The following is a 267,373-nucleotide window of genomic DNA, read 5'->3' as shown; positions in this document are numbered from 1 at the left end:
CTAAGATTGTGCCCTCTGGTCCTGGACACGCCCACCAAGGGAAACAGCCTAGCCACATCTACTCTATCCTTACCTGTCAACATTTTAAATGTTGCTACGAGGTCCCCTCTCATCCTTCTGTACTCCAGCGAGTACAGTCCAAGAGCCGACAAACGCTCATCATACTTAAGCCCTTTCATTCCTGGAATCATTCTCGTAAATCTCCTCTGAACCCTCTCCAACGTCAGCACATCCTTCCTAAGACGCGGGGCCCAAAACTGCGCACAGTATTCCAAATGAGGCCTCACTAGCGCCCCGTAGAGCCTCATCAACACTTCCTTACTTTTATACACTATACCTCTCGAGATGAATGCCAACATAGCATTCGCTTTCTTAACCACCGATCCAACCTGGTGGTTAACTTTTAAGGTATCTTGTATGAGTACCCCCAAGTCCCTTTGTACTACCACACTATCAATCTTCTCTCCTTCTAGATAATAATCTACCCGCTTATTTCTACTTCCAAAGTGTACAACTGCACATTTCTCAACATTGAATCTCATCTGCCATTTCCTTGCCCATTCTCCTAAACTGTCTAGGTCCCTCTGCATTCTTTCTATTTCCTCTATGCTCCCTACTCCTCCACTTATCTTGGTGTCATCCGCAAACTTAGCCACACAACCATTTATTCCATCATCCAAATCATTGATGTACAAGGTAAAAAGGAGAGGCCCCAACACCGACCCTTGCGGCACACCACTAGTAACCGGTAACCAACCAGAACGAGATCCTTTTATTTCCACCCTTTGCTTCCTGCCAACCAGCCAATTCTCCACCCATTTTGCTACCCTGCCCATAATTCCATGACCTCTCATCTTATTAATCAGTCTCTTGTGAGGCACCTTATCGAAGGCCTTTTGAAAGTCTAAATACACAACATCTACCGCCTCTCCCTTATCCACCCTACCTGTGATTTCTTCAAAAAACTCCAATAGGTTGGTCAGACAGGACCTCCCCTTCACAAAACCATGTTGACTAGGTCCTATCTTGCCTTGCGCCTCTAGGTATTCGGTAACCTCCTCGAGGATAGACTCCAATAATTTTCCCACCACTGACGTCAGACTAATAGGTCTGTAATTGCCTTTGTGCTGCCTCCCACCTTTCTTATACAACGGAACTACATTCGCCACCCTCCAGTCCTCCGGAACCATGCCAGAATCTATCGATTCCTGAAAAATAATCGCCAACGCCTCCGCTATCTCCACAGCCACCTCCTTCAGAACCCGGGGATGCACCTCATCCGGTCCGGGAGACTTATCAGCCTTAAGCCCCTTTAGTTTTCCAAGCACCTTCTCCCTATTAATCTCAATTGAACTCAGCTCCAATTCGTGAGACTCCTGACTAATGGGCACATTGCTTATGTCCTCCACGGTGAAGACCGATGCAAAATATTCATTCAATTCCCTTGCCATCTCACTATCATCCATTATAATACCTCCTGCACCGTTATCAATTGGTCCTATGTCAACCCGTGTCTCTCTTTTATTCCTTATGTATTTAAAAAAACTCTTAGAATCCTTCCGAATGTTGTCCGCCAGCTTCCTTTCGTAACTCATCTTTGCTTTCCTAATGACATTCTTAGTTTCTCTCTGCAGATTTTTAAAATCGTTCCAATCTTCTGTTTTCCCACTAATTTTTGCTACTTTGTACGCCGCCCCTTTTGCTTTTATTTTATCCTTCACCTCCCTGCCAGAGCTTTCTATTCTATTCTTCCTGTCATTGATACGCGACACGGGTAGTAGTCCTGAGATTACTACCCTTGAGGTCCTACTTTTCAACCTTCTCCCTAATGCCTTGTTAATGTCATTGTTGATTGATGTTAAGAGTGTCGAAAGAAATGGCCTTTGGGAAGGAATCCATCATAGGAAGGTATTCTGTCATGAATTTAGCATGGCTGAACTGAATCACCTGAAGCCTTAAGCAAAGGCCTTGTGGGTTATGAGTTCTCTTAAGAGCCATAGAGTTTACAGCACAGAAACAGGCCCTTCAACCCAACTTGTCTATGCCAACTGAGGTGCCTTCCTGAGACTCACTTGCCTGCATTTGGCCCATATCCCTCAACCTTTCCTATTCATCTACCTGTCCAACTGTTTTTAAACATTGTAATTGTACCCACCTCTACTACTTCCTTTGGCAGCTTGTTCCATATACCCACCACCCTCTGTGTGGAAAAACTTGTCCCTCAGGTCACATGGGGGCCATGAAAAGTCCTTGGCAAGTAGGATTAAAGAGAATCCTAAGGCATTCTACACATACATCAAGAGCAAGAGGATAACTAGGACTTAGAGGTGGAGGATGTGGGGGGAGGTCCTAAGTGAGTGCTTTGTGTAGCTGTCTACCAAGGAGAAGGACATGGAGAAAGTGAGATCAGCGTGGAGCATGCTAATGTGCTTGGGCATTTTGAGATAATGAAAGAGGTAGTATTGGGTCTCTTTAACATTAAGGAGGATAAGTTACCAGGGCCTGATGAGATATACCCCAGGTTATTGAGAGAGGCAAGAGATGAGATTGCTGGGGCCTTGACCAAGATCTTTCTGTACCCTCTCGCCACATTTGAGGTCCTGGAGGACTGGTGAGTAGCTAATGTTGTTCTATTATTCAAAAAGGGAAATAGGCTAATCCTGGAAACTATGGACTGGTGAATCGCACGTCAGTGTTAAAGAAGCTATTGGAGAGGATTCTTAGGGATAGGATTTATGAGCATTTGGAAAATCATGGCCTAATTAGGGACAGTCAGCATAATTTTGCGCAGGACAAGTTGTGTCTTATAACTTTATTGAGTTTTTCCAAGGAGTTGACGAACGTGATTGATGAAGGTAGATCTGTGGATGTTGTCTGCATGGTTTTTAGTAAGGCGTTTGACAAGGTCCCTCGTGGGAGGCTCCTTTAAAGATTAATATGCATGGGATCCACGGTGAATTGGCTGTTTGGATTCAGAATTGGCTTGCCCATAGAAGACAGAGGGTTGGTGACTTGTGGTGTTACACAGGGATCCATACTGGGACCTCTGCTGTTTGTGATATATATAAATGAACACAATGCCGTTATTTCTTTTGCATTATTTGATTATTTTGTAATTAATAGTAATTTTTATGTTTTTTGCACTGTACTACTGTCGCAAAACAAGTTTCACGTCATATATGTCGACGATATTCTCATTCTGACCTGGATGAAAACGTGGATGGGTGGCAGATGATACAAAGATCAGTGGCGTTGTGGATAGTGTAGAAGATTGTCAAAGGATACAGCAGGGATATAGATCATTTGCAGAAATGTGCGGAGAAATGGCAAATGGAATTTAATCCAGCTAAGTGTGAGGTGTTTCACTTTGGGAGATCAAATGTAAAGGGACAGTACACTGGTAATGACAAGACCATTAACAGTGTTGATGTACAGAGGGATATTGGGGTCCAAGTCCACAGCTCCCTGAAAGTGGCTACACAGGTTGATAGGATGGTAGAGAAGGTATATGGTATGCTTGCCTTTAATAAATGAGACATTGAGTTCCAGAGTCAGGAAGTTATGTTGCAGCTTTTTAAAACTCTGGTTGGGCTGCATTTAGAGTATTGCATTCACTTCTGGTCATCCCATCATGGGAAAGATGTGGAGGCTTTGGAGAGGGTTCAGAAGAGGTTTACCAGGATGCTGCCTGGATTACAGGATGTGCTATAAGGAGAGGTTGGACACACTTGGGTTGTTTTTCTGGAGCATCGGATGTTGAGGGGAGATCTGATAGAAGTTTATAAAATTATGAAAGGCATAGATAGAGTAGACAGCCAGTAGCTTTCTCCCAGGATCGAAATATCTAATACTAGAGGACATGCATTCAAGGTGAGAGGGGATAAGTTCAAAGAGATGTGCGGTGCAAGTTTTTTTTTTACACAGAGTGGTGGGTGCCTGAAATGTGCTGCCGGGGTGGTAATGGAGGCAAATACGATAGAGGTATTTAAGAGGCTCTTAGGTAGGCACATGAATGTGCAGAGAATGGAGGGGTATGCACATTGTGTAGGCAGAAGGGATTAGTTTAGTTAGGCATTTAATTACTAGTTTAATTAGTTTGGCACAACATCATGGGCTGAAGGGCCTGTTCCTGTGCTGTACTGTTCTATGTTAGACCATAAGACATAGGAGCAGAATTAGGCCATGTGGCCCATCGCTATTTGATCATGGTTGATTTATTTTTCCCTCACAGACCCATTCTCCTGCCTTCTCCCTGTAACCTTTGACACCCTTACTAATCAAGAACCTATCAACCTCTGCTTTAAATATACCCAATGACTTGGCCTCCACAGCTGTCTGTGGCAATGAATTCCACAGATTCACCACCCTCTGGCTAAAGAAATTCCTCCTCATCTCTGTTCTAAAGGAATGTCCTTCTACTCTGAGGCTGTGCCCTCTGGTCTTAGACTCTCCCACTACTGGAAACATCCTCTCCACGTCCACTCTATCCAGGCCTTTCAATATTCGATGTGTTTCAATGAGATTCCCCCTCATCCTTCTATGTTCTATGGCACCTTTAAATCTTTCCCCTCTCACCTTAAACCTATGCCCTCTAGTTTTAGAGTCCCATACCCCACAAAAAATTTAGTGACCATCCATCTCATCTATGTCCATCAGCCTTTATATGGTCACCCTTCAGCCTCCTTCACTCCAGGGAAAAATCCCAGCCTATCCAGCTTCTTCTTATAATTTATGCCCTCCAGTCTGGCAACATCCTTGTGAATTATTCTGCACCCTCTCTAGCTTAATCACATCCTTCCATCTTCTGAATTCTAAGAAATACAAATTTGTGTTTGGTAGCACCTCATAATCAACCTTTGGGATCGAGTTATCAATGTGGTAAATCTATTATTCTCAGTCATTTTAAGGTCATTTTATCCCTTCTAAGTAATAGTGCCCAGAATTGCAAACCAGAGGTTTTGTCAGCTGTGGCATTACTTTGATTGCTTATATTCTTGCCTTTCGGGTATAAAAGCCAAGATTCAGGTAACCTGCTCCCCCTCTGTCCCTTTCTTTTTCCTTCTGACCTAGCCAGGTCCTCTCACACACACCCTTCTTTCCAACTCCAGCCCCCATCACCCAGTTTCTTTCTCCTACCCCACCTACTCCATCTGCCCATCACCCACACGGTCTTCTCACTGAGTACCTCATCCGCTAACCCCACCGTTCCCATCTGCCCACCCCACCTCCCTTATTTGGTTCCACTCTTCATCTTCCTTTCTTATCAGATTCCCATTATCTGCAGCCCTTTTTATCATTTCCCAGCCACTGTCACTGTCTCCATCCTTTCCTCTCCCACCTGACTCCATCTGCCAATCAACTCCTCCTCACCTGAATCCACCTATCACTTCCCAGCTCTTGCCCCATCCCCATCACCTCTTTATACCAGCTAGCTCTCCTCTTTCAGTTCAGATGAAAGGTCTTGACCTGAAACATTAACTGTCCATTTCCCTCCACAGATGCTGCCTGACCTGCTGAGTTCCTCCAGCAGCTCATTTTTAGCTCCACTTGTCTTTTGCCTTACCTTTGGCATCTTATCAGTTTGTGTACTTTGTTTCTTTTGACTCCTGTTTCTGGCTTTTAATTATTTAGAAAATGTTCTCCTTTTAGGTTGACAGTCAATGACTTTACATTTGCCTTAATTGAAAACCACTCCCAAAATGTTGACATTAGTTTAATCAGTTGTCCCCTTGTCATTCCATGCTTTCATCTATAGGCTTACATTTGTGCCCATCTCTGTGTCATTGGAAAACATGGTGGCTTTCCATTTCATCAGAATAATTATTTATAGATATGATAAAAAGTTGATCGGCCAAATGAGATCCTTGCAGAACAGCCTTAGTAATATCCTGTCAATTGGAGTATCAGCTCATTATCCGTGTTCAGTCATTTGATGCTCATCCAATTTCTTAACCAGGTCAATTGACTTCAATTCAGATGCCTTCTGAAAGTAAGTGACGAATATCCATAGACATATCCCCATCTATTACATCAGTTATCTCTTCAAAAAAAAATTGAGACATAACAAATCCATGCTGACCCTCTCTAATCAAGGTTATCAGTCACTCTGCCATTTATTATAGATTGAGCTCCTTCCACTACTTCTGCAGGGTTTATGTGTGCTCCTGATGCATGGCCTCAAGGTTCTTGATATCATCCTGAATCTATTTTGAGTGATCATGGGCCAGAGGTTTCCTGGAGTCAGTATTTCTTCACAGAAGCTTTGAATATATCCTTGATCCTTTGTCTCTGTCTGCCTGGTAATCTCTTCCCAGAGCTTGGAACAGAGCACTGTTTTGGGAGAGTGGTGTCGGGTATGTGAACAACGTAGCCAACTGTTTCTGATCAGGGCCTCAGTGCCTGGGCGAGGATGCTGACATTGGTTTACTTATCCCTCCAGAGAATTTGGAGGATTTTGCAGGGGCAGTATTGGTGGCATTTTCCAGTTCCGTGGGAGGTCTGCTGTAGGTAGATCAGGTCTCAGAAGCAAATAGGAGGACAGGTATGATCGTCAAGGAAGGAATAGGGAAGACTTAACTCCGGTGAGTTCCTTCTCTTGGCAAAATATTTAGAGCACAGCCTTGTTACAATGAACAGCCTTTGAGCAGGTACAAGATGTCATGGCAACATCACCGGTCGAAGTATGTGACTCATATTGGACCATTAGCTAAATATGGCACATTATTCATTACTTAATCCTGCACCATAAATTTCTGTGTTCCTCTGATGCTATCTGATAATGGAGAAGTATTTTGGTATTTAGTTTAGCAGAAAATCTGCTCTTGAACCTTGAGTATTTCTTGGTTTTACAAGCGTTAGTGCATATTTATAGCACAAAAAGTGGAAATTGAGCCTAACAAATACACTCTGTGGCAAAACTCCTTACAGATTAAAATCTGAAACAATTCTTCTCAATTTGAAGTAATTTTTGGATAACTGGTTATTTGAATCTATATGATCAATTTGAATCTGTATGACTGTTTATTGATTGCATTTTCTTATTCAGATGCACACATGACTGGATTAGTTTTAAATAGTTGCATTCTTTTTTGAGATTATAACATAACCCATAATTGACATTTTATTGGCAATTTAAAGTCTACACTACCCAATTACTCCTACTGGAAAGTACATTTATTTGTGTGGATTTAAGTTAGGACAGAATTGGGCTTTGCCTGATCACTATGTATCATGAACCTTTCCCCCAGCTTTCAAGTGTTGTTTTAATACCTACAGTGTTTAACTTCATCTGAGTCATTCTGCTCTCTAGCATGTGATATTTCCATAATGTATTTTTAAATCATCTTCCTGTCAAGAGGAAGGGAGAGGTCAAGGAAGAAATTACCCCAGGGATTTTGCATTTTTTAATACTTAGTTCAGAGAACTTGAAAGTGGACAGTTACCTGTTTTTATGATTTCACATGTTAGTGTGTGCTATGAACCTAATGTCAGCCATTTTATTTCCAGGTCTTTTGTTGATTCCCGTGTCCAGCCAATTTACGGTGGAACAAATGAAATAATGAAAGAGCTTATTGCTAGAGGAATTGTAAGTGACTAATGGTCCTGTGAGCTGAATGCTGATTCATGCCAACGGTACCTTCAGATTCTGAAAATGTGTAATCCGTCTATCCATTTCATCCAGTAAATAAAAGATTGTATCTACTTCGGGGTTGTTCAGAGATGAGAGACTTAGCTTGCTTTCTCATGTTCCACCTTAATGTGCTCTGGAGTGACTGGAGTATGAATGCAAAATCAGTGCCTTGGATATCCACCATCCCATGTACTTTTTGTTTACTTGCTATTTGTGGAACTGTGTTAGCAACAGCCAGACTTGTTGATAGTTTCAAGAGCCAACTGTGACGTGCTCTGGTGGTAAAATCCTGTGCAAGAACCTGTGCTATATTGTTGAGGCAGCAAACCAAGATTAAAGTGCTTGATTTTCCATTCTGGTTGGAAAAAAGATCAAATAATGTACTGATATTGAAAAAATATGGAATTTTAAACAACTTTCCACTGTACTATCTTGTGTTTTGTAATTCTTTGTGTATTTTTTGAGAACTCTAAGGTGCTAATGGACACTATTCTGATCAAACCGTTACAGAATTATTCACTAGTTCTCGGAATTGATTGTTGATAGTTTTCATAAAAACATCTTGATAACTTGGGCTCAGATAAGTCTTATGTTTGAGTAAAGAAGAATGTTTCATGGTGCAATCGTAATCTTAATGTGTATCTGTTATGAGAAAGGTTCTTCTGGTATCTTAAAGATAAAGGTATCTGGACACACAGTCTTTGTGCTTTAAAAGGATTTTATTCACAAAGACCGACGCGGGAACAGAATGTGAAGGAACAAATGCACACTCGCACTAGGGTGACCGCGAAATGTTGGGGGGATGTTGCAACAGGGGTGAAGTGCACGCACTCTGACACACACACACACAACGAACTAGTACGAACTGTCAGGGAATGAACGAATACGTTGTCTGGACCCCCTGAATCGGGACAAGCAACGGCTCTACGCTACTGGGAATCTACTCAGGATGCTCCTAGACCCCTGTGGAAGTGCACCCTCTAACCTGTGGTCTCGACCCCAGCAGCAATCGGAAAAGAGGAAGAGAGCCCACATGCACCCTCTTTTATAGGGCTGTAGTGGGGTGGAGCCCACTCAGGTGAAACAAGCCAGTGATTCGGGGTCAAGAACAAAGGTGGGTTATGAGCCAGTCCTCAGGTGTACTCATAATGGGTGGGGCAGAGCCGGACCCTTGATTGACAGTGGTGTATCTTCCGACCTGATAGGCAATGCTATCATCTGACCATGGGGGTCAGTAGTGTTGTCACGGTCATCTGACCCCTGGCCTTTCATACTACATTCCACCCCTCAGAAGGTATACCATTTGCTAATCATGGGGAATAAGCTAGCAGAAATACGCGTCAGTGTGCGGTACCTAATGGAAGGCAGAAGTGGTTCTAATAAGTTGGCATGCACAGCACAAAATGCAGGCCGCTATTACAACTAAAACGAGGGTGTTGGCCCCGTGGACGATAGTTGCCCACCATCCCCCCAGAGACCCAAATGGCTACCAGTTTCCCCATGAGGTGTCATGCTGGAGGAGTTGGTCCCTTGCCTTTTGAATTTTAGTTACCGAGTCCCCAATGTGAGCAGCCAGGTCCGTGATGTTGCTGGATGCATCTGGGATAAAGGTGCAGCCCTCCTTCCCAACCACTGCACAGGTTCCACCTTCTGTAGCGAGTAAGTAGTCCAGGGCCATCCTGTTCTGTAGGGCCATCAGCCTGACGGCAGCCAGCTCTGCTGTCGTCTGGGTACATTGCAGTGACATGTTGGTTTCGTCAGCCACTGTCTGGAGCACACTGGTTATCCTTATGACTTCTCGAAACAGTTGAGCTGTGCCATACGTGGGAAAGGCAATCATCCAGAACCTTTCCGCCGCTGTGATGGCTCTTCTGTGCCGGTGGCCACTGTCTGCTGGGGTGGTCCCCGAGGTCGTCGAGTGCGTGGATGTAGGGCACCACAAAAGCTGGGAAGCAGCAACCGTACCAGCTCGTGGGGAGCCACGGGTAGGCACAGTGCCCGCAGACCCAGTGGGTGCCGTTCAAGGTCCAGGGAGCTCCCAGCTTAGCGGCGCCGCTGCCGGTGGTCACTGTGGCCCCTGGGTACCAGTTGGTCTCGCAGTCACTGTAGCCGACTGGAAAGGTGGAAGTGTGGTCGTTTTGGAGTCTGCACCAACATTCTCTCGGCTGACTGGATGGCTGCAGGGTGACTCTGAGGGTAGGGACTCGGGTTGAGGTCAAATTATAAGAAGGGAAATACCAGCTCCTGAAGCACCCACCCCGTCAGGAATCACTGGAAGAAATATTCTGTATTGGAGAGGGGAGTGGTGGGGGACTACCGCCGGGCTCCCACCCCCCCCCCAAAACCCATAGACCGAACCCGACAGGCGCAACAAGTCTGTGTAGACAGTTCATTTGGAGATCATCAAAGGGAATCGCTGTAAGTGGGAGAGCTTCACTGGCGTGTGCTGGGGTTCGGAGGCAGATCCAGCAGTCTGATTGATTGGAAGTGTTGGCGAATTCGTATGCGACGCGGAGGAAGGTGTTCGTAGGCTCCCCGATGCTGATCATCGCAGTGAGGAGGAGGAGTAGCGCCATCGTCCTGTAGGAGGAGGGGGAGGGACAAACTCATTCTCGGCGGGTCTGGTTTTGTGTATGAAGGCAGGAGAGGTTAGTTTGACCCGAGATCTCAACCCAACGAGTGTCCCCGGGACCGCGTGCGACCACTTCCCCCTTCTGAGGGGAACCTTGTGGCCGTCGGGCCCAGACCCTCCCAGAGTCCTCAGTCTCGGGACGTTCGGGGTCTTGCAAGTTGGGTGGTTGTGAGTGGGCCAGACGGCGGGATAATGGAGACCCCCCCCCCCTTGGCCAGTGGGCCGTGTGTTGAGCTGATCGACGGCCTTCTGCAGCACGGCCGACCACCCCTGCAGTGTGCGGGAGGGCGTCAGCGTGTGTATGGTTTCTTTCAGCAGGCCGTTCATTCTTTCTATCAGGCCCGATGCCTGGGATTGGTAGGGGATATGAAACAGCCACGAGATCCCCGCCTCCACGAAGTGTGAGCCCTGTTCGGATTGCACCTCCCATGGGACTCCACAGATGGAGGAGAGGTACTGCAATCCTTTGATGGGGCTGTTCTGGTCGGCCCTCTCACAGGGCACCGCCACCAGGACCCCCGAGTATGTGTCCACCATCGTCAGGGCGTATTGTTTTTTATTGTGGCCTGGGAGCGGTCCGATATAGTCTATTTGCCACACGCGACCCCTTCCCGTGCCGCGGCGAACGTGACCCGGCAGCCCCACCGTCCAGCCTCGTGGTTTTACCTGCTGGCAGGTGGGGCAATTCGTGGCAGTGGTTTTGCACTGATCCACTGTCAGGGCAACCCTGAACTGTTCTGCCCAGCGCCGTGTACCATCAGCCCCAAAGTGACCGCTCTTGCGGTGCGCCCATGTGGCTAGGGCGCTGAGGTCAGGTTCCTCCAGGGAGACAGTAGCACAGCATATCTGGGCAGCCTGGTGCACAGCGGCATTATGTATGGCCTCCTGAGTACTCCTGTGGGTATGGGCATCCACGTGGTGGACGTGGTGGATCCGTCTCTGGGCGGCTTGGTCCCAGATGTAGCGCCAGTGTTCCTGTTCCCAGAGGGGGTGCCCATGAACTTCCCACCCCGTCTCGTGCCACTGCGCCATCCACACCGCCATACCGTTGGCTACTGCCCAGGAGTCCATATAGATGTGGACTTGTCCGGTAAAGTGAGTGCTACTGCCGCCAGCTCAGCCAATTGGCTGGACCCTCCCGCTCCCTCTTGTGTTAATGTTTTCCCCGAGGCGGGATGAAGTGCCGCCGCTTTCCAATGTTGTTTCCAGTTTTTCCAGCGGCTAGAACAGTCTGTGAACCAGGCGTGCAGTTTCTGTCCAGGGTCGAGGGAGTCGAAGGGTTGGCCCCAGGATACGGGAGAGGGCTTGATCTCGGGTATGTCCGGGGGTGTGTCCTGGGATTGGGGGAAGGACATAACCTGTTCATGGAGACGGCTGACCCCTTCCGGACCGGGTTCTGCCTGGTCCGCGATGTACCACTTCCACTTCACTATCAAGGACGTCTGGGCTCTGCCCTCTTTGTGTGTGGAATCGGGGGATTTGACCCAACGCATTATGGGCAGGTGGGGGCGAAGGACCATGGGGTCAGTACTGGTTTGGTTCTCGGTGGCAAGGAGTGCCAGGTAGCAGGCCAGCAGCTGATGCTCGAAGGGGCTGTAGCGGGTGGCGGCCTCAGGTAGTGATTTGGTCCAGAAGCCAAGTGGGACTCTGTACCCTTGGACTTTCTGCCAGAGGCTCCACTCGGCCATCAACTCACTCGCAGAGACCTGTAACTCAAAGGGGACCCCTTCCTGTCGTGGGAAAAGGGGCAAGGCTTGCTCCACCGCCTGTTTGGCTGCTTCAAAGGCAGCCTGCTGTTCAGGCCCCCACGAGAAAGTGGCTTTCTTGCGGCAGATCTTATAAAGCGGTCTCAGGAGTATGGTCAGGTGAGGGATGTGTTGCCGCCAGTAGCCAAGGAGGCCCACGAAACTCTGGGTGCCTGTCTTGTTGGTGGGGACAGCAAAATTTAAAATCTTGTTTTTCACTGTGTCAAGAATTTCTCTTTTCCCTGCCTGCCACTGTGTGCCCAGGAACAATACATTCTGGGCTGGACCTTGTATCTTTTCCATATTAATGGCCCAGCCCCGTTCTCTGAGGGAGGATATTAACATATCAAGAGCCTCTGAGACAATAGCCTCCGAGGGCCCCTGTAACAATACGTCATCTATGTAATGAGTGACTGACACCCCTGGGGGAAGGTGAATGGCTTGCAGATCTCGGGCTATGACAGATTGTTGGGCTATGGATGTACCCTTGTGGCAGATATTTGAATGTATATTGTCTCCTGTCCCAGGTGAATGCAAATTGGTCCTGGGAGGTGTCGTGGAGGGGGATGGAGAAGAATGCATTGGCCAAATCCACAACGGCATACCATGGTTTGTCTGGGCACCCTGCAATATCTTCCACTAAAGTGACAATATCGGGTACCGCGGACGGGGGGGGGGGGGGGGGGGGGTGGCAGCCTTGTTTAAGTGTCGGTAGTCTACCGTCATGCGCCACGTCCCGTTCTTTTTGCGGACAGGGCTATTAAAAGGGGATGCTGCGGGTCTGATGACTCCCTCCCGCAGCAGGGTTTGGATGGCCTCTGTGATGTCTCGGTGTCCCCCCGGCACCCTATATTGTCTACTGCAAACGACCTTAGAGGGAGGGGGAGCAACGACCGGCTCCCACTTGGCTGCCCCGACCACCACCGTAGCACAGGCAATTCCAAAAGTGAACTTGCCCCGGTTGGTGTGCAGGGACTGTCCCTTTAAGACGTTGATCCCCAGTATACATTCCGTGGAGTCTGCGATTAAAACATTCACAGTTTGGGGAGACTGGTTCCCAATGGTCATATGGACCCTGACTTCCTTTGTGGGCAGAAGGGAGCCCTCCCAACCCCTCTATCTGCATTTGGGCCCCTTCCACGCAGCGGGGTTCCCTAGGATGATAGTGTGCTGGGCACCCGTGTCAACAAGTGCCATCCACCTCTGCACATTCCCCTTTCCCCAGTGTACTGCTATGGGTATGTGTGGCTTCAGGTCCCCCGGCCCTGGAAGGGTGATGGAACAGACGTGCTGGGGACCCTGGCCTTCATCCTATGGGAGCGGGGTAGGGGGCTGCCACCCCGTGGGTGAGGATTCCTGCTGGCGGAAGTGGGACATTTCCTGTCGCAGCAGGTCTCGTAGCTGAGCCCGGAGGGCAGGGAAAGCTGCTTCAGGTGGGGGAGGTGCAGAGGCAGTATCGGTGTCTGCGGGGGCAGCCCACGTGGTCCGGCGGTTGGGGGCACACCCCGTATCGGGCTTAGCCCCTGAGTGGTCACGGGGCGTCCCCCGGCCATGCTTTCCCCCACAGAGCTCCTTCCATCGTGCATAGAGAGCGGGGGTCGGGATCCCGTCTATGGAAGCGCGGTCCACCCCTGCGCGCAAGAGGTCCAGGTACAGCTGCTTGCGCGACAGGCGAGGGGTGGTGTTCCCAGCCTTTGTTTCCGCCCTGCGGACCTGTGTGCCCACCCCCCCCCCCCCCGCATGTATTCTAACCCCTCCAGAAGGGTAATGGCTTCCTGTACTGTCCTCCCGCTGGCTGGTCCCATGAGGAGCAGGACCACTGGCCTCAGGTTGGGGCACGCGGTGGCGACCAGGTACCCCGCTAGCGCACTGGTCATGATGGTATTTTCTAACAGCCCGAGGTCACCCGTCCCTGCGTAAATGCCGGTAACTAGTGCCCACTCCCGGATGACCCTGGTGCCCTCACTGACCGTACCTCACTGTGGTCGCGCGTACAAATCCCTCTCAAGGAGGGTAGGGTATCGGATTCTCACGGTGGCCACTACCCGATCCCACAGGGTAACGGCGTCCCCAGTCCCTCCCGGTGGCACCCGCAGACCGTTTTTAATGCTCTGTTGTTCCGACAAGCTCCCCAGGGCACTCGCCTCCTGCTGGGAGAGGTTCACGTTTGGGGCCCCCTCGTCCCACAGGCAGAGCAGCCAAGCGGCCAGTGATTCGCCCGACCGCTGGCGGTACCCATCTGCCAGCTGGGTGAGCTCTTTAACAGAGAAGTCCCGGGTCTCCGTGGTCTCGGAGAGGCCGCGGGCACCTTCCCCTGCGGGGGTCCCATCCTGACTCCCTTCCCTTCTATGGCGGACCTGGGACTGCGTGGTGACGGGTCGCGCCTGCAGAGGCTCGGGCGCATAGGGCGGGGGGCGGGTATGATGGGGCTCGGGCTCTTCGGGCACCCCCTCCTCATCCTCATCCATCCAAATGTCCCTATCCCCCAGCCATGCAACTTATCACCACGCTGGACCAAGGCATGGATTTTAAACAGGTCTGGTTTCCAGCCGGACCTGCGGGCGGCAGGCAACCTCGGTACCTCTGGCCTCGAGGTTGTTGGCCCGAGTCTGAGCAGTCTGAACGGCCTCCTGCAGCGTGCAACATCGCTGCTGAAGCGTTCCTATCTCCTTTTCCCTCTGTAAACAGGTATCCCGCCACTGGTCAGTAATCTCAACCTGCTGCCTCAAAAGGGATGCCAGGAGCCAGAAGGCACCCCTTTGACTCCCTTTGGCTCTGGGGAACCCTGACTTCTGGAGGAGGGCCACCACGTGGTGCCCCAGTTTCTTACCACTTGGATCTAGCTGGTCAGACCAGTCCACTGGCTTCCTGTGGTTTGCCAGCAGACTGGCCAAGCTCCCAAATCCCCCTCTCTCGTCGATCCATCCTGGGATCCTCTCCTCAGTGTCCACCCTTTCTTTCTTCCCCTTGTTCCAGAACATCCTACCCGCATCTGTGTCCAGCCAATACCCTCAAGACCCTGCTCGCAGCGCCAATTGTTATGAGAAAGGTTCTTTTGGTATCTTAAAGATAAAGGTATCTGGACACACAGTCTTTGTGCTTTAAAAGGAGGATTTTATTCACAAAGACCGACGCGGGAACAGAATGTGAAGGAACAAATGCACACTCGCACTAGGGTGACCGCGAAACGTGGGGGGATGTCACAACGGGGGTGAAGTGCACACACTCTGACACACACACACACAACGAACTAGTACGAACTGTCAGGGAATGAACGAATACGTTGTCTGGACCCCCTGAATCGGGACAAGCAACGGCTCTACGCTACTGGGAATCTACTCAGGACACTCCTAGACCCCTGTGGAAGTGCACTCTCTAACCTGTGGTCTCGACCCCAGCAGCAATCGGAAAAGAGGAAGATAGCCCACATGCTCCCTCTTTTATAGGGCTGTAGTGGGGTGGAGCCCACTCAGGTGAAACAAGCCAATGATTCGGGGTCAAGAACAAAGGTGGGTTATGAGCCAGTCCTCAGGTGTACTCATAATGTTTGGGGCAGAGCCGGACCCCTGATTGACAGTGGTGTAGCTTCCGACCTGATAGGCAATGCTATCATCTGACCATGGGGGTCAGTAGTGTTGTCACAGTCATCTGACCCCCTGGCCTTTCATACTACAGTATCTCTAAATTATTGGAATTTGAAAATTCCCCAAGTAGCTGATTTGAGGCAGATAAAATCCTAGTTCATTTTCTGGATTGGTGTGGTACTGTTGTGACTGAAGTGTTCATAACTTATAGGGAGAATCAGCCAGTGTTTATACTATGCAGTACCTCTTTCTGAGGAGCATTTGTGTTTGTACAACTTGTGCCCTCCACTTTAAATAGCTTTCTGACGTTCACTTTCTAGGTCTGTATACGAAGTATGCCCATGAGTTACTGATGGGTGATCAGCACTGATGAAACTGTAACTCTGAGGATGCAAAGGGAAAGAAAATTGGCAACAAGAAATGCTTCAGAGGATCTCTATAATTTCATGTATAGAGATTGTGTGGGGCTCATTGGCTCCTTCATGCAGATGTATTACAATGGGACTAAATTCATAAGAAATAGAGGCTGTAGTTCTTTGAATCTGTTTAATCATTCAGCATTATGCTCCATGTCCACTTTCCCATCTGATCCCTTTGTGATTTGATCCCCATTGACTACAAAAATCTGCTGACCATGAGTATATCTGGTTATCTGCAGATATCCTTTAAATACCCATAGCAGAATAACAAAGATTCGACAACTAGAACTTTCTCCTTATCTTAATCTTAAATGGCTGACCTCTTCGCCTGATAATGCACTGCCTGGTTATAGACTCTTGCGTTAAAGGAAACAACTTCACAGCATCTGCTCTGTCAATCCCTCAGAAGCTTTTATATTGTAGTTAGATCACCTTTCATTCTTCTAACCTCCAGTGAGGATAGACATATCCTATTTGATCTCACTTCATTTGCCAAAGTTGTCATTTCTGGAATCAATGTAGTGAACCTATACTGCTCTCACTTGACAAGCATGTCCTTTCCCATCACCACCCCAGAGCCCTATACAGTTGCACTGATCTCTTTACCTTGATATTCCCTTGCATCCTCCTCATGGATTACTTTCCCACCAAGCTTTATACCATCAGCAAATTTACAAACCATACTCTTGGCCCCTTCATCTAATTCATTAATGAAGGTGATAAATAGGGTAAATCTGCCAGCCTTAAAATTATTTTGTGTTCCAACTCTTTTTCTGTTTTTTTTAACCAATCCCTAATCACATTAGCCTTGACCTCATGGGCTCCTATTTTGTGTAACACCCTTTTCTATTGTACCTTATTGGGTGCCTTTTGAAAATCCAGGTGTACTGAATGCACTGGTTCTCCTTGCCTAGCCTACTGGTTACATTTTCACAAACTCAGCTTTTAAAAACATTATCTCCAATTTCCAGCTATAAAAATTTTCAATTCATAACCTTGAGCAAAGTGATTTTTACATTGAGAACTATTTGCTTTAATTTCAATAAGCATTTATTGAAAATGTTGTGCTTTCTGTCCTTTACTATGTTTTAACCAGATTAATAAAAGATATTCAGATTTTGAATTTATATAGGATTCCTGATATAAATTCAGACTGATTACATAACTTAACTGGAGAATAAACTAAAGGAGAAGTTTATAGATGATCTGTAACCCATTTTAATTTCCTTGATAGTGAAAGTTGAAAGCATGGAGGTATTGGAAAAGTTGACTATATTTAATTGGGTAAGTCACCAGGACCAGATGGGATATGTCCTAGGATTTTGAGGGACATATGAGAATAAATCATGGGGCGCTGACATCTTTCAATATCGGCCAGAGGACTTGAAAGTGGTGAATGTTACTCTGTTGTTCATTAAAGGGAGTAAAGGTAAGCCCAACAACTACAGGCCAATCCATTTAACCTTGATATTGGGAAAGCTTTTAGGAACATTGATCCAGGACAGGATTAATAGTCATCTGGAGGAAACTGGATTAGTTAAAGCAAGCCACAATGGATTTGTTAAGGGTAAATTATGTTTGACCAATTTGATAGAAATTTTTTTGATGAATAATAGATAGCATCAATGAGGGTAATGTAGTAGAAATGGTGTACATGGACTTCTAGAAGGCTGTCATGTAACAGGCATATCGGCAAAGTTGAAGCTAATGGCAGGAAAGGTATATTAGTAGCACAGATACAATGATGGCTACATTACAGACAACAGAGGGACATGGTAAATGATTGCTTCTTAGACTAGAGGGGAGGTGAATAGTGGAGTTCCCCATGGATCATTGTTAGGGTCATTGCTTATTTTGATCAAAAAACACCTAGATTTCAGAGTGCAGACCACAATTTCTAAATTTGCGGGTGACACAAACCTTGACAGCACTGAACTTCAGATATGATAAATTGCAGCAGCATATAAACAGGCTGGTGGAGTGGGCAAACATGTGGCAGATGAAGACTAATGCAGAGAACGGTGAGGTGATGTATTTTGGCAGGAAGAATGGTGAGGGATGAAGTAGAATAAAGGACACTGTTCTAAAAGCGGTGCGGGAGCAGAGGGGCCTGTGGGTGTGGTTGCACAAGTGATTGAAAGTGGCAGGGCAGGTAGAGAAAGCAGTTGAAAGGCATACACAATTATGTTTTGTTTCGATAGAGGCAGAGAGTATAAAGACCAGGAAGAAGTGCTTGAACCTTTATAAAACACTGGTCTGGCCTATTTAATCTGTCAGTCTCAGCCTCTCTGATCTGTCTTTGTAGTTGTAGTCCTTCATCCCAGGAACCATTCTCTCAAATCTTTTCTGGTCTTCAACATTCCCACATCTCTCCTACAATGCAGTGACCAGAATTGAACACATTACTCCAGTTAAGGCCGGACCAGTGTTTTATAAAGGTTCAGCATTACGTCCCCACCTATGCCTCTATCAACAAATGCAACCATCATTGTGCAAGGAGTATTTGACCTTCGATGCCCATCAAAATGCAAAAGGCATACAGCATGGAATACAGCACCCTTGAGCCCAACTTGTCCATGCTGACCACCAAGCTAATCCCATTTGCCCCCATTTGGCCCATATCCGTCTAAACCCCTCATCTATGTACTTACCAAGTGTCTTTTAACTGTTGTTAATGTACCTGCCTCAACCACTTCCTCTGGCAGCTCGTTCCATATACGCACCACCCTCTGCATGAAGAAGTTGCCCCTCGGTTCCCTTTTAAATCTTTCACCTCTCAACTTAAACCTATACTCTCGAGTTTTTAGTTCCCCATCCCTGTGTGTTCATTAGGCATGTCTGGCTGATACTTCCCACTCCATCTGCAATGTTTATAACAACTTGCAATGTTTCACATGATCCAACTGTTGTACTGTTATTTGAATTGTGGTTCTCTGAATTATTAACCCTGCCACCAATCTTCCTTACTGCCACAATGAGTTAAATGCTGCCTTGTCACCACAAGAATTTAGTTTTTTTGGTGCATGTTTGTATGAAGGTTGTGATGAGGTTTGGTTCTGGCGAATCCCAAACTAGGTATCAATGATCACCTGATCAAAGGTCAACAACCAGTAACATTAACTCTGTTTCTGAATCCACAGATGCTGCCTGATCTGCTGAGTATTTCCAACATTTTCTGTTTCTTCAGGTTTCCAGTTTTTGCTTTCAGGTTGGTGAACAGAGTGGGCACTGTCGATGACACCTTTCATCATTTTGCTAATGATTGAGAGTCAACTGATGGGCACTCATTTAAAGTAATTTATGGGTTTTTTTTGAAGAAGCAAGTGTTTTGCCACTGAAACACATCGTGGAAATGAAGCAGAAGATTAACACTTGACTTTTGGAACTAGAAGGTTAATTGACAAAAATGAATTTTTTTAAGTGCATCTTCATTTGGTGGTCTAACTGTGAATTGCTTTCTGGAAGAACAAATTGTGTGCATCACTTGTGAAATGGTTATTCCATTGATTTTATGGAATGTGCAGAGAGAAGATTATGTTTGAGATGTCTTTATTTGGAAATAGAATGCTTTAAAGCTTTTAGACCTGCATTAGCCCTGAATTATTGTCGAAGTTATAAACAGTAGGAGAGGGATTTATCAGTCAGGCATGCCTGTTGCATTTTGATAAGCAGTAACTCCCTGCCAGAAATGCATGTGTTAATGTTGAAGGACAAGATCAGACACATCTACAATGACACTGTCCTCAGCCCATCAGTATTTGCTCACTTGAATGTTTGGCTCAAGGTCTGAGCTGCTGGAGGGTACCCAGTGACCCCGCAGTCAGTAGCTTCAGCAAATGGGAAAAATTAGGCAGTGCGTATAGCCTATGTGCAAGCGGTTTATTTTAAGCTGGTAATTTCCTGGTGAGAAGGAGGTGGGCATAATGATTATGGAAAGCTTCTCTGCATTTTGTTGAGCTTAACTTTCACATTACAAATTCAACACACAAAAATATCGTTGGTGCTGGATCAGTGGATTATATCCACAAACAGTTGTGTTTTTTTATTAATTTTTGGTGTGATTTGATATGAAGTACCAAGGAACAGTGAGCAAAAGTAAGATAAAGCAATGGACACAGTAAGCCTTTTACAAAAACTATATCCGCTAATGCTAAGCATGATACTGGTGTGTGTGATGAGTATGGCTGTACTCGCAGATCACAGATCAGACACGCATCACACAAGTTGTGAATGAAATCTATTATGCCAGTGGCACGGTCCATACTGATTAGGATATCCAGTGGCCTGGGTTAGAAATTCAGAAAGCAATGATTCAATCACAATAGGGCAGTTGGACCAAATTGTGATTTTCAGATTTAAAAAAAGATCTGGAATAGAAAAATGTTGGTATTAATAAAACTGACAATGAAGTAATCAGACCCTGCCAAAAAACAAACTACTGCCGCCTGCTCAGGGCAGCAAGGAATTGTGGTTGTTAGTGATTTCTTAAATTACTCCTAGGGAGTATCCAAGCAATATCTCCACCATGGCTCACTGGTTATGAAGATGATATGATCTGAGTTTGCTCAAGCAGCCTAGCTGGATTAAATGGTGCCATAGCAACCAAAACAACTGCTGCAGGTAGATAGAACATAGAACAATACAGCACAGGAACAGGCTCTTCGGCCCTCAATGTCTTTGCTAACCATGATGCCAAATGAAACTAGTGGCATCTGCCTGCACATGGTCTATATCCCTCCATTCCCTTAATGTTCCTGCAGCATCTCATCAGTTGATCTATTTACTCTGTTTCCTTGCACATAATGCAAAATGCCACTGGGATACCGCACTTTTGTCTGTATCTATCTACCTATCTATCTACATATACACACACACACACACACACACACACACACACACACACACACACACACACACACACACACACACACACAGGCATGCAAAAGTTTGGGCACCCCTGGTCAAAATTTCTGTTGCTGTGAATAGCTAAACAAGTAAAAGATGACCTGATTTCCAAAAGGCATAAAGTTGAAGATGACACATTTCTTTAATATTTTAAGCAAGATTACTTTTTTATTTCCATCTTTTACAGTTTCAAAATAACAAAAAAGGAAAAGGGCCCGAAGCAAAAGTTTGGGCACCCTGCATGGTCAGTACTTAGTAACACCCCCTTTGGCAACTATCACAGCTTGTAAGTGCTTTCGGCAGCCAGCTAAGAGTCTTTCAATTCTTGTTTGGGGGATTTTTGCCCATTCTTCCTTGCAAAAGGCTTCTAGTTCTGTGAGATTCTTGGGCCGTCTTGCATGCACTGCTCTTTTGAGGTCTACCCATAGATTTGCAATGATGTTTAGGTCGGGGGACTGTGAGGGCCATGGCAAAACCTTCAACTTGTGCCTCTTGAGGTAGTCCATTGTGGATTTTGAGGTGTGTTTAGGATAGCTATCCTGTTGTAGAAGCCATTCTCTTTTCATCTTCAGCTTTTTTACAGATGGTGTGGTGTTTGCTTCCAGAATTTGCTGGTATTTAATTGAATTCATTCTTCCCTCTACCAGTGAAATGTTCCCCGTGCCACTGGCTGCAACACAAGCCTAAAGCATAGTCTATCCACCCCCGTGCTTAACAGATGGAGAGGTGTTATTTTCATGAAATTCTGCACCCTTTTTTCTCCAAACATACCTTTGCTCATTGCAGCCAAAATATTCTATTTTAACTTTTGTAGGACTTGTTTCCAAAATGCATCAGGCTTGTTTAGATGTTCCTTTGCAAACTTCTGATGCTGAATTTTGTGGTGAGGATGCTGGAAAGTTTGGAGAAAAAAGGGTCATCAGGTCATCTTTGACTTGCTTAGCTATTCACAGTAACAGAAATTTTGACTGGGGTGCACAAACTTTTGCATGCCACTGTATATGTGTGTGTATATCATACACACACACATATTATAGTCGCTTGTTAAAATAAATGAGTTGTTTATCTAATATACAGTATCAAGTTTAATGGTCCTCTTCCATGATTTCCACACAGTTGTTCTTTTTCTCTTGTGCAATAACCAAGCAGTGTGGCACTGACATTTTGTTGCTTTACATAATAAATAGAAGCAGGGGTAGGTCATGTGGCCCCTCAAGTCTGTCTGCTATTCAGTAGGATCAGGGCAAGTCTGATCTTTGTCTCAACATTCCTGTCTGACCCCAGAATTCTTGACTCACCAAAAGCCCAAACATTGAATTTCTTCATTGATTCAGCTCACTTCTGTGGTACAGGATTCCAAAGCTTCGCAAGCCTCTTCTCATTGTTGCATGGCAGGACCCTTAAGAGCACTGATGGTACAGAGGGATCTTGGGGTCCAAGTCCACAGCTCCCTGAAAGTGGCAACATAAGTAGAGAGGATGATAAAGAAGGCGTACAGCATACTTGCCTTCATCAGTCAGAGCATTGAATATAAAAGTCAGGAAGTCATGTTGCAGCTGTATAAAATGTTTGTTAGACCATATTTGGAGTATTATGCGTAGCTCTGGTCATCACATTACAGGAAGGATGTGGAGGCTTTGGAGAGGGTGCAGAAGAGGTTCACCAGGACGTTGCCTGGATTAGATAGTATTAGCTATATGGAGAGGCTGGACAAACTTGGGTTGTTTTCTCTGGAATATCAGAGGCTGAGGAGAGACGTGGTAGAAGTTTATAACATTATGCGAGGCATATCAGAGTCTTATTTCCAGGATAGAAATGTCAAATACTATTGGGCATAGTTTTAAGGTGAGAGGGGGAAAGTTTAAAGGAGATTTACGAGGCAATTTTTTTTTACACTGAGAGTGGTAGGTGCCTGGAACATGCTGCTAGGGGAGGTGGTGGAAGCAGATTTGATAGCAATGTTTAAGAGGCATTTAGACAGGCACATTGAACAGGCAGGGAATGGAGGGATATGGACCATCTGCATGCAGGTGGGATTAGTTAGATTGGCATCATAGTTGGTGTAGACAGGGCCTGTTCCTGCGCTGTGCTATGTCTTAAATGGGTGACCTCTTCTTCTGATATTATTCCTGTAGTTCTAGATATCTCCATTCAGGGATACATCATCTCAGCATCTACCCTGTCAATCCCTCTCAGTATCTTGTTATGTTTCAACAAGATCAGCAGCAGATGAGGGAGAGGACCTGGGAGAGCACAGGAAGCAGTGAACAAGCTATAAGTATTGCCCGAGGCTCCAGCACTGTCTACACTCAGCAGCAGTGGCAAATAAGGGAAAAGGACCTGGGAGAGAACAGCTTCACAGAGAGTAGCGGCATAGGAGACAGCTGAATGGTCAGTACGAGTCAGCGGTAACAAGGTAAGTGATTGGTGGGTATTTTTCTTTTATTTTAAAAATCAAGGCATATTTGTGTGAGCAAGATCTGTACTCCTAAAGTGGGAAAACATGATGTAAATTAATTCAACTAAGAATTACAACTAATTGATTAGAACAGATGGCTTGGAAGGCAATGTGTTGTAGCTGCAACATGTGGGAGCTGGTCAACCCCACTGTGGTAAACAGTGACCATATCTGCAATAAGTGTTGGCTGCTCAAGGAACTTCAGCTCAGAGTCATTGAGCTGGAGTCTGAGCTCCGAAAACTGTGACACATCAGGGAGGGGGAGAATTACCTGGACACATTGTTCCAGAAGGCAGTCACACCCTTTCGATTAACTGTCTATAAACTGACAAATGGTCAGGGACAAATAGTGTGACTGCAGTAGGAGGTAGGGAGAGGGATCTAGAGGAGCCTTGGTCCTTCCCCTTGTCCAAAAGTTACAAGGTTCTTGCTCCCTGTGTGGATGAGGGTGGAGGCTGCAGGGAGGATGTGTGAACTGTCCATAGCACCAGGGCATAGCCATTCAAGTGGGGGGAGAAAAGAGAAATGCAGTGGTCATAGGGGGTCGCATAGTTAGAGGAACAGATACTGTTTTCTGCAGCAAAGACAGAGGCCCAAAGGCTGTGTTGCCTGCCTGGTGCTGGGGTTAAGGTCATCTCTTTTGGACTGAACTTGAGAGGATCCAGTGGTTGTGGTCCATGTAGGCACCATTGACGTAGCTGGGATGGAGGAGGAGGTTCCACTGGAGGATTATGAGGAGGTCAGGGCAAAACTGAAAAGCAGAACCACAAGGTTGTTAATCACAGATTATTACCTGAGCCATGTGCAAATTGGCAAAGGGTAAATCAGATGTATCACAGTGTCCAGAGAAGTTGTTGCCTGGCTCAAAGGTTGGTGTGGGAGTAATGTATTCTGATCCATGGGACACTAGCACTAGTACTGGGGAAGGACTGGGCAAAAATAGATTAGATTAGATTCATTTATTGTCATAAGCACTAGGATGCAGTGAAATTCTTTGTTCTCATGAAGCTCACGGAGTAAACAGTATGCAAGGTAATAAATACAACAATAAATGCAGCGATGAACGCCAAACAGCAGAATGGTGCAAAGACTGTAGTACAACATGAAATAGTCCAAAAAAATACTAAACTGACAATAAAGGAATAACCAGAGAGGTAGAGTTAAAAAAGTACAAGGATGTGGCAGCACCACCGGGAAGGGATGTGAAAGAGGGGGTTGGTTCAGAAGTCTGATAGCAGTGGGGAAGAAGCTGTTCTTCAGTCTGGATGTATGGACTTTCAAGCTCCTGTATATTCTCCCAGAAGGTAAGAGAGAGAAAAGGTATGATGGACCAGTTGTCTAAGGTGGACTGGGTAAACATAGATTCTTACAGCAGGGAAATGAGCCCCTTGGCCCAACGCATCCATGGCTACCAAAGTGCCTTCCTGAACTCATCCCATTTGCCTGCATTTTACCCATATCCCTCTAATGTTAAGATGAACAGTGGCAGATATTCACACGGCTGAACTTGTGGATGTAGTGTATTTAGATTTCCAAAAATCATTTGACAAGGTGCCACATAAGAGACGGGTGCATAAATTATAAGATATCTTTATTAGTTACATGTACATGGAAACACAGTGAAATGCATCTTTTTGTGTAGAGTGTTCTGGGGGCAGCCCACAATTGTCGCCACGCTTCCGGTGCCAACATAGCATGCCCAAAACTTTCTAACCCATATGTCTTTGGAATGTAGGAGGAAACCAGATTACCTGGAGGAAACCCATGCAGACAAGGGGAGAACGTACAAACTCCTTACAAACAAGTGGCTGGAATTGAACCCGGGTTGCTGGTGCTGTAAAGCCTTATGCTAACCGCTGCACTGCTGTGCCTGCCCAATTAAAAGCCCATGGTATTGGAGGAAGTGTGTTAGAATGGTTTGAAAACTGGCTGTCTTAAGTAAAACAGAGAGTTGGAATAAATGGGTCCTTTTCAGAGTGGAAGGAGGTAACTAATGGAGTACCATAGGGATCAGTTCTTGGACCACAATTGTTTGCTATTTCCATTGAGGTAGTGGAGGAAGAAACAGTATGCAAGGTTTCCACATTTGTCAATGATATGAAAATAGGTGGAAGGGCATGTTGTGATCTGGATATTGTGATTCTGCAACGGGATATAGATAGAGTGAATGAGTGGGCAAATGACTGGCAAATGAAATTTTAATGTGGGAGGGTGAGGTCATGCACTTTGGTAAGAAAGCAGGTTATTATCTAACTGGAGGGAGATTGCAAGTGAGTGAAGTTCAGAAGGATTCAGGTGTTCTAATGCATGAATCACAAAAAGCTAACAGGCAGGTCCAACACGTAGTTGAGAATGCAAATGGGATTTTGGCCTTTGTTGCAAAGAGGTTGGATTTTTAAAATAGGGAGGTTTTATTGCAGTTGTAAATGGTGCTGGTGAGGCCTCACCTGGAATACAGTGTACAGTTTTGGTCCCCTTACCTAAAAAGAAGAGATAGAAACATTGGAGGCAGTATAAAGGAGATTCCTGGGATGAAGGATTGTCGTACCAAGAGACATTAAATAGCTTGGAGCTTTCAACAATCTGCGGAAGGAACTCAGCAAGTCGGGCAGCATCTATGGGAGGAAAGAAATTGTCGACATTTTGGGTCGAAACCCTGCAAGTAGTTTGGGCCTATACATCTTGGAGTTTAGAAGAATGAGGGTAACCTAATGAGGCTTGATGGATTAGATGTTGGGATGTTTTCACTAGTGAGTATCTCGAACAAGGGGACACAAGTACAAGATAAGGGCCAGTCATTTAAAACTGATGGAAATTTCTTCTTGCAGAAGTGAATCTCTGGAATTCTCTGCCCAGTGAGCAGTGGAAGCTGGATCATTAGAAGCATTTAAATTGGAGATGGATCAGTATTTGATGGATGGGCGTGGATAAGTGGTACAGAAGTGGAGACATTGCCAGTATGGATCAGCCACGATCAAATTAAATTGCGGGCACACTTGAAGGACTTGATCGCCTACTCCTGCTTCCTAGTTTCTTGTGTTTTTGTTCTTCTAAACTCCAAAAAGTATAGACTCAACCTTTCTTCATAAGACAGTCCTTTCATCCCAGGAATGCCTCCAATGCGAGCAAATGCTTCCTTAAATGAGACCAAAACTGTCAGCAGTACTGCAGGTATTCTCACCAAACACTGTACAGTGCCAACTTCTATACTCAAGCCATATGCTTGCCTAATTACTTGCTATACAGCTAAAAACGTGTGTTTCCTGTCAAGGCACTTAGATCTTTCTGGATAGTAGTATTCTGTAGTCTCTCGACATGTTCAACAGCATCCGGCGTTTCTGTTCTCCTACCAAATGGAAGAATAAATCACCAGATGACTCCTGTACTGTTCCTTAGGACGGTCGTGTACGTCAGGTACATCGGCTTCCCGCCGACATTTTAGGAAAAAATCCCTTGTCAATGGGTCGCCAACGAGATCCTGGAGAGAAAGTGCCTGGAAGAGCCACCGTTCATTTCCTTAGTGGAAACTTTTTCATGGTTTTGGATCCGATTATGTTCAGGTCCTTGTAAGTTTGGTTCGGGTGCTTAGAACCAGACGGTGGAACGAAAGATTTGAACGGATGTTAAAGAACGGTTGGGTTTTCTGTCCTGTTCTTTACCGGAATTCTCCGAAATCCGTTGGTTATCAACCGAGCGAAATTTCTCTGGCCAAGAGGAGAAATGACTATAAAGTTCGGTTTTTTTCCGATCCTCATTCTTGGGTACCTCTAATATTTTAAACATGTTTTTCGTAAGAAAACATGAACTTCGACAATAAGTAGAATAAAATCGTCATTTTTGAATCTCGGTGGCTTCATTTGAACCTCATGTCGCTTCTGATAAGAAAAAATAATTACTTTTTTTGCGAGTGGCTAGCTCAAATGTGAGCGAATTGAACGTTGCCCAAACTCCATCCTTTACAGTGTATCTGACTGACAGAGTGAAGCACCTCCGCACGGAGCCAGTGTGTGTGGAGTCGAAATGGATAGTCTGTGCACCAGCACTTTAAAACTTAAATGTTCTCCCGAACCTTTTCACGGTAAGTATTCATCAGTAGTAGAATAATGCGGAAGTATTGTTCCGTGTAATAGAAGTACAGTATACATTAGTAGTACGTTGTAGAACTTATTTTTATCTTGTAACAAAATTAGTTATTGGTATTGGTTTATTGTTGTCACTTGTACCGAGATACAGTGAAAAGCTTGTCTTACAAACCGATCGTACAGGTCAATTCATTACACAGTGCAGATGCTATTATATTAGATACGTCGTTGTATTACTCTCTGAAATGTAACGCTTTCCAATTGTTATTAAGGGGGTTGTCTCTTTTAGTAAACAGTATCTCGTGCCGTTTAAATGTTTTAAATTATGAAAACCACACCGCGAACAATTTAAAGTGAATACTGTAAGTGGAATTGCAATGTTTTGTTACTTAATTCTGTAAACTAAATGTCGGATTTAAGTGGCCGACCAGTCATATTTTGTTGTTGTAGCGATGTTTTTCAGGCACATTTATTTTAGTGGTAAGCATCTAAACAGTATATTTAATGCTCACTGGACCATATGTTAGAAAATGTGCAATTAGGGAAAGTATGGCCTTTTTCAGCCATGCTTACTAGTTCTAGCTGAACAGATGCCGGGTAAGGTTAGCTTCCGAAAATGCAAAACAAATCTACAACGTGGCCTTTTTAAGTGGTATTTTAGGTTGAAAAAACGTCAGCGTTGCTCAACGCCAAGCGTGCAGAGACGGGGGTTATTGTTAAGGTCATTGAATAGCGCTGTCAAGTGCAGCTCCACCTGTGCAGCTCATTCACACTGAAAGCCAGAGAGGGCGGGGTTGAATAGGAGGCTGTCATTCGTCGGTTCCTGGCTCCGTGGGCGGTGATTGGCAGCTGTAACGTTCCGCCCTTGTCGGCGCCAATTGGGCGATTCTTGGCATCACGTGGAGGGGAGATCTCGCCCTACTGGCCGGTAGGGCGCATCAATCGAGGACGTGTCATGGCTGGTTTGTCCCGCCCCCTGGTAAAGCGCGGTGACGAGGACGAGGTGAGGATAACGACGGGCGCTGGCGGCAAAGGACGCTCGGCACGGCAGGCGCCATTCCTGTGCGCTCAGCAACAGCGGGCTGCCCTCACCACTGGGTCCTTCAAACGGACATGAATATTGTCGTTGTGTAACCGAAAGGTTTTCCCGATAAAGGTTTATCTTGTGGGGATCGGAGGAGACCGAAGTGCCTGTGTGTTTATGCGCAGAGGAGCCGAAGGCGAGCGCGGCACGTTCGTTTTTTTTCGCCTCTGCTGCTCGCGGTGCGGAGCCCGGGGGCGGGGCCTGGCGGCTCGAGTCACGTGGTAAGGTTTATCAGCGCTCGCTCCGGCCGCCGCCCTCAGTCGGCGCTCTGGCAGCGGCCGGGCGCTGTTCCGGGGTGGGACTCTTGCTGTTCCGGGCTCGGCCAGGCGGCGGACTGTAGTCGGTCTTCCTCACCGTGATGTTCACCTTCCAATGTAGTGGAAATAACAACGCGAGTCGGGAGGTACACTGGCTAGGAACGCTCTGCGTTGGAGGCAAATTCAACAGCAGGCTTCAGAATGGGGCTGGATGGATAAATGTTATTGTAAGATAAAAATAAATCCTACTATCATAAATGTGTAGGTTCGCAAGGGCGGGGAGCAAGGGAGCGGACTAACTTTCTCAACTGATCATTCCTTACAGACACAGGAAACAAAAATACTTTAATAAATTCCTTTGGAGTCAATTGTTCTTACTTGTCCACCTTGTACTTGAAAGGTAGCATTGGTTGCATTTTTGCTAATTTTATGAAACTCCATAGAGTATTCAGATTAAGATGTTTGAGTTTTACTTATCGGTTTAAGAAATACAAGGGACAAGACGAGACCGGGATAGATGGGTTGTCACTGGAATTGTCTAGTGAAGGGAACTTGTACAGGATGAGTTCTCCAAGGTTTAAAAGGATCTCAATGGAACACTGAGCTTTCTGAGGGAGTTTGACAGAGTTGGTACTGAGTAGCTGTTACCTGTGGTTGTGAGTCTGGAGCTTTGGGGGGTCCACAGCCTGAAATGAGAAATTACCTAACACAGATGTTTGAAATTTTTGAAATTCTCTGTTGCAGAGGAAGGTAGATGGACAGTTATGGATTGTGTTTGAGGCTGAGACTGGTTCTTGCGTATTACTGAAATAGGGGCAGTGAAGGGAAGTTTAGCCAAGGTCAATTAGCCTAATGAATGGTAGAGAAGTATTGAAGTGCTGAATGGTAGACTTGAATCTAGGAAGCATTCATCAGTGGTTAGAAAGGTTGGGATGAATGTCTTCCTGGAACGGAAGACACATGTGTTACACTAGTTCTGCTTAACTAAGAGATTTTTGTAAATGAGCCATTGTTTCAGAAAATGGTATTAAATTGACGGCATAACGGCACATCAAGAAGCACTGGTGCATCTCGGCTCCAGAGACCCAGGTTTGATCTTGACCTTTGTTGCTGTCTGTGTGGAGATTGAACTTTCCCCTAAGACTGCATGGGTTTCCTTTAGGCATTCCAGTTTTCTTCCACTTCCCAAGAATGTGTTGGTGGTTAGGTCAGTTGATAGCTGAATTATCCTGAGGGTATTGGGGGAGGATGAAAGAGTTAACTGGCATGTGAGAGAGAACAGGTTACAGGGAAATGGGTGGAATTGCTTAGAGCTAGGTCAAATGTTGTTGTTGGGAAATGAGAAATTTTCTGTTATAAGAAGAGTCGCAGGCTTTTCAGGCATGTTCTGTCACAGTGTTCTGTCACAGCTGCATCTGTTTGTCTTTGAGCAATGTAGCAGGGGATACAAGCCCCTTTGGCCCAATCAGTCCATGCCAATCACAAATCTCCTCTGCGTTTGGCTCATATCCCTCCAAGCCCTGCCAATCCCAAGTGCCTCTTAAGTTGTATGGTTGTACTTGCCTCAACCACTTCTGGCAGCTTGTTCCATATCCTCACCACCCTCTGCAATGAAAAAGTTGCCCCTCAGATCCCCTTTAGATCTTTCTCTTCTCACCTTAAACCTATGCCCCCTAGTTTTGGACCCTCTACCCTGGGGAAAAGACTGTTACCATCCACCTGATCTATGCCTCTCATAAGTTTAAACACTTCTGTAGGTTGACCTTCATTCTCCTATGTTCCAAGGAATAAAGACCTAGCCTGGCCAACCTCCTACAACTCAGGCTCTCTAGTCCTGGCAACATCCTTGTAAATCTTCCCTGCACTCTTTCTAGTTTAACCACGTCTTTCCAATAACAGAGTGACCAAAACGGTACTCAATACTCCAAGTGTGGCCTCATCAATGACTTGTACAACTGCAACATAATGTCCCAACTCCTATACTCAATGCCCTGACTGATGAAGGCCAGCGTGCTAATTGCCTTTTTCACCACTGTCTACCTGTGATGCTGCTTTAGAAGAACTTGTTCCATTGTGTTCCCTAGTGCCCTACAATTCGTAGTATAAGTCCTGTGGTAGTTTGAATTTCCAAAATGCATTACCTCATACTTATTTGTATTGAAATCCATTTGTCACTTCCCGGTCCAAGATTCCCCGTAATCCATGAGAGCCTTCTTCACTATCAACAACACCTCCTAATTTCATGTCATCTGCAAATTTACGGATGAAGCCTTGTGCATTAGCATCCAAATCCTTTATGTAAATAACAAACAAGGGTCCCAACACTTGTGACACACCACTAGTCACCAGCCTCCATTCCAAGAAACAACCTTCAACCACCACCCTCTGCTTCCTACTTCCGAGCCAATTTTGAATCTACCACTCTCCCTGGATTCTATGGGACCTGACCTTCCAGACCAGCCTACCATGTGGGACCTTGTCTAAAGCCCAAATAGACAACATCCACTGCCCTACCCTCATCTACCCTTTTGGTTACCTCTTCAAAGAACTCTAAAAGATTCATCAAACATGACTTCCCACGCACAAAGCCATGCTGACTCCTTCTAATCAGATTCCAAATGCTGGTAGATCCTGTGCCTCAGGATTCCCTCCAGTAACTTCCACCACTGGAGCGATATTAGCTGCCTTCCAGGCTTTGGGAACTTCACCAGTGCTAATGATGAGGCAAATATCTATGCAATGGCCTCCACAATTTCTTCTCTGGCCTGCCTCAAAGTCCGTGGATGCAGTCAGTCAGGCCCTGGGGATCTTTCTGCCTTAATGCGCTGTTAGGCTGCAAATACCTCCTCCCTGGTAATATGAATGTCCTCCAAAATATCTCCACTAGCTTCCCTTATCTCTTGAGAAAACCATGATTTTCTCCTCAGTAAATACCAAGGAGAAATATTTGTTGAAAATCACACCCATTCGCTCCAGACATAGGTGGCCCTGCTGATCTCTAAGGGACCTACTTATCCTAGGCACCCTTTTATTCTTAATATATCTAGAGAACCTCTTGGGATTTTCCTTAAGCTTGCCTGCCAGATCCATCTCATTCCCTCTCTTTGCCCTCTTGATTTCCCTCAAGTGTATTCTTAATTTTTTTAATAGTCATCAAGGGATTCACTCCTTCCTGGCCTCCTAAACCCAGTGTATGCTTCCTTCTTTTGTCTGATGAAATTCTAGCATTTATAAGTGTGGAATTTTTCTGCTGATCCTCTGCTTCCCCATTTTTTTGCAGTGGCATTCCAGATTTAATCTTGAGTCAATGCTATGCAAAACCCATAGATTCCCAATGGCAGCTGTGTGCCAGCAATATCAGCATAGATTCACTAGTTCATCTAATGTTCTTTCAACATCATAGGCTCATAGACGTGCTTCACACAATTCATTTAAAATCAATATGTTGAACTCCTGTTGAAAATTGTCACTGGATTGGAAGTTTATTATCATTTTCTTAGATCAGAGAACTACCCCCTTTGCTCATTAATCCCTTCTCCATACATCAGCAGCAGGAATTTGGCACTTATGCTGTATGTTCACACCACCACCTATTTGACACTTCAGAGACGATTCGAAATGTTAAAAAAAAAATTGATTTTGCAGTAAATCTAAATTATAAATTGAGGTCGGGAGCAGATGACTGAGGTAAACAACTCCAAGTATTAAGCAATTAAATTGGAGAGGGATAGGAGCAGACGATATGGGGAAAGTATTTAACTGGGGAGGGGGAATTATGATGCTGTTCGGCAGGAAATTGGGAGTGTAAATTGGGAACAGATGTTGTTGGGAAAGTCCACAGCGGAAATGTGGAGGTTGTTTCAGGAATACTTGCATGGGGTTCTGGATAGGTTTGTCCCATTGAGGCGGGGTAAGTATGGTAGAGTGAAGGAACTGTGGTTGACAAGAGATGTAGAATATCTTGTCAAGAGGAAGAAAGAAGCTTATCTGAGGTTTAGAAAGCATGGATCAGACAGGGTTCTGGAGAGTTACAAGGTAGCTGGGAGGGAGCTTAAGAATGGACTTAGGAGAGCTAGAAGGGGGCATGAGAAGTCCTTGGCAAGTAGGATCAAGGAAAACCCCAAGGTGTTCTACATGTATATGAAGAATAGGAGGATGACTAGAGTGAGGGTAGGACCAATCAGGGATAAAAAGAGGAAACGTATGCCTGGAGACGGAAGAGGTAGGAGAGGTCCTTAATGAATACTTGGCTTCAGTATTCACCAGAGAGAGAGACCTTGACATTTGTGAGGATGGCATACAACAGGCTGATATGCTAGGGCATGTCGATGTGAGGAAAGAGGATGTGCTGGAACTTTTGAAAAACATTAGGATAGATAAGTCACTGGGGCCGGCTGGGATATATCCAAGGTTATTACAGGAAGCAAGGGAAGAGATTGTTGCGCCTTTGGCGACAATCTTTGTGTCCTAACTGGCCACAGGAGTAGTGCCAGATGATTGGAGGGTGGCAAATGTCATTCCTTTGTTTAAGAAAGGGAGTAGGGATAACCCTGGGAATTATAAGCCAGTGAGTCTTACTTCAGTGGTGGGCAAATTACTGGAGAAGATTCTTAGAGACAAGATTTATGGGCATTTGGAGAAGCATAGGCTGATTAGGGACAATCAGCATGGCTTTGTGAGGGGCAGGTCGTGCTTCATGAGCCTAATTGAATTCTTTGAGGATGTGACAAAGCACATTGATGAAGGTAGAGCAGTGGATGTGGTGTACGTGGATTTTAGTAAGGTGTTTGATAATGTTCCTCATGGAAGGCTCATTCAGAAAGTCAGGAGGCATGGGATCCAGGGAAACTTGGCTGTATAGATTCAGAATTGGCTCACCCATAGAAGACAGGGTGATGGTAGATGGAGCGTATTCTGCCTGGAGGTCGGTGACCAGTGGTATTCCGCAGGGATCTGTTCTGGGACCCCTGCTCTTTGTGATTTTTATAAATGACTCTGATGAGGATGTGGAAGGGTGGGTTAGTAAGTTTGCTGATGATACAAAGGTTGGTGGTGTTGTGGATAGTGTAGGTTGCTGTAGATTACAACAGGATATTGATAGAGTGCAGAGCTGGGCTGAGAAGTGGCAGATGGAGTTCAACCCAGAAAAATGTGAAGTGATACACTTCAGGAGATTGAATTTGAAGGCAGAATACAAGGTTAATAGCAGGACTCTTAGTGTGGAGGAACAGAGGGATCTTGGGGCCTACATCCATAGATCCCTCAAGGTTGCCGTGCAGGTCGATAGGGTTGTTGAGAAGCTGTATGGTGTGTTGGCCTTCATTAGTTGGGGTATTGAGTTCAAGAGCTGCAAGGTGATGTTGCAGCTCTATAGAACTCTGGTTAGACCACACTTGGAGTATTGTGTTCAGTTCTGGTCGCCTCATTATAGAAAGGATGTGGAAGCTTTAAAGAGGGTGCAGAGGAGATTTACCAGGTTGTTGCCTGGATTGGAGAGCATGTCTTATGAGGATAGGTTGAATGAGCTAGGGCTTTTCTCTTTGGAGAGGAGTATGAGAGGTGACCTGATAGAGGTGTACAAGATGATAAGAGGCATAGATCGAGTGGACAGTCAGAGACTTTTTCCCAGGGTGACAATGGGTAACACGAGGGGACATAATACTAAGGTGATTGGAGGAAGGTATAAGGGGGTGTCAGGGGTAAGTCTTTCTTTTACACAGTGGTGGGTGTGTGGAACACACTGCTGGCAGAGGTTGAGGGCAGATACATTATGGACTGTTAGATAGACACATCAATGATAGAGAAATGGGGAGCTACGTAGGAGGGAAGGGTTAGATAGATCTTGGAGCTGGATAAAATTTTGGCACAACATTGTGGGCTAAAGGGCCTGTACTCTGCTGTAATGTTCTATAAAGTTGTGTTGAGTGATGCGATGTTTATAGAGAGCAGTTTTGAGATAAAATTGAATTGTTCTGCTGTGCTATTGAGCTTTTATTCATTTTGTTTCATAGGGGCAACATTGTAATTGTAGTAGGACTGGTGGGGCAACACTGCATGGCTGCAATGGCTCCTGCTCTCACAGAAACGGCTACAGAAGGACATGGATTCCAGCTGTCATCGTCATCTTTACCATCCAGTTCCATTGAACCTGACACATTCATGCACAAAGATGATGCCAGTGAAGAACAGAAGTTAAATGGAAATTGTGACACACAGGCTGCTTGGTCTCAATTGGCATATCCCTGTGCAGCACCTGGGCTTGGCCATGATGCAACTGATTTGAAGAATGTACCTTATGGATCTACAATTGTGCACTCCTCAATCCCACATAATACAACCTTGTTAACCAGTGCTAATTCTCTACTGGACAGACTGTCTTTAAACTTAAATCTTTCTAGTAAGAAATTGTTCAGCAAAGACTCACCAAACATTGTTACCAAAAATAACTTATCTTGTGATAGATTTAAGCAAACATCTGGTTTTAATACTGGCAAAACATATGCTGTACCTGAAGCAAAGCTAAATAGTAATAAAAATGGTATGACAGGGTTGAGCTGCCAGAAAAACAACCCTTTGAAGTGTAATAGTATGTTAACTGATGTTGGAGAGATGAATATGGCCTGTGTCTCAGCTTCACTAAGCCTCAGTGCGCCCAGTGACATGACTTCAAACCAAAAGGCAGAGTTGAAACCAACTGAAGCAAATAGCATTAGGAGTTCTGTACCAGTAGACAATGCTGTGCATGCTGAAAATTTACTGAATTGTTCCAGGCAATTAATCCAGCAGGGACAAGAAGAGAAACAACTCATTAGTTCCATAAGTGTACAGAAAACTGAAAGAAATGCTCAGCTTCTTGAGTGCCTTGACAGACAACAAAAACTAGCTAAAAAGGCCAGCAGTCTCAGAAAACGTTTGCAGATAATACAGGCAAAACATATTACACACCATATTAAACAGAGAATGCAGCAGTTGATAGAATCCGAGCACCATAGGCAACAGGCACTTGGCAAATTTAATAGTTCAAAACCCAATCTTGCCTGTTCGGATGGAATAAAGCGTGATGACAGTGTGCAGACTGGATTAGATCCAAAAAAACCTGTCTTGTCTGAACTTTACAAGTATACACATCTTTCCAAAGCACTGCTTTCGCGCATAGAAGAAAATGTGGATTCTGATGCAACTGGTAGTAGCACAGATGAGGATTCCGACATGGAAGAGACTCCATTGAGGAGGAATATTTCTGTGTAAGTAGAAATTTAACTGTCATTTTAGTCATCAAATCTAGCAGAACGGATTAACTGTGACTCACAGCAGAAAAAATGTTGATCTTTATCAGTGCTTTATACAACTTATTGAATCCCATGAGTTGTTACAAACATTTGATTATTTTTAACATGGAGTATTGGATGTGGGTGGCTGCTTTATGTTGCTGGATGCCAAAAATCCCATTTAGCTGATCCTGACAATAATTGATGTACGGAGAGGGGAAATCTATGCCTTGAGATAGTTAGGTCTATGTAGGCAGCTTTCTATAAGCTTACTGGCGGGCATTGTCACTTCACTGCCGACAACAAAATCTGAGCTTTTAAGAACAGTACAGCACAGGAACAGGCCCTATGGCCCATGACATTGTGCTGAACTAATTAAGCTAATGAGACCTTATCCATTCTGCCTGCATGTGGTCCACCCTCCATTCTCTGCATATTTCATGTGCCTATCCTAAGAGCCTTTTGAACACAATCTTATCAGCCTCCACCACCACCATGTAGTGCATTCTGGGCACTCACCACTCTGCTTTTTATAGAACATAGAGCATTACAGCACAATACAGGCCCTTCGGACCATGATGTTGTACAGACCCTTTAACCTACTCTAAGATCAATCTAACCATTCCCTCCACATAGCCATATGAATGATAGAAAAATGGAGGGTTATCTAAGAGTCCCTTAAATGTCCCTATTGTATGTGCCCCCACAACCTCTGCTGAGAGTGCATTCCACGCATCCACCACACACTGTGTTTTTAAAAAAAACACACCTCTGACATCCCCCTTATACCTTCCTCCAATCACCTTAAAAATTATGGCCCCTTGTCTTAGCCATTTTCGCCCTGGGGAAAAGGTCTGACTGTCCACTCGATCGATGCCTCTTATTTTGTACACCTCTATCAAGTCACCTCCTATCCTCTTCCACTCCAAAGAGAAAAGCCCTAGTTCACTCAACCTATCCTCACATACTCTCCAATCCATGCAGCATCTGGTAAATCTCCTCTGCACCCTCTCTACAGCTTCCACATCCTTCCTACAATGAGGTGACCAGAACTGAACACAATACTCCAAGTGTGGTCTAACCGGAGTTCTAAAGAGCTGCAACATTACCTTGCAGCTCTTGAGCTCAGTACCTTGACTAATGAAGGCCAACACACCATGTGCCTTCTTAACAACCCTATCGACCTGCATGGCAACCTTGAGGGATCTATGGACGTGGACCCCAAGATCCCTTTGTTCCTCCACACTGCTAAGAGTCCTGCTATTAACCTTTTATTCTGCCTTCAAATTTGATCTTCCAAAGTGTATCACTTCACACTTTTCTGGGTTGAACTCCATCTGCCACTTCTCAGCCCAGGTCTGCATCCTATCAATGTCATGTTGAAATCTACAGCAACCTTCTGCACTATCCATAACACCACCAACCTATCATCAGCAAACTTACTAACCCGCCCTTCCACATCCTCATCCAAGTCATTTATAAAAATTACAGAGAGCAGGGGTCCCAGAACAGATCCCTGCGGAACACCACTGGTCACTGACCTCGGAGGCAGAATACACTCCATCTATCACCACCCTCTATCTTCTATGGGCGAGCCAATTCTGAATCCTGAGGGGGGTAAAAAAAACTTGCCCTGCACATCTCCTTTGAACTTTCCCCCTCTCATCTTAAATGCATGCCCTCTAATATTAGATATTTTGACCCTGGGGAATAAGATACTAACTATCTATGCCTTTCGTAATTTTATAAACTTCTATCAGATCTCCGTCCATTCTCTGCTGCTCCAGAGGTTTTCTGGAGTGAACCAAGTTTGCCAACCTCTCCTTATAGTACTCATCCTCTAATCCAGGCAGCATCCTGGTAAACCTCTTCTGCACCCTCTCCAAAACCTCCATATCCTTCCTATAATGAGGTGACCAGAATTGAATGCAATACTCCAGATGTGGCCTAACCAGAGTTTTATAAAGCTACAACAGAACTTCCTGACTCTTGAACTCAGTGCCCTAATAAAGGCCAGCTTGCCATATGTCTTCTTTACAACCTATCAAATTGTGTGGCCGCTTTCAGCAAGCTATGGACTTGGACCCCAAGATCTCTGTGTATTTCAACACTGTTAAGGGTCTTGCCATTAACTCTGTACTTTCCCTTTACATTTGATCTCCCAAAGTGTAATATCTCTCACTTGGCCGGCTTAAACCCCATCTGCCATTTCTCTGCCCATATCTGCAATTGATCTAGATCCTGCTGTATCCTTTGGCAATCTTCTGCACAATCCACAGCACCACCAATCTTTGTGTCATCAGCAAACTTACTAACTCACTGATCCACATTTTTATCCAAGTCATTCATATATATATATATATATATATATATATATATATATATATATATATCAAAAAGCAAAAGAGGTCCCAGTGTGGATCCATGTGGAACACCACTAGTCATGGACCTTCAACTAGAGTAAAAGAAGACCCATCGATCTCTACCTTCTGTCTTCTATGGGCAAGCCAATTCTGAATCTAAGCAGCCAAGTCACCATGGACCCCTTGCATCATAATCTTCTGGATGAGCCTACCATGAGGTCCTGTGTTGAAAGCCTCACTAAAATCCAGGTAGACAACATCCACTGCTCTATCTTCATCGATCACCTCCTCTCAAAACTCAGTCAAGTTACTGGGACATGACCTGCCCTTTACAAAGCCTTGCTGATTGTCCCTAATTGGGCCATGCTTTCCAAATGCTCATAGATCCTATCCTTAAGAATCCTCTCCAATAGCTTCCCTCTCACTGATGTGAGATTTGCTGGTCTATAATTTCCAAGATTATCCCTATTTCCCTTGAATGAAGGAGCAATATTAGCTGCTTGTCAGTCCTCTAAAACCTCACGTGGTTAGAGAGGACACAGATGTTGGTGAAGCTCCCAGTGATCTCAACTCTTGCCTCTCTCAATGAGGGGTACATCTCATCAGGATTAAGGATTCCCCTTAATCCTACCTGCCAAGGCCTTTTCATGGCCCCTCCTGGCTCTCATTCCCTTCTTGAGTTCTTTTCTGGCTTCTTTATAATCCTCAAGGTTCCTGTTCAATTTCAGCTTCCTCAACCTTGCATAAGCTTCCTTTTCCTTCTTGACTAAATTCACAACCTCTCTCGTAATCCAAGGTTCTCTTACCTTGCCATCCTTGTCCTTCCTTCCTTACTGGAACATACCTGTCCTGTACTCTGTGCAGTTGGTCTTTAAGCACCTTCCACATGTCAGATTGGACTATTCTCAATTAACTCTCCCTAGTTCCTGCCTAAACTCATAATTTGCCCTCCCTTAAATTAATACTTCTCCACAATTGTCCATACTTTGCCTTATTTATTGCTATCTTAAAACTTAGGGAGTTGTCATCACTATTTCCTAAACGTTCCCCCACTGAAAGGTCAGTCACCTGACCAGGCTAATATCCCAACGCTAGGTCCAGTATGGCCCCTCCTCTAGTTGGGCTATCTACATACTGATTAAAGAAACCCACCTAATAAATTCTACCCCATCTAACCCTCTTGCATTAAGGAAGTCCCAGTCTATATTTAGGAAGTTGAAGTCATCCACCATGACAACTGTTGTTTTTGCATCTTTCCCTAATCTGTCTGCGTATCTGTTCCTTAATGTCCCGGTAGTTATTGGGGGGATCTATAGTATAATCCCATCATGATTGCACCTTTCTTATTTTTGAGTTCTACCCATATAGACTCGGTGGATGAGCCCTCCATTATGTCCCCTCTGAGTGCAGCTGTGATATTGTCCCTGATTAGTTATGCAACACCTCCCTTTCAATCTTTTCTAAAACATCAAAACCCTGGAACATTAAGCAGCCAGTGCTGTCCCCATCTCAACCCAGTCTCTGTAATGGCCATAACATTATAATTCCATATATTGATCCAGGCTCTAAATTCATCTGTCTTACCCTTAATACTCCTTGCATTAAAATAAACACACTTCAACCCTTCTGTCCTATTGCATGTATTACCTTGCCTGTCTTTCCTTACAAAGTTACTGGTCATGACATATACTTTCCCCTCAATCCCTCCACTTTCTGACCTGGTGCTTTGGTCCCCATTCAAATCTGTATCAACTTCCAGCCTCCCATCTACCTCACTGCTGCTTTGGATCCCACCTCCCGCCAATTTAGTTTAAACCCACCCTAGTAGTACTAGCAAATCTGCCCACCAGGATATCCAGTTTGTGTGCAACCCATTCCTTTTGTACAGGTCACATCTGTCCCAGAAGAGATCCAAATGGTCCACAAATCTGAATCCCTGCACCAACTCTCCAGCCACGCTATCTGCTATCCTTGCCCTCACTAGCACGTAGCACTAGGAGTCATCCAGAGATTACTGCCCTCAAGCTCCTGTTTTTTAACCTTTCCTAACTTCCTATATTCACCCTGCAGGGTCTCATCCCTTCTACCTATGTCATTTGTGTCCACATGCACAATGACTTCCGGCTGCTCACCCTCACCCTTGAAAATGTTGTGCAACCCCTCAGAGACATTCTCAACCCTGGCACCAGGGAAGCAACATGCCATCCTGGAATCTCTTTTGCAGCCACAGAATGGGGCCTGTTGCTTTGAAGTCGGGAAGAAATGAGAGATTGGAGCTGATTTGGGAATACATCAGGGATCAAGTGGCAGAAGCCAGGTCTCTGGCACTGAGACTGGTCCTGCTGCTCAGAAGGGAAGGGAGGAGAAGAAGAGGGCAATAGTGATAGGGGACTCGATAGTCAGGGGAACAGACAGGAGGTTCTGTGGAAGTGAGTGAGAATCCCGAATGGTATGTTGCTTCCCAGGTGCCAGGGTGTAGGATGTCTCCAATTGGGTCCACAGCATTCTTGAGCGGGAAGGAATGCAGCCAGAAGTCATGGTACATATTGGTACCAACAACATAGGAAGGAGGATGAGGTCCTGAAAAGGGAGTTTAGAGAAATAGGCAGAAGGCTGAAGAACAGGACCTCAAGGGTAGCAATCTCAGGATTGCTGCCAGTGCCACATGATGGTGAAGGTAGGAATAGGAGGAGATGGCAGATGAATGTGTGGCTGATGAGTTGGTGCAGGGGGCAAAGTTTGAGATTTTTGGATCAGTGGGATCTCTTCTGGGGAAGGTGGGACCTGTACAGTGTGGATGGGTTACACCTGAACTCAAAGGGGACCAATATCCTTGCAGGCAGGTTTGCTAGTGTGGTTTAGGAGGGTTTAAACTAGTTTGCAAGGGGGATGGGAACCAGAGGGATAGGTCAGTGGAAGAAGTGCATGGAATAAAGTCAGATCTAACATGTAGAGAGGCTTTGAGGAAGGAGAAGCAGAGTATAGGGTATAAAAGTAGAAGGGTGGATGGGCTAAAGTGCATTTACTTAAATGCAAGAAGTATCAGGAATAAAGGTGATGAATTGAGAGCTTGGATCAATAATGGAACTATGATATTGTGGCTCTTGCAGAGACTTGGCTGTCACCAGGGCAGGAATGGATACTGAATATTCCTGGATTTCATTGTTTTAAAAGAGATTGGGGGAGGTGGGAGAAGAGGAGGAGGAGGGGTGGCGTTACTGGTCAGGGATACTATTACAGCTACAGAAAGGGTGGATAATGTAGATGGATCCTCTCTAGAGTCAGTATGGGTGGAAGTTAGGAACAAGAAAGGAGCAGTTACTCTACTGGAAGTTTTCTATAGATCCCCTGGTAGCAGCAAGGATACTGAGCAGCAAATTGGGAGGCAGATTTTGGAAAGGTGCAAGAATAACAGGGTTGTTATCATGGGAGACTTCAACTTCCCAAATATTGATTGGCACCTGCTTAGTACCAAAGGTTTAGACAGGGCAGAGTTTAAGTGTGTCCAGGACAGATTCCTGTCACAGTATGTTGACAGGCTGACTAGAGGGAATGCCGCATTAGATCTAGTATTAGGTAATGAACCAGGTCAGGTGACATCTCTCAGTGGGTGAGCATTTGGGGGACAGTGACCACAGCTCCATAACCTTTAGCATTGTCATGGACAAGGATAGGAGCAAAGAGGACAGGAAGATATGTGATTGGGGAAGGGCAAATTATGAGGCTATAAGGCTAGAACTTGGGAGTGTAAATTGGGATGACATTTTTGAAGGGAAATGTACTGTGAAGATGTGGTTGATGTTCAGGGATCTCTTGCAGGATGTTAGGGATAAATTTGTCTCTGTGAGGCAGAGAAAGAATGGCAGGGTGAAGGAACCATGGGTGACAAGAGAGGTGGAACATCTAGTTAGGATGAAGAAGGCAGCATAAATAAGGTGTAGGCAGCAAGGATCAGACAGGGCTCATGAGGATTATAGGGTAGCAAGGAAGGAACTTAAGAAGGGGCTGAGGAGAGCAAGAAGGGGACATGAAAAGGCCTTGGCGAGTAGAGTTAAGGAAAATCCCAAGGCTTTTTTCACTTATGTGAAGAGCAGAAGGATGATGAGTAAAGGTAGGACTGATTAGAGACAAAGGTGGGAAGATGTGCCTGGAAGCTGTGGAAATGGATGAGGTCCTCAATGAATATTTCTCTTCAGTATTCACCAAGGAGAGGGGCCTTGATGATGCTGAGGACAATGTTGGTAAGGTTAATGTTCTAGAGCATGTAGATATCAAGAGAGGATGTGTTGGAGCTGTTAGAAAATATTAGGACAGATAAGTCCCCGGGGCCTGATGGAATATTCCCCAGGCTGCTCCGCGAGGCAAGGGAGGAGATTGCTGAACCATTGGCTAGGATCTTTGAGTCCTTGTTGTCCACAGGAATGGTACCGGAGGATTGGAGGGTGGCAAATGTTGACCCTTATTCAAAAAAGGTAGTAAGGATAGTCCAGGGAATTACAGACCAGTGAGCCTTACTTCTGTGGTGGGCAAGCTGTTGGAAAGGATTCTTAGAGATAGGATCTATGGGCATTTAGAGAATCATGATCTGATCAGGGACAGCCAGCATGGCTTTGTGAAGGGAAAATCATGTCTCACAAGCCTGGTAGGGTTCTTTGAGGAGGTGACCAGGCAGATTGATGAGGGTAGTGCAGTAGATGTGGTCTACATGGATTTTAGTAAGGCATTTGACAAGGTTCCGCATGGTAGGCTTCTTCAGAAGGTCAGAGGGCATGGGATCCAGGGAGGCTTGGCCGTGTGGATTCAGAATTGGCTTGCCTGTAGAAAGCAGAGGGTTGTGGTGGAGGGAGTGCATTCAGATTAGAGGGCTGTGACTAGTGGTGGCCCACATGGATTGGTTCTGGGACCTCTGCTTTTCATGATTTTTATTAATGACTTGGATGAGGGGGTCAAAGGATGGCTTGGCAAGTTTGCAGATGACACAAAGGTTGTTGGTGTTGTGGATAGTGTGGAGAATTGTCGAAGATTGCAGAGGGATATTGATAGGATGCAGAGCTGGGCTGAGAAGTGGCAGATGGAGTTCAATCTGGAGAAGTGTGAGGTGGTACACTTTGGAAGGACTAACTCCAAGGCAGAGTACAAAGTTAATAGCAGGATTCTGGGTAGTGTGAAGGAGCAGAGGAATCTGGGGGTTCATATCCACAGATCCCTGAAAGTTGCTTCACAGGTGGATAGGGTGGTTATTCATAGCATTCATAAGTCGTGGGGTCAAGTTTAGGAGCTACGAGGTAATGATGCAGCTCTACAAAACTCTGGTTAGACCACACTTGGAGTACTGTGTCCAGTTCTGGTCGCCTCATTATAGGAAGGATGTGGAAGCATTGGAAAGGGTGTAGAGGAGATTTACCAGGATGCTGCCTGGTTTGGAGAGTATGCATTATGAGGAGAGACTAAAGGAGCTAGGGCTTTACTTTTTGGAGAGGAGGAGGAGGAGAATGAGGGGAGACATGATAGAGGTGTACAAAATATTAAGAGGAATAGATAGAGTAGACAGCCAGCGCCTCTTTCCCAGGGCACCAATGCTCAATACAAGGGGGCATGGCTTTAAAGTAATGGGTGGGATGTTCAAGGGAGATATCAGAGGGAGGTTTTTTTTACCCAGAGAGTGGTTGGGGCATGGAATGCACTGCCTGGCGTGATGGTGGAGGCAAGTACATTAGTCAAGTTCAAGAGATTGCTAGATAAGCATATGGAGGAATTTAAAATAGAGGGATATGTGGGAGGAAGGGGTTAGATAGTCTTAGGCGAGGTTTAAAGGTCAGCACAATATTGTGGGCCGAAGGGCCTGTATTGTGCTGTACTGTTCTATGATTCTATGATAAATATTTAACCATATAAATCAAGAATCAGGACCTGGATCTTGGAGAACAATGTGAGGCCCCCTTTGTTTTGCACTTTTTAATCTTCCCACCATGTAATTCTAGTTTCAAACTGGCTTTGGAAAACACTTAGGTGATCATTTGGATCTGCTTGGTATTTAAGTGGTGCAAACTTGTGTCGGCTTCTACTGTTGAAACAAATTGTTCTTGATTGTGGAGCTGCACTTTAAATGTAAAAATCTGCACATGTAGACATGTTGCTTGGTGGGTGGAGTGCAATGCATCTTGACAATTCCATTATCTTCACCACAAATTACACTTCCATTTTGTGCTCTTGGATCATCAGAATAATCCATGTGTAGAAAAACATGCTGGTCACATGAGTTTAAAGCTACTGATTACAAACTATTCAAAACAATTTCACATTGCTACTGCTAATGTTTGGGAGAAGCAATTTGATGCATTTTCTTATTTTACCCATAGTTCTTAGCATACGTACATTTATACAAATGTTCAATAAACCCGGTGAGAATACCTCAGTGTTTGCTTATATAACGGGAATGCTCAGTTGTCATTTTTTTTCAAACATCATTACAGACATGTTACTTAGCAAATGTAAGGTTTGGGAGCACAAAGTAGGAGCAGAAGTAGGCCACTTGCCCCTTTTGAGTCTGCCATTCAAGGAAATCATAGCTGATCTTCTACTGTAACACCATTTTGCTCTTGTTTCCCCATAAACCTTAACCACTCTAATATCCAGTAATCTATCACTCTGTTCATGAATGCACTATCTATCCAAGGGGCCAGAGTGGCACAGCTAGAAGAACTGCTACCAGTTCTAGCAGTCTGGGTTCGATCCTGACCTTGGGTGCTGTCTTTGTGGAGTTTGCAGATTCTCCCTGTGACCACATGGGTTTCCTCCCTAGGTACTCTGGTTTTCTCCCACGTCCTAAAGGCATGCAAGTTAATCGGTTAATTGGCCATTGTAAATTGCCTCTGGTGTGTAGGTGAGTGGTAGAATCTGATGGGAGTTAAAGAGTGAGCAGAATAAAATAGGTTGATGTAGGATTAATGTAAATGGGTACTTGATAGTTGGTGCAGTCTCAGTTGGCCTGCTTGGTTGCTGGATGACTCTATAAAAAGACTTCCACTGCCCTCTTGGGTAGATGCTGCCAAAGATCCACTGCCCTCTGAAGAAATTTCTCATTTAAGTCTGAAATGGTCTACCTGCATTTTGAGACATTTAAAGCTAATTCTAATTCCTTAGCCAGCTGAAATGTTCTCTCTGCTTCCATCCTGTCGATCCCTCAAAGTATTTTGAGCGTCAGTGAGGTTGCTTTCATTATTCTTAAACTCTAGAATATCTAGTCTCCTCAATCTTCTTATGTGACAGACCTGCCATCCCAGAAGTCAGTGTGGTGAACCTTTGCTGCTTTCCCTCTGTCTTTAGGTAAAGAAACAAAAATTATATGCAGTACTCCAGGTGTAAACTTCTAGTAAGATGCCCCGACCCTTGTATTCAAATCCTATAGCAATAAAAGCCAACATTTGTCTTCCAACCTAATTTCCTACTGTATCTGCATATTAGCTTGTGTACAAGGCATTGGTGCAACCACACTTGGAGTATTGTGTACAGTTTTGGTTGCCCTGTTGTGGGAAAAGCATCATTAAACTGGAAAGAGTGCAGAGAAGATTTACGAGGATGCCGCCAGGACTTAAGGTCCTGAGCAATAAGGAGAGGTTGGACAGGTAGGACTTTGTTCCTTGGAATATAGGAGGTTGGTGGGGGGAGGGGGGGTGAGGTGACCTTATAGAGGTGTATAAAATCATGAAAGGTATAGTTAGGGTGAATGCACATCGTCTTTTACCCTGTGGTGTGGAACTAAAAACTATAGGGTGTAGGCTTAAGGTGAGAGGTGAATGATTTAAATGGGACTTAAGGGGCAACTTCTTCATGCAGAGGATGGTGCATATACAGTATGGAATGATCTGCTAGAGGAAGTGGTTGAGGAAGGTACAATAACAACATTTAAAAGATATTTGAATAAGTACATGGTTAGGAGGGGTTTAGAGGGATACAAGCCAAATGTGGGCAAATGGGACTAGCTTTGTGGGACCACGGTCGGCATGGACATTGGGCCGAAGGGCCTTTTTCCATGCTGAATGAATCAATGTATAGGAGCATCACTGCCTTTGGGCATCAAGATTTCCCAGTATCTCCATTTTAAAAAAATACTCAGCATTACTTTTTTCTACCAAAGCGGATAGCCTCAATTTTTCACGTTGTACTCCTTTTCTGTTTACACCTATTCGCTCAGCTTGTCTGTGACCTCTTGAATCCTCTTTGCATCCTCATTGCCATTCACATTCCTTGTTGGTTTCATGCCATCAACAAACTTGGAAGTGTTACATTTAGTCCACACAGCCAAATTTTGAATAGTCAGGGCCCCAAGCACAGATATTTGTGGTACCCCAGTAGCTGCAGTGGATTGATCTGACAAGGACCCACTTATTCCTACTGTTTTCTATTTGCTAACACTCAGTCCTGCTCCTATATTACCCCACTTCCATCTGCTGTAACCTTGTTCAATAGCCCCATATTGAAGCTAATGGAAAGCCCTCTGAAAATCTAAATCCATGTCACCTATGCTACTAGATACATTCTCAAAGTACTGCAACTGGATAGCCAAACATTAAGTCGTCGCTGACTCAGTGTTATTTTCTAAATATTTTGATGTCACATCCTCTGTTTATAGATTCCAGCATTTTCCCAACTACCAATGTCAGGCCAACAGATTGGATGTTCCCACTTTTCTTTTTACCCCCTTAAATAGGAGGGTCACATTCGCCATCCTTCATTCCACAGGGATGGTTGCAGAATCAGTAGAATTTTGGAGGGTGACAACCAGAGCATCCACTTTCCCTATTGCCACCTCTTTCGAAACTCTGAGATGTTCATCAGGTCCTTGGGATTAATCAGTTTTCATGCTTATTAACTTAATTCTAAACTCTGGGATATAGATCATCAGGTCCTTGGGACTAATTAGTTTTCATGCTTATTAACTTATTTAGTAATGTTTTTCTACTAATGCTAGTTTATTTCCTCATTTCCACTGGACCTTTTGGTTCTCTGATGTTTAGGAAGGCACAAAAACCTCACATAATAATGTAACATTTGTTTAATTCTATCATTTCCTTATTCTCCATCTAAATTATCCCATCTGTCTCTATAGGGGCCCACATTGGCTCTCATTAGTCTTTCCTTAATCTATTTTTATTTTTCTTGCAGGTGGTTTGCTCTAATTCTGCTTTCCCTTTTATCAAGTTTTTTGGTTATCCTTTGGATTCTCAGACTCAGCCAGGATTACTGGCTTTTCTGGCAAGCTTTATAAGCCTTTTCCTTGCATTTAATATGGCCTTTAATTTTTCCTCTAAAACATGTAAAACTTATCTTTTTGCCTTGAAGAAATGTATATTCATTGCAAATCCTATTCTAAAATAGCCATTGCCTGTGCACTGATTTCTTTAATGTAGTTTCCCCATGTGCCATAGTCCATCCGCCCCACTTCTTTGTTTTCTTTGTTTAGCTTGGAAACTGGTTTCATATCAAGCTACATGACTTTTGAATTTAATGTAAAATGTTATCATTCTATGGTAACTCTTTCCTGGGGGCCCCTTTACACAATTATTTATTAATTAGCCTGTTCACTAGCTGGTTGCTTGCCAGGCACTTCTTTCTTTATGTACAAATACTGTGAAGTTTAATTGATATGGAAATCACAACACGGTTAATAAATTTGGCAGCATGAACCACAAACAATCATAGCAGCATTAGTAACTGTTTTCTAAATTTTGCTCAGTGGCTTAGTTGTTCTCCAGTAGTTGGGGAAAAATCTGTCAACTTGTTTCATTGAAAGTTCAGCAATACATTTATGCTGCTTGAAGTTCAGGAAATGCTGGTCTTCACACATAACATCAGACAAATTATATCATCTAATCTGAAATTTGTGACTGGAATTAATGTCAGATGGGGACAACATTTAAATAAAAAACAAGGTGAAAGGAAAAAATGCTAACACAAAACAAGTGCAAAGTGACGTTCAGGTCAATCTGGTATGTATGCTGCACCTTTATTTTGAAATGCTTTCTGTCTGCAGTGAATTCCAGTTCTAATTATGGTTCCCGCCTAAGTGTTGATGTCGTCTTTTTTTCTCCTCACAGATCTTATTTGTTTGATTTCAGAAAATGCAATAGTTTTTATTTGTTCAGTTATTTATTTTTATTATTAATAGTTATTATTTAAGTTCAGTTACTTATTTATCCGTCCTGATGAAGGATTTCAACCTGAAGCATTGACTGTTTATTTCCCTCCATAGATGCTGCCTGACCTGCTGAGTTCCTCTAGCACTTGTGTGTGTTACTGTACTTTTTATTGTGATGAGTTCACATCATTTGCATTTAAATTTGCTAGCAGTGTAACTGAAAGTGAAATCTGGTTGACTAAATCATAGAATCATAGAGCAATACAGCACAGATACAGGCCCTTCAGCCCAACGAATCCATGCTGACCAGAGTGCCCACCCAGCTAGTCCTAATTTCCTGCGTTCAGCCCATATCCCTCTAAGCCCCACCCCTGCATGTACCTATCCAAATGCTGCTTAAATGATACTATTGTACCTGCCTCAACCACTTCCTCTGGCAGCTTGTTCCATTTACTCGCCACCCTCTGTGTAAAAAGTTGCCCCTCGGGTCCCTTTTAAGTCTTTCCCCTCTCATGCTAAATCTATGCTCCCTAGTTTTGGACTCCCCTATCCTGGGGAAAAAGACTGCTTCCATTCACCTTATGATTTTATAAAACTTTATAAGATCACCCCTCATTCTCCTACGCCCGAGGAATAAAGACCTAGCCTGGCTGACCTCTCCCTGTAACTCAGGTCCTCTAGTCCTGGCAACTTGCTCGTAAATCTTTTCTGCACTCTTTCCAGATTAACCACGTCTTTCCTAAAACAGGGTGACCAAAACTGTACATAGCCTCACTGACTTATACAACTGCAACATAATGTTCCAATTCCTATACTTAGTGCCCTGACTGATGAAGGCCAACATGCTAAATGCCTTTTTCACCACCCTGTCTACTTGTGACGCTGCTTTCAATGAAGTAGGCACTTGTACTTCTAGGTCCCTCTATTCCATTACACTCCCTAGTGCCTCTCACACTCATCTGTATTGAAATCCATTTGCCACTCCTTGGCCCACTACCCTAACTGATCTTGATCCCCCTGTACTCTACGATAACCTTCACTATCAACAACACCTCCTAATTTCATGTCATCCATAAACTTACTGATCAAGCCTTGTGCATTCGCATTCCAAATCATTTTATATAAATAACAAATAAAAGGGTCCCAACACTGATCCCTGCAGCACACCACTAGTCACTGGCCTCCATTCTGAGAAACAACCTTCAACCACCACCCTCTGCTTCCTACCTCTGAGCCAATTTTGAATCCATCTAACTAACTCTCCCTGGATTCCATGGAACTTAACCTTCCAGACCAGCCTACCATGCGGGGACCTTGTCGAAGGCCTTGTAAAGTCCAAATAGACAACATCCACTGCTACTCTCATCTACATTTTTTTGTTTACCTCTTCAAAAAAAACTCAAAGGTTCATCAAGCAGAACATTCCACACACAAAGCCATGCGGACTCCTCCTAATCAGACTGTTTATCCAAAGCTGTATTATCCTGTCCTCAGATTTCCCTCCAGTAACTCTCCACATCAGGCTGACTGGCCTGTAGTTCCCTGTCTTGTCCTTGCTACCTTTCTAAACAACAGGACAACATAGCCACCTTCCAGTCTCGGGATCTTCACCAGTGACTAACGATGAAGCAAAAATCTGCAAGGGCTCCACAACTTCTCCAGCTTCCCACAGTCCTAGGGTGCACTCGATCCACCTTAATGTGCTGTAAGGCTGCAAGTACCTCCTCCCTGGTAATACAAATGACCCTCCAAAACATCTCCACTGGTTTGTTCATGTAAATTGCTTTCAGTGGTTCTGCAAAAGTCCTAATAAACTTTGTGCATAGGACATATTAATTAGTCCTGGAGGGCATCTCCATCTGAATCAAAGTAGCGGCATTTTAAAAATCATGCAAGTGCAGGAATGAAAATAGAGTATCGGCCAAGGTGTTCATTGGGCGACACTGTGGGTCTCAATTCGGAAGTTGGGAATTTGTCCCATGCAGAGACTTGAGGACAAATCTGGGTTGACGTTACTGAGTCGGGACAGTACTGATGGGATGCTATCGGATAGTGCTGTCAATCAGTTGTTTTATAAATCATCTCTATTTGGCATGGAATGATTCCAATTACATATCATCCTCAGGTTCCATTTCCAGAGAACTGTTCGTAACTGAACAGTTTTGCAAGTCAGAAATATGGCGACAAAACTGAGTTCCCACACAGCAGAAGATCCCTGAAGCACGCTGACAAATCCATTTCCACGGTCTCCCAAGCATTGTCCATATATAAGAGCTGTACGTAACTTGGGAGTTCATTAGAGTCGTAGTCAAACAGCATAGAGACAGCCCTTCAGCCCAACTTATCCATGCAAACCAAGGTGCTCGCCAAGCTGGTCCTATTTTGCCCATGTTTGGCCCATATCCCTCTAACTCCTCCTGTCCATGTACTTAACCACATGTTGTTATTATACCTGCCTCAACCACTTTGTCTGGAAGCTCATTCTGTATACGCACCATCTTGTGTGTGAAGTTGCCTCTCATGTCCCCTTCAATCTTTCACCTCTCGCCTTGTAAACCTATGTCCTCTAGTTTTTAGTTCCCATTCCTGGGGAAAAAAGACTGTGTTCATCCTATCTATACCCTCATGGTCTTATACCAACTCTGAGGACACCCTTTACTCTTCTATGTTCCAAGATATAAATTCCTCGCCTGCCCAACATCCCCCTATAACTCAGACCCTCGAGTCCTGGCAGCGTTCTCGTAAATCTTCTCTGCACTCTTTCCAGTTAATGATGCCTCCCTTTAACAAGATGACCAAAACTACACGATACTCCAAGTGCAGTCTTACCGACATCTTGTGCAATTGCAACATAACGTCCAACTCCTATACAAATGCCTTGACCGATGAAGGCCAGCATGCTAAACACTGTCTTTAGCACCTTGTCTACCTGTGACACTGCTTTCAGTGAACTATACAGTGGCATGCAAAAGTTTGGGCACCCTGGTCAAAATTTCTGTTACTGTGAATAGTTAAGTGAGCAGAAGATGAACTGATCTCCAAAAGTCATAAAGTTAAAGATGAAACGTTCTTTCAACATTTTAAACAAGATTAGTTTATTATTTTGTTTTGTACAATTTTAGAGTGAAAAAAGGAAAGGAGCACCATGCAAAAGTTTGGGCACCCCAAGAGATTTGAGCACTCATAACTTTTATCAAGATCTCAGACCTTCATTAGCTTGTTAGGGCTATGGCTTGTTCACAGTCATCGATAGGAAAGGCCAGGTGATGCAAATTTCAAAGCTTTATAAATACCCTGACTCCCCAAACTTTGTCCCAACAATCAGCAGCCATGGGCTTCTCTAAGCAGCTGCCTAGTACTCTGAAAATTTATATAAATGATGCCCACAAAGCAGGAGAAGGCTATAAGAAGATAGCAAAGCATTTTCAGGTAGTCCTTTCCTCAGTTTGTAATGTAATTAAGAAATGGCAGTTAACAGGAACGGTGAAGGTCAAATTGAGTTGTGGAAGACCAAGAAAACTTTCTGAGAGAACTGCTCATAGGATTGCTAGAAAGGCAAATCAAAACCCCTGTTTGACTGCAAAAGACCTTCATGAAGATTTAGCAGACTCTGGAGTGGTGGTGCACTGTTCTACTGTGCAGCAACACCTGCACAAATATGACCTTCATGGAAGAGTTATCAGAAGAAAACCTTTCCTGCGTCCTCACCACAAAATTCAGCGTCACAAGTTTGCAAAGGAACATCTAAACAAGCCTGACGCATTTTGGAAACAAATCCTGTGGACTGATGAAGTTAAAATAGAACTTTTGGCCACAATGAGCAAAAGATATGTTTGGAGAAAAAGGTACAGAATTTCATGAAAAGAATATCTCTTCAACTGTTAAGCACGGGGGTGGAGCGATCATGTTTTGCGCTTGTGTTGCAGCCAGTGGCATGGGGAACATTTCGCTGGTAGAGGGAAGAATGAATTCAATTAAATACCAGCTAATTCTGAAAGCAAACATCACACTGTCTGTGGGGGAAAAAAAAAGCTGAAGATGAAAAGAGGATGGCTTCTACAACAGGATAACGATCCTAAACACACCTCAAAATCCACAATGGACTACCTCAAGAGGCACAAGCTGAAGGTTTTGCCATGGCCCTCACAGTCCCCTGAGCTGAACGTCATCAAAAATCTGTGGATAGTGCGTGCAAAATGGCCCAAGAATCTCACAGAACTAGAAGCCTTTTGCAAGGAAGAATGGGTGAAAATCCCCCAAACAAGAATTGAAAGACTTAGCTGGCTACAGAAAGCGTTTACAAGCTGTGATACTTGTCAAAGGGGGTGTTACTGACCATGCAGGGTGCCCAAACTTTTGCTTCGGCATTTTCCTTTTTTTGTTATTTTGAAACTGTAAAGATGGAAATGAAAAAAAAGTAATCTTTCTTAAAATTAAAGAAATAAGTCATCTTTAACTTTATTCCTTTTGGAAATCAGGTCATCTTTTACTCGCTTAGCTATTCACAGTAACAGACATTTTGACCGGGGTGCCCAAACTTTTGCATGCCACTGTATGCTTGTACTCCGAGGTCCCCCTGTTCCACAACATTCCCCAGGGCCCAACCAAGTCCTACCCTTGTTTGGCTTCCCAAAAAACAACACTTTGCACTTAATTGAACATCACTTGCCAATCCTCAGCCCACTTATTCACCCAATTTACTTGAGTTGCAATTGGCATAATTTCATGAGCAGCAGGTCTTGCTGCATCAATCTCCTTGACATTACTGTAACTCAAGTGAATTTTGCAAAGCATTTGGAGCAACATCTGTGAACTGGAGGAATGCATTTAGTGCAGTGCCTGAGCCATCAGTGCTGGGCGTGTTTGATTTAAATAATCTAGATATAGGCCTAAGTTTGACAAAGTTTTAGATAATTGAGGGAAAAGATCGGATCTAAAGCAGTAACTGAGCTGGATCATGACAACAGAAATTGCATTGTCCTGTATATTGAAGGAAATATGCAACAATAAACTAGCATCAAGAACATTTGGTAATGATATATTCAACAATGACCATTTCAGGTTACTGTAGAGCAAGGTAATACTTCTGAGTAAAATTGTTAGCCATGGGTGTCAGGACACTGTGCTGAATCAGGAAGTACCAGATTATTGAGTATTTAGGAAAAATTGATTTCAAAGCCTTGTTAGGAGACTGAATACAATTATAAAGAGAATGCAAGCAGGAGGAAAGATTAGAAAAAATATAGACCACCCTGCATCGAAACAGTGAACTGATCAGCTTTTTCTGCTTCATTCAATAAGTGGTCCCAAAACATGTAGATAATCCTGGGATAGAAAATGATTAAAATCCTTAATTAATTAAACTAGACTGAACAGGATAACCAAAAGTAAATGCAATAGTAAAGTAAAATTAAGACTTAATGTCAGGAAGGAATTCTTCATACATCATGTACTCAATGCTGAAATGGTTTAGGCTAGAGCAGTGTAGCTAAACTTCTAGAATTATTAGAGGTTACCAAATCACGTGCAAGTTAGCATTGTGGAACAGACGTACCATCAGTGTTTTTTTATATAAGGACTTTCACTTCAGTGACTTTCCAGTGCTAATATCTGGTTATGTTCTGTCATAATGTAACAACACTTTCAGGTCATTACACCAAGTAACTGTCTGAAAAATAAAGTGCAAGTGGATTGAGTTTTCTTATTTAATAGTTCAGTGAAGTTGCTCTTTCTCTATGGAACATCTGCAGTTGTGCTACACCATTCATAATTAAATGGACCAATATACATATCTAAACAATTTTTTGTTTCTAAAATCTAAATCAGATTTTTTATGAACTTTATCACTAAAATAAAATTAACTGCAATGCCCATTAAATAGGTCCTATTATTCAATATAGCCACAAATCTACAGATGAAAAGATGAACCATTCACATTACTTATTCATTGTGTGTGCGTGCATTGGTGTTGGACCAAAAGGGTTGTATTCCCAACTGAGGTCCAGCGACAGAGTAATCTTCTAATTTTGTTGTTTATGCTATAGGTGGGACTCCCATTTTTGGTCTAACTCATTTATTAACACATCATTCTGTTCCTTTCACCCCTGTATCTAAATTTCTATTGGGTTTAGTGGTGACTATCTTATACTCTGCACTTTTATGTTTAAATTTGTCTGGAACCGAAGATGTCCAGAACTAAAGATCTCAATCAGATCACCACTTGGGCTTCTCAGTCTCAACTGAAAAGTTGTAACCTTTTGACATTTCATGTTATTGATCTTTCATCAAAACTGGCAATAACTAAATTTCCATTTAAAGATTAACAGATTTTAAGTACTGAGGCAGACAAAAGGGATAGGAACAAAGAAAGATTTGTGTTACGGAGGATGGCAAAATTGATTAAAAGACACAAGGGCTGATAGAGTAAGTAAGAATGAAGGATGGTTCTAGAGGAGCAGCACATGGCTTCACCTGAATCCTCTCTACACGTGGTGTTGGGGGGGGGGGGGGGGGCAGGGGGAGATGAGGACAAAGCATTGATTATGATATATCGTTGAATCCCAGTATTTTGCAGCACAGTGGGAGGCCATTCAACCCATTATGTCTATGCTGGTTCTTTGAAAGAGCAGGAGGAAGTGGAGGGGTGGGTTAGTAAGTTTGCGGATGACACAAAGGTTGGGGGTGTTGTGGATAGTTTGGAGGGCTGTCAGAGGTTACAGAGGGACATAGATAGGATGCAAAGTTGGGCTGAGAAGTGGTAGATGCAGTTCAACCCAGATAAGTGTGAAGTGGTTCATTTTGGTAGGTCAAATATGACGGCAGTGTGGAGGATCAGAGGGATCTTGGGGTCCGAGTCCATAGGACGCTCAAAGCGGCTGTGCAGGTTGACTCTGTGGTTAAGAAGGCATATGGTGTATTGTCCTTCATCAATCGGGGAATTGAACTTGGGAGCTGAGAGGTATTGTTGCAGCTATATAGGTCCCTGGTCAGACCCCACTTGGAGTACTGTGCTCAGTTCTGGTCGCCTCACTACAGGAAGGATGTGGAAGCCATAGAAAGGGTGCAGAGGAGATTTACATGGATGCTGCCTGGAATGCAGAGCATGCCTTATGAAAGCAGGTTGAGGGAACTCGGCCTTTTCTCCTTGGAGCGATGGAGGATGAGGGGGGACCTGACAGAGGTGTATAAGATGATGAGAGGTATTGATCAGGTAGATAGTCAGAGGCTTTTCCCCAGGGCTGAAATGGTGGCCACAAGAGGACATAGGTTTAAGGTGCTGGGGTATAGGTATAGAGGAGATGTCAGGGGTAAGTTTTTTACTCAGAGAGTAGTGAGTGCGTGGAATGGGCTGCCGGCAACGGTGGTGGAGGCTGATACGATAGGGTCTTTTAAGAGACGGTTGGATAGGTACAGGGAGCTGAGAAAAATAGAGGGTTATGGGTAAGCCTAGTAATTTCTAGGGTAGGGACATGTTCGGCACGGCTTTGTGGACCAAAGGGCCTGAATTGTGCTGTAGTTTGTGGACCAAAGGGCCTGAATTGTGCTGTAGTTTTTCTATGTTTCTATGAAATTTTTGTCTATAACTGACTTAAAATAATTTTCCAAATCAGTTGATGGTATTCTTAACCCATATGCCACAGATGAATATTCTCCGTTTACTTTATCAAAACCCTTTTATTCTTGTGAAAACTTCTTGAGTCACACCCTTTTTCCAAGTTATAACATTTCCAGCTTTAACCTGCTGTTAAGGACAATGGCAGATAGAATTTATTCCTGATAAGTGTAGGTTAAAGTATTTTTGGGGGTCAAATAAGGGTAGGATTGTACTATGAATGGTAGAGGTCTAGGAGTCTTTTTGTACACATTGTTCCCCGATTCAATCTATTAAGTATTCTAACCATTATCTAAGCCTTCACCAAGTTTTGTGATACTGATAGTTTGTAAAATACATGAGTAATGAACCCAAAACTGATCTTTGGAAAATATTACTGTAAACCACCTCCCAGTCACGAAAAAATCCTATCCATCCTGAACATCCTCTTGCTTCCTGTCACTCAGCCAATTTTATATCCATACCACCATTTTCCTCTTTATTTTAAAGGCTTTTTATGTGGAAATTTGCCAAATAGTGTCTGAAAGTCCACATTTACAACTTGAACCTTGATCAATCGTCAGTTGTTTCATCAAAGGATTCAATGAAATTCATCAGGCGCAATTTGCACTTTTGACAAATTCTTACTACCTTTCACTGATTAACCCACATCTTTCCAAAGTCCTTTTTTTCCTGAAATTGTTTTCCAAGCATTTCCCTTTGAGTCCTGTAGGTTCTCAATGGGGAAAAAAAATCTGGTCTTTATCATGGAATGATTACAGCATGGAAAGAGGCCATTCAGCCCCTCGTATACGTGCCAGCTCTCTACCAGAGCAATTCTCTTGTTCCACCAACCAGCTCTTTCCCTATAGCCTTGCAAATTTTTCCTCGCCATTATCCAGTTCCCTTTTGAAAATTCCAAAAGAACCTGTCTCATCCACATCCGCGGGCAGTGCATTCCAGGTTCCAACCAAATGCTGTGCTTTAAACCAAAGGTTTTTCTCATGGTGCTCTTCATTTTTTTTCCTTTTGTTTTATACCTGTGACCTCTAGTCCTTGACCCCTATATCAATAGGAACAGCCTCCCATTTTCCACTTTGTCCAGAACCCCTCATCATTTTATATACTACTATCAGATCTTCCATGGGCCTTCTGTAAGGCAAAAAATGTCACAGCCTCCCCAGTTTATCCCTTTGATTGCCTTTGCTCATCTCGGAAACCACTGCTATAAATATTCTCTGAACTCTTTCTCATGCCATAATATGATTAGAATTGAACACAATACTCCAGTTGAGGCTGGGCTATTAATGATAATGACCAGAATCGTATATGGCTTCTCAACCAACCCTGCTACTTTCAATGATTTGTACACACAAGCTCCCAGGTCCCTCTGCATCTGCACCCTATTTATTCTATATTTATCCTGCATTTGATATTGCTTCTGATTCTTCCTAGTAAAATGCATCACCTTGCATTTCTCTGCAGTAAACTTCATCTGCCATGTGTCTGGCCATTCTACCAGCCTGTTTATATCCTACTGCAGTCAGACACTATCCTCTTCACAGTTCAAAATGCTGCCAAGTATTGTGTCAACTGAAGACTTAGTCATCGTGGCTTGCACCCTCGAAGTCTAGGTTGGTAATATAGATTTTAAAAAAATATATAACACTGATCCCTGGGGAATGCTATTATCTACCTTTTGCCAACCTAAGAACATTCACCCTGACCCTCTATTGTCTGTTGCTTAGAGTATATAGGCTACATATTCATACAGCATGGAAACAGGCCTTATAGCCCAATCAAGATGCCAATCTAAGCTAGTCGCATTTGCCTGCATTTGGCCAATATCCCTGTGAACTTTTCCTATCCATGTACCTTTTCAATGCTGTTAATGTACCTGCCTCAATCACTTCCTCCTGCAGCTTATTCTATATTGAGTCCATCCACTGGGTGAAAAAGTTGCCCCTCAGGTTCCTAATAAATCTCTCCCCTCTCACCTTAAATCTATGGCCTCTAGTTCTTGATTCCCCAACCCTGGGGAAAAAGACTGTGCATTCACCCTATCTGTGCCCCTCATGATTTCATACATCATTACAAGATCACCCCTCATTCTAGCCTGCTCAGTTTCTCTCTATAACTCAGTCCCTTGAGTCCTGGCAACATGCTTGTAAATCTTTTCTGTACTCTTTCCAGCTTAACAGCATCTTTGCTATAGCAGGGTGATGAAAACTGTACACAGTATTCCAAATGTCTTGTACAACTGCAACATAACATCCCTACTTCTATACTCAGTGCCCTGACTGATGAAGGCCAGTGCGCCAAAAGCCTTCACCACCCTGTCTACCTGCGATGCCACTTTCAGGGAACCATGTACTTGCACTCCTAGGTCCTTCTGTTCTACAACACTCTCCAGGGCTCTACTGTTCACTCTGAAAGTCCTACCCTGATTTGTCTTCCCAAAATGCAACACTTTGCATTTATCGGAATTAAACTCCCATCTGATCAATATCACGCTGTAAATCTTGATAACGATCTTCACTGTCTAGGACACTGCCTGTTTTAGTGTCATCTGCAGACTTACAATGCAGCTCTTGTACATTTTCTTCCAAATTGTTGATGTAGATGACAAATCGCAATGGGCTTAGCACTGACCCTTGAGGCACACCAACAGTCGCGGGCCTCCAGTCTGAAAAACAACCTCCACCATCACGCTCCCAGCTTTTGCAGGACTGATGCAGGGTTCCAGCCCGAATCGTCGACAACTCCTTTCCCCCCACAGATGTTGCTTGACATGCTGAGTTCCTCCAGCAGATTGTTGCTCCAGATTCCAGTGTGATTGATTCTTAACTGCCTCGGCAGTTCAGGGCAGTTAGGATCATCACCCCAAGGAATTGGCTAAGAAGAAGGCAGTTTTATAGGTTAGAAAATATTATCGATCAGCTGGTAAGTTGTGCAAGAGCAATGGCAGGTGGAATTTAGTCCTGATCAGGACATACACCGTGAATGGTACGGCCCCCAGGGTGCATTCAGGAACAGAGCGATCTTGGTGCGCGAATCCAAGGAACCCTGAAGTTGATAGTATAGATAAATAAGGTGGTGAGAAAGAAATGTGGGTTGCTGGCCTTCCTTCACTGTGGTATAGAATGTAAGAGCAGGGTGGTCATGGTACAGCTTTATAAATCAGTTTATATATCTGGAGTATTGTGTGTAGTTCTGGTTGCTGCACCATAGGAATTACTTGATTGCAATGGAGAGGATACAGAAGGGATTTACCAGGATGTTGCCTGGGATGGAATGTTTCAGTTATGAGGAGAACCTGGAGAGGCTGGCTTTGTACTCCTTGGAAGGGAGAAGGTTGAGGGGAAAACCTGACAAAGGTATACAAAATTGAATGGCATAGATGGGGTAGGTAGTGAGAAATTCTTCCCTATAATGGTAAGTTCTAAAACCAGAGGGCATCGGTTTAAGGTGAGGAACAAAATAGCTGGAGGGATCTGAGGTATCGTTTTTTTTCAACCAGTTGGTGGATACAATCTGGAATGCACTGTCTGAGAAGGTGGAGGAGGCAGGTTCTCTAACATTTAAAAACTATCTGGACAGGCTCTTGAATTGCCAAGGCATAAAAGACTGTGGACCGAGTGCTGGTAAATGAGATAGGTTTTTGATGGTCAACAAAGGCGTTGTGGGCGGAAGAGCATGTTTCTCTGCTGTATAACTCTGTGGCTCTAGGGCTGAGGACAAGGTATGTTGATGCAGCCGGCAAGGCCAAAGCACCTTGGTCATTTTTTGCATTTTCTATTTCTTTCTATCTTTCCTTCTTATTTTGCTTGTTGAGTTTATTGTTTCAGGATGAAAAACATGATGATGCTGGAGGAACTCAGCAGGCCAGGCAGCATCCATGGAGAAAAGCAGGAGGTCAACGCTTTGGGTCAGAACTCTTCTTCAGGACTGAAGATAGGAAAAGGGGAAGCCCAACTTATAGGAGGGAAAAGCAGAGCAGTGATAGGTGGACAAAAGAGGGGAGGCAGGGTGGGCACAAGGTGGTGATAGGTAGATGCAGGTAAGAGATAGTGATAGGCAGGTGCAGGGGAGGAGGGGAGAGCAGATCCACTGGGGGATGGGTCAAAGGTAAGGAGACAAAGGGAAAAAAAAGGGTAGAAAAAAAAGAGAGAGGCTAGGAAAGGGAAGAAAAGAAGAAGCATGGTTGGGGTGGGGTGTGGGTTACTTAAAGTAGGAGAATTCGGTGTTCATGCTGTTAAGCTGCAAGGTTCCAAGACGGAAAATAAGGTGCTGTTCCTCCAATTTGCGCTTGGAATTCTCCTGGCAGTGGAGGATGCCAAGGACTGACATATCAGTGATAGTATGGGAGGGGGAGTTGAAGTGATTGGCAATGGGGAGATGCAGATCGAGGTTACGGACAGAGTACAGGTGTTCTGTGAAACGGTCACCTAGTCTGCGTTTGGTCTCACCAATGTAGAGGAGGCCACACTTGGAGCACTGAATGCAGTAGATGATATTAAGGGAGGTGCAGGTGAATCTCTGTTTCACCTGAAAGGACTGTTTGGGTCCCTGGATGGAGGTGGTGTAGGGGCAGGTGTTGCACCTATGGCGGGGGCAGTGGAATGTTTCTGGGGTGGGGGGGAAAGGAGTGAACAAGGGAGTCGCGGAGAGTGCAGTCCCTGCGAAAGGCAGAAAGGGGTGGGGAGGGGAAGATATGCTTGGTAGTGGGGTCCCATTGAAGATGGCAGAAGTGGCAGAGAATGATGCATTGGATACGTAGGCTGGTGGGATGAAATGCGAGGACAAGGGGGACCCTACCCCTGTTGGGTCTGGGAGGGGTGGGGGTGAGAGCCGAGGTGCGGGAAATGGCAGAGATATGGGTGTGAGCTCTCTTGGCCACAGCTGGGGGGAAGCCCCGGTTAGAAAAGAAGTTGGACATCTCGGATGTCCAGGAGTAGAAAGCCTCATCATGGGAGCAGATGCAGTGGAGGCAGAGAAATTGAGAAAAAAGGATAGTACCCTTGCAAGACACAGAGTGGGAGGAGCTGTAATCAAGGTAGTTGTGGGCATCAGTGGGTTTGTAGAAGATGTCGGTGGATAAGTAATCTCTTGAGATGGAAATCGAGGAAGGAGAGAGAGGTGTCAGAGATAGGAGAATTCCAAGCACAAACTCCCCGGCTCTGCCCACCCCACCTCCCCTCTTTTGTCCACCTATCACTGCTCTACTTTTCCCTCCTATATATTGGGCTTCCCCTTTTCCTATCTTCAGTCCTGAAGAAGGGTCCTGACCCGAAACATTGACTGCCTGCTTTTCTCCACGGATGCTGCCTGGTCTGTTGAGTTCCTCCAGCATCATAGTGTTTTTCATCTAGATTCCAGTATCTGCAGTCCTTTGTTTCTCTCTCATTATTTCAGGAGTTGTATTTAAGGACATCATGCCTTGTGATGCTCACATCTTTAGATCACAGAATCAAACAGCAGGGAAACAGGCCCTTTGGCCCACCACATCCATACCAACCATCGTACTCATCTATACAGATCCCATTTACCAGCTCTTGGTCTGTAGCCTACTATGCCTTGGTAATGCAAGTGCTTATCCAGATGCTGCTTGGATGTGCCAAAAGGTGTATTCAAATCATAGTGAGCATTAATTCAAACTGCATGTAACTTGGGAGGCTGTCTTAAATTGTAATTAAGCTGCCCAGAAAGACACTGCTCGACTTCTGCAGATTTCTATTTTTATGCTTTGTTGAATTTACTGAACGATTTACTTTGTGATTTAGATCCAACTATTTGAAATATGTTTTCTTCTTATAAGTAGAAGAGAGAGTTTTTGCTGTATAACCCAGAGGACTTGTGACCACCTACCAGCTAATGCAAGGTATATGTGGTCTGTATTGATTATTGGGGCTGGTAAACAACCTGTTTATTATTTCCAGTCTTTGAAGAGAAAATATTTCTACTTCTGGCACTAATTCACCTTTTCTTTTTGACTGCACATTTATATATAAGAAAACACATCATGTTCCAAATTTTGCTGTGTGTAAATGATCCTATGTTCCTGAAACATTTTTCCCGTAAACTGTTCATCTCCTGCAACAAGTTCCAGGAGCGAAGCAGCAGCTCCTAACTTTTCCCCTTCATACTAAGATTTCCCATTCATTTGTGTCTACATTCCACCCAACATCTATTAGTACAGCAGGTCTGTTTTTGTCAATCCTGTAGCATAATACTGTGCACTTTCCTTCTTAGTCCAGGAGCACTGTTCAGTGGTTTTAGTTCATTTTGTAAAAAGTACACAATTATATTTAATAAAGAATGCTGCATCCTATCCCACATTTCATTTTTTTATTAAACACTTACAGTGGAATTTTTACAGCATTGCACAGTTCAAGCATAGGTATACATAGTATAAATAAAGTATACATAAACTATTGCTGCAAATGCTTGGGACAATGGCATGAATATGTCCAAGTGTTTACAGTAAATGTTATGTTTCTTACTGTTGTCATAGATAATATGTGCTGGGTGTAACACTTCACACTTACTGCCTCTTATCCATGATCAATTTTACATGATCAGTTTTACATGGTTCACTCAGTGTAACTGTTAAAGCATTTGTGTGATCCAGTCACTTGGATTTTATAAAAATGCAGAACTAAACAAAAGTGCTGTGGTACTTAGGGGAAATCAGTCATAATGATTTTTGGGTTTGTATTTTTTTCAAACAGATCTTAATATTTTCCTTAACTATAGAAAATATGAAAGATGTGGAATTTTTCATGTTCTTGTGCATAATTGTACAACTGCCACAGAATGAGTCAAAAGGAAACTAATGGCTATTATGGTCACCAGCTGTAGAGGGAAATAGAAAATTAACTCAATTGAAACCCTACATTTGACAATGATATTTGTTCCAAGCAGCTATAGCATCTTTTAAGTTAAAGATGAGAGAATCAAAAAAATTCTGAAAGCTTACCAATGGGAAATCACTTGTATCAGAATCCATAAAAGCATTTCCTTTGCCTCCTAATCTTTTTATGTATTAGAGAACTACCCTTAGTTTTATTTTGAAAATAACCTATTTACAGGGTTATTAAGAAATGAACCACAACATCATTTATTCTTTCTTAGCCCCATGTGACAAATCATTGTAAAGGTAAAAATAAATATTGTTTTGGTCAGTTTTGTGAACAGGAGAGATCTAGTATTTGCTTCTGAAGCTGTAAAATGGTGGTAGCAAATGTCAAATTACTGAGAAAAAGAAGTACGTGTTCAGGATTGCTCCAAGTCCTCAGTTTTTTCTCTGTTGTATTTACTTTGCCATGGCTTTTTCAATTTTTCTAAACTTGTAAAGAGACCACATCTGCAGAAATGTTTAGTCTGGCTTCCTCATTAGATTAGGGACATATTTGTGCTAGTGGTAGGTCAGAAGTTTCACTTAGTTGATTCCAGGGATAAAAGGGTTGTCCTATGAAGAAAGGTTGAACAGGTTGGGCCTACACACATTGGAGTTTAGGGTAAAGATTTTAAAAGTATTTTAGCTCCTACCAAGGTATATTACCACCTGCAACTGATGAGGAAACATTACTTGTGAAAGTTATTTCTATTTTTCCCTTCATGAATCTGCCTGCAGAGTGAATACAGAGAATATTAAAGGTAATAAGCAAGATTTTACTGTCAAAATGAGCAGGCTCACATCTGTTGCTAATTAAGCTCAGGCTGTTAGAAATAAGGAGTGGGCTATTGGCCCCTTGGCCTGCTCCATTATTCAGAAAGCACATGGCTGATCTTATATTGGCCACCACACCTTCCTGACCAAATCCACAGGAGCTCCAGAGGCCAAGTCCCAAGGGCTGGCCCAACCCTCCAGAGCAGCTGATGCCAAGTCTCAAGGCCCCATTGGTTACCTTCTGGTCCAGCTGACTCCACTCCCGGACTCCCAGGCCTGACTAGAAGCAGCTACTTATCTCAGAAACATGGTAGGAGAGCTGGGCTGCAGGTGAGATTAAAACAGTGTGGATTCTAGTCCTCAGCATACTCCAGCAAATGTCCAAGCCATTGAAAATAAAGTAGATGAACTTAAAACTAGACTTGCCTATAATTGGTATTGGTTTATTATTGTCACTTGTACCGAGGTACAGTGAAAAGCTTGTCTTATAAACTGATCGTACGGGTCAATTCATTACACAGTGCAGTTACATTGAGTTGGTACAGAGTGCATTGACGTAGTACAGGTAAAAAACAATAACAGTATAGAGTAACGTGTCACAGCTACAGAGAAAGTGCAGTGCAATAAGGTGCAAGGTCACAACAAGGTAGATCGTGAGGTCATAGTCCATCTCATTGTATAAGGGAACTGTTTAATAGTCATATCACAGTGGGGTAGAAGCTGTCCTTAAATCTGGTGGTACGTGCCCTCAGGCTCCTGTATCTTCTACCCAATGGAAGAGAAGAGAAGAGAGAATGTCCCGGGTGGGTGGGGTCTTTGATTATGCTGGCTGCTTCACCAAGACAATGAGAGGTAAAGACAGAGTCTAAGGAGGGGAGGCTGGTGTCCGTAATGCACTGGGCTGTGTCTACAACTCTCTGCAGTTTCTTTCGGTCCTAGGCAGAGCAGTTGCCATACCAAGCCGTGATACATCCAGATAGGATGCTTTCATAGAAACATAGAAAAACTACAGCACAATTCAGGCTCTTGGGCCCACAAAGCTGTGCCGAACATGTCCCTACCCTTGAAATTACTAGGCTTACCCATAGTCCTCTATTTTTCTCAGCTCCATGTACCTATCCAACAGTCTCTTAAAAGACTCTATCGTATCTGCCTCCACCACCATTGCCGGCAGCCCATTCCACGCACTCACTACTCTCTGAGTAAAAAACTTACCCCTGACATCCCCTCTATATCTACTCCCCAGCACCTTAATCCTATGTCCTCTTGTGGCCACCATTTCAGCCCTGGGGAAAAGCCTCTGACTGTCTACCCGATCAATACCTCTCATCATCTTATACACCTTTATCAGGTCCCCCCTCATCCTCCCGTCTCTCCAAGGAGAAAAGGCCGAATTCCCTCAGCGTGCTTTCATAAGGTATGCTCCGCATTCCAGGCAGCATCCTTGTAAATCTCCTCTGCACCCTTTCTATGGCTTCCACATCCTTCCTGTAGTGAGGTGACCAGAACTGAGCACAGTACTCCAAGTGGGGTCTGACCAGGGACCTATATAGCTGCAACAGTACCTCTCGGCTCCTAAATTCAATTCCCCAATTGATGAAGGACAATACACCATATGCCTTCTTAACCACAGAGTCAACCTGTGCAGCTGCTTTGAGCGTCCTATGGACTCAGACCCCAAGATCCCTCTGATCCTCCACACTGCCAAGAGTCCTACCATTAATACTATATTCCGCCAACATATTTGACCTACCAAAATGAACCACTTCACACTTATCTGGGTTGAACTGCATCTGCCACTTCTCAGCCCAGCTTTGCATCCTATCTCTGTCCCTCTGTAACCTCTGACAGCCCTTCAAAAACTATGCACAACACCCCCCCAACCTCTGTGTCATCCGCAAACTTACTAACCCACCCTTCCACTTCCTCATCCAGGTCGTTTATAAAAATCACAAAGAGTAAGGGTCCCAGTACAGACTCCTGAGGTACACCATTGGTCACTGACCTCTACGCAGAATACGACCCTTCAACAACTACTCTTTGGCTTCTGTGGGCCAGCTAGTTCTGGATCCACACTGCAATGTCCCCTTGGATCCCATGCCTCCTTACTTTCTCAATAAGCCTTGCAAGGGGTACCTTATCAAACACCTTGCTGAAATCCATCTACTGCTCTCCCTTCATCGACGTGCTTAGTCACATCCTCAAAAAACAATCAGGCTCATAAGGCAGGACCTGCCCTTGACAAAGCCATGCTGACTATTCCTAATCATATGATACCTCTCCAAATGTTCATAAATCCTGCCTCTCAGGATCTTCTCCATCAGCTTACCAACCACTGAGGTAAGACTCACTGGTCTATAATTCCCTGGGCTATCCCTACTCCCCTTCTTGAATAAGGGAACAACATCCGCATTTTTCTATGGTGCATCGGTAAAAGTTAGTGAGAGTCAAAGGAAGAAGAGGTGCTGGTGAGCTTTCTTGGCCATGGCTTCTGTGTGATTTGACCAGGACAGGGAACTGAGGGACTGCTGTGTGCTCTGGCTCACTGAAATGTGACTTGCCCCTGTTTCACCTGGCTGCACCATACAACCCAGGTCAGACTCCTATTTATTGAACACAGCTCCACCTTTAATACCATAATTCCAAACAAACTCGTCTCCAAACTCCTAGATCTAGGACTCAGCACCACCCTTTGCAACTGGATCCTTGACTTCCTGACCAACAGATCGCAATCAATGAGGATAGGCAGCAACACCTCTACTACGATTATCCTCAGCACTGGTGCCTCACAAGGCTGCGTCCTCAGTCCCGTAATTTACTCCCAGTACACTCACGACTGTGTGGTCAGATTCTGCTCTAACTCCATCTATAAGTTCACAGTAGACACCACTGTAGCAGGCCAGATCTCAAATAACGGCAAGACAGAGTACAAAAAGGAGATAGAGAGCCTAATGGCATGGTGTCATGACAACAACCTTTCCTTCAATGTCAGCAAAACCAAAAGAGCTGGTCATTGACTTCAGAAAGTGGGGTGGAGCACATACCTCTGTCTGTATCAATGGTGCTGAGGTGGAGAAGGTTGAGAACTTCAAGTTCCTAGGTGTAAATATCACCAATAGCTTGTCCTGATCCAACCATGTTGACGCCATGGCCAAGAAAGCGTACCAGTGTCTCTGCTTCCTCAAAAGGCTAAAGGAATTCGGCATGTCCCCATTGACTATCATCAATTTTAATAGATGCACCATAGAAAGCATCCTATCCAGATGCATCACAGCTTGGTATGGCAACTGCTCTGCCCAGGGCCGCAAAAAACTGCAGAGAGTTGTAGACATGGCTCAGCACATCACGAAAACCAGCCTTCCCTCCATGGACTCTGTCTATACCTCTCGCTGCCTTGGTGAAGCAGCCAGCATAATCAAAGACCTGAAATACAAAAGCCTGAAAGCATGTACCACCAAGCTCAAGGACAGCTTCTATCCCGCTGTCGAACAGGCCTCTTGTATGATAAAGATGAACTCTTGACCTCACAATCTACCTTGTCATGTCCTTGCACCTTATTGTCTGCCTGCACTACACTTTCTCTGTAACTGTAACACTATATTATGCATTCTGTTATTGCTTTTCCCTTGTTACCACCTTTATGTACTTACGTTATGAAATGATCTGCATGGATGGCATGCTAAACAAGGCTTTTCACTGTACCTCAGAACGTGTGACAATAATAAACCAATTGTCATTTATCCCTGGAATCAATCAAGTGAAACTTCTGAACTACCACTAATGCAAGTATGTCCCTTCTCAAATAAAGAAGCCACACTGCACATTACTCCAATACCATGCAGACGTGAAACTATGTAATTGATGTTGGTCTAGTTAACAGATGGCTCAATGAAAGGAATATCTTGATTCTGTCTTGCCATTGAAAGTCATTGAATGTTGTTACTGGATTTGGAGAGTAGCTACTGAAAGTTAACAACACGTGAACCAGCAAAACACTTTGAAATAATTGCCAATCATAGCCATTCAGCCTCTGACACTGAATTATGAGTGAAGTCACATTTTCACTTGGAAATTGTCAGATGTTTTAAAAAAAATAGTAATTTTAAGTTTTTAACTTATCTATTCTTAATCCAGGCTCTTTACTGTACCTTTCAATTCACTTACAATTACTTCATCATTCTACTGTTTATTTCCTGAATGTTTCAGAGTTAGGGTCGTAGAGAGGAACAGCAAGGAAACTGACCCTTTGGTCCACTGAGCCTGCACGGACCATCATAAACTAATGTACACTAATCCCGCATTCCCATCAGCTCCTCCTACCTTCTACCACTCGCCTTTGCACTAGGGGCAATTTACAGTGGCCAATTAACGTACCAAACTGCATGTCTTGAATCATCATACATCGACCTGAAATATTAAATCTTTTTCTCTTTTCATAGATACTGCCTGACCATCTCAGTGTTACCAGCATTTTCTGCTTTTATTTCTGATTTGCAACATCGTTTTTGACTTTTGCCTACAACTTGCCTCAAGATCCTTTGGTTACAGACCCTACTGTTAGTGGAAACAGTTGCCCACATTTACTCTTAGCAAAACCTGTTATGATTTTGAACATCCACCATATCTTCTCTTAAACTTTGCTGTAAGAAGAATGGCTGTGTCCATTGTTTTAACTGGGAAGAAGTCTTTGTAGGGAACAGCAACTGGCTCATGTTGTGGCTCTTCCCTGCACTGCATGAATATCTCACTTGTTTTTCTGCAAAACACAACAGGTGATATTGATGCATTTCAGGAAAGTACATGACAGAAGAAAGAACGGGATTTAATGGTAGGGTAAGTTCAAAATCCAATTTTTCACTCTGTTCCCTTCACAATTGAAATTAGGATTGCCTGCTATTGGCAGATTTTGTAACAACATGTGGTTTTGATGGTGAACTTTTTCATTATTCTCATTCTGGGAGCCAGAGGTTGAAAGTTTGCAGCTAAATTAAGAAAGGTTTATGCTAAATTATATCCATTGGGCTTGTTAAGGCCCATTAAAACCTCAGCAAGATCTGGAACTCCCTTAATAAGAAAGGAATTATAAATAGGTAACAGTTTAAAATAATATTTGTAAGTTCAGTCAAATAGAAAGCATGTGTTGCTGGAAAATTCTGGAATACCCGAGTATGGAAACCTAGTACATAATATGTTGAAAATCATCATTCAAAAGTGCTGGAATGATTATTTTAACTCTTTAACCTCTTTCTGTAAGTTTGAAGAAAATAAGAGCTTGGATTTAAATTTGTCAGTGTTAAAATGCTGAACTATGTTCTTCACATAGTGAATTAATTTAACACGATAATGTTACGCAGTCTCTGAGTTCATTGTTTTTTTTGAGTGAGAGCACAGGAAAACAGTGGTTTCTCTCCTTCAAGTTTCAGCTTCCTTGCTGGCCTTTGTCCTAGGCTGAACCAGATCATTTCAAATCTTGTTCATTCCAGTTAATGTAAAAGAAAATCATTGCTTACTTCAACTTTATGCCATTGCCCTCCTCCACCTCCACCTCTGTCTCAGGTCAGCCCTTTATCCATCCCTCTGTCATCTCCAGGTTTGTCTATTTCAGTGTGCCTCTGGCCAACTTCTCTTTTAAGTTAAAACTGACACCCTTATCTTAGATACAGACCAGGTCCTACTTTGCATCCCATCTTTGTCAGCCTCCATTCCTATAACTGCAGTTATTAGTGCTTCCTCTTCCTTTCATCACACCATTGGTAGCCATGGTTTTATCCACCATTGCTTCATGTCCTATCCAAACCCACTTGCCTTGACCTAATCTTCTATAGTTAAAAGTAAATTTCTTTAATTTATGCCTTTTTGAAATGTGTGTTAGAGGCACAGCATTGCATATGTCGGACACCGACTCCTCTCTGTGCATGTACATTGCAAAAATCATATTTGCATTATATAGTCTTTCCTTTCTTCTTTCTTTTCTTTTTCAATCTTTCTATTAGTTTTCAAATTAGTACAGATTAATATATAACATCAATTTGTACATGTAATACAAAGAGATCAGGAGAACAATCATGGCATGGATAATCATAAAAAACAATAAAGTATAAAAAAAACTGTAGATCCAATGATCTCTTAGTGAATGAATATAATATGAAAGAAAGGAAAGAAAAAGATTTATTATATAAATTTAAAAGAAAGAAAAAAAATCCCCAAAACAATAAGAAAAATTATAAACAATATATCAAACCAAACTAAACAAAAAAAAATTTTTTTTTCAAAAAAAACAAACAGAAAAAAAAACTGGACTAAAATTTCTCAGTAGAAACAGAGCAATATTATGTTGTCAACTCCATTCCTCCAAGTTGAAAGGTTATTACAAGGTGATCTATATCATGTGAAAATATTGAATAAATGGACTCCAAACTTCCTCAAATTTAAGCGAAGGATCAACAGTACCACTCCTAATTTTTTCCAAGTTTAAACATGATATAGTTTGAGAGAACCATTGAAAAGTAGTAGGGGGTATTGGATCCTTCCATTTAAGCAAAATGGATCGTTTGGCCATTAATGTAACAAAGGCAATCATATGGTTAGCGGAGGCAGATACATGGCCAGACTCTATCCTTGGTAATCCAAAAATTGCAGTGATAGGATGAAGTTGTAAATCAATCTTCAATACATTTGAAAGAATGTTAAAAATATCTTTCCAATATTTTTCCAAAAGAGGACAGGACCAAAACATATGTGTCAAAGAAGCCACATTCAATTTACATCTGTCACTTATAGGATTTATATGGTTATAAAAACGAGCTAGCTTATCTTTTGACATATGGGTCCTGTGAACTACCTTAAACTGTATCAAAGAACGTCTGGCACACATTGAAGATGTATTAACTAAATGAAGAATTTTCTTCCAAGTCTCTGTAGTCTTTCCTTATTAGGCATTCCTAATGTGTTCACACTTCTTTACAGTGACTTCACCTGCTGTGCTTGTGCCCAATACAACACCTGTCATTATGGAATCTGTAAATATCATTACTGTATTTCACTCTTGTGAAGTTTTATGTCATCTGGAAACATGTTGGTTCCTAAAATAGTCAGCAGGTAGCATAATGGTGAATGGGGTGACGGTCATTGAGCTGTGTTGTCTTGATGGTGCTGAACTTCACAGGAGTTATAGAACAGTACCACACTGGACAGGCCATTCGGCCCACAATGTTGTGCCGATCTTGATGTCAATTTGTATTAAATGTCCTACTCCTGTTTATCATCCATATCCCTCCATTCCTATCATGTTCATGTGTCTATCTAAACGCGTCTTAACCTCCACCAAAGTGCCTGATTCCACTACTACCCATGGTAACCCATTGCAGGCACCTACCAGTCTGTATAAAAAAAAAACTTGCCCCTCACGTCGCCTTTAAACTTCTCCCCTCTAGCCTTAAAAGCATGTCCACTGGTGTTTGATATTCTACCCTGGGGAACAGATTCTGACCGTCTCCCCTGTCTATGCCTCTCATAATTTTAAAAATCTCTATCAGGTCTCTCCTCAGCCTCCAACACTCTAAGGAGAACAACCCACGTTTGTCCAGCCTATCCTTATATCTCATACCTTCTAATCCAGGCAGCATCCTGGTAAACCTCTTCTGCATCCTCTCCACAGTCTCCACATCCTTCCTATAATGGGATGACCAGAACTGCGCACAATGCTCCAAGTGTGGTCTGACTAAAGTTTTATATAGCTGCAGAATGACTTCCTTACTCTTGTACTCAACACCCCTACCAATGAAGGCAAGCATTCCACATGCCTTCTTTACCATTTTATCCACTTGCGTAGTCACTATCGGTGAACTATGGACCTGGACCCCAAGAGCCCTCTGTACCTCAATGCTAATAAGGGGCCTAACTGTATCCTTCCACCTTTCATTTGACCTCTCAAAATGCAACACCTCACACTTGCCCAGATTAAGCTCCATCTGCCATTTCTCTGCTCATATCTGTAACTGATCTATATCCCACTTTACTCTTTGATAGTCCTTTACACTGTCCACAGCTCCACCAATCTTGGTGTCATCTGCAAACTTGCTAATCTACCCATCTACATTTTCACCCAAATCATTGATGTATATCACAAACAACAGAGGTCCCAGCACCCATCCTTGCGGGACACCACTGGTCACGGACCTCCTGCCAAAATAACGGCCTTCTGCCCCTACTCTCTTTCTTGTATGGGCAAGCCAGTTCTGAATCCAAACTTGCAGTTCACCCTGGATCCCATGAATCGTTATCTTATGAATTAACCTACCATGAGGGACCTTGTCAAATGCCTTCCTAAAGTCCATGTAGCTAACGTCCACTGCCTTACCCTCATCAAGCACTTTTGTCACCTCCATTAAAATCTCAGTCAAGTTTGTAAGACATGAGCTGCCCTACACAAAGCCATGCTGACTGTCCCTAGGCAGGCCATACCTTTCTAAATGTGCATAAATTCTATCCCTCAGTATCCTCTCCAATAGCTTCCGTACCACTGACGTGAGGCTCAGTTGTTGGAAGTTCAGTTATCCTGGCCAGTGTGGCAAGTGTAATATCCACACTTGTGACTTGTAGATGCTGGAAAGGCTGTAGGGCACCAGGAGGTGAATCATTTGATCTGGGATTCCCCAATTTATGACCTGTTCTTGTAGCCCCAGTACTTATGGACCCAGTCCAGCTGAGTTTCCAACTAGTGACAACCAACCCCTCACCCAACCATTCCCAGGATGTTATGATGGACTGAAGGCTATTGCAGTAAAGGCAATTAAAGTATGAAGGCAGAGTTGGTTTAAGTGGAATGCAGATTAAAATGCAAGATGGTGAACAACTCATAGCAGACATTGTCGGAAATCTATCATAACTCTCAACAAAGATGTATTGCATTTTAAAATAAAGATCATGAGAGAGATGATCCATCACGGCTAATTAAGGAAGTTAAGGATGGTATCAAATTGAAAGTAAAGACACAGTGTGGCAAAGATTTATGGATCCCAGAATTTGTCAAATTTTTAGAAACTAGAAAAAGAATGCAAAAAAAGGAAAACAGAGAATGTAAGTAAGTGAGGAAAAAATTATAAAAATGGACATTAGAAGCATCTACACAGTGATGCGATGGTTTGTGCTGCTGCCTTACAATTCCAGTGACCCACTTTGATGCTGACCTTGGGTGCTGTCTGTGTGGAATTTGAACTTGCTTGTTGTGACCGCATAGGTTTCTACCAGATCTCCAGTTTTCTCTCGTATCCCAAACATGTGTTTGGTAGGTTAGTTGGTTGCTGCAAGTCACCCCTAGTGTGGGTGGCAATAGGTGAATGGGGGGAATTGATGGGATGTGAGGGTTTCAGGGATAATAGGGGGAAAATGGGATCGATGAGATTGTTCTGAGAGCAGGCATAGACTCGGTAGGCTGAATGGCCTCCTATGCTATAAGCAAATATACAAACATAGAAAACCTACAGCACAATTCAGGCCCTTCAGCCCACAAAGCTGTGCTGAACATGTCCCTACCTTAGAAATTACTAGGCTTACCCATAGCCCTCTATTTTTCTCAGCTCCATGTACCTATCCAAAAGTCTCTTAAAAGACCCTGTCGTATCCGCCTCCACCACCGTTACCGGCAGCCCATTCCACACACTCACCACTCTCTGAGTAAAAAACTTATCCCCGACATCCCCTCTATACCTGCTCCCCAGCACCTTAAACCTATGTCCTCTTGTGGCCACCATTTCAGCCCTGGGGGAAAAGTCTCTGACTATCTGACGATCAATGCCCCTCATCATCTTACATACCTCTATCAGGTCCCCCCTCATCCTCTGTCTCTCCAAGGAGAAAAGGCCAAGTTCCCTCAACCTGCTTTCATAAGGCATGCTCTGCATTCCAGGCAGCATCCTTGTAAATCTCCTCTGCACCCTTTCTATGGCTTTCACATCTTTCCTGTAGTGAAGTGACCAGAACTGAGCACAGTACTCCAAGTGGGGTCTGACCAGGGTCCTATATAGCTGCAACAATACTACTTGGCTCCTAAATTCAATTCCCCAATTGATGAAGGACAATACACCATATGCCTTCTTAACCACAGAGTCAACCTGTGCAGCTGCTTTGAGCGTCCTGTGGACTCGGACCCCAAGATCCCTCTGATCCTCCACACTGCCAAGAGTCCTACCATTAAGACTATATTCTGCCATCATATTTGACCTAGCAAAATGAACCACTTCACACTTATCTGGGTTGAACTGCATCTGCCACTTCTCAGCCCAGCTTTGCATCCTATCTATGTCCCTCTGTAACCTCTGACAGCCCTCTGTACTATCCACAACACCTCCAACCTTTGTGTCATCCCAAAACTTACTAACCCACCCTTCCACTTCCTCATCCAGGTTGTTTATAAAAATCACAAAGAGTAAGGGTCCCAGAACAGATCCCTGAGGTACACCACTGGTCACTGACCTCTACACAGAATACGACCCTTCAGCAACTACTCTTTGCCTTCTGTGGACCAGCCTGTTCTGGATCCACACTGCAATGTCCCCTTGGATCCCATGCCTCCTTACTTTCTCAATAAGCCTTGCAAGGGGTACCTTATCAAATGCCTTGCTGAAATCCATATACACTACATCTACTGCTCTCCCTTCATCGATGTGTTTAGTCACATCCTCAAAAAATACAATCAGGCTCGTAAGGCAGGACCTGCCCTTGACAAAGCCATGCTGACTATTCCTAATCATATGATACCTCTCCAAATGTTCATAAATCCTGCCTCTCAGGATCTTCTCCATCAGCTTACCAACCACTGAAGTAAGACTCACTGGTCTGTAATTTCCTGGGCTATCTCTACTCCCCTTCTTGAATAAGGGAACAACATCCGCAACCCTCCAATCTTCTGAAACCTCTCCTGTCTCCATCGATGATGCAAAGATCATTGTCAGAGGCCCCGCAATCTCCTCCCTCGCCTCCCACAGCAGCCTGGGGTACATCTCATCCGGTCCCGGCGACTTATCCAACTTGATGCTTTCCAAAAGTTTCAGCACCTCTTCTTTCCTAATATCTACATGCTCAAGCTTTTCAGCCTGCTGCAAGTCCTCACTACAATTCCCCAGATATATGAATACAAGTATATGAAAAGAGTAGTTAAAATGCTAAGATAATAAATGCATCCCAATAGCAATAAAAATATCAGGAAATAAAAGGGAGGAACAAGAGGAAAGGTGTTAGGTAATCTAATGGGACTAAAGTTTGACTTGGGGAAATAGGACAGGACAAGTGACTGAGCTATCAGTGGGGAAGCACTTTGGGACCAGTGACCATAGTTCTATTAGTTTTAAATTAGTCATGGAAAAAGACAGATCTGGTCCACAAGTTAAAGTTCTAAACTGAGACAAGGCAAATTTTGGCAGTGTTAGACAGGAACTTGCAAAAGTTGATTGGAGTAGGTTGTTTGCAGGCCCAGGGATGTCTGGCAAGTAGGAGGCTTTTAAAAGTGAAGTAATGAGAGTTCAAGGTCTGCATGTTGTGGGATCAGCGAGATCTGCAAAATCAGCACAATATCATGGACCAAATGGCCTATCCAATGCTGTACTGTTCTGTGTTCCTTTTAGAATGACAGGCAATGCTGGTACAAGTAGGAAACCCTAGATGACAAAGGATGTTGAAGCTCTGGTCAGGAAAAAGGAAGGGGGCATGGGTCAGGTACAGGCAGCTGGAATCAGGTGAATCCTGGGAGGAGTATAGGGGATGCAGGAATACAGTGGCATGCAAAAGTTTGGGCACCCCTGGTCAAAATTTCTGTTACTGTGAATAGCTAAGCAAGTAAAAGATGACCTGATTTCCAAAAGGCATAAAGTTAAAGATGACACATTTCTGTAATATTTTAAGCAAGATTACTTTTTTATTTCCATCTTTTACAGTTTCAAAATAACAAAAAAGGAAAAGGGCCTGAGGCAAAAGTTTGGGCACCCTGCATGGTCAGTACTTAGTAACACCCCCTTTGGCAAAAAGACCCCCTTTTTTCTCCAAACTTTCCTGCGTCCTCACCACAAAATTCAGCGTCAGAAGTTTGCAAAGGAACATCTAAACAAGCCTGATGCATTTTGGAAACAAGTCCTGTGGACTGATGAAGTTAAAATAGAACTTTTGGCCGCAGTGAGCAAAGGTATGTTTGGAGAAAAAAGGGTGCAGAATTTCATGAAAAGAACACCTCTCCAACTGTTAAGCATGGGGGTAGCTTGATCATGTTTTGCGCTTGTGTTGCAGCCAGTGGCACGGGGAACATTTCACTGGTAGAGGGAAGAATGAATTCAATTAAATACCAGCTAATTCTGGAAGCAAACATCACACCGTCTGTAAAAAAAAAAGCTGAATATGAAAAGAGGATGGCTTCTACAACAGGATAACGATCCTAAACGCACCTCAAAATCCACAGTGGACTACCTCAAGAGGCACAAGCTGAAGGTTTTGCCATGGACCTCGCAGTCTCCCCACCTAAACATCATCGAAAACCTGTGGATAGACCTCAAAAGAGCAGTGCATGCAAGACGGCCCAAGAATCTCACAGAACTAGAAGCCTTTTGCAAGGAAGAATGGGCAAAAATCCCCCAAACAAGAACTGAAAGACTCTTAGCTGGCTGCAGAAAGCATTTACAAGCTGTGATACTTGCCAAAGGGGGAGTTACTAAGTACAGGGTGCCCAAACTTTTGCTTCAGGCCCTTTTCCTTTTTTACGTTCTTGTCATCTTTAACTTTATGTCTTTTGGAAATCAGGTCATCTTTTACTCACTCAGCTAATCACAGTAACAGAAATTTTGACCAGGGGTACCCAAACTTTTGCATGCCACTGTATACTTAAGAAGGAAATCGGAAGGACACAAAGAAGGCATGAGATAGCTTTGGCAGAGAGGATTAAGGAGAATACAGAGAGGTTTTATAAGTATATTAAGGAAAAAGAGTAACTAGAGAGAGAATAGGGTCCCTCAAAGACCAAAGTGGACATCTTTGTGTGGAGCTCTGGAGGTGGGCGAGGTCATTGATAAATACTTCTCCTCTGTTTCTAGCATGGAGAAAGACCTGATGACTTTGGAACTTGAGAAAGTTAGTGGAGGTGTCTTGGGCGTAATCCAGCACCACTCCTGCTGTAATGTGGATGTCTTAAAACGTATGAAGGTAGATAATTCTCTAGGGCCTGACCAGGTATATCCAAGAACACTGTGGGAAACTAGAGAAGAAATTGCAGGAGCCCTGGCTGAGATATGTGCATCATCGTTAGTGATGGGTGAAGTGCTGGAGGACTGGGGGGTGGCTAATGTTGTGCCTTTATTTAAGAAAGGCTGCAAAGAAAAACTTGGGAACTATAGATCAGTAAGTCTAACCTCTTTGGAATTTGAGTTTTTTGAAGAAGTAACCACGAAGGCCAATGAGGGCAGGGTGGTAGATGTAGTATATATTATCTTCAGTATAGCATTTGATAAGGTTCCACATGGTAGGCTGCTATGGAAAGTTAAATTGCATGGGATCCAAAGAGAGCTAGCTGATTGGATACACAATTGGCTGGATGGAAGGAAGCAGAGGGTCATGGTGGAAGGTTGTTTTTTGGACTGGAGGCCCGTGACTAGTGGTGTTCCCCAGGGCTTGGTGCTAGGTCATCTATATCAATGATTTGGAAGAGAATGTACAAGGCATGGTTCGTAAGTTTGCACATGATATTAAAACACGTGGTTTCGTAGACAGGGAAGATGATTATCAAGAATTACAGAGGGATCTTGATCAGCTGGGTAAGTGGACCGAGGAAAGGCAAATGGAGCTTAATTCAGTTAAGTGCAAGGTCTTGCATTTTGGGAAGAAAAATCAGGGTAGGACTTTCACAGTGAACGGTAGAACCCTGTAGAACAGAGGGTCCAGAGAGTACAAATACATAATTCCATGAAAGTGGCATCACAGGTAGACAGTGTGGTGAAGACAGTGTGGCACGCTGTCATTCATCAATCAGGGCATTGAGTATACAACTTTATTTATACAGCACGGTAACAGCCCTTCCGGCCCAACAAGCTCGTGCCACCCAATTACACACGTTAACATACTAACCCGTATGTTTTTGGAATGTGGGATGAAATTGGAGCACGCGGAGGAAACCCATGCAGTCATGGGGAGAAAGTTACGCTAACCACCACACTACCATGCCGCCTATAGATGTTGGGATGTTATGTTGCATATGTACAAGACATTGGTGAGGCCTCATTTGGAATATTTGTGTTCACATTTGGTCATGCTATACTGTAGGAAAGATGCCATTAAGCTGGAAAGAGTGCAGAAAAGATTTACAAGGATGTTGCTAGGACTTGAGGGACTGAGTTATAAAGAGAGGTTGAGAGTTTGAGACTTTATTGGAGCGTAGGAGAATGAGGGGTGATCTTATAAAGGTGTATAAAAATCATGAGGGGCATAGGTAGGGTGAATGTGCAGTCTTTTTCCCAGGGTTGGGGTATCAGGATCGAGAGGACATAGGTTTAAGGTGAGAGTTGAAAGATTTAATAGGAACCTAAGGGGCAACTTTTTCACTCAGAGAGTGGTCAGTATATAAGAACATAAGAAATAGGAGTAGAAGTAAGCCATCTGACCTGTCGAGCCTGCTCCACCATTCAATAAGATCGTGACTCAGATCCACCTACCTGCCTTTTCCCCATAACCTTTAATCCCCTACCATGCAAAAATCTATCTCACTGTGTCTTAAATATGTTTAATGAGGTAGCCTCTACTGCTTCCCTGAGCAGAGGATTCCACAGATTCACTACTCTCTGGGAAAAGCAGTTTCTCCACATCTCTATCCTAAATCTATTCCCCTGAATCTTGAGGCTATGTCCCCTAGTTCTAGTCTCACCTACCAGTGGAAACAACCTTCCTGCCTCTCTTATCTATCCCTTTCATAATTTTATATGTTTCAATAAGATCCCCTTTCATTTCTCTGAATTCCAGCGAGTATAGTCCCAGACGACTCAATCTGTCCTCATAGGCTAACCCCCTCATCTTCAGAATCAACCTGGTGAACCTTCTCTGCACTGCCTCCAAAGCCAAAGCCTTTCCTCAAGTAAGGAGACCAGAAGTGCATGCAGTACTCCAGGCATGGCTTCACCAGTACCCTGTACAGTTGCAGCATAACCTCCCTGCTCTTAAATTCAATCCCTTGAGCAATGAAGGCCAACATTCCATTTGTCTTCTTAATAGCCTATTACACCTGCAAACCAACCTTCTGCGATTCATGCACAAGCCCTCTGCACAACAGCATGCTGTAATCTTTCACCATTTAAATAATAATCTGAGCTGCCAGAAGAAGTGGTGGAGGCAGGTACATTGACAACATTTAAAAGGCACTTGGACAGGTACGAAAATAGGAAGGGTTGAGGGGTCTGGGCCAAACGCAGGGAACTGGGACTAGCTTAGATGGGCATCTTGATCAGCATGGACTGGTTGGGCTGAAGGGCCTGTTTCTGTGCTGTATGACTCTATGATTAAGTCTCCTGGGCCAGATGGCTTGCTTCCAAGCAGGCTGCAGTGATGATGGATGCATTGATTGTGATCTTACAAAATTTCCTGCATTCTGGAAGGGTCAAGGTTGGAATACCTCAAATGAATTACCCTTATTCAAGAAAATAGAAAGTTGGAAGAAAATTAGGCCAGCTACACTATCTTGGCACTCAGGATGCATTTCCAGGGACAAGAATGCCGATGGAATCTGCACTGAACGGAGTTGTTCTAACGTGTTTAGAGATGTGTTGCTAACAGAACTTCTGGCTAGGAACTTGGTGTGTTATAGTGCCCTCCTTTTTGCTGCAAGTGCAGGAACATGACATGAACCCCTGGCCAGCAGTGGCAGATTGTTGCTGGGAATGGCAGTGGCTGCTTCTTGTGTTGACAGGCCTTCTGGGTGTGATTGGTATCTGCCCTTCTCTTTGTTTGGCTGTGTAGTTCTCCTAGCTGGAGATACATCGATGGTAACGAGCTCAAGCTACAAAGAAATCTCAGGCTGGGACATCTGTACAGTCAAAGAGATAAGAAAACACCAGCTTCCATTATCTCCAACAGCAGATGAGAGAGACCATAGTATCTGGGCAGAGGGGGGGTTCTTTCTACACATGGGAGATGCGGGGAGAGTGGAGGACAGAGATCAAAGTGAAAGTCGAGTTTATTGTCATATGCACAAGTACATATATGCACAGGTGGAATGAAAAACCACTTGCAGCAGCATCTCAGACATGTAGCATTCACAAAAAAACATAAATTATACATAAATTGTATACAATTTTTAGAAGAAAGGACACAATTAGAACTAAAAAAAAAGTCCATTTTACTGCAAAGTGAACAAAGTGGTCATAGTGTTGCTAAACTGTAGTGATTAGGGTTGTGCCAGTTGGTTCAAGAACCAAATGGTTGAAGGGAAGTAGCTGTTCTGGAACCTGGTGGTGTGGGACTTAAGGCTTCTGTACCACCTGCCCAACAGTAGCTGTGAGAAGATGGCACAGCCCAAATGGTGGGGATCTTTGATGATGGATGTTGCCTTCTTGATGCAGGGCCTCCTGTAGGTACGACCGATGGTGGGAGGGATGTGCCCGTGATCTGCACCAGGCATCTGGCACAGCACAGGGAGAGCAAGAGTTCACACCAAGTTCCTGCAACAACAGTGCGCAGCACAAGGACAGCAAGAGTTTGCACGAGATTCCTGGCACAGCAGCACACAAAATGCAACCAAAACAAATGCCTCGGTTTTAAAATACAATGTGCGACTGGAGAACCAAAAGCATTAGAATGAATCAGCACTTTATAGGGGTACTGCTAAGCAGGGTACCAATGCATTGGGAGAATAATAACAAGACATAGAAAATCGTAAGACAATCAAAGTCAGTGTGGTTTTAGAGGAGCGAGACCATGTTTGACAAGTTCATTAATTTTACTAGCAGAGTGAATAAAAGGAACTGGTAAATGTAATGTATTTGGTGTTACACAAGCCAAGTGTTCACACCAGAGGAATTTGCACATGAAATGAAGAGATGTTGTAGGAGGTAACATAATGGAGTCATAGAGTAATACAGCATGGAAACAGGCCCTTTGGCCCAAATAGTCCATGCCAACCATGGTGCCCACCAAGCTAGTTGCATTTTCCCTCATGATTTCATACACCTCTATAAGGTCATTCCTCAATCTCCTACATTCCAATGAATAAAGCCCTAGCTTGCCCAACTATCCATGTAACTCAGTCCCTCGAATCCTGACAGCATCCTCATAAGTATTCTCTGCACTTTTTCCAGTTTAATGATGTCTTTCCGAGAACAGCATGAGCAAAATTTTACACAATACTCCCAAGTGCAGTCTCACCAACATCTTGTACAACTGCAGCCATGCCTAGAGGATTGACTAATGAAAGCATCAGAGTTGGGGTCATTTTCAGATTTGCAAGTTATAATTTTTGGATCTGTGCTGGGACATCAACTTTCTTTCTTTTTCAATCTTCTTATTAGTTTTCAAATTAGTGCAGATTGATATATAGCATCACTATTTATACATGTAATACAAAGAGATCAGGATAACAATCATGGCATAGATAATCATAAAGAACAATAAAATATAAAAAAACTGTGGATCCAACGATCTCTTAGTAAATGAATATAATATAAAAGAAAGGGAAGAAAAAGATTTATTATATAAATTGAAAGAAAAGGAAAAAAACCCAAATCAATAAGAAAAATTATAAACAATATAAACCAAACAGAAAAATTGCAAAGAAAAACAAACAACAAAAAAAGAAAAAAAAACTGGGCTAAAATTTCTCAGTAGAAACAGAGCAATATTATGTCATCAGCTCCATTCCTTTAAGTTAGAAAGTTATTGAAAGGGGATCTACATCATGTGAAAATATTGAATAAATGGACTCCAAAAATCTTCAAATTTAAATGAAGGATCAACAGTACCACTCCTAATTTTTTCCAAGTTTAAACATGATATAGTTTGAGAAAACCATTGAAAAGTAGTAGGGGGTATTGGATCTTTCCATTTAAGCAAAATGGATCATTTGGCCATTAATGTAACAAAGGCAATCATACAGTTAGCTGAAGGAAATAAATGGCCAGACTCTATCCTTGGTCATCCAAAAATTGCAGTGATAGGATGAAGTTGTAAATCAATCTTCAGTACGTTTGAAATAATGTTAAAAATGTCTTTCCAATATTTTTCCAAAAGAGGACAGGACCAAAACATATGTGTCAAAGAAGCCACATTTGATTTGCATCTGTCACATATAGGATTTATATGGTTATAAAAACGAGCTAGCTTATCTTTGGACATATGGGTCCTGTGAACTACCTTAAACTGTATCAACGAGTGTCTGGCACACATTGAAGATGTATTAAACAAGCTATACAAATGACTTGGTTGAAGGGAGTGAATGTATTATGACCAGATTTGCTGAAGATACAAAATTAGGAGTGAAAACATATTGTTAAGTGGGTAGTTTAAAAGGGGATAGAGATAGGTTAAGTTAATAGGCAAAAGTCTGGCAGATGGAGTACTACGTAGGGAAGTATGAGGTTATCCACTTTGGTAGAGAGGTATAAGGAAACAATATTGTAAAATAGACAGGAACTTGGTTGTGCAGAGTTGTCAGATTTTGATGGGAATAACATCCAATAGTCCACAAAAGCAAGAGGGCATAGGTTTACTGTAAGAGGCAAGAATTTTAAAGGGGATTTGATGGGGAAGTATTTTTTACACAGAAAATTGTTGATATCTGGAATTCATTGCCTGAGGAGGTGGTGATATATATAATCACTCTGTTTAAGAAACATTTAGATAGGCACTTCAAAATCGTTGAATTTGGAGCGGGAGGGCTGCGAGTAGAACGGTCGAGGATTTCCAGAAGAGAAGCTAAGTTCTTTTTAATTATATTTACTACTCGAGAAAGGAGAGGCAAGACTGCGCAGGCGCGTGACGTCAGCCAGTTGAGTGTGAAAGGTTTACAAGGAAGACTGCCATATCTAGCAGGCAGCGTTCAGAGTGGGCAGCGGAGTGAGAGGTAGCAGAGTGATTGGGCTTTGACTCAATGGGCTTAGGCAGTAATGGGCTTAGGAGGTAACGGGGCGAGGCGAGGTAGGTTTACCTGTGCTAATTGCAGAAAGGAAGTAGTATGAGTGTGACGCTAGTTGTCTGTGCTCGGTGTCAGATGTGGGAGATCCTGGAGTCTCCTAGCCTCCCGGACGACCACATCTGCACCTGGTGTGTCGAGCTACAGCTCCTAAGGGACCGCGTTAGGGAACTGGAGAGGCAGCTCGATGACCTTCATCTGGTCAAGGAAGAATGAGGAGGTGATAGAAAGGAGTTATAGGCAGGTGGTCACACCGGGGCCACGGGAGTCAGGCAAGTGGGTCACAGTCAGGAGGGGGAAGGGGAAGAGTCAGGTACCAGAGAGTACCCCTGTGGCTGTACCCCTTGACAATAAGTACTCCTGCTTGAGTGCTGTTGGGGGTGACAGCCTACCTGGGGGAAGCAACAGTGGCAGTGTCTCTGGCACAGAGTCCGGCCCTGTGGCTCAGAAGGGTAGGGAAGGAGAGAGGAGGGCACTAGTGATGGGGGACTCTATAGTTAGGTGGGCAGACAAGCGATTCTGTGGATGCAAGAAAGAAACTCGGAAGGTAGTTTGCCTCCCAGGTGCCAGGGTCCGGGATGTTTCAGATCGCGTCCAAGATATCCTGAAGGGGGAGGGAGAACAGCCAGAGGTCATGGTACATATTGGTACCAACGACGTAGGTAGGGAAAAGAATGAGGTCCTGGAAAAAGACTATAGAGAATTAGGAAGGAAGTTGAGAAGCAGGACCTCAAAGGTAGTAATTTCCAGATTACTGCCTGTGCTAAGTGACAGTGGGTATAGGAACAGAATGAGGAGGAGGTTAAATGCATGGCTGAGGGATTGGAGTAAGGAGCAGGGATTCAGATTTCTGGATCACTGGGGCCTCTTTTGGGGCAGGTATGACCTGTTCAAAGAGGACGGGTTGCACTTGACTCCCGGGGGACCAATATCCTGGCGGGGAGGTTCGCTAAGGCTACTGGGGAGAGTTTAAACTAGAATTGTTGGGGGGTGGGATCCGAACTGGAGAGACTGGGGAAGAGGCGTTTGGCTCTCAAATAGAGAAAGCTAGTAGTTACGATAGGCAGGTGATAGAGAAGGGACGTGCTCAGACAGGTTTGAGATGTGTCTATTTTAACGCAAGGAGTATTGTGAACAAGGTGGATGACCTTAGAGCTTGGATCAATACTTGGAGCTATGATGTGGTGGCCATTATGGAGACTTGGATGGCTCAGGGACTGGAATGGTTGCTTCAAGTGCCGGGTTTTAGATGTTTCAGAAGGGACAGGGAGGGAGGTAAAAACGGTGGGGGAGTGGCAATGTTGATCAGAGATAGTGTCACGGCTGCGGAAAAGTTGGAGGTCGTGGAGGGGCTGTCTATGGAGTCTCTGTGGGTTGAGGTTAGGAACAGGAAGGGGTCAATAACTTTACTGGGTATTTCTTATAGGCCGCCCAATAGTAACAGGGATATTGAGGAGTAGATAGGAAAGCAGATCCCAGAAAGGTGTGAGAATAACAGAGTTGTTGTGATGGGGGATTTTATTTCCCAAACATCGATTGGCATCTCCAGACAGTGAGGGGTTTAGATGGGGAGGAGTTTGTTAAGTGTGTTCAGGAAGGATGCTTGACGCAATATGTAGATAGGCCTACAAGAGGAGAGGCTGTGCTTGATTTGGTATTGGGAAATGAACCTGGTCAGGTGTCAGATCTCTCAGTGGGTGAACATTTTGGTGATAGTGATCATAATTCTATCTCCTTTACGTTAGCACTGGAGAGAGATAGGAACAGACAGACTAGAAAGGTGTTTACTTGGAGTAAAGGGAATTATGAGGCTCTCAAGCAGGAAATTGGAAGATTAAATTGGGAACAGATGTTCTCAGGGAAAAGTACGGAAGAAATGTGGCAAATATTCAGGGGATATTTGTGTGGAGTTCTGCATAGGCATGTTCCAGTGAGACAGGGGAGTCACGAGAGGATACAGGAACCGTGGTGTACAAAGGCTATAATAAATCTAGTCAAAAGGAAAAGAAAAGCTTACAAAAGGTACAGAGAGCTAGGTAATGTTAGAGATCTGGAAGAGTATAAGGCTAATAGGAAGGAGCTTAAGAAGGAGATTAGGAGAGCCAGAAGGGGGCATGAGAAGTCCTTGGCGGGCAGGATTAAGGAAAACCCCAAGGCATTCTACAAGGATGTGAAGAGCAAGAGGATAAGATGCAAAAGAATAGGGCCTATCAAATGCAGCACTGGGAAAATGTGTACGAATCCAGAAGAAATGGCGGAGGTACTTAATGAATACTTTAAGTCAGTATTCACTACGGAAAAAGATCTGGGGGATTGTAGTGGGGACTTGCAGCAGGCTGAAAAGCTTGAGCATGTAGATATTAGGAAAGAAGAGGTGCTGAAACTTTTGGAAAGCATCAAGTTGGCTGAGTCACCGGGACCGGATGAGATGTACCCTAGGCTGCTGTGGGAGGCGAGGGAAGAGATTGCGGAGCTTCTGACGATGATCTTTGCATCGTTGATGGAGACGGGAGAGGTTCCGGAAGATTGGAGGGTTGCTGATGTTGCTCCCTTATTCAAGAAAGGGAGTAGGGATAGCCCAGGGAATTATAGACCAGTGAGTTACCTCAGTGGTTGGTAAGCTGATGGAGAAGATCCTGAGAGGCAGGATTTATGAACATTTGGAGAGGTATAATATGATTAGGAATAGTTAACATGGCTTTGTCAAGGGCAGGTCCTGCCTTACGAGCCTGATTGAATTTTTTGAGGATGTGACTAAACACATCGATGAAGGGAGAGCAGTAGGTGTAGTGTATATGGATTTCAGCAAAGTGTTTGATAAGGTACCCCGTGCCAGGCTTATTGAGAAAGTAAGGAGGCATGGGATCCAAGGGGGCATTGCAGTGTGGATCCAGAACTGGCTGGCCCACAGAAGGCAAAGAGTAGTTGTTGAAGGGTCGTATTCTGCATAGAGGTCGGTGACCAGTGGTGTACCTCAGGGATCTGTGCTGGGACCCTTGCTCTTTGTGATTTTTATAAACGACCTGGATGAGGAAGTGGAGGGATGGGTTAGTAAGTTTGCGGATGACACAAAGGTTGGGGGTGTTGTGGATAGTTTGGAAGGCTGTCAGAGGTTACAGAGGGACATAGATAGGATGCAAAGTTGGGCTGAGAAGTGGCAGATGCAGTTCAACCCAGATAAGTGTGAAGTGGTTCATTTTGCTAGGTCAAATATGATGGCATAATATAGTATTAATGGTAGGATTCTTGGCAGTGTGGAGGATCAGAGGGATCTTGGGGTCCGAGTCCACAGGACACTTAAAGCGGCTGCGCAGGTTGACTCTGTGGTTAAGAAGGCATATGGTGTATGGTCCTTCATCAATCGGGGAATTGAATTTAGGAGCCATGAGGTATTGTTGCAGCTATATAGGTCCCTGGTCAGACCCCACTTGGAGTACTGTGCTCAGGTCTGGCCACCTCACTACAGGAAGGATGTGGAAGCCATAGAAAGGCTGCAGAGGAGATATACAAGGATGCTGCCTGGAATGCGGAGCATGCCTTATGAAAGCAGGTTGAGGGAACTCAGCCTTTTCTCCTTAGAGCGACGGAGGATGAGGGGGGACCTGATAGAGGCATATAAGATGCTGAGAGGTATTGATCAGGTAGATAGTCAGAGGCTTTTCCCCAGGGCTGAAATGTTGGCCACAAGAGGACATAGGGTTAAGGTGCTCGGGAGTAGGTATAGAGGAGATATCAGGAGTAAGTTTTTTACTCAGAGAGTGGTGAGTGCGTGGAATGGGCTGCTGGCAACAGTGGTGGAGTCAGATGCAATAGGTTCTTTTAAGAGACTGTTGGATAGGTACGTGGAGCTATGGGTAAGCCTAGTAATTTCTAGGGTAGGGACATATCAAAGTTGCCTATGACTGCATGATCTCAGCAATATTCGGGCAAGGGCTGAAAAGTGGCAAGTAACAATTGTTTTACGCAATTGCCAACAGACGGCCATGACCAACCCTATACCTATGACACTTATCAGCATTACTATCACCACATCACCATAACGTACCCAGGGGTCACCATTGGCTAGAATTATGCTGTAGGAATAAAATCTGGTCAGAGTCTGGGTTTTCTGTGGAGAGCAACTCACCTTCCAACTCTTACAAGGCATGACTGTGAAGTGTAATGGAATGCTCTCCACCTCTATAAGTGAGTGCAACTCCAACCATACTCCACTATTCAGGAAGCTCAACTATAAACAAGACAAAGCAGTTCAGTTGATGGGGTCCCCATTTATGACACTGAATATTCACTCCCTCCACTTTCAGCACGTAATGAATGCAGTTACTTGCTGAGTCTACTGTGACAGGTAATTCTGTGACCAGCATCATATACAAGGATAAAAGTAGTGGTTGCATTGGAAATACCACCACTCACTGGTCTACCCCAAGTCACACATTATATATATCATCATTGCTGGGTCTAAATCCTGAAACTCCTTACCAGTAGCATTGTAGGGGTACATTCACCACAACTGCAGCTATTCAAGAAGGTGGTTTACCATCACCTTTTCAGAGGAGATTAAAAATGGATAAAATCTAATCCCATTATTAAAAGCAATCTGCTTTTTCAATGATTCCTTGGTACTATGAATCAATTTTATTTTAGTGAGATCCAACAGTGGTACATGGATAAGAAGGGTTTAGAGGGATATGGGCCAAATGCAGGTAAATGGGACAAGTTTAGATGGGAATCTTGTTCGGCATGGAACAGTTGGGCCAAAGGGCCTGTTTCCATACTGTATGACTCTGACATGTTCGGCACAGCTTTGTGGGCCGAAGGGCCTGAATTGTGCTGTAGTTTTTCTATGTTTCTATAATGCCCTGAAAGTGGCATCACAGGTAGACAGGGTTGTAAAGAAGGCTTTTGGTATCCTGGCATTCATAAATCAAAGTATTGAGTATAGGAGTTGGGATGTTTTGTTGAGGTTGTATGAGACATTGGTGAGGCCACATTTGGAGTATTCTGCGCAGTTCTGGTCACCTGACTATAGGAAGGATATCAGTAGGATTGAAAGAGTACAGAGAAGATTTAACTAGAATGTTGCCGGGTCTTCAGGAGTTGAGTTACAGGGAAAGATTGAACAGGTTAGGACTTTATTCCTTGGAGCATAGAAGAATGAGGGGAGATTTGAAAGAGATTTACAAAGTTATGAGGGGTATGACAGAGTAAATGCGAGCAAGCTCTTTCCACCTAGATTAGGAGCGATAAGTATGAGAGGACATGGCTTTAGGGTGAAAGGGGAAAGATTTAGGGGGAACATTGGGGGGAACTTAGAAGTGGGAGTATAGAACGAGCTGCCATCTGACGTGGTAAATGCGGGCTCACTCTTAAGTTTTAAGAATAAATTGGATAGATACATGGACGGGAGAGGTCTGGAGGGTTATGGACTGAGTGCAGGTCAATGGGACTAGCAGAATAAATTTTCGGCACAGACTAGAAGAACCAAATGGCCTGTTTTCTGTGCTGTAGTGTTTTATGGTTCTAATAGGAAAGGCATAGAAGATTACAGACCTAATACGGGCAAATAGAATTAGTGCCAAAAGGTAGTGGGCTGAAGGACTTATTTCTGTGCTGTGTAACTCTGACTCTATAAATGCTGTCTCTCCTGTGTGTGTATTGGTATTTATGAAGTACTGATCTTCAGCAATTGTCAGAAGATTTTAAGTCTCTATTTAAAAAATAGGTACTTTAATTTGGTGGAACCTAAAGCATCATGTAATCCAAAAATTTAACAAAATATTCACATCTATGAAAGTGATCAAAGATTTTAAGATTTATTCCTTTATATTTTAATTTAACTGTCAGATCTGAATTTCTGATTTAATTTGCTTTGTATATATTTGTCAATCTGTATAACCTTATTGCATTGAAATAAAGCTTTAAATTTTGAAAAATCATTGCTTTTTGGAGTTAGCTACAAAATATAAATTACAGCTAAATAAAAGGATTTATAATGTCTTGTTTTACAGCAAGCACCAATCAGAATGGGGATGGGCTGCTGATCGAGCCAAAATTGCAAGTCGATGGACGTGGCTTCAGGCACAGATATCAGAGCTGGAGTATAAGATACGACACATGAACGACATCTACAGGCACATGCGTTCCACCAAGGTAGAGATCAAGTCAAAATCATGGTTTTTAATTCAACAAATTTGAAGAAAATAGTTAATGTGATTTATGCCAGTCCATTTGAGAACATGATTTCATCCACTGTGGTTCATTGGCACACTGGTATTTTGTCTCAAGTTTATTAAATGTGGGCATTGTGCAATGTTATCAAGCCATTAGGCATAACAGCTAGATGTAGAGTGAAGCTCCCTTCCCACTGCCTTTGTCTCACCAACTACCTCAGAAGATTATTTTCTACGGTATTAATGTAGAAATTTCCCACATCAGTCATCATGCTATTGTCAGTTATCTCCAAATGATTTGGCCCATAGGGAGCTTAAGTGGGATTTCTAAACTTTTTCTCATGGAGTCAAAGCCGCCTTTTTGTGTCAAGTGCCTTTTTTTTAAACATCTATTTCAGCGGTATTTTTCTTCCAAATTCTTTGTACTTCCATTGATAGAGCAATTTATTTCATCAATGGATTTGATTTCTATCCCTTAATATATCAGAAATTCAGATGAGCATTATTGAAATCAATTTTGTCAAACCAAATGCAATATTATGGGATATTGCCAAAAGCTTGGCTGGAGAGGATGGTTTAAAGAAGGGAAGAGATAAAAGTTGGAGGGAGTTCCAGAGCATTTGGACATGGCACACCTGCAAATCTTGAAGTAATTGAAGTCAGGAATGAGCAAGAGGCCAGAACTGAAAAAGTTCAGTCATCTCAAATCTCAGACTGGAAGAGATTAGAGTTGGTAACTAGGGAGGAACTTGAAAACAAGGATGAGAATTTTAATATTGAAGCATTCCTTAACTGAGAGTCAATGTAGGTCAACAACCACCAGCACAATGGGTGATTTACATTTGGTGTGTGTAAGTTGAGAGTTCTGAACAATATCAAATTTACTCAGAGAGGAACTTGGGAAGCTGCCTGGCAGTGTGTTGAAGTCGTCAAGTCAGGGGTGAGGATTTCAGCAACATGAACAACAGGTTGTTCCAGCTAAGTGTGAGGTGTTGCACTTTGGGAAATCAAATGTAAAGGGACAGTACACAGTTAATGGCAAGACCCTTAGCAGTGTTGATATACAGAGGGATCTAGGGGTCCAGAGGGATCTAGGGGTCCAAGTCCATAGCTCCCTGAAAGTGGCTGCACAGGTTGATTTGGTGGTAAAGAAGGCATATGGTTGAGTCTTTGAGTTCAAGAGTCAGGAAGTTATGTTGCAGCTTTATAAAACTCTGGGTAGGCTGCATGTGGAGTATTGCATTCAATTCTGGTTGCCCCATTATAGGAAGGATGTGAAGGCTTTGGAGAGGATGCAGAAGAGGTTTACCAGGATGCTGCCCGGATTAGAGGGCATATGCTATAAGAAAAGGTTGGATAAACTTGGGTTATTTTCTCTGGAGCAGCTGAAGCTGAGGAGAGACCTGATAGAAGTTTATAAGATTATGAGAGACATAGATAGACAGCCGGTATCTTTCCCCAGGGTCGAAATGTCTAATGCTAGGGGAAATGCATTTAAGGTGAGAGGGGCTAAATTCAAAGGAGATGCATGAGGCAAGTTTCTTAATAGAGAGTGGTGGGTGCCTGGGATGCACTGCCAAGGGTGGTAGTGGAAGCAAATACGATAGAGGCATTTAAGAGGCTCTTAGATTGGCACGTGAATGTGCAAAGAATGGAGGGATATGGACTCTGTGTAGGCAGAAGGGATTAGTTTAGTTAGGCATTTAATTACTAGTTTAATTAATTCGGCACAACATCGTGGGCCGAAGGGCATGTTCCTGTGCTGTACTGTTCTGAGTCCTAGATGAGCTGAGGCAGAGATGATGTTAAGTGGCCTTATTGGTGTGGAAATAGGCAGTTTTAGTGATGGGTGAGATTGAAGGTAAAACCTCATCAAGCAGTGAAAACAACACTAAGGCTAAGAGCATTCTGGTCCATTTTCAGATGGCTGTCAGGGAGATTAATATAGTTAATGACTAACGGGTTGTGAAGAGGACTAAACACATTGGCTCATGTACAGTTGAAAACAAAAGGCTGTAGCTGTACACATTGTTTGATATTCTAGTTCAGTTGGAAACAATACCTTGCGCTGTGGTTCTAAGCTCTGTAGATCAGTTAACTTCCAGGCCTCATCTCTCTGGTCTGTGAGTAAACTGCTCTTGCTCAGTACTGCAGTTGCCTTGAGACTTGAGGTGGAAGAGTAAAACCTGCGAGGGTTTTCTCTCATTTTGATTACTCATTAATCCTGTTGGAAAGTAGATATTGGTTGAGGATAAGATTGGACTTGTCTGTCCTAACTCATTGTCTGGGATCTCATTTGCAGAAGATCACGTTGGGCAACGGAAGCAGTATATTTTTAATTTGTGTAGTCTTGAAAATAATCTTTTTGAAGATCACTTTGCTGGCTATTGAAGCTGTTTGATAAACCAATTGTTTTCTAACACCAGCCATTCTTTGTAATCGTTGTCTAGGAAATGGTAATCCTGGATGATTCGCAGCCTTCCAAGACAGAAGCAGCAGTTTTATTAGTTGCAGCAGAGAATAATAAAACTCCTGCAGAGATGATATATTCAACTCTGGATTGCAATTTGGAAATGTCACCAAGCAGCCCTTCACTTCTTCTAAGGAATATAGATAAACAGGTAGAAAGAAAATGTCTAAAAGTTTAAACTGGAACCAGTTGATTATATGCACTGCCAGGAGTGGTCTGTTATAATGCGTCACAGTCTTTTTATGCAAAAACATGTTGAATAAGTGAGGTAAAGAAAGGGTTTTGTAAAAATTGTCTCTAGTTCAAGATGTATGTTAAGGATAGTTCAACCTAGAAAATTGCTGTTTAGGTATTTGCTTCACATTCACCGAATTGTGCGCTTAGAGGCAGAAGTTGAAAGGATTGTTTATTAATTGCCTGCAGAGTGCACAGCTAACAGAATCAGTCAACAGTTTGATTCCTCCACTCAATTTATCTCCTGCTTCTTCTCCTGTATCCTGTAAGGCATGCAACCGTCTTGAGGCCCCCACCTGCAGGTAAGGCACTTGTTTTTTCATCTCTTTAACAGTCACATTGGTAATTTATTTTACATGAGAATGGGTGGCACAAATGATTAATAAATGCATCTGGTGTCAAAGTTGAATATCACACTTGTCAATGTGGTATTAATCAAGTACAACAACCCTGGTTAAATGGTATCTGAGTAGGAGGTGTAAAATGCATGTCTTTAAACTGAAAATGTATTTAAATGAATTGATACTGTCTAGTTCTTTTTGATCTCCTGCAATGTCCTAGTTCTTCTGTGTTATGATGGTATCTGTAGAGACTGCATTGCATTGATCCTGAGATGGAGTGCTGTGACTAGCTTTGTCATCGTGATTAGTACATCTTCCTTAAAGCATCTATCAATAATCCTGTCCAGAAGGCAACCCATAACAAAGTAGAAATCATTGTATACCAAGCACAAATCTAATTGCATTTTTACAAGTACTTGAACTGTTTAATTTTCTCCCAAAGACCATAGCTTCTGAAAGCCAAGGAGTTCAAAAGACAATAAAAGTAATTAATGGATTTAGATCATCAAGCTGCTGCTCAGGCTCAGGGAGGTCAGACTGAAAGAAAAATTAGCATGAATACAATTTATATTTGACATGTGAAGTGAGTATATGGTAGAAATTAGTTAGGAACCTACAAATTTGATTCCGAAGGTATTTTCATATATTTCAGACTTCAGTCAGTCATGTTGCTGTACTACATTTAGGTATGAATAATGCGTTCAGTTTCCCAAGTGAGTAGAGTTGTGGAATGCATCTCAGCTTCACTTAAAATTGAATATCAGTGTGCATCATATTCTGTCACCAATTCACCATTATTACAATGTCGACATTGGAACTCGCTTAACAAGAACTTGAGGTGTTCACAAGATAGTCTTGCTGTAAAATACCCGAAAATGTTATGTATTGTTGCATAAGGTTTGGGAGATTTTAATAATATACCAACTATAATTACTCTAGTCTGATAAAACCTACTTTTATGAATGTGGATTGTAAATTCCTCATTTACTTTGGAAAATAATTAATATTTTCCATTTCTGTCCATCTTTATTTAGTATTTTGTTAAATATTTTAAAAAAGCTGCTTATGTTGTCCTTTTTACTTGGTTTGCTGTTTCTGGGAATTATTTAAAATGGTTAACTTGTCAGCCAGCTTAATAACTTTGCAGTTGCTGAATTGAAAGGTTCCCACTTTGAAGTTGAACAGCAGTGTCAGAGGAGAAGCCAATGCCACAGAGGTTAGCAGTTCTCCTTGGCTAGCAGTCTTTGAGCTCAGTTGCAAGCATCATTGCTTCACTGCTGACTGCAAAATCCAGGCCTATGAGTCATGGCCACCAGGCTACAATCAGAACAGCATGTTTTCTGGACCCAGAAAGGCCAGTGATCATGTTAAGGTGATAGCCAAGAAGACTGCTGCTTTAAATTACACCTTTTCCGGAGCAAGAGTGGGTTTATATTGAGCTGAAATTTTCTCAGTTTAAATTATGCTGACATTTACACCAGCTTCCCTGTCAATTCAGTCAATGGCAACATGTAGAAACTTCCTAGGAACCTTGTTAATTACCATCTAAATGTAAAACAAGTATAAATTGCAATAACATGCAGGGCTTGAGGGTCGCACTTCCTCCTTTAATTCCTCTTCATTTGTTTTAATATTATGAAAGTTAAGGTGTGCAGACAAACCCATTGTTTATATGCATTAGGCAAAGCACATTTATCAAAATGTACTTTGGGAGGTTTAATCTTTTTAATGTAACAAATTCTGATGCAACATAAAAGCATATGCAAACTACAATGCCTGTTTCAGGAAGCAGAAAGAAAACAAACTGACAGCTGAAACTTCTGTAACATTGTAAATCAGGATCTGCTGCTTGTAGCAATGGAAAGGAAATTGTGCATCACTTATAAAAGTTCACTGTGATTGCTTGCTTTAAAGTACTGCAGAATGTTAATCAATTCAGGCCTGCTGTGCTTAGAATTTCGTACTTTCAAATTTGTACCTGTTGAGAGCCACAGTGTAGTTTTACCATGCATGATAAATAGGGTGAAAATGACCATTTCTGTCATTGATGTAAGTACCTACAATCATTTGTTTTTTGCAATAGTTGCATCCTTTTGAAATATTTCTATAAAGAAAGAAAATAATTTCTTCTGAATAAGTTACAATACTTAAAAATAACTGTGGCTGTTAGTATTTTAGGTGATAATGAGCCTAATTCTTCGAACAATCCTGGTCCTGAGGAAATTCTATTCAAGAAAAAGCAGCTGGAGAGGACTGGTCAACAGCTTCTTTCTACAAATGACACATCAGCAAGAGTTAGGCCTCTTCGGACGCACAATAAACGCAGACTCTTCTTTTCTGTTTATAATGCAAATAGAAAGGTAAGTTGAACTGCTTAAATGTAGCAGAAAAACCATTTATGATTTGTGGTCAAAGCTTCCAATTTTTTAATAGGAATTTTGTATTTATTAAAATAATTTTAGGATTGGAATTCTCCCATTTCGCATGTCAAGAGCTAAATTATGGGTGGTTTTCGATAGTCGTCCCACACTCCATAGGTACAAGAGTAAAACATATTTTAATTAGGACAGAGGCAGGAATCATTTATTTCAACAGTCTGCGCTGCAACAGACTCAGGGCCTAGAAATAAATATGTGTGTGATTCCCCATCACACTCAAACTCCACTCAAACTCCACTCATTTTTTTTCTTTTCAGAAATGGAAGTATTCTACTAGTGCAGTAGTTCCCAATCTTTTTCGTTCAAAGCCCCACATTCACACTTAATCACACTCAGTAAAATCACCCACTACTCTTGAATAACGCCTGTCATGAGCTGCTTCTTGTAAGGAGCTAGGGCTGCCTTAGGAGTTCTGCTGCCTGCTAGCACCCCTATGCTATCTGCCTCTGTCACTACCCCAGTAGTGCATTCCAGGCCCCCACCACTCTCTGTGTAAAACTTGCCTATAATTGATGTGGCTTATATAGTTTTGATGCCTATACCAGGAGTAAAGAGCAGAATCTTCAAAGCTCCAAATCTGCCTGATCTGATTGAATTTTTTTGAGGAGGTAAAGTGTATTGATGAGGGCAGTACAGTTGCTGTGGTTTACATGGACTCCAGTAAGGTTTTCAACATGGTCCCACGTGCGAGACTGGTAGAAGAGGTTAGCGCCCAAGGGATCCAGGGCTAGTTGGAAAAGTGGATCCAAAATTGGCTTGGCAATAGGGGATTGGGTGACAGTAGAGGGTTGTTTTTGTGATTGGATGCCTATGACCAGTGGTGTTCGACAGGGATTATTGCTGCGACCCTTGCTGTTTGTAGCATACGTGAATGATTTGGATGTCAATGTAAATGGCAAAATCAGTAAGTTTGCAGATGACACGAAGATTGATGGAGTTGTTGACAGTGTGGAAGATAGTTGTAGGGTGATAGCAATGTGTCGGTGATATGGACTAAGAAAGGGCAGATGGTATTTATTCGGGATACATGTGAGGTATTGCATTTTGGGAGTACTAATGAGGCTAGGGCATACACCATGAATGGTGAGGTCCAAGGGAGTATTGAGGAACAGAGGGAACTTGGTGTGCAAGTCTAAAGATCCTTAAAGGTAGCAGTGCAGGTGGACAAAATGGTTATGAAATCATGTGGAATGCTGGCAATTAGTTGGGGCAATGAATACAAGAGCAGGGAGGTCATGCTCCAACTTTATAAAACATTGGTCAGACCTCAGCTGGAGTACTGTGTGCAGTTCTGGTCACCACATGATAGAAAAGATGTGATAGTGCTGGAGAGGCTGCAAAGGAGGTTCACCAGGATGCTGCCCGGGATGGAGCAGTTCAGTTATGAAGAGAGACTGGAGGAAGCTGAGGAAACATGATTGAGGTATATAAAATTAAGGGGTATACATGGGCGAGACTGCAGGAATCTTTTCCCCTTATCAAAGCTGAATAGAATTAGAGGACATAGATTTAGGCTAACGGTAAGAGTTTTTGAGGGGATTTTTCACGCAGAGTGGTGAGTACCTGAAAAGCTCTAACAGAGAGATTGGTAGAAGCAGAGTCACTAACAGCATTTAAGAAGTGTCCATGTGAGCTCTTGAATCATCCAGTCATCGAAGGGTACAGGCCAAGTGCAGGAAGATGGGATTAATACAGATGGGCGACCACATGGCAATATGGCAACAGTGTCTCTTGGAAGACTGTGGAAACAATACCTAGTCTCCTGTAGCATCATCAAAGTGGAGACTGTACTGTTCATCTACTGAGTCATCCGGAGGTTTGCTCTTCATTGTTGACTTAAAATCCAGTTTCGTTTGAGGCATCTCAATTTGTTTAAATAATTACAGGTATTCCCTGATGTAAACTTCTCAACTGTTTTAATCTGTTGGGAAGGAGGAGACAGATAATTCTAGTTTAATGGAATATTTTAGTGGGCTTGATATTAAAATTATCCTTTTTACATCTTTAACATCAAAGTAGCAATTATTAGGAATAGAAAAGTGTTATGAGGGTCCGACAGTGTATCCTTGTTCACAGTAATTGACATTAGCGTAGACTCTCATTGTATCCCATACCTCTTTCATGAAGATATATTGTACACTCCAGCAGCCTTCTCTGGTAATTTATTCAAAACCCAATTACATTTTAAATACATCAAAAAAGGACTGCTTGACTTCCCTCATTCTCCTAGAAAGCATTTTTTGTCCCACTTCATGGATTTTGAAAAGTGAGTAGAAATTTGGTCACCAAGATCTTAAGTTTGCCACAGTTGCAATGCTTAATGTGTGAGATCATCTTACTTTAGAATTATTTGGACATAGTTGCATCTCTGGATCAGTGAATTTATTCAATATGTAGCTGTACCATGCAGAACAAAAAATATTGAATCCATAGTTTCCTTTAAAGTGAAAATCAAAAAAACTGCAGATGCTGGAAATCTGAAGTAAAAACAATGCTGGAAGTAACACAGCAGATCAGGCAGCAGTTATGGAGAGAGAAACAGGATTAATATTTCAGATGGTTACCTGTTTTATCTTCTCTCTACTACTGGAACTTCTTTCATTGGAGCGTAGAAGAATGAGGGGTGATCTTATAGAGGTGTATAAAATCATGAGGGGCATAGATAGGGTGAGTACACACAGTCTTTTTCCCAGGGTTGGGGAATCAAGAACTAAAGGGCATAGGTTTAAGTTGAGAGGGGAGAGATTTAATAGGAACCTGACGGGCAACTTTTTTGCCCAGAGCATGATCAGTATATGGAATGAGGTCTCAGAGGAAGTGGTTGAGGCAGGTACATGGATAGGAAAGGTTTAGCGGGATATGGGCCAAATGTGGGCAAATGGGAATCTTGGTTGGCATGGACTAGTTAGGCTGGAAGGCCTGTTTCCATGCTGATGACTCTATAACTGTAAAGTAACAGATTGTAAACAGGCAACAGTTTGGCATTGCAGTATGCTATTGGGTGAGAGTTTGGCCTTCATCTCCTCTGTAGCTGAATAATCTGCTGACACGTGGAGATACTGGGGAGATTCCTGGGAATTGGGGAGCTTAGCATCAGTGAAGTTGAGGGGAGGCAGAGGTTCTTTATAACTGTTCATGAGATGTTACTGCAAGCACGATTCACCAGAATGTTGCCTGGAATGGAAGGCTTTATATAAGGAGATATGGAGAGGCTGGAGGCTGAGGGGTGACCATGCAGAGGTTTATAAAATAGAGGGGAATAGATAGGATAGATAGTCTTTTTCCTAGTGTGGGGAATTTAAAACTCAAGGACGTAGTAAACTGGTGAGAATTTTAAAGGACACCCGAGCGGTGAGTTTGTCCTACAGTAGGTGTGGGTATCTGGAACGAGCTGCCAGAGGAGGTAGTAGAGGCGGGTACGAAAATAGCATTTGAAAGGCACTTGTACAGGTGCTTGGAAAGGAAAGGAGTAGAGGGACATGGGTTTGATGACAGCAAATGGGATTAGTGTAGATGGGTGTTATGGTTAGCATGGATGAAGTGTGCCAAAGGCCTGTTTTTGTGCTGGAAAGCTCTATGACTGTATGACTCTCATGCTGAATGTATAGAGTAGGTTGCAATTTGGAGGAGGGTAATCTTCATATCCTTTTCACTGGATATATTTTATGTGGTTATTTTATAATTTTCCCATTTTTATGTTTGGGTTATTCCTGGCGAATAAACAACATAAAACAAGCAACTTTAGAATTGTTATTGGAGTTGTATACTGCAGTATAGTTTGGAAACTGCATAATGGATGTCTCTGCACTGTTGCTGGCTTGTTTAGGGATATTACATAGACAGCTTGACTTGTATGTAACTGATCAGGGTTCTGATTGATGTCATGAGCAAGCTCCTATTTGAAAACGAGCTGGTAGTAATATAACTGTAAAGTACAGGCTTGTGTTATATTACTGTCCTATTCTGATAACAATTGGTACAAAAGACTATTTTACCCATCCAGATATAATTCATTGTCACTGATTATTAGCAGAAAGAATCATATCCTATGCATGAAAACTTTAGAAAGATATGACAATACATAGAGATGTGTGCACTTTCAGAGCTATGGTAAGAAGATGTGTACTGATTTTCACATTCTCTGAATGCTCTAGTCTTTCACAATCAGTGTAGTCATTATTGTCATTTGGGAATATGGGACAAGAGTTAATTTTGTAACTTTGTCTCTGGATGGATCCACAGTCTTTTATACTTCACCATATGGAACAACCCCTGTTCATGATTGCAATCACTTCCCGCCTCATCTCAGTTGGCTTGAATTTCATATTATTGAAGGTAACCTACATCCACATCAGAATTTAATTTCTTAGTAGCAGAGCACTAAATGTGTCACTGACATTACTTTTGCATTATTTTAATATAATCCTGAGAATAGACAGTGAACCAGTAGAGGAAATGAAACTTCACCAGTATAGGAAATTAAAATCCCTATGGTGTTTAAAATGAATCAATTTGGCATAATATTGCTTTAAGTTATTTTCATGAAGTTATTTATCTAATATCAAGCCCTATTTCCTCAATGAGAAACATGTGGACGCATTTGCTGTCCTGGTAACATCTAATGGTCATTTTACTGTATTATCCTTAGAAAGTATTCCTGCAGGAATCTTACTACACAGCTAACTGAATTGAACTTCATTGATGAGTCTGGATTATTTGCTACTTGAAATAGCAAAGCATCAATCAAAGGAATTTGAGGTCTGAAGTGTAGATCGATTCCAATTTATTTGTTGATCTCCGTCCTGGAACTGATTGCCAGATTACATGATTGGTCTCATGCGTGTATAATAAATGTATACAATGTTGTGAAATTTGTAAATTTACTATAAACATCACCACTGTAAGTTGCTTTGACACTGATCCCATGGTATATTAACTCTGCTGGTACTTCAGAAACTGGTCTTGCAGAAGTTGGCAGCCCAAATGTAAACTTTAAAAGAAAATCTCCTGCAGATATAGAGGAGGGCCATTGACATCTGTATTTCATCCAGTCGGTCATTGCCTGCAAAGAAAATGAAAAAAAGGTGGTATCGATGCTTTCAGATTCTAGTCCTGAAATGGTTTTTGTTCTTTGTCTTATTCATCTATTAATGGCTTTCAGCAGCTTTTTAGACCATAAGACATAGGAGCAGAATTAGGCCATTCGGCCCATCGAGTCTGCCCTGCCACTCGATCATGGCTGATTTATTTTCCCCTCTCAACCCATTTTTCTTTGCTTTTTGAAGTAAATGTAACTTCATCAACTTTGGATCTAATAAATTTATTAGATTTCGTGACAGCTGTGAGAGACCAGCATGTCAGCAGCCAGTTGTACAGTCAAATCAGCTTTTGTTACCTTTTAAAGCAATATGTTTCCCTTATTTAGTGAACTATCATTAGCTATCATGTCCAATTTCACTGGTGTTTACCTGGAAGCTCACTAGAATGGAATATTTATTTATACAATGCAGATATTCGAACATGATGTACTGATTGTTGGTATCTACAATAGCTTACTATTGTAGTTAATAAATAGCAGCAATTAATATATATACAAGTGTTGGTGCTTTCCAGAGCTGTTTAAAGCACAGTTGCTAACCTTATAGATAAGGTTATGCAACTTGTAGCAAACCAGCAGGCCTGGCAGTGGAAGGATTATTTAAACATGCTAGTGATCTGCTTTAGCAAGTGTGACAGAAAGACTTTCACTGTGGGGATGCTGCTCCCTTGAGTGGATTACACAACAAATTTATGACTCTTGTCCCCTATCTGGATTGCATAACAAATTATTGAGGCATGTCATCAGCTAACAGTAACAATCCTTTGTCATGGCAGCTCAAATGGAGGTACCAGAGTAGACAGCTTTGGTCTGAAGATATCAGTGACCTGCAGAGTTGACCTGTAGAATTTGTTGATATTGCTGAATAAGGCAGCTGAATAGATCAGGAGTGGAATCCCTTTCACTACTTGTCAGATTTGACCAACTGTGTTAGCAATACTATGGGGGAGTCAGAAGTCTTCAAGAAGTCTCATGATGTTTATTGCCTATGGTGTTCTTTACACAGAGTGCATCAGTGCAACATGATGCAAGATTGCATTATGTGCCTTGGACTATTCTGAGGTTTCATTTGAGGTAGGCACAAGTTCAGACAGCTTCCTTCATAGATGTTGCAGTAGGTAATTTATTCTGTACACGCCAGGTAGTAAGGGCTCCTGCAAAGAGATCTCTTCTCTGTTCTAAGTAGTCTTCTGGAAGCTTCTGTGCTGTCTCATGTGAATTTCTCTGAGATGACTTCTCTAAGGGAACCTCCTCCGGGTACACCCATGTCAAGAACCAACTGGTACAGTTGAACACTTGTACAGTTGAAACAACAGATCTCGAAGATGGCAGCATTGATTGTGACATGCCTATTCTTCACACACTTAAGTTTTGGGTGGAGTGGGACTTGCCCTGGTTTGGAACTGTCAAAACGAAACTTGTACCATGTATCTTAATTTTTAGTTTTCATTTCATTCCCTGCAACATGCCAACAGTTAAACATCTATTTGTACCTCTCCTCACCCCTGAACCCTGATGCTTTCTACAAATGTCAAAGGGTCATTGTCTCCCAGAGTATCACGGACTGTAAATATTCCGATAATTTTTCTACTTTTACATTTTTAAACTATTTCTGATGGAAGTTTAATAACTGGAAAGGGTGTTTCGCTCTTCATTTTTACCAACATTTTCTGCTTTTACCAACATTTTCTGCTTTTAATTTGTACTTGCAGAATTTTGCTTCTGTTTTCTGGTATCGTTCCACTATGTTAGTATATTTAGAACATAGAACAATTATAGCACAATTCAGGCCCTTCAGCCGACAAAGCTGTGCCAAACATGTCCCTACCCTAGAAATTACTAGGCTTACCCATAGCCCTCTATTTTATTCAGCTCTGTGTACTTATCTAACGGTCTCTTGAAAGACCCTATCATAGGTTAGTTTTTGTTAGGGTTTTTAGTGTAAGGTTAGATTTTTTAATAAGTTTTTTAAGTAGTCGAGTGGGGGCTGGACTGTGCAGGCGCGGCGCGGGCAGCTTAAAAAGCAAACAGCCTAGAGAGCGGGCAGCGTCGGAGCGGGCAGCGGAGTGAGTGGCAGCAGAGTGTTCTGGGCTTTGGCTCAAGGGGCTTCGGCGTGAAGGGGCAAGGAGGGTAAGTAGCTGGTAAGTAGGTAAAGGCAAGGTTTAGCTTTAGGTCATTATAGAATTGTAGGTGGGACTAACTAGGGAAAAAAAAGGTAGTCAGATGGAGGACATGGTAGTGTGCTGCAGCTGTTTGATGTGGGAACTCGTGGACCTTGCTGCGGTCCAAGATGGCCACATCTGCAGTAAGTGCTGGAGGCTGGATGAACTCCGGCTCAGAGTTGATGAGTTGGAGTCGCAGCTACAAACACTGCGCAGCATAAGGGAGGGAGAGAGTTATGTAGACACGGTGCATCAGGTGACAGTCACCCCCCTTAGGGTAGGTACATCTGAGGTTCAGGGGGCAGATAGAATGGTGACGGTCAGGGGAGGGAAGAGGAAGAAGAAGTCAGGCAGGCAGACAGGACAGAGAGCCCCGGAGGCTGTTCCCGTCAGTAACAAGTTTTCTGCCTTGGAAGCTGTTGAGGGGGATGACCTGCAGGGGCCTAGCTGCAGTTACCAGGTCTCTGGCACTGGGACTGGTACTGCTGCTCAGAAGGGAAGGGTGGGAAAGAGACATGCGGTAGTGATAGGGGACTCGATAGTCAGGGAAACAGACAGGAGGTTCTGTGGCAGTGAGCATGAATCCCGGATGGTATGTTGCCTCCCAGGTGCCAGGGTCCGGGATGTCACTGATCGGGTCCACAGAATTCTTGAGTGGGAGGGAGAGCAGCCAGAAGTTGTGGTCCATATTGGCACCAATGACATAGGTAGGAAGGGGGATGAGGTCCTGAAGAGTGAGTTCAGGGAGCTAGGCAGAAAATTGAGGAACAGGACCTCAAGGGTAGCAATCTCGGGATTGTTGCCAGTGCCACGTGATAGTGAAGGTAGGAATAGGAGGAGGTGGCAGATAAATGTGTGGCTGAGAAGTTGGTGCAGGAGGGAGGGTTTTAGATTTCTGGATCATTGGGATCTCTTCTCGGGAAGGTGGGACCTGTACAGAGAGGACGGGTTACACCCGAACCAGAAGGGGGCCAATATCCTTGCGGCGAGATTTGCTAGGGTGGTACAGGAGGGTTTAAACTAGTTTGTGAGGGGGAAGGGAACCGGAGGAGTAGGTCAGAGGAAGAAGGGAATGGGGAAAAGTTAGATCAAACAGGTAGAGAGGCTTTGGGGAAGGAGAAGCGGAATACAGGCTGTAAAAGTAGTAAGGTAGATGGACTGAAGTGTGTTTACTTAAATGCAAGAAGTGTCAGGAATAAGGGGGATGAACTGAGGGCTTGGATAAGTATGGGGGACTCTGATATCGTGGCTATTACTGAGACGTGGCTGACGTCAGGAGAGGAGTGGATATTGAATATTCCTGGTTTTTGGTGTTTTAAGAGGGATAGGGAAGGGGGGAGAAGAGGTGGAGGGGTGGCGATACTGGTCAGGGACACTGTTACGGCTGTGGAAAAGATGGATGTTGTAGAAGGATCATCTCTAGAGTCCGTATGGGTGGAGTTAAGGAACAAGAAAGGAGCAGTTACTCTACTAGGAGTATTCTATAGGCCCCCCGGTAGCAGTAGAGATATAGAGGAGCAGATTGGCAGGCAGTGTTTGGAGAGAAGCAGAAATAACAGGGTTGTTATAATGGGAGACTTCAACTTCCCAAATATAGACTGGAACCTGCTTAGTGCCAAAGGTTTAGATGGGACAGAATTTGTTAAATGTGTCCAGGAGGGATTCCTGACGCAGTATGTTGACAGGCCGACTAGAGGGAATGCCATGTTAGATCTAGTTTTAGGAAATGAACCGGGACAGGTGAAGGATCTATTGGTGGGTGAGCATTTGGGGGACAGTGACCATTGCTCCGTAACCTTTAAAATTGTCATGGACAGGGACAGGTGCAGAGAGGACAAGAGGTTTTTCAATTGGGGAAGGGCTAACTACGAGGCTATAAGGAGAGAACTTGGGAGTGTAAATTGGGATGTCCTTTTTGAAGGAAAATGTACCATGGGGATGTGGTCGATATTCAAGGATCTTATGCAGGATGTTAGGGATAAATATGTCCCGGTGAGGCAGAGAAGGAATGGCAGGGTGAAGGAACCGTGGGTGACGAGAGAGGTGGAACGACTTGTTAGGGAGAAGAAGGTAACATGCGTGAGGTATAAGCAGCAAGGTTCAGACAGGGCCTGTGAGGAATATAGGGAAGCGAGGAAGGAACTTAAGAAAGGGCTGAGGAGAGCTAGAGGGGGACATGAAAAGGCTTTGGCTAGTAGGGTTAAGGAAAATCCCAAGGCCTTTTTCAAGTACGTGAAGGGTAGGAGGATGGCTAGGGTGAAGGTAGGTCCGATTAAGGACAAAGGTGGGAGAATTTGCCTGGAGGCGGCGGAAGTGGGAGAAGTTCTCAATGAGTACTTCTCTTCGGTATTCACCAGGGAGAGGGGTCTTGATGATGCGGAAGGGAGTGCTGGTAGGGGTAATGTTCTCGAGGTTGTTGATATCAAGAGAGAGGATGTGTTGAAGTTGTTAAATAATATTAAGACAGATAAATCTCCGGGGCCTGCCGGGATTTTCCCCAGGCTGCTTCGAGAGGCTAGGGAGGAGATTGCTAAACCGCTGGTAAGGATCTTTGAGTCCTCGTTGTCTACGGGGGTGGTGCCGGAGGATTGGAGGATTGCGAATGTGGTCCCCTTGTTCAAAAAAGGTAATAGGGATAGGCCAGGGAATTATAGACCGGTGAGTCTCACGTCTGTGGTGGGTAAGTTGTTAGAAAGGATTTTAAGGGATAGGATTTATGAACACCTAGAGAATCATGGACTGATTAGGGACAGCCAGCATGGCTTTGTGAAGGGAAGATCTTGCCTCACAAGCCTGATAGAGTTCTTTGAGGAGGTGACCAGGAAGATTGATGAGGGCAGTGTGGTGGATGTGGTTTACATGGATTTTAGTAAGGCATTTGATAAGGTTCCTCATGGTAGGCTTCTTCAGAAGGTCAGAGGCCAAGGGATCCAAGGAAGCTTGGCTGTGTGGATTAGGAATTGGCTTGCATGTAGAAAGCAGAGGGTTGTGGTGGAAGGAGTGCCCTCGGATTGGAAGGCAGTGACTAGTGGTGTCCCGCAGGGATCGGTTCTGGGACCTCTACTTTTTGTGATATTTATAGATGACTCAGATGAGGGGGTGGAGGGCTGGGTTAGTAAGTTTGCGGACGACACTAAGATAGGCAGTGTTGTGGATAGTGTAGAGGGCTGTCGGAGCTTACAGAGGGATATTGATAGGATGCAGAGCTGGGCTGACAAGTGGCAGATGGAGTTCAATCCGGAGAAGTGTGAGGTGGTACACCTTGGAAGGACAAACCCCAGGGCAGAGTACAGGGTAAACGGCAAGGTACTTGGCAGTGTGGACGAGCAGAGGGATCTGGGGGTTCATATTCACAGTTCGTTGAAAGTTGCCTCACGGGTGGAAAGAGCAGTTAAGAAGGCCAATGGGATGTTGGCTTTCATAAATCGTGGGATTGAGTTTAAGAGCCGCGAGGTTATGATGCAGCTTTACAAAACTCTAGTTAGGCCACATTTAGAGTACTGTGTTCAGTTCTGGTCGCCTCATTATAGGAAGGATGTGGAGGCATTGGAGAGGGTGCAGAGAAGATTTACCAGGATGCTGCCTGGATTGGAGGGTATTGAATATGAGGAGAGGCTTAAGGTGCTAGGGCTTTATTCACTGGAAAGGAGGAGGATGAGAGGAGACATGATAGAGGTATATAAAATATTGAGAGGAATAGATAGAGTAAACAGTCAGCGCCTCCTTCCCAGGGCACCAATGCTCAAGACGAGAGGTCATGGCTTTAAGGTTATGGGTGGGAGGTTCAGGGGAGATAAGAGTGGTTGGTGCATGGAATGCACTGCCTGGGGTGGTGGTGGAGGCAGATACATTGAATGGGTTCAAGAGCTTGTTGGATAGGCATATGGAGGAACGTGAGATAGAGGGATATGCGGGAGGAAGGGGTTAGGTAGTGTGAGGGTGGTCTGATGGACGGCACGACACGGTGGGCCAAAGGGCCTGTTTTGTGCTGTATGGTTCTATGGTTCTATGCTATCCGCCTCCACCACCATTGCCGGCAGCCCATTCCACGCACTCGCCACTCTCTGAGTAAAAAACTTACCCCTGACATCTCTATATCTACTCCCCAGCACCTTAAACCTATGTCCTCTTGTGGCCACCAATTCAGCCCTGGGGAAAAGCCTCTGACTATCTACCCTATCAATATCTCTCATCATCTTATATACCTCAATCAGGTCCCCCCTCATCCTCCGTCGCTCGAAGGAGAAAAGGCCAAGTTCCCTCAACCTGCTTTCATAAGGCATGCTCCGCATTCCAGGCAGCATCCTTGTAAATCTCCTCTGCACCCTCTCTATGGCTTCCACATCCTTCCTGTAGTGAGGCAACCAGAACTGAGCACAATACTCCAAGTGGGTTCTGACCAGGGACCTATATAGCTGCAACATTACCTCACGGCTCCTAAATTCAATTCCCCGATTGATGAAGGACAATACACCATATGCCTTCTTAACCACAGAGTCAACCTGCGCAGCCGCTTTGAGTATCCTATGGACTCGGACCCCAAGATCCCTCTGATCCTCAACACTGCCAAGAGTCCTACCATTAATACTATATTCTGCCAACATATTTGACCTAGCAAAATGAACCACTTCACACTTATCTGGGTTGAACTGCATCTGCCACTTCTCAGCCCAACTCTACATCCTATCTATGCCCCTCTGTAACCTCTGACAGCCCTCCAAACTATCCACAACACCCCCAACCTTCGTGTCATCTGCAAACTTACTAACCCACCCCTCCACTTCCTCATCCAGGTTGTTTATAAAAATCACAAATAGTAAGGGTCTCAGAACAGATCCCTGAGGTACACCACTGGTCACCGACCTCCACTCAGAATACGACCCTTCAACAACCACTCTTTGCCTTCTGTGGGGCAGCCAGTTCTGGATCCACAATGCAATGTCCCCTTGGATCCCATGCCTCCTTACTTTCTCTATAAGCCTTGCATGGGGTACTTTATCAAACGCCTTGCTGAAATCCATATACACTACATCTACTACTCCCCCTTCATCAATGTGCTTAGTCACATCCTCAGAAAATTCAATCAGGCTCGTAAGGCAGGACCTGCCCTTAACAAAGCCATGTTGACTATTCCTAATCATATTATATCTCTCCAAATGTTCATAAATCCTGCCTCTCAGGATCTTCTCCATCAGTTTACCAACCACTGAGGTAAGACTCACCGGTCGATCATTTCCTGGGCTATCCCTACTCCCCTTCTTGAATAAGGGAACAACATCCGCAACCCTCCAATCTTCCAGAACCTCTCCCGTCTCCATGGACAACACAAAGATCATCGTCAGAGGCTCTGCAATCTCCTCCCTCGCCTCCCACAGCAGCCTGGGATACATCTCATCCGGTCCCGGCGACTTATCTAACTTGATGCTTTCCAAAAGTTTCAGCACCACTTCTTTTCTAATATCTACATGCTCAAGCTTTTCAGGCCACTGCAAGTCCCCACTACAATCCCCCAGATCTTTTCCGTGGTGAATACTGAGATAAAGTATTCATTAAGTACCTCCGCTATTTCTTCCAGATCCATACACACTTTCCCACTGCTGCACTTGATAGGCCGTATCCTTTCACATTTCATCCTCTTACTCTTCACATACTTGTAGAACGCCTTGGGGTTTTCCTTAATCCGGCCTGCCAAGGCCTTCTCATGCCCCCTTCTGGCTCTCCTAATCTCTTTCTTAAGTTCCTTCCTTTTAGCCTTGTACTCCTCCAGATCTCTAATATTACCTATCTCTTCGTACTGTTTGTATGCTTTTCTTTTCCTTTTGACTAGATTTATTACAGCCTTCGTACACCACGGTTCCTGTATCCTATCATGATTCCCTTGTCTCATCGGAACATGTCTCTGCAGAGCTCCACACAAATATCCCCTGAATATTTGCCACTTATCTTCCGTACTTTTCCCAGAGAACATCTGTTCCCAATTTAATCTTCCAATTTCCTGCCTGAGAGCCTCATAATTCCCTTTACTCCAAGCAAACACCTTTCTAGCCTGTCTGTTCCTATCCCTCTCCAGTGCTAACGTAAAGGAGATAGAATTATGATCACTATCACCAAAATGTTCACCCACTGAGAGATCTGACACCTGACCAGGTTCATTTCCCAATACCAAATCAAGCACAGCCTCTCCTTTTCTACTGTGTCAAGAACCCTTCCTGAACACACCTAACAAACTCCACCCCATCTAAACCCCTCACCGTCTGGAGATGCCAATTGATGTTTGTGAAATTAAAATCCCCCACCACAACAACCTTTCTAGGATCTGCTTCCCTATCTGCTCCTCAATAACCCTGTCACTATTGGGCGGCCTATAAAAAACACCCAGCACCGTTATCGACCCCTTCCTGTTCCTAACCTCCACCTACAGAGACTCCGTAGACAATCCCTCCGCAACGTCCACCTTTTCCGCAGCCATGACACTATCTCTGATCAACAGTGCCACTCCCCCACCTCTCTTGCCTCCCTCCCTGTCCTTTCTGAAACATCTAAAACCTGGCACTTGAATCAATCATTGTAGCACCGGAGCCATCCAAGTCTCTGTAATGTTCACCACATCATAGCTCCAAGGAATGAGTTCATATATTTTAATATCACCTGTTTTTATTCCTGCTGTTGGTGGTTTCCCAGTGCAGTGCTACATTGCTGTAAGTCCTGGCATTAAATGTTAAACTGAGGGTCCTCTTTGTATATTCAAGTGAACATAATAGATTGTTTAGAATCTTTATTGAAGCTTTGCTTATGTCTTGGCTATTTTTATCCTGCCACTGACACTAAAACAAATCCAATCATTTATTCCATGAGTGTTGCTCAAAGCCTGCTCTGTAAAAATTGTTTGTAATATTTGCCCGCAATATTTGCTGCAATGTAGAGTCATAGAGCAATGCAGCACAGAAACAAGCCCTTCGGCCCAACCAGTCCATTCCGACCTCAGTGCCCGCCCAGCTATTCCCAATTTCCTGCATTCGGCCCATATCCCTCTAACCCCCGCCCTCCATGTACCTATCCAAGTGCTTCTTAAATGATACTATTGTACCTGCCTCAACCACTTCCTCTGGCAGCTCATACCATATACCCACCACCCTCTCTGTGTGAAAAAGTTGCCCCTTAGGTCCCTTTTAAATTTTTCCTCTCTCACCCTAAACCTATGCCCCCTAGTTTTGGACCCCCCTACCTGGGGAAAAGACTGCTACCACCCACCTTATCTATGCCTCTCATAATTTTAAACATCTCTATAAGGTCGCCCCTCATTCTCCCATGTTTCAAGGTATAAAGACCTAGCCTGGCCAACTGCCCCCTATAACTCAGGCCCTCTAGTCCCGGCAACATCCTCATAATTCTTTCCTGAACTCTTTCCAGTTTAATCACATCTTTTCTATGACAGTGAATAAAGCTACACAGTACTCAAATGTAGTCAAATAATTCGTTGATTACTAAATCCTTCATAAGCTCCTGATGGTATGGGTGACTTCAATGTGTAAATACTGAATGAAGAGCACTCTGGAAGGAAAGTGCTGTAGGGACTTTGCGTCCAGAGGCGCGATCTATTTTATGTCCATAGTCCATACAGTAAGGGTAGATTCAATGAGATTTTGTTCAGTTACCTAATTATTGGAATGTCATTTATACATCAAATTAATTGTTTCCTCCTTTTTGCTAAACTAATTTAAGTACTTGATTGTGTGGTTCAAATTAATGTTGGCTATAACTCCAGTTGACAACAATATTTATGTGAAGCCAATGTTTACTGATCTGTTTTAACGCAGCAATTGTATTTCCAGGTTCCGGCTGCTGCTGTGCATTGTCAATGTAGCTGGCCAGTATGCTGTAAAATATGTGATGTGGTGGACCCAAGGACACTGACATGGGAGGATCGAGCAGCTCTACTGGACCCAGGCTTTCACCCAGTATTGTCACTTCATTATGGTATGACTAGTTATACAGCATTATTTTTCTGGTACATTTTTTAGCACTTTTTGCAGAACTAAATTTGAATTTTTACATATTACTTTTATTGTTGTTTTATGTTTCTCTTTTCTACCCTCCTCTGCTAAACAATGTGGTTCACAACCACAAGTGCTGGCAACCCTCTGGTACATCACCCAGGTGGGCACTGAGATGACGGGGTAATTGAGTGTGAAGGATGTCATGAGCACAACGTGCTATTTATAAGAGTCAGAATAGGAATCAGGAGCAGAAATCCTGGCTCTTACCCTAATCCTCTGCATCTGACTGTGATCACATTTTTTCCTGTGGGAACATGTGAAATGGTGCAGTACCCAAGGACTCTGCTTCTAATTTCTAACATGCACACCAACTGCCATGGCTGAGGTGAGCTATATCAGCATGGAACCAAAACCTAGGCTAGTTTTGTATGCCTTAGTGCCACAGAAGTAATACTTTGAGTCAATTTGCTGTCAGAACTTGATATATTTAGTTACCATGCATCTCTCCAGCCAGATCTAAGACCACGCATCAAAGTTATTTGTTACATTTTTTGTGTTGCTTAAATGAGTTTTAGGGTGGTAGAGAGATACAGCACGGAGACAGACTATATGGCCCACCAAGTTTTTGCTGACCATCAACCATTTACACTAATCCTACATTAATCTCATTTTATTCTCCCCACATTCTCAACAACTCTTCCAGATTCTGCCACGCACCTACACTGGCTGTTTAACCTACCAATCTGCACATCTTTGGGATATGGGAGGAAACTAGAGCACACGGAGGAAATTCATGCCCACAAAACCTGGGTCTCCAGCACTGTGAGGCAGTGGCTCTACCATCTGCACCACTGCCGCTGATTTTTCAGAACTTGCTAGGTTCACTTGCTTTATAGTAATATGTCTCGTAAATTATTGTGGATAAACTATGTATTCAAGACAAAAGGAAAATGGTCTTTGTTTTCAAACTCAAGACTTTATGCTTAATGATTCTTAGTAGGGCACAGATAGGCTAACAATTCCACAGGTTTAAGTAAATAAGCAGAGAATGTGGCCCTAGAGGAACAAAAGAATCCAGTAACACAACAGACATGCAACCATCATTTTGCAACTAGGTTACATAAATTAACAGGAAATTAATTTAGAAAATTAGGACAACTTTCTTGATTATAATCTGCATTCAGTAGAGTTTAATTTTTCTAAATTCAAGTTTCAGTTTTACTGCTTGAAGTACTCTACAGAAGTCTGGTTAGGCTGCATTTAGAGTATTGTGTACAATCTGGTCACCTCCTTATAGGAAAGATGTCAAGGCTTTAGAGAGGGTGCAGAGGAGGTTTACTAGGATGCTGCCTGGATTGGAGGGCATGTGCTACCAGGAGAGGCTGGACAAACTTGGGTTCTTTTCTCTGGAGTGGCAGAGGCTGAGGGGTCATCTGTTGGAAGTGTATAAAATTATGAGGGGCATAGATAGGGTGGACAAACAATATCTTTTTCCCATTATTGTGTGATCCAATACCAGAGGGCATGCATTTAAGGTTTGAGGGGGTAGGTTCAGAACAGATGTGAGGGGTACGCTTTTTACTGAGAGAGTGGTGGATGCCTGGAATGCATTGCCTGAGAGGGTGGTGGGGGCAAATTCATTGGAGGCTTTTAAGAGGGGCTTGGATGGACACATGAATGAGAGGAAAATGGAGAGATATGGGCATTCTGTAGATAAGAGGGATTAGCTATGCCAGCACAACATTGTGGGCCGAAGAGCCCAATGCAATGTTCTGTGTACTTCATTCCTGTTCAAATTTTAAAATCAATGCACTTTGAGTATAATTTTTGTTCCCTTGCAGAACACCACTGGTCACAGACCTCCAGTCATAAAGCACCCCTCCACCACACAAACTTATTAGGGACAGCTGACTATCCCTAGTAAGACGATGCTTTTCCAAATGTAAGTACATGTTGTCCCTAAGAATCTTCTCCAGTAATCTCCCTACCACTTACGTGAGGCTTGCCAGCCTATAGTTTCCTGGTTTGTCCCTGTTGCTCTTCTTAAACAGAGGGATAACACTGGTTATTCTCCAGTATTCTGGGATCTTGCCTGTGGCTAAAGAGGATACAAGGATATCTGTCAAGACTCCAGCAATCTCCTCTGTTGCTTCCTTCAGTATCCAGGGATAGATCCCATCAGGCCCTGGTGACTTATCTATCTTAATGTTTATCAAGACACCCAATATCACATCCTTTATTCACATGCCCTAGATTTATCAACATACCCCTCCCTAATCTCACCATCATCCATGTCCTTCCCTTGGTAAATACCAATGCAAAAAATACTCATTAAGGACCTCACCAATTCCTCTGGCTCCATGCATAAATTCCCTCCTTCGTCCTTGAGTGGACTTACCCTTTTCCTAGCTATCCTCTTGCTCCTAATATGTATATAAAATGTCTTGGAATTCTCCTTGCCAAGGACACTTCATGGCCCCTTTTAGCCTTCCTAATTCCTTGTTTTTAAGTTTTTTTCCTGTTTCATATTTCCCGAGCGCCTTATCGATTTCAGTTTACAGACCTTTTTCACTAAACTTGCAATATCTCTTGTCATCCAATGTTCCTGAACTCTTATCTGATATCCTCACAGGAGCATGCTGGTCCTGAATTTTAATTAACTGGTTTTTAAAACACTCCCACATGTCAGATGTCGATTTACCCTCAAACAGCTGTCCCCAATTTACTCTTCCCCAGTTCCTGCTTAATACTGTTGTAATTAACCTTCCCCCAGTTTAGCACTTTTGCCCGAGGATCAGTCTTATCCTTAGCCATAACTATCTTAAAACATATGGAATAATGATCACTGTTCCCAAAATGCTTCCCCACTGACACTTCAATCAGCTGGCCAGCCTCATTCCCCAATACAAGGTCGATAGAGTGCCATCCCTTGTTGGACCATCCATGTATTGTTTCATGAAACCCTCCTCAGGTAGGTTGAGTTATGGTAGGAGTGATGAGTGATCTTCCATTCTTCAGTATTCTATTGCTAGGTTTTAATTTACATTTTGTCTCATTGAGAAGGGATTTATTCCTCAATAACCCTGCTTAATGTCAGCAATGTAATGTTGAAGCATTATCATCCAATGTTGGTCATGGTGCTTATTTTAGCTTTACCTGTGGAGGATCCAGCTATGGGAGGAACTTGATGTAAATAATATTCTGAATAGAAAGGTGAAGAGGATGTGAATATTGATGACACACAGATTAGTAGTGTTGTTGATAAGAATGACATCGCTGAATTGGTAAGGTGGATAGATGGAATTCACTCCGGAAAAGTGTGAGATGATGCATTTTGGGAGAACCCGAGGAAGTACTGAAGAACAGAGGGACCTTAGTGTACATGTTCAAGGATCCCTGAGGCAACAGTAGAGGAACATTAAGTGATTAAGAAGTCAAATGGGATACTTATCTTCATTAGGCAGAACACAGAATATAAGAGCAGGGAGGTTATAGTACAATATTATAAAACATTGGTTAGGCCACAGCTGAAGTAACGTGTACAGTTCTGGTCTCGACATTATAGGAAGAAGGTGATTGCAGAGGAGATTCACTGGGATGATGTCTGGGAGGCAGGGCCTCCAGTATAAGGAGAGACTGGATAGTTTTTTTTTTACCTTGAAGTGGAAGAGGCTGGGGAACCTGATTGAGATAAACTAAATTATGAGGAGCATAGGTAGGGTAGATAGAGAGAAACTCTCCTGTAGCAGAGATGTATACAACAGAGGGCATGGGTTTAAAGTCAAGGTAGGAGGTTTAGAGGGGATTTGAAGGTGGTTGAAAGCTGGAACACACTCCCTGAGCGGATGGTGAAGGTAGGTACTCTCACAACATTTAAATATCACTCTAGTTAAGAATTTCTGATTCCAATTCAAGTGAAAATATTGAAAATATACAGTAAAAATGGTAAACTCATAATTTATCATTTAACTTCGGTAAGGATTGATTTTGTTATATTTCTGTGGAGGGAATTCAGGGAAGGTTCATCTCACTGGTTCCTGGGATGGTAGAACTAACACATGAAGAGAGTTTGGGACAATTAGGCTTGTACTAACCAGAGCTTAGAAAAATGGGGGCTACCTCATAGAAACCTACAAAATACGAATAGGACTGGACAAACTAGAAGCAGAAAGGATGTTCCTGATGGCATGGGACCCAGATCCAGGGGTCTCTGTCAAAGGTTAAAGGGGTAAGCCATTTAGCACTGAGATGAAGAGAAATTAGAAAATAGAAAAAAAATAAAAAAAAGAAAATAGAGTGATGCACCTATGGAATCCTTGAACAAAGAAAGCAGTTAAAGTCACATCATTAAATATATTCAATCAGGAGTTAGGTATTGACCTTGGGGCTAGAAGGATCAAATGATATGGGGAAAAAAGTAGGAACAGGGTACAGAATTTGGATGATCAGCCATGATCAAATTGACTGGCAGAGTAAACTCAAAGGACCGAATGGCCTACTTCAGTTTTCTATATTTTCTATGTTTGGCAATTGCCTTATTTATGTATAACAATAGTTTTGGAATGAATTTTTTTTAAAAGAATAGTCTCTCCATTTTAACCAAGTTTGAATTAGAGTTGGATATTAGCATAACATTACATCTATTGTAATTGCTTGAATTTTGCTTTATTTGGCCCATTATTTACTTTACCTAAAACTTAAGTGATGAATATGCAGGTGGAGAAATTAAAGATTTCAAATAAAAGTTTGTGTGTAATGCCCAGCTGGTAATAATGTGGGGTTAAAGATACAACTTTTTTTTTGTGTAGATGTGCCTCTAAGTGTCCACTTTCAAGCTTTATTGAATGAGGAAGAATGGGACAATGGACATGTTCCCCCAGTAATGAATGATTTAAAGACTTCCTTAGCAAACAGTGCACTGTGTAAGAGATATCCACATGAGAGTATTTTGGATTCAGTTGGTAAGTTCATTTTACTTATTAAGGAATCATTTTTGTGAGTAAATACACAGTAAATGAGCTGTACTGCCACTTCATGCTGTACAAAATTTATAAGCATTTCATGTTGCATCAGCAGTCCTTGATCTATTGTTAATTATTATTAAACTGCAAATATTTTGTAAAGCTTTTAACACTTCTGATTAAATGGCAAAATACAGTTTTTTTAGAACTGTAGCATGTCTTGTAAATTACCAGAATATTATCAGGAGTCTATATTGTCTTACTATTGGATAATTGACTGCATAGTGTAGTCAAGTTCACTTCCTCAAAACCTGTAACATGATTCCTGTGAAATTTTCTGCAAAGATCTGTGGAGTTGACCTTGGAGTCAGTGAGATAGGAGTCAAAGTTGATTTTATTGTCATAAGCACAAGTGTATATATGCAGAGATGCAAAGAAAACCTTACTTGCAGCAGCACCACAGGCACATAGCATCATATAAGCAGCATTCACAAGAAAAACATAATTTATACACAATTTTTACAACAAAAAATAGAATTTAAACAAAGAAACAAAGTCCATTTTAATGCAAAGTGATCAGAGTGGTCTAAACTGTAGTGATGATTAGGTTTTTGCCTGTTAGTTCAAGAACCGAATGGTTGAAGGGAAGTAGCTGTTCTTGAACCTGGTGGTGTGGGACTTAAGGCTTCTGTACCTCCTGTCCAATGGTAGCTGTGAGATGGCATGGCCCAGATGGTGGGGATCTTTGATGATGGATGTTGCCTTCTTGAGGCAGCGCCCCCTCCTGTAGATGCTACCGATGGTGCGGAGGGATGTGCCTAGAGGAAAGCCACACAATCAAGGAGTTTGTACGTTCTCCCCGTGACTGCATGGGTTTCCTCCGGGTGTTCTGGATTCCTCCCACATTCCACAAACGTCCAGGTTAGGAGCTGTGGGCATGCTATGTTGGCACCAAAGCGTGGTGACACTTGCAGGCTGCCCCCAAAACACCCTATGCAAAGATGCATTTCACTGTGTGGTTCGATGTACATGTGACTAATAAAGAAATCATATCTGTGATATGTTAAGCAGAGTCCACTGCTCTCTGCAGCTTCTTATGTTCCTGCGCATTCGAATTGCTGTAACAGACCATGATGCAACCAGTCAGGATACTTTCAACAATTCATCTGCTGAAGTTTGTTCGTGTGTTCGGTGACAAGCCAAACCTCCTTAACCTCCAAAGAAAGCAAAGACGCTGGTGCGCTTTCCTTATGATTGCATCTATGTGCTGGGCCCAGGACAGGTCATCTGATATGTTAACATCCAGGAACTTAAAGTTGCTGACTGTCTCCACTGCCAATCCCCCAATGTAGACTGGCGCATGTTCGCCCTCCTTCCCCTTCCTGAAGTCAACATCAGCTCTTTAGTTTTACTGACGTTGAGCGAGAGGTTGTTGTTGAGGCACCATTCAACCACGTGTCCTATCTCGCTCTGGTAAGCTGATTCATTGCCACCTGTGATTCATCCCACAACAGTAGTGTCATCGGTGAATTTGAAGATCACATTGGAGCTGTGCTTAGCCACACAGTCGTGTGTATAGAGTAGAGTGGGGGCTAAGCATGCAGCCTTGAAATGCACCTGTGTTGATGATCAGCAAGGAGGTGTTGTTACCAATCCTCACTAATTGAGGTCTGCCAATGAGGAAGTCAAGTATCCAGTTGCAGAGGGAGGTACAGAAGCCCAGGTCTTGAAGCTTGATGATGAGTTTGGATGAGATGATTGTGTTGAATGCTGAGCTGTAGTCGATGAACAGCAGCCTGACATATGAGTTCCTGTTGTCCAGATGGTCCAGAGCAGAGTGAAAAGCCAGAGAAATTTCATCTTCTGCTGACCTGTAGGCAAATTTCTACAGTTGATGTAAGCAGTACCAGAGGATAGTCATTAAGGCAGGTCACCACACTCTTCTTGGGCACGGGTACAATAGATGCCTTTTTGAAGCAGGTGGAAACCTCAGACCACAGAAGCGAGAGGTTGGATATGTCCATAAATACTCCAGCCAGTTGGTCCACATAGATCTTTAGTACTCGGCCAGATACACCATCTGGTCCAGATGCCTTTCATGGATTCACCCTCTTGAAGGATGCCCGGATGTCGGCCTCAGAGACTGAAATGACAGGGTCATCCAGAGATGTGGGGGCTCGTGTGGGTGTGTTGCAGGTCTCACTGTCAGAACATGCATAAAAGGCATTGAGCTCATCATTGAGTGATGGGTCGTTGCCACTTATGCTACCCGATCTCCCCTTGTAGGAAATTATATTGTGCACGCCCTGCCATAGTTTTTGAGTGTCTAAAATTTGGTTTTAAAATAACATGGATATTGCCTCACTCTTATTTTTTTATGTAAATGTGGATATCTGGTTTAAACAGCAATTTCTGCAATGTTATTTTGATTATATTCATATAGCCAGGCTACTTTATCAGCCATTGCACTGGTGCATAACTTTTGTCCTGGAGGCTGATGATCCAGATTACATTTGAGGACCATTCAGTTGAACAAAGAAGTCCAGAACATCCTGACAGGTCCCTGACACTGTCATCCCGACCACCCTCCAATCCTGGACTCCTCATGAAGTCCAGAGGTCTAGCATCAACCACCTTCCCAACACTGGGATCACCAGAAGCTGAACTTCTGCATTTTCAATGGAGAGCAGCAGCTGTACAGGGTCAGACTAGTTTCTGAATTAACATCAATTGATTTTAATTTTTCAGGTTTTCAAAATTTTAAATTGTAATGCATTTTTCAGTAGTACGTTTTTAGTGGTTTCTGTATATGTTTCAATATTTGTGAATGTCACAGGCTTTCCCCACTGTTTTGGCAGCTGGTATGTCTGGGGGAATCCCAAGCTTTGAGAGGGAGGAGTGGGGTAGGGTGGGGACAGCTTGCTATTTACAGCCAGGATGCCCTGTGATTTGCATGACCTTGGCAATTAGGAACTGGCTTCCAGAGCTTCCTCCAGATAAATTTGATCTGATGGTTAAAGGGCAAAAGTAATCACAGCTGAAGATTACTGAATAGGCATGGGTAGGGGTGTGGAGAGCGTGATGGCATCATGAGGTTCATTGTGCATCATTAATTTAGATGCCCAATATGTAAGTATGAAATCTGCTAATGTTCTACTGGACCACTCAGGCACAGATCACACATTTCCATCAGCAATGGATGGAATGGTAAATGTGAGCTTTTTTTCCAAAGCCAAGAGTCCAGTCACCTTTCCTTAATATCCATAGAATCATAGAGTGAGACAGAGTTAAACGGGCCCTTCAGCCAAACTCATCCATGCTTCCTGAACATTTGGCAAATCTCCGTCTAAACCCTCCCATCAATGTACCTGTCCAACTGTCTGTTAAATGTTGTTATTGTACCCATCTCTACCACTTCCTCTGGCAGTTTGTTCCATTTACCCACTGTCCTCTGTGTGGAAAAGCTTACCCCATAGGTCCCCTTTAAATCTTTCCCTTCTCACCTTAAACTGATGCCCTATAGTTTTAGACTCCCCTACCCTGGGAAAATGACTGTGGCCATCCACCTTATATAACAGCACTGTGGGAGTATCTAGTGTGCTGTTGCTGCGGGAATGCGTTCAAGAAAGAGACTCATCATTACTGCTCTCTGAAGCATTTGGAAACGGGACATAAATACTGGCGTTAACAGCAATGCCCATATTCCATGTTTAAAAAGTTATGTTCTTATTGTCGCTTACCGTATCTAACCTCGACACGTCCCTGATATGCAAAGTTCACCTATTCATCGGGAAGGCCCGACAGGATTCTGCACAGCCATCTAAGGAATGGGACATCTAAACTCATGTAGGATCTCAGTGTTCTGGAGAATTTCCCCCTCATCCAACTATAACTGTGTGACCACCATACTGTGTATATTACTGAGTGCTTATGCACATGTATTATCACAGTACATTATCACATGTCAAATGCACCTATGAAATTTCACATAATTTTCATTATGATCCTCCAATGCTTATCCAGTGTGAATTAAGATCTTACTTTGAGTTCAGTTGATTGTGTAAAAGAACACTGCTGATTTTAATAACTGTGCAGAAATAAATGCCTCAAAGAAGGTACAAGATGAGGAGGAGAAATTACCATAGAACCATAGAACAGTACAGCACAATACAGGCCCTTTGGCCCACAATGTTGTGCCGACCTTTAAACCTCGCCTAAAACTATCTAACCCCTTCCTCGCACATATCCCCTTATTTTAAATTCCTCCAATATGCTTATCTAACAATCTCTTGAATTTGACCAACATACCTGCCTCCACCACCACCCCAGGCAGCGCATTCCATGCCCCAACCACTCTCTGGGTAAAAAACTCTGATACTCTCTGATATCTCCCTTGAACTTCCCACCCATTACTTTACTTCCCCACCCACCCTCTTCTATTGAGCATTGGTGCCCTGGGAAAGAGGCGCTGGCTGTCTACTCTATCTATTCCTCTTAATATCTTGTATACCTCTATCATGTCTCTCCTCATCCTCCTTCTCTCCAAAGAGTAAAGCCCTAGCTCCCTTAGTGTCTCCTCATAATCCATATTCTCCAAACCAGGCAGCATCCTGGTAAGTCTCCTCTGCACCCTTTCCAACACTTCCACATCCTTCCTAGAATGAGGCGACCAGAACTGGACACAGTACTCCCAAGTGTGGCCTAACCAGAGTTTTGTAGAGCTGCATCATTACTTCGTGGCTCTTAAACTCGATCCCACAACTTGTGAAAGCTAACATCCCATAAGCTTTCTTAACTACCCTATCCACCGGTGAGGCAACTTTCAGGGATCTGTGGATATGAACCCCTAGATCCCTCTGCTCCTCCACACTACCCAATATCCTGCCATTAACCTTCTACTCCGCCTTGGAGTTTGTCCTCCCAAAGTGTTCCACCTCACACTTCTCCGGATTGAACTCCACCTGCCACTTCTCAGCCCAGCTCTGCATCCTATCAATGTCCCTCTGCAATCTTCGACAGTCCTCCACACTATCCACATCACCACCAACCTTTGTGTCATCTGAAAACTTGCTAACCCACCCTTCTGCCCCCTCATCCAAGTCATTAATAAATATCACGAAAAGTAGAGGTCCCAGAACCGATCCTTGTAGGACACCACTAGTCACAGCCCTCCAATCTGAATGCACTCCCTCCACCATAACCCTCTGCTTTCTACAGGCAAGCCAATTTTGAATCCACACGGCCAAGCCTCCCTGGATCCCATGCCCTCTGAAGAAGCTTACCATGTGGAACCCTGTCAAACACCTTACTAAAATCCTTGTAGACCACATCTACTGCACTACCCTCATCAATCTGCCTGGTCACCTCCTCAAAGAATCCTATCAGGCTTGTGATACATGATCTTCCCTTCACAAATCCATGCTAGCTGTCCCTAATCAGTCCATGATTCTCTAAATGCTCATAGATCCTATCTCTAAGAATCCTTTCCAACAGCTTGCCCACCACAGACGTAAGGCTCACTGGTCTGTAATTCTCTGGACTATCCCTACGACCTTTTTTGAATAAGGGGACAACATTTGCCACCCTCCAATCCTCCAGTACCATTCCCGTGGACAACGAGGGCTCAAAGATCCTAGCCAAAGGTTCAGCAATCTCCTCCCTCGCCTCGCAGAGCAGCCTGGAGAATATTCCGTCAGGCCCTGGTGACTTAACTGTCCTAATATTTTCTAACAGCTCCAATACATCCTCTCTCTTGATATCTGCATGCTCTAGAACATTAACCTTACCAACACTGTCCTCAGCATCATCAAGGGCCCTCTCCTTGGTGAATACTGAAGAGAAGTATTCATTGAGAACCTCACCCACTTCTATAGCTTCCAGGCACATCTTCCCACCATTATCTCTAATCGGTCCTACCTTTACTCTCATCATCCTTCTGCTCTTCACATAAGTGAAAAAAGCCTTGGGATTTTCCTTAACCCTACTTGCCAAGGCCTTTTCATGTCCCCTTCTTGCTCTCCTCAGCTCCTTCTTAAGTTCCATCCTTGCTACCCTATATTCCTCATGAGCCCTATCTGATCCTTGCTGCCTACACCTTATGTACGCTGCCTTCTTCCTCCTAACTAGATGTTCCACCTCCCTTGTCACCCATGGTTCCTTCACCCTGCCATTCTTTCTCTGCCTCACCGGGACAAATTTATCCCTAACATCCTGCAAGAGATCCCTGAACAACGACCACATCCCCATAGTACATTTACCTTCAAAAATGTCATCCCAATTTACACTCTCAAGTTCTAGCCTTATAGCCTCATAATTTGCCCTTCCCCAATTAAATATCTTCCTGTCCTTTCTGCTCCTATCCTTGTCCATGACAATGCTAAAGGTTAGGGAGCGGTGTTCACTGTCCCGTAAATGCTCACCCACCAAGAGATCTGTCACCTGACCCGGTTCATTACCTAATACTAGATCTAATATGGCATTCCTTCTTGTTGGCCTGTCAACATACTGTGACAGGATTCACACTTAACAAACTCTGCCCCATCTAAACCTTTGGTACTAAGCAGGTGTACCAAGTTAAAATTGAATTGCAGCAGGAAGTTTTAAAATATGTTAATATCTTCAAATAACTTGCACTTAAAATTAATGAATTCTAGAATTAATGGCAAAATTCCCTTCCGGTCCCTTTTAAATCTTTCCCGTCTCACCTTAAACCTATGCCGTCTAGTTTTAGGTTCCCTTTCCCTGGGAAAAAGACTGTGTGCATTCACCCTATCTATGCCCCTTATGATTTTATACACCTCTATAAGGTCACCCCTCATTCTCCTACAACATTAGCCACCCTCCATTCCAAATATGTGGGAGGAAACCAGAGCACCTGAGATCAAATAAAATACGCCTTAGTATTGGGAAGTGGCAAAAGTATCAAGAATGGGAGTTAATGGGCAAGTGAATGAAAATAAGTTGCAGGAGATACAGGTGATTGGGACTGATGGGATTGCTCTGCTGGGAGCTGGCATGGACCCAATGGGCTGAATGGTCTCCTCCTGTGCCAGAGTAAAGAAAATTAGATACAAGCAGGTGGTAGGCACCTTGGTCAGCATGGAAGAGTTGGGCTGAAGGGCCTGTTTCCATGCTGTATTACTCTATAACTCTATGATTACTTTATCCTTGCAAGGTTTATCAATGATTTGTATGGATTTTTATTTTGATTAAAGATCTACCATTTTTGAATGCAATCCAAGATACTTATGTCTATCAACAAATTAATCCTCAGGGTGCAATGTTAATAAGGACCACTTTGCAAAGGTACTGGGACAGCATTGGAATCAGTCATCTTCTATCCCTGAACCACATACTCCAACAGAAGCATCGAGGAAGCCCTTCAGAGAATTAAGAAAAAGAAGGCATTCAAATGAGAAAACTACCGGTGAGGACAAGGCAATGTTTCTAGGAGATCCATTTCTGTGGATATAACAGCATTAGTTATGAATTCACAGATGATGGTCTTGCTCCCAAATTGACATTACAGCATTTTCAGATTTACTTGCCTCATCAACTTCCCAGTTTAAATGTGCTGTGAATCATATCTCCAAAAAAGCTGCGACATTTTACCCTGCCAGGTCACATCCATCACCAATACTTAGTGTAGTAATCCCTCGCTGCTCACAATGACTTGTGCTTTCACCAGAAGGAAAAAAAGATATTCTCACTCTCTCTCTCCCTCCCCCTCTCTCTCTGGATTGGAAGAATTTCTTTCTGCTGTCCTCTTTTTCTCTGCAAGCCATGGGTTTGTCTCACTTGATCAGATAATCTGGATTGACACTCTTGTACAATACTAAGTGAGTGCTTTCTTTTTGAACTCCATGAACACAGGTGGATGTAAAGAATCCGAGGACATCCAAGGAAGTTTATTCATTTCCTGACTAACATTTATCCTTAGCCGGCTATCACAAAAATATTACCCTGAGCATCACCCCATTGTTTGGGGGATCTTTGTATGCACATTTATTTAAAATTTGCTCACGCAACAGCAGTGATCACACTTCAGAAGTTAAGATTTGTTAATGAAGAGTTTTGGGTGCCCCACTGATGTGAAAGATGTACATAAAATGCAGATTAATGTGATTATTTTTGTACTATTCCTCAAACTAAACTGCTTCTCTATTGCTTTTGTCACCACTGATTCACGTTACATTATGGGTATTTTCTACTACCAGCTCCCACCTAGATCCCTTTCTTATGTTGCCTCTGGACAGGTTCCACTTATATTGCACTTGCATTATTTTGACCCTCATTTGCTAGCACCATGAATTTGCATTTCTCAACAGATAAGCAACATCTCCAGCTTGTTATTCCAATTTTTCAGTCTTGTTCAGATCTCTTTCTGACAGCTTTCCACTGTTCACTGCCCCTCCCAATTTGATCTGATGGTTAAAGAGCAAAAGAAATCATAGCTAGAGATAGGCATTTGAACAGTTCTTGACACTACTTCCTGAAATCAAGTTGGTTACATTGCCTTGGAGAATCTTGCCTATATGTTGTCTTCCACAAAATTCTGCATATTTATTTTGTATTTCAGTTGTAAGTAAAAAACACTGTGCTCTGCTGAACTCTGGTGACTCTCCTTCTGGTTCTTCGGTGAAAATAACACAGACATCAGGCCTTATTCAGCGAACTCAATGTTCCAGCCCAACAGATAGCTGGGTGTCCAGATCAACTCCATCCCAAAGAGCACTTTCGCAGACGAAAGATGTAAGATGTAATTGACAGACTCAGTAGTTTATTGTACTAATCTGAACCTGCCTTTGTGCAGTTATCCAGTTATTAATGGTTGTTATAAAAGGTTTTCACTGTATTTTTTTAAATGTTTTTATTATTATTTTACAGCGTGGTAACAGGCCCTTCCGGCCCAACAAGTCCGCACCGCCCATTTTAAACCCCAAATTAACCTACCCGTACGTCTTTAGAATGTGGGAGGAAACCGGAGCACCCGGCGGAAACCCACGCAGATACGAGAGAACGTACAAACTCCTTACAGCGACGGGAATCGAACCCCGATCGCTGGCACTGTAATAGTGTCACGCTAACCGCTACGCTACCGTGCCGTGTATTATTTCCTGTAGTGGAGTGATGAGAGGAAGACAGTAATAACCAATCTCTTAAGGTCACGGATATGTTTAGTTCTGTGTTTTCAGAATAGCCAGCATGGAAGGAGGTTTCCTCCAGGTGATAGGGGGATTTTCCCTAATGATAAAGTTTGCAATTATATTGTTTTATTCCTTGTCTATGAAGATTCCCTCTCGTTCAAAAATACTCCTTTCATATTACTTGGGAAATAGGGGTGTGGATTGGTTTGGTAAGGGCACCCTCATTAGCATGTAGATCAGTACCCAGCTGCACTATTTGTCAATAAACTGCAACGTGTAATATGGATACACATGAACAGGATTAATGAAGGGCACAGTTATATTGTACCTGTGAACCTAATGTTCTAAGGACTCTTCTGAATATATATTTTTTAAAAATTATAAGGTTTACAATGAAACTTCTAGTGACTATGTGTGATATTTGTGTAACCTAAAGGCCATGTCAGCTTTGTTGATCTATTGGAATGGATCATGACAAGTGAGGATGGGTTGCCAACCCATCACACTTTGGTCAAAACATTGGGTCATTCACTGTCTCAATGCATAATAATGTATGAAGTATGATGTATCGAGGCTAGTTGGTGATATGGGTGGCACCCCAAATTCACTTGTCAAGACTACCAGAGATCACTGCATCAGAGAACCTACGGGCTCTGACTTCTCTGATCTGGATCCTTTCCAGTAGATCAACAAAGGCTCAGCTGACATGGCCTTTAAGTTATATGAATGTTATACGTAATCACACTAAGTTTCATTATAAGTCCAATTGTTCTCTGCTTTAAATTTTTATATGACATATAGTAAGATGAGTTGTTGAGTAGGCTTCCACCTCAAACCTTCATAACAAAAGATTCTTATATATTATGTATTTCTAGATTTCTTTACGCCAAAGGCAGCAGAGTGAATGTTGTTATGATATTGATAACATTGTGGTGCCCATGTCATTGGTTGCCACTTCCAAGATTGAGAAGCTCCAGTATAAAGAAATTATTACACCAAGGTACAGCTTTTTTCATGATTCCATCTCAAACTTTTTTTTTGCAAGCACAGCAGCTTTAAGGTAACAGATGTTTATGGAGTTGTGTATTGACAGGTTAGTTTCTAACTTAACTTCCCAAAGATCCTAGATTAATATGTCTTGCGAATAAGAATAAAATATGAAACAATAATAAAATTAATGAGGACATGATTTGGCCAGAAACTGTATTGTAAAAAGCATTATTGTTTAATTGAAATGCATTTGCACAGTCATTCATCTTATTCTTGATCAGTCTGGGCTACTGAATCAAATGTTTACAAAAGTAGTTTTGGGGAGCTGGGTTCTTGAGTTGTCTTGTTATGGGTAGTCAAAGTGTGGTATCGTCATTCAAAGCCTTGTGCCAAAACTTTCTATCTTCACAAATGGATTAGAAACTTAATCACTGAATTTCTTCAGTTGTGTAGAAAGTTTAAATCAACTTTCCTGTCGATTTGCAAGTGCTTCTTGTTAAATGTTGTGTGTGTCAGTGGGTAATAGTCAAGGGTGGGAGCTCCAGCAGTCTCTGCAGAATGCTGACAGAATCAGGGAACCGAGCAGCAAGGAGGTCTTGTTCCAGATCATCAAAAGAACTTTTCACTTAGTGTCATTCACCTGATCCTTCATCATAGCTCTGCAAATCTTTCCACATATGTATTTAATTTCCTTTTAAAGTTACTATTGAATCTGCTTTTCCTGTCTTCAATGTTTCTAAATCATAATGATCTTTCTCCTCATCTCTCTGATACAGTTGTCAACCTGTCTCCTCTAGTTAGCAACCCTCCTACTTGTGCCCCTCAGGCCCCCTCTCACCTTAAACATACGCCCTCTAGTTTTAGACTCCCCTACCCTGGGAAAAAGACAGACCATTCACCTTATCTGTGCTCCTCATGATTTTATATATCTCTATAATGTCACCCCTCGCCTCCTTTGCAGGGAAAACAGTTCCGGCCCATTCAATCTCTCCATATAACTCAAGCCCTCCAGTTGCAGCGATATCCTTGTGAGTCTTTTCTGCAACATCTCTATCTTAATCACAAGCTTCTTGTAGTATGGGAACTAGAACTGCACACAGTATTCCAGGAGTGGTGTCACCAACGCCTTGTATAGTTGTAACATGATGTCCCAACTCTGGTACTCAGTGCCCCATCCGAAGAAGGCAAGCATGCTATATGCCTTCTTCACCACCTTGCCTATCTGTGTCGCCACTTTAAGAGAACTATGTACTTGTACTCCAAAGTCTCTCTATTCTGCAACACTCCCCAGATCCCTGTCATTCACTGTGTGCCCTGCCCTGGTTTAACTTCTAAAAATGCATTACTTCACAGTTGGGTTAAATTCCATTTGCAATTCTTTGGCCCATTTTCCCAGTTGGTCTAGATCCCGTTGTAAACTTCGACAACTTTCTTCACTGTCCACCACACCACCAATTTTGGTGTCATCCACAGACATGCCACCTACATTCTCATCCAAATCGTTAATATAAATGACAAATAACAGTGGACCCAGCACCAATCCCTGCAGTACACCACTGGTCACAGGCCTCCAATCTGAAAAACAACCCTCCACCACCACCCTCTGACTCCTTCCACCAAGCCAATTTTGTTTCCAGTTGGCTTGTTCACCCTGGATCCCATGTGATCTAACCTTCTGGACCAGCCTACAATGAAGGACCTTGTCAAAAGCCTTGCTAAAGTCTATGGTAGACAATGTCTACCACCCTGCCCTCATCAGTGCTCATGGTCACCTCTTCAAAAGAACTCAATTAAGTTCATGAGACCCGATTTCCCATGCCCAAAGCTGTGATGACTAATTAGTTCAGTTTGGCTATGACAGTTGTGCTGGATGACAGGCAGACAGCTAATGACATCCAATATTTAAACAAGATAGCTTAAAGCTGGTCGGGACTTGCTTCCCTTAGTAGAAAGATTGATAAGTAGGGGGCACAGATTTAAGTTATTGGTCAAAGAATTCGAAAGTGAGTGTGGTCAAAAGAGAAACCTCATCACATTTGACAAGTACCCTGGTGAGCACAGGAAGAGCTGGTAACCTACAGGACCTGGGACCGAGACAGCAGCAGTATCCAAGCACAGATCTGGGTTCTGCTCAAAGCCACTTTTCCAGTTTCTAGGAACATCCCAGGAGTGGTGTACAAGCTGATCCTCGCTTGTCTGGCCTTGGTGATCGTGATTAGCTCCTTCAGGGCCCACATAATCTTCATTAGTCCTAATCCTGCCTTCCATTGCCATTCTGTCTTTCTCATTCTGTATAAATACAGAACTGCTGAGTGTCCTGCCATTCACTTTCCTGTCAGTCACTGCGTGAAGCTGCATAAATTGGTTCTCTTTGCTTTACTTCAACCCTCTGTACAGTCCAAAAGGCTTTGATAAATTGGCAGTGCCATGTCTTTAAAAGGACACAATTCCCATGTAACCTCTGTTTTAATTCCTCCGACCCCATACACATTCACACACTGGTGGCAGAATTTGTGTAACAATAGCAAACTGAGAACATAGAACAGTACAGCACAGGAAAAGGCCCTTCGGCCCACGATGTTGCGCCAAACTAATTAAACTGCTAGTTAAGTGCCTAACTTAAAAAAAACCTTTCTGCCTACACCATGTCCATATCTCTCCATTCTCTGCATATTCATGTGCCTACCTAAGAGCCTCTTAAACACCACTATCATATCTGACTCCACTACCATCCCTAGCAGCACATTCCAGGCACCCACCACACTCTGTCAAAAAAAAACCTGCCCTGCACATCTCCTTTGAACTTACCCCTCTCACCTTAAATGCATGCCATCTAGTATTAGATGTTTTGACCCTGGGAAAAAGATACCAGCTGTCTATTCTGTCGGTGCCTCTCATAATTTTATAAACCTCTCAGGTCTCCCCTGGTACTGGAACAGCTGGTTTTCTGAAACTGTTGAGTCCTGAGAGCTGTAACATACTGAGCTTGAAGATGGGATCATTAACTGTTTCTTTCTCCACCAATTCATCTTTATTTTCTGGTATTTCCAGCATTCCCTTTCATTTTGGACTCCCAGCAGCTGTTTTCCATCTCAGTTTAGGCTTTTCTTTCTTTGTCCTCATTCATGTCCCTCTCCCATTAACAAGTCTCCACCAAACCCTCTCAGCTGACACCATAATCGTATGTGTCTCCACTCCATCACAAACATTCCCTGTGTTCTCTCTGCCTCTCTTTGTAACTTTAAAAAAACATTTGCCAACTTTTCCCTGTTCTAATGAAGGATCTTGGGCTTGAAACAAACTCTATTTCTCTGTCCATTGATGCTGACCAACCTGCTTAATGTTTCCAACATTTTCTGTTTCATTGTCAGTTTTCCAGCATTTGCAATGTTATTACTTCACAAGTTTTGATAGGGCAGACTGGGATAAACTTCCCAGTGTCATGGGTCAGTAACCATAAGATAGCTGGTGAAAGAACCAAAGATGATATGAGACTTGTGACCTGACATGAATGCACAAGTAGTTGAAGTAGATTTTAAAGTAACGTCCAACATTTGAAGGAAAAATGTTTCAGGAAAAACCCGGAGGGTGGGATTAATTGGAAAGTTTCTTCACTGGTACAGTTCCTTTTCTGGCTCATTCAGTGTTTTCCGTTGCTTCAACAGCTGGCGAATTATGGCCTTCCAACCAGTAAAGGAACTACACATGCAAGAGAATGAGGTAGGTTTGAGGTATACACCAGATGCCACAGTAACACTGTGGCATTTAGTGGTGACTAAATCATGCATGCAGGTTTCTATTGTCAAATAGACCTTTTGATATTTTCCATATGTTGCACCAAGTCATTCTGTGCTGGCACACCCCTGGTTTTGCTCCAGCTCACTGCCCTCTCTTGCAAGAACTCAGTGGAGGAAAATGTTTCAGGTTGAGACCTTTCATTTGAACTGAAAGAGAAGAGGGGAGATAGCCAGTATAGAGAGGTGAGAGAAAAGGGTGGAACAATAGCAAGGGTGGATCCAGGTGAAGAGGGATGATGGGAGGAGGGAAGAGTGGAAATAGTGACAGAGGCTGGGAGGTGAGGGGTGGAGGTGACAAAGGGCTGCAGGTGATGGAATCTAATGGGAAAGGAAGGTGGAGCATGGAACCAAATAAGGTTGGTGGGGTGGGACCTTCCTTATTTGTTTGTCATCTACAATAATGATTGAGAATATAGGTGGCATGGTTAGTAAGTTTGCGGTTGACACCAAGATTGGTGGTATAGTGGACAGTGAAGAAGGTTATCTGAGATTACAATGGGATCTGGATCAGCTGGGCCGGTGGGCTGAGGAATGGCAGATGGAGTTTAATTCAGATAACTGTGAGGTGTTGCATTTTGGTAAGAGAAACCAGGGCAGGACTTACACTGTGCATGGTTTGGTCCTTGGGAGCGTTATAGAACAGAGAGACCTAGAAGTGCAGGTACATAGTTACTTGAAAATGGCAACACAGCTAGACAGGGTGGTGAAGAAAACATTTGGAACGCTTGCCTTCATTGTTCAGGGCATTGAGTACAGGAGTTGGGACAGTATGTTACAGCTGTACAAGATGTTGGTAAGGTCAGATTTGGAGTACTGTGTACAGTTCTGGTTGCCCTGTTATACAAAGGATGTCATTAAACTGGAAAGGGTGCAAAGAAGATTTACAGGGATGTTACTGGGACTAGAGGGCTTGAGTTATAAGGAGAGGTTGAATAGTCCAGGACTTTTTACCCTGGAGCATAGGAGGCTGAGGGGTGATCTTTTAAAGGTTTATAAAGTCATGAGGGGCAGAGATGAGGTGGATGGCTGCAGTCTTTCCCCCAGGGTAGGGGAGTCCAAAACCAGAGGGTATAGGTTCAAAGTAAGAGGGGAAAGATTTAAAAGCAGCCTGAGGGTCAACTGTGGGTATATGGAACAAGCTGCCAGGCAAAGTGGGAGAGGCAGATACAATTATGACATTTAAAAGAGATTTGGACAAGTACATGGATAGGAAATGTTTAAAGGGATATGGGCCAAATGCAGGCAAATGCGACTAGCCCAGGTTGGCACCTTGGTCGCTATTGGACGAGTTGGGCCGAAAGGCCAGTTTTCTGTGCTCTATGACTCTGCCCATCACCCCTCGTCACCTGGATCCACCTACTGCTTGCCAGCCCCTGCCCCACCCCTTCCCCTCACCTCTTTATATTGGATATCTCCCCTCTATCAGTCCAGATGAAGGGTCTCAACCTGAAACATCAATTGTACACTTCCTTCCATAGATGCTACCTGATCTGCTGAGTTCCTCCAGCAAGTTGAAGTAGTAAGCTCAGTTCTTCCAGCAGTTTATTTTTTGCAACAGATTCCAGTCTCTGCAGTCTCCTGTACCTGCACTGCCCCATCTTGATTTGTTCACTGTCATTGATGATGGATAAGCAGTCCATTTAGTAATTAAGAAACACTGGTTCAGAAGCCTGTACAAACTGACATCTAGATCTTTTCAAACCTTCTGACCACGATTAAATACTGTCAGTAAGCAAGAGGGTGGGAGTTGGGGGTGAGATGGTAGGGGGTGGGGAGGGGTAACTGCCAGCTGGTAAACAGAAAATGGTAATATGGTTCTGACAGTAAACATGGGATACCTCTCTTCCCCACCTACTGCATGTTTATAAGCTATTGCACTCTTCTTCATGTGCTTCTCACAGGCTTTGGATGTAGACAGCATTTTCTGTATCTTTAGTCTTCAAAAACTTTTCTCTTGGTGGATTTCTAGAAGTGCTTTAATAGGATCTAATTGGGAACAAGATACTAACTTCTGTTGGTCATTGTCTTACAGTTAGAGGACACTTCAGATGAAGCATTTGCTTTGCGACATAAAAAGCATGAAGTAAGGGAGCAAGCAAGGTGGCTATTGTGGGAGCAAAGCAGATGTCATCGAAGGAGCAACAGGCAGGTGTACTGGTCCACTAACTATGTGTCTCCCTCTCCCTCCTTACTGATGTGGAACAAATGGTTTTGGAAAGTGTTGAGAATTATTTCAACAGATCAAATTGCTTTTAGTGTTTCACTGAATTTTTGGCAACATAAATGTGGAGTATTCTCATTTACTATATTTCCTTATCTGCCACAATGCATTTGTAAATTTATACTTGACGTGGCCATACTATGAGTTGTCTTGGTAAAATTTTGCAACATTCTGATGTGTGGTTGCATAAGCCTTGGTACCCCAACCAGTTGGTCACTTTTGTGTGAGCCTACACAGTGAATGCCACAAACACCACAAGCATTTTTTGTGGTTGTTGAGTAGGAGCCCTGGCTATTTATTTCCTTCCCCACCTTGCGGTAGCATCCACCTACTGCTCTGATATGATCACCTAACTGAACATACAGTAAGGACCTAGTCATTTCAGTTCTAGTCTCAGTGGTTTCTCACCCAGAATCATTGGTGAGTTTTAATCTTCGTCTTCATCATTCTAAAAGTGTTGAATTTGTGGATAAACTATCATGTGGTATTTAGGCAACTTGAAACACATAGACCTGTTGGGGCCTTTCAGGGCACTGATTAATGCTCAGAAAGGCCCCAGCAAGCCTTGAAGAATTAGCATTTATGGGGCTTTGGTGTGCAGATCCGTTGCCAACATATCTATGCATTTAGTTTTGAATAACTGTAGATTACAAAATAGGATTATTTGGATATCTGAATCCCTTTATTTGTGCTTAAATCATAAGGAAAAGATTAGTAATCCAGGGGTTATTCACACATGCTCCTGTCATTCAGTATCCAACTACCTCCATTACTTTGGAGCACTCCATAAACAATTTCATTTGTAAGTTAATTTCCACTCCACAAAGGGACAAACTTCTCCTTTAACTGATGGGATCTCCAGACATTTGTTCTCAACTTTCAAGTAACAATTCACAGGCATGCAGCTTATGCTGAAAACCAGGCTTCCCATCCAATCTTGAAATCCTCTATTTTTTTCGTTAGCAATTCAGCTTTTCACCTCAGTATTTCCCTTTAGGTTATCATCATTCACTAAGAATAATGACGAGCATTTGAATCCTCACCTTCCACCTTCTTCAGATAGTGAAAAACCTTACAGCTCCGTGCGCTGCGTTTCTGAACTGGCACAAAATGAGGAGACTCAGGTGTTACTCATGGAAGGAGAGCCTAATGCAAAGGTAGGAAAAGTAATTAAATGTGCATTAGCTTTAAGAAAATATTATTCCTTTAGTCCACTAATGTAATGCTTGTGTTGTATCTGTACTGTCTAGCTAGTAGTTGGATAGCTCAGCATCTGTCTTTGCACTAAATCTGGAGATATGCAAGTTTCACTGTCTCTGGATCTCAAATAGCTTGGCACAACTATAAGTTAACTTACCTCCTTCCATGTACTGTTCGTCTCATGAGCTGGTGTGTGGGCAAGACTGATTAAGCATAGTTGCGGCAGGTTCACCATTTACTTAAATTGTTCTTCTATGTCACACTCAAAGATTAAGTGTGAGCCTCTAATTGCTTTAAAAGCATTGAAACATCATTGAATGTATGTATGTGTGTATATATATATATATATAGATAGAATTAGGCAGAACACACAGCATAGAAATGCAGCCCAGTAGGTCCGAGTCAATTAATGGTCCACAAGTGTCTGGCTGCCCTAATTCTCTTCCTTCCTTGTGTCATTCAGCTCCCCTTTCAATGTCCCCACTATTCTCTGGTAGTGAACTCAATATGCTAACCCACTCTCCAGGGAAGGAGGCTATAGCAGGAATGCATGGGTTGGCCCAATACTATTATGAAATAGTGTTTCCTAAAATTTAGGTTAAATTATATAATTACCTGTATATTTTTCAGAATGGAGGTTGCTCACTGTAATTGTTTTCAATCCTATTCCCTTAATTTACAATCAATGAAACATCTTTGTAAATGAATGCACAGAACGATGTGAATCGGATGTGTTCACCACCCAATGGCAGAGCCTGGTTTCCTGTCCAGTTATGTCTGATGCATTGCTGATCACAGCGTGGTTGCCAGAGGTGGTGTTTTGTCCAAGAGATTAAACAATAATGAAAGTGGAGTTTGAACTGCCTTTGGGTGGTGAGTAGGGAGAGGCAAGATAAAGGCAGAGGGGCAGTTTATCCCTGCATGAAATAAAGGGAACCAAGTGCAGATAATTTTTGCTAGGGTAGGTGATGATGTTACTTTATAACAGTGCTGTAAGTGAGCAACTACTCCCCACCTTCCTCCCCATCCAGTTTAATTATTCTGGATACAGTTGTCACTGAGTTGGTGTTAGAGAGAGATCTAATGGTGATTTTGAATATCCCAGCTGATAGGATTGCTGGAGCTGTGAGGCAGAGCACTACCTGCTGAGCCACTGTGTTGCCCTAACTCTGGTGCTGTCTATGTGGAGTTTGCATGTCCACCCTATAAGTGCATGGGTTTTCCCCACTCAACTTCTCAAAGACTGGTAGGTAATGGGCTGCTCTAACTTACACTGGTATTGGTGGATAAACAGGAGAATTGGGATAGAGTTGCTGGCTGTGAGAGAAAACGGGTTACAGGGAAATAAGTAGAGCATTAGGATTGCTTGGAAAGCTGGCATAGGCTCGATGGGCCCAAGAGCCTCCTTTGATGTCGTTTAAAAATTAGAAAACTAAATCCTGTGGAATTTCAACTCCACCGTTATCTGGATTGAAATATGGAAATCAAATAAATCTGTGTTTTGTTGACATGTACAGGTCCCTGTTAACATGAATAATGTACAGTGGAAAAATCATAAACATCTTTCTCATGTAAAAAAATTGTACTTTATTGCAGGTTGTTCTACCGTGGAATTGTCGTACTTTCCCTCTGAGTGAGGAAGAAGTAAAACACTTAGATCATCCAGAGGAAGAGAGTGCAGTTGAGAAAGGTGGTCTCAGGCCTCTCACGAGGTTATACTCAGCACTCAGTGAGAATGGCCGGGCAGCTTCAGAGGGAGTGCCATCTGCCAGAGAAGCACAATGTAAACTCTCGGTCTGGGGACAAAACAGTGCAACACAATAGTGCCGATAAATCTGGGATTATTTAGAAACAAGGTTAAAGAATTATCATAAGGTGATTTTCAATCTTCCTTTTGAATATCTTCATATTTCTAGCCAAATTTTTGTCAGTGTTGAGATTCAGGTTGCCTGAGAAGTTGTATCAGGACTAAAGAAAACCTCATAGAATCAATAACATTTTCCTGACTTAATCTCTTCTGGGGCTGAAAGTGAGATACTACAATTAGTTCCTGCCTGAATTAGTGTGCAAAAACATAGTAAGATGTGGCTGCTGTCTGATTAGTATATATATCCTGCTTTGTGCAGATGTTAAGTGAAGGGAGAATTTTCATCTCTATTTTCAGAATGTAATAGAAACAACACCTGTAAAAACTCTGAAAATGGTATCAAAGTTTAAACCATTCCTTGGTATTAGAACGTGCACAAACCCAATGCCCCATTTTGCTTTAGAAAGTTCCAAACACTCCATTGCTTCACTGGAGAAAAAGGATCAAGTTACTTTTTAACTCATTCCTGTGAAATGCTAATTCATTCTTAATATACTACAAACCCAGCATTGTAATATTCGACGAAGCTATGCAGTTCATTTGTTGACATAACTTAAGGTTTCTAATTTGGTGTCAGTGCAAAAACCGTGGCTGTGTTGAACACTTTAAACTATTTATGTAAGTGAAACTCAGTTCTGTATACATTGAGAAATGCAGACCCAACAGAAAATCCCACTGCAAAATTGATCATAGTCCAAACTACACATTGGCAACACACTAGAAAAGTTTTGAAGTGGACTCTGCAATTAATGAGACAAACATAAATGCCTCCTTCTTATTGATTTTACCCTCTCCTTTCCTAATGGTATTGATTCTTGATGTACAGTGAAAGGACACTGGCAACCTTCTCTAACATCTCAACCTCATAGCCGTGAGTCAAGAGAGCAAGTACAGCAGGTTATTTCTGTTGTAAAAAAAACAAGCTGGGCCCAGATAATAGCCTGTGGTATTGGCCTTTCTAACTGAGTGGAATGCATGGCTGATTATTCACTTCTTCCATTTTTGTATGTAAAATTAACTACAGACTCAAATAACATTTCTTGTTTGATTATCTCAAATACAACTAATGCTTTGCATTTTCTTTCCATCAGGTGTTCATTTGAAGGCATTCACTTCAATAAACCATCCTATGGTATTGACTGACACCTCAAAATCAGTAAACAAACTGCACAAACGTTCTGAAGCTGAAATCAGTGAAGATCTACAGCTGCAGGAGTATTGCTGCAAAGCCCTGGATGTTCGCATTTAAGGAATGAACATGGACTGTATTAACATACTGCACCCTGATATTGTGGCATTGCAACATCCGACACACAAGCTTTGCTCAACCCATGGAACATTCTGTATTCTAAGATCATTTGACCAGCAGCTGGCTCTGAGGTCCTAATAATTAGATCACAAGATGATGTTAAGAATTGTTCTAAAACTGCTCATTTTCTTTTCACACCCAATTGCCTTCTGTTTACTTTTTAAAAAGTAAAATTATTTTAGTAAAATGCCTCTCTCATTGGCCTGTCTTGTGCACAAAGGATGTAGATGCTCAGCAGCAGTGCTGCAAATCTGAAAGAGGGGAAACATGGTCAAGCATTCAGCACCTTGAGCACAGCAGGTAGGCTCTGATGTTTGAGGTCAGATCAGGTCAGCAGCTGAAACCTTAACCACAACTGCTGTGTACTTCCAGCATATTTTGTGTTTACGTAAGTGGCTGAGTTATATCCATCTTCATTTGTAAGTTAGTTTGGAATTATATTCCTTGTTACACAAACTGAAAACTATTTTCTAGTGCCACTTCATTATTGGAAATGTTGGTATGTACCATGAGCTTTAATTCATGGCTAACATACACAGTAGCAGTTATTTTCTGTGGGTGGGACTGATGATGCATACTGAACCACTGAGAACCCATCTCAGACAGCACCAGCCTTCAGGCAAGGAATGTTATTTTTATTTGTGATGCACTCTGCAAGAATGAACAATCCAGTTATTTCTGCTTCGATTTTGTTTTTAAAAGATGTACTTTCCCCCACAGTTCACTAAACATAGTTGACAGGTTTTTTTTTAGGCTGGGCACCTTTTTTTGAGCAGATCAGAGAGGAAATTAATGACAGATTCCTACTTTCCCTCTGCATCCACCAGGAAGCCAGATGACAGCATTCAGCTAGGAACATGCTTAAATAGGAATAAGCAATTCAGACTGCAACTGATCTGTACTGTAATGCACACCCCTCCCCCCCCCCACCCCACCCCATTTCACTGGACACTTAATGACATGTTTATTAGGATTGTTTTTTTTATCTTCCACCTAGAAGAAAAAAAGTTTGTCATATTAATTAAGAAATATGAATTGATAGTAAATCAAATTAGAAACCTCTACTTTAGCCAACTGCTTTCTAAATCTGATTGCTTCAACCCCAAGTTGACTTAAGGGGCTCAATAATTTAAAAATCTCCATTTTCAGTACGTCAACCTTCTTGCAATTGTTGAGAGCAGTTCAACTGGTATCCCTAATACACATTCATGTTATTCATTTATTTTATAAGGAAGCAGCACAGTTGATTGTTGATTCATGCTGAATTAACAAATCATGGCTAGCATATTTCCATGAGCTAGATAACAGAAATGAGTTAAGCTCCAGCTTCACACACAGCAGGTTTCTGCATTCTGCCATGAATGTTTTTTTTAACGTTACTTAAAAACACCTTGAACGAGCCTTTGATTTTTTTTGCACAGAAATGAATTGTGACATGGTGTTACAAACATTGCACTAATAGTCAAAGAAAACTTACTTTGCATGCTCCTGCCACAAGCCTAAGTATACTCATATTAATTTACATACTTCACACTTCCACATGTAATATGGTGCCAGAGTGACATTTATTCAAACCAGCAAAAACCAAGGGGCAACCACAGAAAATAAAGTTCTAGTAAATATTTGCAGAATATCATATCAACTATGATTGGAACTCGGTTCACATTGTAAGAACAGTATTAAAACAAGTGTTTTAAGTTCATACCCTCCACCACAAGCAGCAGGCATACTATAGTTGCACTGCTGAGATTTCACCTGTCCAGACATCGCTTCTGAATAGCTTCCACACAAACATTTCGGAGCAGGTTAATAACTGATCTGGGATCATCACTCTTCATGACAGCACTGCCAGACACTATCATGTTTGCTCCAGCCTGAAAAACAATTACAATTTAAGCCAATGTCTGTGAAGCTCTACAGTTCCTGCTGTAAAGCTGCATTCTGCAGTCTGTTGAACACCAACAAAATAATGTTCTGGGGATATTTAATCAATATAAGCAGCATTGTATCCTAGGAATGAGCACCAAAGGGCCATCAGTTCAACAGAATGGAGAGAAATGCAGTTATTTATCTAAGGAATGACTTTGTTAAATTGCAAGTGTATCACTGTTACATGAAAACAAAAGAGCAGGATATCCTGGAGTGTTCTGAGCTGATGAAGTGCCTTTGAAGTTTAGCCACTGTTTAAAGGAGGAAATTCTGCAGCTGTGTGCAGCAAAGTCCCACACAGCAATAAAATACGTACCCCTAGCTTTGTTTAGTGAGGAAGAAATCTTGATTAGCGTTATTGAATTTGCCTTTTGTGATATATGCAATTAAACCTTTTACATCCAACTGAGGGGTTTGTTTAATGTCTCACCCACTTTGAAAGTAACTGATGTTTTAAATAAAATCAGCAAACCTTGAACTGAAAGTTATAAATTTTGTACCAAAGGCACTCAGTGTGTTGCAGAGCTCCCTGATGTGGAAAGGCACTTTGTGAGTGAGCAGAAACTACAGAGACCAATCAATTCTTGCTACATGCATCTCAACCAGAGCATGAGTTCATATTACTACAACCAGCCCAAATACAACCACATCATTTCAGTGCAGCTAATACAGGCAGCAGGAGCGTTATGGTAAACATTGACCATATCTGCAGTAAGTGTTGGCTTCTCGAGGAACCTCAGCTCGGGATCAATGAGCTAGAGTTTGAGTTCCAAATATTGCAACAGATCAGGGAGGGGGAGAATTACCTGGACACAATATTCCAGGAGGCAGTCACACCCCTTAGATTAACTGTCTATAAACTGACAAATGGTCAGGGACAAATAGTGTGACTGCAGAAGAGACAGGGAGAGGGATCCAGAGAAGCCTTAGTCCTTGTCCAAACGTTCTTGCTCCCTGTGTGGATGAGGGTGGGGACTGCAGGGAGGATGTGTGAACACTAGGGAACAGCCATTCAAGTTGGTGGTGTTGGGGAGGGGGGGGGGTGGTGAGAAAAGAGAAATGCAGTGGTCATAGGGGATCGCATAGTTAGAGGAACAAATACTGTTTTCTGCAGCAAAGACAGAGGCCCAAAGGCTGTGTGTGGCCTGCCTGGTGCTGGGGTTAAGGACATCTCTTCTGGACTGAAGAACTTGAGAGGATCCAGTGGGCATGGTCCATGTAGGCACTAATGACATAGCTAGGATGGAGGAGGAGGTCAGGGCAAAACAAGATCAGAACCACAAGGGTAATAATCACAGCTTATTACCCGAGCCACATGCAAATTGGCAAAGGGTAAATCAGGTACGTTGCAGTGTTCAAAGAAGTTGGTGCATGGCTCAAAGATTGGTGTGGGAGGACTAGTGTCCTGGCAAATTGCATAACTAGGGTTGTTACAGGACTTTAACTGGGAGGGAGGGCTCCAAGAAAGGAGATGAAAGAGCAGTGGCACAGGATAGTGAGTAAAACTTGACTGTTGTAGTGTGATAGGATAGGCCAGAACCATAGAACAGTACAGCACAATACAGGCCCTTTGGCCCACCATGTCGTGCCGATCTTTAAACCACGCCCAAGACTATCTAACCCCTTCCTCCCACATATCCCCCTATTTTAAATTCCTCCATATGCTTATCTAACAATCTCCTGAACTTGACCAACATACCTGCCTCCACCACCACCCCAGGCAGTGCATTCCATGCCCCAACCACTCTCTGGGTAAAAAAACCTCTCTCTGATATCTCCCTTGAACTTCCCACCCATTACTTTAAAGCCATGCCCTCACATTGAGCACTGGTGCCCTGGGAAAGAGGTGCTGGCTGTCCACCCTATCTATTCCTCTTAATATTTTGTATACCTCTATAATGTCTCTTCTCATCCCTCCTTCTCTCCAAAGGAAAGCCCTAGCTCCCTTAGTCTCTCCTCATAATCCATACTCTCCAAACCAGGCAGCATCCTGGTAAATCTCCTCTGCACCCTTTCCAACGCTTCCACATCCTTCCTAGAATTAGGCGACCAGAACTGGACACAGTACTCTAAGTGTGGCCTAACCAGAGTTTTGAAGAGCTGCATTATTACCTCGCGGCTCTTAAACTCGATCCCACGAATTACGAAAGCTAACATCCCATAAGCTTTCTTAATTACCCTATCCACCTATGAGGCAACTTTCAGGGATCTGTGGATATGAACCCCCAAATGACTCTGCTCCTCCACACTACCCAGAATCCTGCCATTAACCTTGTACTCCCCCTTGGAGTTAGTCCTCCCAAAGTGTACCACCTCACACTTCTCCAGATTGAATTCCATCTGCCACTTCTCAGCCCAGCTCTGCATCCTATCAATATCCCTCTGCAATCTTCGACAGTCCTCCACACTATCCACAACACCACTGACCTTTGTATCATCTGAAAACTTGCTAACCCACCCTTCTACCCCCTCATCCAAGTCATAATATTACGAAAAGTAGAGGTCCCAGAACCAATCCTTGTGGGACACCACTAGTCACAGCCCTCCAATCTGAATGCACTCCCTCACCATAACCCTCTGCTTTCTACAGGCAAGCCAATTTTGAATCCACACGGCCAAGCTTCCCCAGATCCCTTGGCCTCTGACCTTCTGAAGAAGCCTACCATGTGGAACCTTGTCAAACACCTTATTAAAATCCATGTAGACCACGTCCACTGCACTACCCTCGTCAATCTGCCTGGTCACCTCCTCAAAGAATCCTATCAGGCTTGTGAGACGTGATCTTCCCTTCACAAAGCCATGCTGGCTGTCCCTAATCATTCCATGATTCTCTAAATGTTCATAGATCCTATCTCTAAGAATCCTTTCTAACAGCTTGCCCACCACAGACATAAGGCTCACTGGTCTGTAATTCCCTGGACTATCCCTACGACCTTTTTTGAATAAGAGGACAACATTTACCACCCTCCAATCCTCCGGTACCATTCCCGAAGACAACGAGGACTCAAAGATCCCAGCCAATGGTTCAGCAATCTCCTTTCTCGCCTCGAGGAGAAGCTTGTGGAATATCCTGTCAGGCCCCGGGACTTATCTGTCCCAATATTTCCTAACAGCTCCAAAACACCCTCTCTCTTGATATCAACATGCTCTAGAACATTAACCTTACCAACACTGTCCTCAGCTTCATCAAGGGCCCTCTCCTTGGTGAATACTGAAGACAAGTATTCATTGAGAACCTCACCCACTTCTATAGCTTCCAGGCACATCTTCCCACCATTATCTCTAATCGATCCTACCTTTACTCTCATCATCCTTCTGCTCTTCACATAAGTGAAAAAAGCCTTGGGATTTTCCTTAACCCTACTCGCCAAGGCCTTCTCATGTCCCCTTCTTGCTCTCCTCAGCCCCTTCTTAAGTTCCATCCTTGCTACCCTATATTCCTCATGGTCCCTATCTGATCCTTGCTGCCTACACCTTATGTATGCTGCCTTCTTCCTCCTAACTAGTTGTTCCATCTCTCTTGTCACCCTACCATTCTTTGTCTGCCTCACCAGAACACATTTATCCCTAACATCCTGCAAGAGATCCCTGAACAACGACCACATCCCCATAGTACATTTCCCTTCAAAAATGTCATCCCAATTTACTCTCGCACATTCTAGCCTTATAGCTTCATAATGTTGCCCTTCCCCAATTAAATATCTTCCTGTCCTCTCTGCTCCTATCCTTGCCCATGACAATGCTAAAGGTTAGGGAGCGGTGTTCACTGTCCTGCAAATGTTCCACCAAGAGATCTGTCACCTGACCCAGTTCATTACCTAATACTAGATCTAATATGGCATTCCCTCTAGTCGGCCTGTGACAGCAATCTGTCCTGGACACACTTAACAAACTCTGCCCCGTCTAAATCTTTGGTACTAAGCAGGTGCCAATCAATATTTGGGAAGTCTCCCATGATAACAACCCTGTTATTCTTGCACCTTTCCAAAATCTGCCTCCCAATCTGCTCCTCAGTATCCCTGCTGCTACTGAGGAGAGTAACTGCTCCTTTCTTGTTCCTAACTTCCACCCATACTGACTCTAGAGAGGATCCTTCTACATTATCCACCCTTTTTGCAGCTGTAATAGTGTCCCTGACCAGTAGCGCCACCCCTCCTCCTCCCCTCCCTCTCCCTTTTAAAACACTGAAATCCAGGAATATTCAATATCCATTCCTGCCCTGGTGACAGCCAAGTCTCTGCAAGAGCCACAATATCGTAGTCCCAAGCTCTCAGTTTTTACTTAAATGCAAGAAGTATCAGGAATACTTCTTGCATTTAAGTAAATGCACTTTAGCCCATCCACCTTTCTACTTTTATACCCTATCTCCTTCCTCAAAGCCTCTCTACATTAGATCTGACTTTTCCCCATCCACTTCTCCCTCTGACCTACCCCACTGGTTCCCATCCCCCTTCGCGAACTAGTTTAAACCCTCCTGAACCACCCTAGCCAACCTGCCTGCAAGGATATTGGTCCCCCTCGGGTTCAGGTGTAACCCGTCCACTCTGTACAGGTCCCACCTTCCCCAAAAGAGATCCCAATGATCCAAAGATCTAAAAACTTCCCTCCTGCACCAGCTCCTCAGCCACGCATTCATCTGCCATCTCCTCCTATCCTTACCTTCACTATCATGTGGCAGAAGGTAAATGAAAATATGCAAAACAGCAAACCCAGTGTTGTGACTAAAAAAAAATCAAAGCTTAATGTTCTTTATTTGAATGCACATAGCATTTGCAACTAGATACCACAGATAGCAATATACAAGTACCACGTGAACATAGAAAAACTACAGCACAATTCAGGCCCTTGGGCCCACAAAGCTGTGCCGAACATGTCCCTACCCTAGAAATTACTAGGCTTACCCATAGCCCTCTATTTTACTCAGCTCCATGTACCTATCTGACAGTCTCTTGAAAGACCCTATCGTATCAGCCTCCACCACTGTTTCCGGCAGCCCATTCCACGCACTCACCACTCTGAGTAAAAAGCTTACTCCTGACATCTCCTCTATATCCACTCCCCAGCACCTTAAACCTATGTCCTCTCGTGGCCACCAATTCAGCCCTGGGGAAAAGCCTCTGACTATCTACCCTATCAATACCTCTCATTATCTTATACACCTCAATCAGGTCCCCCCTCATCCTCCGTCTCTCCAAGGAGAAAAGGCCGAGTTCCCTCAACCTGCTTTCATAAGGCATGCTCCACATTCTAGGCAGCATCCTTGTAAATCTCCTCTGCACCCTCTCTATAGCCTCCATATCTTTCCTGTAGTGAGGCAACCACTACAGTCGTCTAACGCTATAACAAAAACATGGTTGCAGGGTGACCAGGACTGGGTGCTCAATATTCCAGATTATACACTGTTCCAAAAGAACAGGCCAAAGGGGAAAGGAGGTGAAGCAGTGATGTTGTTGATCAAGGGCAGTGCTGAGTCATGATATAAAGGCAGTGGATAGTGATGTGGGATCAGTTTGCGTTGAAATCATAAATATCAGAGGAGAGAAGACACAAGTGGGAGTGGTCTACAGACCCCAAAATGTGTCCTTTCTATAGGGCAGAGCATAAATAGGCAAATATCAAGCACATGTTTGAAGGGAACTGCAATTATCATAGGAAATTTTAATCTACGTATTGATTGAATGAACCAAACTGGCAAAGCTATGGTGGATAAACTTGGGAACGTGTCAGGGAGACAGCAAGTAGATTGCAGAGCCTACTTTCTGTAATGAAGGATTAATAAGGGCCCATGTGGTTAGTGACCACGATATAATTCCAAATGCAGCTTGAGTATGAACACCATTGATCTATAACCAATGCCATCTATTTAAATAAGAGCAATCATGTTATAAGGAAGGAGTCATCTAAGGTGGACTGGGTAAACAAGCTGAGAAAGAGGTCACTAGGTGAACAACGGCAGATATTCAAATGGTCTATAGTGTGCAGAGGGATTCCATGAGAAAGAGGCACAATTTTAACACAGGAAGTCAAGGAAAATGTTTAATTGAAAGTAGGGTACATTTTCAAGAGCTAGCAGTAGACTAGAGGACTGGGAAGTTTTAGGATCCAACAGGAGACTAAAAAGCTCATAATGGAGAAGTGTATTTTGAGAGAAAACTTGCATGTAGTATAAAAACATGTGTCTATTGATATAAAAGTAGGAAGAGACTGGCTAAGGGAAATGTGGAGCCTCTAAAGAACAAGGCTGGTGAATTAATAGCAAACAAAGAAATGGCAGATATGGTTAATAATTTTTTTGCATCAGTCTTCACCGTGGAAGACATTGCTAATATCCCTAAGATACAGGATAGACTAATTACAAATAATATAGTAGAACTTATAAAAAATCCTAATCACAAAGAGTAAGTTATTGGAGAAACTCAGGAGTCTAATATGGACAAGTCACCAAGACTCAACGGACAGTGCACTAGGATTTTCAAGGAGTGGCTGCAGAGATATTGGACCCATTCATTGGTTGAAAATTTTCATAACTTGCTAAACTTTACCAGAAGATGGAAAACAGCCAATGTGACACCCTTGTTCTACAAAAGGAGAAGGCAGGGAACTACGGGCCAGTTAGTTACACAGCTATTATTGACGATGCTAGAGCCAATAATCAAAGAGGAAATAGCTAACCATTTAGGAAAGATATTACATCCAGCAAACATGGTATAATGAAAGGTTAATTCATGTTTGACAAATTTGCCCAAATTCTTTGAGGACATAACAGGAAGAACTGAATAGAGGGAACTGTATGGTATATTTAGATGTCCAAAAGGCACTTGACAATGTGCCATGAGAGGCTGGTGCATAAATTAAAACCCCAGGGTATGAGATTGGATTGAAAACTGGCTGTCTCATATAAAACAGAGTTGGAATAAATGGGTCTTTTTCATGCTGGAAGGAGATAACTACTGCAGTGATCAGTTCTTTGCCCACTATTGTTCACTACTTACATTAAGGACAGAGAAAGGAATAGCATGAAAGGTTTCCAAATTTGCCAATGATACAAAAATAGGTTGAAGAACATGTTGTGATAAGGAAACTATGATTCTGCAACAGGAGTTGCAGAACTGTGATTCTGCAACATTGAGTGAGTGGGCAAAAAGACTGGTAAATGGAGTTAACGTGGGGAAGTGTGGGGGACATGCACTTCAGTTAGAGAAATCAAAAGGCAGATTATCTACGCCCATGTCCTGCTACTCGGCAGTCATGTGCACTTGCAGAAAAAAATGAGTGAAATGGGGAACAGTGGAATTTATTTGAAGCCGTTGAGTAATCATACATCTGGATTTTATTTGTTAAGGGTGTAATACCTCTGCACACTTATGAATAGTGTCTGGTCCTACGCCTCCATCAACTTCAATATCCAGAGAAGGAAACTGCGTCCTCAACCAGTGCACCTGAAACAAAAATTAAAAGTTGGTTTTTATCCCAAAGCTAATTTCACAAATTACCAAAGGACGGATGGGCAAATTATCAAAGGACAGATGGCAAGGGAAAAGATATCCCACAATGGTCCCATAGCCAAATGGAAAGGTCAGTAACTGCTATATCAAGTTGTAACCACACCTGCAATTGGTTCATTTAAGCAGCAACAAAATTGTACAGCACAGAGACAGGCCCTTCGGCCCACCAAATCCATGCTGACCTTTTGCTGACTAATCCCATTTGCCCACATTAGGACTGTTTCTTTCCACGTTTTGCCTATTTAACTGCAAGTCTTAATACCTTTTAAATGTAGTATTTGTATCTGATTCCACCACCTCCTCTGGCAGCGAGTTCCAGATATCAACCGCTCTAAAACAAAACTCACTCCTCAGATCCCCTTTAAAATTCTTCCTCAGCATAAAACTGTGCCATCTTGTTTTTGATACCCTACCACTGGAAAAAGATTTTATCCACCTTGTCTATGCCTCTTATAATTTTATCTACTTCTATCAGGTCACCCCTCAGGCCTCCTTCACTCCAGGGAAAACAAGCCCAGCCTATCCAACCTCTCCCATAACTAAAAGTCCTCCCATCCAGGCAAACATCCTGGTGAATCTTCTCTGCACTCTCCCCACACAATCACACCCTTCCTATAGTAGGTGACCAGAACTGCACACAATACTCCAAGTTGCAGACTAACCAGTGTTTTGTAAAGTTGCAACATAATGTCCTAAACTTGTATTCTATGCCTAATTACAAACCTATTCCACTGGGAGGTTGCTTATCTATGTTTGTAACAAGAGTATCCTTCATTGTTTAAAAACAGCATGGCAAGCCACAAAAATAGCTTAAAACATAGCAAAACGGCTGATGATTTACCTTTGGCATCATATCACCCATGAACTTCTGACCTCCGAACCCTGGCTCCACAGTCATCACCAGAGCCATATCAATCTGATTTGCCCATGGAGCCAAGTCTTCTACAGATGTCCCTGGTTTAATTGCAAGCCCCACCTGGAAAGAAACAAAGAGAAAAAAGTTGCATGATGTCATCCAGATCACTACCTCAGTTATAGTATCCGTGCAGTAGTCAAAGGAGGAAGGCTTGTGGAAGCAGGCAGCACAATCAGTGACAACATCCTTCACTTTTGGACTGAGAAACACCCCACATACATACAGTGATGGTAGGGTCTCCTGTGGACAGGAAATGCAAGGATTGGATTTGGGCACTTACCTAACAATGCTGGAGTAAAGGAACCATTTGACAACAAAACTAAGAAATTGAAACATTATTCCAGATCCATTTATGGAATCATTTCTCTGCTCACAGAAGTGAAACAAAGTTAATGGAAGACTTTCTCCTTACAGTTCAGGCTCAGCACACATGCAGAAATAAAAAGTCTGTGGGTTCTTGCACATAAGAAATGACCAAGATTAACTGGACTTGTTTCACAAAGAACCTTGCAATCAGACATCTTTCATCTCGTCATTGTTCAACTACACCTGCCAGGATTAAAATGTTAGTATCTCTGTGGAGCACAGAATATAAAAATGAGCCAAATCAACCCATGCCAGTACTTATGCTCCACTGGATCCCATCCTACCTCATCTTTGTATTCTAGCCTCTAATTAAATGCCTCTGAACCTTCCACTTCAATTACCCCCTGATGGAACAAATCCCACAACCTCAGCAGTCTGGGTGAACAAGTTTCTTCAGAATCACAGACTTGATTTCTTGATCAGTATGGATATATTCTACAGCCTCTTAAAAGTATAGGGCATTATACTTGGAATCTCCCACTGCTCAGTAAAAACTTCCAGTCCAAGTTGAAGCCACACCTTCATCAATTATTTCCAAAAGTTATTGGGCAGGTCTGTGCACTACTACTTTCCACAAAATCATTAAATGTGTAATAATAGTGGATGCATCCCCACACCAGGGGGGTTAATCTCTGAACTTGATTCATTTATTCAGTATTTAACTACATTTAAAAATAAGATGATGAAATGTTATGTTATTTCTAATCTTATCTGTTGATGTCATGCTCAAAGCTCCAGCTCCCTGGTAAACAATGAAAAAAAATATTTCTGCCATTTTACTAATACTACCTCTGTGTATAAATTCATGAGGGGCATAGATAGGGTCAATGTGCACAGTCTATTTCCAGGATTGGGAAATCAAGAACTAGAGGATAATGGTTTAAGGTGAGGGGGGAGAGATTTAATCGGAACTTGAGAGGCAACTTTTCACCCAGAGGGTGGTCAGTATATGTAATGAGCTGCCAGAGGAAGTGGTTGAGGCAGGTACATTAACACATTTAAAAGACACTTGGACAGGTACACAGATAGGAGAGGTTTAGAGGGATATGGGCCAAATGCAGGCAAATGGGACTAGACTTAGATGGACATCTTGGTCGGCATGGACCAGTTAGGCCGAAGGACCTCTTTCCATACTGTATGACCCCTTACATCAAGCAGTCTCCACAACACCAATGGCAATTGCTCCTTCATTTCTGGTCTGAAGCAGCAATAACTACCTCAAGCACATTTTTTGATGTTGAAAATATTTAAACCACCTGTATTTCAATAGAACTTCCCTGTGAAATTACCAAAGCAAACCTCACTGACAGTAACTATGTACTCGGAGAGCAAGCGGTTAAACATCCAACACAGTCTGGGCAGCTCATTCACCCAGCAACAGGTGGCCGAGTCCTGTTTTGGTTTTGCAAGCAAAAGGAATCTAGTGGTTGAGAACTCACACATAAAACATCCAAAGGGTCTGGAAATAATTGATGAAAGGTGTGGCTTCAACTTGGACTGGACATATTTACTGAGCAGTGGGAGATTCCAGTATAAGCCAAGAATTAATACTCAGACGCATCATATTTATGCTAACAGTTAACCAACTCACTTAACTCCCACGTGACTCCCAAATGGCGTGTTGCCTCCAAAGTAATGGATATAACTGAGCGGGTGCACAGTGTTCTTCGTGACAGTTGGGGAACAGCCAGAATTCATGGTCCAGGTTGAAAATAATAACATAGATTGGAAAAGTGTGGAGGTCACCCTGTAGACAGAATTTCAGAAGCAAAGGACAAGATTAAGTTAGTAATGTCAGGTTTGTTTCCCAGGTGCTGATGATCGTAGAAACAGTGAGAGTCTGCAGGTCTGTGCACTGCTGGAGAAGCTGTGGAGTAACAGGGTCTGTTCTGGGGCAAGGGCACTTGCAAAAATGGTCCCAGCTGCACCTGGACAGATCCAATACCAATCTTCTTGCTGACAGAGAGAGACACACGAAGGGCAATCAAATTACAAACAGTCTACTAATTAAAGGGACCAAAGACAGAAATTGATGAAACTACTCAGCAGGTCAGACAAGAGAAACAGAGTAATGTTTCAGGTTAACGACTGTCAGAACTTGGAAAGAGAGAAAAGTAATTTGCTTTAAGTTGCAGACAGGGTGGGGGAGGGATGGATCGGACAAAGGGGATATCCGTGATAGTGTGACACCAGGGTTGCGGTGGGGGGCAGGCTGCAGTGGTCATCTAGTCAATGGGTTAAGGCAGGTAGTCAGAGAGAGAAAACTAAACCAAAGCAAGGACAGGGAGAGAAAATACAATTAAAGTACAAGTTGCAAACTGCAGGGCTGTGAGGACATGCCCAACAGGTCAGGCTGTGCTAATGGAGAGAGAGAAATTGAGCCAATATCACATGTGGGTGACTTACAGCAAAAGCAGCCACTTCTGATGCAGACAGAGAAAGCGGTTACCTTATGTTGCAGAATTCAGTGTTGGGGTTGGAAGGCTGGAATGTGCCATGGACAGAAGATGAGGTGCTGTTCTTCCATCAAATTGTCCAACTTCAGGTAACTAGCTTCTTGTCTACCAGAGCTGCAAGTCATTCTACCAGTGATACTGCATTTTGCAGCTTTTAGAGTCTCAGAGTGACATAGCATGGAAACAAGCCCTTCAGCCCACTAGTCCATGCCGACCAAGATACAACATCTAAACTATCCCCATTTGCACACATTTGGCACATATCCCTCTAAACCTTTCCTATCCATGTACCTGTCCAATTACCTTTTAAACGTTGTTATTGTACCCATCTCAACCTTTCCTCTGGCAGCTCATTCCATATACTGACCACATCTCTGGATAAAAAAAGTTGCCCCTCAGGTTTCCTATTAAATCTCTCCCCTTAAACCTGTGCTTTCTAGTTCTTGATTCCCTAACTCTGGGAACAAGACTGTGTGCATTCATCTTATCTACGCCCCTCATGATTTTATACACCTCTAAGATCACCCCTCATTCTCTGAAAAAAGTCCCAACCTGCTCAACCTCCCTCCATAATTCAGTCCCTCAAGTCCCAGCAAACATCCTTGTAAACCTCCTCTTCACTCTTTCCAGCTTAATGGCATCTTTCCTATAGCAGGGTGACCAAACTGAACACAATATTCCAATGCGGCCTCACCAACGTCTTGTACGACTGCAACATAACATCCCAACTTCTATACTCAATGCCCTGACTGATGAAGGCCAGAGGGCCAAAAGCCTTCTTCACCACCCTGTCTTCACCATGCCGCTTTCAGGGAACCATGTACACGTACTCCTAGACCCCTCTGTTTATCTTCCTTCATTTATATTCTCACTAACCTCATTTCATAGCTGTTTCCTCATTTTCTCTTCAACTACTCTCCTTAACAGATAACCTCTGTTTTATCCCTCGACAACCCTGGTTTCACCCATCAGATATTCCCTTTGTCCTATCCACCCCTCCCCACCTGCTCTGCAACTTAATGCCAACTTATTTTCTCCTTCCCAGTTCTGATGAAGGGTCTTTGATCTGAAACGTTAACTCCATTTCATTTTCCACAGATGCTGCTCAACTTACTGGACATTTTCAGCATTTCTGCTTTTATTTCAGATTTAGTATCTACAATTTTTGACTTTCAATTAGAAGGACCACATTGAGGAAAACAGTGCCTGCAAATATAACGTTGATGAGCTGCAGATACATGCTGCTACTTGTGATTTTGATATGGTTGCACTAATAATGGGATATTGTTCAACAAGTCCATATATATTCACCAGGGAGAAGGATATGGAGGATGGAGAGTTAAGGGAGGTGTACACTGATATTCTGGAGCACATCTATGTCAGGAAAGAGGAAGTGTTAGAAATATTGGAGCACATTAGGGTTGATAAATCCCCAGGGCTGGATGAGATCTATCCCGGAATGCTAAGGGAAGCAAGGGAGGAGATTGCTGGGGCTCTAATGGAGATTTCTGCATCTTTGTTAGCCACAGGTGAGGTACCAGGAGACTGGAGGATAGGTAATGTTGTCCCCTTGTTCAACAAGGTCAGTAGGGATAAGCCTGGAAAACTACAGCTGGTGAGCTTTGCGTCAGTGGTAGGGAAGTAGTTGGAGAAGATTCTGAGGGACAGCATTTAAGGTCACTTGGAAAGTCAGGGATTGATTAGGAGGAGTCAGTATGGTTTTGTGCAGGGGAGATAACGTCCCTCAAATCTGATCAGTTTTTTCCCAGGAACTAAGAAATTTGATGAAGACAGAGCCGTAGACGTGGCTTACATGGACTTGAGTAAGACTTTTGACAAAATCTCACATAGTAGGCTGGTCCAGGCACAAGAGAACCAAGGTGCACTGGCAAAATTGGCTTAGCGGTAGGAGGCAGAGGGTAGTAGTGGATGGGTGTCTACTGACTGGAAATCTAACAGGTAGTGTACCACAGGGATCAGTGCGGGGACCTTTATTTGTAATGTACATAAACCACTTGGATGAGAATATACTGTAGATGACCTGATTAGTATGTTTGCAGGCGACACAAAAATTGGTGGAGTGGTAGATTGCAAAGAAGGTTGTCTAAGGATATAGTGGGACATAGATCAGCTGGAAAGTTGGGCAGAGCGGTGGCAGGTGAATTTAATCCAAGTGCGAAGTGATACACTTTAGGAAGTCAAATTCTGGTGAGGACATATAGAGTAAATGGCAGGGGACCTTAGGATCGTTGATGTACAGAGAGACCTTGAGGTGCAAGTCCACAGCTCACAGGTGGATATGGTAGTGAAACAGTATTTGGTATGTTAGCCTTCATGGGCCGTGGCACTGAGTACAACAGTCAAGATGTCATGTTGCAGTTGTATAAAACATTGGTTAGACAGCACTTCGAGTATTGTGTACAGTTCTGATCACCACACTGCAGGAAAGGATGTGATAGCAATAGAAAGTGCAGAAGATATTCCCAGGATGTTGTGGAATGGAGGGCTGTAGTTACAAGGAGGGAGTGGAAAGGCTGAGTTTGTTCTCACTGAAACGTAGAAGCCTAAGGGGTGACCTTATAGAGGTTTATAAAATTATGATGGACATAGATAGTCCTAGTCATTTTTTCCCAGGGAAGGGGAGTCTAGAACTAGAGGCCACAGGTTTAAGGTGAGAGGGGAGAAACTTAAAGGAGATCTGAGGGGCAAGTTTTTCCACACAGAGGGTGGCAGTTATCTGTAATAAGCTGCTACAGTTGGTGGTAAAGACAGATACAACTGCAACATTCTAAAGGCATTTGGACAGGCACTTGGATAAGAAAGGAGTAGAGGGATACTGGTGTAATGCAGGCAAATGAGATTAGCGTAGATAGGCAACACTGTTGGCATGGACAAGGTGGGCCAAAAGGGCCAGTTCTATGCTGTAGGCTTCTATGATTCCAAGTCCACGATTAATAGGATGGATCGTCCATCCAGATCTCCGACAGGTGTGCCCGACTGGGAAATTCCTAAGTTGTTACTCTTGTCAGGCATCCCCTCGGGATCAAGGATGACTCCCTTCCACTCTGGTTCTGTGAGTTCCGGGGTGGCCGATGAAGTCAAGGTGGAAACCACAGAGTCTTCCCTGGATGGGGAAGGATGGTGGCTGATAGGTTGGGCAGGTGGTGAGGTCTGCTCCTTTCACCACTTACACGGGACTCCTGTGCGCTCCCAGTGCATGGACTCAAGGTTCTCAATACCATCCCCTACACCCCTCCAGTTAGTGGCAATAGGCCAGAGGTTCCCAGGAGTCAGTGGATCTTTTCCTCTGTCCTCCTGGTAATCTCCTCCCATGAAAGGGGCATCCGGTGTTGGGCATCCAAAGGTAGCGAAGTGAGAGTAACGACACCTTCGATGCTGGGGACATTGGCCTGGGAGAGGATGCTGACATAGGTTTGCTTATTCTTCCAGTGGATTTGGAGGGTGTTGTGGGTTTTTTTTAACCGTTGCCTTGAGATGCCCGCTGTAGGTAGCCCAGATCTAAGGCAACAGAAGGGAAGGCCACATCTGGAATTCCCCAGTGTCAGCAGGAGACCCGTGGAGGTTGGCAGTAAGGAGTCGTCCCAGGCTGTTGCCCAGCTGACCAGAAGGTTATGCTACAGCCAATACCCAGCAGACCCATGAGACTGCAGATGCTGGAACATGAAGCAACAAACATGCTGCTGGAGGAACTCAGTAGGTCAGGCAGCGTCTGTGGAGGGCGAGGGATAGTCAACACTTCAGGTCGAGACCCTGCATCAGGACTCAGGAGTATAGAGGGGAGAGAGCCAGTGGTGAGACAGGAGCTGCCAGGTGATAGATGGATCCAGGTGAGGAGGGGTTAATGGGCAGATAGAGTCAGATGGAGGAGGAGATGGGGTGGAGGAGGGAAGAGTGGAGGGGTGGATGGTGACTCCACCTGGAGTCAGGGAGGGGTGGAGATAAGGCTGGGAAATGATTTCTTGTGAATGCTGCTTATCTGATGCTATGTGCCTGTGATGCTGCTGCAAGCAAATTTTTCATTGCACCTGTGGACACACTTGTGCATACAACAATAAACTTGACTTCAACTTATAAAGGACAATAAAGGGATGGAATCTCTGCAGATGATGGAATATGATAAAGAAGGTGATAAGTGGAACCAGGTATGAGGGATGGCGAGCAGTGGGAACAGTGGGGGAAGGGGAGGGGGACTCAGTGGGATGAATACTTGGCATATCTGCCAGAAACTTGAGCAATCCACCTCACTGAAAGCTATTCCTTGGCCTTCATTGAACATACTTGCTTGTGCAATCACATCAATATCCTGTGTAGCAACACGTACCTGCAGCCTGTCACTTTTCATTAGGTGATTGAAGTCAGTTGCCAGGCAAAAGTAAGGCTGTTTACCTGATTGTTTTTCAATGTGCTTTTAGACGTTTAACCATTTTTTTTGAATGGTAACATTTCTTAAAACATTTAACAGATCCTGAGAGTTTGCACTCTTTGTGAATGCTTTGGCAGTGATCCTACCAGTTGTCAAAGCCCTTCTGACAGCACAGCTGGCTAGGAGCTCCAAGAGGTACAACACCATGCCTCCCAGCTAAAGTCTGCAAGGTGACCACCAATGGCTGGACAACAGAAGATTTGCCCCATTATTTCAGTAAACAAATATTCAGAATAATAGAGAATGAAAAGGGGAAGGGGACTACTAATTAAGGACACTGTTACAGTTTCTAATAGAAAGACCAGTAGACCAGTCTCTTCAAAACTTCCTATTTTTGCATAGAGGGAAGACTGTACTTTGCCAGGATTTTTTGTTTTTACACACAGGGACATCACATTACAGTTGTAGAAGTCATCGGTTAGGCCACACTCAGAGCACTGTGTGCAGTACCAGTCGCCATACTACAGGAAGGATGTGATTAAGCTAGAGAAGGTGCAGTAAAGGATCACAAGGATGTTGCTGGACTGGAGTGTCGGAATTATAAGGAGACACTGGAGAGGCTGGGACTATTTTCCCTGGAGTGAAGGACGCTAAGGGGTGGCCTTGTAGAGCTTCATAAAATAAAGGACGTAGATAAGGTGGATGGTCACAGTCTTTTTCCCAAGGTAGGGGAATCTAAAACTAGAAGGCATAGGTTTAAGGAGAGGAGAATATCTCAAGGGGATCAGAGGGGCAAGTTTTTCCACAGAGAGCATGGTGGGTATATAGAAAAACCACCAGATTAGGTGGTAGAGGTAGGTACAATTACAATGATGAAAAATACGATGATGCTGGAGGAACTCAGCAGGCCAGGCAGCATCCGTGGAGAAAAGCAGGCGGTCCACATCTCTGTTAGTTAACGTTAACTGAGTTACTCCAGGATCTGTGTTTTTCATCTATATTCCAGCAGCTGCAGTCCATTGTTTCTCTTAGGTACAATTACAATGTTTAAAAGACATTTGGACTGGTACATGGATATAAAAGCTGTTGAGGGATCTGGGCCAAACACAGAAAAGTGGGATTAACATAGACTGACATCTGGGCCAGCGTAGAGGAGTTGCCCTGAAGGGCCTGCATCCATGCTGTGTAACTCTGACTCTGAATCTTGTTACACAATTCCAAGAATGGGAAAACATGTTCAGAAATCCCAAAGCAGAGCAGTAATTACCCAAACATAGACTGGGGGAGATGGTGCCAAGTGTAAGGAGAGGAGAATTTCTTAATTACATGGGGGAACTTTCTTTATCAATATGAGAGAAGGAAGCAGTACTGGATCTGGTTCTCAGAAATGAAAAAGGACAAGTGGAGTATGATCCAGTAAGTGATAATCTAATTAGTGTTCAGAATACAAATTGGGTTAAACCTATGTGTGGCATTTTGTCAGATGCATTCTATAAGTCAATATACACATTTACTACCCTGTTCTCATCCACCTGTGTGTCCCTCAAAGAATTCTGTCAAACTGGCCAAATGTGATTTGCCTTTAACAGGTCCACCTAGGTTTTCCTGACAAGACCATCCTTTTACAATTGAAAGGTTCATTTTATCCTTTATTAACTTCCCACAACTGATGCTGGGCAGATTGGCCCCAACCCTCCTGATTCATCGCTCTCGTTTTTCTTGGTCATGTTGCGCAATAGGTATTGAAATTAAGGACTGAATATCTATGAGCACAAAGAAAGCTGTGCTGATGAGTCAACATGCATCAGCAAAGAACAAATCACAATGCAATAATGTAGTCTGTTTTTTTTTTGAGGAAGTGCCTACAGTAGAGATTGGGGGAGTATCTATGGTATTAGTTTGCATGGACTTTCAGAAAGCATTTAATAAGGTTCTGGAAAGGAGGCTTAAAACTAAAGCTCCTGGTTACAATTAAAGTTCACATAAATGAAGTCACTGTATTGACACAGTTAGGCAGAGGAAAGCAGAGAATAGGAGTGATGGCATCACAAGTTGGAAGGAAAAGTTTAAGGATCTGTGCTGTGGCCTCAATTATTCACTGTGTTAAATGAGTTTGATAACACAATAGAAGAGCATATATTCAAATCTATCGATGACAAAGATTGTGATGTGATGAGTTGAGAACATAGCTTTGAATCTAAGCCCAGGTTTGTTTTAATCAGATCACATGGATTGAATGGAATTGGCTGCCGGCTGTGCTCTACTGATCTCCACAGAAGACAAAATTACTTTCATTATCACGTAATGCATTCAACTTATCTCAGCAAATTGCTCCCAACATACTTCAAAACCTATTTTACCAGCACTGTAACTACATTACATTGCGACAGATCTGTACCCCACAAGTACTGTACCTGTTATGGTGACGGACTTGTCCCCTCCTGTGCCGTACCTGTATTATGATGGCATACCTGTCTCCACCAGTACTATACCTACACTCTGGCACAGCTCAAAATTCTCTCATGATACATGACCCAGGCTGGGAAGGATACAGTCCAGGACTTTATTCACAGCTGTTATTCCACAGTTAGAGAACCTAGATGCTAGTTTTGCACACTATCCACATAAATGAAATACTCTGAAGAACAGTGATTTATAGATCTGATGCACACAACTCTGCACATTTTCATCTTACCTTCATACAGTTTTCTCTTATGTCTTTGATGAGCGGACCTGGGTTATTTGTAGCTTCCAGGTGGAATGTGTACTGATTTGCTCCAGCTACTGCCATTGGCTTCACCCACTGCTCCGGCTTTGAGACCATCATGTGCATGTCTGGAAAACAAACAGTAACAGGCAACACTTCTGGAAAAAATAGTTATCACCACTAGTGTTTATAAAGACTAGATCTACAAAACTCAGGTCCTGCAAATAAAGATAACAACTGCTCTGCAAATGATGAGCACTATTTTCGCTTTACAACCACAACTGTTAACTTATTACTTTAAAAGTCCATAAGACTTATTCACTCAATACAGACACCCCCCACATACACAGTCACAGCTGGGTTTTAAGGGGAGTCTTAAAGGAAGTGAGAGATACTGAGAGCATGAGGCCTAGATAACTAAAGGCACAGCTGCCAATGACAGTTTTAAACCTCAGTTCTGCATTAAGTCAGAATTACTGTCATTATCCCTCAGCCATGCCGAGTCCAGAGGCAGAGGGTCAAGTATTGAAAGGCTAAAGAATCTTTACCTTTCTTCATCTTTGCTTCAATTAGAGACAAGGGTGCAAGTTATTGATTTTCCACACTCTGTGCCACATTGCTGCCATTTTCAACATGATACATGTTACTATGGATATGGTGCCCAAAGCCCATGCACAACTGCTCACCCTTACTGGAATGTTACACACAGGCAGATAGCTTGAAATGTTCCAATCACCATCCAGCTTTAACTTCCAGAAGCTAAGGAGCTTATCAGGGGATAAGAGGAATGCAATTATCAACAACATCCATTTATAGAACACAGCACAGCACAGGAACAGCCCCTTCGGCCCACAATGTTGTGCCAAACTAATTAAACGCCTAACAAAACTAATCCCTTTTGCCTACACAATGTCCATATCCCTCCATTTTCTGCACATTCATGACCCTATTCAAAAGCCTCTTAAGCACCTCGATTGTACCTGCCTCCACCACCATCCTTGGCAGCTATTTCCAGGCACTCACCACTCTAAAAAAAACTTGCCCCGCACATCTCCTTTGAATTTACTCCCTCTCACCTTAATTGCACGCTCTCTAGAATTAGACATTTCAACCCTGGGAAAAAGATACCAGCTATCTACTCTATCTATGCCTCTCATAATCTTATAAACTTCTATCAGGTTTCCCTCAGCCTCTGCTGCTCCAGTGTAAACAACAAATTTGTCCAACCTCTCCCTATAGCACATGCCCGCTAATCCAGGCAGCATCCTGATAAACCTCTTCTGAACAAAAGGTTCAGAGATCTGGAAGAGTATAATGCTAACAGGAAGGAGTTTAAGGAGGAAATTAGGAGAGCCAGAAGGGGACACAAGAAAGCCTTGGCAGGCAGGATTAAAGAAAACCCCAAGGCATTCTACAAGTATGTGAAGAGCAAGAGGATCAGATGCGAAAGAATAGGACCTATCAAGTGCAACAGTGAGAAAGTGTGTATGGATCCGGAAGAAATAGCAGAGGTACTTAATGAATAGTTTACATCAGTATTCACTACGGAAAAAGATTTCGGTGATTGTAGTGAGGACTTGCAACGGGCTGAAAAGCTTGAGCATGTAGATATTAAGAAAGAGGAGGTGCTGGAACTTTTGGAAAGTATCAAGTTGGATAAGTCACCGGGACCGGATGAGATGTACCCCAGGCTGCTGTGGGAGGCGAGGGGAGGAGATTGTGGAGCCTCTGACGATGAACTTTGCATCATCAATGGAGACAGGAGAGGTTCCGGAAGATTGGAGGGTTGCAGATGTTGTTCCTTTATTCAAGAAAGGGAGTAGAGATAGCCCAGGAAATTATAGACCAGTGAGTCTTACTTCAGTGGTTGGTAAACTGATGGAGAAGATCCTGAGAGGCAGGATTTATGAATATTTGGAGGGGGTATAATATGATTAGGAATAGTCAGCATGGCTTTGTTAAGGGCAGGTCCTGCCTTATGAGCCTGATTGAATTTTTTGAGGATATGACTAAACACATCGATGAAGGGGGAGCAGTAGATGGATTTCAGAAAGGCATTTAATAAGGTACTCCATGCAAGGCTTATTGAGAAAGTAAGGAGGCATGGGATCCAAGCGGACATTGCATTGTGGATCCAGAACTGGCTGACCCACAGAAGGCAAAGAGTGGTTGTTGAAGGGTCATATTCTGCATGGAGATCAGTGACCAGCAGTGTACCTCAGGGATCTGTTCTGGGACCCTTACTCTTTGTGATTTTTATAAATGACCTGGATGAGGAAGTAGAGGGGTGGGTTAATAAGTTTGCGATGACACGAAGGTTGGGGGTGTTGTGGATAGTTTGGAGGGCTGTCAGAGGTTACAGAGGGACATAGATAGGATGCAAAGTTGGGCTGAGAAGTGGCAGATGGAGTTCAACCCAGATAAGTGTGAAGTGGTTCATTTTGGTAGGTCAAATATGATGGCAGAGTATAGTATTGATGGTAGGACTCTAGGCAGTGTGGAGGATCAGAGGGATCTTGGGGTCTGAGTCCATAGGACGCTCAAAGCGGCTGCGCAGGTTGACTCTGTGGTTAAGAAGGCATATGGTGTATTGTCCTTCATCAATTGTGGAATTGAATTTAGGAGCTGGGAGATAATGTTGCAGCTATATAGGACCCTGATCAGACCCCACTTGGAGTACTGTGCTCAGTTCTGGTCACCTCACTACAGGAAAGATGTGGAAGCCATAGAAAGGGTGCAGAGGAGATTTACATGGATGCTGCCTGGATTGCAGAGCATGCCTTATGAAAGCAGGTTGAGGGAACTCGGCCTTTTCTCCTTGGAGCGACAGAGGATGAGGGGGGACCTGATAGAGGTATAAGATGGTGAGAGGCGTTGATCGGGTAGGTAGTCAGAGGCTTTTTCCCAGGGCTGAAATGGTTGCCACAAGAGGACAGAGGTTTAACGTGCTGGGCAATAGGAAGAGGGGAGATGTCAGGGTTAAGTTTTTTTACTCAGACAGTGGTGAGTGCGTGAATGGGCTACCGGCAACTGTGGTGGAGGCGGATACGATAGGGTCTTTTAAGAGACTTTTGGATAGGTACATGGAGCTGAGAAAAATAGAGGGCTATGGGTCTCTAAGGTACAGTTTTGTGGGCCGAAGGGCCTGAATTGTACTGTAGGTTTTCTATGTTTTCTATGAACCCTCGCCAAAGCTTCCACATCCTTCCTATAATGGGGCGACCAGAACTGAATGCAATACTCCAGATGCAGCCTAACTAGAGTTTTATAAAGCAGCAACATAACTTCCCGACTCTTGAACTCACTTCTTCGACTAATAAAGGCAGGCATGCCATACTCTTTTTTTAACCACCCTATCAATCTGTGCAGCCACTTTCAGGGAGTTATGGACTTAGACCCCAAGATCCCTCTGTACTTCAACACAAAGGGTCCTGCCATTGTGTACTGTCCCTTTACATTTCATCTCCCAAAGTGCAACATCTCACATTTGGCCAGAATAAACTCGATCTGCCATTTCTCCACCCATATCTGCAATTGATCCATATCCTGCTGTATCCCTTGGCAGTATTCTACACTATCCACAACACCAATCTTCATATCATCTGCCATATATATCACAAACAGAGGTCCCAATATGGATCCCTGCAGAACACCACTAGTCACGGATTTCCAGCCAGAACAAGTCCCATTGACCACTACTCTGTCTTCTATGGGCAAGCCAATTCTGAATCCAAAAGGCTCAGTCACTATGGATGCCATGCATCTTAATCTTCTGTATGAGCCTACCATGAGGGACCTTGTCAAACATCTTACTAAAATCCACGCAGACAATATCCACAGCTCTACCTTCGATCACCTTCATCACCTTCTCTAAAAACTCAGTCAAGTTACAAAGACATGACTTGCCCCGCACAAAGCCATGCTGATTGCCCCTAATTAGACCATGGTTTTCCCAAATGCTCATAAATTCTATCGCTGAGAATCCTCTCCAATAGCTTCCCTACCACTGACATGAGACTCACTGGTCTATAGTTTCCAGGATTATCCCTATTTCCCTTCCTGAATAACAGAACATTAGCTACTCCTCAGTCCTCCGGGATCTTGCAAGTAGCTAGAGAAGACACAAAGATCTTGGTCAAGGCCCCAGCAATCTCATCTCTTGCCTCTCAATAACCTGGAGTAAATCCCATCAGGCCCTGGGGACTTATCCACCTTAGTGTTCTTCATGAGATACCACCTCTTTATCTCAAAATGCCCCAGCATACTGCCACGTTCCACACTGATCTCATTATCCTCCACGTCCTTCTCCTTGGCAAATATCGACACAGGGTACTCATTTAGGACCTTACTCACATCCTCCACCTCCAAGCACATGTTCCCTCCTTTATCCTTGAGTGGTCCTACCTTCTCTTCAGTTATCTTCTTGCTTTTGATGTATGTATAGAATGCCTTGGGATTCTCTTTAATCCTACTTGCCAAGGACTTTTCAGGCCCCCCCCCGCCCCAGCTCTCCTAATTCCCTTCTTGTGTTATTTTCTGGCTTCTTTATTCTAAAGGGCTCTGTTTGATCCCAGCTTCCTAAACCTTACACATGCTTCTTTTTCCCTCTTGAATTTTCCTAAATTCACCTCCTCTCTTGTCATCCAAGGTCCCCATACCTTGCCATCCTTCTTATTGGAACACACCTGTCCTGTACTCTGTGCAGTTGGTCTTTAAGCACCCTCCACATGTCAGATGTGGACTTGCCCAAAAACAGTTGCTCCCAATTAACTCTCCCCAGTTCCTGCCTAACACTCTCGTAATTTGCCCTGCTCCAATTTAATAATCTCCCGCAAGTTCCACACTTAACCTTATTTATAGCCATCTTAAAACTTAAGGAGCTGTGGTCACTGATTCCTAAAGGTTCTCCCACTGAAAGGCCAGCCACCTGCCCAAGCTCATTTCCAAATACCAGGTTCAGTACTCATGAGATACTACCTCTTCTCAGTGGACCATCTACATACTGATTTAAGAAACCCTCCTCGATGCAACTAATAAATTCTGCCCCATCTAACCCTCTTGCACAAAGGAGGTCCCAGTCTATGTAGGAGAAGTTGAAGTCACCCACAACGACAACCCTGTTGTTTTAATACTCCTAGCATTAAAATAAACACACTTCAACCCATCCATCCCATCAGGTCTATTACCTTGCTCCTGCCTGTCCTTCCTTACAGACTTACTGGTCATGACATCCACCTTCCTCTCAATCCCCCCACTTTCTGACCTGGTGCTCTGGTTCCCATCTCCCTGACAAACTAGTTTAAACCCTCCCAAGTAACACTAGTGAACCTCCTGACCAAGATATTGGTTCCCCTCTAGTTAAGGTGCAAATCTCCTTCTTGCACAGGTCACCACTGCCCCAGAAGAGGTTCTAAGAACCTAAAACCCTGCCCCCTCAGCCACACATTCATCTGTTCTCTCTCTCTATTCCTGCCCTGACTAGTATGTGGCACCAGGAGTAATCCAGAAATTACTACCTTCGAGGTCCTGCTTTTCAGCCTCTTTCCTAATTCCCTATACTCACTGCGCAGGACCTCTTCCCCCCCTTCTACCTATATCGTGGTCTGAAGGGCCATTATTGTGCTGTAATGTTCTATCATTGGTGCCAATATGCATCACAACCTCTGGCTGCTCACCATCCTCCTTGAGAATGTTCTGCAGCCACTCCGAGACATCCTCAATCCTGGCACCAGGGAGGCATCACACCATCCTGGCATCTCTTTTACGGCCACAGAATCTCCCGTCTGTGCCCCGAACTATCAAGTCTCCTATCACTTTTGCTCTGCCCTGCTGAGCCTCAGAGCCGACCACAGTGACCTGGCTGCTGCTGTACCCTGACAGGTCATCCCCCCAGCTGTACCCAAAGGGGTATACTTGTTACTGAGAGGATTGACTACGGGAATCCCACGCTGCCTGCCTGCTCAGTCTACCTTTCCTGGTGGTCAGCCAACTATCCAATGCCTGCACCTCAGGTCTGACCACCTTGCTGAAACTCTTGTCTGTGATGCTATGATATATATAAAACCTTTAACATAGTAAAACATTCCAAACACTTCACAGGAGCACTTCAGACTGACACCAAGGCTTACAAGATAATAACCTAAATCTGGAATAAAAAGGTAGGTTCCAAGGAGCCTTAAGAGCAGAAAGAGGCAGAGCACATCCGGTAGAGAACTCTGGAGCTCAGGTCCTTGATAGCTGAAGCACAGCTGCCAACGAGGCAGATAAGAGGCCAAAACTGGAGAAGAGAGGGTATGCGAGATAATCACAGGGTTGGAGCAGATTACAGAGTTGGGGTGCTTGAAAATCAGGGCTTGATTGGGAAACAAAGATGAAAATCTTTTAAATTAAGACATTATCTGGGACTCAATGTCAGTCAGCAGCTGAGGCTGGGGTGAGGGATGCAGTCAGACTGGTGTGGATGTATGGTCTACAGCTTAGGTCGAGGTCAGATATGACACCAAGGCTGCAAATGGTCTGGGTCTGTTTTGACCATTGTTGCTCGACCTAGTTATTGACAAGAGAAATAGTGAGTGACAGGGACCAAGACAAAGGCTTTGGTATTCCCAATATTCAGCTGAGCTGCTCCAACAGTCCTTCCTCCTCATACAGCTTGGCCTGTCCATCCACACGCTCCACTAAGGGCATTTGATGATGCTTAAAGTGAGAGACAACATGCTTCCTGAGCTTTATTGCAACTTTTAAATTTATTCTAAGACATCAACTAACTTTAAGAGATTAAGTAATTGTTGCTGTTTTCAAACATTGACTTGAACCTGAATGCCAAAGAGCAAATAATTTCTTCTAAATTTATCACTTAAAGTGGAGAAATGTATTTAGAGTTCCTACTACTTGAATATTGGAGGAATAAACAAGCCCGGGGCTCTCAGTGGGCAGATGATATTTAACTCACAGCGAAGTTGTTATTTTATTGGCTCTCATCAAGGGCACTTATTTTAGCCAAATGCACCGAGGGAGTTTCTGAATTTAGCATCTTTGTTGTTTCCAAGGAGCTACACCGTAAATAATGTTTAGCCCAAGCCTGGAGAGATTATGGCTGGGAAAACAGCAGAGGTCAAGGTAAATTCAATCCTTGGGAGAAAAAGAAAACACACAGCTCTCAGCAGCCTTCCTGGCACAGCTCAGCCATTAGCTTAATCTTTACAGAGTGAAATTCTGCTGTCTCCACATATTGGATGACCTGTCCTGGGCCCAGCACATAGATGCAATCACAAGGAAGGCACACTAGCATCTTTACTTTCTTAGGTGGTTAAGGAAGTTTGGCATGTCACCAAACACTCTAACAAACTTCTACAGATGTACTGTTGAAAGTTATCCTGACTGGTTACGTCATGGTCCGGTATGGCAATTCGAATGCGCAGGAACGTAAAAAGCTGCAGAGAACAGTCAACTCAGCCAAGTACATCAGGGGCACATCCCCCCCCGCCATCAGTATTATCTACAGGAGGTGTTAGCTCAAGCAGGCAACATCCATCATCAAAGATCCCCACCATCCGGGCCATGCCATCTTCTCACAGCCACCATCGGGCAGGAAGTACAGAAGCCTGAAGTCCCACACCACCAGGTTCAACGGCTACTTCCCTTCAACCATTCGGTTCTTGAACCAACCTGCACAACCCTAATCACTACCTCAGTGTAGCAACACTATAACCACTGTGCACTACAATGGACTATTTTTTGTTCTAATTGTGTTCTTTTTGTATGATTTATGTTGTTAATTTATGTTTTTCTTGTCAATGTTGTTTCACTGATGCTATGTGCCTGTGATCCTACTGCAAATAAGTTCTTAATTGCACCTGTTCATATGACAATAAACTCGACTTTGATTTTGAGCACCCCAAACATCACAAACAGGGCTACAATTTACAATAACTTGATCAGTTGAGAGTGTGGGGCTGCACTACCCACTGCTTGCAATAAAGATACAGATTACCACTTCTGTCTGTGCCACCATTTCAATAACTTCACTTGCACAACTGCACATAGAGAAACTGCTGCTGCAAGTCTTACCAAAGAAGGGCTCTTGTCCAAGTTCCTTCCGAAGACATTCCACCACAGGGTGACCGAAGGTGATATTAGGCACAAAGTGGCTGGAGGAGTGAGCACACAGTCTTCAGATGTAAAGTTTGAATCAAGACATTGACTGGAATCAGAATATTACAATATACGTGGAAGCCATTCAGAATCAGATCTATGCAAACAGGTCTCACATTCCTGCTCTGCAATTCAGACCTCCAAACACACATCCCCTCCTCTGGAATCTGCATCCACTGCCCATCGGGTGGTGCATTTCACACCCCAACTTCCCTTTTTGAGTGGGGAAAAGGAATCTCAATTTTGCTGCTGCCTTTTTGCCAATTAATTCTACAAGTATCTCCTGTTTTTAAGCACATTTTCAGAGCATACAGGTTCTCAAGGGTTCCTCCAAAAGTGCTCCTCCAGATCTCCCCTCACACCTTTCTGGTGACTCATACCCAGAATATTCCAATACGTAAAACCATACAGCACAGGAACAGGCCCTTCAGGACATGATGTCTGTACCGACCATGATGCCAAACTCCTGTGCACCCCCAAGACCTGATATCCTTGGAATGGAACACTCAGAATTCATCAAAATAATCCAACTGAGACCCAACTAATGAGTTGTAAAGATTTAGTGTTAAACTGCAAAGATCTGCAAATGTTCACCCCAGCTTCATCTGCCCTTGCACCCCCCCCACCCCACCCCCATGGAAATGGTATCAGATCAAACTGATTCTCCATGTTGTTTCTCCATTTTATCAGTTTGTCCCCATCCCCATGAATTCTGAAATGATCCTGCTTACTTCTTTTCTACTGCCAAGTGTTGTACTTTGCTCAACCTTCAAATCTGTATTCCCTACACCCAAGTCCAGGGTCTGCCAAGTAAAACAAGAACAGTCTTAATATTAACCCCAGGTGGAAACCAGTGCAAACTTCTCTCCAGTCACAAAAGATCCATTCATTGCTTGTCTCTTATCCTTTGCTCAATTATGTAATTAAGTTATCACCATGACTCTAATACCACTGGTGTATTAGAACTGGTGGGAAATATTCTGTTGTTTTATCACAGGGGTCAGAATGGCTACAGGTCAGTCACTGTAAGAATGAGATCCAGACCTGTCAGGTAGTCCTTCACCACATAATACAGGTATACTGTGCCTGTAGGTATATGTCTGTCACCATACAACACATGCAAACCATGCCTAAACCATTAACCATGTGTCCCACACAGAGGTTGGTCCAGAAGATGAGATCAAATGGAATCCAGTGTGAGATAGCCAATAGGATACAAAACTGGCTTGGTGGTAGGAGTCAAGAAGGTGATAGTGGAGGGTTCTTTTTCAGACTGGAGGCCCGTGACTATTGGTGTGCCTTAAGGGTCGGTGCTACGCCCATAGCTATCTGTCATCTATATCAATGATTTGTAAGAGAATGTACAAGAGATGGATAGTAAGTTTGCAGATGACACTAAAACAGGCGAGGTAAAGGGACCCGGGCAGACAGAGGGTGGGAGAAGAAAAGGAGAACAGACTCCAGGTGTGTTTTGTTAGGGGTTATTCAGAAGTTATGGAATTATGTGGCTAGCAGGCATGAATACAATCGATCCAGTCTTCAAGAGAAACCTGTTCTAATGTAAACTGCAAGCAGTCATCAGTTTGAAATTAAAAGAACAGCTTTGTAAACAAACAGCAATGTCGACAGAGCACAAGCTATTCAAGAGGTGTGGTTTGCAAACTCACAAGGCCGTGAAAGATTCTCATATGCATCAGCCAAACATAAGACAATGGGGCTATGTTAATTGGCCTACATCAAACCAGGCAACAGATACCAGCTAAGTTACGTTGCCCCATTGTCACTGAATTCAAGGAAGCTTCCAGACCGGACTGATTTTGTCCACTCAGTACATCAAACATGGACATGTATACGCTGTCTATCAATAATTGGGATGTACCCAGACAGTCAGCCCTCAGAACACTAGTTTTGGGCATCTGGGTTCTCAGAGCTCTTGGACATCCATGTGAATTACTTTGTCATGGCAAAAGTGTTTGAACCTTCAGGGGTGTCTTGTCAGTTACAGTGTGCTCCCATTATAAATATGTAACTATTTTTCAGACAAGATATCTAAGTAAACAATATCATTGGTGCTATTAAAATTGTATTGAATCACATGCTCTTTGTTCTTAAAATATAAAAACTTGATGTATTTTGAATTCAGGGAGATTCTACTGAAAGAGTCTCCAAGAGAATATCTGCTTGTCATGATGAATAAAGACTTTTATATCTACCAGCTTCAGTGTACCCAGTCACTCAGTTCAGTCAACAGTTTAAACAAACATTTGGTTTAAGCAAAGATCCAGGGAAACTTTGCGTAAGTAAAACAGTAATTAATAAACTATTCTATTTCAAGTGCAAGCTTGGTCTGTTAATTGAGTTAATCTAATGAATAGAGGCATGCCAGGGCAGATGTAATTCCATCATAGTTTGCTGCCTCCCAGGCTCTGGATATCATTGACTGACTGCAGAAAATTCTGGAGAGGGAGTGGTTGTGTTCCAATGATGCAGCAAAAAAAAGTTAGGAAAGTGATTAAGAAATAGCATGTCAAAGGCAGTAATCACCAGATAGGAGGGTGCGGATAACGGCCTGGGTAGAGTGATTGCCATGAAAGAAGGTCTTTAGAACCATTTCTCATGGAGGTGGAATCTCAATAGGTTAGAGTCATGCCAGAGCTGGAACCAATGCCCTTTTGGGAAGGTTCACTAGTGCTGTGGAGTTGGCTGAATATAATTTGGCAGGGGGTTTGGGTATAGAAAAGTAACACTGGAAAAGAGAAAGGGGTGCAAGGAAGACACAGTGGAGAATGTGCAATTCCCACTGGAAATTCCGGGACTGACACACAAGGGCGGTGCTTACATGTGTGGAGTGACTGAAACCAATAATGCCCAAAGACCAAATCTGGAGGGGTGAATGAGAAACACAGAACACTGCAGAGAGTCAGGGAAGTGTGTGTGTGGAGGGAGAAACAGTGTCAACCCACCCTCTAACCTGTAACCCCCATACCCCTTACCATCCAAACAACAGACTGCACCCCCCTCCCCTCACTGCCCACCTCAGGGACCCAAGCACACATCCCTGCCCCCCTCGGGGACCTGCCCACCCCACGGATATTCCCCACCCCTCGTGTCCCAGCAGACCCCCCTCATCCCCACCCACCCCGGGGACCCCCTCCCCATCATACCATACCATCCCATCCCATCCCAGGGACCCCCCCCTCCCCACCAACCCAGGGACTACCCATCCCGGGCACCCCCTCCCCTCCCCATCATATCATCTCAGGGACCCCCTCCCCATCATATCATCTCAGGGACCCCCTCTCCATCATATCATCTCAGGGACCCCCTCCCTCCCTGCCTGCCCGCCCGCCCTCCCCACCAACCCAGAGACTACACACCCCGGGGACCCCCCCCCCCTCCCCACCCCAGGGACCTCGCACCGTCCCGTCCCATCCGAGGGACCCCCACACCACCCACTACACCCCCGCCCCCCACCGCCACCACGTCCCCCGTCCGCCACCAACTCCAACCCCCACAGGCCCCGGCTCGCCGCTGCCTCCGCCCACAGACCCCTCCTTACCCGTCCATCACGTCCAGGTGCAGGTAATCGGCCCCACAGCTCAACATGCGGCGACACTCGGCGCCCAGCCGGGACAAGTCACTGTTGAGGATGGACGGCCCGATCCGACAGCCCTGCGCCATCCTGGAGCCGGCCGACCGCGCACCGCCTCCCGGGATACCCGCCGCCGCCTCCGAACTACAACTCCCGGCCTGCCCCGCGGCCACGCGCATGCTCCGTGCCTGCGCCACCATGTGGCCACCGGCGGAATAGCTCTTTCGGCCCTGGAAGGGTCAGGTTGTCCCAAGTTAGGTTCATTTCCACTGATCACCGCCAGAATCTATCATCCTCACAGGCGTTGGAGGATCTGGGCAAAATATTCACCAGATCAGGCCAGACGGTAAAAGGTGGAGAGCAGAGCAACCACTGTAAACCACTGAAGCATTGGCTGGGAGGGTGTGAAGGAGATACAAATGGGAGAAGATGAATGGAAAGAGAAATATCAGTAGCTGCATATTGGAAATGTGATAAACTTGAGTGGAGCGGCTGATTACTGAGATTGTGAAATCAATTGCTGAGCCCCAAGGCTCGATTGGAGGATGAGATGCTGTTCCTTGAGTTCACATTGAGCTTTGATTGGAACAGTGTAGGAAGCCAAATACAAAGAGTCAGTCACAGTGTCGTACAGCATAGAAACGTGCCCTTAGGCCCGCCACCAAACACCTTCAGAGGGGGAGTCGGTTGCAGATGATGGACCAAGTGGAAATTTCTACCTTTCCAATCATAAGACTCACGGTAGTGTAGTGGTTAGCATAACACTATTACAGCGCCAGCAACCCGGGTTCAATTCCAGCTGCTAAGAAGTTTGTACATTCTCCCCATGTATGCGTGGGTTTCCTCCTGGTGCTCAGGTTTCCTCCCACATTCCAAAGGGTTAGGGAGTTGTGGGCATGCTATGTTGGTGCTGGAAGCGTGGCGACACTTGCGGGCTGCCCCCAGAACACTACGTAAAAAAGATGCATTTTGCTGTGTTTCGATGTACATGTGACTAATAAAGATATCCCACTTCTCACTTTGACAGTTTCCACTTTCCCCAGCCAGCACATTTTCACCATTGACATCCTATCCATTGACACCTTTTTCCCCATGCCAGAGCACCTCCTTGAACCCATACCCAACTAGTCCTCCTTCTTTGCAGCTGTGCCGAACTTATCAATTTTATCACCTTCACCAGTAATTTCACTTGGACCCTTCCTGACATCTGTCTCCCTTTTCTGGATCTCTTGGTCTCCATTTCAGAAATTGGAATTGGTTTATTATTGTCACATGTACCGAGGTACAGAGAAAACTTAGATTTGCATGTCTTCCATACAGATCATTTCACAATATAAGTACATTAAGGTAGCACAAGGGAAAAGCAATAACAGGATGCAGAATATAGTGTTACAGTTACAGAGAAAGTGCAGTGCAGGTAGACAATAAGGTGCAAGGGCCATGATGAGGTAGATTGTGAGGTTAAGTGTTCATCTTTATCATACAAGAGCAGCATTCAAGACTCATAGCAATGGGATAGAAGCTGTCCTTGCACCTGGTGGTGCTTGTTTTCAAGCTTTTGTATCTTCTGCTTGATGGAAGAGAGGGAGAAAGAGTGACTGGAGCAGGAGGGGTCTTTGATTATGTTGGCTGCTTTTCTGAGGCAGCAATAAGTGTAGACTGAGTCAATGGAGGGTAGGCTGGTTTCCGTGATGTGCTGGGCTGTGTCCACAACATTCCGCAGTTTCTTGCGGTCTTGGGCGGAGCAATTGCCGTACCAAGTCGTGATGCATCCAGATAGGATGCTTTCAACAGTGCTTCTATAAAAATTGGAGACAAACTATCCACTGATATTTACTATAAGCCCACTGAATCCCACAGCTACTTAGACCACGTCTCCTGTCACCCTGTCTCTTGCCAGCCCTTTCCCTCAGTTTCCCTGTCTCCACCACATCTGCTCTCAAAATGAGGCCTTCCTTTCCAGGACTTCTGTAATGTGGTTTCCCTTCTGCTGTGGTTAATGGAGCCCTCTCTCTCATTTCCTCCATTTCTCAGACTTCTGCTCTCACCCCACCTCCCTCAAGACAGTTCGGAGATAGAGTGCCCTAGTCCTCACCTTTCACCTCCAGCGCCCCAGCACTTTGTCATTTCTGCCAGTTACAACAGGATGCCATCATCAGCCACATCTTTCCCTCACTACCCCTTTCTGCCACTGCAAGGACCACTCCCTCTGTGACTCCATGGTCCACCCATCTCTTCTTGACCCCTGGCACTTTCCCCTGCCCTCACAGGAGGTACTACAAGTGTCTTTAAGCCATCACCTTCACTACCATTCAGGGACCCAAACAGCCCTTCCAGGTGAGGCAAAGATATACATGCACCTCCTCCATCCTCACCTACTTCATAGGGTGCTCCCAATATGGCCTTCTCTACATCAGCGAGACCAAGCACAGACTGGGTGACCATTTCCCAGAGCACCTACGTTCAGTCCTCAATGACCATTCTGAGCTCCCAGTTGCATGCCGTCTTGATTTCCCTTCCCACTCCCACACTGACCTGTCCATTATTGGCCTTCTCCACTGCCAGGGTGAGGCCCAATGCAAACTACAAGAGCAGCACCTCATATTCAGCCTGGGTAGTCTACAACCCAATGGTATGAACATTGAATATTCCGATTTTCAGTAATCCTTACCTCCCGTGTTCTACTGCCCTCTCTCCTTGCGATCCACCTCCTATTTCTGTTCCCTTTCCCATACGCACCCCCCTCCCCCACCAGCCCCCCCATTGCTCATGTGAAAATTTGTAAATCAAGGAATACCTGTAAGACAAATATGTGCATAATACATCACTGCCTTCTGTATATACTGTATGTTGTTAATTAAAAAGCTTGTTTAGTAGTGAGGTTATAAAACTAAGATACTGATGCTGGAAAACCAAATAGAAAATGTTGGAAATATTCAGCAGGCCGATAGTCTGTGGTGTTAACTCCATTTCCCTCTGCACCTCTGCTGCCTGACCCAGTGGCAAGGGTAGCTGCTACGGTTTGTTGCACAAGTCCATTAGTGGCATCTACTGTCTCTTCCACTGTGCACCTCCCCATATGGGTGCATTTAGTCATTAACATTGTTTCCGAGGACATTCTTAAGACGTTCCCTTCCATATTCCTCTCCAAGACGAAGACGTTTCAGGATACTGATGCTACAGGCATGACAGAAGTACAGGTAGGTGAAAAGGAGGTGTTGCCTTTTTAATAAGGGAGGATGTAACAGCAGTACTTAGAGACGACATTCATAGGGGATGGTCCAGTGAGGCCATATGGGTAGAACTTAGAAACAAGAAAGGGAGGGTCACTCTAGTGGGCTGTATTATAGACTCCCCCCAGTAGTCAGCGGGAACTTGAGGAGCAGCTATGTAGAGAAATTGCTCATAGTTGTAAGAAAAATAGGGTTGTATTAATAATAGGAGATTTTAATTTCCCTGGTATTGGCTGGACTACTCAGAGTGTTAAGGGCCTGGATAGGGTGAAATTTGTAAAATGTGTCCAGGAAGGTTTCCTGAGTGAATATGTAGAGGACCCTACTCGGGAGGGTGCAATACTGGACCTTCTCTTAGGGAATGAGGCAGGGCAAGTAACTGAAGTCGCCATCAGGGAGCACTTTGTCTCCAGTGACCATACTTCTATTAGTTTTAAGATAGTGATGGAAAAGGATAGGACAGGTCCACAGGTTGGGGTACTAAAATAAAGCAGGGCTAATTTTGGGAGAATTAGTCAGCATCTAGCAGAGGTCAATTGGGAGAGGCTGTTTGAAGGGAAAGGAACAAATGTCAAGTGGGAGACTATTAAGAGTGTGATATCAAGAGTCCAGGGGCAGCATGTTCCTGTTAGGGTGAAGGGTAAACCTGGCAAGTTTAGGGAACCCTGGGTGATGAGAGATATTGAGGCTCTGGTCAAGAAAAAGAAGGAAGCATACAAAAGAAGTCGAGGACGAGTGACTCCATTGATGACTATACACTTAAAGGGAAATCAGGAGGCCAGGGAGGGTATGAGATAATTCTGGCAGGTAAGGTTAAGGAAAATCCCAAGAGGTTCTATAGATATATTAGGAGTAAGAGGGTGGTTAGGGAGACAGTAGGTTTCCTTAGAGATCAGCAGGGCCACCTGCCTTGAGCCACAGGAGATGGCTGGGATTTTAACAAATATTTCTCCTCAGTGTTTACTGAGGAGAACATCATGGTTGCTCAAGAGATAAGGGAAACTAGTGGAGATGTTTTGGAGAACATACATATTACCAGGGAGGAGGTATTTGCAGCCTTACAGTGTATTAAGGTGAATAAGTCCTGAGGGCCTGACCAAGTGCATCCTCGGACTTTGTGGGAGGCCAGAGAAGAAACTTCATAGGCCCTTGCAGAGATATTTGCTTCATCATTAGCCACTGGCGAAATTCCCGAAGACTGGAAGGTGGCTAACATTGTTCCATTGTTTAAGAAGGGTAGCAAGGACAAGCCAGGGAAATACAAGCGGGTGAGCCTGACATCAGTGGTGGGGAAGTTACTGGAGGGAATTCTGAGGGACAAGATCTACCAGTATTAGATAGACAGAGTCTGATTAGAAGGAGTCAGCATGGCTTTGTGTGTGGAAAGTCGTGAGTGATGAATCTTTTAGAGTTCTTTGAAGAGGTAACCAAAAGGGTAGATGAGGTTAGGGCAGTGGATGTTGTCTATTTGGACTTTAGCAAGGCCTTCGACAAGGTTCCACATGGTAGGCTGGTCAGGAAGGTTAGGTCCCATGGAGTCCAGGGAGAGCTGATTAGGTACATTCAAAATTGGCTCGGAGGTAGAAAGCAGAGGGTGGTGGTTGAAGGTTGTTTCTCAGAATGGAGGCCGGTGACTAGTGGTGTGCCCTAGGGGTCAGCGTTGGGACCCTTGTTATTCGTTAATTATATAAATGATTTGGACGTGAATGCACACAGCTTGATCAGCAGGTTTGCAGGTGACACAAAATTAGGAGGTGTTGTTGATAGTGAAGAAGGTTATTGTAGATTACAGGGGATCTTGATCAGTTAGGGAAATGGTCCGAGAGTGGCAGATGGATTTCAATACAGATAAGTGTGAGGTGATGCGTTTTGGAAAGTCAACCAGAGTAGGACTTGTACTATGAATGGTAGGGCACTAGGGAGTGTGGTGGGATAGAGGGACCTAGGAGTACAAGTGCATAGTTGGTTGAAAGTGGTGTCACAGGTAGGCAGGGCAGTGAAAAAGGCGTTTAGCATGCTGGACTTCATCAGTCAGGGCACTGAGTATAGGAGTTGGGACATTATGTTTCAGTTGTATAAGTCATTGGTGAGGCTGCACCTGGAGTACTGTGTACAGTTCTGGTCACCCTTTTATAGGGAAGATGTGTTTAAACTGGAAAGAGTGCAGAAAAGACTTACGAGGATGTTGCCAGGACTAGAGGGCCTAAGTTATAGGGAGAGGTTGGCCAGGCTAGATCTTTATTCCTTGGAATGTAGGAGAATGAGGGGTGACCTTATAGAAGTGTCTAAAATTATGAGAGGCATAGATAAGGTGGATGGTAACAGTCTATTCCCCAGGGTAGGGGAGTGCAAAACTAGGGAGCATAGATTTAGGGTGAGAGAGAAAGATTTGAAAGGAACCTGAGGGGCAACTTCTTCACGCAGAGGGTAGTGAGTATATGGAACGAGCTGCCAGAGGAAGTGGTTGAGGCAGGTACAATAGTATCATTTAAAAAGCACTTGGAAAGGTCATGGAGGTGGGGGCCTGGAGGGATATGGGCCGAACAGAGGAAATTGGGACTAGCTATGTGGAAATCGAGGTCATCATGGACTGGTTGGGCCAAAGAGCTTTTATCTGTGTTGTAGTGCTCTGTGACCCTATGACTCTCTAAAAGCTTGACTGATTGCCTTCTATATTTGCTTGTAGAACACTTATTGAGCCCACATCTATTGCACTGTATGCCAGATCCTGCACAGTGTTAGTCTCCACTAAGTGCATGAGTTGACTTGATTTTAAAAGCAACACACCCTGACTGCTTTCAGTGGTGCACTTAGATATCTCTCTGAGTCCAAAGGGTTTAAGGCCTCCATCAATCACTGGTGAAGATGTAATCTGGCTTTAAGCATTGATGCTATGCTTCTGTTCTTCAGAATGAGGCCTCTGTGCTATTATGGTGAAGGCTCTTGAGAGAGTCCAGGGCATGTCCAAGAAGACCAAGCAGTTGCCAAGACATCTTTCCATCAAATAACACCTTCAGCTAACAATTTACCATTTTGTCCCCCTTGTTGTTGTTTAAAGGATGTTGCTGTGCACAGGCCATAAATTGTCCGTAAATTGTCCTTGGAGGAGTTTCTGAGAGACACAGTGAGGTACCACACACTTGCAAGCCTTTATTTTAGCTTGCTTCAAGAATGTGAGCTGGAATGCAGTGAATTTGATCTCTAAACTCCTGTCACCCAAACAGCACAAAAGACTGTCCAACTCCAGGCTGTGTTCACTTCCATTCACATCAGCCTGTGATGTTAAACAGTGAATAATTTAATCAGACCTCCATCTCAGCAGTCGCATGGATAAAAATAATTTTAAATTTTAAATTAAATCATTCCTTCAAAATTAATCGAAAATTAAATTTTAGTTGCTTAATAGGTCTGAGAATTATTCTGACTGTTCAGAATAAAAGTGCACTAGCTTGTAGGCTATGTTTTTTAAATGTGAGCTTTGCTGATAAGGCCAGCATTAATTGCCCTTGAGAAGATGGCAGTGAGCTGCCTTCTTGAACTGCTGCAGTCCTTCTGGTGAAGGTTCTCCCACAGTGCCGAGGGGGAGGGTGTTCCAGGATTTTGAACCAGAATGATGAAAGAACATGAAAATATTTCGAACTTAGGACGGTGTGTGACTTGGAGAGGAACCTGCAGGTGGTGGTGTTCACATTCTTCTTGTTTGTAAAGGTCACAGGGTTGGGAGGTGCTGTTGGAGTAGTCTGGGTAGGTAACCACAGTGCATTATGTACATACAGGGAGAGGTTGGACAAGCTGGGACTTCATTCCTTGGACAGTAGGTGACTGAGAAGTGATCTTATAGAGGTGTATAAAATCAGGAGGGGCAGAGATAGGGCGAATGCACTCAGGCTTTTTTCCAGGGTGGGGAATCAAGAACTAGAGGGCATAGGTTTAAGGTGAGAGGGGAAAGATTAAATAGGAACTTGAGGGGCAGGTTTTTTACACAAAGTGTGGTATCTATGTGGAAGGAGCTGCCAGAGCACGGTAGTGCAGCCGTTAGCGTAATGCTTTACAGCGCCAGCGACCCGGGTTCAAATCCGGCCACTGTCTGTAAGGAGTTTGTATGTTCTCCCCGTGTCTGCATGTGTTTCCTCCAGGTGCTCCAGTTTCCTCCCACATTCCAAAGACATGCAGGTTAGGAAGTTGTGGGCATGCTATGTTGGCACCAGGAGCATGGCCACACTTGCGGGCTGCCCCCAGAACACTATGCAAAAAGATGTATTTCACTGTATGTTTCGTTGGACTGTACGTGACTAATAAAAATATCTTATCAGAGGAAGTGGTTGAAGCAGGTGCAATAACAACTTTTAAAAGACAGTTGGACATGGATAGGAAAGGTTCAGAGGGTTATGGCCAAACACAGGCAAATGGGACTAGCTTGGATGGAGCATCTTGGTCAGCATGAACCAGTTGGGCCAAAGGGCCTGCTTCTGTGTTGTATGACTATCACTCTAACATATCCAGTCTCTCAGCTGTTTCTTGATATCATGTGGAGTGGCACATGAGGAAATAAGGAAAAGGAACAGGAGGGGGCTATCCAGCCCTTCAAATTGAATAGGCTGAATACTGGTTGTGACAGTGGTGGTCTGAAGAGGAAGCCAAGATGGATCATTTGTCTGGCACTTCTGTGTGAAGTGGATTGTGAATGCTTCACATTCTGGGCTCTACCATCGTTGAGGACTGGGATGTTCATGGAGCGTCCTTCTCCCATTAGCTCTTTAATTGACCATCAACATCCACAACTATATGTGCTAGGATTACAGAGCTGATCCGATATGTTTGTTGTGAATGTGCTTAGCTGTCCTTTGGCTGCAGGTTTTGCTGCCTCATGCATATGTAGTCCTATGCTGTGGCTTCACCAAGTTGGCACCTCGTTGTATTCTCTTCTATGTTCCTCATTGAATCATGGTTGAAACCCTGGTAGTAATGGTAGGTGAGGGATACGCCAGGACATGAGGTTACAGACTGAGGTGGTGTACATTTCCGTAGCTGCTGGTGGTCCATATCACCTCGATGAGGCCCATCTTTGAGGTGTCAAATCTGTTTTGCACTGATCCTCTTTAGCACGTGTAGTAACTCGATGAAGGATGTCTCCGTTCGAAGATGGGTTTCGTTTCCAAAAGGACTGTGCACTGTTCATTTCCACCAATGCTGTCACAAGCAGATGCATCTGCCACCAGTACATTGGTGAGGACGAGGTCAAACAGGTTTATCCCTAGTGTTGGTCACTCACTACCTTCTGCAGACCCAGTCCAGCAGCCATGTCCTTCAGGACTCAGCCAGCTCAGTCATTGGGGGTGCAACCAGGTCAATCTCTGTGATGGATGTTAAAGCCTGGAGTTTAATCCAGGTTGGTGTGCAGTGCTGCACTTTGGGAGGTCAAATTCAAGGGGAAAGTATACAGTTAATGGCAGTACCCTTAACAGTCTTGATGTACAGATAGATCTTAGGGTCTGAGTCCATAGCTCCCTGAAAGTGGCTACACAAGTAGATAGGATGGCAAAGAAGGTGCTTGGCATACTTCATCAGTCAGAGCACTGAGTATAAGAGTCAGGAAGTCACACTGCAGTTGTATAAAACTTCAGTTAGGCTGCACCTGGAGTATTGTGTACATTTCTGGTGACCCCATTAGAGGAAGGATGTGGAGGCTTTGGAGAGGATGCAGAAGAGGTTTACCAGGACGCTGCCTGGATAAGAGGAGAGGTTGAGCAAACATGGGTTGTTTTCTCTGGAGTATTGGAGGCTGAGGGGAGACCTGATAAAAGTTTATAAAATTATGACAGTCAGAATTTTTTTCCCAGGGTCGAAATGTCTAATACTAGAGGGCACGCATTTAAAGTGAGAGGGAGAAAGTTTAAAGGATGTGTGGGGCAAGTTTTTTTACACAGAGTAGTGGGTGCCTTGAATGTGCTGCCAGGGGTGGTGGTGGAGGCAGATATGATAGAGGTGTTTAAGAGCCTATAGATAGGCACATGAATGTGCAGGGAATGGAGGATTATGGATCATGCACAGACAGAAGAGAATTAGTTTAAATTCTCTTAAAAGGGAACTGAGGGGAGAAAAATTACTGAGCAACGTCGACATGGCAGGGGAGAGGACCAATTAGGTTGCCCTATTAAAGAGCCAGCACAGGTACAACAAGGTGAAGAGTATCCTGTGGTGTTGCATCATTCTACCTGATAGAAGTATATACAGTTATGAGGCACAGATAGGGTAGATGGTCAGAGTCTTTTTTCCCAGGGTGGAAATGTTAAATATTAGAGTGAGGAAGTAAAGGGTTAAGAACTGTCACCATACCTATAGCTGATAGAAAAAATACCTTGCAAGCAACAGCACGCAAGCTGCTGACAATGGAGAAGGTGTTAATTACTGTGTCCGAAACCTTGGTTTCAGTCCCGTTATGCTAGACAATAGGGGTACTGGGTACAATAAACAACGAGTGGGAAGCTTGTCCTAAACAATGAGGGGTGATATCTGTCTTTGAATTTCTTGATTATAACTCAATTATGCTGGACAATAGGTGCGATGTCTGTCTTGGGATCTCTGTGGGTTGACCGAAACTCGCGGCGCTGCATGCATTAAGTGTGCGTGACAATATCTGTATAAATTTCTGTCTGCTCCTTTGTACGATGGGACCTCGGGAAGCGACTCTTACTGAGTGCTAAAGAGACCTCCCCTTAGCAGTGCACTGCTAATAAACGAGTTTTATCGAATCGACCTCGTGGCACTGTGTTACTTTACAGCGGACAGAAGTGAGAACTTAATTTCGAGACGACAATTTGGTGAGCCAGCCAGGAGTCCAAGACGATGTTTCGGAAGCGGCGTGAGCAATCGACGGGGATAATGACTACCTGAGACGGAAGGGCCCACAAGGTACGATTCACCTTGATCCCTCTCAGGGAGTCGGACACCTGATCGATCCCTTTGCTTGTCGAATATCCTCTGACGGACTCCTGGCGAACCTGTCCGAGTGCCACAGGTAAGAGGGGCTCCAGTCCCCAGTTAAGTTAATTTCGTGTTCGGGGTTTGAGTCCCCAGTTAAGTTAATTTCAGGTTCAGGGTTCGAGTCCCCAGTTTCGTTAGTTTCGCGTTTGGGTTTCGAGTCCCCAGGTTTGGGTTTTAAGTTTGTGAATTTCAAGGTTTTGAGCTCTAAGTTTTGAGATCGGTTCTCCGGTACTACCACCCTGCCTTAGACCGGTTCTTAAGAGGTGAAATCCCCCACGGGAAGGTCAGGAACCTGAAGTGGGTGAAGGAAAGAGACCGATCTTATAGATAATCGCAGCGATTTGTACCATACGATCGGGAAAAAAAAATGGGACGAACTCTCGATAAGTCTGGGTCCAATACCCCACTATCTAAGTTATGTAAAGACGATCCGAAGAATGAGAGTAACTTCCGTACGTTATCGGCATGCTTCAATAAGAAAATTGGGAAATGAGATATAGCCATTGGGGGGAACTTGGGATGTGGATAAGTGCCTAAAAGCAGAAAGGGCGATTTAGGAGCGCAATACGTGGGAAAAATGAAAAATATTAATGTCTACTTGGAGAAAAACGGCCGAAGACCTAACAAATAAATCTAAACAGAATAGTTGGGAACATAATGTGCGCAGAAGGGGAATTAGTGTATGTGATGAAAAGGGAAATCCTAAGAGCTGGGAAGTCCTGAAGTCTCAGTGCGGAGACCATGATGCTGAGAGGAACAGAAGGGAGAGAGAAGGGGTAGATCAGGAGAAGAAGGAAAAACGTAGGAATAAAAATAAAAGAAATAAGGATAAAGTGGAGGTACCTCCCAACATGTCTGGCATGCCCCTGTTGTTCCAAAGTAATGATACAGATGAAAATGAGGAGGATTGGATGGTCCGACCCACAGCTCCTACCTACCCCCCACCATTTCACTGTCGTCCCCGTATAATGCGACTAGTCCGCGAACCGTTCCGCTCTCACCACCACTGCTAGCTAAGTCCCAACCCAAGGACAATACCATGGCCCTATTGCGTCCCGAACCAGGAATCAGCTTAGACGGAGAGAAAGCCCACATACGAACGGCTCGAAGGCCACAGACAAGCAACGGAACATTTTGGTAGGGGACAGACCTTTAGTAGATTCTCAGACAGACACTGATTATGACTCCGATTCTACCCCTGATTATGACGACCCTAAAGATCCCGGCCCACCACTTATGTTGAATAAGGTAAAGGGAGCCAAGGCTAAAAAACAATTCCCCAACAGAAGTGTTCCCGATCCCAATCCAACCCAAGTAAACACTTATCCTACAATCCAAATCTACATCCCTTGGAAGCCTCAGGAGATGTGCCTAATCATGAGTCAGGCGCCCAACCATAAAACCAACCTGGAGGATTTCATAGATTATGTGATTGGAACAATTCAGATGTACCAGGCCACCCCCCAAGACCTTTTCAGTCTTTGTTGCATGGCCCTTACAACTAATGAGGCAGAAAGGTGGAAAGAACACCTAGGAAACTATGCAGACTGGATAGCCTTTCAGGCGGCTATCCGGCCTCAGGACCAGGTAACCACCATTAGAACTGCCCTTCGCAAAACCCTCCAACAGCCTATTGACATAACTAAGGTTTTAGAATGCCGACCGAAACAGGGTGAGGACGGCCCAGATTTTTGGGACCGTTTCTGTTCACTTTACGGTACCTATGCGAGGGACGATGCCTACAATAGAGGCAATACCTCCCCCCCAGTTTAACACCCTCCTATTGCAATGTATTCCTGAGAGAGTGGTGTCAGCTATCCACACTAATAATATGAATTGGCCTGATCATACATGACAAGCCATGAGGAGGGCCCAAGTCCACTTCTGGAGTAATGGGCTCGAATCGAAAGCCACAAGGGTAAAACAGGAAATGGTTCAGAGACCCCCTCAGCCCCGACCTCCCTACTCCGATAATACGGGATATCAAATGGAACGGCACTTTTGTGTTCCAGGAGGGGTTGACCGGCCTGGTAAAGGATATCCACTGTATCCCAACGACACAAGAGCCCCAGCGTACGGGCCCCCTTGTGAGCCACCACCACCCCCTCATAATTACCCAGGACCCAGGGGATCCCAACAACCCACACCGGCGAGCAACAGGTTGACAGGATGCTACCTTTGTGGGGCACCTGACCATTGGCGGCGGGACCGCCCCCACTACCGCCATCGGCAGACTAGACCCCCCGGTAGACGACAACCTTTTTCAACTAACAACCCGCTTTCTGCCTGACTAGCTGTGGGGAGTAGCCATTCCAAGTACCCTACCCTCACCGATAACCCGGTAAATGAACCCATCGTCAATTTCTTAGTTGAGGGAAAGCCGATCCCCTTTATGATAGACATGGGGGCAAATACCTCGACCCTCGAAGCTCCTTGTATCACCCAGCATGATTTTAAACTGTCCACTGCCTCAGTTCCATTGAGCGGACTGGAGGGACAGGAAAGATCCTACCCCTTAACTGAACCTTTACAAGTGAAATTTGGAGATCGGGAATCTCTGATCCAATTCGCAGTAACCCCAGACCTAGGGGTTAACTTGGCTGGGAGGGACCTGTTCTGCTCCCTCCAACTCAAAATACAATGCCTGGATGAAGGAATTACCATTACTGGCCCTAAACCCCATAGGATCCTCTGGATTCACCAGCCTCCTCAGTGGTGGAAGGTGGACTTCACAAACGGAGATTTTGACCCACCCTTGAAAACCCCTGACCCACATGTGACGCTAGCTTATGACCCCACAGGGGTCTCAAGAGAGCTAGAAGGGTTGTATGCTCCCTTCCTGGGTAGCATGGTAACTGTCACTATTTTAGGGGAAGTGGTGGGTAAGGAGGGGGCAGCACTTTTAGTTCAAGTGCCTAATGAATTGTGGAATCAGTCAGGCTTGATGTCCCCTCACATTACCCTGTCAGTTAATGAGGGTCATAAACCGAAGGAGCTGGGATTCCTAGCCCACCGACTTGAGGCACAGGCAGACACAGGCCTTTACAGGGTTCCCAGATACTGCCAGAAGGGACCCCTTTCTCGGTGACAGGTTGTTTATGCCACCATCAGCCCCACTGACTCCCTTCGGATGAGCCAACCCCTGATTTATGGGCCGCGTCGAAAGCTGAGGTAGGATTCACTTCAGTGACCCCAGTCCAAATCCATGTAAGACCGGGAGCACAACTGCCTTCCATCCCACAGTACCCCCTTCGGAGAGAGGCAGTTGACGGAATAACCCATTTAATAGATTCATTCTGCAAACAGGGCATTCTGATTCCTTGCCAATCACCTTGCAACACCCCCATTTTACCCGCCCCCAAACCCGGAGTGACGGAATGGCGCCTTGTACAAGACCTGCGTAAGGTCAATGAGATAGTGGAGCCACTACATCTCGTGGTCCCGAACCCGGCCACCATTCTCAGCAGCATCCCTGCCGACTCCTGTATTTTTACTATTGTGGACCTCCAGCATGCATTTTTTGCAATTTCCCTATCTCCCGACTCGCAGTACCTGTTTGCTTTCACCTTCCATGGTCAGCAATACACCTGGATGTGCCTCCCGCAAGGTTTTATACATTCCCCGACTATTTTCTCCCAAGTTTTGCATAAACAACTCCAAGGGTTGCAACTTTCTGACAAATTCACCGTTGTCCAGTATGTCGATGACCTTTTATTGGCAAGCCCCTCGGAGCCTGCCAACATCGCAGACACCACTCTTGGGGACACGTAATACCTCCACAGAAAGTAAAATGAACCCAGCGTCAGGTGAAATTTCTGGGCACCTTCTTAAGTGCTACTGAGCAGCGGCTCACTCCTGAACATATTGCACCCATCATTGCTACCCCACCGCCCACTACCTTGAAGGGTATGCGCGCCTTCTTAGGTTTAGTAAATTTCTGCAGGCAGTGGCTACCTAACGTGGCCCTCCTTACTAAGCACCTCACACCCCTGGCTTCAAGCCAGTCCGTGGGACCTTTTGAACTTACGGAGGAACAAAAAGAGGCCTTTGATAAGCTCAAACAGGCCCTTGCCAGCGCCCCGGCCCTGGGACACCCTCTATATGACCGCCCATTTCAGCTCTTTGTGAATGTTCTGGAGGACTGCGCTATAGCCATCCTTACTTAAACCCATGGGGGTAGAAAAAGATCGGTGGCATATTACTCCACTCGGCTGGACCCAGTTGCTTGGGAGCTCCTGCCATGCTCACAGATGCCTCCAGCGATCTATTCCCTAGTAACAGCAGCCTCCAATATAACCCTGCAACAGTCAGTAAGTTGTTTATTCCTCCCATACTGTAACAGCACTCCTAACCTCTCATCAGACGCAACACCTTACACAGACCCGCTTAAACAGATATGAGGTAGTGCTCCTGAATAACCCACTCCTCACTTTTGCCTACTGCACCACCATTAACACTGCCACCTTTCTAGAGGCCCCACCAGAGGATCTTGCAGACCCACCACATGACTGTTTAACGCGTAACCACTTTTTGACAACACCCCGTCTGGACCTTTTGGATAAGGCCTTCCAGTCAGCAGACTTAAACCTGTATGTCGACAGTAGTTCCTCCGTTTCCGAACAGGGAACCTACCTTTGCGGCTATGCCATAGTAAACGACTCCCATGTTGTGGAGTCTGCATCTTTGCAGCCCCCAGTCTCTGCCCAGAAAGCAGAACTCTTTGCCCTGACCAGAGCTTGTATTTTAGCCAAGGACAAAGTAACTAACATCTTCACTGATTCCCGCTATGCTTTTGGAGTCGCCCATGATTTTGGCCAACTCTGGGCGCACAGGGGATTTTTGACCTCTACAGGTAGCCCCATACAGAATGCGGCTTATGTAAAGAACCTCCTTCAGGCCATCCTCCTCCCTAACAAATTGGCCATCATTAAATGCTTGGCTCACCTTTCAGATGCCTCCCTAGTAACACAGGGCAATAACAGGGCAGACGCAGAGGCTAAATTGGCAGCACACCAGGGGTCTAAAATCGTTTCGACTGTGGAAAAACAGACAGTTGCTTGCAAGCCAAAGATAACAACGCAGGGCACCCCAGACATGGTCACTGTGCAGCACTTACAGGGAAGTGCTCCCTCTGACTCAGAAAAGTCAAGGAAGTGCTCCCCCTGACTCAGAAAAACAAATGTGGAAGGTGCACGGGTGTACACACTCTGTGCCACATGGCCTCCGGACTACTCTAGTCAGTCATGTATACCTGATTCTTTGTTACCAATGCTTATTCACTGCCTGCATTCTGACACCCACCTTGGCAAGGAAGGAATGAGTAACATTTTACTACGTACCTGGTGGCACCCCAGATTGGAGGAAGCAGGACAAAGCAAAATACGATCGTGTTTAATATGCCAACAAACCAATGCTGGGAAAGGGGTGAGGTGCACCCCCTGCAGAACCCCCTTGCCAGGTGGTCCTTTTGAATGTATGCAACTTGACTTTATCGAATTACCACGTGTACATTGTTATAAGTACTGTCTTGTTATTATTAATGTATTTAGTAGATGGATTGAAGCTTTTCTAACCACCAACAATAAGGCTTCAATGGTGGTGAAGTTATTGCTTACAGAGGTTATACCAGGGTTTGGGGTACCCCAACAGATAAGTTCAGATGATGGTCCACACTTCATAGGGAAAATAAATAAGGAATTGTGCGAGGCACTGCATATCGAACAACAGTTCCACTTCAACTACCACCCTCAGTCGAACGAGCTAACAGCACCCTGAAGAATAAACTAACTAAATTAGTATCAGAGACGGGTCTAAATTGGCTGAAGGTTCTCCCCTTAGCATTATGCTACATGAGAATTACCCCCCACTCGGCCACCGGGGTTTTAGGCTGCCAAAATCGTCTATAGACGTCTGGGAAGAACCCCATGGGATGCTGACACCCAGCCCCCCACCCAGGTTGACCTTAATATCATGGGGGATGAACTACAAAGGTATTTCAGACAACTTACGTCCTCTCTAAAGTTTCTTCATTCACAGGTGGAGAGTGTCTTTAGACCACTAGAAGGACAGAATGTGGAACTGCCTGACCTGGTAATCGGAGATTCGGTACTGATACGAGATTGGGAGCGCCCTAAACTCAGACCTCGGTGGAGGGGCTCCTTCCAGATACTGCTCCAAACTCCTACAGCCGTGAAAGTACAGGGCCAGGAACGCTGGATTCATCTGAGTGACTGTAAACGATGGCCGCCGGAAGAAAGATGATATTTCTTAGATTCGGACTGCTTACGATTACCGGTACCCTTGTGTGGGCATTAGAGGATAATTTGTTTTACAAAGTGCATATGCATGGGAATCGCACTGTTTGCTACCCCTTGGCAGGATCAGTGGAAGGCCTTTTTGTAGCCACACCAAGCTGGAGCCCCAGGGCCCTCTTAAAGTTCAAACACTCAAATACAAAGTGTATTGGGCAGACGGGAACTTACGGGAGGGTGCTGCCGGGAAACTGCTTGCAAAGAACAGTAACAGGTCCTATTAGCACAACCAACCACCAGTCCTTCTCCCGCTGCTTCACCGGTAAAGGATGGGGTTGTGGGATAGCGATCATACAGCACACGTTATCATGTGCCACCACTACTTGTACAGAGAGAAAATGTGGATTTAAGGGGGGATGGTTTAGGTGTGAGTGCGCTGCCACTTAGGTGTGTTACGTTACTTGCAGGGGAGTGATGGGTTTGTGGGGAAGGGAATGGGACCCACGTGAAATTGTCTAATTTCTCTTTAGAATGGCTAACCAGGGAGAATTACCTAAGAGAGCATGGGAGAAATGTTGTTGGAATCTCTTGGTGTTCTCAGATGCCCAGTCCACAGTAATCGGGTAACGTAACCTGTTACCGGGCTAGGGAAGGACATGTGTTCCTCTTCAATGGTACTTACATTACCGCCACCCCCACTCTGCCAGCCTGGTTTGCAATGGGAACGATCAGGCCGGTCACGGTTCCCTGCCCCCAGCAGTCTCATGTCCGACGAAGACTTGTGGTACGGTCAGTTAGTGAGGAGTTCTGTGAGGACTGGAGGGATCCTATTACGTTGGGATCTCCCTTATCGTCGTTAGGCTATGGGTTTCTGAGCACTCTCTCTCTGGGGGGTTTGGCAGGAACCATAGCCGCAATAAACCGGAACTACCTTATTTGTAGACTGGCTGCGCTGGGAAACAGTAAGTACTATGAAGGGCCTGGAGGCAGTGAACCAGGAACTGGCTGAGCTTCGACTTTATGCCCAGCAGACCCACCAGTTGGCTCAGTAAGGAGGAGTATGTGCCATAGTAGGGGACAAATGTGTCACCAATGTGAGAGATGAGTCCTACATTTCCCATGCCATTCAGGACATTCAGAAGCAAGTAGATAGCTTTAGGCAGGGACCTACAGGAGGGATAGGTTGGTTGGAGTGGCTACTAGGAGGATCGTGGGCATCATACCTGCTGCATGGAGCAGTGGGGCTAATCGTTATTATACTAGTATGCTGTGTGGTGCTGGCCTGTCTAAATACCTGTTGCAAGGTCCTTATTAATAAACTCTCGGCCCTGTTCTCGGTGCCCCTCGAGGTTATCATGTAATGATAAAAAGGAGGGAATGAGGAAGTAAAGTGTTAAAAACTGTAGCCATACCTGTAGCTGATAGAAAAGATACCTCGCAAGCAAGAGCACGCAAGCTGCTGACAATGGAGAAGGTGTTAATTACTGTGTCCGGAACCTTGGTTTCAGTCCCGTTATGCTAGACAATGGGGGCACTGAGTGCAATAAACAACGAGTGGGAAGCTTGTCTTAAACAATGAGGGGTGATACCTGCCTTTGAATTTCTTGATTCTAACTCAATTATGCTGGACAATAGGTGCGACGTCTGTCTCGGGATCTCTGTGGCTTGACCGAAACTCGCGGCGCCGCATGCATTAAGTGTGCGTGACAATATCTGTATAAATTTCTGTCTGCTCCTTTGTACGAAGGGACCTCAGGAAGTGACTCTTAACAAGTGCTGAAGAGACCTCTCCTTAGCGGTGCACTGCTATTAAACGCGTTTTATCGAATCGACCTCGTGACACTGTGTTACTTTACAGCAGACAGAAGTGAGAACTTAATTTCGAGATGACAAGAGGGCACAAGTTTAAGGTGAGAAGGGGAAAATTTAAAGGAGATTTGTGAGGCAAGTTTTTTTTACGCAGAACGTGCTGCCAGGGGAGGTAGTGGAAGCAGATACAATAGCAACATTTAAGAGGAATTTATTCAAGCACATGAACAGGCAGAGAATAGAGTGGATATAGACCATAGGATTAGTTTTAATTGGTATTATGATTGGCACAGATATCACAGGCTGAAGGTCTGTTCCTCTGCTGTACTGTTCTATGAATATGTGAACGTGGTCAAAAGAGCAAGATGCTGAGGGTAGATGACACCTGTAGCACAGTGCTTCAGCAAAGGGTCAAGGATCTCGAGAAAGTAGAGAATGTACAAAATCAGAGTTTCTCGGGACACCTCCTGCATATTCTGCACCAGATATCTGAAGTTAGTACATTCTCTGAGGCTAAGCACAATTCACACAGGTTATGAGCAATGTTTTTCTTTATTCACCTCTGCTGATGCCCACGGACACTTGAATTGGGGACGTACCCAATGAGTTGGGCAGCTACTGAAGAAAGCTTCAATGGATTTACAGTAGGTGCCTCAAAAGAATCTCAGCAGCTGCTGTCTGGTTTCTCACTCTTTTCCCAACTCTTTTCGTTTATCGATCAGCTCCAAAACTTGCAGTGTGTTCCATTTAGCCTGTTCCAGGAGGTCATAGGCCTTCTGCCGAGTCTGTGAACCAGCAGAGAAAAATGTAATTGTAAGGAAATGTGATTGCCCTATATATGTATGTATGCGGAGTCTTTGAGGCTAAGGTAGTGTCAGAAATATTTGCATTACTGGACATAGCTCGACACAAAAAACAGCCTCCCCTCTACACTCCTAGCTGCCTCGATAAAGCAGCCAACTTAATCAAAGACCCCACCAACCCCAGACATTCTTCTCCCCTCCCCCATCAGGCAGAAAATACAAAAGCCTGAAAGTATGTACCACCAGACTCAAGGACAGCTTCTATCCCGCTGTTGAACAAATTTCTTGTACGATAAGATGGACTCTTGACCTCACAATCTACCTTGTCATGGCCTTGCACCTTACTGTCTGTCTGCACTGCACTTTCTCTGTAACTATAATACTTTATTCTACATTCTGTTATTGTTTTCCCTTATTCTACCTCAATGTACTGTATGTGATGAAATGATCTATTGGATGGCGTGCAAAACAAAGTTTTTCACTGTACCTTGGTACATGTGACAATAATAAACCAATTTACCTTGTGTGCCCATAAGGCATACCAACCATCAAGAACACTCATCATTCCTTACTGAGCATTACTACTGAAACTGCTCCCCTCATCCTTCCAAGTAATGCATCCACTGGTAAATAAAACATCATCTCCCCCCAGTTTCTTTTGCCAACTGTCTTATATCTGATTAGATATTGGTATTGGTTTATTATTGTCACTTGTACCGAGGTACAGTGAAAAGCTTGTCTTACAAACCGATCGTATAGGTCAATTCATTACACAGTGCAGTTACATTGAGTTAGTACAAAGTGCATTGATGTAGTACAGGCAAAAACAGTAACAGTACAAAGTAAAGTGTACTTATCACTTAACCACTGGAAACAGTCACACATTATTGTATCAAAATGCTGCATCATATTGAACACGTGAATCTCCTCTTTACCTGCTCTACTTCAGCAAGGTCTTCTAGTTGTTAAACAGAATTGGTCCCTGGATCCCTGGTACATTCTGCTCCTCAGGTTCAGACCCCTAGTGGTCATTTCCTTCTCTCTCAGCATCACCACTCTCTAATTCTGGACCTGTGCTCATCTCCCAATGTACGTGCTCCATAATGTCAGCTCAGTCTTAGTTTTCAATGTCCCCAGCTCAGGAATTCCATCTGTGAATCCTTCCATCTCTCTACTTTTTAAGATGCTCCTTAAAACCTACCTCTTTTACCAAGTTTTTGGTCAGTTGCCCTGATGTCATCTCATGTGGCTTAGTTTCTTTTGTCGGGATGCATGTGAAAGTTACAAACCTATAGACTGTTCATGTTCTCCTGCACTCTGTTACTGTCCTCCATCCTCCCCATCCATCTCACACCCCGGCCCTGTGACCTCAGCTCAGTCAATACCTTGGCATTGAATTCTTCCTCTTTGATGTCCTTGAGGTTTGTCATGATGTTGTAAAAGGCCCCAAACACTCCCAGCTCCAGGGCTTTGGCAGCAACCTAGAAACAGACAGTCTTCTAAGAATGGAGCAGGACCAAGTCTCATTCAAATGCGCTGATTAGTTAATATTTGTTACTGGATAACCAAACTTCCACAATAACCAACCAAATCAACATGGAATCTAACCAGGAATAGGGCCATACTAGACCTTGTACTGGGGAATGAACCTGGTCAGGTGATTGAAGTTTCATTGGGAGAGCATTCTGGGAAGAATGATCATAATTCCAAAAGTTTTAAGATAGTTATGGATAAGGATAAGACTGATCCTCAGTTGAAAGTGCTGTAATGGAGGAAGGATAATTACAACAGCATTAGGCAGGAACTGGGGGAGGTAGATTATGGACAACTCTTTGAGGGTAAATCCACATCTGACATGTGGGAATCTTTCAAAGGCCAGTTGATTAGAGTTCAGGACCAGCATGTTCATGTAAGGATGACAGACAAGGATGGCAAGGTTCAGGAACCTTGGATAACAAGAGATATTATAAGTTTAGTCCAAAAGAAAAAGGAAGCATATATAAACTGAAATTGGACAAGGCCCTTGAGGAATATAAAGGAAGCAAGAAAGAATGTAAACAAGGAAGTAGTTGGGCTAAAAGAAGCTAAAAGAATGTCCTTGACAAGTAGGGTTAAGGAGAATCCCAAGACATTTCATACATATTAGCAGCAAGAGAGTATCTAGGGAAAGGGTGGGTCCATTCAAGGACATAGGATGGGATTTATGCCTGGAGCCAGAGAAAGTGGGCAAGGTCCTTAATGAGTAATTTGCACTGGTATTCACCAAGGAGAAGGGCATGGGTGGTTAGAGAGGGGTATGTTGATATCAAGGAAGAGGAGATGTTAGCTCTCTTGAAAATCTTTAAGGTGAATAAATCCCCAGGGCCTCTATCCCAGAATACTGAGGGAGACAAAAGAGGAGCTTGCTGGACCTTGTCAGAGATTTTTGTAACCTCATTAGCCACAGGTGAGGGCCCAGAAGCCAAAGAGGGTAATAGCGATAATACAGGAAATTATAGACTGGCGAGCCTTACATCAGTGGTAGGGAAATTACTGGAGAAGATTTTTAGGGATAGAATTTACTTGCATTTGGAAAAGTATATACTTATTAGAGATAGAGAGCATGGCTTTGTGTGAGGGATGTTCTGTCTCACAAATCTGCTTGAGTTTTTGAGGAGGTGCCGAAGGTGACTGATGAGGGTAGGGCAGTGGATGGTTGTCTACATGGACTTCAGTAAAGTATTTGACAAGGTCCCTTACAGTAGACAGCTCCAGAAGATTAAGTCACATGGGATCCATGGTGAGGTGGTGAGTTGGATACAAAATTGGCTTGGTCATAGAAGACAGAAGGTAGTGGTGGAGCAGTGTTATTCTGACTGGAGGTCTGTGACCAGTGGTGTTGCACAGGGATCAGTGCTGGGATCTCTGTGGTTTGTGATCTATATAAATGATTTAGATGAAAATGTAGATGGTCTGAATAGTAAGCTTGCAGATGACATAAACATTGGTGGAGCTGCAAATTGTGAAGAAAGTTGTCAAATGATACAGCAGGATGTAGACCAGTTTGAAATCTGAGTGGAGAAAAGTCAGATGGAGTTTAATCTGGACAAGTGTGAGGTGGTGCATTTTGGGAGGTCAAATACAAGAGGAAAGTATACAGTAAATGGCAGGACCCTTAGGAGCATTGCTGTGCAGAGGGGCCTTAGGGTACAAGCCCATAGCTCCCTGAAAGTGGTAAAACAAGTGGATAGGGTGATAAAGGCAGCGTATGGCATGCTTGACCTCATCGTTCAGGGCATCGAGTATAAAAAGTGAGTCATGGTTTGGTTCGGCCAGATTTGGAGTACTGTGTGCCGTTCTGGTAACCACGTTACAGGAGGAATGAGGAGGCTTTGGAGAGGGTGCAGAAGAGGTTCACCAGGATGTTGCCTGGATTGAAGAATATTAGTTATAAGGAGAGGTTGGACAAACTTGGATTGTTTTGTCTGGAGTGACAGATGCTGAGGGGCGACCCTGAATGAAGTTTACAAAATTATAAGACGCATTTTTAGGGTAGATAGTCTTTTTCCCAGAATGGAAATGTCAAATACTCAAGGGCATCAGGTTAAGGTGAGAAGGAAAAGTTTAAAGGAGATTTGCGAGGCAAGTTTTTTTACACAGTGGTAGGTGCCTGGAACACGCTGCAAGGGGAGGTGGTAAAGCAGATACATTCTATGTAAACATGTTCTAAAGCATAATAGAATTGGTTCTCCCAATACATTTAGCAGCTGTATCAGCAGCTGGTTCTATCGGCTGCCTGCTGAGAAATAACACCGCACTCATAGTTTTGGGCCCCTGAGCCCACCCAAGACCGTATCTACCTGCAGATCAGATTTGCAGCCAATGTTTCCAAACGTTGCCATCTCTCGTAGGTGTGGCCAGAGGCTGGTCACTCTCTCCGCCAAGGCCAGTGGGACCAGGACAGCCTTCTTCAAGCCATCCTGCATCGCTGCCTCACGCCTGCAACAGGACAATAGGTGAGGGTCCTGTCACTAGGACAATCATAATGGGACTGGCAGATTATCTTCAGCGAGTTGCATGGTAGTAGGCGTGGTGTGGGTGGTGGGCACTGTGTCTGGGGGAGGGCTGCCTAGAGAAGTGCAAATGATTAAGTAAATGAAATGGGACCTTTGTGAGTTGGGATCCCAGTGTCAGCTGGGAACTCCCTTTACGCTGTGCTGCAGCACAAGCAGGGAGCAGTGAACTCTTTTTTTTTACAATATTTAGCAGCAACCTAAAAAAACCATTGTACAAGGAATGAGATCACATGAGACTGATGCTGACAACAGCTGATCAGAATAACCCGATCTGCAAACCACTGCGTGGCCCTCAACTTTGATAAAATTGCATACGCAGTATGGAGGAGATCCCTCTGGAGCACTTCATTTCCTCAGGTCTCTTGCTGAAGATTTGTCACTTCTGCTGATTTGCATTAAGTTCCATTTACATGTGCGCCCACTCTCCTAGTTTATGTTCTCCTCCATTCAATACCATATTTTCCACAGCAATAAAACAGTAATGTAGTGTGCTGCGAGGGCACAGCAGTGCAGGCTGCTGCGAGGGCACAGCAGTGCATGGCACCCCTGAAGACTGTAGCATGCAGTACTGTAGCACCACTGCCCAGGACACCATAACAGTGCAGCCCAGCACAAGCATCACTGAGCAACATGGTGGTCCCTGTGCTGCTCTCCTCACGATTCACTGTAGTGTCAGAGACCACAGGGTCAACAGTGTAGGGCAGAATGCAACATAGAGTGGGGCCGCTTTGAGGACTAATAGTCTGGAGGACTGTACTTGTCATGAACCTGGCAGCTAAGGCTTACCTTTCTCGTTCCACTGATGTCAATTTGGGCATCTTGAGGGCAGCCTGAAGAAAAGGCAGAAAAAGCATCAGACCAGTCTGATGATGAAAACATATCCTTTCAGTGGATGAAAGTACAGGGCACTGAGGGATGCAATAGTAACCCATCAACAATGCAAAGCCATCTCTTCATTGATTAGGGAAGGTCACCAAAATTTTAATGGAAGTTTTAGGCATGTAGTTTCAGCTCCACCGCTGTGTTCCCCCTTCCATTTTCTCTTACACCTGGTAACATTTAGCCCATGCTTTGGGAAGTGCTGCCTACACTAAGGCTGCCTCTCATTTTATGGCATGGAGTGACATACCTCACAGCAAAGCGACAAGTCATTTGGAGCGACTGGTCTCTGACCCTGTCTGTGCTCCATCCCAACTTATTTCTTCAGAGTTAAACAGCATATCCTCTGTTCTTTCTCCCTCATGTGTATATCCAACTGTGAGTAAATAGGCTTCTCTTGAATCCCTTGCTGGATTTATTCGTGACTGCCTTGTATTTACAGCTACTGACTTAGCACTCTCTAAAACAGCCAATGAGCCCTCTGTGCCTGCACCCTCAAAATCTGCTCTAATTTAAGAGCTTTCTTTGATCATCCTTTCCAGAGTAAAGAGCTTAAGGCCTACTCTTCTTTTCCTGATATGTATAACGTCTCAATTCCAATGTTATCCTTGTAACGCCTTTTTGCATCTTCTCCATTGCTTCCGCCCTTTCTAGGTTCATTATTGCTTGTCAGAAGAAAAGACAGATTGAGCAGGTTGGATGTACATTCATTGGAGTTTAGAAGAAACATAAACGATTCTGAGGGGGATTGGCAGGGTGGATGCTGAGAGAATGCTTCCCCTAGCGGGAGTCCATCGAACAAAGTGTATAGTTTCAGAATAAAAGGTCACCCAGTTAAGTTCCCAGAGGATGGTGACTCCTTGGAATTGTCAATCCAGAGAGCTTGCAGAGGCTGAATTATTGACTATATTCAAGGCCATGATAGACGCATTTTCAGTCTAAAGGGTAGTGAAGATTTATGGGGAATAGGCTGGAAATTGGAGCTGAGGCCAAGATTAGGGCAACCAAAAATAAAGATAGAACATGCTGAAAACACTCAGCAGGTCAGGCAGCATTTATGGGAAGAGAAACAGAGTTAATGATTAGTGATCATTCATCAGGTCACCCATGATCATTTGGAATGGCAGAGCAAACTCAAGAGGGCGTAGAGCCTTGTTGCATTTCTTGTGCCCTTGCATTGAGTTTCCATAGCACCACACACATCCCTTTCACGACAACCCATTGCAGTTTAAATCCTATGACGAAGATGTCATTTTTTTTGAAGTACAGTCAGTGCCGTAATTCTGAAACATGCTGCCAATCTGTACACAACCAGCTCCCATAAACAGCATTGTAACTAATGAGCATTTAGTATGTTTGCCAAATGCTGATTGGCCAGGGCTCGGGAATAACTGTCCTGCTGTTGCTCACTAGTGCCATGGGATCTTTTCTATTAACATGAGGTTAGATGGTTTAACCAGATCTTGACACAAGTACAACAAAACTCTTGACTTCTTCCAAGGCTCTCACTACTTTCACTGCTCTGGCCCTCGTATCTTTTGGGGAAAGGTTAGATCGGACTGGCTCAGCTTGTATCCTTCTGTGAGTTTAGAAGAGTAAGAGAATAAGACGATGATTGATTGGGGGGGGGTGTGGACTGGTTAAAAATAAGGGGTCACCCGTTTAAAACAGCTAAGGTGAAATATTTTCTCTGAGGGTGCCGAGTCTTTAGAACCTTCTTAGAGCGTTGGAAGCAAGAATATTCTTAAGGCAAAGGTAAGTAGATTCTTGATAAGCAAGGGAGTGAAAGATTCCCTCATACCTTATCTACTTTTGCTTCTGCCTTCCGAGATCTTTGAACATGTACATCAAGGTCTCTCTGTCCTCAGTACTTTGGAGGGTTCTACCATATATCTTAGACTCATTAGTGCTCCCAAAATGTATCATCTCATGTTCATCAGGATTAAATTTCCTCTGTCCATCTTAGCAACTCATCAACATTGTCTTGTAGCTGAAGTTGACCCTTCTTACTATCAACAACATCACCAATTTTCTTGCCATCTGGGAACTTATGATTCAAACCTCCTACATTCACGTTCAGATCCTCAACATATATAACAAATGTAAGGGTCCCAGTGGTAGAGCACTGATCACTACCTCAAAAACTTACAAAAACTACACTGCCTCGGTAAAGCAGTCAACATAATCAAAGACCCCACCCACCCCAGACATTCTCTCTTCTCCCCCTTCCCTTCAGGCAGAAGATGCAAAAGCCTGAAAGCACACACCACCAGGATCTAGGACAGCTTCTATCCCACTGTTATAAGACTATTGACTGATCAAACTATCATACCTTAGTACAATAAGATGGACTCTTGACCTCACGATCTACCTCATTATGGCCTGGCACCTTATTGTCTACCTACACTGCACTTTCTCCGTAACTGTAACACTTTATTGTGCATTCTGTTACTGTTTTCCCTTGTACTACCTCAATGCACTGATGTGATGAAATGATCTGTATGGATGGCATGCAAAACAAAGTTTTCCACTGTACTTTGGTACATGTGACAACAATAAACCAATTCACAATTTTTACCAATCTCCCACGTGGAACTTCAACCTCACTGACCTCATCGACACACTTAGTTACCTCTTCAAAAAATTCAATCGAGTAGTCAGACGAGATTTCCCCTTAACAAAACCATGCCGACTGCTCTTTGGTTAATCCCTGTGAAGACGGACCTGTGTAAGTGCAAGCTCTTTATCACTTTAGCGACATCACTCACCATGTAGCTGTTGAATGCGTTGGAATCGTCATCCACCAGAGAGATAAGCTCAGCCATGACGTGATGGAATGGAGCTATCAGTCTCCTCATCGTTCCATCCAGATGTTCAAACTGTCGCTTCCCGTAGGTCATTAGCCCAACCATCGAGCCGAGTGCCGCGCCCTGGTGAAGCAGATCACAACAAGGAGCAGGGAGTGACAGCTCTACACAGGCAGGGTAGCCAAACCATCACTGGGGTTATACAGCTGGACAGGTGTTTCAAGGTTCAGCACTGCAGGTGAACAGGGGCCCTGATTTGTGACGAGGGAGGTTGTTAAGGAATCTGGTGGCGGAATGAGAGCACCAGAAAAAGGCAGGAAGTAGTAATTCTGCTGGAGTCAAGTAATTTGAAGGGAACGTTGGTTCATAATTTAACATCACAGAACATACTGTTCACAGGGCATGTCCATGGTGACTGAGTGAAGCTAGCTTTACAATTGAAAGTACTTAGCCTAAACTATGGATCCATTTATTCCCTTTTTAATGCATAAATCACACATGGGTTAGATGTAGCTATCGATTATTTTCAGGTGAAATCACACCCATTGGACAACCAACTGAGTCAATTCCAAGCACAGTTCACTTAAGCATGCATGACATGTCGCGCACTTCATGACATCACTGGTTAGGCAGCGCACGTTCCCCCCTTCCTTGGTTACGTCGGAGCTTTTGAGTGCAACCAACAAACTGCCAAACTTTCTTGAGAAGACTATCAATTCATTGTGCTAAGACTGCCAATGATCGTCAGTTATAGGGTCCACATTGTGACTGCAATGCCTTGCACACAGCATCCACCACACTCCTCACTGGCTGCTCCCCCACTGACTGCAGCCTTTCCATATGTTGTGCCAAAGTTAAGCAGGATTGTTCGCAGATCCAATAGAAATAAGCCTTGCACACACGATGCTGCACGCAACACACTTCATTGCTAAGTTACAACAAGTGGTACTTGTCTCGGAAGCGCACCTGAGCCCGTTTAACTGCAGAGCCCCATTCCAATTGGTCCACAGCATCAGTCACAACCTAACCTGTGGTGAGCCCAAATCCAAGAGACCTCACCACCAGTGTGCTCACTCTCTCATACCCTGGTCACTTCTTTCCGCCCCCCCACCTGGGTCGATCCTTTGTCCAGGCCAACCTATCATGTGACCATTGTCTCGGACAATACCTCCATTACCTAGCACCCAAGTCACCCTTCCCCTGCGCGCACACACAAACACACACACACATACACACATTTGATCCCAGCGATTGTTCCTTGCACTGTCTGGCCGACATTTCAGTATTCTTACCACACCATACTACGCAAATCTCCTCACGGTGACATGCGGCATAGGACTCGAGCAGGACCAACAATCGTGTGGGGGGGGGGGGGGTTCTTCTGCACACAAGAGAGCTCTGTCCCTCCCCCAACCTCCTGCCTCCTCTGTTTTCCTTGATCTCCAGAGAGTTCTTTCAGGGTCTGACACCCTCCCAAGAATCAAGGTAGGAAAGTTGCAGCAGCTGGCAACTGCACAGCCCCAAATTTTGTGTGTAAACCACCATCGTGTGTTCAATCTGTTTTTGTCCCATTTCATGATTTTTCTGCAGGAGGTCTGATGGATCTGACTGGGGTGGGTAAACACTGCGCATCCCACATCCACTAAAATAGGGTGACAAACAATTTCTGGAGTTGTATGTGCTCTAAAATCATTTTTCACCAGTCATGAATGGTACAGCTACACTATCATCAAATAAATAGGTCACAAAAATGACATTGTCCTCTGGAGGCACATAAGCAAAACTCACTACTCTGCACCAGTCACATGGACACTGGATTGTAACTTCTGGCCTGCCAGAAACGTTGATGTACAAACCATGGCAGCCACGGCAGCAGCAACAGAACCTCCCCCAGGGGCTGCAGTCCGTGCTCCGACGCTCTGGATAAATTCCTGCAAAGGCAAAGAAACCAGGCAGCCCTCCTCCTTCTCATCCCGCACCATGTACCTGACGAAGGTAATAAGAACAAGAAACAGGAATAAAAATGAACAGGAAATGCACAAAAGACTCAACAGTTTGGGCAGTAACTGCAGAAAGGGAAACAGGGTTGACATTTCAACAGTCAGTTTTCTCTCTGCAGATGCTGCCTGACCTGCTGAGTATTTCCAGCATTCTCTTTTCCTTCAGATTTCCAGCATCTGCAGTTTTTTTGTTTGCTTTTCAATCGAATGAGAAGCAGGAGTTGGCCATTCAGTTCATTGTGCCTCCTCCACCAATCATGGCTGACCTTTACTAGCGCCACTTTCCTAGGCTAACCTCATATCGGAGACACAAGAGACTGCAGATGCTGGAATCCGGAGCAACACACAATACGCTGGAGGAACTCAATGGGTCAGGCTGCATCTGTGGAGGGAAATGGACAGTCAATGTTTCAGGTTGAGACCCAGCAGTCCAGATGAAGCTGGAATTCCTCCAGCCTTTTGTGTGCTGCTCACCTCAAATCCTTCGATTCCCTTAATATTTGAAAATCTATCAGTCTCTGTCTTGAATATACTCAGTGACTGAGCCTCCACAGTCATCCTGGTAGAAAATTCCAAAGGTTCACCATCCTCAGGGGCATGAAATTTCTTATCTTCTCTGTCCTGAATGGCTAGCCCCTTATTATGACTTTTTAAAGGCTTTTTGGGGCGGCACGGTAGTGTAGCGGTTAGCGCGACGCTATTACAGTGCCAGCGATCGGGGTTCGATTCCCGTCGCTGTCTGTAAGGAGTTTGTACGTTCTCCCATGTCTGCGTGGGTTTCCTCCGGGTGCTCCGGTTTCCTCCCACATTGCAAAGATGTATGGGTAGGTTAATTTGGGATTAAAATGGGTGGCGCGGACTCTTTGGGCCGGAAGGGCCTGTTACCACGCTGTAAAATAAAAAAAAACAATCATGCAAGAGGCTTTCCGTCAATCCCTTGATAGTCCATTGGATGTTTGAAGAAAAAATGTGAATCAGAGGTACATCAGTGACTTACTGTACAATACTTACTCAATTATCCTTTCCTTAGCATTGAAAGGAGCAAGAGAATCCAGCCCCAGACGGCTTATGACCTGCAGTAAAGTAGATAAAACAACTTCAATAGACCACAGGAAAAGGACTCACCAATCAACCCTCAGACCTGTTCTTTCATTTCAGTAAATCATTGCTGTTCTGTACTTTAACTCAATCTTATTTCCATCATGGTGTAACTTTAATACCTCAGGCTAATAACAAGTTTAAATGGTTGAAAACGTGGCTGTATATTGGCAGTACTGATGTCACCTCTGTGTTACAAATGGATTTGAGACCATCTCGGGCTAAGTTAGCAGACTGTCACCTGTGACACTCCAGATATTTTGCAGAAAGGCACATGTCAAGTAATCATACAGTCATCCACCCTATCGTGTTCATAGTGGCCATTCTAATCCCACTCTCCAGCACTCAGCCTGTAACCTACACCATGGCGCTTCAAGTACTGTCAAAATACTTCTTCAATGTTGTGAGAGTTTCTGCCTCCATCACCCCCTCAGGCAGTGTGTCCCAGATTCCAACCACCGTCTCGGTGAAAAAAATCTTCCTCAAAGCTCTCATCTAAATCTCCAGCCCCCTCTGGTCAAAGACATCCCTGCTAAGGGGTAAATTTTCTCACTATCTACCTTATCTAAGCTCTCTTAACTTTCTAAACCTCAGGCAGGTCCATCCTCAACTTTCTCTACTCCAAAGAAAACCAACCCAGGCTATTCTGTCTCTCCTCATAACTGAAACCCTTCATCCCAGGCAACATCTTGGTGACTCTCCTCTGCACCCTCTCCAGTGCAATCATGTCCTTCCCATAGTCTGGTAACCAGAACTGTACACAGTACTCCAGCTGTGGTGTAACCAATGTTTTATAAAATTGTACTATAACCTCCCTGCTCTGATATTCTTTGCCTGGCTAATGAAAGCAAATATATCATTTGGCTTCTTTGCCATGTTTATCTACCTGTGCTGCTGTCTTCAGTGATCCTTGGATCTGTACACCAAGTTCTTTTTGTTTCTCAGTGCTCTCTAGGGCCCTGTCATTCATTGTGTATGTCTTACCCTTATTAGTCCTCCCAAAATGTATCGCCTCACATTTTTAAGGTTAAATTCCAACCGCATTTGTTCTGTCTGTCTTACCAATTCATCAATCCCAATCTATGATGTCTATAAATCTGGGAATTTACAAATCATACCTCCTATATTCACCTAGAGTCATAGAGTAATACAGCACAGAAACAGGCCCTTCGGCCCACCTGATCCATGCCAACTGAGATTCCAATCTAAGCTAGTCCCATTTGCCTGTGATTGGCCCCTATCCCTCTAAAACCTTTCCTATCCATGTACCTGTCCAAGTACCTTTTAAATGTTGTTAATGTACCTGCCTCAACCACTTCCTTTGGCAGCTCGTTCCATATATGGACCACCGTCTGGGTGAAAACCCCTCAGGTTCCTATTACACCTCTCCCCTCTCTCCTTAAACCTATGCCCTCTAGTTCTTGATTCCCTAACCCTGGGAAAAACACTCTGCACATTCACCCTCTTGATTTTATACACCTCCATCAAGATCATTCTCTTATGCTTCAATGAGTAAAGTCCCAACCTGCTCAACATCTCTCCATAGCTCAGTCCCTCGAGTCCTGGCAATGTCCTGGTAAATCTCCTCTGCACTCTTTTCAGCTTAATGGTGTCGTATATACAATCTACATCTAGATCATTGACTTTTAAGAAACATCAAAGGTCCCAGCACGAAACTCTGTTGTACGTGAACATTGACTTCTCCCACTTTAGGTAATTCCTATACCCTTCCTCCCCCCACCCCCCCCACCCCCCCACCCCCACCCCCACCCACCCCCACCCCACCCCCACCCCCCCCCACCACCCACCCCCCCCACCCCCACCCCCCCCACCCCCCACCCACCCCCACCCACCCCCCACCCCCCCCCACCCCCCCCACCCCCACCCCCCACCCCCCCCCACCCCCCCACCACCCACCCCCACCCCACCCCCCCACCACCCACCCCCACCCCCACCCCCCCACCCCCACCCCCCCCCACCCCCACCCACCCCCACCCCCCCCACCCCACCCCACCCCACCCACCCCCCCCACCCCCACCCCCCCCCCACCCCCCCACCCCCACCCACCCCACCCCACCCCCACCCCCACCCCCCCCGACCCCCACCCCCACCCACCCCCCCCCACCCCACCCCACCCCCACCCCCACCCCCCCCCACCCCCACCCCCACCCCCACCCCCACCCCACCCCCCCCCCACCCCCACCCCACCCCCACCCCCACCACTATGCTTCTTCTCTTCTTCCCATTCTTAGCCTCTTGTTTTTCTACCTTTTTTCACTCTCTCTCCTTACCTTTGACCCATCCCCCAGTGGATCTGCTCTCCCCTCCTCCCCTGCACCTGCCTATCACTATCTCTTACCTGTATCTACCTATCACCACCTTGTGCCCACCCCGCCTCCCCTCTTTTGTCCACCTATCACTGCTCTGCTTTTCCCTCCTATATATTGGGCCTTTCCTATCTTCAATCCTGAAGAAGGGTCCTGACCCGAAACATTGACCGCCTGCTTTTCTCCACGGATGCTGCCTGGCCTGCTGAGTTCCTCCAGCATCATCGTGTTTTTCATCTAGATTCCAGCATCTGCAGTCCTTTGTTTCTCTGTTGTACACCACTGGTCATAGGGTTTCAATGGCAAAACAATCCAATCAAGGTAAAGACACATACACGCATGTAGAATAATCAAGGTACATAGTTTCTTGAAAATAATTTGCCAAAGAGCTCATGACAGGAGTGGATGAGAAAGTTTATGTGGAACAGTTTCACGTGAGAATTGCCAATAACCTATTGTTCTGCCTCAGGTCTCACCCCAGTCTCCCGGCCATTTCACCCCAAACTCTCATCACTTTCCCCGTGACCTCTCCAGATTTATTTCAGATTCAGATTCAGATTAGTTTATTGTCGTATACACCAGAATGCAATGAAATTCCTTCTTTGTGTGAAGCTCACAGAGTAAATTGTATATACGGTAGTGTAGCGATTCACCGTCCGAGCAAGCAAACCGGCTCGGCGGTCGGATCACGTGTTGTCGGAGCGGCGAGGCCCAAGATGGCGCTGAGCCTCCGTCTTCCCTGAGCGACAGGGAGAACCCGCACGCAGGAAAAGTTTGATGATGTAGCGCATACGTCATTTTCCATTTTCTGTGGGCGGGAACTCTTCCTCTTAAAAGGTCCGTGCAAGGCGGGAAAGTAAATCAGTTCTTGTTCTGCAGCCATCGACTAGTGTCTTGCTTTCACATCGCGGTAGCAGCCGCTACATTGGTGACCCCGAAGGTCCAAACAGATTTTGGACCCGCACAATGGACGACAGCGCAGCAGCCAATGCAGTGGCACTCAAGCTGCCCACCTTTTGGATGCTTCGTCCCAGCGTCTAGTTCAACCAGGCTGAAGCACGATTCCACCTTCGGCAGATCACCTCCGACTCCACAAAGTACTACCATGTGGTCAGCTCTCTGGACCAGGAGACAGCCTCATGGTCGGAGACTTCATCCAGTCTCCTCCGGACATTCTTATTCGGACCTTCGGCCTCTCCCATTGCGAGCGCGCCGCCCACTTGCTTCATCTCGATGGCCTGGGGGCAGATCCCCATCGGCCCTAATGAACGAGATGCTGGCATTGGCTGAGGGACACAAGCCCTGCCTAATGTTCGAACAGGCCTTCCTCGAACAACTACCCGATGACATTCACCTGCTTTTGGCCGACGCTGATTTCAGCAACCCACGTGAGGTAGCTGCCCTGGCAGATGTCCTGTGGAAGGCCAAATGCGAGAGTGGGTTGTCCGTCGGCCAAATCGCCAGGCCGCGAGCCCAACGCCTACCTAAACCAGTCCCAGCAACTGAGTGACCACACCCCAGAAACACAGATGACGACATTGGCGACCAGCTGTGTTTCTACCATCAGAGGTGGGGCGTGGAGGCCCGTCGATGCCGCCCACCCTGCAAGTTTCAGGGAAACGCCAGGGCCAGCCGCCGCTGATGGCTACGACAGCTGGCCACCGACATGGCCTCCTATTCATTTGGGATAAGCAGTCTGGGCGTCATTTCCTCGTCGACACTGGAGCAGAGGTCAGTATTTTGCCCCCGACCAACCGCGACACTCATAACAGGCAACAAGGTCCTGTACTCAATGCGCAAACAGCACAACGATACGGACTTTCGGTACCTGTACAGTTCGGCGAATTACAATTTGGCGACAGCCGTTTTACCTGGAACTTTACCCTTGCCACCGTCACCCGGCTACTCCTAGGAGCCGATTTCCTTCGGGCCCACAGCCTGTTAGTCGACCTGCGAGGGAAGCGGCTAGTGCACTCCAGAACTTTCCAAACCTACCCCCTGGGAGAAGCTAGCCTACCAGCCGCACACCTGGACTCCATTTCCCTGTCTGGCAACGAGTTCCCCAAGCTCCTAGCTGAGTTCCCATTGGTTTTGGCACCTCAGTTTACAAATTTGATGCCCAAACACGGGGTGCGGCACCACATCATTACCACAGGGCCACCCCTTTATGCCCGAGCATGATGACTACCTCCAGACAAGCTCTGCCTGGCAAAGGAAGAGTTCCGCCACATGGAGGAGCTGTGGATCGTTCGCAGGTCAGACAGCCCCTGGCCTCCCCCCTGCACAGGGTCCCCAAAGCCACCGGCGGGTGGAGGCCCTGCAGGCTGAATGATGCCACCACCCCGGACCGCTGCCCCATCCCTCACATCCAGGACTTCGCGGCGAACCTACATGGGGCCTGCATCTTCTCCAAGGTGGACCTCGTTCAGGGAAACCACCAAATCCCGGTCCACCCAGATGACGTCCCCAAAACTGCGCTTATCACCCCATTCGGCCTCTTCAAGTTCTTTCGAATGCCGTTCGGCCTTAAGAACACCGTGCAGACTTTCCAGTGGCTGGTGGACGCAGTAGGCCGAGACCTGGACTTCGTATTCATTTACTTAGATGACATACTAATTGCCAGCCGTGACCGCCAAGAACACCTTTCCCACCTCCGCCAACTGTACTCCCGTCTCCGTGATTTCAGCCTCACTATCAACCCGGCCAAGTGCCAACTCAGACTTGACTCTATCGATTTCCTCGGCCACAGAATCACCAGCGACGGAGCAACACCCCTACCCGCCAAGGTACACGCTATCTGCCATTTTACCCATCCCAACACGGTCAAAGGCCTGCAGGAATTCCTGGGGATGGTCAACTTTTACCATCGGTTCATCCTTGCAGCAGCCCGTATCGTGCGCCCTTTGTTCTCGCTGATGTCTGGTAAGGGCAAGGACATCGCCTGGAACGACAAGGCTGTGGCTGCCTTCGTTAAGGCCAAGGATGCCCTGGCAGATGCCACGATGCTGGTACACCCTAGGACAGATGTCCCAACCGCCCTCACGGTGGATGCATCCAACACCGCGGTTGGTGGAGTACTGGAACAACTAATCAAAGGCCGTTGGCAACCCTTGGCATTTTTCAGCATGCACCTTAGACCACCCGAACTGAAATACAGCGCTTTTGATCAGGAACTTCTAGTGCTGTACCTGGCGGTCCGGCATTTCCGGTACTTTTTAGAAGGCAGGCCTTTCACCGCTTTCACTGACCATAAGCCTTTGTCCTTCGCCTTCTCCAAGGTCTCCGATCCCTGGTCAGCTTGTCAGCAGCGACATTTGTCCTACATTTCCGAATTCACAACGGATATCCAACATGTCTCTGGAAAGGACAATGTCATTGCTGACACGCTTTCCAGACTGACCATCCACAGCCTGTCCCTGGGTGTCGCCTACATGGCCCTGGCTGATGCACAGCAAGCCGACGACGAGCTGCCCAGCTACAGAACCGCAGTCTCGGGCCTGCAGCTCCAAGATTTCTTAGTCGGTCCATGTCAGCAGACCCTCATTTGCAACATCACAACAGGTCAACCCTGCCCTATAGTTCCTGCAGCCTGGCGGAAATGTGTTTTCGACTCGGTACATGGGTTGGCGCACCCGTCCATCAGATCAACTGTCCGACTGGTCGCCAGCAAGTTCGTCTGGCATGGCCTGCGCAAACAGGTCAGTGAGTGGGCCAGGACTTGTCCGCACTGCCAGACATCGAAAATCCAACGACACACCAAGGTCCCGCCACAGCAGTTCGAGCCTACCTGTAGAAGGTTCAACCACATCCACGTCGACCTCGTTGGTCCTCTGCCAGTTTCAAGAGGAGCCCAGTACCTCCTTACCATCGTGGACCAGTTCACGAGGTGGCCAGAGGCGACCCCTCTAACTGACATCACGACTGATTCCTGTGCCCAGGCGCTGCTCACTACTTGGATCTCGCATTTTGGTGTTCTGGCCCACATCACTTCAGACAGGGGCATTCAGTTTACCTCCAGCCTCTGGTCTGCACGGCCTACCACACTCAATCAAACGGGTTGGTGGAATGTTTCCACCGCCATTTGAAATCAGCCCTGATGGCCCGCCTGAAAGGTCAACGAACTGCCTTGGGTCCTGCTCGGCGTACGCACTGCCCCCAAGGAAGATCTCCACGCTTCGTCAGCTGAACTCGTGTACAATGCACCCCTGGTCGTCCAAGGGGAGTTCATACCCGCCCTTCGGGGCCAAGAGGAACAACCCACGGCAGTCCTGGAAAGACTGCGCGAGAGGCTCGGCAGCTTGGCACCGATTCCCACTTTGCGGCATAGTCAAGCCCCATCCTGTGAGCCCAAGGAACTACGAGACTGTAAGTTCATTTTCATTCACAGGGGCACACCCCGGGCACCGTTGCAACGACCATACGAGAGGCCGTTCTGGGTTATCAGGAATAATGGGTCCACCTTTATTTTGGACATTGGGGGCAAGGAAGAGGTCTTCATGACGGACCGCCTCAAACCGGCCCATTTGGATCTACAACAACTGGTTGAGGTCCCAACACTGCGATGCAGAGGCCGACCTCCTAAGCAACGGCTAGCACAGCCCACGAACGTTGGGGACCATATCACTGGTTCTGGGGTGGGGGGGGGGGGGGTGCACGGTTGTTGTGTAGCGACTCATCGTCCAAGCAAGCAAACTGGCTCGGCGGTCGGATCGCGTGTCGTCAGAGCAGCGAGGCCCAAGATGGCGCTGGGCCTTCGTCTTCCCCGAACGACGGGGAGAACCCGCGCGTGGGAAAAGTTTGACGACATAGCGCATACATCATTTTCCGTTTTCAGTGGGCAGGAACCGTTCCTCTTAAAAGGCCTGTGCAAGGCGGGAAAATAAATCAGTTCTTGTTCTGCAGCCATCGACTAGTGTCTTGCTTTCACATCGCAGTAGCAGTTGCTACAGTAGCAATAAATACAGGGACAACTGCACAACAACAGAATGGTGCAGAGATTATGGTGCAAACTGAAGTAGTGCAAAAGGAAATGCTAAAGTGACAGTAACAGAATAACCGAGGGAGGTAGAATTGAGAGCTCAGGAACATGGCAGCACCTACTGGGAAGGGGATGTGAAAGAGGTGATTGGTTCAGAAGTCTGATAGCAGTGGGGAAGAAGCTTTATCACCTTGTACCTTCCTATCTCTTCTCATGACCTAATTCACACAGTTCCCTCATGTCCTTCAAAGCTCCTCCAACAAAAACCCACATTCACCCACCCCTGCAACTATCTGCTACCTTTAACCTCTCAGTTTTGCTCAAGGTCCACAAACCCACCGCTACCACAATACCTGTAGCTCATTTGCCTGTAGCTCATTTGGGGAGCACCTTCTTGCCTGTGAGTCAGGAAGCTTAAACCCCACTTTAGTGAGCGCACAATTTCGGCCAACATTCCACAGATGTCGCCACATGGCTGAAACATTAAACTGCAGCTTCTCCTGCTCCCCCAGGTGAACATGCAAGATCCATCAGCAATTCTCGCTGGAGTCCAGAAAAATATCTTCTTAACTGATAGAAATGTAGAAAATTAGGTGTGAAAACTGGTTGGCACATTTCCCACACTGACCACAGTTTGGACATACTAATTAGGAGCAGGAATAGGCCACTCACCCCTTCAAGCCTGCTCTGCCATTTGATAAGATCATGGCTGAACTGATTATTTTTGAACAGTGATATCTAGTTCTAGGTTCTTCGACTAGGTTCCTCTCCACATCCACCCTTCTCAAGACCGCTCAGGATCTTGTATGTTTCAATCAAGTCCTGTTCACAACAAGCAGGACAACTGCCTAAACAGTTTACTCCCAGTCATCAGCAAAGCGATGGAGGCTGCCGTCGACGGTGTCACCAAATGGCATCTACTCACCTATAACCTGTTCATTCACTTTCCCCTGCAACTGTGGGAGGTGCAACATTTGTCCCTACACCTCCTCCCTCATTACCATCCAGGGACGTAAACAGCCAAAGATTCACGTGCACCTCCTCCAACCTCATCCACTGCATTCAGTGCTGCCGATGTGGCCTCCTCTACCTCGGTGAAACCAAGCGCAGACTGGGCGACTGTTTTATGAAGCACCTGTGCTTAGTCTGCAATGACCATCTTAAGCTCCTGGTTGTGCGCCATTTCAACTCCCCTTCCCACTCCCAGCGAGGCTTGTCTATCCTCAGCCTCCTCCATTGCCAAGGTGAGGCCAAATGCAAATTGGAAGAACAACACCATGTCTTCTGCCTGGGAAGTCTACAACCCAATGGCATAAACATTGAATTTTCCAGTTCATGTAACCCTGACCTCCTGTGCTCCTTTCTCTCTCCTTCTGACCCACCCAGGTTCTCTGCCTTCACCGCACCCCTGACCGGTTCCATCTGTCCATCACCCACTGGGACCCCTAGCCCCTCCCTTATCTGGTTCCACTTACCGTCTTCCTTACTTACCAGATTCCAGCATCTGCAGCCTCTTCTGTCTCCATTTATCACCTCCCCTCTGTCTCTACCTCCACCCTCCCCCCACCTGGTTCCAACTTTCCTTTTTTTCTCTCTCGCTCTTTATCTGTCTCTACCTATCATCCACCAGTCACTGTCTCCCAACTCCACCCATTCCTGCTCCCCTCCCCACCTGGCTCCATCTGCCCATCATCCCTCCTCCTCACCTGGTTCCACCTATCCCTGTCTCACCCCCTCCCTCTCACCTCTTTATACTGGCTACCTCCCCTCTACACACTCAGTCCTGATGAAGAGTCTCAACCTGAAACGTTGACCATCCCTTTGCCTCCATAGATTCTGCCGGACCGAGTTCCTCCAGCAGTTTGTTTTTTGCTCGCTGATGCCCAGTTTGGCTTGAACTAGGACGACTCTGCTCCAGACCTCATCATAGCCTTGGTCCATGGTGAGGTGAGATTGACTGCCCTTGACATCAAGCCAGTACTTAACTGAGTAAAACGTCAAAGCACCCTGGTAAAACTGAAGTCAGTGGACAGCAAGGGAAAAGCACTCTAGTGGTTGGAGTCATTCCTTGTGCAAAGGAAGATGGCTGTGTGTTGGAGGTCAAAAGTCCCAGCCCCAGGACATCACTGCAGCGTTCCTTAGGACAGTATCCTCAATTCAGCCGCCTTCAGCTAATCCCTCAATGACCTTCCTTCTGTCATAAGGCCAGAAATGGGGGAGTTCGCTGATGAATGCACAATGTTTCATTCCAGTTGCAACTCCATAACACTTTGGTTAGGCCACACCTGGAGTGCTGTGTGCAATCTTGGTTACCCCATTTCAGGAGGGATGTGGATGTTTTGGAAAGGGTGCAGAAGAGGTTCACTAGGATGCTGCCTGGACTAGAGGGTATGAGTTATAAGGAGTTGGACACACTTGAGTTGTTTTCTCTGGAGAGTCGGAGGCTGAGGGGAGACCTGATAGAAGTTTATAAAATTATGAGGCATAGATATGGTAGACAGTCAAAATCTTTTTCCCAGGGTAGAAATGTCAAGTACTAAAGGACATGCATTTAAGGTGAGAGGGGGAAAGTTCAAAGGAGATGTGCGGTGCAAGTTTTTTTTACACAGAGAGTAGTGGGTGCCTGGAATGCACTGCCAGGGGTGCTGCTGGAGACAGATACGATAGAAGTGTTTATAGGGCTCTTAGATAGACACATGAATATACGGGGAATAGAGGGATATGGATCATGTACAGGCAGAAGAGAGTTAGTTTAATTCATCATGGTATTCGGCGCAGACATGGTGGGCCAAAGGGCCTGTATCTGTGCTGTACTGTTCTATGTTCTACCTCAGCAAATGAAGCTACCCTTGCTACACCAAGATCTAGACAACATTCAGGCATGGGCTGATAAATAACAAGTAACATTCTCACCAGGCAACGAACAAGTCCCCCTACAAGACGCACACCACCCTTACTGGCTGCACCAGTGACTGGTATTTCATTATAATCTGCACAATCTGATAATTTCTTGTATTTTCCTGTAATATCTTGAGATAATATTTGTAGTTTTTCACATTATATTAACAGTAGTGTTACTTTGTTTCGATATACTTATTGAAAAGATCCAAGTATATATTGCCTTCCCTCATTATCTCTAGGTCCAATTCCTGGAATTCCCTCCCCAATAGCACTGTGGGAGCATCTTCACCAGAAGGACTGCAGAATGTCCTTCACATCAACAGGAATTATAAGACAGAAAATCAAAAAAAAATTAACACTATAATACATTTACGGACACATTAAAAATGAAATACTATTAAACTTGCTGACAAATCAAGTCAAATCCACCTACCATTCTGCGAACAGCCATTCCCTCCCACTAACTTCAATAAGGTATGAGTGCCAGGTGTAACCTGGTGCAAGTTTAATGGGCAGATTTTCCAAGATGAGGACAGAGAAATCTGTCCGTACCGGTCTGATGTTAAAGCAGTGTCAGGGGCCAGAGCAGAGCTGCAGCAAAGGGCAGGAATCCTGAGGTTCTCCTCAGCCATGGGCTCACAAGCAGCCAGATCCTGCCAACGTTCAGAGGGGATCTGGGCCAGTAAATTGATAGTTGATCTTCTGACTAGGGATCTTTGACCTTAACCATTAACTTTGTTTCTCTCTCCACTGTCTGACTGGACAGAATTCCCGACATTTTCTGTTTTTATTTTAGGTTAAGCACATTTGGAATACTGCCCACTGTTTCAAACTCAAATAATGAAAATGGATATCAGAGTACTGGAAAAGGTGCAAAATAAAGGATTTACAAGGATATGCCAGAAGTGAGTGAATTTTCTTATCTACAAACTCTGAACAGGCTGAGTTGTTTTAGGACAGTGAATGCTAATGGGTAACCTATTGTAAGATAATAAGAGGGTTAGAAATGGAAAACATTCGACTGAAAGGTGAAGCCCTCTACAACCTGTCTGTCTGTCAGGTAGTCTCTGATGCACCAAAGTGGAAAATCTGGAGAAACTTGAGCTCAGCATTGCATGGAAGTGCTTGAGGTGAACAGGTGATATTTGCATCTAAGGGGAAGATAAAGAAGCATATGAGGTGGAAAGGAATGCAAGTTATCTGAATGATCTCTCCTGATTCAGGATCTCATTAACTTTCCACTCATTTGGTTTGACTCTCTTCCCAGAACTAGTTCGTTAACAATACTGAATCTTAATTTTGTCAGCCAAACTCTGTTTCTAGAAAAAAAACTGCTGGAGGAACTCATTGGGTCGAGCAGCATCTGTGGAGGGAAAGGGATGGTTCACGTTTTGGGTCGAGACCCTGCATCAGGACTGAGAGTGGAGAGGGAAGATAGCCAGTGTAGAGGTGGGAAGAAGGAGTGAGGCAGGGTCTGGCAGGTGATAGGTGGAAGTTCAAGTACAAGTTTATTGTTGTCATAGGCATAACATGTACAGGGGAGAAGTGCCATGAAAATGAGCTTTTCAGGTGAGGTGGGGGATGACGAGACAGGTGGGGGCGGGAGAGGGGGGAGTTTCAAGAAAGGGTCTGATCGGTGACAGATAGAAACAGATCAGGAAAAAAACTACGCAGATGGAGCCCGGTGAGGTGGGGAGGGAGGGGGTGGGAGGATGGAGAGGAGATAGAAACAGAGGCTGGAAGGTGATGTGAAACCAGATGAGGGAGGGGGCATTGGGATGGGCAGGTGGAACCAGACAGGGGAAGGGATGCAGTAGATATGCCAAGGGAGAAGAAACCCAAGTGGATGATGGACAGATGGAACCAGGTTCAGGAGGGGGGTAACAAATTGAGGTAATGAGAGCGGGAGGGAATAGAAAAGGTGAACAAATGGAGCGAGAACCTGGGTGGACTGGTGGGGGTGGGAAAGTAACACGGGGGAGTGGGTTACCTGAAATTGGAAAATTCAGTGTTCATACCATTGAGATGTAGGTTACTCAACTGGACTTTGAGGTGTTGTCAACCCAGCAGTGCATTAGCAGAAGGCACCTTACACTCAGCTCATGTTAAAAGAACCATTATCACGATATGAAGGTCACACAAGATGAGATAATGAATAAAATAAAAACAGAAAATGATGGAAATATTCAGTAGGTCAAGCAATATCTGTGGAAAGTAGAGAGTTAGAATGTCAGATTCTTTTATACAATTGGTGAAACATCACTGGCCAGAAACATTAACTCTGTTTCTTTCCCAACAGATGCTGCCTGACACAGAACACAGAGCAGTACAGCATAGGAACAGGCCCTCCAGCCCACCATGTTGTGCTGAACTAATTAAACTAATGACACTTAATCCCTTCTGCCTGCACATGGTCCCTATCCCCTCATTCTGTGCATATTCATGAGCCTATCTAAGAGCCTCTTAACTGCCTCTATCATATCTGCCTCCACCACCACCCCTGGCAGCAGATTCCAGGCACCCACCACTCTCTGTAAAAAACCTGCCCTGCACATCTCCTTTGAACTTTCTCCCTCTCAGTTCAATCCTGGGACAAAGATATTGAATGTCTACTCTATGTCTATGGCCAGTGAGTGAGTGGCTCAGGGTAGGAGTGGAGCTTTGAGGCTTTGACTCAAGACGCTTCGGCAAGTAAAGGCTGAGGAAGAGCTTGCTCCCAGAGAAGTAAGGCCGGTATGTTCCTTTAATTTAATTAACTTAGGAGTAGGTAGTGATGGCAGTCGTGTGCTCCGTATGCAGTATGTGGGAAGTCAGGGACAGCACACTTGTCCCTGATGACTACATCTGTAAAAGGTGCATTCAGCTGCAGCTCCTGACAAACTGAGTTAGGGAACTGGAGCTGGAGCTGGATGAACTCCGGATCATTCGTGAGGCAGATGCAGAGGCAGACATAGACAGGAGTTTCAGGGAGATAGTCACCCCTAAAAGTCAGGAGGCAGGTAGCTGCTTGACTGTCAGGAAAGGGAAGGGGTATAGACTGAAAGAGCAGAGCACCCCTGTGGCCGTTCTCATCAACAATAAGCATACCGTTTTGGATACTGCTGGTGGGGCTGACCTACCAGGGACAAGTTGCAGTGGTCGCGTCTCTGGCACCGAGACAGGACCCTCTGCTCAGAAAGGAAGGAGAGAAAAGAAGGGAGCAGTAGTGATAGGGGATTCGATAGTTAGGGGGACAGATAGGAGGTTCTGTGGGAGAGATCGAGAATCCCAGATGCTCTGTTGCCTCCCTGGTGCCAGGGTCCGTGATATCTCGGATCGAGTTCTCGATATTCTCAAGAGGGAGGGTGAGCAGCCAGATGTTGTGGTCCACGTAGGGACCAATGACATGGATAGGAAAGAGGAGGAGGTCCTGCAAAGAGAGTTTAGAGAATTAGGTGCAAAGTTGAAGGACAGGACCTCCAAGGTTGCAATCTCAGGATTGCTACCCGTGCCACGAGCTAGTGAGGCTAGAAATAGGAGGATCATGCAGCTAAATACGTGGCTAAGGAATTGTGCAGGAGGGAGGGCTTCATGTTTCTAGACAATTGGGCTTTGTTCCAGGGAAGGTGGGACCTGTTCCGACGGGACGGTTTGCACGTGAACTGGAGGGGGACTAACATTCTTGCGGGTAGGTTTGCTAGTGCTGCTCCGGGGGATTTAAATTAGATTTGTGGGGGGACGGGAACCAGAGTGTTAGAGCAGATAGTGAGGTGGAGGAGGAAAAAGGTCATGCGAGGACTGCAGGTATAGACAGAAATCAAAGGTTTGTACGTGATAGAAATGTTCTCAGGTGCATCTATTTCAATGCAAGGAGTATTGTAGGTAAGGCAGATGAGTTTAAGGCGTGGATTGGCACGTGGGATTACGACATTATTGCTATTAGTGAGACTTGGATGCAGGAAGGGCAGGACTGGCAGTTTAATGTTCCGGGATTCCGTTGTTTCAGACGTGATAGAGGGGAAGGGATGAAAGGGGGAGGAGTGACATTACTAGTCAGGGAAAATATCACAGCTGTACGTAGACAGGACAGCCCGGAGGGCTCATCTGCAGAGGCCATATGGGTGGAGCTGAGGAACAGGAAAGGTGTGGCCACACTAATAGGGTTGTATTATAGACCGCCCAATAGTCAGAGAGAATTGGAGGAGCAAATCTGTAGTGAGATAGCAGACCGATGTAAGAAACAGGAAGTTGTAATAGTAGGGGATTTTAACTTTCCACATATTGACTGGGACTCCCACACTGTGAAAGGGCTGGATGGCTTGGAATTTGTCAGATGTGTTCAGGAAAGTTTTCTTAATCTATATACAGAGGTACCAACGAGAGAGAATGCAATACTTGATCTCCTATTAGGGAACCAGACAGGTCAGGTGACAGAAGTATGTGTAGGTGAGCATTTTGGGTCCAGTGACCATAATGTCATTAGTTTCAAGTTAGTTATGGATAAGGACAGGTCTGGTCCTCGAGTTGAGGTTCTAAATTGGAGAAATGCCAATTTTGTGGAAATGAGAAAGGATCTAGGAAGAGTGGATTGGGATAAGTTGTTTTCTGGCAAGGATGTGTTCAGTAAGTGGAAGGCCTTCAAAGGCGAAATTTTGAGAGTGCAGAGTTTGCATATTCCTGCCAGGATTAAAGGCAAAGTTAACAAGCATAGGGAACCTTGGTTTTCAAGGGATATTGGTGATCTGGTTAAGAAAAAGAGAGAGGTGTATAGCAGGTATAGGCAACTAGGAACAAATGAGGTACTTGAAGAGTATAGAAAAAGTAAGAGAATACTAAAAAAGGAAATCAGGAAGGTAAAAAGAAGACATAAGGTTGCTTTGGCAGATAATGTGAAGGTAAACCCGAAGGGTTTCTACAAGTATATTAAGAGTAAAAGGATAGTAAGGGACAAAATTGGTCCCCTAGAAGATCAGAGTGGTCGTCTATGTGTGGAGCCTCAGGAGATGGCAGAGATCTAAACAGTTTTTGCATCAGTATTTACTCAGGAAACTGGTATAGTGTATGTGGAAGGAAGGAAAACAAGCAATAGTGTCATGGAACATATAGAGATTAAAGAGGGGGAGGTGCTTGCTGCTTTACAGCGAATAAAGGTAGATAAATCCCCCAGGCCTGATAAAATATTTCCTTGGACCATGAGAGACACTAGTGTAGAAATTGCAGGGGCCCTGGCAGATATATTTAAAATGTCCTTAGTCACGGGTGCGGTGCTGGAGGACTGGAGGGTAGGTCATGTTGTTCCGTTGTTTGTAAAAGGATCTAAAAGTAAACCAGGTATTTACAGGCCAGTGAGCCTGACATCAGTAGTGGGTAGATTATTGGAAGGTGTTCTGAGATATCGGATATACAAATATTTGGGATAGTCAGCATGGCTTTGTGCGTGGTAGATCGTGTTTAACGAATCTTGTAGAGTTTTCCAAGGAGGTTACCAAGAAAGTAGATCAAGGAAGGGTTGTGGATGTTGTCTACATGGACTTTAGTAAGGCCTTTGACAAGGTCCCACATGGGAGGTTAGTTCAGAAAGTTCGGACACTAGGTATCCATGGAAAGCTTGTAAACTGGATTCGAAATTGGCTGTATTGGAGAAGACAGAGAGTGGTAGTGGATGATTGTTTCTCAGACTGGAGGCCTGTGACTAGTGGTGTGCCTCAGGGATCTGTGCTGGGGTCATTGTTGTTTATATCAATGATCTAGATGATAATGTGGTAAATTGGATCAGCAAGTTTGCTGATGATACTAAGATTGGAGACGTAGTGGACAGCAAGGAAGGCTTTCAAAGCTTGCAGAGGGATCCGAACCAACTGGAAGAACAAATCAAGGTAGGACATATACAGTAAATGGTAGGGCACTGAGGAGTGCAGAGGAACAAAGGGATCTGGGAGTTCAGATACATAATTCCCTGAAAGTGGCGTCGCAGGTAGACAGGACTGTAAAGAAGGCTTTTGGCATCCTGGCACTCATAAATCAAAGTATTGAGTATAGGAGTTGGGATGCTATGGTGAGGTTGTATAAGACATTGGTGAGGCCCAATTTGGAGTATCATGTGCAGTTCTGGTCACCTAACTATAGGAAGGATATTTGTAAGATTGAAAGAGTGCAGAGGAGATTTATTAGAATGTTGCCGGGTCTTCAGGAGTTGAGTTACAAGGAAAGATTGAACAGGTTAGGACTTTATTCCTTGGAGCGCAGAAGAATGAGGGGAGATTTGATAGAGGTTTACAATATTATGAGGGGTATAGACAGAGTTAATGCGAGTAGGCTCTTTCCACCGAGATTAGGAGAGATAAGTACGAGAGAACATGGCTTTAGGGTGAAAGGGGAAAAGTTTAGGGGGAACATTAGGGGGAACTTCTTCACTCAGTGGTGGGAGTGTAGAACGAGTTGCCATCTGACGTGGTAAATGTGGGCTCACTCTTGAGTTTTAAGAATAAATTTGATAGATACATGGACGGGAGAGATCTGGAGGGTTATGGACTGGGTGCAGGTAAATGGGACTAGCAGAATACCGTTTCGGCACAGACTAGAAGGGCCGAATGGCCTGTTTTCTGTGCTGTAGTGTTCTATGGTTCTATGGTTCTATTTATGCCTCTCATAATCTTATAAACTTCCATCAGGTCGCCCCTCAGCCTCCGCTGTTCCAGAGAAAACAACACTAGTTTGTCCAACCTCTCCTTTACAGCACATGCCTCTAATCTGGGCAGCATCTTGGACCTCATCTGCACCCTCTCCAAAGCCTCCACATCCTTTCTATAATGGGGCGACCAGATTGAATGCAATACTCAAGATGTGGCCTAACCAGAGTTTTAGAAAGCTGCAACATAATTTCCTGATTCTTGAACTTAATGCCTCAACTAATAAAGGCAAACATGCCATACCCCTTCTGTACCACCTTATTGATTTGTGCAGTCACTTTCTGTGAGCTATGGGTTTGGACCCCAAGGTCCCTCTGTACATCAACTGACCTGCTGAGTGTTTACAGAACTAGGTGTGTTGCTACTTTCGAAGATCTGCTGAGCATCTCCAAACATTTTTCTGTTCTAAATTCAGATCTCCAGCTCCTGCAGTTTTTTGCTGAAAGTATTACAGCACGGAAACAGGCCCTTCGGCCCAACTAGTCCATGCCAACCTTGATGACCACCAAGCAAGTCCCATTTGCCTACATTTGGCCCATATCCCTCTAAACCCCTCGTATCCACATACTTATCCAAATGTCTTTTAAATGTTGTTATTATACCTGCCTCAACCACTTCCTCCGGCAGCTCATTCCACATACAGACCATCCTCTCCATGAAGGGCAGGCACGGTAGTGTAGCAGTTAGTGTAACGTTTTACAGCACCAGCGACCAGGGTTTAATTCCCGCCGCTGTCTGTAAGGAGTTTGTATGTTCTCCCTGTGTCTGCGTGGGTTTCCTCCGGGTGCTCCGGTTTCCTCTCACGTTCAAAGACGTACAGGTTAGGAGCTGTGGGCATGCTATGTTGGCGCCGGAAGCGTGATGACACTTGCGGGCTGCCCCCAGAACACTCTATGCAAAAGATGCATTTCATTGTGTGTTTCGATGTAGATGTGACTAATAAAGATATCTTGTCTTATAAAAGAAGCTGCCCCTCAGGTTCCTTTTAAATCTTTCCCCTCTCATCTTAAACCTATGCCCTTCAGTTTTTAGATCCCCTTCCCTGGGAAAAAGACTACGGGCGTTCACTCTATCTATGCCCTTTGTGATTTTATACACACCTGTGAGGTCACCCCTCAATCTCCTGCTCTCCAAGGAATAAAGTCCTCGCCTGCCCAACCTCTCCCTATATCTCAGGCCCTTGAGTCCTGGCAATATTCTCATAAATCTTCTTTGCACTCCTTCCACTTCTAATGATGTCTTTCCTGTATCAGGGCAAACAAGACAGTACACAATACTCCAAGTGCGGTCTCACCAACGTCTTGTACAACTGCAACATAACGTTCCAACTCCTATACTCAGTGCCTGACAGATGAAGGCCAGTGTGCCAAAATCTTCTTCACCACCCTGTCTACCTGTGACGCAGCTTTCAGTGAACTATATACTTGTACTCCTAGGTCCCTCAGTTCCACAACTCTCCCCAGGACCCTACCATTCACTGTATAAATCCTACCCTGGTTTTACTTCCCAAAATGTAGCACTTCACACTTATCCGAATTGAAAGCCATTTGCCAATCTTCTGCCACTTACCCAGCTGATCAAGATCCCCCTGTAATTTTTCATAACCTTCTTCATTCTTTACAATACCACCTTTTTCAGTATCATCTGCAAACTTACTAACTATGCCCTGTACATTCACATCCAAATCAATTATATAAATTACAAACCTCAAAGGTCCCAGCACTGACTCTTGTGGCACACCCTAGTGATAGGCCTCCAGTCCGAGAAACAACCTTCAACCATCACTCTTTTCTTCCTACCATAGAGCCAATTATGAATCCAATCAGCTACCTCCCCCTGGATCCCACGAAATCTAACCTTCCAGACTAGCCTGTCAGGTCCTTGTCGAAGGCCTTGATAAAATCCATATAGACAACATCCACCGCCCTGCCCTCATCTATCCTCCTGGTTACCTCTCTGATTTAGACATGATTTTCCATGCCTAAAGCCATGCTGACTATCCCCAATTAGACCTTGCCAATCCAAATGCTGGTAGATCCTGTCCCTCAGAATCCTCTCCAGTAACTTACCCACCTTTTGGGTATGTTCATGCTTATGAGATAATGAATTGTTTAATTCCAGTCGCTATTACAACCTCTACAGAACTTCATTCTGTTGTTTTTATAAACCTGGGAAATTTCAGTTTGTTTTATTACAAAAACATAACTTATTACCAATCTGTATTTTGATGAGAAAATTAAATTATTAATCCAGAGTCTTGAGAGTCCACAAAACAACTTGGCATCAAAAATTAATCTCAGGATGGCAAATGTGGCAGATGTTGGAAAATGGGAAGTTCTGCAGAGTAATTCTGCGCCTGATATTCAGGTACATTGACAGCACAGAATAGAGGGCGCTGTACTCTGTTGTCCATGTGCTATACATGACCCAGGGGTAACTGAAGTTGAAATGGTCAGTGCCCTGTAAAACCACATATTGTGACGATGATGTATCCACCCTGAGTTGCTTTATACTTATAAATACACACGAAGTAGGCCATCCAGCCCATCAAGTCTGTGGCAGCTCCGAGGATAGCAATCTCATTCATCTCATTCCCCTCTCTTTATTTCCTTCTGCCCTTGCAACTTTTTCTCTCTCACACGTCCATTAACTCCCCTTCAATTTTTTTTGCTATTAATTCTCATTCTCTTAAGACTGAAATCTATGGAGTTTTCTATACCCAGAGTCATGCACCAACACAGTGACCGCCTGTTATTAGAGCCTTAGGTCAAGTTAAAGAATTGGAGTCAGGAGTTGTCCGTGTGGAACTGTTTGATCCAAAGTACAAATATTCCTAACATTAATATGTGGTAATGTTGTAGAAGTCCACCCCAAAACTTGACGTGTGAGTCAAGTTTTCACACGTACCAATCGGATTTTGTGCTCCTCCTCCAGAATAAACAGGTTTTCCTTCTTCATGTAAAATTCTGCAGCATCCATCATGGCTTTCAGTGGGATGAGGCCTACAATCTGAGAGCCCACCACAGGCAAGTCCAAATCCTAGGGAGCAAACACCATTTATCGACTGTGAAAATCCATTAAGAGCACATAATTAGCAAATAACTTCATAAATCCCCTACTTGGAGTTGAAGCTGAAGTATGTTTCCAGTTGCTAAACAAACTAGCCTTAGAGCACCGAGACCGCAATCGTCAGCTATTAGGTAATTGAGCTACATCGTCCAATAGGAAGGATGTGATTAAGCTAGAGCGGGTGCAAAAAAGATTTAGGAGGTTGTTGTTGAGACTGGAGGGTTTGAGTTATAAGGAGAGATTGGATAGACTGGAACTGTTTTCCCAGGGGAGAAGAAGGTTGAGGGGTGACCTTAAGGAGGTTTATAAAATCATGAAGGATGTAAGTAAATGAATGGCCACAGCCTTTTTTCCAGATAGAGGATGCTAATACTAGAGGACATAGGTTTAAGGTGAGACGGGAAAGATTTAAAGGGGACTTGAGGGGCAAGTTTTTCACACAGAGGGTGGTGCATGTGTGGAACAAGGTGCCAGAGGAAATGGTAGAGATGGGTACAATTACAATGTTTAAAAGACATTTGGACAGGTACATGGATAGGGAAGGTTTAGCAGGATATGGGCTAAACACAGGCAAATGGAAATAGCTCAGGAAAGCATCTTGGTCAACATGGGTAAGTTGGGCCGAAGGGCCTGTTTCCATGCTGTATAACTCTATGACTCTAGCAACAGAGGCTACACTACAGCATGTGTGCAACTATTTCCATATTACCTCGGCATCCTTACGAACTTCTTCAAATACTGTGTGCAGTGCAGTCACCTCAAAGTCAAGCAGGTTCGTGGACACCTGGGCAATATTGGCCTCTTCCAAGTACCAACCAATAGCCTGCACTTTGTTCAGACGTCCTGGCTACAGAAAGCAAAGGACGAGTGTCAGAATGGTTCCAGGATAAATTTTAGCCTCCATCTAAATGAGAGTTGGGATCAGAAGTTTCAGGGCCACCACCTCAACTTTATCAATACTGAGATTCTCTTTACATCGAGAGTGTATCAAGTGAGTGGGCAAGAACATGGCAGAATGCAACTTCATCCATTTTGATATGCACAATAGAAATGTGGACTACTTGTTACATGGTGAGAAACTGGGTAGTGTTGATGTTCAAAAGGACCCAGTTGTGCTTGTACACAAGTCACTGAAGACCCACAAAAAAGGTATAGTAGGCAATTGGGAGGCCAAATGGTACAGTTTTCCCCAGGGTGGAAATGCCAAATACCGATGGGCCTCTGAGGTTATGGTATAGTATTACTGAGTATTACAGTCCAGAAATACTTAATACCTGGAGGTATGGGACAGTATTACTGAGTATCTGGTGTAGAATACGTTATTACTGTGTATTTGGGGATCACAGAGCAATATTACTGATTATCTGGGAGTCATGGTACTGTACTACTCAGTATCTGGGAAATAGTACAATGTGTATATGTATAGTACGGTACAGCTGTGTAGATGGGGGTTACAGAACAGTATTACTGAATGTCTGGAAGTTACGATCCTGTGTTACTGTGTATCTGAGGTTGCAGTACACTTTTGCTGCTTACCTAGGAGTTATAGTAGAGTATTACTGTAAACCTTGTGGGTTAGAGTACAGTATTCCTGTATACTTTGGGTTAGAGTACAATATTACCAAGGATCTGGGAGTTATAGTACATTATTAGTGAGTACATGAGGGTCATAGTTTAGTAATGGTGAGTATCTGGGTGTTATACTGCAGTGTTTAGGGTGGCCCAGTGACACAGCTGGTAGAGCTGCTTCCTCACAGCTCCAGTGACTTGGATTTGATGCTGATCTCCAGGGTTGTCTGTGTGGAGTTTGCACATTCTTCCTTAGATTGCATGGGTTTCCTAAAGGTGCTTCGGTTTCCTCCCAAATCTCAAAGACATGTGGGTTGGTAAGTTAATTGGTCACTGTTAATTGTCCAAGTGTGTAGTTGAGTGGTAAAGTCTTGGGGCAGTGGGGAATGTGGAGAGAATAAAATGGAATCAGTGTGGGATCAATCTACATCAGCACGGAACCAGAGGGGTGAAGGACCTGCTTCCATGTCGTATGACTTCTCTATTAGTGGGTATCTGGATATTATAGCACAGCATTCATACGGATGTGGTGATTATAGTGCAATATTAACAGGTATTTCAGGGTTAAATTACATTATTACTGAGCATCTGAGGGGTTGTAATACATCTGGGAGTAATTGTCCAGTACTCTTAGGGATCTGGGGGTTATAATACAACATTACTGGGTAACTGAGGGTATTCATGGGAATCTGGGGATTATGATATAGTATTATTGGCCATCTGGGAATTAGAGTAAGTAATACTGGCTATCAGGGGGGTTATAGTCCAGTATTACTAGATAACTGTGGGTTACAGTCCAGTATTAGTTGACATCTAGAGTTATAATCCAAGATTAGTAAATATCTGGAGGTTATTGTCCAATATCTGTATCTCAGGGTTACAGTACAGTATTACTGGTTACCTTGGGGTTATATTACAGTATTAGTGAATATCTGAAGGTTATATTACAGTATTAGTGAATATCTGGAAGTTAGGGTCCAATACCTGTGTATCTTAGGGTTATAGTCCCCTGTACATGGGTAAAGGGAGTTATAGCACCACATTACTGGTGCACTCTGTACTAACTCAATGTAACTGCACCATGTAATGAATTGACCTGTACGATCGGTATGCTAGACAAGTTTTTCCACTGTACCTCGGTACAAGTGACAATAATAAACCAATACCAATATTTATGGGAAAATGAAGCTGGTGGTAGAATTGGTGTCCCTGCCAATGTCATCAGCCTCCTGTAAACGGGTCAGCTGCAGACTGGTTGACAGGCAGACATGTCAGGCATTCCTTTTTGCTGCACAGCATGTGGTTGATTTGTTATCAGCAAAATGGATCTTTCCAGGGATAGCATGGAGGAAGCCTCTGTGAAGTAGATTTGCTTGAAACAATGTCCTCATACAAGCAATGAGTTTTCACCAACCTGGTCCTTCCCTCGGCCCTGCTCTCGGATGTTGAGTGCGAGGCGGTGAGCTTGCTCCTTTGTGCTCAAGAGGTTGATATTGTACGCGATGAGGAAATTCCGTGCTCCAGTTACCGTGGCTCCCCAGCGTGGAACAAAGGTCGCCGCACCAAAATCAGGAGCCCAGTCAGGATTCTGCAACTAGCATGCAAACAGGTTGGGTTATTATACACAAGCTGCTGGGCCATAGAAAACCATGGCTTTCCTGGAACTGCATGTGCTAATTCAAGCTTTAAGACCATCTCCAAGACACTTCCAGATGCAAACATCACCCCACTCCCACCCCACCCTGTCTGTAAGGACAATGACAAACTTTAAGTGTAGATTGAAAAGCCAATTCTGAGGATACTGTGGAGGAAGGGGCCAGGACATTGGAGTGAAATGAACAGTTCATGTGCTTCGATTCCTTATACGGTATTATGGCTATACGTCCATAGATGCTGGTTCAATACTCTCACTGTAGGCAGTGAGTTTCCCAGAGCTCAGTAACGGTCCCTTGTTTCTCATGGTGCACATTAATGATTTGAATGAACCATAGAACCATAGAACAAAACAGCACAATACAGGCCCTTCAGCCCACCATGTTGTGCCGACCTTTAAACCACTCCTAAGACTATCTAACCCCTTCCTCCCACATATCCCTCTATCTTAAATTCCTCCATATTATGAAGGGGTCATAATTAAAAAGTATGCAAAACTGACAGTGGTTTGACAGTGAGGAGAGTTCTCTCTGCATGAAGAGGTTATGGGATTAGTCAGGGGGGCACAAAAGTAATAAATGAAATTCAGAGAAGTGTGAGGTGATGCATTTGGGGAGGCAAAAAAGGCAAGGGAATATACAATAAATGATGGGAAACTGAGAGGTGTTGGGGAACAGAGGATCTTGAAGTCCATGCCCACAGATCCGTGGAGTGGTAGGACAGGTAGATAAGGTGGCTCAGGAGGCATACAGGACATTTTGTCAGTCAAGGCTGTGTACAGCTTTGCTCACTGCACTAGGGGAAGGATATGACAGGTCCAGAGAGGATGCCAAGGAGAGTTACAGACACAGTGCCAGGGCTGGAGAGTTATAGGTGCAAGGAAAGACTGCCTCAGGAACAAAAGAGGCTGAGGGGGGACTTAACTGAGGCAGATAAACTGACAAGAGGCCCAGGTGGCATGAAGAGAAGGACATTCAGATTGGTAAGCAGAGGGCAAAAATTTAAATGAATTCATCAAAGATTAGAGTGGAGTTGCAAAAATGTTTTTAGCACCAAAATGGTAGGTAGCACAAGAACTGGGAAGCGGGAGCAACCAAAATAGCTCTGTTTTCAGCTGGCATGAGCACAATGGGCCAAATGGCTTCCTTCTGTGCTGTAACCTCATGAACTATGCAGCAGCTGGTTCTCTCTGTTGCTAGCTAAAGAAAGTCTGGATAACAAATGGCAGAACTTGTCCTAACCCAATGGTGTCAGCTGGGTTCAACAACCCTTCCCTTATACTGCTATTGGCACAACTGGACATGAGTCCAGCTCTCTTCATTCACAGTTCAGTATTAATTATTTCTCATTTCAGGTTCAGATCCCAACTGGAGTTGAGAAAAATGGAGATTGTGGGAACAAGTGGCAATGTTTACTCAGCACCTTAACATGTCCGCCTAACAAACCCCGAAGCACTGTATTTAAAATGACGTGATTTAAACATGGCAGATTTGATGCACATTCAGCAATGAAATGAACAATCACTAATTTCCTCTTTTACAGTTGAAGGAAGGACATCAGAGGGTGATGAAAGGGAAGAATGCCCAAACCATCATCTGTTTCCAAAAGACTAGCCATCATGTAACTCTTCAATTCTCCCTTGAATTATTCCAGTCTTTCTCCCATAGCTCACCTCTGCTCATTCCAGCCTACACATTCACCATGGAGACACAAGAGACTGCAGGTGCTGGAATCTGGAGCAACAAACCTGGGTCAGGCTGCACCTGTAGTGAGAAATGGACAATTGAAGTCCAGATGAAGGATCTCGATTTGAATTGTCGACTGTCCATTTCCCTCCACAGATGCTGCCTGACTGGCTGAGTTCCTCCAGCTTCTTGTTTGTTGCTACACTTTTACCACACTGATTGTCTTGTTAGTTAGTAATCTAGTTAACACCTATTGCCTTCCCTCACCAAATCTTGGGTTCCAAAGTTTGTTGCTATGGTAAACATATTATCAGGGTTTCATTTGCCCATTTCTCAAGAGCCTTAAATATTTGTAAAGTATTGGTTTCCTCTTTGAATTATGACATGGAGTCTCTTACACCAGCCCACATCTTCAAAAGAGGCAAGCTCATCCTCAATTTAAAGTTTCAGCTTGAGTGCAGCAACTATGGTTGAGCACCACCTATAAGCAGTAACATGTGATGAGGGAAACAAACAAAATTGCACACTGTTTTTTGAACTAAATGGTCAAATGGAAGCCTTTAAAATGCCTGGGAGTGGGATTGAATTATTTTTCCCTCCTTGCTATACTCTAAATAATGTCAACAAACAATCTGCTGGAGGAACTCAGCAGGTCGAGCAGCATCTGTGGGAGGAAAGAAATTGTTGATGTTTGGGGTTGAAACCCTGCAGAAGGTCCTGATGCAGGGTTTTGATCTGAAATATCAACAATTCCTTTCTCCTCACAGATGCTGCTGGGCTCGCTGAGTTCTTCCAGCAGATTGTTTGTTGCTCCAGAATCCAGCGTCAGCAGTCTCTTGTGTCTCTAGATAACGTCAGTCCTCCTTTGTGTACCTTTTCCCGTAGCCCTTCATATTCACCAGCTCGAATGCTGGGCAGTGTTCTGCGACGCTCATCACGAGCTGCTTCTCCATACAAATAGACTGCAGGGAGAGTAATAGTGTTATTCAATCTGACACAAACAAGCAAGGTGAACTTACAGAGGGCACCGCCTTGATTTTCAGTTGTGCTACTAAACATGTCCCCCACTGGTGAGTGGGCAAAAGTGTGGTGGATGGACCTCTCTGTGGGCAAGTGAGAGCTGGGTCCATGAAGGGCCAAGAATGTTCTTTAACTGGGAGTTCAGAGGAAAAAGGAGAAATGTCTGTCTCTGGAGAAAATCACTAAACGTTAATGCACAACTTATTAGAAGGCACTTGAAAAGGCTGACGTAACATTTGTCTTGATGTCAAGAGGACTAGAAGGGTCAGACTAAGTGATACTTCAGTCACACACAGCCACTGTCACACCCGTCTGGAGGACCACGCTCAGCTTTTGCACGGAACCTCTGGAAAAGGAATAAGTTCACCAGAACACCAGGAATTAGGGACTTGAATGATGAGGATGGGTTGCACGGGCTAGACAAGCAGTAGAAGGGCGGTGAACAATCTGATTGAGGTTTTATTGAAATGATGAAAGGATTATGTGGAATTGAAGCAGCAAAGCTATTTCCTTCAGTTGGTGGATTAATACAAGGAGCCATAATCTTAAAGGCCTTTGGGGAGGGAAACACTTCTCCATACAAAGAGCAGCAGGTGACAAATGACAATTCCTCCAATCCCACCTCCCACCAACTCCCCCAAACCCCTTCCCCTGTTCCCTCCAAAATCTGCATATGTGCTTGCCTTAGAGAGACTGCAGAGGAGATTCACCAGGATGTTACCTGGAGTGGAGGACTTCATTAATGGGGAGAGGTGGGATAGGCTGGACTTGTTTTCTCTGGAGCAAAGGAGGCTGAGAGTGGGACCTGATGGAAGTATGTAAGATTATGGGAGGCACAGGGAGGGTAGATCATCAAAATTTCTTTCCCATGGTAGAGGTATCAAAAACAAGAGGGCATAGGTTTAAGATGAGATGGAGGAGGTTTAAAGGGGAATTGAGGGCTTCTATTTTACACAAAGCATGGTTGATATCCGGAACATGCTGCCAGGGAAGGTGGTGGAATCAGATACGATCATTACATTTAAGAGGCATTTAGATAGACACTTAAGTAGGTAAGGCATAGAAGAGTGAAAAACACGATGATGCTGGAGGAACTCAGCAGGCCAGGCAGCATCGGTGGAGAAAAGCAGGCGGTCAATGTTTTGGGTCAGGACCCTTCTTCAGGACTGAAGAGAGGAAAATGGGAAGCCCAGAACATAGGAGGGAAAAGCAGAGCAGTGATAGGAGGGAAAGGCAGAGCAGTGATAGGTGAACAAAAGAGGGGTGGCAGGGTGGGTGGACTTTTTTCTTCTCTTTTGTTCACCTATCACTGCTCTGCCTTTCCCTCCTAGATATTGGGCTTCCCCTTTTCCTATCTTCAGTCCTGAAGAAGGGTCCTGACCTGAAATGTGGTCCACCTGCTTTTCTCCACGGATGCTGCCTGGCTGGCCGAGTTCCTCCAGCATCATCGTGTTTTTCCTCTAGATTCCAGCATCTGCAGTCCTTTGTTTCTCAAGGCAAAGAAGGATACTGTCCTACAGCAGGCAAATGGGATTAGTGTAGATGGGTAGAAAGATCAGCATGGGCGTGATGGGCCGAAGGGCCCGCTTGAGTGCTGTTCAACTCTTTGACTCTCAGCTGGGATGTGCAACATTCACAGCTGGGACTGGGAGCTCTCTGTTAGGCAAGGGTGGTGAGTTACTGATCAGCCACCAAGTAACCTTGTTCCGATAGATCACGGACAAAGATATGGAGTGACTGGGTCAGCAGCTACAAAGTAAACACTAGGACCACTTTGATCACCTTGCACTAAAATGGACTTTATGTTTTGTGCACCAGGTTGTGTGCACCAGCCGTCTCTCCAACTGGGTGCTAAAGATTCCGCTTATGGTTCAGTCGGGCTGTACTCACTCACCGGGTACTTCCAGCTTCTCCGCAAGCCGTTTCCCAAACTCATTTGCGCACCGAACACATTCCTCCATGTGGACGTTACGCACTGGGATGAAGGGACACACATCCAAAGCGCCCAGTCTGGGATGTTCCCCTGCCGGCAAAACTCACCACATTAAGACCAGAGCTGATAATCTTCCAAAACCACCACAATGGAAAGTTACAAAGGACTTTGTGGAACAACGTCCAAAATAGTACAGTTAGTTGCAGCACTTCAAGTTAGAGGAAGGTTAAAATCAACCTCCCTAATCCTAATCACAACCTCAAGATACTCACTAGATGGAGCAGGTTAATCTATCCACAGTTGCTGGAGAGTGTGCATACTTTCATTGTTTCAGCTTACAAATGAAAAACGGTCAGGTACCTGTGTATGAAGTGATACCCCAGCAAGTGTCCACATCTTCAGCAGAAGAGGAAGCAAGAGAAAACATGGGGAGGAAGGTGCGCCAACGTTTTTACTTTCTTAGGAGGTTAAGAAGGTTTGGCTTGCCACCGAACACGCTGACAAATTTCTACAGATGTACTGTTGAAAGTATCCTGGCTGGTTGCATCATGATCTGGTATGGCAATTTGAATAGGCAGGAATGTAAGAAGCCGCAGAGAGTAGTGGACTCTGCCCAATACAGTACGGACACATCCCTCCCCACCATCAGTAGAATCTACAAGAGGTGCTGCCTCAAGAAGGCAACATCTATCATCAAAGATCTCCACCATCCAGGCCATTCCATCTTCTCACAGCTACCATCGGGCAGGAGGTACAGAAGCCTGAAGTCCCACACCACCAGGTTCAGGAACAGTTATTTCCCTTCAACCATTAATTCTTGAACCAACCTGCACTACCTCAGTTTAGCAACACTATGACCACTTTGATCACTTTGCACTAAAATGGACTTTATGTTTTTATTGTTCTAATTGTGTTCTTTCTTGTAAAAGTTGTGTATAATTTATGTTTGTTATGATTTTCTTGTGAATATTGTGTATCTGATGCTATGTGCCTGTGATGCTGCTGCAAGTAAATTTTTCCTTGTACCTGTGCATACGTGTACCTGTACATATGATAATAACCTCAACTTTTACTTTAATTTTGACTATGAGCAACTACAGGCTTTCCAACTGGTTCATTAACTTGTCCACAAACTGCTTCAAACTTCTGTCAGTTTGTGGTAGAAACTTGAAAGAAGAAAGAGAAGCAGCTGGAGATCAAATGTCTGTCTGCTCCACCGTCTGGCCTTCAGCTCAGCCTTCCTGCCCAGTCCCCGACTGACCAAACACAAAGCAACTGCAGCTTTGGGTCTACTCAGTGACTGACCAGTGCCAGCCTCCTGCAGTGGAGGTTTACAAGGATACACAACCTCTGAAACAGTGATGAAAACAACTGCAACAAGGATCAATATGGAATCACCCTTATCAGATTAACAGACTAAAGGTGACACCATGAGGCCTTTTCAATTCGTGGAAATGTTGCCCTTCACAGGAATGTACAAAATTCAGGAGCATGACACTGCTGGGTGAGAGACATCAGCCTCTCTGGTGCTCAGTTTCTTTTACCCTGACAGTCCCATCAAGCATCAGAATCAGATTTATTATCACTGCCTTATATGACATGAAATTTGTTGTTTTCCAGCAACAGTACAGTGCAAAGACATAAAAATTGCTATGAGTCACAAAAGTAAATAAATAGTGCAAACAAAAAGGAATAACGAGGTAGTGTTCATGGACCGTTCAGAAATCTGATGGTGGAGGGGAAGAAGCTGTTCCTGAATTGTTGAGTGTGGCTCTTCAAGGCCCCTGTACCTGCTGTCAATGCAGTTATTGACTAATCACTGAAATTAAAGTTTCATTAAACAGTCGACTACTAATTAATAGAAGGGGAAGACCCCAGTGGTGGAGAGTTTGAGAACCAGAGGTCCAGAGTTACCTGCTCTCCCTCTGCTTGTTCCACTTTTGAATATCTTCTGAATGTCACATCTCAGTTACTCATGCCTTGTCCAAAAGTGCCATTTTCATAAAATGATGTATCTACTACTAAATTTGTTTGAATGATTACCTGTTCCTTTTCTCATCTCCAAAGTGACCTTTGTTTTTGGGGTTAAGCACTGTGAGAATGTGTAGATAAGGTCAAAGGACAGAACAGAACATTCAGCAGAAGAACTTGATTTGAAATGCTGACATAGTTAAAAGTGCAAAAATGACCCTTTGCATGAAGTGGATAGGAAAATGTTTTCATAGGCAGAGGCAGCTGTAGAAAACATTAAACCTTCACAGTGCTGAGGAGAATTAAATAGCTGACAGGTTTGTTGATCAGGAAAAATTAATAGTCCTGAGAAGGAAGACATATCTTTCACTTTTTATTTAGATAGCTTCAGGGTGAAATCTTAGGATCAGTTTATGATAGAAACATAATTCCTTAGCAGGTGAGAACCACACAGCAATCTGGGGTTTTCGATAGGGATAGACACTGGCTGGAGCTTAAACCTCTCTTCAGTCTCACAGGAAAGCCAAGTCCTGTCGGGTATCTTGATCCTAACAAACACTGCTGGCATGTGTGCTCTCTGCCCAACACTGCAATGGGTCACTTTAATTTAGCTTATTATCTGTTTTGATGCTGACTATTGCTTTATTATTAGTGTGCATTAACTTTTTGTGAGTAAATAAAGCTAACTATTGTCAGGTTACATTATTGATCTGCACTTAAGATTAAATTTTACAGTATTCGTTTATTGAAATATTATTTCCACTGATTAATTTTAAATCTAAAATGACTTGTTCTCTGCTTCTCTTGTTCTGGAGTAGGTTAAATAGCTTGTCTTGTTATTTATATTATCAATATCGTGTTCAGTTCTGGTCGCCTCATTATAGGAAGGATGTGGAAGCTTTAGAGAGGGTGCAGAGGAGATTTACCAGGATGCTGCCTGGATTGGAGAGCATGTCTTATGAAGATAGGTTGAGTGAGCTAGGGCTTTTCTCTTTGGAGAGGAGGAGGATGACAGGTGACTTGATAGAGGTGTACAAGATGATAAGAGACATAGATTGAATGGACAGTCAGAGACTTTTTCCCAGGGTGACAATGGCTAACATGAGGGGACATAATTTTAAGGTGATTGGAGGAAGATATAAGGGGGATGTCAGAGGTAAGTTTTTTACACAGAGAGTGATGGGTGCATGGAACGCACTGCCAGCAGAGGTGGGGGCAGATACATTAGGGACATTGAAGAGACTCTTAGATAGACACATGAATGATAGAGAAATGGGGAGCTATGCGGGAAGGAAGGGTTAGATAGATCTTAGAGCAGGATAAAATGTTGGCACAACATTGTGGGCCGAAGGGCCTGTACTGTGCTGTAATGTTCTATGTCCTATGTTCTAATACACCAAGAATTTTTCCTGATCCACTAAGATTGCTAAAACCAAAATCAATCATTTCTTTCCTCTGAAGCTTGCCCAATTTTCATATTTGTTTATCATAATCCAAGGCCTCCTTGACCCCAGTCACAGAACATAGAACAGTACAGCACAGGAACAGGCCCTTCGGCTCATGATATCTGTGCTGAACATGATGCCAAATTAAACAAATCCTTTCTACCTGCACCCAATCCTGTGCTCCAGAGAAAAAGGTCCTGGCCTCTCCTTAGCCTTCCTTGTGAATCTTTTCTGCACCTTGTCCTGCTTACAGGCATGCCACACAGTCCTCACCAATACACCGGTCTCAAACATTTGTCTTATCTCTTGCCGATAAACCAGCACCAACTCACCTTTGTGTGTCACCATGTCGATGAGTTGGAAGGCCACCTGAGCAGCATTCAATGCCCCATTCACTGCAGCCTCTGGGGAGCCAACAAATGTGTAAACTGTCCGATTAGTGGACTGGCCAGGATCCACGTCCAATAGTGAGCAGCCTTCAGTTTGTGAAATGGCATCAGCGATGGCATCAATGACCTAACAGGAAAGATTCATGTAGCCATATGAGTTCATGTGTTCATTCTTTGCATCAGTATTCACCAAGGAGAACGACATGGATTGTGGTGAGATGGATTGTGTTGATGTTCTAGGACATGTTGATATTAAGAAGGAGGAGGTGTTGTGTGTATTGAGACACATTAAGGTAGAGAAATCCCCAGGGCATGACAGGATCTATCCCCAGATAAGGAGGCAAGGCAGGAGATTGCTGGGGTCTTGACAGAGATCTTTGTATTCTCTTTAGCCACAGGCAAGGTCCCAGAAGACCAGGGAACAGCTGATGTTCTCCCTCTCTCTTTATGATCCTCCTCCGGTCATCCCATTTCAGTCTCTGTTGCTCTTCCGCCTCCAGCCCGCCCATCACCCATTTTCATCCCCCTCCCCCTCCTGGTTCCGTCCACCTGCCACCCACACACTTCACCCACTGGATCCCCTCCCCCATCTGGTTCATCTGCCCTTCACCTCTCCCCTAATGGTTCCCATTCTCACCTTCCTCACTTATCAGATTCTAGCGCTTTGCATTCCTGCTTATCACCCTCCAATCTTTGTCTCCACCTCCTCTCCCCCCACCTCGCTCCATTTGCCCCTCATTTCTTTTTCTTTGTCTACCCCATCTATCACCCATCTGCCACTGTCTCCTAACTCCACCCCCACTCCCCTCCCCTACCTGGCACCACCTCCCTGTCATCTTTCACCCCTCTTCAGTCCACCAATCACCTTGGGCCCCTGTCTCACCACTCCACTTCCCCTCCTTATGCTGGCCTCTCCATCCTCAGTCCTGATGCAGGGTCTCAACCTGAAACATCAACAATTTCTTCCCCCCAACCCCCCCCCCCCCACAGATGTTGCTTGACCCGCTGAGTTCCTCCAGCAGATTGATTGTTGTTTGACTGAAGTACTGCATTATTCTGTACATCCATGACCTTTGCTGCCCCCTGCATAAACTATCAACTATCTCTGGACCTCAACCAAAAGTTGGGCTGCTTCATACTTTTTCCGGACACAATTCCCCACTGAAGACAATAAAATCGTTCAGGCAAGCATGAACCCCACACTTGTCCAATATAGGAGAACACTCCTTTCACCTCTAGCACATCGATGGGATACTCAATTTAACCTGTTGTTTGTTTCTGGGTCCAACTTTCCATTCCTTTTCTGACTGGCCCCTATTTTATGTTTTGTTTTAGAACATGGAACAGTACAGCACAGGTCCTTTGGCCCACCATGTCTGTGCCGAATATGATTCCAAATTAAACTAATCCCATCTGCCTGCACATGATCTATACCCCTACATTCCCTGCACATTCATGTGCCTCTCTAAGAGCTTGTTGAACGCCTCTATCATATTTGCTTCCACCACCACCCCTGGCAGCCCGTTCCAGGCACCCACAACTCTCTGTGTAAAAAATAACTTGCCCCACGCATCTCCTTTAAAGTTTCCCCCTCTCACCTTAAAGCTGTGCCCACTAGTATTTGACATTTCTAAGCCCTGGGGCAAAGATTCTGACTGTCTATGCCTTTTAAATAACTTTATCCAAAACGGTAACAAAATGTAAAACGTTCGCCTTGTTCTCCATCCCCTGTGGTGCCCACTGGTGCTAGGAGTCCTTCAGAGAGCCAGTGGACATCGTGCGCTTCTTCTCCAGGGACGTGCCAGCACGGATATATCTGCAGAAGATGGACAAGCAGCTGGCGCGGACGTAGCCCTTGATGGCCTGCTGGCTGGACCTGTGAATGGCCACCAGGGTCAGACCCAGGAGCAGATGAAGAGGAAGTAACCTGAGCAACTCACCCTCTGCCACACAGGGTGCCCAAAGATCAGGACCTTAGGGTGGAGCTGGGATACAGTGGCAGGTGGGTGATAGATGGAGGTAGACAGCGAAAAAAAATGGGGGACAAATGGAGCGAGGTGGGGGGAGAGGAGGTGGAGACAAAGATTGGTGGGTGATAAGCAGGAATGCAAAGCGCTAGAATCTGATAAGTGAGGAAGGTGAGAATGGGAACCATTAGGGTAGAGGTGAAGGGCAGATGAAGCTGATGAGGGTGGGGATCCAATGCGTGAAGTGCAACCAGAATTTGAAGAGCATCCCCCACAGATACTGAAACAGGAGCTGTAACCTCTCACACTCCTTCAACATGTGGAGTATAGACACCTCCAGGCCCTGAATGAACCAGCTGAAGGTACTCATTGCGGGGGACCACCATGACCAGCACTCTCCACCCCACGTCCCCAATGTAAAGGGGGAGAACTCCCATACAGATAGACCTCCACTGGGGAACCAGCCACCTCATCTTCAAATGACAGAGCAGACCACCATAGTGTGTCTGGACAGGAGGTGGGGAGGGGGGTGGGGTGAGGAATTGGAGGGCGGCCTGTTCGGGAATTGCCTCTGCGTGGTGTGGAACAGCATTTCCAAAGAGATGTGGTGGGTAACTAGTTCTCAAGGAGAGTTTGAGGGCCTGAAGTGGGAGTCAGTTCAGACAGTCTCATCCCAGACTAGGAGCCCTCATGAGTTGGGACTGCAGGAGGCTTCAGCTGTGGGCCTCAGTGACGTGCCTCCACCATCCAGTCCACCCCTTCGTCTGGCCGTCTGAGCAGCCAGAACGTCTCCCTCTGCTGGTGGGGGTGGGGATGGTGGGGCTTGGGGGGGTGCACTTTGAGTAGAGGCGATCACGTCCCAAATCTGAAAAGGCCCCAGTAAAAGACAGTCAACTCCTGAAGAACAACATGGCTGGTGCTTACCACTGAGAGGTGCAGGTCTTCCTGAAGACAGTGCCCCTGGCAGAAGAAATATATCACCAGCACACACCATCTGGGAGGATCCTCAACATACAGGATGTAAACATCACCAGTAACTTGTCCTGGTCCAGTCACGTGGACACCACAGCCAAGAAAGCTCACCAATGCCTCTACTTCCTCAGAAAGCTAAGGAAGTTCAGCATGTCTCAATGAAGCTCACCAATTTTTATAGATGTACCACAGAAAGCATCTTAACCAGATGCAGTATGGCTTGGTACGGCAACTGCTCTGCCTGTGACCGCAAGAAACTGCAGGCAGTTGGTGTCACAGCTGAGCACATCATGGAAACCAACCTCCCCCCTCCATGGACTCTATCTGCACTTCTCACTGCCTCAGTAAAGCAACCAACATAATCTAAGACCCCACCCACCCCGGACATTCTCTCTTCTCCCCCCTCCCATAAGGCAGAAGATACAAAAGCTTGAGAACACCAGGCTCAAGGACAGCTTCTACCCCGCTGTCATCAGACTCTTGGAAGGACTCGTGACCTCACAACCTACCTCATCACGGCCCTTGCACCTTACTGTCTGCCTGCGCTGCATTTTCTCTGTAACTGTAATACTATATTCTGCATTGTTTCCTTTGTACTATCTCAATGTACTTGCGCATGGAATGATCTGTCTGGATGGCACGCAAACAAAGCTTTCACTGTACCTTCGTACATGCGACAATAATAACCCAATTACCAATCTCTGCAGGATCCAAAGGTGGAGATATTCCACCTGAGTACGGTCACCCATCAGCAAGTGACACTCCTCCTCAATTGGGAAACTCAGAACCATGGCAAGACCCAATGTTTCCTCTTGCCACAGCTCCAGTGACCTAGGGTCGATCTAATTCTGTCTGCGCGGAGCTTGTGTGTTCTTCCTGTGACTATGTTTGTTTCCCCCCCCCCCCCCCCCCCCCCCCCCCCCCCCCCGGGTGTTCTAGTTTCTTCCCGCATCCCAAAGATGCACAGGTTGGTTAACTGGCCACTTTAAATTGCCCTAGGTGGGTGGTAGAAAAATCAGGGAGAGTTAAAGGGCATGTGAGAGACAGAAAAATAAGTGGGTGACCAGGTCAAGTGGGATTTCTGAGAGCTGGGATAGACTTCTATATTGTAATATGAGAATGAAATTGATGAGCACCTTCTGAATGTGGATGATAAAAGCAGGGGTACCACCGGCAGGAAGGTCTTGCCGCAGTGAGCCCCACATTCAGCTAAGGCCACCACCCACTTGGTCTTCAGGAAGAGAACAACCTTCCCATATATTTTCAAGGCTGTGACCATGGCCAAAGGCCTGAGAACCTCTGGCATTGCCATTACGTGTCTTCAATGTTTAGGCTGGGGTGAATAAGAGCTGAACTGGGGTCATGGTTACAGTAGTAGCTGCCAATCTGTGGGAGTGCCCTGCCACTGGACAAGTCCAAGAGGCACTCCCACCCTGGACAAGGAATGAACCAGAAGGCTAGGGATAGGGGAGATAAATTTGGTTGGAAAGGGAGACGAAGGTCAACTGAGATAGGATTGTTCTGCACTGTTCTTATGGTGGCTCTGAGCTGAGGGAGGACTCTTCACCCAGATCAGATGAAAGCTGTCAGGCCTTTCCAAAGTTCAAGGTCTGAGTAACTTCCTTCACCCAGGCAGATCCATGGACCTTGGTCAGCCATCTGGGGGCTTATCTTGTGCGAGTGGTGGAAACATGGTATCAGCCTCTCCCTGGAACCAGCAGCCCTATTCCTGTAGCAACAAACAATCTGTTGGAGGAACTCAGCGGGTCGAGCAGCATCTGTGGGAGGAAAGGAACTGTCGATGTTTCAGTCGAGACCCTGCATCAGGATTGAGAGTGGAGGGGGGAGATGGCTGGTAATAAAGAGGAGAGGGGGAGTGGTGAGATAGGAGTCCAAGGTGGCTGGTGGACTGAGGAGGAGTGAAAGGTGACAGGGAGGTGGTGCCAGGTAGGGGAGGGGAACAGAGGTGGAGTTGGGAGTCAGTGGCAGGTGGGTGATAGATGGAGGCAGACAAAGAGAGAGGGAAAAATACAGAGAGGCAGATGGAGTGAAGTTGGTGGGGGGAGTGTGAATGTTGGAGAGAGCTGCTGGAGGGAGAAGAGCAGAAACACAAAGGGTTCCCGGCGCTGGACTCTGATAAGTGAAGGAGGTGAGAATGGGAACCATTGGGGAGGGGTGAAGGGCGGGTGGGACCAGAACCAGAGAGGGGAGGAACTGTGTGTATGATTAAACCAGGAGGAGGAGGGGTAAATTCTCTTGCTCTCCTCCTCTTTCCTCCAGCAGAGGTTGTTGAAAAACTAGTTTCTCTTTTGTCCTGCAGCCGCAACCTGAAACCAAAATATCAGCCCATCTATCCTATCTGTCCCTGCCTTGCAGTGTGTGACCGGACAGTGTAGAGGGAGTTCTCCTCTGTGTCTGACCCATGCTAGCCCTGCCTTGGGAGTGTAGAATGGGGCAGTTTAGAGGGAGTTTTACTCTGTGTCTAACCTGTGGGTTGTCCTTGCATTAGTGTCATAGAGCACAGATATAGGCCCTTCAGCCCATCATGTACCTACCTACATCTATCCCATTTTCTGGCATTATGCATGTGAATGGGATTGGCACAGATAAGTAATGAAGGGCTGGCATGGATGGGGTGGGATAAAGGGAGTTATCATGCTGCATGGCAGAATGACAGGGACTGCTCGAGTTAGATATAATCTCCGTCTACACTGAAACACCTCCTAGGAGTATGCAACAGGACAGCGTAGAGGGCAATTTACTCTTCATCCAACCAATGCCATCCTTAGTCTCAGTGGGATTAATGAGATAATATTGAAAGAGGCAGTGTGGTGTGATATTTACTCCATATATAGCCCATGCTGTTACTGATCTGGTTTCTACTGCCAACCTCAGCTTAACAACTTCAAGGAGCTCATGAATTGCTTTGTTAATAAGATTGAGACCATCTGATCAACAGCCTCTGGCCCTTCCTTCCCCTAGACCTCCTAATTTATTAATCTTTTAGTTTATTAATTCCCTTTAAGGTTCTGCTGACCTAGCCCACAACTTGTGCCAGTCCTTCATCTCTCTCCCCTCTCTCCTCATGCCCTCTGCAAGATCATCCCATCCACCTCCTGCTCTCTTGCCTCAGGAGGTGAGATTGGGAGTCAGAAACTAGGTTGTCGATAGTCAATGGAAAGGTGATGCCAATTAGAGACAGAAAAGAAAGCTCTTGGTAGAGGCAGTAGGTGTGTCTGAGACGCTAAATGGATATTATACATTTTCCTTTGGCATTCAGCAGGATGAAGTGGAGAAGTGAGTGGGATAAAGTAGATGCAAAGGCTGCAGTTAAACACTGGCAGCTGTAAAGCAGATGCCCAGGTGAATGCCTCCTAGAACTAAGGGTGAGATTAGTAGAGGCTCTGGGCACAACCTTCCAAACCTCATTTACAAGAAAGGTACGAGAGGCTGTGAATTTTATAGTCTCTGCTTGAAAACAGGGAAACAAATAGACCCAGAAACTAAAGTCAAAACTACGTTGATGCTGGGAAACTCCGTGAAAATAATCCGGGCTAAAATTTAGCAATGCTTGGAAAGTCATTGTTCGATAAACAACAGCCAATGTGGATTTGTCATGCATGAGGAATTTGATCTTATCTGGAGAGACAAGTTACACTGGGATTGTTCTCTTTACAGAAGATAAAGGGAGATTTAATACAGGAGTTGAAAATCCTGAAGACTTTTGGTGAGGCAAAATACAGACAAATTGGTTCCACTCTCAGGAGGTCTCTACACTTTTCACGTAGTTTCAAGGGGAGATTAGGACAGTTGTCTTACCTTGTAGCCTACATTCAAACACATCTGCTTGAAAGGCTGGTGCAACCTGATTCTTCAGTACTTCCCAATAGGTATTGGATATATATGGTGTGAAGTTTACAAGGGAAAGCTGCAGATTGAGTCCATTACCCCAGCTCTGGTCGATGCTCAACTATCGCCTTGCTCCACTTCATCAAACAGGCCCTTCACCCACTGTACACCATGTAACTGTGTAATTCACAGTCCAATGACATACCTCACAACTGAATTTGAACCTCGGGCAACGCAAAGTGTAAACCTTCCCTTGGAATACCTCCCTGAAGAAGCTGAGAGACTCAGAACTTTTTAGGGTTTTGGCAATTCCCTTGTCAAGCAGAAATCAAAGGATTTATTCCTTGGGCCCTACAAGGAAACCCATGGAACCAGTCTTCCTCCAGCTGACCTCTATTCACTGTCCCCTCCATCATAACTTAACATTGCTTGTTTGTGACTACGCAACATGGACCTCCCGTCCTGCTTAAAGGAATGTAGAAATCAAGTAGACCATCCAACTAAATTGTGTTGCATATACGTTTCAACCCCCAACTACCCACATTTGTTCCACACCATTAACAGCCTAAACTAATAAAAATCTATCCATGTCTGCTTGGCTATCTTCAATTGACCCCAGCTCACAAAATTTCAGGAAGGGAATTGCAGATTTCCGCTGCCTTTTCTGTGGAGAAGTTCTCCCTGACATCACCCCTTGTTTTAAGGTTATGCCCTCTCCTCTGCATCCTCTGGATGAAAATCAAAAACCTGCAGATGCTGCAAAATCTGAAATGAAAATAAAAAATACTGGAAACACTCAGCATTTCAAAATTTCTGCCGGCTCCAACAAGATTTCACCACCAGACACATTCTCCCTCACCTTTCCTTTGATCACTTCAAAGAGACTGTTTCCTTCACATGCGTCCATCTGCTCCAACCACTCACCTTCTCATAGCACTCCCCCAATGCCTGCCCTTTTACCACTTCCTTTCCCATCATCCTTCCAGGTGAAGCAGTGATTCAGTTGTACTTCCAATGCAAGGTACTGCATTTGGTATTCATGGTGTGGTCTTCTGTATGTTGGAGAAACCAAACCTAGACTGGGTAACTGCTTCGTGGAGCATCTCTGCAAGGCTGGCCCTGAGCTTCCCTGAGTTCTCTGACCCATTCCCACTCTGATCTGTCAGTGGCCTCTTGTACAGTTCTGGCAAAGCGCTTGAGGATAAACACTTCATCTCCCACCTGAGAACATTGCAGCCTTCCAGACTCAATATATAATACAATCTCATCAATACATAATACAATTTCAAGTAATTGAGTTCTCTGCATCAGAACTAGCCAATTCTGCTGTAGGTTATCTATCAATAATATTAACTCAGTTCTTCTCTCTTCACTGATGCTGCCTGATCTGCTGGGAACTTCCTATTGTTCTAACCTGGATGAAGGAACCAATGGCATTGTGGCCAAGTTTGCAGACGATACCAAGATAGGTGGAGGAACGTGGTGGCAGGGAGTCTGCAGAAGGACTTGGACAGATTGGGAGAGTGGGTAAAGTGGCAGATGGAATACAGTGTAGGGAAACGTGGGGTTATGCACTTTGGTAGAAAGAATAAAGGTGTAGACTATTTTTTAAATGGGGATCGAATTCAGAAATCGGAGCTGCAAAGGAACTTGGGAGTCCTAGTTCAGGATTTCTTTAAGGTTAGCTTGCAGGTTGAGTCGGTAGTAAAGAATGCAAATGCAATGTTAGCATTCATTTCAGGAGGACTGGAACATAAAAGCAAGGATGTACCACTGAGGCTTTATAAGGCATTGGTCAGACTGCATTTGGAATATTATGAACAATTTAATGCTCCGTATCTAAGGAAAGATGTACTGGCCCTGTAGAGGGTCCAGAGGAGGTTCACAAGAATGATCCCGGGAATGAAAGGCGTTATGGGGAGCGTTTGATGGCTCTTGGCCTGTACTTGATGGAGTTCAGAAGGATAGGTGGGGGGGGGGGGGGATCTCACTGAAACCTACAGGATACTGAAAGGCCTGGCTAGAGTGGACTTAGAGAGGATGTTTCCATTAGTAGGAGAGCCTAGGATACAAGGGCACAGCCTCAGAATAAAGGAATGTCCCTTTAAAAGTGAGATGAGGAGGAATGTCTTCAGCCAGAGGATGGTGAATCTGTGGAATTTTTTGCCACACAGGGCTGTGGAGGCCAAGTCATTGGGTGCATTTAAGGCAGAGATTGATAGGTTCTTGATTGGTAAGGGGGTGAAGGGTTACAGGGAGAAGGTGGGAGAATGGGGTTGAAAAAAAGATCAACCATGATCTTTCCCTTCCTTTCCCTCTCTCCCTCCCTCCCCTCCCTCTCCCTCCCTCTCCCTCCCTCCCCCTCGATCTCTCCCTCTCTCCCCCTCCCTCCCTCTCTCCCTCCTTCCCTCTCCCTCCCTCCCCTCCCTCTCCCTCCCTAACTCCCCCTCTCTCTCCTTCCCTCCCCTCCCCTCTCTCCCTCCCTCCGTCTCCCTCTCTCTCTTTCTCTCTCCCTCTGTCCCTCCCCTCCCCTCCCTCCCTCTCTCCCTCCCTCCCCTCACTCTCTCTCTCAACCAGTTGGCTTCATCAACAGTTTATCACCATGGCAACCCTGACAGGATTTTCTGAGATGTCTTGGGAACGACGACACATGTGACGGGGGGCAAAACCTGGTGACTGGGGAGATACTCCTCACTGGTTACCGGGCAGTCGTCATCTTGCTGCCCAAAACGGGCAATATCCACCTCTTACATATGTAACTGGTGCCTGATTTCCCTTGGATTTCCCATGGATTACAAGACCCTTGCCCGGACACCTTCGATCTGTCCGGGCTCCACGCTGGCCCACACGGTACAGGACAACATGCATTTGGATCAGTTATTTCAACAGCGTAACCTGCTGTAAAGGAGAAACATATTGTTGGTCACTCACCAGGCACGAATACAGCCCATTGACGTCCTTACCATTTTACTTTGTCCGTTGGAAAAATTTGGCACACACTCCACAAGCTTGGCCATGCTTCTACAAATAATAGTCAAATAACACTGCAAATATATAAACTGTAGAAACAATCTCCTCAGTAATGCAGGATACAGTGGATTTGAAGTTAATAACAATTGCAGCTCTTGAGTGGAGGGAGTCTGTGCTCAAACTCCAGCCTCATTGGACTTTCCTCAGTCTATCAATCAGTTACTCAGAAGGACAGGACCCTGCCGCACCAGCTGACACAAGATAGTACAGGATAACAGCTCTTAAAGGTACACAGACATCAAACACATCTTAAGCGCAATAGTTCCACCCAGCAAACATGAAGCAAACGTAACCATTTCTTTACTTCTGGGCTCACCAGTTAAGCAATTTAATTTATGCCCTTTGTATCAACATTGGGCAAAGCCAGATGCACTGGGAAATTCTTCAAAGTCTGTCTTTTAACTTCACTGCACAATTTCACTCACATTGCCCAGTTCACAGAACTTTTCATTGACAGAAGTCAGGAGGTTTGCCATATCCTGTCGAGCAGCACTCTCACTGCCTTGGCAGTAGAACTCTGTCACATCATTCCCAGTGTCCAAGTAAGATTCAGCTCATTCATTGTTCAAGAACATGGGACATAGAACAGAACAGCACAGGAACAGCCCTTCAGCCCATGATGTTGTGAACTAATTAAACTAGTAATTAAACACCTAACTTAATCCATATCCCTCCATTCTCTGCACATTCATGTGTTTCTCTTACAGCCTTTTAAATGCCTCTATCGTATCTGCCTCCACCACCACCCCTGGCAGCACATTCCAGGCACCCACCACTCTCTGTGTGTAAAATACTTGCCCTGTTCATCTTCTTTGAACTCCACCCCCCCATCTTAAATGCAAGCCCTCTAGTGTTAGACATTTCTACCCTGGAAATAAGATTTTGACTGTCTACCCTATCTATGCTTCTTATAATCTTATAAACGTCTATTAAGTCTTCCCCAAGCCTCCACCACTCCAGAGAAAACAACCCTAGTTTGTCCAACCTCTCCTTATACACAATACCTTTCAATACCTTTTCTCTGTCCAACCCCAATCCTGACATAAAGTAATCCCACTTTGTGCTCCCTGAAAGTGGCCGCACAGGTTGACAGGGTGGTAAAGAAGGCATATGGCATGCTTGCTCTCATTAGTCAAGGCATTGAGTTCAAGAGCCAGGAATTTACGTTACAGCTTTATAAAATTCTGGATAAACCACATTTAGAGCATTGCATTCAATTCTGGTTGCCTCATTATAGGTAGGGGGTGGAGGCTTTGGAGAGGGGGCAGAGGAGCTTTACCAGGATGCTGCCTGGTTTGGAGGAGAAGTGCTATGAGGAGAGGTTGGACAACCTGGGGCTGTTTTCTCTGGAGCAGTGGAAGCTGAGGGGAGATTTGATAGACGTTTATAAAATTATGAGAGGCATCGATAGAGTAGACGGCTAGTGTCCTTCTCCACAGGATTGAAATGTCTCATACTAGAGGACGTGTATTTAAGGTGAGAAGGGGAAAGTACAAAGGAGATATGCAGGGCAAGTTCTTTTTCACAGAGCATGGTGGGGTCCTGGAATGCACTGCCAGAGGTGGTGGTGGAGGCAGATAGCATTGAAGCATTTAAGAGACTCTTAGATAGTCACATGAAGATGCAGAGAAGGGAGGGATATGGTCAATATGCAGGGAAGAGGGATTAGATTAATTGGGAGTCATTGGTTTAATTAGTTCGGCACAACAAAGTGGGCCAAAGGGCCTGTCCTGTGCTGTATTGGCATTGGTTTATTATTGTCACTTGTACCGAGGTAGTGAAAAACTTGTCTTGCATACCAATCATACTGTTCTATGTTTTATGTTCTATGTACAGGCAATTTGCATCCAAAAGCTTAAGAACCACAAAGATAAAGAAATAAAGGCTCTCAGATCCAATTGGATTGAATGAATCTGAAGAGCTATTGAGTCATCCACAGTTACACCTCGTCAACATTTAAAAAGATTTGGCAAAAACTTTTTTTTTCTAAATTCATAGATTTATTTATAACTCTTCTGCACTTCAGATGCTAAGTGCACATATAATAGAATAAAATGGGGACACCAATATTTTCTGCAACATATTTCAATAGTTTTTTTTAAAAAGAGCACAATAAAAGTTTTATTTTAATCTAATGAATAGCATTAGCTGCTGTGGTGGTCACCATGGAAACAGAGGTTTCTTGTCATTGCGGGACAGCTCACATAGACAATTGAGCAGGACAAGGGTGTCCCGGAGGAACTTGGCAGGCACCATGTCAATGACCAGCTTGCGCAGGATGATAGGGTTGTATGTGATGTTGGTGTAGGCATTGGGACGCTGCTTGAGGATTCCATAGGTGTTGACCAGGAATTCACTGAAGCCCGTGTGGACGTCTGTTTTGTAGTTGAGTTTTTCCAGTTTCGCTAATAAAGCCGTGTAACACTGTGTCATTTCCTTCCATTTCTGCTTATCCACTGTTCCATCGATGGGATTAATGGAATTCTGTGAGAAACACCAGAACACATGGAATTAATGGGTCACCAGAGATGTTCTATCCTCTCTCTTATGTTACATTCAAATGATCCCCAGTGAATCACTACACTACACTAGAGTACAACAGAGGGCAAGAAACTAGTACTTCTGCAAGGTGTTCATTTCATTACAAATGTTTCAATTAAATTCCACTAAAATACTCCTGAAATGTACAAACTAAATTCCAGTTTCTTGAATCTGATCTAACCTTCTTTATAAGACACAATACGGCAAGGTGGGAAGGTGGGAGGTACCTGCTTGATTTTTGATGGAATGTTGGATACCGTGTATCCATACAGCCTGGTTAGCCCTGGGAACACATGTGCAAGGATCCTCCGATCCAGCTGGAAAGCTATCTCCCCGATGACTCGACTGTTCTTCTCCAGGTTTGAGAAGGAGTCCATCTCTGAAAGAATCATAAGTGTGGAGTCAATAGCAAGGAGGAGAGTGCTGAGTTTCAGAGAACACAGCCATATTAATGAATTAGGTAAAAGCGTGATAGTGAAGCTCAAATATAAGAGCATAAAAAATGTGGGAGTGGGCCAATCGGCCCCTCCTGCCTGCTCTGCATTCGGTAAGGTTGTGGCTTATCCTCACCACCACTTTCTTGTACTAACCCCGTGCAGAACACAGAAATAGAACAGCACAGGAACAGGCCCTTTGACCCACAATGTTGAGCCAAACTAATTAAGCTAATGACATCTAATCCCTTCTACCTGCACATGATCCACATCCCTCCATTCTCTGCATATCCATGTGCCTATCCCACAACTTTATTCCTTGGAGCGTAGGTGACTGAGGGTCGACATTTTAAGAGGTGTATAAATCATGAGGGGCATGGATAGGGTGAATGTGCACAGTCTTTTTCCCAGAAAAAGGAAATCAGAAACCAGAGGGCATAAGCTTAAGGTGAGAGGGGAAAGATTTAAATGGGACCTGAGGGATAAGCTTTTCACCCAGAGGGTGGTCCGGATATGGAACAGGCTGCCAGAGGAAGTGGTTGAGGCAGGTACATTAACAACATTTAAAAGACACTTGGACAAGTACATGAACAGGAAGGGTTTAGAGGGATACAGGCCAAACGTGGGCAAATGGGACTTGCTTAGATGGGCATCTTGTTGGCATGGACAAGTTGGGCCAAAGGGCCTGTTTCCCTGCTGTATTACTTTATAACTCTAAAACTCCATGAGTTCATCATTCTGAGTGAAGAAATGTCTCTGCACCTCAGTCCTAGATGTTTTTCCATGTATCCTGAGACTCTGACCCTTTTTTCAAGACCCCCAACCAGGGAAAACAAGCTCCCTGCATCCAGTCTGTCGAGCCCCATCAGAATTTTATATATTTTAATGGCCTTTCATTCTTGAGTGAATACAGGAGTCAACCCAATCTCTCATTGTTATCCAAGGGTTCAATCTGGTGAACACTTGTTGCATTCCCTCTATAGCAATTGCAAACCTGCACAGTGATCTCACCAAGGCCCTGTAGAATTATAGCAAAACATCCTTGCTCTTAAACTCAAAGCTTTTTGCAATGAAGGCTAACATTTCATTGGCCTTCTTGGTTATTGCACATGCAAGTTTGCTTTCAGTGACAGGAACACAGACACCCAGGTCATGTTGTACACCTACAAGAATCAAGAACTAGAGGGCATACAATAGGTTTAAGGTGAGGGGGGAGAGATTTATTAGGAACCCGATGGGCAACTTCTTCACACAGAAGGTACGGAATTAGCTGCCAGAGGAAGTGGTTGAGACAGGTACATGAACAACATTTCAAAGGTACTTGGACAGGTACATGGATAGGAAAGGTTTAGAGGAATGTGGGCCAAACACGGGCAAATGGGACTAGCTTAGATGGGCATCTTGGTCAGCATGGACCAGTTGGGCTGAAGGGCCTGTTTCCATGCTGTATGACTCTAGACTCTAATTCCCAACCTCTCACCATTTAAGTAGCACTCTGCCTTTCTGTTTTTCTTACCGAAGTGGATAACTTTTAACGTGGACATTTATCCACCTTATGCTTCATCTGCCATGTGTTTGCCCACTCAATGTGGGTAAAATGCCTTGAAGTCTTTTTGCATCTCCCTCACAACTCACAATCCAAACCAACTTTGTGTTGTTGACAGATTTAGAAACTTAACGGTCAGCACCCTAGACCAAATCACTGTGAATACCTGTGGCCTGATCCCTGATTAGGCATTACCCTGCCAGGCAGCACCTGCCACCCAAGAAAATCTCATTTATTCTTTCTCTCTCTTTCCTGTCTGTTAACCAATTTACAGTTCAGGCCAATACAGTACCCCCAATCCCATGTACTTTAACTTTGCACACAAGTCTCTCATCAAATGCCTTCTGAAAATTCAAATGCACCAAAAGTTCTTTTTTATCTATTCTATTCATTACATCCTCAAAAAATCTCCACTAACTTTGCGAAACACAATTTCTCTTTCAGAAATCCATGTTGACTTTATCTAATCCCGTTGATATTGTTTGTATCACATCCTTTTAAATAGACTCCAATCTGCAGGAACTGTTCCATAATGTATAGAATGTTGGAAGATAACAGTCAATGGTTTCAATACTTCCATGGCTACATCTTTCAGCAATTATCAGGCACTGGGGATTTATTGGTCTTCAGTGCCATTCATTTCTCCAGCACTTTTTTTCAAAGAATACTTTTTTTTAGTTCTTCCTTTTCATTAGACTCTTACCTCCCAAGCATTTCTGGGAAGTTATTTGTGTCAACTTCCACAAAGACAGAACCAAACTATGTGCTTAGCTGCTCTGCCATTTCTTTGTTCCCTGTTACAAATTTTCCTGTTCCTCACTACAACGTCCTACATTTGTCTTCAGAAAAATTTTCTTTTTGTATGCTCAGAGAAGCTTTTACGTCCCTTACAAGTTTACTCTGTGTTTCCTCTCCTAACCAAACTCTTGGTCTTTTTCAGCCGAATTCCGAATTTGCTCCCAGTTCTTAGACCTGAAACTTTTTCTGGCAACTTTCTACGCCTCTCCTTTGGATCTTTGCTGAGGCCTCGGCAGAGATCTTTGTATCTTCGTTAGCCCCAGGTGAGGTATCTGAAGACATAGCTAATGTTGTGCCTTTATTTAAGAAGAGCACCAGGTATAAGCAAAGGAACTGCAGGCCAGTGAGCCCTCCATTAGTGGAGTCACAAGAGACTGCAGATGCTGGAATCTGAACAACAAACAATCTGCTGAAGGAACTCAGCGGGTCGAGAAGCATCTGTGGGGGGAAAGGAATTGTCGACGTTTCGAGTCAAAACCTTGCATCAGGACTGGATGAGGAAGGATATGCAGCTGTAGTAGTGAGTCTTGGTAAGAATGTGGTCAACGAGCCAGAGAGCAGTAGAAACTATAGAGGGGGAGCAGTGAGATAGGGTCTCACAGAGAGAGGAGGAAAACTTCTTCAAAGTCAGCATACCTTGAAGAGACTTCACAGTGGGGTAGCAGTGGGGAGAGATAATCTTTTTCTCAACGTTTTGGATCAAAACCCGCCCAAAACATCGACAATTCCTTTCCTCCCACAGATGCTGCTCGACCCACTGTGTTCCTCCTGCGGATTGTTTGTTGTAACCTTACATCGATGGTGGGAAAGTTATTGGAAGAGATTCTGAGAGAAAGGATTTATTTGCATTTGGAAAGGCAAGGACTGACTAGATATACTCAGCACGGCTTTGGGTGTTGAATATCATGTCTCAAAAGCTTGACTAAGTATTTTGAAGAGGTGACCAAGAGGATTGACGAGTATGTGACAGTAGACATTGTCTTCATGGACTTTAGCAAGGCCTTTGACAAGGTCCCACATGGTAGATTGGTCTGGAAGGTGAGATCACATGGGATCCAGGGTGAGTTAGCCAGCTGGACACAAAATTGGCTTGGCGGTAGGAGGCACAGGGTGGTGGTGGTGGAGGGTTGTTTTTCAGATTGGAGACTGGTTAGTGGTGTACCACAGGGATTGGTGCTGGGTCCACTGTTGTTTGTCATAAATATTGGTAATTTGGATGAGAATGAAAGTGGCATGATTAGTACTTTTTTAGGTGACACCAAAATTGATGGTGTGGTGGACAGTGAACAAGGTTGTCTAAGATTACAACAGGATCTAGATCAACTGGGAAAGTGGGAAAGGGAATGGCAGATGGAATTTAACTCGGGCAAGTGCAAAGTGATGTATTTTGGCAAGTTAAACCATGCCAGGACATACTCATTGAATGATAGGGTCCTGGGGAGTGCTGTTGAACAGGGAGACCTAGGGTACAAATACATGGTTCCCTGAAAGTGGCGATCAGGATGGTGAAGAAGGTGTATAGCATGCTTCATTGGCTGAGGCACTGAGTACAAGAACTGGGATGTCATGTTACAGTTATATAAAACGCTGGCGACACTGCACTTGGAGTAATGAGCACAGTTCTGGTCATCACACTGCAGGAGAGATGTGATTAAGCTAGAGAGGGTACAGAAAAGATTCACAAGGATGTTGCCTAGATTGGAGGGCCTGAGTTTTTAGGACAGATTGGATAGGCTGGGTCTGTTTTCTCTGGAACAAAGGAGTCCAAGAGGTGACATGATAGAGATATATAAAATTGTCAGAGGCATAGAAAGGGTGGATAGCTAGTGTCTGTTTCCCATGGTGGGGATGTCTAAAACTAGAGGACATAGGTTTAAGGCAAGAGGAAGCTGATATAAAGGGAATCTGAGGAGTAAAATTTTTCAGGTCAAAGACCCTTCGTGAACTGGGAGAGGGAGAATACAAGTCAGTTTTAAGTTGCCTGACTTGTTGAATGTTCCCAGCATTTTCTTTGCTTATACACATCACTGAAGGCCAACACAGCAGACAACTAGGAGAACAAATGGTATGTTAGCCTTTATTATGAGAGAGCCCCAAGAACACTCTACGCAAAAAAGATGCATTTCACTGTGTGTTTTGATGTACATGTGACTAATAAAGATATCTTATCTGGTTTGATTACAGGAGTAAGGAATTTATTTCAATTGCACAAGACCATGGTGAATCCACACCTGGAACACTGTGGACAGTTTTGGTCTCTCTACCTTAGGAAGGATGTACTTCCCATAGACCGAGGCAAGTGACAATTCATTAGACTGGTTCTAGGGATGGTGAGTTTGGCGTATGAGGAGAGACTGGGTTGGTACTCTCTAGAATTTAAAGGAGATCTCTTCAAAACTTCAGAACTTCCAGAATTGTTAAACAGCTCAATACACTAGATGCAGACTGAATGTTTCCCTTGGATGAGAAGTCTAGAACCAAGGGGTAGGCCATTTAGGATGGAGATGAGGAAAGATTTCCCCCACCATCCGGGCTGTGCCCTCTCAATGCTGCCATCAGGCAGGAGGTACAGGAGCCTGAAGACCCACACCTCAGGCTTCAACAACAGCTTCTTCCCCACTGCCATCAGGTTCTTGAAACCACCTGAGAAACCCTAATTCTAACTTGGACTATAATTCCCTCAACTTGCACTAATGACGTTTATTTTTGTTTATTGCGTTATGTAAGTTATGTATAATTTATGTAAATATGTTTAGATAATTGATGTTTGTCAGGTTTGTAATGTACTGTGCTGCTGCTAATGCTGTAAAAAGCTAATTTTCATGGCATTTGTACCTGGACAATAAACTTGAACTTGATTTCTTCACTCAGAGGGTGCTGAACCTCTGGAATTCTCTACCCCAAACATCTGTAGAAGCTTAGTCACTGAGTTCTTTAAAGACTAAGACTGAGAGATTTCTCAACTTTGCGGGAATTAAGGGATATGGGGACAGTGCTGGAAAATAGCAAACGTGACCTTGATGAATAGTGGAGTAGGCTGCATGGCCTCTCCTGCTCCTGTTTTTATGTTCTCATGAATTAAAACCCAATCCTCCCATGTTAGTCTTTGGGCTATGCATTGTCAGTCTGCTGTGGCTCAGGTAATAATCCAGAGATTATTACATTTGTGGTTCTACTTTTAATTTACTCCCTATCTGCTCAGACTCCCTCAGTAGAACCTTTCTCTTAGTCCTGCCTATGCTGTTGCACAATGAACCATGACAATTGGATCCACTCCCTTCCAGTTCTTCATCCTTTGCAGTTTCCACTGAAGTTTCCAACGCCAAAGACATCTTCCCTTCCTCCCATTTCAGCATTTTGAAGGGATCACTCCCTTTGTGACCTCCTGGTTTGCTCACCTGCCATTCCCCACCACGTGGCACTTTCCTGAGCAACCACAGGAGGTGTAATACTTGTCCTTTCACCTCCTCCTTCCTTCCCCACCATTCAGGGTCCAAAACAGTCTTTCCAGTCACGAGTGCAATTCACTTACGCCTCTTCTAGCCTTGTGTATTACATTTGGTGTCCACAACATAGCCTCCTCTGCACTGGAGAAACCCAACAGAGATTGGGTGGTTGCTTTGCGGAACACCTGTGTTTGTCGACAGGAGTCACCCTGAGTTTCCGGTTACCTGCCCCTTTAATTCACCAGCCACTCCCACTCTGACATCTCTGGCTGTGGCCCCCTGCACTGTTACGACAAGGCCAATGCAGGCTCAAGGAACAACACCTTATCTTTCCTCTGGACTCACTGCAGAATTCAATACTGAATTCTCTAACTTTAGATAACTCTGTCTGCATCAAGACTGGCCATTGTTGCCTGCCATCCCTTTTTCTCTCACTTGTATAGTCAGGCCTATTGGGCTGTCCAGACCGGACAACTTCACACAGACTTTTCAACATTAGCACAGACCAAGGAACGTAACTGCCTCTTAACAGTCACCTCGTTTCACCCTATCAGAGGAACTCCCTTTGTTCCACCCACTGCCCTTCTCCGCCTTCTCCGATAACTGCCTCTCTTTGAGGATGTGTTGAAGTTGTTAAATAATATCAAGACAGATAAATCTCCGGGGCCTGACGGGATTTTCCCCAGGTTGCTTTGAGAGGCGAGGGAGGAGATTGTTAAACCGCTGGTAAGGATCTTTGAGTCCTCGTTGTCCATGGGGATGGTGCCGGAGGATTGGAGGGTGGCGAATGTTGTCCCCTTGTTCAATAAAGGTAGTAGGGATAGTCCAGGGAATTACAGACTGGTGACTCTCACGTCTGTGGTGGGTAAGCTGTTAGAAAGGATTCTAAGGGATAGGATCTATGAACACCTGGAGAATCATGGACTGATTAGGGACAGCCAGCATGGCTTTGTGAAGGGAAGATCTTGCCTCACAAGCCTGATAGAGTTCTTTGAGGAGGTGACCAGGAAGATTGATGAGGGTAGTGCGGTGGATGTGGCCTATATGGATTTTAGTAAGGCGTTTGATAAGGTTCCTCATGGTAGGCTTCTTCTGAAGGTCAGAGGCCAAGGGATCCAGGGAAGCTTGGCTGTGTGGATTAGGAATTGGATTGCATGTAGAAAGCAGAGGGTTGTGGTGGAAGGAGTGCCCTCGGATTGGAGGACAGTGACTAGTGGTGTCCCGCAGGGATCGGTTCTGGGACCTCTACTTTTTGTGATATTTATAAATGACTTAGATGAGGGGGCGGAAGGCTGGGTTAGTAAGTTTGCAGACAACACTAAGATCGGCGGTGTTGTGGATAGTGTGGAGGGCTGTCGGAACTTACAGAGGGATATTGATAGGATGCAGAGCTGGGCTGACAAGTGGCAGATGGAGTTCAATCCGGAGAAGTGTGAGGTGGTACACTTTGGAAGGACAAACTCCAGGACAGAGTACAGGGTAAATGGCAAGGTACTTGGCAGTGTAGAGGAGCAGAGGGATCTGGGGGTTCATATTCACAGTTCACTGAAAGTTGCCTCACAGGTGGATAGAGCAGTTAAGAAGGCCTATGGGATGTTAGCTTTCATAAGTCGTGGAATTGAGTTTAAGAGCTGAAAAGTGATGATGCAGCTTTACAAAACTCTAGTTAGACCACACTTAGAGTACTGTGTTCAGTTTTGGTCGCCGCATTATAGGAAGGATGTGGAGGCGTTGGAGAGGGTGCAGAGGAGATTTACCAGGATGCTGCCTGGATTAGAGGGTATGGAATATGAGGAGATGCTTAAGGTGCTAGGGGTTTATTCACTGGAAAGGAGGAGGATGAGAGGAGACATGATAGAGGTATATAAAATATTGAGAGGAATAGATAGAGTAGACAGTCAGCGCCTCCCCTCCAGGGCACCAATGCTCAAGACAAGAGGGCATGGCTTTAAGGTTATGGGTGAGAGGTTCAGGGGAGATGGCAGGGGGAGGTTTTTCACCCAGAGAGTGGTTGGTGCATGGAATGCACTGCCTGGGGTGGTGGTGGAGGCAGATACGTTGGACAGGTTCAAGAGTTTGTTGGATAGGCATATGGAGGAATGTGAGATAGAGGGATATGCGGGAGGAAAGGGTTAGATAGTGTGAGGGTGGTTTGATGGACAGCACAACATGGTGGGCCGAAGGGCCTGTTTTGTGCTGTATGGTTCTATGGTTCTCAGTTCTGATGAAAGGTCTCAGACCTGAAGCGTCAACTGTTTCTCTTTCCACAGATACTGCCTGAGCTGCTGGGTTTTCCCTGTATTGCCTGTTTTTATTTCGCACTCCTACTCCATGTTCCTCTTCAGCCCAGAGATGCCCTCATCTTGCAGTACAAGGCATTCAGATCTCATGCTCCTGGTTGCAGTGGACAGCGCTCATCCCTCTCACTAGAGTATCCCATTTTCCTTTCTACTCTCTGCACTTTGACAGTTTCCTGTAGCAAAGGTCGGTCTTCTCATCCTTCCATCCTGCCCACTCTTGTCCCCAAGGGTTGCAAGAACCTCAAACCCATCAGGCAAGTGCAGGGACCGAGGCACCTGTCTAACCATCTCTCAGATCCCTGTACCTGCTTCACTGGCAGTCACACCCTCCTGCCCCTGACTATGTGTCAATTCTGAAGAATCTAATCCAAGGGGTATTGCCACTTCTTGGAGCAGAAGATCCAGGTGACTTTTTCCTTTCTTATGTCTCTCAATGCCTGCAGCTCAGACTCCAGCTCTTCAATTCTATTTCTCTGCCTATATCGTAATTGACCATTATTGCTCTAAAGCCATCAGTAGCTCAGTGTTCTTCCCTCTCCGTTAGCACACTTCATATTTCACTGTCACCTTCCAACTGTCCCCGTTAACAATGAATCCCCACAGCACTCCTGGCCTTAACCTGTCGGAGACATTCCCTTTATCCTATCCATTCCTCCCCACACTTTCTAGAGTCATAATCATTGAGCTATACAGTGCAAAAACAGACCCTTTGGCCCACCATGTCCATGCTGACCATTGTATTTGGGTATACCAGTCCCATTTACCGAATTTGGTCTGTCATCTTTTGTGCCTTGGTGATTCACGTGTTAGTCTAGGTGCTTCTTAAACATTGAGAATTCCATGCAACTTAAAGCTACCTCTCTTTCCCAGTTCTGATGAAAGGTTTTGACCTGAAACACTAACTCTAGTTTCTCTTTCCCACAGTTGCTGTCAGACCTGCTGTTTGCATCATTTGGTAAATTGGTAAATTGGTTTACTATTGTCACATTTACCGAGGTACAGTGAAAAACTTGTCTTGCATACTGTTCATACAGATCAATTTGTTACACAGTGCATTGAGGTAGTACAAGGTAAAACAATAACAGAATGCAGAATAAAGTGTTATAGTTACAGAGAAAGTGCAGTGCAAGTAGACAATAAGGTTCAAGGCCATAATGGGGTAGATTGTGAGATTAAGAGTCCATTTTATCGTTCTTGGGAACCATTCAATAGTCTTATAACAGTGGAATAGAAGCTGTCCTTGAGCCTGGTGGTTCGTGCTTTTGGGTATCTTCTGCCCGATGGGAGGGGGGAGAAGAGAGAATATCTGGGGTGGATGGGGTCTTTGATTATGCTGGCTGCTTTACCAAGGCAGCAAGAAGGGTAGACATATTTCTGTTTCTGCAAAACTGGTACCCAACTGGAGAAGCAGAGAGACCTCCAAGGATTGTAGAGCAGGAGGAAGTTACAGGGGAGGAGGCATGAATTTTTTGAGGGATTTCAATGCAGAGGTAAGAAATTTAAATTTGTGATAATGCCCAACCAGGTCAGGGAATGTTAATGAATGGGATTTGGTGTGTTAGATGCAGGGAGTAAAGTTTTGATGAGCTGAACTTTACAGAAGGTGGAAAGCGAGTGTGAGGTGACTGGCGAAAGAAAAGTATGCTCACTCCACAGTGTTTCTCCTCCACAATGGGTAGAGTTGACAAAGCAAGCGGGTTTCACCAGAAACATTGGTGCTGGCACAAATTAACATGGATAGTTACCCAGATCTCCCAATCTACAGAGACTTACTGACCCTCCCAGCTCACAGCGTGGTCTCCCAACATGTACAAACCCTGATAGGGTCATACAGCCCGGAAACAGGCCCTTTGGCCCAAATGGTCCATGCTGTCCAAATTCCTATCTAAGCTTGTCCCATTTGCCCACTTTGGTCCATATCCCTCTAAAGCTTTCCTATCCATGTAGCTGTCCAATTGTCTTTTAAATTTTGTTAATGTTAGTGTAGAAGGTTGCTGTAGATTACAACAGGACATTGATAGGATGCAGACCTGGGCTGAGAAGTGGCAGTTGGAGTTCAATGCAGAAAAGTGTGAAGTGATACACTTTGGGAGATTGAATTTGAAGGCAGGACACTTAGCAGTCTGGAGGGATCTTGGGGTCCATGTCCATAGATCCCTCAAGGTTGCCACGCAGGTCGATAGGGTTGGTTAAGAAGGCATATGGTGTGTTGGCCTTCATTAGTTGGGGTATTGAGTTCAAGAGCCGTGAGGTAATGTTGCAGCTCTATAGAACTCTGGTTGGACCACACTTGGAGTAGGGTGTTCAGTTCTGGTCACCTCATTATAGGAAGGATGTGGAAGCTTTAGAGAGGGTGCAGAGGAGATTTACCAGGATGCTGCCTGGATTGGAGAGCATGTGTTATGAGGGTAGGCTGAGTGAGCGAGGGCTTTTCTCTTTGGAGAGAAGGAGGATGAGAGGTGACTTGATAAAGGTGTACAAGATGATAAGAGGCATAGATCAAGCGGAAAGTCAGAGACTTTTTCCCAGGGTGAAAATGACTAACACAAGGGGGCATAATTTTAAGGTGATTGGAGGAAGATGTAAGCGGGATGTCAGGGGTAAGTTTTTTTACATAGAGAGTGGTGGGTGCATGGAATGCACTGCCTGCAGATGTTGTGGAGGCAGTTACATTAGGGACATAAAAGAGACTCTTAGATAGCCACATGAATGATAGAAAAATGAAGGGCTATGTGGGAAAGAAGAGGTAGATAGATATTAGAGCAGGATAAAATGTCGGCACAACATCGTGGGCTAAAGGGCCTGTACTGTGCTGTAATGTTCTATGTTCTGTGTTCTATGTTAATTGTTGATAGGGTACAGAAACATAGCAGTTTGCAGGATAGAATGAAAAGAATCTTGAATAAACATCTGATCTCCAACCCAACAGAAAAGCCTCTGGGCTTTGACTTTGTAGAAAACATGGGAAGTTCTAAATCAGTTCTGAACCAGGTACGGCCATTGGATTCACCTACAATACAAATGCCATATTAGGAGTTCTGTAGAATGTGACTGTGGTAACCTTGAACAAATGATGGACAACCCTGTCCCTTGTATGAATGTTGGGTGGTGCCACAGATTGATAGACATTACCTTGACAAAAGCTTGAAAGCACACACCACCATACTCAAGGACAGCTTTTATCCCGCTGTTATCAGACTCTTGAATGGACCTCTCATACATTAAAAGGTGAACTATTGATCTGCCAATCTACCTTGTCATGGCCCATGCACTTTATTTGTCTACCTGCACTGCACTTTCTCTGTAACTGAAGCATTATATTCTGCATTCTGTTTTTTTTTACTACCTCAATGTAATTATGTATGGAATGATCTGTCTGGATGGCATGCAAACGAAAGGTTTTCACTGTATCTCGGTACACGTGACAATAATAACCAAAATCTCCCCTCAAGAGAATTGACTGGTTAACTATCTTCAACTGGAGTTGTAGTTCATGCTCCAAGCTAGCCATACAATAGAAAGAAAGACTTACCATTCACGTAAAACACTCGTGTCTTGTTTCCTTCCTCAAGGAACAGCTTTTTAGATTCGTCAGACGTGGTTGATTCTGAAAACCAGATCTTCTTGTTCATGGGCCGGGCCTCAGAGTCGGAAAGTTGGCTGTTCACATCATGGGAGCTGCTTGAGACATTGGGATTATTGGTTTCGAACAGCTCAGTGGTGCGACAGTAACTGGGGACCTGAGCTGGCTGCGGTCCGCCGAGAGTAGTGTTGTAGCTCACTGCATGGGAGTCATCGGACAGTGAAAGGGTGAGAAGGTTCTCCAGGGTTGGACTTGGCTGCCGGATGTCCTGGAAGTCACTGGGGCTGGTCTGCTCTGGTGAACAGCAGAATGTGGCACCTATGCAACATTAGTCATAAATATTGTGAGCATAAAGCACTTGAAAAAGTTACCAGCTACTGGGTTCTATCCTGACCTCCGGTGCTTTCTGTGGAGTTTGCTTGTTCTCCCTGTGGCCGCTTGGGTTTCCTCCGGGTGCTCTGGTTTCCCAGTTTCCTCCCACATCCCAAAGACATGCGGGCTGTTAGGTTAAGTAGCCACTTCAAACTGTCACCCGATGTGTAGGAGGATGGTAGAACGGGGTGGTAGGGGTGGTGGGGGTGAGAGAGTTCATGAGAACGTGAGGAGCTTACAGGAAAATTATTGGGGAAGAGATTGTTCTGCATAGACCTGCCGAAGTACCCTCCTTGATTGTGTAAATCCCCTATTCTACGTTTGTGGTTTGAATCATACAGCACAGAAACAGGCACTTCGGGCCAACTGGTCCATGCCGACCAAGGTGCCTGCCTAAGCCAGTCCTATTTGCCCACGTTTGGCCCATATCCCTCTCAACCTTGCCTATCCATGTACCTGTCCAAGTACCTTTTAAATGTTTTTAACGTACCTGCCTCAACCACTTCCTCTGGCCCAACTTCTCCCTATGACCCATTAGACTTTAGACTTATTTCCACCTTGAGATCAAATTAGCCTCCAACAGTGGCAGCGATATCACCGTTGGACACCTTGGAGCTGTTGCTTGGCATTTTGCTGATGTGTTGTTTGAGGGGACGGAACGTGAAAACATATTACCACAGAGCTCAGACCCTGAGAGGAACCAGCAATAGAATTGCTGCTATAAACAGCAGCAGTACTGCTGTCGCTGCCATGGGATCGCAGCATGTAAAGAGACTGCATCTCCATATATTTCCATACCACATGATTTCCTTTTTAGCCCATTCACTTCTAATACTGACATGGGAGATGTTAGGCAGAGCATTGCAGCGAAGGTTTTCTCCCAGTACATAAACACTAGGGGAGGGAGCAATGTGTGCTGGCGTGTGGGGGATGCTTGGAGGAGAGCTCTGTATCAGTAAGGGGTGGGTGACACGGATCAAGTGGTGCAAGTCCAATTACCTTCGACCCGTCTCCCCAGTTATCAATCTTGACACTGCCACCAGCTCTTCAAGTCGTCCTTAATTTTGAACACTGCAGTGAAATCACCCCTTCCCTAACTCAGCTCTCAAAGGTCCCAACTCCCACCTCTCTATTTCATATGAAATAAATGGTCACATATCAGGCTGTTTATTAGACCTAAATGTGCATTCTAGGCCTTCTAGTGAGGGCTTTTCTCTTTGGAGAGAAGGAGGATGAGATAGAGGTCTTGATAGATGTGTACAAGATGATAAGAGGCATAGATCGAGTGGAAAGTCAGAGACTTTTTCCCAGGGTGAAAATGACTAACACAAGGAAGCATAATTTTAAGGTGATTGGAGGAAGATATAAGGGGGATATCAGGGGTACGTTCTTTTACACAGAGAGCAGTGGGCGCGTGGGACGCACTGCCTGCAGAGGTTGTGGGGGCAGATACATTAGGGACATTTAAGACACTCTTAGATAGACACATGAATGATAGAGAAATAGGGAGCTATGTGGGAGGGAAGGGTTAGGTAGATATTAGAGTAGGATAAGATGTCGGCACAACATTGTGGGCTGAAGGGCCTGTACTGTGTTCTATGCTCACCACCCCACCTACCTGTGTTGCCACTTTCAGGGAACTATGGACTTGAACTCCAAGGTCTCTCTTTTCATCAACATATCTTAGTGCCCTACCATTTACTGTACATGTCCTCCCTCTGTATGACTTCCCAAAATGCATTCTCGACTTGCTGGGATTAAATTTCATCTGTCAGTGCACCACCCAACCTTCAATCTGATCTATATCCTGCTATAGCTTTAGACAACTTTCCTCCCTATCCATAACACCACCAACTTTTGTGTCATCTGCAAACTTACTGACCAGACCTCCTACATTCATATCCAAGTTGCTAATATACATCACAAACAACAAAGGTCCCAGCACCGATCCCTGCAGTACACCACTGGTCACACACTTCCGATAGAAAGGCACTCTTCCACCACTACCCTCTGCCTCCTATCACTAAGCCAATTTTGGATCTAATTAGGCAGCTCGCCTTGGATCCCATGTTCCTTAACCTTCTGGACCAGCCTACCTTGCAGGACCTGGTCAAATGCCTTCCTAAAGTCTACCTTGACAACGTCCACTGCCCTGCCTTTGTCAATTTTCTTAATTACTCCTCAAAAAGCTCAATCAAATTACAGAGACAGGATATCCCTCTCACAAAGCCACGCTGGTGATCCCTGATCAGCCCTTGCCTTTCCAAATGCACCTAAGTCATATTCTTTAGGATTTCCTCCAATAATTTCCCTACCATTGATGTAAGGCTCACTGTCCTATAGTTACCAGGCTTAAACCCAGCTGCCCTTATTAAATAAAGAAACAATATGAACCATCCTCCAGTCTTCTAGCACCTCAGCTGTAGCTAATGAAGATGCAAAAAATTCTGTCAGGGCCACAGCAATCTCTTCCTTTGCTTCCCACAGCAACCTGAGATAGATCTCATCCAGCCCTGGGTATTTATCAACCCTTATGCACCCCAACACATCTAACATAGAAACATAGAAAAACTACAGCATAATTCAGGCCCTTCAGCCCACAAAGCTGTGCCGAACATGTTCCTACCCTAGAAATTACTAGGCTTACCCATAGCCCTCTATTTTTCTCAGCTCCATGTACCTATCCAACAGTCTCTTAAAAGACCCTATCGCATCCGCCTCCACCACCGTTGCTGGCAGCCCATTCCACGCACTCACCACTCTCTGAGTAAAAAACTTACCGCTGACATCTCCTCTATACCTACTCCCCAGCACCTTAAACCTATGTCCTCTTGTGGCCACCATTCCAGCCCTGGGGAAAAGCCTCTGACTATCCACCCGATTAATACCTCTCATCATCTTATACACCTCAATCAGGTCCCCCCTCATCCTCCAGCTCTCCAAGGAGAAAAGGCCGAGTTCCCTCAACCTACTTTCATCAGGCATGCTCCGCATTCCAGGCAGCATCCTTGTCAATCTCCTCTGCACCCTTTCTATGGCTTCCACATCCTTCCTGTAGTGAGGAGACCAGAACTGAGCACAGTACTCCAAGTGGGGTCTGACCAGGGACCTATATAGCTGCAACATTATCTCTCGGCTCCTAAATTCAATTCCCCAGTTGATGAAGGACAATACACCATACACCACCTTAACCACAGAGTCAACCTGCACAGCCGCTTTGAGCGTCCTATGGACTCGGACCCCAAGATCCCTCTGATACTCCACACTGCCAAGAGTCCTTCCATTAAGACTATATTCTGCCATCATATTTGAATGACCAAAATGAACCACTTCACACTTATCTGGGTTGAACTGCATCTGCCACTTCTCAGCCCAACTTTGCATTCTATTTATGTCCCTCTGTAACCTCTGACAGCCCTCCAAACTATCCACAACACCCCCAACCTTTGTGTCATCCACAAACTTACTAACCCACCCCTCCACTTCCTCATCCAGGTCATTTATAAAAATCACAAAGAGTAAGGGTCCCAGTACAGATCACCGAGGTACACCACTGGTCACTGACCTCCACTCAGAATACGACCCTTCAACAACCACTCTTTGCCTTCTGTGGGCCAGCCTGTTCTGGATCCACACTGCAATGTCCCCTTGGATCCCATGCCTCCTTACTTTCTCAATAAGCCTTGCATGGGGTACCTTATCAAATGCCTTGCTGAAATCCATATACACTACATCTACTGCTCTCCCTTCATCGATGTGCTTAGTCACATCCTCAAAAAATTCAATCAGGCTCGTAAGGCAGGACCTGCCCTTGACAAAGCCATGCTGACTATTCCTAATCATATTATACCTCTCCAAATGTTCATAAATCCTGCCTCTCAGGATCTTCTCCATCAGTTTACCAACCACTGAGGTAGGACCCACTGGTCCAAAATTCCCTGGGCTATCCCTACTCCCTTTCTTGAATAAGGGAACAACATCCGCAACCCTCCAATCTTCTGGAACCTCTCCCGTCTCCATCAACGATGCAAAGATCATCGTCAGAGGCTCCGCAATCTCTTCCCTCGCGTCCCACAGCAGCCTAGGGTACATCTCATCCGGTCCTGGCGACTTATCCAACTTGATGCTTTCCAAAAGTTTCAGCACCTCCTCTTTCCTAATATCTACATGCTCAAGCTTTTCAGCCTGCTGTAAGTCCCCACTACAATCCCCCAGATCTTTTTCCGTAGTGAATACTGACTTAAAGTATTCATTAAGTACCTCATTAAGTATTTCTTCTGGATCCATACACACTTTCCCACTACTGCACTTGATAGGCCCTATTCTTTTGCATCTTATCCTCTTGCTCTTCACATACTTGTGCCTTGGGGTTTTCCTTAATCCTGCCCGCCAAGGCCTTCTCATATCCCCTTCTGGCTCTCCTAATCTCTTTCTTAAGCTCCTTCCTATTAGCCTTATACTCTTCCAGATCTCTAACATTACCTAGCTCTCTGTACCTTTTGTAAGCTTTTCTTTTCCTTTTGACTAGATTTATTATAGCCTTTGTACACCACGGTTCCTGTATCCTCTCATGACTCCCCTGTCTCATTGGAACATGCCTATGCAGAACTCCACACAAATATCCCCTGAATATTTGCCACATTTCTTCCGTACTTTTCCCTGAGAACATCTGTTCCCAATTTAATCTTCCAATTTCCTGCTTGAGAGCCTCATAATTCCCTTTACTCCAAGTAAACGCCTTTCTAGCCTGTCTATTCCTATTTCTCTCCAGTGCTAACGTAAAGGAGATAGAATTATGATCACTGTCACCAAAATGTTCACCCACTGAGAGATCTGACACCTGACCAGATTCATTTCCCAATACCAAATCAAGCACAGCCTCTCCTCTTGTCGGCCTATCTACGTATTGTTCTCCTTCTTAATACTGACATGCTCCAAATTTTCCTCATACCCCTTCCTAAACTCATTATCTTCCACATACTTCTCCTTGGTGACTACAGACAAGAAATATTTATTGCCCACATCCTCTGGGTCCACACATAGATTACCCCTTTAGTCCCTAAGGGGACACACTCATTCCCTGGCTACCCTCTAGCTCCTGATATAGAAAGTCTTGATAATTTGTGCATTCTGCCATTTCACCAAGAAACATACACAATACACAACAACCTAAACATATTACATTCCTTTATGATACAGAGAGAGGCCATTTGGCCCATCAACTTTATGCCAGCTCTCATCAGTCCCATCATTCTCATACCATCACTTACTTCCTGTAATCTAAGATAAGATACCTTTTATTCATCACATGTACATCGAAACACACAGTGATCTTTTGCATTGAGCATTCTGGGGGCAGCCCGCAAGTGTCGCCACGCTTCCGGGCACCAACATAGCATGCCCACAAATTCCTAACCCATACATCTTTAGACTGTGGGAGGAAACTGGAGCACCCGGAGGAAACCCACACAGTCACGGGGAGAATGTACAAACTCCTTACAGACAGCAGCCAGAATTGAACCTGGGTCGTGGGCACTGTAATAGCGTTACGCTAACTGCTACATACCGTGCCTGCATTAACTCCAGCTTGATTCTCCTGCATCCACCTAGGGGCAATTTACAGTGGCCAATGAACCTACTAACCCCCATGACCTTGGGACATAGGAGAAAAGCAGAGCACTAGGGGAGACCCATGTGGTCACAGAGAAAATATTCCAACCTAACACAGGCAGAACCTGGGCCTCTGGAGCTGTGAGGCACCAGCTCTACCAGCTGTGCCACTGTGCTGCCCAACTCCCACCACAACCTTCCTCACTTCTAACCATCAGACCTTCACTGGCTGTTTGTCTTGCTACATTCCCATCATCACTTCACTGAAGAGATTTCTTCTTAAATCACTAAGACAGTCCCTTCCCCTCTGCCATTTCGTTATCTTTCCTGTAGACCTTACAAACTGGGTCACAGTTACTTCCCAGCCCTGACCATTTTACTGCAATGGCTCAGTAATGACAACTTACAATATCCTATCATCCACGTTGAATTGAAGTTTGAAATTCGCTTGATTTGTTTTTTTCAGTCTGTACAATTGTATAAAATATATTCACCCTGCTTTTTTTAAGCTATTGTTTTACATATACTTCTCTCTCACTTTTGCACACAATTCTCTCCCCTGGTTCAATTATTTTACATTTGTTAGCACCTACATTTTCTAACTTTCCACCCTTAAGTTGTGCAGGTTGGTTCAAGAACCGAATGGTTGAAGGGAAGTCGCTGTTCTTGAACCTGGTGGTGTGGGACTTCAGGCTTCTGTACCTCCTGCCCAATGGTAGCTGCGAGAAGATGGCCTGACCCAGGTGGTGGGGATCTTTGATGATGGATGCTGCCTGCTTGAGGCAGCGCATCCTGTAGATACTGCCGATGATGGGGAGGGATGTGCCCATGAGGTATTGGGCAGAGTCCACTGCTCTCTGCATTCTGGCACATTTGAATTGCTTTTATTGGATTGTTTTAAAAGAAGATCTTACCACTGATGAAAATGTGGATATAGTCTGAGATGTGGCAGTGTCTTGGGCCTGCACTGTGTTGGAGTTTGTGGATGAGAAGGCCATGCTCAGTGAACACATCTGATCTCTCTGGCTCAGAAGTATTGAGCTGGAGTGGAGTTTGAAGCACACTAGCACATGAAGCAGGGCAAAGTATCAAACTACTTTGCTCCTGGTGTTAGTCATGCGTGGAGATTAAACAACACAAAGGGGGTTGTTGTGGTTGTTAGTGCACAGAGCAAGAGAAGTCCGGGTGTGGTGAGAGAGTGAGGATTCACAGAAACGATATCCAACAGGTAAGGGTCAATCTGAAGGACAGCTTCAGTGTTTATCATTGCAGCTTGGAGCAGGGGGCTGTCCAAAGGGGAAGACGGAGGGGAGTTTTAGTGCAATAATCATGAGGGGAAAAAGGGAGTGATAGCATCCTTTAGAAGCAGTACTGAATGTCCAGTATGGTACGCTGCCTACCTGTTGCTAAGGTGAAGGACATCACAAACTGGCCTGAAAGGATATAGGAACGGGAGGGGGGTGGGAGATCCAGTCACTGCAGTGCTTGGTAGAACCAATTGTACTGCCAAGTGTAGACAGGAGGGCCAGTTTACGGAGGCCCAGGAGCAGGGAGCTAAATTAAAGAATAGTACCTTGGGTTCTAGCCTAAGGGCTATTATCTGACCCATTGGAAAATTTCCCAAGTGATTGGCAGTGTAAGTAGGTGATCAAGTGGCTGAAGGAACTATGTGAGAAGGAAGGATTCCACTTCATCGGACACTAGTATCAATACTGGGATAGGGATATTCCATTGGGATAAAACCCAGCCGAGACTTGGGAGAAAGGACGCATCAGAAAGGATAAACAAAGCGGTCACAAAGACTTTAAGCCAGTGAATGGGAGTTGGAAGAAGTGCAGAAAAAAGAAAAATGGCTCTAAACAAACTAAGTCGAGCTTATTGTCACGTGCAAAAGTATGGGGAGGTACAGGTACAATGAAAAACTTGTTTGCAGTAGCACCACAGGCACATAGATTAAGACAACACATTGAATATAAGTTATCCATAAATTATACATAAAATATACAAGACAGTGAAGAAAGAAAGACCGTGTAAAACAAGATATGAGTGCAAAAAAAACACAAATCCATGGTAGTGCAAGAAGTGGTTCGCAGCGTTCTGTTGCTGAGGTAGGATGAGGTACAGCAATTCCAATGCACAGGAACACAAGAGGCTGCAGAGAGTAGTGGACACAGTCCGGTTCATCGCAGGCACAGCCCTCCTCACCAATGAGAGCATCTACAGGAGGATCTGCCTCAAGAAAGCTGCAGCTAGTGTCAAGGATCCCCACCATCCAGGTCATGCCCATTACTTCTCTGCAACCATTCAGTTCTTGAACTAACCGGCACAACCATAATCACTAGAGTTCAGCAACACTTTAATCACTTTACACAAAAATGGACTTTGTTTTTATGTTGTTCTACTTGTTTTCTTTTTTGTTTAATTTATGTTTTTCTTGAGAATTCTGCTTGTATGACGCTATGTGATACTGCTGCAGGTCAGTTTTTCATTGCACCTGTGCGTACATGCACTTGTGCGTATGACTATAAACTCGACTTTGACTTGGAAATGCTGGACGACATTTTTACACTTCCTCAAGCTTGCAGTAACGACTGCAAACATTGGAGGTAACGCGCAGCACATCCTGCTCCCTGCACTGAAATCTTGTACCACACTTAGGTTATGGCTTGAAGCTCTAGCTTCTCTGGTCTCTTTAGTTACATTCTCTACTGAATTATCAACCTGACATTTATCAGGAGCTTCCCTTTTTTTCCTGTTTGATTTCAATCCCTGTCTCATGAGCCGTGCAGGTTTGTTATCCGTGGATACCTTCCCTTTCCCCTTCATGGGAAATGCCTCCAGCTTGCACCTAGCAGTCTCCTCTCTGAAGGCCTTCTTGTTTCAGTTAATATTCCACCTGCCAACCTTTGATGCTCAGGAAGCCTCCTGCAATTTTCCACAAATCATAACCTACAACAAACCACATTAAATAGTGCCAATGTCAGACATAATTTTTGAATGTTCACATGTGAACTTAGATTATATCTTGCTGACACCATTAAGCCATCATAATTTCCATTTAACCACTGCTTTTCAGGTACTCCAGCTATAAAACTATTCCACAATATCTCAAGGAGGGCTCATTTTATATTAATGATTTATCCTTAATATTAATTTAAGTAATTGAAGCATCCACACTGATTCATTCCTATCAGCAATTTGAAAATCTCATTTTCTCAGCGATTTCAACCAATAGTTTGTTTCCGTGTTTCTCCCTTTGTCATTCACTACCCAGGGGTGTGGAGTCTTCCTCACTGCTGTTCTCTGAATCCTCCACAAAGTATCCCTTGCCTAAAACTGAACACTGTATTCCTCATGAAGTTAGTACCACTTCAAATCACAATCCATAATGATGACAGACAACCTATGTTCTTTATAAACCCAGGCTAACATACAACAGGGAGGATTACATACACCAGAGAACTGAAGCCACGCTACATTCACATGTCTACCACTTCTTGACATGCTTGACCATTTCCCCATCATTAACATCAGAACAGACCACAGGTCTAATGTTTAAAATTAAAGCTGCAGTAACATTTTTCAAGGCAGATGAAGGCTCCCCAGAATTCACTATCTGGCCAACCTGCAATTAATTTAATCAAACACTTTAAGGTCTCAGGAACTCCTTCCCCAACAGTGCCGTGGGAGCGCTTTCATCAGAAGGACCACAGCAGCTGAAAAAGGCAGCTTACCACCACAGATTCAAGGGAAATAAGGGATGGACACCAAATGCTGGCCTTGCCATTGAATTGAAGAAGACCTACTCCAACTCGATGGCTTACATTGGGATAGTCCTGGAGCACTGAAAGTGGCCACAAGTCCCTCGGGTACGGGAGAGAACAATCCCCTTGGTGCACAATGTAATGTTATCCAGCAACTCCTGATGGAAGCACGCCGATACACAGAATGAAACTTTAACAGGTTGCAGACATGGGAACTTGGTGCAAGTATTTTAAAAAAAGGCTTGCAGTAGATGAAAAGCTAAGTAATACAGACCAAGTCTTAGTGGACAAGTGAATGAGTCAGAAACAAATTAAATATCATATAAATAGAAACCACAACTAATGGAATTAGTCTGAGTAATAGAGGCATGATAGAGCACCTCCGCCCCACTGAGTGCACATCCTGTGCCACGTGGGAAACACAGAAACCTTAGCATTAAGTGTCCTCACTTTCCTAGTTGGTAAAACATAAAGAAAGGAAAGAGAATCAAAGTTTAAAAATGATTTAAAGAACTTGTAGAATCCCAATCCTAAGATGAAAAATTAGATGTTTTGTGGATGTGTGGGATCTGAACCACTCCAACTTCTGACCAATGGAGCATCTTGGAGTACTAAAGATCTCAGACAAGCCCACATGCCAGCTACAAGGCCAACTGACTGAATTACCTCGAACAGTTGAAGCTGTGGTGGAGTGACTAAAGGTTGGCAAACAGTTTGGCTTCTGTCCAAGTGCTGGTGCCGTGTTGGAGGACAGGAGACAACGCAGCTCTTCGTTTTCTTTAAGGAGGGTAATCTGGCGCTTTAGTGCTTTGTTTTCAGCGGTTAGCTTCACATTATCTCGGCGAATCTTCTCGCCGTCATCGCACATGGTTACAAGGCAAGATGAACTGCAGAGGTGAGTGCCTCATGAGCCAGGGAGGATGCTGGTGCTCGCGGCAGCGGAGGGCCGAGCAGCTGCATTGTGACGTCACGACACTGGAACATGTCACAAGGGGAACTGTGACCCAAAGCAGAATCCGAGACCCAATAGAGCCCAACATGGCACACACATTAGTCGCTGCTTGGCAGAATGGCTATCGATACAGCTCTTCTGATCCCAGTGCAAGGCGTGTGGATATCATCACGGATTTGCCTCAAAGACTATCACCAGACCTTCCAAAGCTACAAAATCATCCTCTGTGATACAACATAGTCCCCTGATCAGCAGCCCCAAGCTGGCCTTATTATCCCTACACATTAGAGCTCAGAACTTGCAGTTGTGAAAAAGCTTCTAATATTCCACAGTGACGTATTTAGATATTATAAATAGTTTTATCACCCAGAGTCACACGGCACAGAAACAGGCTCATTGGCACATCAAGTCCATGCCAACCGTTGTACTAACTACACTAATCCCATTCAGCCTTCTATGCCTTGGCTATTCAACTGTCTGTCTTGATGCCTTTTAAATGTGGTTGTATCTGCCACCACCACCTCCTCTGGCAGCACGTTCCAGATATCAACCACTCTCTGTGTGAAAAACTTTTCCCATTGCTCCTCTCTAAACCTCTTCCCTCTAACCTTAAACCTACGCCTTCTTGTTTTTGATGCCCCTACCATGGGCAAAAGAGTCTGGCTATCTACCCTATCTTTGCCTCACATATATACTTCTATCAGGTCACCCCTCGGCCTCCTCTGCGCCAGGGAAAACACGCCCAGCCTATCCAATCTCTCCCCATAATTAAGAAGTCCTCCAGTCCAGACATCATCCTGGTGAATCTCTTCTGCACTCTCTCCTGCATCCTTCCCATCGTGCGGTAACCAGAGCTGCGCACTTTTGTAAAGTTGTAATATGACATCCTAACTCTTATATCTTATGTCCCAACCTATGAAGGCAAGCATACGCATTCTTCACCACCCTGCCACTTTCGGGGAACAATGGACATGTACCCCAAGGTCTCGCTGTTCATCAACAGTCCTTATGGCTCTACCATTGAGAGTGTATGTCTTGCCTTTATTTGACTTTCCAAAATTCGTCATTTTAAATTCAATCTGCCAATCTTCCACCTGCTGTTGCCTTAGACAACCTTCCTCACTGTCCACAACACTACCAATTTTCATGTCATCCACAAACTTGGGAGTCATGTCTCCTACATACATGTCCAAATGGTAAATGTATATCACAGACAACAAACGTCCCAGCACTGATCCACGTGATGCATCAATGGTCACAGACTTCCACCACAACTCTCGGCCTCCTATCACCAAGACAATTTTGGGTCCAATTTGCCTTGCCTTGGATCCTATAAGAACATAAGGAGTTGGAGCAGGAGTAGGCCATCTGGCCCGTCGAACCTTCTCCACCATTCAATAAGATCATTGCTGATCTGGCCGTGGACTCAGATCTACCTACCTGCCTTTTCCCTATAACCCCTAGTTCCCCTACTATGTAAAATTTTATCTAACTGTGTCTTAAATATATTTAATGAGGTAACCTCCATTGCTTCCCTGGGCAGAGAATTCCACAGATTCACTACTCTCTTGGAAAAGCAGTTTCTCCTCATCTCTGTCCTAAATCTATTCCCCCAAATCTTGAGGCCATATCCCCTCGTTCTAACCTCACCTACCAGTGGAAACAACCTTCCTGTCTTATCTGTCCCTTTCATAATTTTATATGTTTCTATAAGATTCCCTCTCATTCTTCTGAATTCCAGCAGTTATAGTCCGAGGCAGCTCAATCTCTCCTCACAGGTTAACCCCCTCATCTCCAGAATCAACCTGGTGAACCTCCTTTGTACTGCTTCCAAAGCCACTATATCTTTTCTCAAGTAAGGAGACCAGAACTGCACGCAGTACTCCAGGTGCAGCCTCACCAGTACCCTGTACAGTTTCAGCATAACCTCCCTCTGGCAATGAGGGCCAACATTCCATTTGACTTCCTGATAACCTGTTGCACCTGCAAACCAACATTCTGCAATTCATGCACAAGCAGTACCAAGTCCTTCTGCACAACAGTATGCTGCAATCTTTCACCATTTAAAATATAATTTGATTTTCTATTTGTCCTTCCAAAGTGGGTGACCTTGCATTTAGCAACATTGTACTGCATCTGCCAGACCCTTGTCCACTCATTGAACCTATCTATATTCCTCTGCAGCCTCTCCGCATCCTCTGCACAATTTGCTTTTCCACTCAATTTAATGTCATCAGCAAACTTAGATACGCTACTCTCGGTCCCCTCTTCCAAATAGTTAACGTATATCATGAACAGCACCAACCCCTGTGGCACTCCGCTCACCACTGATTTCCAACCGAGAAACACCCATTTATCCCAACTCTCTGCTTCCTATTGGTTAACCAATAGTCTATCCATGTTAATACATTACCCCCAGCTCCATGCATCCTTTTCTTATGGATAAGTCCTTTATGTGGCACCTTATCAAACGCCTTCTGGACATTCAAGTCTACAACATCCACCTGCTCCCCTCTATCCACTGCACTCATTATATCCTCAAAGAACTCCAGTAGATTTGTCAAACACTACATGCCCTTCCTGAATCCATGCTGTGTCTGCCTGATGGAACCACTTCTATCCAGATGTCTCATTATTTCTTCCTTAATGATAGCTTCAAGCCTTTTCCTGACTACAGACGTTAAGCTAACTGGCCTATAGTTACCTGCCTTTTGCCTACATCCTTTTTTAAACAGTGGCGTGACATTTGCTGTCTTCCAATCTGCCAGGACCTGCCCAGAATCCAGATAATTTTGGCAAATTATCACAAGTGCATCTACTACAACTTCCACCATTTCTTTCAGTACCCTGGGATGCATCCTATCAGGACCAGGGGACTTGCCTACCTTTAGGCCCACTAGTTTGCTCATCACTACCTCTTTAGTGACAGCGATTGTATCAAGGTCCTCACCTCCCATCGCATCCATAACATCTCTCTTTGGCATGTTAGACATGTCCTCGACCGTGAAGACCGACACAAAATAGTTGTTCAAGGCCTCGGCCAATTCCACATTACCCAATATTAATTCCCCCTTCTCATCTTCCAAGGGATCTACGTTCATTTTAGCTACGCTTTTCTGTTTTATATTATTATAAAAAGTTTTACTGTCTGTTTTTATATTTTGTGCTAGTTTACTTTCATAATCTATCATCCCTTTCCTTATTGCTTGCTTAGTGATTCTTTGCTGCTTTTTAAAGTTTTTTCAATCTTCCAGTTTCCCACTACTCTTGGCAACTCTGTATGCATGAGCTTGATGCCTT

General features: G+C 44.5%; 4 protein-coding genes across 8 annotated transcripts; 1 reads left to right on the top strand and 3 right to left on the bottom strand.

Annotated features, from left to right (window-relative positions):
- Positions 1–28,458: 28,458 nt before the first annotated feature.
- LOC127570566 (KAT8 regulatory NSL complex subunit 1-like protein) lies at positions 28,459–136,311 on the top strand. Of its 5 annotated transcripts, none has more exons than XM_052016247.1 (16): positions 28,459–28,760; positions 34,808–36,040; positions 88,981–89,122; positions 91,593–91,763; positions 92,117–92,148; positions 94,358–94,547; positions 109,718–109,862; positions 114,691–114,843; positions 122,117–122,269; positions 123,422–123,594; positions 124,865–124,989; positions 128,645–128,699; positions 130,809–130,921; positions 131,995–132,154; positions 133,794–134,072; positions 135,156–136,311. In XM_052016247.1, exons 1-15 carry the CDS (start codon positions 28,657–28,659, stop codon positions 134,019–134,021), a joined length of 3,177 nt encoding a protein of 1,058 aa, XP_051872207.1. In that variant the 5' UTR covers positions 28,459–28,656; the 3' UTR covers positions 134,022–134,072; positions 135,156–136,311. The 5 variants fall into 5 exon arrangements, with proteins under 5 accessions (XP_051872207.1, XP_051872199.1, XP_051872224.1 ...); XM_052016239.1 differs by having other exon boundaries at positions 92,036–92,148; XM_052016255.1 differs by lacking the exon at positions 28,459–28,760 and adding an exon at positions 28,790–29,023 and having other exon boundaries at positions 92,036–92,148.
- Positions 99,408–167,533, bottom strand: rpe (ribulose-5-phosphate-3-epimerase). The gene is made up of 7 exons (XM_052016287.1): positions 167,350–167,533; positions 163,707–163,786; positions 155,625–155,764; positions 145,649–145,783; positions 144,655–144,741; positions 137,129–137,247; positions 99,408–99,687 (listed from the first exon to the last, which is right to left on the bottom strand). The coding sequence occupies exons 1-7, from the start codon at positions 167,469–167,471 to the stop codon at positions 99,681–99,683; spliced, it is 690 nt and encodes a 229-aa protein (XP_051872247.1). The 5' UTR covers positions 167,472–167,533; the 3' UTR covers positions 99,408–99,680.
- An 18,659-nt stretch (positions 167,534–186,192) lies between these two features.
- ftcd (formimidoyltransferase cyclodeaminase) lies at positions 186,193–238,940 on the bottom strand. The gene is made up of 14 exons (XM_052019364.1): positions 238,661–238,940; positions 228,853–229,036; positions 225,066–225,194; positions 223,025–223,113; positions 220,228–220,407; positions 217,954–218,091; positions 217,083–217,214; positions 197,215–197,276; positions 196,060–196,189; positions 194,165–194,326; positions 191,304–191,347; positions 190,302–190,440; positions 187,848–187,943; positions 186,193–186,444 (listed from the first exon to the last, which is right to left on the bottom strand). The coding sequence occupies exons 1-14, from the start codon at positions 238,712–238,714 to the stop codon at positions 186,346–186,348; spliced, it is 1,638 nt and encodes a 545-aa protein (XP_051875324.1). The 5' UTR covers positions 238,715–238,940; the 3' UTR covers positions 186,193–186,345.
- Positions 238,941–240,887: 1,947 nt separating this feature from the next.
- On the bottom strand, positions 240,888–263,989 carry LOC127568503 (speriolin-like protein). The gene is made up of 4 exons (XM_052012373.1): positions 263,788–263,989; positions 253,325–253,693; positions 241,496–241,647; positions 240,888–241,211 (listed from the first exon to the last, which is right to left on the bottom strand). The coding sequence occupies exons 1-4, from the start codon at positions 263,987–263,989 to the stop codon at positions 240,888–240,890; spliced, it is 1,047 nt and encodes a 348-aa protein (XP_051868333.1).
- Between the last annotated feature and the right edge of the window lie 3,384 nt (positions 263,990–267,373).

This window comes from Pristis pectinata, chromosome 1 (assembly GCF_009764475.1).
Source record: "Pristis pectinata isolate sPriPec2 chromosome 1, sPriPec2.1.pri, whole genome shotgun sequence".
In the NCBI taxonomy this organism is placed as follows: Eukaryota; Metazoa; Chordata; class Chondrichthyes; order Rhinopristiformes; family Pristidae; genus Pristis; species Pristis pectinata.
The sequence above is the reverse complement of the archived record's forward strand: the minus strand, read 5'-3'. Positions and strand labels throughout refer to the sequence as shown.

Bases quoted from the DNA above. Each gene is read 5' to 3' on its own strand.
- LOC127570566 (XM_052016239.1), top strand. From the start codon at position 28,657: ATGCGCAGAGGAGCCGAAGGCGAGCGCGGCACGTTCGTTTTTTTTCGC. The intron at 92,149-94,357 runs GTAAGGCACTTG...TGTGGCTGTTAG, and splicing joins CTTGAGGCCCCCACCTGCAG to TATTTTAGGTGATAATGAGC. The intron at 94,548-109,717 runs GTAAGTTGAACT...TTGTATTTCCAG, and splicing joins TTTATAATGCAAATAGAAAG to GTTCCGGCTGCTGCTGTGCA.
- rpe (XM_052016287.1), bottom strand. From the start codon at position 167,471: ATGGCGCAGGGCTGTCGGATCGGGCCGTCCATCCTCAACAGTGACTTG. The intron at 144,742-145,648 runs GTAAATCATCAG...TTTTTGTTTCAG, and splicing joins TGGGTGATATGATGCCAAAG to GTGCACTGGTTGAGGACGCA. The intron at 137,248-144,654 runs GTATTACACCCT...ATTGTTTTTCAG, and splicing joins CTATTCATAAGTGTGCAGAG to GCTGGAGCAAACATGATAGT.
- ftcd (XM_052019364.1), bottom strand. From the start codon at position 238,714: ATGGCCAAGCTTGTGGAGTGTGTGCCAAATTTTTCCAACGGACAAAGT. The intron at 225,195-228,852 runs GTGAGTTGGTGC...TTTTGCCGGCAG, and splicing joins CGACATGGTGACACACAAAG to GGGAACATCCCAGACTGGGC. The intron at 196,190-197,214 runs GTAAGTATTGTA...TACCTTCGTCAG, and splicing joins GCTAAGGAAAGGATAATTGA to GTACATGGTGCGGGATGAGA.
- LOC127568503 (XM_052012373.1), bottom strand. From the start codon at position 263,989: ATGTGCGATGACGGCGAGAAGATTCGCCGAGATAATGTGAAGCTAACC. The intron at 253,694-263,787 runs GTAATTCAGTCA...AATGTTGCATAG, and splicing joins CACAGCTTCAACTGTTCGAG to GTGCCACATTCTGCTGTTCA. The intron at 241,648-253,324 runs GTAAGTCTTTCT...TGATTCTTTCAG, and splicing joins ACGAGTGTTTTACGTGAATG to AGATGGACTCCTTCTCAAAC.